Source organism: Pan paniscus, chromosome 1 (genome assembly GCF_029289425.2).
Source record: "Pan paniscus chromosome 1, NHGRI_mPanPan1-v2.0_pri, whole genome shotgun sequence".
NCBI classification, from domain to species: Eukaryota; Metazoa; Chordata; class Mammalia; order Primates; family Hominidae; genus Pan; species Pan paniscus.
The window spans coordinates 86,706,147-86,937,148 of record NC_073249.2 but is presented as its reverse complement, the minus strand read 5'-3'; the positions used below and the strand labels follow the sequence as shown (position 1 = coordinate 86,937,148).

At 39.3% G+C, this 231,002-nt stretch overlaps 4 protein-coding genes and 1 long non-coding RNA gene across 9 annotated transcripts in view; 1 reads left to right on the top strand and 4 right to left on the bottom strand.

Moving 5' to 3' along the window:
* Positions 1-6,625: 6,625 nt before the first annotated feature.
* On the bottom strand, positions 6,626-14,052 carry CCDC190 (coiled-coil domain containing 190). Of its 2 annotated transcripts, none has more exons than XM_055112207.2 (4): positions 13,810-14,052; positions 12,258-12,456; positions 8,435-8,561; positions 6,626-8,162 (listed from the first exon to the last, which is right to left on the bottom strand). In XM_055112207.2, exons 2-4 carry the CDS (start codon positions 12,442-12,444, stop codon positions 7,568-7,570), a joined length of 909 nt encoding a protein of 302 aa, XP_054968182.1. In that variant the 5' UTR covers positions 12,445-12,456; positions 13,810-14,052; the 3' UTR covers positions 6,626-7,567. The 2 variants fall into 2 exon arrangements, with proteins under 2 accessions (XP_054968182.1, XP_008976491.1); XM_008978243.4 differs by having other exon boundaries at positions 8,435-8,558; positions 13,810-14,050.
* A 54,303-nt stretch (positions 14,053-68,355) lies between these two features.
* LOC117976097 (uncharacterized) lies at positions 68,356-143,219 on the bottom strand. 4 transcript variants are annotated; one of them, XR_004666650.3, is made up of 8 exons: positions 143,179-143,219; positions 142,233-142,464; positions 139,341-139,499; positions 103,989-104,091; positions 87,362-87,473; positions 85,862-86,010; positions 72,815-72,988; positions 70,717-72,233 (listed from the first exon to the last, which is right to left on the bottom strand). It is a non-coding gene; the product is annotated as an uncharacterized LOC117976097 (long non-coding RNA). The 4 variants fall into 4 exon arrangements; XR_004666647.3 differs by having other exon boundaries at positions 68,356-72,988; XR_004666649.3 differs by lacking the exon at positions 87,362-87,473 and having other exon boundaries at positions 68,356-72,988.
* Positions 131,460-132,867, bottom strand: LOC117976096 (cytochrome c oxidase subunit 7B, mitochondrial-like). Its single transcript, XM_034939384.3, has one exon. The coding sequence runs from the start codon at positions 132,436-132,438 to the stop codon at positions 132,196-132,198; it is 243 nt and encodes an 80-aa protein (XP_034795275.1). The 5' UTR covers positions 132,439-132,867; the 3' UTR covers positions 131,460-132,195.
* A 24,100-nt stretch (positions 143,220-167,319) lies between the features above and the next one.
* Positions 167,320-169,174, bottom strand: LOC129397738 (zinc finger protein 664). Its single transcript, XM_063598706.1, is given in 3 exon segments — positions 167,320-167,880; positions 168,389-168,681; positions 168,684-169,174. Coding segments are annotated over 3 exon segments (783 nt in total). The 5' UTR covers positions 168,922-169,174; the 3' UTR covers positions 167,320-167,628.
* Positions 169,175-227,731: 58,557 nt separating this feature from the next.
* Positions 227,732-231,002, top strand: part of RGS4 (regulator of G protein signaling 4) — a 7,743-nt gene continuing 4,472 nt past the window's right edge. Inside the window, exons 1-2 of the mRNA XM_003824574.4 lie at positions 227,732-227,883; positions 228,143-228,419. Of these exons, the coding sequence (XP_003824622.1) occupies positions 227,826-227,883; positions 228,143-228,419 (335 nt within the window). The 5' untranslated portion in view covers positions 227,732-227,825. The remainder of the gene's footprint in view (positions 227,884-228,142; positions 228,420-231,002) is intronic.

The window sequence follows — 231,002 nt, the reverse complement described above, 5'->3', positions numbered from 1 at the left end:
ATGTAGTGGGGAGAACAGGGTCCTTGGAGCTAGACAGAAATAGGCTTGGTCCCCAGCTCAGTACTTGCTGCCTGTTTAGGATCTTGCTGGACTTCTGAAGTTCAAAATCTTTAAGCTTCAGATTTCTTACCTGTAAAATGAAGCAAAGACTACCCCCGAGAACACATGTAACACAGATGAACCAGCCAAAACAGCCACAGATATTTCTCCAGTTTCTTAACATTTCCATTTAATTCTAACAATATTTTTGAGTGAGGGTGCGGCAATGTTTGTGTGTGTATGTGTGCACTTGTGAACAGGTGTATGTCATGTATATGTGGGAATACCTGTAAGAAAAATGGAGAAAAATATCTTCTAAGGAAAATGTCATTCCTGCTATTGCCCTCTGGAATTTATGAGGTCTTTGATGACTATTTGACCTGTAAAAGATAAAAAGCCTCTCTTAACCTATTTTTCATTCCAGGAAAGTGTTTCTAACGTGTGCTTTGTGGATTGTAATAGTCCCTGGAGATGATTTATGGACAAAGTTTTCATGGTCATATTATTTGGGGGAATTCAGTGTGGTGTGATTTCCCCCTTGACAGTCACAGTGACATTAGCATATTAAAGGCTTAGAGAAGTCTCATAGAGAAATTTGTTTTCATTGTTTAACCCAGGTTTCTCCAAATTTATTTTAACCCAGAGTCCTTTTTTTCTGACAGCACCTAACAAGATCTTTTGCAATACTCTTTGGGAAATTATATTAGCCTAATTACTAATTTCCTGGCCCTCAAGATGACTTGCTTGAATTTGCCACCTTCGCCACTAGGGGGCAGCATTGGTTTACACAGGGTGAACAAACGTTCAATTCTAAACTAATATTCTTTGGTGGGAAAGTGTGTTCATTTTGGTTTGTTTTGAAGAAGTCACTTCATACCTTTGAACTGGGGTTAAGCTGGTTAACCCCCAAAATTCCACCAGTTCCAATATCCTATGGAAAAACCCCAAAACGACTAGTATAAATAAGATAGTTATTTCTGTTACTAAGTAAAGTTTTGTTAATTTTTTTAGTGATATTTAGGATTAAATGGCAAAGTATGGGTAAGCTGTAGAACTTTCCACCTAGGGATTTCGATTACCCTTAGCCAAAGTACATTCTCTTGAGTGTGAATTATTTTCCATCCCTGGAGAGTTAGCTATGAGGCAAAAGGAAAGTCTGTATAGGTTTTCAATAATGAAAGAAGGACTCTTGGGAATCAGTTGTTATGAGAAAAAGCTTCTCACCTTATTGCTGCTGGGACAATTAAGGAAAAGTCTTGATTTTAGAATTGGGGTCCCTGTCAAGGCTTGGTATTAAAACCTGTATTAGGGACTTTTTTTTTTTTTCTATTTGGTCATGACACCAGTTGTTAGTGCTTCTGCTGCAGAAACAAAGATATTCGGGGGCAGCAAAGCTCAGACCTGCCAGCTTTTCTGTTTAAGAGAAGTCCCACTTGGTTTGGTAAGGGATGGAGTTAGAACCACGTGATAACATGTTCTTAAGTTCCCTGTGATTCCTAGAATTGCCTTATCTTGCTGATCTCTTTCTGTCTAGATTTTTAATTCTCTTCCTATAGACTATGCCAAATGTCATTTTTAGTCCAAACTGAATTAATTTTATTTTTCTTTATTTTGGGACCCAACTGTATTAGTCAGGATTATCTAGAGGGACAGAACTAATAGGATATACATATATGTGTTTCTGTATATATGTATATATCCCCATAATATATGTATATAGGGGAGTTTATTAAGTATTAACTTACACGATCACAAAATCCCACAATAGGTTATCTGCAAGCTGAGGAGCAAGGAGAGCCGGTCCGAGTCCCAAACCTGAACAACTTGGAGTCGGATGTTTGAGGACTGGAAGCCTCCAGCACGGGGGAAAGATGTAGGCTGGGAGGCTGGGCCAGTCTATTCAGTTTGATTCTAACCAAAATGTGCTATGTCTTTTCACATTTTTCTGACTGCTTTATACTCTAGCTGTGCTGGCAGCTGAATAGATGGTGCCCACCCTGATTAAGGGTTGGTCTGCCTTCCCAGCCCACTGACTCAAATGTTAATCTCCTTTGGCAACACCCTCCCAGACACACCCAGGATTGATACTTCGAATCCTTTAATCCAGTCAAGTTGATGCTTAATATTAACCATCACACCAACTTATACTTCATTTTGCTTGTATTTTTCAGATGGACCTGGATAAAGACACTGCCAAATGTTTTTAACAAAATTTGCTGGGACTTAAAAAAGTGTGTTAGGGCTGCCATTCACCCTTAGTTCCCTGAAACATGATCACCTCCCACCAGCATACTGATAGCTAGCATACTGCGGGTATGAGCGCTTGTAGTGAACTACCATCCGAGTCCTTGTGGGGCACCTTCTTTTTATGGCCATTTTTAAAAAGAGTGTTGTGGGTCTGAGTGTCTGTGTGAGTGTGTACTCCCTAAGGAAAATGAGGGGAAAATCCTCTAAGAAAAAACATCATTCAAATATGAATTCTTCTACCTCTTCTGTAAAATTATATCTGCTCTTTCATTTAATAATATCAAAATAATTACTAGCATCACTATTATTCTGCTCATACTATCCTACTTGCTGGAGCTCCAGGGGAAGCCAGGAGGGAAGTAGGCTAAAGTCTCAGTGATGCAGGCAGACGCTTGCTCACTTTCTGTTTCTCTCTCCACAGCTGGATCGGTCACTTGGTTTGGCAGTCCTAGCTCTTGTCCTTTAGTTTTGAACACTTGGTCTATGCTGTTTGTCTCATTTCTTCCACCTCACTATGAACTAATAGTCCTCAGCAAGAGTGTTCAAAAATTTTTCCAGTAGTGAATTGCATAAACATCTTTATATACAGCATGTATACATTTTATCACTCCTTTTTAAACTAAGATTAATTTTTATTAATAATTTTGAGTTGAGAGGGTCCATGCGAGTATTCAGTTTGATTCTAACCAAAATGTGCTATGTGTATTTGGGGTCTTTGTATGTGTATTTATATGTATTTTCCTTTTACCGGGAAGGTTTCCTCATTGCCCAGTTTCATGCAACCAGTTCAATGGGATTAAACTTGAGTAGTTCAAAATAATTTAACTAATTACATTAAATTTCATTTACAATTTTTAATGATGCCTACTCTTAGGACATATAGCAGTAACATATTCAAAATAGTGGTGGGAAGGTGGAAAAGTTAGGGTATAGTTTGCGTTATGCCTAATTATGTAAAACATTTTTTTTCCTATAAATCTTAAGGGGGCCACACATGCCCCAAGCCACATTTGAGATGAGGACCATATAATAAAGATCTGTTTTTTTTTTTTTTTTTTTTTTTGAGATGGAGTCTTGCTCTGTTACCCAGGCTGGAGTGCAGTGGCGCAATCTCGGCTCACTGCAAGCTCCGCCTCTCGCGTTCACGCCATTCTCCTGCCTCAGCCTCCCGAGTAGCTGGGACTACAGGTGCCCGCCACCACGCCTGGCTAATTTTTTGTATTTTTAGTAGAGACAGGGTTTCACCGTGGTCTCGATTTCCTGACTTCGTGATCCGCCCGCCTCGGCCTCCCAAAGTGCTGGGATTACAGGCGTGAGCCACCGCGCCCGGCCAAAGACCTGTACTTCTTATAGTCAGTGTAATTCAGTGCAATGCATCTTTATATAGGTTAGGTTGAGAAATCTCAGTTTGGTGAGGTGTAAACATGGAATGGTTATCTTTTCTTACCCCTAGTAACTATAACCAACTTTGCTTAATATTATTTCAGTCTGATCTGATAACTTCCATGCACTTCTGTTTTAAAAGTTTTATTTCCGGTAGATATTCATTTAACTGCATTTAGGTTATTATTATTTATGGTTCTCGTCCAGTTTAAAGTCTTTCTTAAACCCGTGGAACTTCTGTTCTACTGCAGTGGCCTCAGGCAGAAAAGGAGGACCTGGCTGCCCGCTCTCCCTTATTCTGTCTTCAGTGCCTGAATGCCTGACCCAGTAGGTGTGGATGGAGGTGAGGGAATGAGTTGGTTCACGCAATGGTCCACACACCTCTGGCTCCTCTCCATTTTTTTTTTTTTTTTTTTTTTTTTTTCAGTGGTTGCTTGCTATTCTGGCTGTCATTGGTGAGGTAGAGCTGCTGACATCTGTTTGGACTGGTACCCTCTGCTTCCCTGGTACTCTTGGTGTGAGGGCAAAACACTTGCCCAAGCTTGATTCCCTCTGTCCTTCCTTCAAGGCTCATTTCACCCTGAGAGGAGGTGGTCCCTCCAGTGTTCCTGGTAAAAACTTACCCAACTTTCCCCCAACACTGAGGATTGTGACACCCTTCAGGGTGCTCTTCAGTAGCCTCCAGAACCTGGGGACCCTGGGTGAGAGACTGAGCCTCTACTTCTGGGAGTTTCCAGCTGTCTCTGCCTCTAGGTGAGAAATGGAATCTTTTCCCATTGGATGAGTTAAGGCAACAAGTCAAAAGCCCCTTCTTCCTCATGGGGGAGGAAATGGGGAAGGGATCATCTGTCCCCAGTACATCTCTGAATGAATGAATGAATGAATGAATGAATGTAATAAAAAATGTTTCCTCAAAATTGAAGTATAAATTTTCCCTTTTAACCATGTATTACTAATTTGAATGTTAAAGATTTGTATTTGTAGGGTTGAAAGCATTTCTTAACTGAAAACGAGGGCAGGAGCCATGGGACACACGCTATTCCCCATCTTCTTTGAGAGGAGAGTATGGGAAAAGAGTATCCTGGTCTTTGTTCCTCATCCACATTCTGGTATGGAGAAAGCTATTTTACTTATCATGAGCCTCAATTTCTTTATCTGTAAAATGGCAGCAAGTATCTCCCTGATTTTCTGTCTCAGAAGGTTCTGTGAATATTTAATGTAATGGCACAGGGTGGAGTTTCCAATCTTGGTGCTATTGATGTTTCAGGCTTGTTAATTCTTTGTTTTTGAGGGCTGCCCCATGTATTATAGAATTTATGGTCCCTACCTACTAGACTCCAGTGGCAGCCCCCTCACCTCAGTTATGACAACCAGAAATCTCTCTGGACAGTGCTAGATGTTTTCTGGGGGCAGGGGGCACATTTGCTCCTAGCTGAGAACCACTGGTATAAGTAAAGTGGCCATGGACTGGTCAAGAGGAAGCCATCCTAGAGCACCGTGTGCCACGTGACGATTAAGGATTTAAACTGTTCTTTAGAATTTAATGAGTTACACAAGAAAGGTTCCATGCAGCAGCGTTCTCTTTGATTGAGTTAAGTTGTACTAATGAGAGTATTACATCCATTGTATCGAAGAAGGCAAATGTATTAGACTAAATGATAAGAAGATAAAATCTAGGTGGTTAGAAGATTTTTAAATGTATAATTTTTTGGCGATGCATGGAATATTATTTAAAACAGGATGTACTAAAATATTGATTTTAGAAGTGCAGACAGATCTGGGTCTGTCAGATGTATATGAAGACACAAGCAAGATAGCAAGGAGGAACATGCAGAATGTTCACTTCTGCAGATGGCAGGATTGAGGTGGACCTGGAACAGAGACCTGGGCTGAAGTTGGCTCCCTCCTGCCTTGTGATGGCCCCTTCCCGCTGTGAGAGCTAGTACAGTGAAAAGACCCACTTAGCAGTGACAAACCATTCACTCAGGACTCAGCCTTGAGGGAGAATTGTGATGACGGTAGGCAAGCCTTGCGTAGAAGACAAGAAGAAAGAACTTTTAGGAAAGAGCTTGCACAGTTTACAAAGGGGTTCTCTAATTGTTGTATGCCTATTCCTGTTGGCCCAGGCATGGCTGGTGCAAATAAATTAAGTTTTCGTGAATCAATCAGTTCTGTCACTTATGGCCTGCCTTCCTCTGTTGCTTTGCTTCATGGAAGAAAATGTTGGAGGAAGCAGATTTCTTGTGTTCCTTTCACTATAAAGTATTGTCTCCCCATTGAAGGCCAGAGGCTGGGCTGATGAAACTGACTCTCAAATGTTTGATCTAAGTTTTTGTTTTCAGATAGGTGGTAGTATGGTGTAATGAAAGAGCATGAGCAAGGAAATTGAGTAGAAGAGAGATCAAATGCTAGTCTGCCATCTATTAGCAAGTTGCCACCACTCTTCCCTCAATTTCCTTATCTGTAAAATGGGGATAAAGAAAACTATTTTGCAAAGAAAACTATTTTGCAGCATTGTTTTGAGGATCAGTTGGCATGCTGTGTGGAATGTGTCAGGATAGGGGGAGGTACTGAAAAATAGGAGCCATTAGGAATTACTATTTTTAAACACAAGGAATTCTAAATCTGAATTAAATGAAATGTTTTCAAATTAAATATACTTCAAATTTATATTTAATGAACTATAAATTAAATATGAATTAATCTTCATTTCAGGCCCTTTGTAATATTAGTAGGTTGGGGTCCTTTATCATTTCTGAGCTAAATAATCTTGTTTCATCAAAATATCCCAGGCTGGGTTACATCAACTATTGATGCCAGATATGAAATAGGCCCTCAAGTTTATTCTTCTGGAATTAAAGTTTGTTATTGGGCTGAAGATTTGAATTTACCCACCATAGAGGCATGACTTCTTTGAGACCTACGGGGCAAGATGGTTTTCCTGATAGAGTCAGTATAGATAAAAAGTGGTGACGATTTTATTCTATACTTCATTAGGTAGACAGTAAGTTTAAAACGCATTAACAAAAAGCTATTATTTTCTAATGACTTATGATACTACTTATTTTTAGAGTGATATTTGGATCTGTTGGATGGGAAACAAAATCTAATCGATTCTTTTACAGTGTAGCCCAAGACATAGAGGCATACTTGAAACAATAGCTTGTTAACAATGTTAGTACCTCTCATTTTACAGTGAAATCATTTTGATAGAGTCTGCTATGCATTTGACAGCATGTTGGGAGATGATTAAAGGTTTTTTAAATCCTTTGATTCTAGAAGATACGAGAGGGAAAAGATTGTCCATTATTCTTTCAATAGGATTCAAAAAATTTGATATGAGCAGGTTGAAAGTGGGAAGGTGAAAACTAAAATGGAGCTATCTGTAAATAAAGGAAAGAAGGAAAGGGCTTCCAAAGAGAGCACGTGGGTGTGGTTAAAGAGCGGATTTTCTTTATAGACCATGTTACAGTACCTATTTACAATCACATTCCTATTCCTACCACTACTATATATCAAACTAAAACAGAGAGAATAGCTATGCCGTTTTGCCAGCAGGTGGCACCATGAGAATCTCCTAGAGGAAACAGGAAGTCCCTGAAAGCAAGACTGTTACTGTTTTCCCAAGTCCAGTCATCAATATATATTCATATTTTTGATGACATCATAAACATATCTTAAAATATTTTCAGAAGATTCATTCCTCCTCTCCTTTTTCATATATTAGCATTGATCATTCAAGAAATATTATATTCCCAGAAAATAATAGGGAGTTTAAAATAAAATTGTAATTCAATTATGTTTGTTTGTTTTTCTCTGTATTGCTTAATATAGTCATTTGAGGAACACATTTCCTTAGCAATAATGGCATATGTTATTGTCAGGCTATGTTAAACGGTTAGAGAGGAAGAAACTTAGAAGGCACCCTGTTTTCACACTCCTTTCCTGCCCTGGATGATGAGGATTCCCCATGCCCAAATATCTCTCCAATGCTAAGCAACCTCTCAGACTCAGGGGGGACCCTGTGCCGGAGATAATGGGCATTTCTGGCCTTTGAAAGCAACTCTAAGAAGGTTGGCTTTGTGAACTCGCCTTCGAAGCTTCCTGCACATTCCATGTGTTTTGGGGGAATTTGTTTTCCAGTGCTCCCATCTGGCTTTAGAGCAACATCTTTTGATCTGGTCTCATCAGCACGTGCCATTCCACTATCACTAGCTGGGCTGGAACTAGGACCTTGTTCTATGGTGTTGGTGGAAACCTCTTGATTTTGGCATGGAACAGAGATGCCCTTGCTGGAGTCTACGTCCTTAGATGGATTCACAGAATCTTTCTCTTGGGCTTGTGGTTGCTCTTTTACGAAGCAGACAGTTCTGTTATTTTGAGAGAGTGGCTGCTTTTTGCTCTTCATGGGGTCTTTGAGGCCAGCATCATGTGAAGGAGGCACCTGGGACTTGCTTTTGCATGTGTCTTGGGCCATACGGGTTGCCAATGCTCTGAGAAAGGAGATAAAAGAAAGATCTCTGAAAACCAATAAAAAGGCTCTTCTTTAGACCTTTCAACTTATTAGAATGTGGCCCCCTTCAGTATCAGCCAAGGTAATATAGGTGGGAATGGGGTGGAGGGTGAAACTGAGTAGTAACAATGCAGGGAAAATGTCTCACTTAAGAAGTGGAACGGAGCATTTCTTCAGGAAAACAGTTTAAAGAGGTCAGTTGGGAAGAGGGACTTAATGTCATACCCATGGGTTTAGTAATCCATTTCTTACCTCATTTTCTTAGCCTGTGGGGCTCTGTGCTTCTGCCTTCCCTGTGGTGAGAACATGAGAACATCTTCTGGTCTCTTCTGAAATCCATTCCCCAAATAAGAGGAGAACTTTTTCTTCATGGTTTCTGCTTTGAGTTAATTAAGAAGTGTTATGAGTTGGATTGTGTCCTTAAATTTTTTATGTTCAAGTCCTAACCCCCAGTACCTTAGGGTGGGACCTTATTTGGAGATAAGGTCTTTACAGAGAAAATCAAATTAAAATGAGGTCATTAGGGTGGGTACTAATCCTATATTACCAGTGTCCTTATAAGGAAAGGAACTTACAACACACAGACACACACAGGGAGAGCACTAAGAGACACAGGGAGAAGACAGCCATCTGTAAGCCAAGGAGAGAGGCCTGAAACAGAGCCTGCCCTCACAATTTTCAGAAGGAACCAGCATGTCTGACATATTGATTTTGAACTTCTAGACTCTAGAATTGTAAGGCAATAAATTTTTGTTGTTTAAGGCACCCGGTTTATAGTTCTTTTTTATGGCAGCCCTAGAAAACTAATATAAGAAGAAGAAAAATAATTCTGCAAACTGGGCTTTCAGAGAACCAATGTGTATAAACCTTGGTGTATATTACACATTAGGTTGATCTGGTGTGATAGATGGAAATGGAAAATTTAAAGCAGTTTTCCAGTGTTTGCATAGTATATGTTAAAGAGGATTTAGAAACACTAAGATCAGAGGTTTAAACCAGCTAAGCCCCTGGAGGTTTCCTTTGAACATTTTACTTGGCAAGCACAATGTTTTCAAAAACAAAATGACTGGGTGTGAGTGGATTGTCTCCTTCACCACAATTATGTGACCTCCTACCCACCTGTGAGTTTGCAACTGCCAGCTGTGACTAAGTGGACTTTTCACTTGTTGAGTTGATGTTTTAGCATCTTGCAGTCATAGCTGCTATGGAGAACTCAATCAGTTTTTAAGACATCTCATGAATTGGTTATTTAGAGTTGAAAGTCTTGGACTAGTTTTGCTCTAATGGGAGAGAACTCTTTAAATCTACAGTTCGGTTAGTAGGCACTAAGCAGAGGGAATGTGACCAGATAGGGAACCCAGAATTCACATTGACTCCCAATATTCTTTCATATGATCACTTCTTTGTGAAGTGATCAGAGCAAGGAAGAGTTCTTTGTGAGCCTTTCTTCCTTTGTTGTCTCCTTGGGGTCTTTTGTGGGGGTTTCTTCCATGTGAGAACTTCACCTATTCCATATAAATTGAGGGATTTTGAGCTACTTCTCCCAGCAAGATCTGTTTTCTGAAATTTAGACCTATGGGGCCAATAGGTTCAAAAATGAACATATCTTTTCTCTGAAACTTGATGTTTCTCCAATGTTCTCTCTGTGAAGGCATGGTACTTCTGCCCACCCAGTTACCAGATTTGACAAGCTCGTTTGAGCGCCTACTTTGTGCCGGGTAATATACTTTTGATTCTGGTTTTCTTTACCCTTGGATATATATTTAGTCTTAAAGCTCCGACAATTCTACTCTCTAAATATCTTGAGATGCTCATCTTCTCATTTTCTTCACCTGACCAATGCCCTAGTTTAGGCCTTGAAACCATGGCCTGAACTTTGTAATTCTATCAGGTCTACTCTGACTATAGTCTGAGGTCTATTTTACCTTAAACTTTGCATCCAGAATTATCTTTTTAACATTTGAGCATGTAATTTTCACCAGTCTCAAACCCTACAGGGTGAACTCTCAACTCTTTTGCAAGACCTGTGAAGCCATTCATGATTGGATTGGATTGGAGACATTGGCAATTTTGTGTTGTCTCTGAAAACTGCACCTACACCTCCTCTTCCCCACTTCCATGTCACATGCCTGCAGTACTGAGCTATTTGAGGCAAGCAGTGCTCATGTATGCGCCTTTATACATACTATTCCTTCTGCTGGGAGTGGCCCCATTCCATACGTCCTCCTGACAAACTTCCCGCCCTTTCCCCCATTTTCCTCCTCCTCTAAGATTCTGCTCACATACTGTGTCTTTTGGGAAATCTTAGCTAAATTCCTTTGATAGACACAGGAACCTTTTTATGTTCCTGCCCTACTTTGTGAAGAACTCAATTAGCAGTTTTGATCATCATTTTTTATAAGCGGAACTACTGTCCAATTTAAATATGAGCACCTTGAGGGCAGAGACCATGGTTTTTCATATTTGCATTCCAGACTCTACCTGAGTAGCTGTTTTGCAAAGTCTGGTCTGAAATACAGCTGTCCCAGAATAATCTACCTTAGTATCATCTCAGTTAAAAATGTGGATTTTTAAGCCTAATTTCTAACCTGCTGACTCAAAGGACTGGCAGCATGCATCTTAAATAATCCACTCACTGGCATATCATTGAATCTCAATAACAATTCCATTTAAATGAATCATGGAAAACTATTGCCTAGCACAGTGCCTAAGAAATATTGAGACTTAATACATATTGCTTCCTTCCTGTATCCCTGATTTTACTGTCAAGAAGTCTGAGGCTTAGAGAGAATATGACTTCCCAAAGGACATGGAGGCAGAAGCACCTGAATCAAAGTTTTCTGCCTCCTGATTCATACTCTTTCCAACCCAACACTCAGCCAGGACAGCCACTTACTAGGGCCTGGCCTTTTGTATACCCTCCTGAGAGTAGGCATCTGATCTTCAGTGTCCTTTTTGAATAAGAGTGGGAATCAACTAAATGGCTTCTAAGACCCTTTTCCAGTATGTGAGCTCTCATTCTAGGTTGGTTTAACCATTTATTGCAGACAGGGAAATTGAAAGCAGAGGACTTCAGTTAGTTACTCAGAGTATCTTTCAAACCCAAAGCTGGAGGTTAGAAAGAATTCCCAGCCTAGACATTTGGCTGTTACTCTTGGCCTTTATGTCATGTATAAGCTGTGTTGACCTGAAATATTTTATGTTCGTTTACAGCACCTGACCTTCCTCTTGAACATGCTCTGTCCATTTCAGACTCCTGAGTTCTGGCACTCGCCTTCAGTAAGAAAGGATGTAGTCTTCAAGAGCCGAGATATTTCTTTCCTGTGCTGAATTTTTAAGTAATATTAAAATATAATTATTTTAATGATGAACAAAGGAGAACTAGTTTCTACAGACTGTACAACTGTGACAATTTTCAACAAAGACAGTAGAAGGGTTTCACTTGTGTAACAATTTTTAATTGATAAGAGTGGGCACTTGTATAGCACTTACTTTATGTTTTGGTACTATTCCGAGTGCTCACTGAATCCTCAAATAACTTCATAAAATAGGAAATACTTTTATTTTACATTGGAGGAAGCTGAGGTACTAATTCCAGAGAAATTTTTTTTTTCTTTTCTTTTTCTTTTTTAACTTTCATAAAATGGGCTAGGACAGTGACTTGCACATGAGTAACTGCTGAATAAATTGTTGTTAGATCCAAAAGAGAAAGATCAGATATTTAAAAAGGGGTGAAACCAAATCAGCCCAGATAATGAAAGAAAAGCAAAATGAAAAATAAAATTTAAAAGTAGAAAACGAAGGATTTAAGCAAAAAAGAGCTAACTTGAAAGATGGCAGTGACTGGAAGCCTGAGAAATGTTAGCTCAAGAAGGCTTATGAGTAGGCTGCTGCGGGGAGCTATGTAATTGACAGGGGAGGGACAAGGAAGGTTAGGCAGCCTAAAGTCCTGGCTGTGATCAAAAGCTCTTGCTGTCTTGGCACTCAGGGCCCTGAAAGGGCCTCAGCGGAGTGATGGGCCTGCTGCCCTGCTATGCCTCTGGGGCATCCTCCTCCCCAGTCCTGAAAGTCTTACCTTGCTGCAACCTCTGCAGTTCTTTTTGGAGCTGCCTCTGCTCCCAGGTCAGCAATTTCACATGGTAGAGGCAAATATCCTTTAGTCTCTGCAGCCTTTGGTCCAGTCTGGCTTCAGCCTGCTTGGCATTCTTCCTCTCCAAATCAAAATGCTTATACAATTGTCCCCTGACCATGTGCCTCTCCATCTTCTTTATGGTCTAGAGACAATAAGGTATCACAAATAACCTGATAAATGGAAGATTGGGATACTGACCCCGGCTTTTAATCAGAGATCAGTGGTAGAACCTGTGTATTTCTGAAACCAGAGGTGCCTAGTCAGATGAAATCACACTATTGTTAAATGAGTTTCCAGAGTAACACAGAAGGATTGAGGGTAGTCATTCCTCTGAGCCTCAGCCTCCCTGTCATTAAAATAGTGATACAATACAATAGGCTCCCCCAATACAGCTCCCAGTCAGATTTCCATGAAGATCAAGTGAGAAGTGTAAGAACAACTCTTTGGAAAAAAAAAAAAAAAAGGCAGTCTACATATATAAGGCATTATTCACCCAATAAGAAAAGCCTCTTTTACTGTTTCTTAAAGGCTCCCAAAGAGACTGCTCAGAGGTCTGGAGAGGATTTAGGAACTTAGGACACGGCCATTCCTTCCCACACCCTGCCAGTTCGTTAATTCACATATGCGTAGGTTCATTCAGCCTGTAATCCTACTGTATGCCAGGTGCTATGCTAAAAGCTAAGAGTAATGGTGAATGAGACACGGTTCCTACTCTCAAGGGGCTTTCTCGAAAAGTGGAAGATTGGGGTATCCTGATTATAAAGTAGAACAGCATCCACGATGAGTAGTCTGGGCAACACCGGGGAAGCTGCTTAGATTGGGTGAAAGCTCCTCTTCTCGTCCTCACCCATCTTCTCAGACTTTAGATGCTCTCCTCCCTCCATGTACCCTGATGTCTAAGCCCACACCTACTTCTTTCTCCTCTAAGTAGCACTAAGTAGGGACACATTTTTCTCTCCTTTGAGTCTCTATAATACTTTTCTCAGAGCTAAGAGCACAACATGTGCTCAGAATATAAACAGATTGCTGTCAATAAAAGGTTTGGTGATATTTTTTTTTTTTGAGACAGAGTCTCACTCTGTTGCCCAGGCTGGAGTGCAGTGGCATGATCTCAGCTCACTGCAACCTCTACCTCCTGGGTTCAACCGATTCTCCTGCCTCAACCTCCCTTGTAGCTGGGACTACAGGCCTGCACCACCACGCCTGGCTAACTTTTTATATTTCTAGTTGAGGTGGGGTTTCACCATATTGGCCAGGCTGGTCTCAAACTCCTGACCTCGTGATCTGCCTGCCTCAGCCTCCCAAAGTGCTGGGATTACAGGCATGAGCCACCGCACTCGGCCGAGGTTTGGTGATTATAATACAGAAAAAAAGCTTAACATTAAAAAGGAAGATAAGATCAGGACATGGGAAAGAAATACATTTTAAGGCACTTGTTTTAGAGTCTAAAGTATAGACTAAACTTTTATTAAAGAACAGGGCCAGTAGAACTTACCTCCAAATCCAGAGTTTTCACCGTGAGACTATGTCTTGTTTCTTTTGCTATGTCAGGCTGAGTCTTGATTAATGAGCTTATTTTTCTTCAGTAAACTTAGGAGTCTGGTGTTTGGAGAAAGGATGGAGGGAGACCGTTAGAGAGGGCTGCGAGGAGAATGTTAAATACACTTGAAAGCTCTCTTCGTCCCTCCCTACCTCCCCTGGTCAGGAATGCTAGCTCCTTGGGCCATGGCACCAATCCCTGCTGGAGAGGCCAGAGCTCTAAATAGCTCTGTGGGTAAAAGAAGCCTGCCAGCTTCTAGCCTGTCCCTAGAGGGGCCCACAGTGCTCCTTCTCGGCTGTGTCCATGGGAGCCAGGAATGAAAGCAAGGAGTGTGTAACTGTGTTCTCAATCTCTCTCTCTCCTACCCTTTCCTCCTTTCTCTCCATTTTTTTTTCTCTCTTTGTCATACCTCCCTTCCCTAACCTTCATTCCTACTTCTTGAAAACCAGGTCAGCCTCAAAAGAAAGCACTGTTTTTTCTGTCATGACTGTTCACACTTCGTGCAGGAGAGAAGTTAATTTGTTTATTATGTGTTATTGTACACCGTACTGACCTTCCCCAGGCCTTTCCACATGCTCAGAGCACTTCGGTGCTTATCAAGATTTTCAAAGTGGTGAAAACAGCACTAAGCAAAGTAAAATTAAAATCAACTTTTGTGCCCATATTTTGAACAGCTACAGTAGAAGGTTGGGCAGAGCTATTGTTTATATAACAAGATACTGAGTGGGATTTTTACTGTTGCCTTGGAGCTTCGTCTGAAAATAAGACGCACTGATATGCCACAGTCTAAATAGAGCTGCCAACACTGGGGCCTGATAATCCCCCCAGAGTTTACTGAGAGGCAGGCAGCTAAACAGGCCCTACTAACCACAATCATTGCCCAGCAAATAAATAATTATAAAGAGATTATGAGGGGTGGCAGGGAGGAAGAGCATGCTATTTTCTCAGTGGGAGGTAGTTCCTTTCCCATCCTTTCTCATGAGGTAATTCCCTCACCTCCAGAATTTAAATGAATGAGGTGGGATTCCAAGAAAATTATCTGGGAGAATGAGATGCCACACAAGGAGAGACCGGGATCGGGATTGTACCCCCAGCTAGAGGCTTGTTGACTGCAGAACAATAGAGCAGCCCCCATTCCATCCCTTTGTTGCCACTACAGCTGATGATAGTGAAGGATTTCTTAGAAAAGCTTGGTTCCTGCATGGCATTTTGAGAGGGAACTGAAGAGGAAAAGCTTGCAGAAATAATCTATGGCTAAAGGGCAAGAAGGAGCCTTAGTGTGGAATGCCTAGGAAAAGAATGGTGGCCAAAGCTATCCTAGTTACTCTCAGCCCTCTGAGAATGCCAGAGAGGACCTGGCTCCATGGGAGGGAGCAGAGGGGTTATATGAGGTGGCGGAAACCATGGCATAGTCATCACATTGCTCTTCTTGGAAGACAGTGCTTCATCTGGAGGGGAAATAGAATCACAGGCAGGGCCAGAAGGAGGCAGAGACAGAAGGGATGTGAGTGCAGATGAACTCCCTCATAAAACCACACATCTCGAAAGCAGAGGACATGAGAACACAAAGAATAGACAGGAATATCTATCTATGGGAACATAGGAACACAAGAATAGATAGGAAAATACCAGTCATGCCTTAGCATCACAAATGTGGCAGTTATATAGGAAGATCTCTGCCTCCTCTATTCTCTCCTAGCCCATGACCTTAAAATGGTTAGTGTTGAAAAGACAAGGGAGAGGAGGTATATAAAAAGATCATGGCTTTTCCACTCCAAGGGTTGGAGAAGGAAGAATGATAGAGCAGATAATCCTCCTTTCCCATCTCCAAACCTCCTGGAGTCCAGTGAGGAGTTTAAATTATATGTGAAACTGGAGCTTCAAAGTGGAATGGACCTTTTTTTTTTAATAAACAAAATGGCAAGAAATGTGTAGAATTTGCCCAGGATATCATTAAGGAACAAGAAAGAAAATCAGCGAAGATAGTGATTGAAAGTATAAAGCTATCATTCTCAGATTATGTTCTTGCTTCCACCACCAGAGAAAGAAATAGTTCAAACTGTTCAGTAAAGTGGTTTTGATTAAAATACAATTTTACAGAATAGATTTTTAATGCACATCCGTGTAGTTTTCTATAATTCTCTCTGTTTTACATGGAGTCACACCCTTTTGTAGTCAAAACACATCTGGAATCAAAGAATCTGTCATTTATAGACTATGTGACTGTCCTATCCCTTGGTTTCCTTATTTGTAAAATAGGTTAAAAGTATCTTTATCATAGGTTTTCTGATAGAATTGAATGAAATGATGAATTTAAAGTAATTCGTGTATAGTAGATGTCCAATAAAAGTTAGCTCCTGATTTTCAGCAAAGATGGAGTAATAGGAACTAGATTTACTTTTCTACATGAAACAATTTAAAAAAGCAGAAAAAATTCATGAAATTAAAAAAAACTGGACATCAGTCAGATAGGATGGTGATCCCTGAGAGAGTGGAAACAAACCAGGGAATCCTTATTATTGCTACAGCTTACTGACTGGAAAGGGTTTCCAGACTACAGCACAAGAATTGAGCAACCAGGCAGGGGTTCCTGACTTGAGGAGACAAAGGTGTAAGTTCAGAAAGACCAAGGTATCCAGAATTAGCAGGGTACAGTAGCAGATCTAAGAAACTCAATGAGGCCGGGCGCAGTGGCTCATGCCTGTAATCCCAGCACTTTGGGAGGCCAAGACAGGCAGATCACAAGGTCAGGAGTTCGAGACCAGCCTGGCCAACATGGTGAAACCCCTTCTCTACTAAAAATACAAAAATTAGCTGGGTGTGGTGGTGGGCACCTGTAATCCCAGCTACTTGGGAGGCTGAGGCAGGAGAATCATTTGAACCCGGGAGGTGGAGGTTGCAGTGAGCTGAGATCACGCCATTGCACTCCTGGGTGACAGAATGAGACTCCATCTCAAAAAAAAAAATCAATGAATCTCAAGCGAAAGATATATGAATTGAACTTCTCCAAGGTATATAAAATAAAATTATTTTAAAAAGTAATAAAGAGATAATCTTAAAAACAGCCAAATTTAAAAAGATACATTACATACAGAGGAACACAATAAGAATTACACAGACTTCCTACCAAAAATGATGAAAACCAGAAGATAGTGGAGCAAAACTTTTTAAGTTCTGAAAGAAAAAAATCAACCTAGAATTCTATACTCAACAAAAATATCTTCAAGAGCTAAGGAAAATTGAATAATGTTTCAGTCACACAGAAACTTAAATAATCCTTCAACAACAGACCTACAGTTCAAGAAACGTTAAAGGTAATTCTTCAAGCAAAAGAAAAATTATACCAGATGGAAATCCAAAGCTACAAAAAGAAAGAAAGAGCACCAGAAATAGTAACTACATGAGCAAGTATAAAGACTATTTTTCTTGTTATATAAATCTCTTTAAAATGTAATTAACTGTTCAAAGCAAAACACAAAAATCTAGTGTGAGATTTACAGCATGTAAACATGTAAACAGCATGGGAACAGTAATACAAAATTCGAGTGAGAATAAATGGAAGTTTACTGTTATAAGGTTCTTATAATATATTTGCAGCATTATAATATGACTTGAAGGTAGCATGTAATGAGTTAAAGCTGTATACTCTACACTCTAAAGCAACCACTAAAATAATATAACAAAGAATTATAAGAAATCAACAAGTAAGATAAAATTGAATTATAAAAAATACTAAATTTGAAATAAAGCAGAAAAATAGGAAAGAGGAAATAAAAGAACAATTTGGATAAACAAGAAATAAATGGCAAGATGATAGATTTTAAACCCAAATATATTAAGAACCATAATAAATGTAAATGGTCTCAGTACCCCATTAAAAGGCAGTGATTTTCAGATCAAATAAAGTAACAAGGCCACACTATATCATGCTGACAAAGAAATAAACCGAAAACACTTTTGTAAAGTATGAACAAATGAATAGGTTAAGAGTAAATGAATAGAAAAAGATATACCATGCTAACACTAAATAAAAGAAATTAGAGAAAGCTATATTTATCCCAAATAAAATAGTATTCAGAGCCAATAATATTAATAGGAATAAAGAGGGTAATTTCTTAATAATAAAGGGATTAATTCATCCATAATAAAATCCACAATATTTTGCACCTAATATGGGAAGCAAAAACGAATAGAATTACATGGAGGAATGAACAAACCCACAGCTATTGTCAGTGGCTCCAACATCCTTTTCTCAATAAGTTATTGAAAAAGTGTAGAGAAAATTAGTAAGGCTAAAGGAAATTGAAACAACACTATCAACCAACTTGACCTAATTAACATTTATAGAATGTTAATTATACCCAACCACAAATACCCATTCTTTTCCAGTGCACAAGGAACATTTATCAAGATAGACCACAGGTGGGCCATGAAACAAGTTTTAATACATGTGAAAAATTAAAATAACAGTGTATTCTGTTTCGTGTTGCTATAATGAAATACCTAAGGTTAAGTAATTTATAAGAACAGAAATGTATTTTCTCGTAACACAGGGTTGATTTGATGTTTAAAAACCAACATGATTTAACCATATTAACAGAATATAGGCAAGAACCATAAAATCATTTGAATTAAAAATCATTTCACGAGATCCAATATCAATTTCATCAAACTAGGAATAGAAGGAAATATCTTCAACCTGATAATTAGCATCTATAATAAACCCATAGTAAACATTATACTTAATGGGAAAATACCCCCAAAGAGTTAGAACAAGGCATAGATATTTGCTCTTACCACTTTTACTACTGTACTAGAGGACTTAGCTACTTCAGTGAGGCAAGAAAAAGATATACAGACTGGAAAGGAAAGCACAACTGTCTTTATTCACAGATGACATAATTTTCTGTGGAGAAAATAGTAAGGCACTTACATCTTTTGTGATTTTAGCAAGATCACATGATAATATATCAATATACAAAATATGTTTAGATATATTAACATAAAAATATTGTAAATTAAAAATACCATAATGAATCACAAAACATTTAGAAATACATTTAATAAAATACAGAACTACAAAATGTTTTATAGGGAGATTAAAGAAGACCTAAATAGGCCAGGCATGGTGGCTCATGACTGTAATCCCACCACTTTGGGAAGCTGAGGCAGGTGGATCACCTGAGGTTAAGAGTTCGAGACCAGCCTGGCCAACATGGTGAAACCCAGTCTCTACTAAAAATACAAAAATTAGCTGGGTGTGGTGGATGAGGCAGAAGAATCGCTTGAACCTGGGAGGCAGAGGTTGCAGTGAGCCAAGACGGTGCCACTGCGCTCCAGCCTAGGCGACAAGAGTGAGACTCCATCTCAAAAAACAAAAAACAAAAAACCCTAAATAAATGAGGAGATATATCATGTTTATGGGCTAGAATCCTAAGTATTTTAGACTGCCAATTCTTCTAAAAATTATCTGTAGATTTAATCATGATCAAAACCCTAGCAGACTTTTTTTTTCTGGCAAATAAAGGTGACTCTAAAATTCAAGTGGTAATACAAATGACTTACAGTAGTCAAAATAATTTTGAAAAGAATGAACAAATTATATAGGACTTAATATTATCTGATTTCAAGACTTATTCTAATGCTATAGTCAATAAGATTGTGTAGTGCTGGTATAAAGGTGAACATGTAGGATCACTACCACAGAGAAGAGACTTTAGAAGTAAACTCACACATTTAGTCAGTTTATTTTAGAAAGAAACACCAATATAATTTAATGGGGGAGAAAGAATATTCTTTTTACAAGTAGTATTGGAACAATGGGTATCTATGTGGAAAAGAAATCAAATTTCAACTTTTATGTTATCCCCTACACAAAAATTATTTTAAAATTGATTATATACTTTAACATGCCGGCAAAAACTACAAAACTTCTAGAAGAAAAATAAGAAAAGAAAATTTTTGTAAACTTGAGTTTGGCAAAGATTTCTTATACAGCAGACAAAAAGACCAAACTATAAAAGAAAAAATTTGATAAAATTGACTTAATAAAAATTAAAACTTTCTGTTCTTAAAAAAACACTACGAGGGAAAACAAAAGGCAAGCAAGAACCTGTTGGAATATATTGACAACGCAAAAAAACCTAACCAAAAAACTCTATCTATATCTAAATAACACCAACAACTTAACATTAAGGACACAAATAACTCTATTTAAAAATGCAAAAAATACTTGAATAGACAATCCAAAAGAATATACAAATGGCCAATAAACAAATGAATATACGTTTAATTTAATTAGTCATTAGAAGATTAAAACAACGAGGTAACCCTTTTTACCGTTAGCACAATTTAAATTTAAAAAAAGTGGTAAAAGCAAGTATTGGTGAGAATATGGAGCAACTGGATTTTATTCATTGGTTTTGTGAACATAAAATGGTACGACCATTTTGGAAAACAGTTTGGGAATTTCTTACAAAATTCAACATATACTTACATATGACCCAGCACTTCCACTGCTGGATACTTAACCAAGAGAAATGAAAGCATGTGCTCATAAAAAGATTTGTATAGAAATATTGTATAGCAGCCTTATTCATAATAGTCGCAAACTGGAAACAACCCAAATGACCATCAACAAGTGAACTGATAAATTGTGGTTCATCCATACAATGGAATACCACTCAGCAATAAAAATAACAATACATTAATATGGGCAAAAGCATGAATGAATCTTACAGATAACATGCTGGTAAAGAGGCTGGATAGAAAAGAGAAGTGGATTCCATATATTTGAAATATTATAACATGCACAATTAATCTATGATGACAGAGATCAGATCAGTGGTTGCCTGGGTTGAGAGGTATAGATAAAGACTGATTACAAAAAGGAATGAAGGAACTTTCCTGGGAGACAGAGGTGATAATTACTTGCTGCATACATTTGTTGAAGCCAACAACCTAAGGACTTAAACTGTGAATTTTAGTGGATATAAATTTTATCTCAGTAAAGTTGATTTTTAAAAAAACTTAATATCATAGTAAAAGAAAGTAATTTTCAGACAAGTAAACAAAAAATAGAGTTTGTCTCCACTAAATAAAATTCTGCAGGATGTATTTGAAGCAGAAAGAAATGTTTCTAGATGTAGGACTAAGATACAAGAAGGAACGAAGGGCAAAGAAAGTGGTAAACATGTGGGTACATCTAAATGAAGATTGAATGTATAAAACTGGGACTTGGAAAATGATAATTCAAAGTAACACAGCACAGAGCTTTCAAAAAAGAACAGTTAATTGTTCTGAGGTTCTTTTTTTTTGCCCTGAGAAAGGTAAAGACATTAACATTATACTTTCATAGATTAAGATTCATGTTGTCAGTTGTGAATTTTAGCTCCAGATCAACTGCAAGAACAAATCAACAATCCCAAAAGGACCCACAGACCCTCTGGAGGAAGTGGACTGCCCCTGCAGGACCCGGGAGAACACCCCAAATGCTGTGTGTCCCAACTGTGGAAGTGGGAAAGGGAGACCCTTCTCTCCCAAACGCACACCCCCACTGGAGAAACTGAAGGCCTCTTTGTGGGAGAAGTTACCTGGAGTTGAGTCAATTTGGAGAGCCAAGTGAAATACAGGGGTGGAGGAGGCAGTGGAGAGGTCCTGGGGGCTCACTGCATCTCCTAGCAGGCCATTCCTGCCTGGCACGCCGTTCCTGCCTGGCACCATGGGGATCCATCAGGAGGGTGACCAGAGGAGAAGGGGGTAGAACTCCATGGGGAGAGGGAAATGTCCAGCTGAACTTTTTAACAATTTGGATGGGGCGAGACGCCTCCTGGTCAGAACTCACGGGAGGGCGCAAATCTGGTGTGCGGACTCCACAGGTGGGGGACGAACCAAGCCCTTTTCTTTAGCAGCCGGTAGCCTGGGGCAAGTTTTCAACCCTGTTACAGCCTCCACCTGGAAACAGACTTGGGGTTGTTGCGGGGGGGCATGGTGGGAGGGAGACCAGCCCTTCATTTTGTGTGGGAGCTGGGTGAGGCCTGTGACTGCTGGGTTTCCCCCACTTCCCTGACAACCTGCGTGACTCAGCAGAGGCAGCCATAATCCTGGTTACACAACTCTATTGACATGGGAACCTCACCCCCATCCCCCACAACAGCCAAGCGAGACCCACCCAAGCAGAGTCTGAGCTCAGACACGCCTAGCCCCGCCCCCACCTGATGGTCCTTCCCTACCCACCCTGGTAGCAGAAGAAAAAAGTCTTATAACCTTGGGAGTTCTAGGGCCCCACCCACTGCCAGTTCCCCCCAGTACTACCACAACTGATGCTTTCTGGAAAGCGCCACCTCAGGCAAGAGGCCAACCAGCACAGAAATAGAGCATTAAACAACCAAAGCTAAGAACCCTCACTGGGTCCAGTGCACCCCGCCACCTCCACTGGAACAGACACTGGTATTCATGGCTGAGAGATCCACAGACAGTTCACATCACAGGACACTCTGTAGACAACCCCCAGTGTTAGCCTGGAGCCAGGTAGACTCGCTGGGTGGCTAGACCCAGAAGAGAGACAACAATCACTGCAGTTTGGCTCACAGGAAGTCACATCCATAGGAAAAGGGGGAGAGTACTACATCAAGGGAACACCCCATGAGACAAAATAATCTGAACAACAGGCTTCAACCCTAGACCTTCCCTCTGACAGAGACTCCCCAAATGAGAAGGAACCAGAAAACCGACCCTGGTAATATGACAAAACAAGGCTCTTCAGCACTCCCCCCAAATCACACTAGTTCACCAGCAATGCATCCAAACCAAGAAGAAATCCCTGATTTACCTGAAAAAAAAATTCAGGAGGTTAGTTATTAAGCTAATCAGGGAAGGACCAGAGAAAGGCGAAGCCTAATGCAAGGAAATCCAAAAAATTATACAAGAAGTGAAGGAAGAAATATTCAAGGAAATAGCTAGCTTAAAGAAAAAACAATAAAAAATTCAGGGCACTTTGGACAAACTTTTAGAAATGTGAAATGCTCGGCAAAGTTTCAGCCATAGAATTGAACAAATAGAAGAAAGAAATTCAGAGCTTGAAGACAACGTCTTTGGATTAACCCAATCCAACAAAGACAAAGAAAAAAGAATAAGAAAATATAAACTAAGCCTCCAAGAAGTCTGGGATTATGTTAAATGACCAAACTTCAGAATAATCAGTGTTCTTGAGGAAGAAGAGAATCCTAAAAGCTTGGAAAACATATTTGGGAGAATAATTGAGGAAAACTCCCCTGGCCTTTCTAGAGACCTAGATGTCCAAATATTAGAAGTACAAAGAACACCTGGAAAATTCATCACAAAAAGATCTTTGCCCAGGCACACTGTCATCAGGTTATCCAAAGTTAAGATGAAGGAAAGAATCTTAAGAGCTGTGAGAGAGAAACACCATCATTCTTCACAGAATTAGAAAAAACAATTCTAAAATTCATGTAGAACAACAACAAAAAAACCTGCATAGCCAAAGCAAGACTAAGCAAAAAGAACAAATCTGGAGGCATCACACTACCTGATTTCAAACTATATTGTAAAGCCATAGTTACCAAAACAGTGTGGTACTGGTATAAAAATGGGCACATAGACCAATGGAACAGAATAGAGAACCCAGAAATAAACCCAAATTCTTACAGCCAACTGATCTTTGACAAAGCAAATAAAAACACAAATTGGGAAAAGGACACCCTTTTCAACAAATTATGCTAGGATAATTGGCTAACCACATGCAGGAGTATGAAACTGGATCCTCATCTCTCACCTTATACAAAAATCAACTCTAGATGGATTAAGGACTTAAACCTAAGTCCTGAAACTCTAAAAATTCTAGAAGATAACATTGGAAAAACCCTTCTATGCATTAGTTTAGGCAAGGATTTCATGACCAAGAACCCAAAAGCAAATGCAATAAAAACAAAGATAAATATCTGGGACCCAATTAAACTAAAGAGCTTTTGCATGGAAAAAAGGAACAGTCAGCAGACAGACAACCCACAGAATGGGAGAACATCTTTGCAATCTATACATTTGACAAAGGACTAATATCCAGAATCTACAACAAACTCAACAAACTCAGTAAGAAAAAACCAAACAAACCCATCAAAAATTGGGCTAAGGATATGAATAGACAATTCTCAAAAGAAGATATACAAATGGCCAACAAACATATGAAAAAATGCTCAACACCACTAATGATCAGGGAAATGCAAATCAAAACCACAATAAGATGCCACCTTACTCCTACAAGAATGGCCATAATCAAAAAATAAAAAAGGTAGATGTTGGCATGGATGTGGGAACATTTCTACACTGCTGGTGGGAATGTAAACAAGTACAGCCACTAACAGCCACTGTGGAAAACAGTGTGGAGATTCCTTAAAGAACGAAAAGTAGAACTACCATTTGATCCAGCAATCCCACTACTGGGTATCTACCCAGAGGAAAAGAAGTCATTATTCAAAAAAGATACTTGCACACTCATGTTTATAGAAGCACAATTTACAATAGCAAAATCGTGGAACCAACCCAAATGCCCATTAATCAATGAGTGAAAAAAGAAATTGTGGTATGTATATACAATGGAATACTACACAGCCATAAAAAGGAGTGAATTAACAGCATTTGCAGTGAGCTGGATGAGACTGGAGACTATTATTCTAAGTGAAGTAACTCAGGAATGGAAAACCAAACATCATATGTTCTCACTGATATGTGGGAGCTAAGCTATGAGGATGCAAAGGCATAAGAATGATACAATGGACTTTGGGGACTTGGGGGGAAGAGTGAGAAGGGGCTGAGGGATAAAAGACAACAAATATGGTGCCATGTATACTGCTGGTGTGATGAGTGCACTAAAATCTCACAAATCACCACAAAAGAACTTACTCATGTAACCAAATACCACTTGTACCCCAATAACTTATGGAAAAAAAAGACTCATGTTGTCATTTCTGGGGTAACAGCTAAAAGGATTAAATAAAGGGATATGACTTACAAACTGGCAGGAGACAAACATTGAAATGATTAAAAAAATCTGAAAACGGAGAAAGATAAAACAGAAGGTACAAAATAAGACAGAAATTTAAGTCCAAATGTATCAGTAATTATGTATATAAATGACTAAATATACCAATTAAAAGTCAAGAATTGTCAGACTGAAATTTAAAAAAAGAAGCTCTACTTTATACCAAAATGGTTATGAATATAAATGCAAATGAAAACAATGAAATCATAAGGCATTTCTCAGTTAAATCACAGTTACTGAGATGATCTAAAATATTTCAATATCACTCCCAAAACATGGACTTGAAATGTATAAAGTGAAAATTAAAATAACTGTAAGAAAAAAGTGACATCCAGAATCACATTGGAAAATGTTTCTTTACTTATTTACTTTTATGAATAATTGATAGATTCAATCAGAAATCAGTAAGTACATGGGATATTTAAACAATACATCCGATGGTATGTTTAAAATCACCTGTGTATATAAAAAAATCACCATGTATTTAAGGAAGGTTCCAGAAGCTGTTACAAGAAACTTGTTTAAAATTTATTGACTTGAACTTATTCACATGGCCACATCTAGCTGCAAAGGAGTCTGGGCAATGTTTTTGTTTGTTTGTTTGTTTCTTCCTGGGCAGCCATGTACCCATCTAAATATTTGGGGTTCCACTACTTTGAAAGAAGGAGAAATTTATATTAGGAGTCAACCAGGACTCTCTGGCACAGATACTACTACAAAGATAGAGAGCTAAGATTAATTTGATGCTCAGCACCCTTAATATGCAATAGGCTACAATTAAATAAAAATTAATTATTATAAATATAAGTGAAAATGCAAAGTTTAAAATCATGTGGCAGCACTACCTTAAAAGATGATTATACAAATAGTCAGAATATGCCAATGTTATTTTTTTAAAGATTATATTTGAAATGAATCAAATGCACTTGCCTTCATACATTCTTGTAGAGGAATTCAAAATGCCCCTCCCTGCCTTATCTATTTATAAACACCAGTCCGAAGAAAACTGGCTCAGAGAATGATACCCACAAAAGATTTTTCAGGATCTGGCCCCTACCTCATCTCTCACACTTTCCCACACCTCTTCCCTGCACTGTTTGCATTTCTCCAAAGACAATATGAATTCTCGAAGCTCTAGGTCTTGTATACTTTTCTTTTCCTGGCTCCTTCTCCCTACATTGGCCTTTTGTTCCCATTGGAGAAACAGGAATGTGCCAAGAGGGTAGGTAGGCAACCTTATTTTTCCAGAGGTAATTAGGCATACTTTTCTCTCTTTCCCCTAATTCACACATGTAAAACATATAGTATTGACATTACTAGTATCATCATCATTATTAAGTCTTTGAACTCTAACCAGTATTATGTTGCAATTTTTAAAAATCTCAGTACCCTTGCACTGTTTGTCTATTTCCCCTAATGGTGTGCAAACTGCTTGATTGGAGGGACTTATTTTATTACCATTCTTGGTATCTTCAGCATATAGCACAATGCCTGGCTCACAAGAAGTGTTCAATACATAAATGTCACATGAAGTATTAATTAGAAAAAAATAGCAAGTTAAATAAGCTTCCTTAGGAACTTAAGTAACTCAATGTTTTAATTTTCCTAAGTAAACACTAAAGTGCTCTTTAGTGCTTCTCTTATCAAACTAGAAAGATGAGAGTGTTTTAAAAATAATGCCAAATGCCTTACTAATTTTTTGAGTTGGGAAAACCATAGTTGACACGGTGTACCATGCTTGTTGCGGTCATCTCACATTCATTGTAGGTTGATTCATTTCCATACTTTCATACTCCCTCAACTGACTCATTTTTTATTTAAATCCAAGCTTTTTGCCCTTTGTCTTCCCATTTTGTATTGAAATAAACACTTTGTGAGCTTGTCAGTTTCCTAAAAACCAGCAGCCTTCACAAGACAAGGGCAATGAGGTGCTAAGGATGCTTCATTTCTAGCAGGGATGGTTTGTGCCAGGAAAGAAAGCTGGACGGACTTCTTTATTTCTGGTTATAAGGCTTCAGCCTTGTCACACAGTGATCAGATAACAGCAGTGGCCACCCTTATGGAGGAAAAAGTACACAGAGTTATTTTGTGTACTTACCGAGGAAAAAGTACACAGAGTTATTATGTGAACTAACACACTCCTAATCTCTCCATCTGTTTAATGGGTAACTTTATACAATAGTGGATCTCCATAGAGACATAGTCCTGCAATATTTACGCCACCTGGCAAACTAAACATCTACTTCTTTTCCCCTACACTGAAGGCTGAATAGGGACTGCATTAATTTGCTATGGCTTCCATAACAAAGTACCACAAACTAGGTGGCTTAAAACAATGTAAATTTATTCTCTTACAGTTCCGGAGGCCAGGAACCTGAAATCAAGATGTTAGCAGGGCTGTGCTCCCTCTGGAGGCTCTAGAGGCAGATCTCTCCTTGCATCTTCCAGCTTCTGGTAGCTCCACATATTCCTTGGCTGTGGCAGCATAATTCCAATTTCTGCCTCCATCTTCTTGTGGCCATCTTCCCTCTATGTCTGTTGCTGTGTTTCTTCTCCTTTTATAGGGACACCAATCACATTGGATTAGGGTCCACCCTAATTCAGTATGAATTCATCTTAACTTGATTACATCTGCAAAACCATATTTTTTTTTTTTTTTGCCTCAAAACATTCTTTAATACTATTCCCATTCACAAATAAATGAATTTATTTGCCAAAGAGAAACTGAATTTCAAGTGCACAAACCAAGTCAGCCTTTATACCACTCTGAGTTCCTGAGTTATTATACAAAGTAACAGAAGTTAGGTGCTATTTTTAACATAAACCTTCCATAAAAAAAACCATATTTCTTAATAAGGTCAAATTCACGGCACCAGAGATTAGGACTTTAACATATCTTTTTGGGGGCCACAGTTCAACCCATAACAGCAACTTCGAAAGAATTCCTGTGAAGCCCTTCACTTTTAGGTCAGTGTTATCCACTTTTTATTTCCAATATTCACAAATATATAATTTGTAGATTTTTACATTAAAAATTGCTGCTATCTTAATCTTTACTGTATTCACTACTAGGAATCATGCTATTTTAATTACCAACATGTCTTATTAATCTATTGTTATAACATTTCCAGTAATATGACATGCGTCTTAATGTACCATCTTCACCATTTGATTAACTTATTTCTGTTGCTGATACCCTCATTATTCCAGATCCTTGGGCTTGTCATCATCACTGATCCCTCTGTTTCCCTTGATACATGTATCCATTACTAAGCCCTCTTAACTGCCTCATTACAGTATCCTCTGCTTCCATTTCTTCCTTAATATCAATGCCATCCTCCTTTTGATTCCTTATGTCTAAACCATGATAATGGACTCCTAATTGATTTCTCTACTTTGGTCCCTTCTCACAGTACCAGATTAATCTTAATGTCATTCCATTGATTAAAACCTTCCAATAGCATGTCTTTGCTTGAGAAATAAAATTCTTTAGCCTTAGAATTAGATGTTTGATATGGAAATGCACCTCTAGTTATGGCAGCGGTGACAAAATGATTCAGATTCCAGATTCTTTATAAGTATTGTGTAATGAAAAATTATATTGACATCAGTGAACACCATGCCCTCCAATATCCCCATCATCAAAGAAAAGTTAAATTTTGTCACTATCTACTATCAAAGGTAGAAAATAGAAATCATTATAACTTAGAAATAAATTTAATAAATCCTGATATAAAAGATTTCTTATTCATAGTCATGTTTAATATTTGGTGAATATGAAATTGAGATTTGTTTATTGCAAGAAATCTGGAAAATAAAGTTTAGGAAAAATAGTTCAAAAAATCATTGTAATCTCATCAACCTATTATCATTTTGAAGTACTTCTGCCTGCTCTTGAAGGAGAAAAAACTTGCTAATGAAATGCTTCTGTTTTGGCCACTGGGTACCTCCCTTTTTTATTATCCCTAACCCATTTGTCTCAGCCTATTTTTTTTTTTAACTGAGCCAGCCCATGCTCATTCTATGCCCAATATTTTTTACAAATCCTCTTCTTATGCTTGGGAGCTGGGTTTTAGAGGCTTCCTCTTCCCAAACCCATCTTTAGAAGAATTGGGGTCTTAGAAAATTTCCAAAGCATCTCAAGTTTTACTGTAGCACTTGATAAAGAGAAAGAAAGTGGGGAGGATACCAACCAGCAGCACCTGTGAACCTTACAGAAGAGATCTTCTGGGAGTGGGGTGCAACAGCATCAGAGAGGAGGGTCATGCCCACTCCCCAGCAAAACCTACAGGTCTCCCCAGAAAGCCTGACCTTCTTTCTTGCTTCAAGGGAGCCAAGACCAACTTTGAACTCAACTACCCTGAGTAGAGAATCTGATGTCACCACCCTACGTTTTATGATCTTATCTGATGCAGTCCCTGAAATTGGCAAATTAAAGATTCCCTTAGCTTCAAACTTCATTGAGTCTTCCCTCCATTAAAGAAGAGAAGCCTGGGAATGGCTTGGAAATGCAAACAGCTGAACTTGAAGCTCTTAAAAGATAGAAGCAACCGGGGCAGAGCACCTGTGAGTGTTCCCCCACACCACATCCTGCAGATGAATTTACCGCTTTTGTGCTCTTCACTGCTGTGTCTCTCCCCTTACTTCCATCCGATTCTCATTCACTCCATCTTTTGCACGGGGAAAGCAGTTCAGGTGCTATGGACTAAATGTTGTGTCTTCCCAAAATTCGTACGTTGAAACCTAATCCCCAATGTGATGGTATTTAGAGGTGGAGCCTTTCGAAGGTGATTAGGTCATGAGGGTGGAGCTCTCTCTCATGAGTGAGATTAGTGTCTTAGAAGAGAGGCCCCAGAGAGCTCCCTCCTCCCTTCTGTCATGTGAGGACACACAGGAAAATGGCCATCTGTGAACCAGGAAACACTCATCAGACACCAAAAACTGTTAGCACCTTGGTCTTGGACTTTCCAGCCTACAGAACTGTGAGGAATAAATTTCTTTTGTTTCTAAACTGCCTAGTTTATGGTATCTTGTTATAGCAGCCTGGATAGACTAAGGCATGAAACTTCACCTACTGGGTTATTTCTCAGATGTTGCTGAGAAGAAACCTGAGCCCTTTAAGATTGTACACTTTTGCCTTCACATCTGTTAATTTCTAAAGAAGTTCTAGAGCCAGGGATTCCGCTCCAGCCCTTGGTCATCCATTCTGGAATTCTGGCACTGCCATGGTTGGGACCATTTGTAATTAAAGAAAAGAAGAAGCCAAATTTACTTTAAACACAATAAAGTCAGAATTGTTATTTTGCAAGTGGAATTAAAGGCAGGTTTTGTTTTTACAAGGAATATGCAAGTTAGTCGGTATGGTCAATGGGAGAAAATGTCTGATTGAGCAAAATGTGTTACCATTTTAAGTAAATTAGGAAGCAATATGATGGAGAGAGTGTGTTAAAGTGGAAACACCTACAGCCCATCCCACATCATTACACTCCCCTTTACAACACCTACACACCTTCAGCCATTGTCCACTTCCTCTCCTCATACCTAGGACCAATGCATATCATTTCCTGACTCTAAATTCAGAAAATGCTGGGCCAAGGAAAATTCTCTGGAAATTCAGCGGATGCTTGAGATGGCAGAATTGTTGAGACTCAACAAGTGTTTTGGGGCCAGGCTTTGTTATTCCCTGAAGCATGGGCCGTAAAGATGGGGAGGGTCCGAGAGAGGATGGAGAACTGCAGAGAGGGGGATAAAAGACAGGAAGACAGTGAGGGAATGAGAGGGCTTCCACTTTGAAACACCTGAATCTTTAGGCCACTTGCATAGTCAAAGGAGAACTTAGTGTCACATAACATCATGGTAATGATACCATCCAGTCTCATGATTCTATTCTGCCTAGCACAGTTTTTTAAATCATTCAATAGAGACTATTAGATCTATGTTGGAATTCAGTTGCATGGACTAGGGAAATAACCATAGGCTTGAAATTAGGCTATGGCCAGAATTTCAGTTGGATACGTCTAGTTAAAGTGATTCTTCAGGCCTTGTGAAAACTTGTTGTAGTTTCTGAGTCTGACATGGGGTGGCGCTCCTAAACCACTCTCTGTGCGCAAAACCTTTGAGCAGGAACTCAGGACATTGGAAGTGTCTGGGCCCTGGGCATGAACCTCAGTGGGGTAAGTCAGAAGAGAGCATGAGCTCCTGTTTGGCCCAACAAGTAAGACCTCTCTCCTTTCCTTCACCTTTCTTTTACATGTAACATTTGCTTCTCCTAATGCCCACAACATGCTGTTTCATTAAAGGGGGTTTTCATTTTTCTTAAGATGACTTAGCTGAAGTTATTTTTTGCATGATGGAAGTTAGGAAACATTAAAAAAAAACTTTTTAAAAGGGCAAAATCATGCCACGGGTTTGAATTCTCTCTTCTTGGTTGCTAAAATGAAATGAGGACTACTTTTCTGTGTCAGTCAAAAAATTGTTTCTAGAGGGTTCTGCCTAAAGTTTCATGTCAACTCTTCATTCTGAACTCTAGAAGCCATTTTGACGTTAAATTCATAAAATGTGATAACAGAGGGAAAGGACTTTTTTAAAGCCATAGAATGCCAAAGAAACGTGACTTGTGATGACCATCATTATAAAATTTACCTGGGCATGGGATTTGAGTTCTTTTAACTTGCTAAGGGTTTTCTCACTATCGTTTCACTCATTTTGGTCATCAATTCCCTCTTGAAAATGCTTGTTTTCCACTTCCTAATTTGCTGATGCTTATCCTTAATGGAGAGAATGAAGGTGAACAAGAGCTGAGTTGTTCTTCCTTCTCTCTGTTATCTGTCAAGATGACGTCCCTTCCTAAGCCGCGGAACTATCCTTTCTGTCTATCTGAATATTGGACAATAGCCTCTTCCCACTGAGAGAAAGAACCTCCGTGGCTCTCTTTAGTGTTTTCCTTCGGCCTCATCTGGCTCCAGACTTTGGCCTTACTAATACCTGTCCTCGCAGCCTAGGTCACATTGGATGTGACTGAGCTTCTTTCATTTTCTGCTACTTATAACTGGAGCTCACTTCGGAGCACCACATGCATCCACTTTGGTTTGTTTTGTGCTGATCTACTTTCTTCCTTATTTTTCTATTATTTTGAAGGACTTCCTTCTCTCTTTAGACATGTCTCTAAGTTATATATCGCTCTTTTCTGGACTTAAACCAGCCTTCCTAAAGACCCAACTGACCACACAGAATCACCTTCTTTTGTGTTAATAAACTTCTAGACAACAATTTTTTTCCTACATTTCTCTCTCTCTCAAGGATCAATATTTGTATTTAATTCTACTTCTCCAATTAGTTCTTTTTCTTTAAGTCCTCAACTGTTTATAGTAGCATTTTCCTTCATATTTCTGAGAGCCAAACTTGTAAGCCAGGAGAAAAATATATGATTTTAAATGTAAAGACTTACTAATTCAAGTAAAGCTCCTAGCACACAGTTATCATCCATGAAATGAAAAGTATTATTATTAGTTGAAGTTTTTCAATAAATTTAATTCAATACACTTTCAAATACACCTGCTTAATGCCAAACTCTGTACCGAAGGTGGCAAAAATTAATAAGCTATGATCCTGTTCCTTGAGAAGCTCAAAGATGAGGAAAGGAGACAGGTGTCTAAATTAACAACTAAAAAACAATGTGATCCTTCTAATTAGGAATTTTTTTTTATTATTATACTTTAAGTTTTAGGGTACATGTGCACAATGTGCAGGTTAGTTACATCTCTATACATGTGTCATGCTGGTGTGCTGCACCCATTAACTCGTCATTTAGCATTAGGTATATCTCCTAATACTATCCCTCCCCCCTCCCCCCACCCCACAACAGTCCCCAGAGTGTGATGTTCCCCTTCCTGTGTCCATGTGTTCTCATTGTTCAATTCCCACCTATGAGTGAGAATATGCGGTATTTGGTTTTTTGTTCTTGCGATAATTTACTGAGAATGATGATTTCCAATTTCATTCATGTCCCTACAAAGGACATGAACTCATCATTTTTTATGGCTGCATAGTATTCCGTGGTGTATATGTGCCACATTTTCTTAATCCAGTCTGTCATTGTTGGACATTTGAGTTGGTTCCAAGTCTTTGCTATTGTGAATAGTGCCGCAATAAACATACGTGTGCATGTGTCTTTATAGCAGCATGATTTATAGTCCTTTGGGTATATATGGCTGGGTCAAATGGTATTTCTAGTTCTAGATCCTTGAGGAATCGCCACACTGACTTCCACAATGGTTGAACTAGTTTACAGTTCCACCAACAGTGTAAAAGTGTTCCTATTTCTCCACATCCTCTCCAGCACCTGTTGTTTCCTGACTTTTTAATGATTGCCATTCTAACTGGTGTGAGATGATATCTCATTGTGGTTTTGATTTGCATTTCTCTGATGGCCTGTGATGGTGAGCATTTTTTCATGTGTTTTTTGGCTGCATAAATGTCTTCTTTTGAGAAGTGTCTGTTCATGTCCTTTGCCCACTTTTTGATGGGGTTGTTTGTTTTTTTTCTTGTAAATTTGTTTGAGTTCCTTGTAGATTCTGGATATTAGCCCTTTGTCAGATGAGTAGGTTGTGAAAATTTTCTCCCATTTTGTAGGTTGCCTGTTCACTCTGATGGTAGTTTCTTTTGCTCTGCAGAAGCTCTTTAGTTTAATCAGATCCCATTTGTCAATTAAACAGAGATATAGATCAATGGAACAGAACAGAGCCCTCAGAAATAATGCCGCATATCTACAACTATCTGATCTTTGACAAACCTGAGAAAAACAAGCAACGGGGAAAGGATTCCCTATTTAATAAATGGTGCTGGGAAAACTGGCTAGCCATATGTAGAAAGCTGAAACTGGATCCCTTCCTTACACCTTATACAAAAATTAATTCAAGATGGATTAAAGACTTAAACGTTAGACCTAAAACCATAAAAACCCTAGAAGAAAACCTAGGCATTACCATTCAGGACATAGGCATGGGCAAGGACTTCATGTCTAAAACACCAAAAGCAGTGGCAACAAAAGCCAAAATTGACAAATGGGATCTAATTAGGAATTTTTAGGAAGAATGGCTATAACAAGATGAGAGAAGACTCAAAAAGGTCTTTGTGGAATAATGACAGGTGTCCCTTCTCTTTTTAATATGGACTAGACACTGTTTTAAACCCTTTACATATATTGTCTCTTAAAACAACTTTATGAAGTAACTACTATATCATCCTCCTCCTCATGCTAAAGGAAAGGCACATAGGGAGGTTCGGATTTGAACCCAGGCAGTCCAGCATTCAGAAGTTGTGTTGTTGACCACTCTTCTGCTTCCAGCAGAGTTGATGAGGAGGGATAGAGCAGGAAGGGCATTCCAGGCAGGGGGACGGGGCTGTGCTAGTCATGGAAGCAAAAAACATGTGAAGGCTTCAACAAAGCCTGGTGAAGTGCAGCAGGGCACTCAGCCCGTCAGGACAGGAATGAGGGGACATTCTGGACTTCTCAGGGCTTTTGTTGCCTTAAACCTTTATTTTGAACATCAGAGCTTGCACACTGAGGGAAGACCCTGGCTCCTCATTGGAAAGGGACGTGCATGTGGACGCTGCGCCATCCAGAGCAGTGGATGGTGAGATTTGCTCCTATGCATTCCATCCTCTGAGTGCCCAGCAGCTGGTATGTGGCTGCATCTGGCCTTTCACAGGATCACAGAAGAACGGTGGAAGTGAGAATGGTGTTTTCTCACAGCACTTGCCCACTCCTGGCCCTAGCCCCGAGGGCCCCAGTGGCCTCCACATCAGCCTCCTATCCCTGTGATCTAAGGCCTGGGCTCTCTGTGGACCTGGCTACCACTAGTGCAGGCAGCTCTTTGCTTGACAGTCCTAGATGTTCTGAGGTCCCTTACCTGCTCTTGCTTTAAACAAAGCCCCATTTCTTACAGTATTCCTAAGAGAATCATTCCAGGGGTGTATCTGTGTGTACGTGCTCCTCACAGGTAAGCAAGGGAAGATAACAGAGCAGGGCGTGGGGTGAAAGGAAAGAGCTTCTTCACCTTGTCCAGAACCTCATTCTGCCCGCAGCCTGTGTACCTGTGTCCATGTCCCTGGAGATTTCTCCTCCCTTAGTTCCCATGGGAGAGGTGTTTCTGTACCAAGCAGATGCTTCCTAAGTGTGTGATTTCAAGCCTGAGACAGCCAGGCTGAGAGAAGCTGGCATTTATAACTAGATTCAGCTGCCTGTTATGGCTATAATGGGCTTTCAGAGACCAGATGGCGGCCCCATTGGCCAACCTGCATCTGGCTGAGAATGCAGGGAGGCACGTAGCTGGCTGGGGTGCAGGAGATGTCCCTTTGGGGAAAGTGACGACAACAGGAATTTAAAGGAGTGTTTATGCCACATTCTGCATGTGTCTGAGATACTCATCTCCACTCCTGGCACGCTGCCTTCCTCCTCCCATCTTCTCCCTGACCCCAGTGCACAAAGACCAAAGCTCAAACCAAATATCCGACTCCAGTGCCTCTGATTTCTGTTTCCCTGTCTGTGATGGCAGAATACAGGACTTTCCTTAGAGAAAACTTGCAAAACTTCCAATTAAACTTAGTCAACATATGTGCTCTAAGTCTGACAATCAGTGTACTCACAGGGTTGGCCTTTGGTCCAACAAACAACTTAAAACATCAGATCCACTTCCCATTGACCACGGAGATATTGAGAATATCTTGGAAGTCATCGAGCCACATGCAGTCAGAGACATGCAGGTATCCTATATAATCTGACATGTGGAAATCAGGTTTGGAATGTATTTTCAGGAATGTATCTATTGTGAGGAGCCACAGATTTTCAGAGTAGTGAGATACTTTAGCATTCCTGTCCTGTTGACCTCATTTTCTGGGAGACGAACTGAGATGCAGACATATAAAATGACCTGCCCACAGCGACTTGGTTGAAACCAGAGCTAGGATCAAAATCCAGATTTCCAGCTCATCACTTGGTATTTTTTTTTTTTTTTTTACCCAAAGCACACCTAAACTTGCACTTTCCCCTCCAGCTGCTATGATAGGCAGGCTATGGCAGACGGACTACAGTCACTGGGAGAGAATAATATGCTATTAAAACCAGGAATATTTTTGAACATACATTCATTCAACAAGCCAGTATTGAATACTTATTACATGCAATCCATGGCCACCCGGTCTGCCTGGGCTTTGTAACTTGGTTCTCCGTAGTCTCTTTTGTCCTGGAGAAAGCCAAGCCTAGTTTCAAACAGAATCAGTACCAGAGACATTGTACTGCAGACATCTACATCTTGTTGTCATACAGTGTTTGGATTTGGCCCCTGTCTATGTTTCTGATGCCTGTTATTATCTATTGATGCCTATCCTCCTATTTATTACATAGATTTTCTATAATTTAACACATACTCTAGAACCCTGGTTGGTATTCCTGATGGTTGCCTTCCCGTTTCCTGCATTCTTAGATACTGCTTGCTTGCTCTGCCATTTCCGTTCTGTCTTTCGTTTCCTGGATAGGCATCCTGCTTCCCATCCAACCCAACACTAATTAACTACCTGTTCCTCCCATGACTCTTTACTTCACAGATACATACCTGCCATATTTTTCTGGGCTCACCTAACTCTCAGGCCTGACATCTCAAGAGTTTTCCATTTTGTTGCCACCCAATGCAAAATAGTACATCCTTTTCTTGAGCTCAAGGAATATAAACCATGACCTGGATTGTCTCTGACTAAAACAGAACAGAGGGTTGTGCTTAGAAATAGGCAACCAAAAAATCATTTTGAGGCTGACCTACTTGGAAGCTGAAATTAAATGGCTGAGAAAAGTTTTGATTTCAAAACAATGATACAGGTTGATTGAAGAGGAGAATTAAATATTGGAGAGAAAGTTACTGTATCATACCAAATATTGCTCCAAATATCACTTTTAAAACTAATGGTTAAAAACTAGTAGTATTTGCTGATGTTTACTTGGTTCGATAAAGTTGTTTTTATTTTTTTAAAAAAGAGTAGCAAATTCATGGTAAAATATCTGCTGGGCTTGAGCACAGGGTCCTCCACGTATTCAGTACATGAGAATAGGTTATTTAACATGTGACTCTCACCTGTAGTAGTCTATCCATCTAAATTTTTGTGCCTACTTTTGACAGGTGAATAACTCCTTGAAATTTGCTCTTCAAAATGGAAGTGGCTGCAAATGCTAGATCCAATGAATGATGAGAGGCCTGTGAGGGAATCTATTCTGAACTCAGTCCAGTGGTTCCCAAACTTGGCTGCACAATAGAATCACCTAGAGATCTTATTAAAATCCTGATGCCAAAGTCACACTGCATGCTAACTAAAGCAGAATGTCCCTGGGGTGGGGGCCAGGCATCAGTATTTTGAAAAACACCTTAAGTATGTTAATACTTAATCATAATTACGTATAGGGGCTGTTTAGGCACAGGTCACGGGGTCTCATCTCCAGAGTTTCTAATTCAGTTGGTCTGGAGTGGGGCCCAGAAAATTGCATTTCTAACAAGCTCTCAGATGATACTGATGCTGGTCTGGGGCCTCTACTTTGAAGATCACTGGGCACCCTATATATCCAAAGCAATGACCCTTATTATGTATAACATTATAGTTATCAGAAAGTTAACAAATGAACTCTGCCCAGAATTTACATCTATCTTTATAATATTTTGATGCTGAATCTCTTTTTGTATAAAAAATGAGTGGTCATACATCTTACCTGTTTTGTCTCTGTGAGGCAGTAATCAATATACATGTTCCTTAAAGGAAAACTTAGAATTGAGCTTTCTCGTCTTGTGTGCATTTTCCCCTAGAGGCAAGAGATCTGTCATGCACTGGTATCAAAGACTGGTGTTTCTAACAACCAGTTTATTGCTCCTTAGGTAACAATGATGCATTTGTGCTGAGGAAAAATGCTTGTATTTTCTAAAACTAATATCTTATGTTTTCAAGCATCTTGATAGAGCTCATGTTTTGGAGAGGTTATGGCTGGGTTATCCCTTGCTGGGAATTGTTTTCCTCTCCCCAGAGTGGTGGGAGTTGGGGAGGGAGACATCCATCAGGTCCAGGGAAAGTTTATCCATAGCTATTGCAATCTGAGCCCTGGAGATGCAGGGAAGGATTCCAGCTTAACTGGACTTTGATCTTTTTCTTTTTCTATTTTCGTATTACTTGTAAACAGACTAGATCAGATTGATGGTATCCATCCTTCAATCACAGCCCATGGGTGATAAGAACAATACAGCCTGGAATTTATGGAGCAGGTCTGTGTTTTTTCTTTGACAGGCCAGAGCTACATCCTACTGGGCTGTTACCCATCAAGAGTTCAAACCAGGAGAGTTTCTGAAACCAAGCAGCAGCTTGGCCAAGCTGACCATTTTGATCAATGCAGCCTCTACTTATAGGGATTTGTAGAGATTAGGGGCTGGTGGGTCTCTTTCATGTTTTAAACGGTGCATCATTATTTTGTTTAACCTTCTCTAACCTTATTATTCAGGCCCCAGGGAAAAGAGAGTAGGAAAGTAAGTGGTTGAGGGAGAATGCTGAGTTCTCTGGTCCCTGCTCTGCCCCAGTTAATCCTGATAGGTTTGTCAGCGTGTTCTTGCTCTTATCCAGCTAGAAGGAAAGCAGGGGTCTATAAGAGTCACCAATACGGGGAACCATATGGGGGTTCTTGATAAAGTAGGAAAGGGGGCTCTAGTGTAGATTTTACTCAAAGATTCATGAGAGCTCTGTGATAAGATCTTATCCCGGCATTCAAAATCATGGACAAACAACGAAGTGCAATTATGCTAGAGGGGCTGATGGCCTGACCTGACTCAGTGCAGTCACAGGAAGTGGCACATTTTCATTTCACAAATAATTATTGACCACCTACTCTGTGTCTGGCACCATGCTCAGCACACTATTACAAACATAAACTCTGTGTGGTGCCTCACCTTGTGAGGCTCATAGCCTTCAATTATTTGCCGCGTTTAGCTCTGTGCTCAAAAACACTCTTAGAAAAATTATCTAAAACTAGTAGAGGAGATTTGTGTTTGGGAAAAAAAGCCCACATTATTTCACATTATTTACCACATTGTCATGGCTGGTCTATTCCTTCTTTCCTTCCATGAGCATTCATTCTGCATTGAATGCATTTCAACACTGTGCTAGGTCCTAGAGATGAACCGGATGCATTTCTGCTATTGAGGGGTGTACCGTTTGACCCATAGGTGAAGCTTACAACCACAAGCTCTTTAGGACTATTAGGACTTTACTGTTTTGTAGGTGGAATTTGCGACCTTTCTTTTTGGAGTAGGGCCACTGTCTAAAGGGAAGAGGAAGCATTTAGGTCTATTTTAACCAGGGTTAACTCTTCTGTTCCTACTAGCAGCATCCCCACTCGTTTAGCCAATACCTTGCTGCTTGAGCCACACAGCTGGTTCCTTAGAAAATAGAAAGGTGGCCAAAAGCTACAGAAAAATTAGGCAGTGAAGGCAGCCGCGGTACCTCATCCAAACCCCCCAATACAATTACGCAAAAGGAATAACATGTAGACAATGAAATTGTGACATTAAGGACCATTCGAAGCATCATGAGGAATTGTTTTTATCTCTGGATAATCAATAATAATGTTTAGTTCTTGGAGTGGGTGGGGATAAGTGAAATGGAATAGTTTAGTTTGAGTCACAGTTCTTTTAGAAAAGCATACAATTCCTTAGAAAGCTCTCTATGTGTCCCACCCTGTCAGGGATGACTGTTCAGTGACAGTTTTACATAGAGATGCTGTGTGTGAACAGATACAACAGGAACCTAAACACACTGGGGAATCAGCTGCAATGAGATACTGTCTTGAGTCATATTTATTTTCTGGAAAATGATGTGGTGCTTAGATGGCTACTCAGCCTGTCTCCTAGACATGATGGCCAAAGATGGTACCTAAAGGTTGGCTTTGATTGTACTTCTTTGTGTTTAGAAAACTATTTCCCTGCTCAAAAATTTGTAAACCTCTATGTAGCTTATTAAATTAATAGGAGTCTTAACCTGGTATTCTTTTATTCTTTTATTTTATTTTATTTTATTTTATTTTATTGAGATGGAGTTTTGCTCTTTCACCAGGTGCTGGAGTAAAGGAGTGAAGTGGCGTGATCTCAGCTCACTGCAACCTCCACCTCCTGTGTTCAAGCGATTATCCTGCCTTAGCCTCACCAATAGCTGGGATTATAGGCACCCGCCACCATGCCAAAATAATTTTTAGTAGAGACATGGTTTCTCCATGTTGGCCAGGCTGGTCTTGAACTCCTGACCTCAGATGATCCACCCCCCTCGGCCTCCCAAAGTGCTAGGATTCCAGGTGTGAGCCACCGTGCCCAGTTGGGCCTAGTATTCTTGACCCTGCCCTTTCATGAACATTTTCGTGAACAGTATTTTCTCTCATTGTTTCTGGTTGTGTAACAAAGTTAGACTTTCTATGATTCTCAGGTCTACTTACCGTTATTATCATGATCACAATGGAGCCTGAGAGCAATGGAATCCTGAGGGCATACTTTTAGGAATTTAATAATATATGAAATCCTGTGGTATAATCATGATTTCATATTTGCATGATGTCTGTAATGTAATAAGGTAATCACAGATAAGCTACAAACACCCAGACTAATTGGGGTCATGGAGTCTGACCATGCTCCTGTGGTAACAATGGAGCTTTCTCTAAAAATAATTGGTGTTACCAAAGGCCAGTCATCCTGAGAAAGTGTCAGGGCTTACTATGTAATTTGCAGACACAGTGCAAAATGGAAAGGTGGGCCCTGACCAGGAATGGGGGAATCAATCTCTCCTTGCTATGGCCCATGGCCCTAAACTCTGGTGGGCAGGCAGACACCATGGGATGTGGTGAGAGCTCCTCTTCCCGTCCCCAATCCCTTGTCACTCATCCCCAGTCACCTGCCAAGTGCTCTTTGGTGCTGCCAGTCCAGGTGTGGTTGGATGACTGCTGCCCTGCTCCAGCCAAGACATTCACTCAACTCTCTTCTTTCCCATGCTCAGGAGCCCTGGGGACAAAGGGCAATGACAGAATGAATGCTGACCCGCTGCCTAAGTAATGCAGTCATCCTAGGCAGAGGACAGTCAGGGGACTGCTATGAGGAGAGGGAGGCCTAGAACCTGTCCCAGGGAGGTGGGGAGGAGACAGGCAGCAGGACCTCAGAGCTTCAAACCCCTGGCACATGTTCCCCTGTCCTGTGGGACTTCACTTACAAAACACAGATTAAAAGATAAAATTATTAAGAATTTCAAGATGGTGACCACAGAGCACTAAGTCTGAAGTGTGGGATCTTTCTGAGCATAGGACCCCGTGAGACTTCACCAATCACATACCCATGACACCAGCCCTGAAAGGAGTTAATCTTGGGACAGAAATAGGTAGGCTGGACTTCCTCTTCTTTTTGGGCCAGAATTAGGTCAGATCTAGACTCTAGGGTATTGGGAAGCCTGTAATGACTTTCATTGTATGGTGGGAGGACAAGGAGGGAGGCAGGTTGACATCGTTAAGAGACCCTTAGACACATCTAAGCTTATGCTATAGTTAGGCAAACCTAGGCTGTGCTTGTGATGGCATGACCCAGAGGGAAGGAGTGTTCTCTCCCTGACAGAATAGGGTCTGGGTGGTGCTGGTTTAAGTAGGCCCCCAGCAAGGGGTAGTGTAAGGTCTCCACTTTTCGGCAGTTGTGCTTGCAGCATCAGCAGTGCAGAGATGCATCTGGGGCAGCTATTGTAGCCTCCTGCAGACCCCAGGGATTACATCTGCATCTTGGCTCCATGTTTGCACTGGGACAGTAGCTAGAAATGATCTTGTTACACATGCCAGTAAGCACACAGAGAGATTTGGAGACCTCAGGGAAGGGGAGCTCTGGGTAAAATCTGGACTTCTTGTTAGTCTTGGCAGATCAGTAATGATAGCTAACACTCGTGAGTGCTCATTATGTTCCAGAGTATTTTATGCATTCAAAGAGTATTTTATGCATTCACCCCATCCTATAGGATAGGACTATTGTTTTCCTCATTTTACAGATGGGCAAACTGAGCTATAGAAAGGTAACTTGCCCAGAGGTCACATAGTTCGTAAGTGATGGAGTCAGGATCTGGCTAAGACATCCTGGCTCCAAAGCCTGTACTCTTAACCACTCTTCTATACTGCCCTGTAACTGCCAGGCACTGGGCTAGTGCTTTACATATACAGCGGGAGTAGGAGTTGTATTGTGGTGTATAAATTTGAGATGCCATTGTTTCATGCCAAGAAGGTAAAATTGGATCTACTGGTTATATGCTTGATAGTTTATAAGGTATTTTCACATACCTCATCTCATTTTATTCTTCCTGTTCACTATGAGAGTGGTAAGGCAGGATTACTGTAAAGCTTTGGCTCTGCCGTTTACTGCCCTGTGGCATTGGGCAAGTGACTTGACATCTCTGATCATCTATTTTCTTAATTTTGCCTTTGCTTTACAGGTCACTATGCTATATGTTGAAATATAGGAAAAAATGAGTTTATAAACCTGCATTCTTATATGGGAAGACCCCTTATGTCTTGGGGTTCCAGAATGGGGAAAGTTTCCCTGTTCCAATATAGCCTCAATTCCATTATATTTCCAAAGGTTTTCCTTATTCCTACTTTCTTACCTCTCAGGGGACACCCTGGAGTTACTGCCCCCACTGTCAGTGGTGAAACCAGGGAGGGGAGGGCACCACAGAGGGCTTTCTGATGTGGTGTGAGCAATATATGATGGAGGACAGGAGGTAATTTAATATGCTCTCAAGTATGGGTTTATTGACCATATCAAATGTAGTTTTGCTTTCTCCAAGTCCAAAATTCAGGCTCTTTTTCTTCTTCTTGCTTAATTACAAGTGTTTTTAATTAGATGAATTCCATTAATGGCCAATTAAGTTTCAATTTAGAGGTCATATATGAACACTGGCAGACCCATCACAGCTTTGGCTCTCTGCAAAGTGACCTGGGTCTGGGCTTCCATCTGCTTAATGTTGCTTTGCCCATTAAGAGAAGTTAATGCTTCGCTAATTGTTTGCCTTGGGAGAGAAGCCAACTTCTCTCCTTCCCTCAGCAGCCTGCACTTACACAACTATGATAAGAGCTGTCAGCTGGGAAGGGAAGAGAATAGGCATAAGGAGAGGGGAGGTCCAGGGTGCTATCAAGAGAGGAAGGGAGCCCAGAGGAATGGACTATCAGAAGGATTTAGAGTGGCTGTGGCTTGAGAGCTGGCAGAGGCTCAGCTTATGACTATGTCTCCTGAAGACGGTGATAGTTTGAGTTTGTCGGGTCAGTACCTGGAGGATGCTTAGGTGGTTTTGTAGGTGATTTGCCTGGTATTAGCATATGCTGCAGGTCAACTGAGAGACCTGGGGGCTGTTGGCACCATTCAGATTACTGTCTTATAATTGCCAAAATATTGCAACCTGAGGAAGGCAATTGGGGATTTTCCTTAATTAGTACATATTTACTATGTGATAGATACTGTTATAAGCACTTTAGCTGAATTATATCTTATAATTGTTACAATATTCTATAGTAGGTAATATTTTTATTTCTTTGTTTTTTTTTTTTTTTTTTCTTTTTTTTTTGAGATGGAGTCTCGCTCTGTCACCAGGCTGGAATGCAGTGGCGCCATCTTGGCTCACTGCAACCTCTGCCTCCTGGGTTCAAGCGATTCTCCTGCCTCAGCCTCTCAGCCTCCTGAGTAGCTGGAATTACAGGCCTTTGCCACCACACCCAACTAATTTTTGCATTTTTAGTAGCGAGGGGGTTTCACCATGTTGGACAGGATGGTCTCGATCTCTTGACCTTGTGATCCGCCCACCTTGGCCTCCCAGAGTGCTGGGATTGCAGGCATGAGCCACCGTGCCGGCCTTTATTTCTATTTTACAGAAGTAACTGAGGCACAGAGGGGTTGAACACTTTTGGAAAGAGTGGGAATGGAATGCAACACCCGACTGCAGCTCCATGAGACTTGGGACCATGATGAGTTCACACTAGCACAATGCCTGAGTGATTGAAAGAGTCACAGAGTCTTTTTATCCAAAAGGGTGAGATGTTTATTTTTGCTTAGTAAGATTAAAAAAAAGCAAACATGGCTTTTTATGTCAAGCAGTGAAGCCACATGGCCACCAACAAATTTCCACACAAAGGTAATACTCTAACCTTAGACAGCTGGAGGAAAAGGGGATAAAAGGACACAAAAGGAACAGGACAGCGGCAGGTACAGAATCCTCTGTTACATACATATTCAACGTTAAATAATAGGGGGTGTTTATTGAAACAGAGAGTAAAAAACTCTACGGCATGTCTTCTCCTTGTCACCATCATTCCTTCTAGTTTTCCTGAAGCGGCATCATTTTTCTGGGGAAATATTTGAGGTTCATTGTCTTGTACTAAGAAGGTGGAAGACAGATACACCAGGAGTAGGCTTAAGAGTGGAAAGTTTAATAGGCTAAAGAAAGAAGAGAGAGCTTCCTTGTGCAGGTGAAGGGGGCCTAAGTGGGTTTCAGGGTTTGGGGCAAGATGCGGTTGGTTTTATAGAGGAGCTTGAGGAGGTGGTGTTTGATTTACACAGGGCATAGTGGATTGGTTGGACCAGGTGTGCTGTTTACATAGCCAGAGAAGGGGATGGCTATCCCACCCTAATCTTTTACTATGCAAATGAAGTCTTTACCTGGCTGGCACCAGGACACCTGTACATGTGGCTACAAAGAAAAGGGTAGAGGAAATCTCTATGTTAAACATACCTGGCTTCCAGGTATCCATTTTCTATTGGCATAGCTACAAGCTTTTAGCTTGCTTATCTATGCTTGCAGCTTGATTTTTTAGGCTGCTTTTTTTTTTTTTTTTGAGATGGAGCTTCACTCTTGTCACCCAGGCTGGAAGGCTGGAGTGCAATGGTGCGATCTCAGCTCACTGCAACCTCTGCCTCCTGGGTTCAAGCGATACTCCTGCCTCAGCCTCCTGAGTAGCTGGGATTACAGGCACCCACTACTAAGCCTGGTTAATTTTTTGTATTTTTGGTACAGACGGGGTTTCACCATGTTGGCCAGGCTGGTCTTGAACTCCTGACGTCAGGTAATCCACCCACCTCAGCATCCCAAAGTTCTGGGATTACAGGCATGAGCCACTGCGCCCAGCCTAGGCTGCTTTTTGTTAGAAAAGAAATGATTTGGGGGCTGCTTTTTTATAAAAAGAGAAACATTACCGAGGACTCCTGTACCCTCACTAACTGCCTCAATATTTTTTTTAACTCCTATATCATTCCCTTGTGTACGCTTTGCAGTTTGCATGCACAAGACCCTGCTAAATCCCCAGGAATCCTGTGAGGTGTGAGGCACCACCATCCCCTTCCCCTTCACACTCTGCTTTGTGCCAAGCAACTCAAGACGCAGAGTTCAGTCTCATTTTAATGCCCAGTGAAGAGAGGAGGCTACTTGCAAGGTAGCGGGTGGTGGGGGTGAAGGGAGCTGTGTGGGGAAAAGGAGGTGTCCCCAGGTTGAGGTGGAAATGACGTGTACTGATAGGTAGGAGTGTTGGTGAAAAAAACAACAATAATTTAATCTCAGCATGCAAGGATTTATTCCATGTACCAGAAAAGAGGAAGTATACTTTTGGAATTTGGCTTGAAAGTATTCTTCTTGTTGTATAAACCTGTTTATTTATACATTTCAAGCAAAATAATAATTAATCTACATCCTGTCATTCTAAAAGTGCTCACGTACTAGAATCATAGAAAATCGAAGTATGAAGGTCCTTAGAAGTTATGACTTCGACCTCCTAAATTTGCAGTTGAATAAATAAAAGCCCCCATAAGAAGGATAATTTGCCTAACGTTTGAAGCTAGAGAGTGGCAGAGTAAGAATCAAATCCCAGGTCTTAGAATGTAAAGCCAGTGTTTATCCCATTACATCACATTGTCTCCAACCCACATTCTTGCACAATGTCTGCAATCTTTCTAGTGGGAGAAAAGAAGAACAGAATTGCTCCTTACTTCCTAACCACCTTCTCTCCTGATCTCAGGTGTTGGGGGTTGATTTAACTGTAACATCATTGTCAAAATAAAAAACAAAGCCCATCTTCTTGTCCCTTTCCCTTTCTCTCACTCCTTCATCCCTTTCTCTCCTCTGCTTCTGTACCTAAGCTAAAAACAAATAATTTAAATACCCAGAGATCGCTGAGCTAAGGAACAAATAATTTAAATACCCGATAGCATGCTGTTTAAAATGTATCCTTAATTGTAAATACCTGATGCTAGATCTCTTGATAGTGGGTTTCAATGGGAGGAGGAAAAGAGACAGAGAACTGCAGTTGGTAAATGGAAGGGGCAAAAGGTCACAGAGATCAAAGGCTGGGCCCACTGTAGGTTTCCTTCCCCTTCCTGCATTTCACAACAGTTCTGACTCCAGTTGTCGTGTCAGACTTGCATTGTTTTAACTGAATAATCACTGATGGAAACACAAGCATATTTAAGTATTTAGTTAAATTTCAATTTATGAATTTCTACAATAAGATTTTAGTATGCACTATTTATAGACCATGCTGGTTTCCTGTGCTATAAATAGGTAATTATAGGACTAAATTAAATGTTGAGCCACAGACTCTCTCATGTTACAACTCTACAAATACAAAAGCATCACCATAATCACATTTACAAATAACCTCCTATATTTCAGGGAAATAAAGGATGTCCCTACCTTTGATAACTCTGAGTAATTACTTTTGTTTGTTTTATATTAAAAATAGGACAATCAAGTCTTCAGAAGTTAAATGCTTTGCTCAAGATAACATCAGAATTTTGTAGACTGCACATGAGCTTTGGAATTAGACAACTACATTGAAATCCTGGCTCTGCATTTACTTCCTAGTTGTGTAACCATGTTAATTTTCTGAACTTTTCTGTGAGCCTCAGTTTCTCACCTGTAAAATGAGAATAATAATATAGGGTTGCTGTGAAGATCAAATTAGATTATATGTTATATATATACATATATATATATATAGTGATTGATGTATAGAAAGCCTTTGATAAATGCTGTTTTTATTTTCTTCTGCCTTTCTTCTTCCATTTTGTTTACAAATGAAAACTCTGAGACTTGGTGATGGTAAATGATTTCTTTAACAGCTCAGAGGAAGAATCCACTCACCAGAAAGACCTGGAGACTGTCTTGGTTTAATGACCCTCACCCATCCCTTTTTGACACTGCTTAATCTCATGGCTACTCCATAGTTGTTATTAAGTGTGGAGAAAGCATACCTTCTTGATTAAACAACCACTCTCTAAATGAGACTTCCATGTTAAGTTTTGCCTGGAGCCTGACTTCCGTGTCAGCCATGGGGCTTCTTCAGATTCGTTGGGACAAATGATAAGAGATGAGACCCAACAAATATCTTCTTTTTCTTTTTCCTCCCTCTCCTTTATGCTTTCCTCTCCTCCGCCCTTTACCTTCTGATTAACTCTGCAATTCTTAAATTTGTTCAGATCTAAACTTAGGCTTTCTACTCAGGAGACAGGATCAGGGAATATACAACTTTTCTGAATCACAATAACCCACAGTGTGATAGACCATTTGTCCTGGATGGGGCTTTAGTCACTTAGAGAAGGAAGACAATTATTTTCTGCTTTGGTATAAATGGGAATCTGGGACGAATGTCTAATTTTCTCAGAATTGGAACAGTTGAGGACTTGAAGACTTTAAGTGATTTTCTTAAATCCTGAGACATCCCTCTTGTGCACTAGCATTCCAAGGCAATTCCATGGTATATAAAAGGCTCCTAACAATAAGCCAGTTGTCACCTTCCAGAATGGTAGAGATTAAAAGAAAATATTTAGTTTGAGGCAAGTGCTCTCAAACACAGTTGGCGGAAGTAGAAATTACTATTATCTATTAGAAGAGTTATTTGGAAATATCCTAAACATGCACATCTTAATTCATTAATTTTTCTTTTATTTGTTCATTCCTGAATTGTTGAAATGGTTATCATTCCAATATTTATATAATACTACATCTATTATGTAGCCCTTTAAGATTACGTTTTTGAAGACTATGTAATGATATAGAGCTAAAATTTCATGGCTTAATATTAAATTTAAAAAATCAGAAATCAAATTTCTATATAGTGTATGACCCTCATTTTATAAAAACTATACTTGTACCTAAATAAATACACCAAAAATAATAAGAATTATCTTTAACTGGTGGACTTACTGTTGATTTTTTTCTTCCATATACATTTCTGTATTTTTCAAATTTTTATTGTGAAAGATGCATTTGTAGCTTACTTAGAGAATGTTATGTAAAAAATGGAGAATTAGAAGGAAGATCTGGTACTTTTCTTTCTGATTTAATGAAATGCAAAATATTTTAGGAAGCTTTTTCAAAATTTTCCCTTATCCTTCCTGTGGAAAATAAAATTGGAATTACAGATGGTTTAGAGATTTAAACATAAAAAATGACTCATAAAATTTCCAAAAGAAAGCACTGGGTAATATGTTGCTAGTCTTGGAATGAACAAGGCCTTTAAACAAGAAAGTTACACAGAAAAAGTTTGATAAATTTGACTACGTAAAGAAATCTTAAAAAAAAAATTATGACTTTAATTATGTTAAAAGCCAAACTACAAACTTAGGAGAAAATATTTGTTGCCAATGTGACAGCCAACAAATATTCTTTTTTCTAAAAAAAAAAAAAAAACCCAACTATTTTATTTTTTATTTCAGTAGGTTTTTGGGGAACAGGTGGTGTTCGGTTACAAGAATAAGTTCTTTAGTGGTGATTTCTGAGATTTTGATGCACCCATCACATGAGCAGTGCCGATGAATATTCTTAATTTATAGAGAGAACATCTAAATCATTAAGAAAAAAAACGGAGATGACTTACCCATTAGAAAACATGGACAAGGCCAGGCGTGGTGGCTCACGCCTGTAATCCCAGCACTTTGGGAGGCCGAGGTGGATGGATCACGAGGTCAGGCATTAGAGACCAGCCTGATCACACGGTGAAACCCCATCTCTACTAAAAATACAAAAAAAATTAGCTGGGTGCGGTGGCACACGCCTGTAATCCCAGCTACTCAGGAGGTTGAGGCAGGAGAATCACTTGAACAAAGGAGGCAGAGGTTGCAGTGAGCCGAGATTGCACCACTGCACTCCAGCCTGGGCGATAGAGTGAGACTCTGTCTCAAAAAAAAAAAAAGGAAAAGAAAACACGGACAAATAGGATTTCTTCTTTTGGTAACAGCTGACTAGGTACTTCAGACCATCTATTGTGCTTTAGGTAGAAAATCTACCTAAAAGTAATGAGAAAACTTGCAAAGTATTGCATAATTAAGGGCAAGGTCTGGGATAATATGGAGTTGTGGAGGGAAGAGCCCAGAGCCCATATTTGGAGCCCCCTTTCCGTTAGGGGGACCTGCTGATCTGGAAAGGGCAGCTGAGAGGCTGAGTTTCTGATCAGAACATTTGACAGGGAATTCCCTGAAAGGAGCCTTATTTCAGGCATTTGACAAGACTTTATAGACTGTGGAATCAGAGGACTGCCATTGAACGTCTAATACATTGGAGAAAGAAGGCTGAGGATAACTGATCAGCAATTAAAGGTAAGTTGTGAGAGACAGAGAGTTTCCTTTGTAACAGAAAAGGCTGGAGATAAGGCCCAGGATTTAATTATAAAGGTGGCGGAAGTCCAGAAAAAATGGAATTCCCAACCCTGAGGTATCTGCTCTAAGAAGCTTAGATTCCTGGTCAGAAAGAGATGGGACTCTGAGCCTTAGGATGGCAACACCTGCTTATCTACACTCACTAATCTTGAATGTCCAGATGGTTCTAGACCCTCTAGACTTAGAGAAGTGGCCCATTCCTCCCTGTTGAAAGTTAGCACCTTCGCTTTCTTTGAAGACAGCTCAGAAGCCTCTGCCTTGAGAGACAACTGCATGCTCAGAACCTACTCCTATATCCCCTTCCAGGGACCAGCTCAATAGCTATAGTAAGTCCCCACATCAACTGTCCTGGAAAATTCTGCACCTGTTAGAGGAGAAAGGGAAATACACACTGAAGGAGCTACAGGACCTAGTCAGCATGTCCAGCAGGAGCTCTGAGAGGATAGATAGGACTGGGTTCTAGAATGCAGGATCCAGGGGCATAGAACATAAAGTTGGAAGAGAGAGAGGGTTTTTTTTTTTTTTTTTTAATAGAGAATACTCTTCTGTGTTATAGAATTCAACACCTTGGAAAGGACACTAGGAGACAGATCTACACTGTTATAATGCTTTTGGAAGCTTGGAAAAAGTGGTAGCCAACATCAAGTGAAGTAACTGAGCAAGAACTGTTCTGGAAGATGGTGGAGGAAGGAATAAAAGGCTCAGAGAAATAAGCATGCTGGAGTTGATATGCTACACAAAGCTGGATAACCCACAGGCTATATTCTGTAGGAGGGCCCAGGCCAGAGGACAATTTATTTGCCAAATTGACAAAAAATGCACAGATAAGAGAGGTACCAGCATCACTGAGAAGTTTAGTGATCGCTTCTCCTCTGTTAGGCCAAAGCAGGTTTAAGAGCTGTTGTTACAGAATATGGCTCCCTGATAGCAATGAGAATGATGTTATTCTGAAAGTACTAGAGTCCAGGATGGCAGTACCATAATGTCAGAAGCAATGTGAGCCCACTTATTGCCCTTCATGGCAAGGCCAGATTAATAGATTAATAGAATTCAATATTCTTAGGGCAAGATATTTAGCAAGCCTGTGAGAGGACTGCTTAGTTTATATAACTAAACAAACTAAAGATATGTGCTCAGAGGATTCCTTTCCAGTTTCAAAACCTGTTTTCAAACTTAGAACTCATTGACTAAAGGAGAGTCAATGAGTCAATGCTTATCCCTGAAGAAGCATCTTGCAAGGGTGGCAAAGGTATACAGTAATGATGTCCCCAGATATTCCCCCCAAGGGACCTCTGACAATTTACTTGCCTAGTCATATACTAAGGAAAGGGAAATACCAAGAAATCTAGAGGAGTTTGTGCACAGGGTCTGAATTGACATTGATACACAGGAAAATAAAGTGGCTTCAAGCCCCTATCCCCATTAGAGTGAAGACATGTGAGGACCATGTAGTAAATGGATGCCTGGCCCAAGTCTGTTAAATAGTGAGACGTTTGGGTCCATGGACTCCCCTAACAGTAGTTTCTGTCATCACTATATATATACAATTGGAATGGACATATTTGTAGCTCAGAGAACTCTCACATTTGTTCCTTAATCTATGGGATAAGAGCTAACATGGTAAGGGTGAAGAAAGGTTATGTGTAAATTTCTGAACTTTCCCCTGTGTCACCCACTCCTGGCCAAGACAGAATAATAAAACTATGTGGTGGCTGGGTGCAGTGGCTCACACCTGTAATCCCAGCACTTTGGGAGGCTGAGGCGGGTGGTTCACCTTAGTTCAGGAGTTTGAGACCAACCTGGTCAATGTGGTGAAACCCTGTCTCTACTAAAAATACAAAAATTAGGTAGGCATTGTGGCAGTTGCCTGTAATCTCAGCTACTTGGGAGTCTGAGGCATGAGAATCACTTGAACCCAGGAGGCAGAGATTGCAGGGAGTCGAAATCAAGCCACTGCACTCCAGCCTGGGCAATGGAGTGAGAGTCCATCTCACAAAAAAAAAAAAAAAGAAAAGAAAAGAAAAAAAAAAGAACCCCCCCACCACAGAAAAAAAAAACAAGAAAAATTATATCGTATTCCAGGAGGGCTGGCAGAGATAAGTGCCACTCTAAAGACATAAAGGATGCATGGGTAGTGGTTTCCATCAGATCACCATTTAATTCATCAGCCTGTTCCCTACAGAAGTCAGATGAATCTTAACAGATCACAACTCAGCCATATTATATCTGCTGTGCTGGAGCAGATTAACACAATATCAGGTACATACTATGTGACCATTGATCTGACAGATGCATTCCTTTTAAATCCCTATTAGAAATGTGAAGCAGAAGCAGTTCAAGTTTACATGGAACAGACAATAGTATACATTTAAGATCTTGTCTCGGGGTCACTTAACTCTACTGCTCTCAGTTATAGTCCAAAGGGATCTGAACCACCTGAACACTGTGCAGCACATCTCAGTACACATCTCTATTAAGGACATTTTGTTAATCAAGTCAGATTAGCAAGAAGTGGAAATTACGATGAGGGCCTTGGTAAAACGGTGTGCTCCAGGGTGTGGGATGTAAACCCTGCACAGATTCAGCTCTGCCCTAATAATAAAGCTTTTAGGGGTCCAGGAGTCTGGGTATGGTAAAATATCTTCTCCAAAAAAAAGGACAAATTGTTGCATCTTACATCTTCCACCAGTAAGAAGGAAGCACTATACCTGGCAGGCCTTTTCACGTTTAGAGAATCATATTTCATACTTGAGATAGTGCAGCGATCTACTTGCCAACAGACATGAAAGGTTACCAGCTTTCAGTGGAGCCCTGAGCAGAAAAAGGCTCTTCAGAAAATCCAGGCTGCATGAGCAAATGGTCCTAGATTTGGGCCATATGATCTGACAGACTCTGTGGTACTTGAGGTATCTGTGGTAGGAAAATATGTTGTGTGTGAAGTTTATATTAAGCTCCAATAGGAGAATCACAACATAGACCCCTAGGGTTTCAGCATACGGCCAAGCCATTTGCAGCAAAGAATTAGACACCACTTTAAAAATAACTCCTGGCAGGCTACTGGGTCCTGGTAGAGATGCGACATCTGACCATGAGACATCAAGTGACTATGCAGCCGGAACTGTTCATAATGAACTGAGGTTTTTTATCAGAACTGTTAAATCATAAGGTTGGATGAATTCAACAGCAAGTTATTTTAAAATGGGAGGGATACATCTGCAACTGGGCGTGAATAGGGCCAGAGGGCACAGGTTGGCTGCTTGAGAAAGTAGACTGACACATAACCCACTGACAGAGGAAGATAAAGCATGAACTCAGTTCATGAATGGTGTGTGTGTGTGTGTACATGTGTATATAAGTGTCTTGTATATATATATGTGTATATATGTGATATGTTAGATGACACATGACTTTGTCTCGCTCTGTGTGTGTGTGTGTATATGTATATATACGTATGTGTTTATATGTATATATACGTATATATGTGTATATGTGTATATACGTATATATACACACACATAGACAAAGTCATGTGTCATTTAACATATACACATACACATACACACATAGAGAGAGGGACAAAGTCATGTGTCATTTAACATTAACAAGGGGGATACATTCTGACAAATGCATTGTTAGGCAGTTTTGTCACATGAACATCACAGAGTGTACTTACACAAAACTACATGGTAAAGCCATGCAGCCAGCTACACACCTAGGCTATATGGTATAACTCACTGTTCCTAGGCTATAAACCTGTACAGCATGTTACTGTACAGAACACTTTATGCAATTGTAACACAATGGTATTTGTGTGTTTAAACATAGAAAAGATACAGTAAAAATATAGCATTATAGTTTAATGGAACCACCGTTGTATATGTGGTCCGTAATTAACTGAAACTTTGTTATGCAACACGTGACTGTATGCATGTGTGTGAGCGTGTATGTGTATGAATGTATGTAAGTCACCTGGAACATGTGAATGTGACTTAACTTGGAAAAAGTGTCTTTGTAGAGGGCTAAAATCAAGGGGCTGGCAGGGCTATAGTTCTTCTGGAGGCTTTAGAATCCTGAATCACTTTGCTTGTCTTTTCCAACTTCTAGAGGCTGCCTGCATTCATTGGCTCATCGCTGCCTTTCTCCATCTCCAAAGCCAGCAATGGCCAGTCCAGTCTTTCTCATATTGCATCACTCTAACACCTACACTTTTGCTCCCTTCTTCTGTATTTAAAGACCCTGTGATTACACTAGATCCACCTGGTTAAGCCAGGCTACTCTCTCTATTTTAAGGTCAGCTGATAGGCAACCTTAATTTCACCTGCAACTTCAATTTCTTTTGGCCACGTAACCTAATATATTCGTAGATTCCAGGACTATGCATTTAAACAACTTTGGGTGGAGGCAAACTTTATGCCTACCCAAAGACATAAAGTTTGAAGACCTTTATGTTGAATGATAGCACCGACTCGGGAGTATCCACAACAGAAGATGAACAACCAAATAAACAGTTGACTTGGTGAGTTGATGTCAGCTAGCTAATTAATTCTGGCAACATAGGCTCATGAACCGAGTAGTCACAGCACAGATGGAGGCTAGCCATGCCAGTAGCATCTGTGTACTACTGCTGTTTAATGTCCAAACTTTGAGCCAGAGATCAAAGCTGAGCCCTTGATACAACACCATTTCTTGAGGAAACCCATCAGTTATTTGGTGGCAAATCAATTACAATGGACTCCTTCTGCCCTCTCCCTGCCTCCATCTGAATGTTACACTTTATTGCCTGAACTGTTTCTTGTCCTTCTCTCCAATACCTGACCCAGTTTTTCCACATCTTGCAACCTTTCCCCAGCTTGAATGTTGACCATCTGCACTCAAGAAGGCGGTGAAGCGCAGCTGAAAACATTACAAGCTTCTTTGGCTCTACCACTAATTGGTTTGATTTTGGACAAGTTAGTTAATAGTAATGAAAATAATTTATCAAAATAATTTATCATTTAGTATGGGCCAAACACCGAACACACATTTATCTTTCTCACAATTATTCATTTGAAAGCTAGAAGAACCGAGATTTGGAGGGGTTTATAAAACATGCTTAAAGTGACACAGCTAGGAAGTGAGAGTTGGGACTTCAACCCAGATCTGCATCTATCTCAAACCTACCCCAGGTTGCCACAGTTAAAACCTGTGGGCCTCAGAACCTCCAGCTCTAAAATGTGAATAACAACAGTACTCTCCTGGAATTTGAAGAAAGATGAAATGAAATACATGAAAGTGCTTTGTAATTTACAATGCACTCTGTCAATAATCACTAACATTTATTGAGTGCATATTACAGCCAGGCACCGTTCTAAGAACAGTATGAGCTCATTTCATCCTATGAAGTAAGACTTCTATTAAACCCATTTTACAGTTGAGAGGACTGAAGTGCTGAAAGGTGAAGCAACGGTCTTGTGGCTTCCCAGCTTCAGGTGATGACACCAGGCTTTATACTTAAACAGTTTTGTTCATAAGCAGAGAGCCTGAGCTCCTGGCCAAGATACCTCTCTGCCAAGGTAAGACCTTATTCTTTATTTATTAATTTAAATTATGAGCTTGTATTAGTTTGTGAGGACTGCTATAATTAAGTAACACAAATGGGGATGGCTAAAACAACAGAAATTTGTCTCATAGTTCTGGAAGCTATGAGTCAAGATCTAGGCATCAGCAAGGTTGGTGCTCTCTCAGGACCACGAGGAAGAATCTGTTCGCTGCCTCTCTCCTAGCTCCTGGTGCTTGGCTGGCAATCTTTGTTCCTTGTTTTATAGAAGCATCACCCGAATTTTTGCTTATATCTTCACAGAGTGCTCTCCCTCTGTGGGTGTCTGTGTCCAAACTTCCCCTTTTAATAAGACACCAATCATATTGGATTAGGAGTGCATTCTACTGCAGTATAACTTCATCTTAACTAATTACATTTGCAGTGACCCTATTGCCAAATAAAGTCATATTCTAAGATACTAGGAGTTCAACCTCAACATGTGAATTTTAGGGGGTCGCAAATCGACCCATAACAGGGCTTAGGAGAAAAATTTCAGGGTAATCTTTTGTTGCTGCTTTTCTTCTGTTACTTTCAAAATGAGCAGATTTTCAGCAGATGGTGGTGGTGGTGACAGAAGTGCCTCTTTGTGCCTCCAGAAACTCAGGGTCTGCTCAGGCTTTTACCTTTTGACTTTTTCAACACCAAGAGGCCAGGCTAGTGGGTCTAGTGCCTGGAGTCACACAGCTGATTGAGAGGCTGTGTACACATCATATGCCATAAGGGATAAATGTGATTGACGTGTTTTTAATCATTTCGGCTTTATTGCTGTTTGTTCTGGTCAACACCATCATCTAAATTAAGTTCATGCTTTACATAATGTCTCATTACATAAAGTCAGAGAAAGCTTTTTAGTTAAGTCTCTCTACCTTTTAGCAGGGCCTAGTGAAAAGGGATCTGGCCTGAAAGTGTAGAGCCCATGGGCCTAGGCAAGACAAACATGCTTCAAGCTCCTCATTCTGCAGCCTTGCTGGGTGTATATGGGCCCCTCCCATCTCTCTAATCCCTCCTGCTCCCTGCTGTTGCCCACACATCGCAACTCCCTGCTGCTCCCTCTCTTTAATCCATTCAGACCAACTGAATTTTGGAAATTACATCCCTCTCCTTTTTTGGGACCTCACATGCAGAGGGTTGGGCATACCTTAATTTCAGGAAAACGCTCATCATTAATCTAGGCAAGGTTCCGCACTTGCTTTGTTTACTTATTTTCTTTTACACGAATTCCCCTTTTCCCTTGCCCTTCCCTGAAACAATCACTCTCTGATGTGTTTGCTGTATTGGTGGACTTTTATGTATTTACAAATATTTAATTTATAAAGAGTATTTTGCTTGATATTCTCTTAACCTCCCTCTTAGAAGTTATTCTTTGACTCATTAACCTAAAATGGCTTTTTATTGTCTACCAAATTCAGACATTCTAGGTTTCAATAACCCCACTTGATTTTTCAGAAGAAAGTGAAGGAACTGGGTCAGTGTCACAGCCCGTGAGGGCAGAACTAGAACTGGAACCCAGGTTTCTGAATCTCAACTCAGACAATGTCTGAGTCTCTCTACTGCCCCTTGAAAACCTTACATCTTTGGACTTTTCAGTTTAAAGAATTTCTTGTACTTTGGGGGTTTGCAAAATATAAGAAATCTGTGTAAAGTAAAATATGGACACTGAATTGGGGGAAAGGCAGGATAAGAAAAAGGAATTGGGCATCTCAGAATATTCCAAGCGAAGCTACATCAATTCTCAATTTAGTTTCACTCAGTTTAACAAATATGGGTCAGGCCTTAGGCCAGGAGCTATTAATACAGCAAGACATATTCCTATCCTCAAGAAGCTCACTGTCTTGGAGAGGCAAACTTACAAATAAAGAGCCAGTGTATCGGGGCTATAATGGAGAGAATTCATGGAACACCATGAGGGCCAAAAGGTCAGAGAATTTAGGCCTCCCTGGAGTCCAGGGTTGTTGCTACACAGGAGATGAGTAGGGGACAAGCAGGTGGTCAAATCCAAAGTTCGTTCTGTGCAAGTTCAACTGCACGGCAGACACAGCCTGGTATGTTTGGGAAACTCTAGGTATTTCTTTCTGGCTGCTAATAACAAGGAGTTTGTCACTCCTTTTTTCAGCTTGGATTCATCATCTCAGCAAGCAGGTACTGAAACCACATGTTCCAGCTCTGGTCTGAGGTTGTAACTTGTGGCGAGCTTCAGCCCAGAAGAAAGGGCTTACTCCAGGGGGATACTCAGGCTTATCACATTTGGGCCAGATTTTAACCTGCATTGCCAAGAAGCTTCATCCAGTTAATGGTGGCTGGATGGGTAATGAGCCCTGTGATCTCTGGCTTGGTGCCTAACAATGTCATTGTTAAACCAGCTTCCTCAGCTCATTTAACTTCCCACAGGCCTAGGGAAGGGCGCAGTCTTTGTATCTATCTTTAGTTGGTACAACAGCCTCACTCTCAACTCACATGGTTCTAGCCAAGCCATAGCCTAGTGCCTTGGTGATAAGCACTAGAGCTGTCAGGCTGCACCGTCTGGAGTTGAGCAATCTTTCATCCAGCCTGAGCTAGGTACCACTACTTTGTTGCCCTGTGCTTTTTGAGCAACTTAAGCTAGGCTCTGCTGCTCAGAGGTGAGAGTGTCTCTCTCTGCTCTAGATAGATCCCTAGGGGGTCATTGTTCTGCTCCCAATAAGGGATACTGCTTCCTTCCTCACTCTAGCAGGACACCCACATGCCCTCCATCTCACGTGATAGACATTAGTGCATCCGCTTCATTCCCTTTTCTCTTATTTCTGGGATACCTTTTCCCTGTCCTCTCACTCAGAGGATAATTCCACTTTCAGCTGCAGGTCCATTGCCTAGTGAGGCCATGGCATATTGTATTTTCATTCTGAGGCCTGACCCAACATTGCATCACTTTCTTTCACACAGCTCCAGCCCCACAGCGCATTAACAAGGAATGGTCTTTAACGATGGGCTTAGTGGGGATGCTGGGGATGCTGTAAAGAGCATTTGCATTGTGCACCACACGACAAGGTTTCTTAAACATTCCTCTCAGACATTAATTTTGGTTCCAAATTTATTTCTGGATGGCAGCTGTCTCATTCTAATTTTTTCTTCCTCTATGGCCTCTAATCTGTTCTGCTTATAAGCAAACATCTGCTTGCAGACACACAGAGCAAAGCAGAATCCAGCCCAGCTAGCCCATGGCACTGTTTAGGAATGCATCTTGGAGGTCTCATGCTCAACTCTATCAATTTTCCAAGATATTTATCCCCCCCAAACAGTTCTCTGTTTAGGGGTAAATGAATAATTTGCTACTAAGAAAATATGATGGAAAAAAAATCCCAGATTTAGCCTGGTATTTAACTTGCTGCTTTCTGTCCTCATGAGACTCTCCATGCTGTGAGCTTATAGCTTTTAAGGCCAATGACTCATTCAAGCAATATTTGTTGAAAGCCTGTGTGTCACTGTGTGTCAGGCTCTTGATTAGGTGTGGAACCTGTAGGGGTGTTAAGTAAAGTTTTTATCTTTATGAAACTGACCTTCTAGTGGGGGAGATAAACAAAAAACATGTAACAAGTAAATGAGTGAGGTAATTAGGGATGATGGTAAGCCCCACTTAGAAATCAATATTGGAATACTTAACTGAGTACCAGTTACTGCGTGCCAGGCCCCGTGCTAAGTGCTTTGCCCATTTCTATGATCTGAATGTTTGTGCTCCCCTCAAAGTTCATATGTTAAAGCCTAACTGCCGATGTGATAATATTATGAGATGGGGCCTTTGGGAGATGATTAGGTCGTGTGGGGGGAGTGGAGCCATCATCCACAGGATAAACGCCATTTTAGAAGAGGCCCCAGAGAGCTGCCTCATCTTTCCACCATAAAAGGACACAAGTAGAAGGTGCTATCTATGAGGAAATGACTTCCCAGCCTCCAAAACAGCGAGAAATAAGTTTCTGTTGTTTATAAGCCACCCAGTTTATGGTATTTTGTCATAGCAGCCCAAACTTAATAAGATACTCTTGTTAATTCACTTAATCTTTATGAGATTAAGGTACGTCTCTATCAACCCACTTTTGTAGCAACCTTCTGAGGCAGGTGAAACAGATATTTTAATCTGCATTTTAAAATCTCATCAGAGAACTACTCAGCCAAAGCCACAGAGCTAGTAAATAGTGGGATCAGGATCTGGGTCTTTGTGGTTCTAAATCACACACCCCTAGTCACAACAATACTGTTTCATGTGTTGATGGGTTGATTAAAGAGCACTTTGACGGGAGAATACTGACCTCTGAGGTTAGGGAGGGCTCTTGTAACATTACCTATCTATATGCTGTAATAGATTGCACATGCTCCCTGATACTACAATTGTTAGTATGTGTATCCATTTTTTTCCTCATGGCTGTAAGCTCATTGAGGAGCAAGAATTGTGGCTTGTGCATTTTGTGTGTGTCCCCTCTATTTGTAGCTTGGTGCCTAGACAATGAACATTGAATTGGACTAAAAAGCTGTAGTAGCACTATCCAACAGGAATATCAAGCAAGCCATACATCTAATTCTAAAATTTCTAGTAGCCACAAGACAAAAAAGAAGAAACAATGAAAATTAATTTTAATAATATACTGTAATTTCAACATTCATCAATATGAAAATTATTGAGATATTTTATATTACTCTTTTCATACTAAGTTTTTGAAATCTGGTATGTAATCTACACTTACTCCACATCTCAGGACTAGCCACATTTCAGTTGCTCATTAGCCACATATGTGGTTAGAGACTATAGCACTGAACAGCACAGAACAATATTCCTGAGATGAATGAGGTGTGGATGCACGCCAGGTAGACCAGCCTAGGTGTTAGATATTCAAATTCCAAAACCACTTTGGATCAAGCCCTTGAGACCTCTCATAGGAGCAAAGGGTCTTTTTCTATCACTGGCCTTAAAAGTGGGTACCCTTCTGAAGGTAGGAGTCAATGAGGCCTAATGGAAAAGGAATTAATTTTAGAAAGGTCTCTTATTAATTATGTGGCTTGGAACAAGTTACTGAATCCTTCTGAACCCATTTTCCTCCTCTGTAAAAGGTGGACCCAAAAAATCTCTTGTAAAGTTGAAATGTATTTACATGCCTGGCACCAAAAAAGGCACCCAATAAATAATAGCTTTCATTAAATATTTTATTTTGTACTATCAGATACATTCTTTATTTAATAGACTAAAAGGCCATTTGCTGACAAATGAGATCCCTAGATGATATGCCATCCAACAATTATTAATAGAGTACCTACCATGTCCCCAACACTGTTCCAGGCACTTAGGACATATCAGTGAACAAAATAAACCAGGAGGATGTGCTGTCCCAGACAATCAACACAAGGCTCTGATGTGAGTACCTCGTAACACAATCTTCAGGCAAAACTAGCATTTTCAATATGAATCTCACATCAGAAGAGAAACAGTGCTAGAGGTGCAGCAAGAACAGAGATCCTTTTGGCCTGTGTGTGGTACCTGTAAGGAAATACTGCACGAGCGCTGGCACTGCCCTACCCCATGAGTTCTACAAGGGGAGTGCAATGTTGTATGGGGTACTGTAGCCATATTTACAAGTGGCGATTCTCCTTGGAATATCATTGTTATTTTAAGGTAAGTAATTTAAAATACTATTTTAACATGAAGACCAACACAGAAATATTTTAAAGCTAAATGCAAAATTCACATAGAGTTTTATAACATAACATCGACTCCAAAGAAATTTCTAGGTTGTGGTGAGCATAACAGGTCACATGACAGGAATATTATGTATTGTGCTTTATTTTTATAAGGATACCTTAGTGAGAAATTCTGGGAAGAAGCACATTATTTATTTTTTGTTGTTTCTCTAATATATAGAAACTCTTTTGAACTCTGATATTGTAATTCAGGTTGTTTCTTAACCCCTCTGTCAGCAGAGCTTTGTGGACACCAGATTTAGAAAAAGGGTGTTTTATGGCTTGTTTACTTCAATCTGATGTCATGGGTCCGTGATTAGACTTCGTAGGTGCTCCAGTCTCTGCCTGCATTATAAATCAATAGGCTAGGACTTTTAAAAATTCAATTCTATGTCACCTATATTCCTTGCTTCTCTTTTGCACAAAGTGGAATTGCCTAAAAGCTTCTAGAAGAATTAGGAAGCATGACCATGTTCAATTAAAATGAGTTTATCAGAGAGAAAGAACGTGGATTTTTCAAATCCCCCAGTGCTTGGCAATGCCCACAACTGCAACTGCTGTGGAGAGACTCCCAGCTCCCAGGGAGCCAGTGACCAGAGGACCTAGGTTTTAGGGCAACTTGTTAGAAGCAAGAGGCTCTTCTTTATTCTCTAATCAATTTTGTGGAGAAATATTCTTCTGTGCTTGCACTGAGAGCTTGAAACCTTGGCCAGTAAATGCTGAATTCAAATCCACAGACTGTTTTTTAAAACATTTTTTCAGTTAGTGATTGAGTCAGCCTTGTAGATGGCCTGAGTCCCTCTCAACCTGACCAAATGAGAAATAATAATGACTCACATTTGTATAATGGTTTATGAATGGCAAAGGTCTTGCTCACATGTTATTCTATTTTGTTCCCACAGCAACCATATGTGGCAGAGATTGATACATAGCCCCCAGTATCTGTCCCCTTATTCTTCCACTATAACATGAGCTGCATTTTTTATATGACTTTTCAGAATAAAGACACCTCCAGGCCATACATGACCATGGTGTTGCCATGTGTCTAAATTCTTGCCAATGTAATGTAAGAAAAAATGATATGTGCAGTTTTTGTAATTCCCTTGTGATTTCTTCTTTAGCCTTTTGGTTAGGAGTGTGTTGTTTAATTTTCTCATTTCGTGGATTTCCAAAATTTCCTTCTGTTTATAATTTCATTCTATTGTGGCCTGAGAATATACTTTGTATGATTTCAGGGTTTTAAAAAAATGTATTGAGACTTATTTTATGGTCTAACATATGGTTTCTCCTGGATAATGCTCTGCTGCACTTGAGGAGATTGTATGTTCTGCTGTTGTTGGGTGGAGTGCTCAGTAGATGTCTATTAGGTCTTGTTGGTTTATGTAAGTGTTCAAGTATTCTATTTCCTTGTTGGTTTTCTTTCTGCTTGTTCTATCCGTTATTGAAAGTGGGGTATTCGGGCCCGGCGTGGTGGCTCACGCCTGTAATCCCTGCACTTTAGGAGGCTGAGGTGGGCGGATCACGAGGTCAGGAGATCAAGACCATCCTGGCTAACACGGTGAAACCCCGTCTCTACTAAAAATACAAAAAATTAGCCGGGCGTGGTAGTGGGCGCCTGTAGTCCCAGCTACTTGGGAGGCTGAGGCAGGAGAATGGTGTGAACCCGGGAGGTGGAGCTTGCAGTGAGCTGAGAACGTGCCACTGCACTCCAGCCTGGGCGCCAGAGTGACACTCCATCTCAAAAAAAAAAAAAAAAAAAAAAAGAAAGTGGGGTATTCAAATATCTATTGTCATTGAATTGTGCCTATTTTGCTCTTTAATTCTATAGTTTTTGCTACAGTAGTTAAGTTTATTGGTGTTTATGATTGTTATCTCCACTTGATGAGTTGATTTTTATTATTATAAAGGGTCCCTGTGGCATAATAAGAAAGATGTTTGGCCTTTGTCCCCAGTTTCTGGCACAGAGCTTCTAAGACTCTTGGAATTCTTTAAGTGATATGGATTTTGAACTGTCTTTTGTTCTAATGAGGTGACTCTTCTTGGAAGGCCACTAGATAGCTTCAGGAAGGGAGCTGGTCTCCAGAAAAGCCAAGTTTTAGAAGTTTCAGCCCCATACTCCAAACTCCAGGGAGAAAAGAAGGACTAGAGACTGAGTTAATCATCAATAGCAATTTAATCACAGACTATGATTTAATCAGTCGTGCCTATGTAATGAAACCTCCATAAGCTATTCTAAATGATGAGGTTCAGAGAGTTTCCAGATTAGTGAACACATCAAGAAGCTGAGAAATTTGCATGCCCAGTGTGGCATGGAAGCTCTGTGCCTCCCCTCTCCATACCCTGTCCTGTGTTTCTCTTTCATGCCTCAAAAAGTTGTATTCTTTGTTCCAATGTGTCTCCTTTGTAATAATTGGTGAATAGCAAGTAAAAACACTTTACTGAGTTCTGTGAGTTGTTCTGGCAAATTATCAAAACTGAGCTGAATGTGAGGCCATGGGGGAGGTCATGAGGAACCCCAGATTTGTAGCCATGTCAGAAAGAAGTCTGGGTAATCTGAGGATCTATGGCTAGTGTCTAAAGTGAGGGCAGTTTTGTGGGACTGAGCTCTCAAACCTGTGAAGTCTAATGCTAATTCTGTGCAGTTGGTGTCAGAACTAAATTGAATTATAGGACACTTAGTTGTTTGAGAGTTGAAGAAGTGTTATTGCAAAAGACTACATATCTGGTGTCAGGAGGAAGAAAGTCTTCAGTAACAATTTTTTCTTAAAGTCTATTTTGTTTGGATTAGCTCAGTCACTCTACTCTCTTTTGATTACTTGTTGTATGATACATCTTTTTCCAGTCTTTTACTTTCAACCTATTTGTGTCTCTGAATCTGAAGTGTTTTTCTCTAGACAACAAATAGTTGAATCATTTAAAAATTTGTTCTGCCAATCTCTTTCAATCTCTTTTAATTGAAGTGCTTAATGCATTTATATTTTATATAATTATTATACTTATTAATTATGATTAATGCATTATAATTTATATAGTTACTGGTAAAGGATTTATATCTGACATTCTTCATTTTCTACATGTCTTTTTTTGTTTGTTACTCCATTACTGTCTTCTTTTCTGTTAAATAGATACTTTCTAGTGTACCATTTTAATTCCCTTATCAATGTTTACTATTTTTTTGAGTTATTCTCTTAGTGGTTGTCCTGGGGATTATGATGAACATATTTTTTTTAATAATTTAGTTTGGATTAATACCAATTTAGTTGAGACAGTATATAATATATATAGCTCCAATCTCTCCTTGTTCCTTTGTGATGTTATTGCTCTACAATTTGTATTTTTATGTATTATTTGCCTGTCAGTATAGATTTATAATTATTTCTTTATGCAATTGACTTTTAAGTCAAATGGAAGAAAAAAGAGCTACAAACAGAAGATAGACTTATACTGTGTTTTATATTTGCTTATGTAGTTACCTTACTAGTATTTTATTTCTGCATGTGGATTAAAACTACTGTCAGCCAGGCACAGTGGCTCACGCCTGTAATCCCAGCACTTTCAAAGGCTGAGGTGGGCAGATCATGAGGTCAGGGGTTCGAGACCAGCCTGGCCAACATGGTGAAACCCCAACTCTACTAAAAATACAAAAATTAGCCCGGCGTGGTGGCAGGTCTCTGTAATTCCAGCTACTTAGGAGGCTGAGGCAGGAGAATTGCTTGAACCTGGGAGGCGAAGGTTGCAGTGAGCAGAGATCATGCCACTGCACTCCAGCCTGGGCAACAGAGCAAGACTCAGTCTTGGGGAAAAACAAACAAACAAACAAACAAGTTACTGTCTAGCATCCTCTCATTTCAGCCTAAAGGAAACACTTCAGTGTTTTTTGGTAGGGCAGGTGTGCTAATAATAAATTCTCTTGTTTTTATTTATTTACAAATGTTTTAATTTCTCCTGCATTTTTGAAAAACACCTTTACTGGTCTGCTGGATATAGAGTTCTTGTTTAATAGTTTTGCCTTTTTTTTTTTTTTTAATCTGTCAGCACTTTGAATATGTCATCTCATTGCCTTCTATCCTCCATTGTTTCTGATGAGAAATCAGTTGTTAATCTTATTGAGAATCTCTTGTGTATGTGAAAAGTCACTTCTCTCTTGCTGCTTTCAAAATTCTTTCAGTCATTTGACAGTTTGATTATGACATATGGATTTCTTGATGTTTATCTTATTTGGAGTATGTTGAGTTTCTTGGATGTGTAGATTAATGGTTTTCATCAAAATCTGGGAAGTTTTCAGCCATTATTTCTTCAGATATCCTTTCTTTCCTTTTTTTGTTCTGCTCTTCTTTTGTGTATGTCAGTGAACTTGATGCTATCCCACAGGTTTCTTAGACTGTTCATTTTCCTTATTCTTTTTTTCCTGTTCTTCAGACTGGATAATCTCAACTGACCCATCTTCAAGTTAATTGTTTTTTTTTTTTTTTCTTCTGGCTGCTCAGATTTGCTGTTGAGCCCATCTAGTAGATGTTTCTTTCTTCTTCTTTTTTTGAGACAGAGTCTCACTGTCACATAGGCTGGAGTACAGTGGCAGGTGTGATCTTGGCCCACTGCAATATCCACCTCCCATGTTCAAGCAATTCTTCTGCCTCAGCTTTTTGAGTAGCTGGGATTATAGGCTCCTGCCACCACACCTGGCTAATTTTTGTATTTTTAGTAGAGACAGGGTTTCACTGTGTTGGCCAGGCTGGTCTGGAACTCCTGATCTCAAGTGATCCACCTGCCTCAGTCTCCCAAAATGCTGGGATTACAGGCATGAATTCTCTGTGCCCCGCCAATTTTTCATTTCCGTTATTATACTTCTCAACCTCAGAAGTATTATTGGTTCTTTTTAATAATTTCTGTCTCTTTTGACATTGTCTACTTGATGAGACACCATTCTCTTGCTTTTCATTAGTTCTTTAGACATGGGTTCCTTCAGTTTCTTGAAAATATTTAAAATAACTGATTTAAAGTCTTTGTCTAGTAAGTGCAATGTCTAGATTTCCTCAGAGATAATTTCTATTGATTGCTTTTTTCTTATTTATTGGTCATGTTTTCATGTTTCCTTGTATGCCTTATACCTCTTATTGTTGAAAACTAGGCATCTTACATAATATGATGTGGCAAAACTGTGGAAATCAGATCCCTGCCTCCTGGCATACACAGGATTTTAAAAAATTGCTGCTGTTTGTTCTAGAAGTTGTTTTTTGTTTACTAACTTTTCATAACGAATTCTGTAAAGTCTGTATTTTTCACTGTGTGGCCACTGAATCTCTGCTTGGTTTAGTGGTCACCTGATGACTAGGCAGGAATTTTCTTAAACAGGCAAAACCAGTCTTCCAGTTTCTATGAAAGGGCTCTGTTTGCATGTTGGATCATGCTTTCAACACTCAGGTAGGTAGCTGGAAACTCAGCTTAGCCTTCATTTCCTGCTTGCTCAGAGCGAAAGTGAGAGCTTAAGGCCTTATCAAGTCTTTCATGAACATGCCCACAACCCTGGGTATGTGCGTGGTCCTACACACGCATGTGCCCTTCTATATTCCCAAGAACATGTCATCAGAGACTTTCAAAGCTTCCATGGACATCTTACTTCCCAACTTTTCCTTTGGAGATTCTCAGTTAGTCTATTGTTTGCTCCAATTATTATCCACTGCCTTAGGGAGCTGCAAGTTAAATAATTACCTATAATTGTTTCTAACCAAGGAGCCCAGGGAAAAGGCTTTTTATACAGGACAGCTCTGAGTGATGCCAAATACAGACAGCTTTACAAGTGGGGTCCTCCAGGGAACCACTGGATAAGTTAAATAATGACAATTCTCTGGGAATGAGGCGTTGGGGTCACTCCAGCTCTATGCTGCTTCCTCCAGTGGGTTCCAGGCTGCCAGTTTTCACTGTAAATGCAGGCTGCTAGTTTTCACGGCTACTGTGAAGCTGGAGATAGGGGAATGAGACTAGGGAAAGTTAAAAATGTCAAAAAGCTTATTGTTCTTACTGAGATTTTGTTGCTTTTCTTAAATAAATGCTTCCTGGATTGCTGCAAGCCTTTGGTTAGTTTCCAAAGTTCGGAAAAAGGTGATTCTGACAATTTTGCAAGTTTTTACATTGCTGTTTTGGAGAAGAGAATTTGTGAAGGTGCTTATGTTACCATTTTCTCTGATGGCCCTCTCCTGTTTTTAGCTTTCAAAATAGCGTCCTTATAGGCAGGGTCATCTATTTCCTCTGCTCTTTATTCCCACCTGTAACCAGAAGGCAGATATCATTGGGAGCAGGTGCAATCATCTTACATTATGAGATGAAAACTGCACAATGGGGATGGTAAGATAACAAGTTACAAGGAACTCAAGTCTGATGATCACTGAGCCATCACACCATCCTTGGACCACCTACCTGAACTTCTACATGAGAATTAGGAGTGTTTGCCATTTAAGCCACTGTTATGTTAGGTTTTCTGTCACACTGCACAACCCAAATCCTAATAATGCACTAGTGAAGTAGATAAGGCAGATTTGTTACTGTGCTTTATTTTTCTTAATGTGAAGAAATTAAAGCTGAAAAGTATTCACTGACATTCTCAAGGATAAACAGCTATTATGAAATGGTTGAGTCAAAGTCCATATCCAGGGGTTCTCATATCATAGCTCATCCTCTATCTCCTTTCATAATATCTCTCTGATGATGTGCATGTTACTAGTTTTCCAGCAGCTAAATACCTCATTAAGGGCCATTCTCCCATAGAAGATGTTGGAGGAGGATGGCCTATGTATTATGATCTGAGGGGCAGTGGATGAGCTTCTGAAGTCCAGAAATATCTAATCCACAGCTTTGTAATGGGAGAAGGGAAATAGCTAAGGAGAATTCAGAGAATAGAAGCAGCCCTTCTTTCTTCAAGGACATTTGAGATACATTCAGTTGAAGTCTTGTGCAGAAGACATGAGATTGTTCACTTGTTTACAACAAGAATAGTATTGGGGTACAGAAATAGAGAAAGGAATTAGAATTGGAGAAGCTGTCACAGAGGTGATCAAAATGAAATGCAAGGAAACTTTAAGGGGAATGAAGAGAAAGGAGAGAGGAGAAATTAACAGAGTTATGGCTGAGACCCAGCAGAATAAGAAATGAAGGTGGGGAAAATTTTAGACTTTGTTCTTTTTGGATGATAGCTTTTTTTGGTAATGTTTATTTTAGGTTCTGGGGTACATGGTACCTACATATGTACCCCGGAACCTAAAATAAAGGTTACCATGAAAAGCTAGCATCGAAACAAAGGTTACCTTTGTTATATAGGTAAATTGCATATCATGGAGGTTTGATGTATAAATTAATTCATTACCTAGGTAATAAGCATACTACCCAATAGGTATTTTTTCTGATTCTCTCCCTCCTCTCAGCATCCACCTTCAAGTAGGCCCCAGTGTCTGTTGATCCACTCTTTGTGTCCATGTGTTCTTCCTGTTTAGCTCCAATTTATAAGTGAGAACATGCAATATTTGGTTTTCTATTCCTATATTACTTTTCTTAGGATGATGGCCTCCATCTCCATCCATGTTACTGCAAAGGACATGATCTCATTCTTTTTTATGGCTGTGTAGTATTCCATGGTGTATATGTACCGCAGTTTCTTTATTCAGTCTGCTATTGGTGGGCATTTAGGTTGGTTCCATGTCTTTTCTATTGTGAATAGTGCTGCCATGAACATACACATGCATGTGTTTTATGTCATTGCATGTGAGATGGATCTCTTGTAGACAGTATAATCTTGAGTCTTGCTCCTTTATCCACCCTTCCACTCTGTGCCTTTTAATTGGGACATTTAGCCCATTTACATTCAAGGTTAGTGTTGATATGTGTGAATTTGATCTTGTCATCTTGTTGTTAGCTGGTTATTATGCAGACCTGTATGTGTGGTTGCTTTATAGTGTCACTGATCTATGTAAGTGTGCTTTTGTAGTGGCTGGTAACAGTTTTTCCTTTTCATATTTAGCACTCCTTTCAGAACCTCTTATAAAGCATGTCTGGTGGTAACAAATTCCCTTAGCAATTGCTTGTCCGAAAGGGATCTTATTTCTCCATCAGTTATGGAGTTTAGATTGTCTAGATATGAAATTCTTGGTTGGAAATTCTTTTCTTTAAGTATGTTGAATATAGGTTCTTGATCTCTTGTGGCTTAGGGTTTCTGCTGAAAGGTTTGCTGTTAGCTTGATGGACTTCCCTTTGTTGGTGTCCTGTCCCCCTTCTCTCGAGCTGCCTTTAATATTTTTTCTTTCATTTTGACCTGGGATAATCTTATAATTATGTGTCTTGGGGTTGGTTTCTTTGTGCAGTGTCTCACAGGGGTTCTCTGCATTTCCTGAGTTTGAATGTTGGGCTCTCTAGTAAGGGTTGGGAAGTTTTTATGAATGATATCCTGAAAAATGTTTTCCAAGTTACTTGCTTCTCCCTATCTCTTTCAGGGATGTCAGTGAGTCATATGTTTGGTCTCTTTACGTAATCCCACGTTCTCAGAGGTTTTGTTCATTCTTTTTTATTCTTTTTTCTTTATTTTTGTCTGACTGACAAAAATATTTCAGACAGCAAGTTTTTGAGCACTGAGATTCTTTCCTCAGCTTGGTCTATTCTGCTGTTAATGATTGTTATCGCATAATGAAATTTTTGTAGTGTGTTTTTCAGCTCTATCAGATCAGTTTGGTTCTTTTTATAATGGCCATTTCATCTATCAGCTCCTGTATCATTTTATTATAATCCTTAGATTCTTTGGATTGGGTTTTGACTTTCTCCTGAATCTTGATGCTCTTTATTTGTGTCTATGTTCTGGATTATATTTCTGTAATTTCAGCCATTTCAGCCCAGTTAAGAACTATTCCTGGGGAACTAGTGTGGTTGTTTGGAGGAAAGAAAACACTGGGTTTTGAGCTGGCAGAATTCTTGAGCAGGTTCTTTCTCATCTGTGTGGGCTGGTGTTCCCTTAACTGTGGTATAAATTGAGTACAGTCAGTAGACTTCTATTCTGGATGTTTTTAGAGGGCCATGGCTTTGTGCAGGGCCTTTATGTGTTGCTGAATTCTTGTTCTTGGTTTCACAGGGGGTGTTTGTTAGTGAAGTGTTTCTGGTGTTAAAGTTTGGGCTGTGATCCAGTAGGTAGGCTGTTGTTCAGCCATGTGGCTCCCCTGTATTTCCTCACGATTGCAGCCACGATCCCTCTCAGTGCTGTGAATGTGTGGGTTCCTCTCCCACTCGAGTGCTGGCTGAAGATCTTGGCTTGGCACTTCTGGGCTGCCCACTGAAGCTCTGGGGAGAGCTCAGGCTTTATGTTCCCTCCGCAGTTTGGAGGCAGCAGCTCCCTTGCTAAGGAAGGGGACTTGACAGTGACTGTGGCAGAGGACCTTTCACTTGTTTCTTGGGACTCCATCCCAGAGAGATGTGGATCTGCCATCAATCAGTGGAATTGGCCTGGGATGGGGAGCTGCCCTGTGGGCCCAAATGGCGAGGGATGGGGGCCCTGACAAGTGGGGTGGTGGGGGTGAGGTTGGTGGTAGAGGTATCACGTGGGAGACAGACTATCCTTTTCTCCTTAGGCAACTGCAGCTTGCTAAAAGTGTGGTTCAAGCACTCAGGGTCTTTGCTCCTTCCCTAGCCCAAGGGCAGCAAGGGTAGTACCACTGCAGTGGCAGTGGCAGAGGGGATTTCAGTTGCCTCTGGGAGCTCCACCTCAGAGAAAGGAAGAGTTGATGCTACTGGGAATGTTCAGCCAGGGAGTGGGATGGCTGTGCTGCTGGCCTGAGCCTGGGGCTCTGCTTGTTGAGGAGAAGGAGGTCGAGGGCTCACAGGGAGGAGAGACTGGGCTCCTGCTCGTATGGTGACTGTGGTATGCTGGAAGCACAGGTGAGGCTCTCAGGCCCTTTGTTTCTTCCCCAGGGGCAGAGTCACTGCTGTGGCAGTGGCAGAGGGCCTGTCAGTAACCCCTGGGAGCCCCTTCCCAGGGAAACTCAGAGCCCCTACCAATGGGTCTGCTCAGCCTTGGGTGGGGTTGTTCCCTGAACCAAGCCGGGTCCGGCTGTGTTTTCTCAAGGCCCAATAACAAGAAGCAGACAAACTAGGAAAGAAGGGAATTTATTACTGTAACCAGATACAGGGAGAAGGCCAGAGATAATTCCACCAGACCAACCCAAAGCGTTACAACTTTCTTAGTGCTTATATAGGTTGGGGTTTGTGCCTACGTGCAGTACAGCATTTGCCTAAGTCTATTGGTAACTAATTTTGTTTCAACTAGAAGTACAGAGGAAAAAAAAATGCTTGCTAAATCCAATTAAAAGGGCCCCAGTACCTCAAGGCCTGTCTACTCTGGTACCAGAGTGATTATTTCTATCTTATCTCCTTTACAGCTTGGTCTGGAGAGCTGCCTTAGGGTCTCCAATGAATCTATTCAGACAGCTGTCTCTGTTCCCTCGATTTGTCTCAGATTTTGTCAACCTGGGATGGGTCCTGGCACTAGGAATGTAAGGCTGTCTCTATAAGTTTGGCTTGCTCCACAAGGGAGAAGCCCATGCAAGGGTCCTATGTCGACCATATGTTTTATTTCTAGCTTTGATGTTTGGGCACCGAATTCTCTAGGTTTAAATATTTCCTCAATGTTAAGGCAGCACTGTGGAAATTTGTCTGTGTAGCTGGGGTGCTATGCAGGCCTGTCTGTGTGATTGTCAGGGAGAATTGGCCTGCCACAGCGTGGCTGATCTGTGATCCTGAGCTGGGGGCCCTGCCTGGTGAAGAGTGGCAGGGTGGAAGCTCACAGGGAAGAGAAACTGTGGTATGGTGGCTGTGGTGTGCTAGAGCTGCCAGCATAGAGACTAGGCCCTTTGTTGCTTCCCCAGTCCAGAGTGATTAGGGTGGTATCACTGCAGCTGCACCGGCAATGGGGGCCGTCGGTTGTCTCTGGGATTTCCTCCTCAGAGAACTGCAGAGCCACCTCTGACTGAAGTGTTCAGGCAGGAGAAGGGTAGTTGTGCTGCAGTTCCTGGTTGGGAGGCCCTGCCCAGTGAGGAGAAGTGGAAATGGAGACCTGCATGGAGAACAGTCAGGCCAGTTTTCCACGGGGCGGCTGCACTGTACTGGGAATTTGTGCCAGTCCGCAATCACCACACAAACTCCAGAGCCTGAGGGTAACAGCAGCGAGGGCTGCAGAGCAGCAAAGATGGTGGCCTGCCTCTGCCTCTGGGAGCCCCTCCAAGGAAGTGCAGAGCTGCTACCAGCCCACAGCCCAGGAAGGGGATGGCTGGAGTCCAAAGTCGGGAGGTCCTGTCCACTGAGGAGAAGCAAGATTGGAAACCCATGTATAAAACAGTCTAGCCACTTTTCCATGAGGCATCTACACTGCGCTGGAGATCTGTGCCAGTCCCTATTCAGCCATACCCTCCAGAGCCTGAGGGCAAGAGTGGTGAGATGAGGGCTGCAAGACAGCAAAAATGATGGCCTGCCTCTCCCTCTGGAAGCTCTCTCCCAGAGAAGTGCAGAGCTGCTACTGGCCCAAGAGCCCATTTGTGGGGTGGCTGGAGTCCCAGGCCAGTGGGCCTTATCATATCAGGTGCAGTGGAGGCAAGGCCTGCAGTCCATTACTGCTTAGCCCCCTGGATTCCCCTTTCCTGGGAGTGTGCAAGGCAGACTGACCTCCTGTTGCCAGAGCTGCAGCCACTAATGCCAGGATGCCTGGGGATCCAAGGCTCCCGGGACTCTGCATGTGCCTGAGTGGTGGATCTGCCCAGAATCTGCATAGCTCTCCATGTCAGTCTGAAGGCCCTGGTGGGGTGGGCTCATAAAAGGATCTCCTGATCCCAGGGTTGCAAAGGTCCAGGGCAGGAGTATGGGTCCCTGGGGGCTCTTACTCACTGTTTTCTCACAGTGCGGGAGACACCCCTGGCTCATGCCGCTCTTTGGTGGACAATAGTCCTGTCTTGCTCCTCTTGATCTCTGTAGGTTGAATTGATTCCTTGATGAATCCCAATGTGTCCACTGGATGTTCCAGTTGAAGATCTAGTATTTACTCTGCATTCCTTTTTCTCTCTGTGAGAGCAGCACACGTGATTTGCTTCTAGTCAGCCATCCTGGCCCCTCCCCTGCTATCATTTTTTCTTTTAGCCAAGAAAGAATTTAACTTTAAATTATGATTTCAAATTCAAAATTCTGTCTAGGAACTTAATAGGAAAAGACTCACATTATATTATTTGGGATGCTGTGTAACATCCTCTGTTGAAAAATTGTATAAACTCAAGAGCTCTGGAGCCAGAGTTACCATGTTCAAATTTTTGCTTAACCACTTCTAAGCAAGTCAGGGAAGAGACGACCTAGGGCCCCAGCCAAGGAGATGGTTATAGGAAGGTCGGCATCTTATGCCAGGGGAAAGGTTACAAGCTATAAAACAAGAGCAGAAAACATTCAATGCTATTTCTAGAGGAGTTGCGCAGGTAGGTATCTTCAAATATGCAGAGTGGTCAGTATGTAAACAGCGGCCACATAAGGTGTCGGAGGGCATGAGAGCAGCTTCTGTATGTCTCTCTTGGACCTTCAGCTTTGACCAGTAATCCTTTGCATTTGTGGCCTAGGTCCAACCCTAAAGGGATCTCTCATGCTGAATTAAAAGACCAATAGGTAATGTAGATTTTTTTGATCAATAATAAGGAAATGAAACAATTGATAACACACATTGTCTTACAGATATGATTTTTCAAGACAGTGTCCACTTTATAGAGAGAAAAGACTTTTAAGGGATTCTTGGTGATAACAGATTGGGAACCAAAGTATGAACTAATGATCTCTAAGATCTTTCCAATTTTAACATTCTATAAACTAAAAAAAAAAGTTTCTTACGACCTTCTTATTAAGGCATGAAGTAATCCACATGTTATTTCTTATTTGGAATTCTGAAAAGTAGTCAATAACAGTGTCCCATCATTATTAACATTATTATTATATTTAAAGGTCATATAGTAAAATAGTATTCTGAAATATCGTGTGTTTTTCTTCCTCCCAATATTTTCAGTTATTTTATATTCCCTCCCTTATTTAGGTGGCTAGATCATAGACATTAACACATACTACACTAGAAGCAGAGAAAAGCCTTGAATTTCAGAAGCCTAGGCTCTGAGAAGATACATAGCACAGAAAATGTGAGATGAATCAGATCTATTTTTCATGCCCCCAAACTATTTACAGCTTATCAGACTAAAGAAGACAGTGGGCTGCATGAAGGAGGTGACAGTCACAGAGGAAGCTCGAAAGGTCACTATGTTGGTGAATTGGAGCGCCTAACTGCAGACAGGACCCACAGCTCCATTCTTGAATGGAGGCCAGTGAAACAAGACTCTCGCATGGAAAGACGTGTAGAATGTCTAGTGTGAGAGGCCTGAGAGGCTCTGAAAACTGCTACTGCTCATCATGATGTGGGGGCAGAAAATTGAGCCAGAGAGAAACTTGAATTTGATGCAGGACTATGGTAGTCCCATGTGGTTTCTATAGCTCATGGGCCATGAGGCCAACAGCACATTCACTCCAGAGCGGGACACTGGGATTATCTGAGAGGGCCCTGGTCACCAAGGATCGTGGATGGAGAAGGAGGGGTGATGCAGCAGGGACCTGCACTAAACCAAAGACTGGTTAGGCACAAAACCAACAAACATGTACCTGTTCAGGTGGGTAACAGCCCTCTTCGCCTCCCCTAGGCCCCACTGACCTTGTCCCTGAACCCATTGTTTAGCTTTGCATAATCTGTCCTCAGAAATCAGGCAAACCCTGAGGAAGTTGGGGGATGGGGCTGATAACCAAATTGATTAAGTTTCTGCCTCTCAGCAGATTAAAGATGTACAAGTAGATTTTGAATTGAGTTATAGAAAAATAAGTGCATTTAAATACTTTTCAGTTTGCCGGTTAAAATTCTTATCTGCTATAGTTAATACCTTTAACTAAATTATTTAGAATCTTCCCAAAGATCCTGCTGGATTTCTTTCATCCCCACATCACAGATGAGAAATTGTGACCAAGAAATTATGTAACTTGCCCAAAGGCACATAACTGGCAAATGGAAGGAGGGGAATTTGTTGTTTTGCCGATAAAGTCTCTGCTCTTTCTAGAAACCACACAGCTTTGAAGGATATGGCTGCCATGGAAAGGAGGGGTAGGCAGAAAACGAAAGCAACCAATTAAAGGGAGCCAATCCAGAATTTGCCAGTTGCCAAAATGTCTTTGAAATAACTGTGATTCACTCACAAGGAGGAAGGAAGTGGCTTTAAAAGAATCAAAATGTGTCTTGTGACAAGAGGCAATTAAATTCTGTTCCCCTTGAGTTAAATCCCCTTTATGGCTCTTTGGTGGACACACAATGACTAAAATTTTGTCTAAAGAAAAGGCTGTTTACTCTTGGCTGTATATTGATGAGTTAAACACAGGGCACACTCTTAGCAAATTTGTAAATATGATCCTTAGAGTTGGCTCCGTATAGAAGGCTTCTTTGTATGTCTACGATTAGCAGAAACAACGCCCAGGAGGACCAAAAGCAAGGGTCCCTATTCCCGGTACAATTAAGGACAAACTTACTGCCAAAGCTGATAGAATTATTTGGGGTTTGTTTACTTGTGGTAGCTATTGAAGAGCTTATGGAAGGTGGAGAGGTGGCTGTTGGCTCTTAGTTCATTTCACAGACTCCAGGACAGGGGATGGATATAGCCCCCTTTACTTCAAAAAGCACTGTTAATGGGCATTTAAGTTGCCTTGAATAGGCCAAGCTATCTCAACAAGTGAATGGGAGGAATGAAGAAAAGAAACACGTATAATTTAGTAGCACCTGCTTCAAGGACTGTTTCACTAAATTGGATTGTTGCTGTATGTGCATTTACAAAGCAATTAAAAAAATAAAACTACATAAAAAACTTTGCCTTCGTTTATGGTTCAAAAATACATGAATGTTTTTCTTTAGACCTCACAAATAAGTAAGGCTTCAGGGTTTAATATATGGTTTTATTTGGTTCCAATCATTGCCTTTAGTAACCTCCTATTTAATGTTCTGACCCTCCCTGCAGGTCTAGGACACACAGGATGTCCCTCACGTCTGCAAGCAACACCTTTCATAGTGCTGCATTTTCTGGCTGACAGATGGAGCTTTTCTTTCACACTAAATTGATTTCTGTGAAAAGTCTTTGTCACTTGCAATATGATGATGCTTCTAAGTCTATGCACCATCTTAACAGAAGGTCCCCAGGTGGACCTTGGGCCATCTTTCTGTGACCCCTCTGTGACCTCTCTGTATTGTTGCCCTTTTTTGACATTTGTGATGATCTCCTCTGAGACTCCAGCTGCAACATCACCCTCTCAGAAGCACAGATTTCATCCTCTGGAAATAAATCCTGGATATATAGTTTTAAAATTTGCTCTCTTTGAAAACTGCCTCTACTCTCTGATTTCTTTCTGGTGTGTGTGTGTGTGTGTGTGTGTGTGTGTAGTTCTCATCTGCTAATATGCCTTTAAGACATTCTAGAACTATTTTTGATTGGATTCTGGTTAATAATAAGAATAGTAATAGTAATAAAACACTGAAGAGATTACAAAGCACTTTCCTAATACTAGAAATGAAGCTTAAGGGGTCTAAACAGCAAAACCAGGCTACTATATTAGTAAGGGGTAGTTAGGTTTAAAATTCCTGTCCAGGAGAGATTTATTCAGGTAGCACTCACTTCAAGGTTTTTCTTTCATCAATAGCCACAGTTGTCTTAATATTTCTCAAGTAAGAAAAACAGAAACCAACCAAGCAACCCATTGACAAACCAAAACATTGTGTTAGACAGTTTTTGATGTTGCACTTTGTGGGAAGTGTGGACTCTATAAATTCTTGATTTGCATATTTCTGAGCTTTAAGACTGGAAATACCAGCTAGTGCTGAGAACAAATAATTAATGATGACTTCACTTAGAAATTTTCAACAACTACATATGGGAAAACTAAGAGCTCTCTTTTATTATTATGAATAATTCTCTTTTCTCATTCAAAGAAACATCAATTCAGTATAGACAGGCATACTAATGAAGAGTAGAGAGTAATCAAATACAGAATGATGGCAGTTACTTGTCTTAGTCCACCCAATTGTCTGATTTCCTACTTACTCCCTGAGAGAAGGTTTTGGAGTGTCCTGGGTGTGTGCATGTGTGATATGTGTGTATGTATGCATGTGCATATATATACACACACCGTTTTGCATGTGTGTGTTTATATTCAAGTACTTTAGTTGTTAGCAAACGAAGATAATAAAACAGCTAACATTTATTGAACAATAACTATTTGGCAGGATCTCTGTTTGGCACTTTATATGCATTACCTAATTTAATTTTCCCAAAAACTCTTGTAAATAAAGCCTCTTAGCCTTCTTCCCCATGTTATCAGCTGAGAAAGGTAAGTTTTTGTTTTTGTTTTTAACAAAGTTTGAATTTTGTCCAAAAAAAAGTGAATGTCCAACCTAGGACCAGCATGGGCTCTGCATTAGAACTCATATTATGATGTTACATAAGTCATTCTCATTGAACTGCTTTGATGTTTTTATTTTTTTTGAAGGCCAAATCAAAATCTTCCCTAAGTTATTATTTTTAAAATGTATCTGCAGCAGGTAGACTGCAGTTGATAATAACCCTCAAGATTTGGGTTCCCAGAATGAATGGACCAGAGACATGTTTCCCTTATAAAACAAGACTAGAATGAACACTCCTTCTCTCTGTGGGTGACCCACATCACATTTGCATTTGCACTGTGTCATCTGAAGGTCTTCCCTGCTTTCAGGTCACTGTTCGACAGTAGCGTGGCCATCTGATTTACCTTTCTATCTTCGCCATTCCGACCTGACTATTCCTCAGAATTAAACATGGCAGTCTCAGATTTGTTCATTTATGGTCACTGATGCTGTGTTGCACTATCCTAGAGGTATCATTTGCATTGCACTCACCATTCACAAAGGAAATTAATATGAATGATATGAATGATGTTCTCTGGATTTGTGCAACCCAGCAGTTCTGCTTCTCATTCACCTTCCTATCTAATCGTTCACAGTCTCATAACAGTTTCCCAATTAAATCTGAGTTCCATGTGCTTTCTAGTATCAAATCCCCAACCTCTCACTTTTCTTATATGGATGAATCAGTTGTTTTCTGAAAAGAGGGCCAGTAATTTATTTATAATTCAGTGTTTTCTTCTTGCTTGATCTAAGGACTAACATCTACTGAATTACCTCCCTACTTAATTGACCCCATAGATTGTCTTTGTAAAGCAGCATTTCCAACTTAAATTTCCACAAGGCTGTATTTTCATGATCATTGTTTATAGCAAATTCAATATCTGAAGTTTTGATGAGCCTTCCATTTTAATCAACATTTTTCTGCATAAAGTGTGAAGATTTTCAATGTCAAATGTCACACTTTATGTACAAATCTGATAATTTTTCCATCCAGTTATAAAACAGATTAGTCACTTTATTCCTCTCTCCTTCCTCTGAAAGCTCTCCTTTGCATCTCTAATTTGAATATCTCATCCAGTACTTATGGATCTATATATCTTGCATTATTTTCATCTTTTTTCTGTTAGAGTACATGCCCCTTGAGAACAGGAGCCATTTCTTTTTTATTTTGTATTCTTGTATGTCTAGCAAAAGCACTTGCACAGCAAACATTTGTTAATGTATTTGTCCTTTTTGTTCATTGTTTTATCTCCAAAAACCTAGAAAAATGCCTGGCACAACTATTTTTTGGATGAATAAGTTGATAGTGTTTGTAATGGGAACTTTAGTAAAGAAGTTCCAATGAATAAGATATTTATATAAAAGGCCAGACAGGTAGTAGACACTCACTCTGTCTGAATTGGAATCCATGAGATACTTTGACTGTGATAAATTATTTATAAAATGCAACATTAATAATTCATATTTAGTCCAAAATGAAAACTTGGTGCCCTTTCTGAATATTTTCCACTATGGAAACCCATTTCTCTGAAGATTCACAAGTCATGTAAGAAAGACACTGTGAGAACTTTGTATAGTTAGCCCCATCCCCACCCCAACCCATATACATCAAGTTGTTTTCAGCATGGGAGAGCACAAGAAAGCTGGAAGTTATGTGTGGCATTTTCAGAATACATGAAAGCTTCAACTCCATGCAGAACCACCTGTATAATATGTGGAGTTCAGTGCAAAATAAAAATGCAGGGCCCCTTGTTAAAAAAAATTGCGAGAATTTTAATATGGCAGCAGCAGAGAATCAAACCAAGCTCAGCACCCTTCTGATGTGGGCACAGCTCACAAGTCCATGAAACAAGGCTGAGCTCCATGTGAGATCTGTCACTATAGATTCTATGAGGTTAGTTTAAGTTACTCCATGAAGGAAACAGTAACTGTTCAAGAAAGAGGATATTTTTGGTCTCTCTGTGGATTTTAACACTGGGAATACTCAAGGACCTAAATGGAGTATTTCATAGGGGAGCTGGTATCTGTTAAGGCAGATCACTGGCTTCTGGGAAGAGATAGAATTGTTGGCATTATTAAAGCATTGGTAGGGAGGACCCTGAGGCCCCATCAGAACTAGACAATGCCTAGAAAAGACATGGATCCATGTAAGTCTTGATCTACAGAGGACATAGACATGGACTCTCACCTGGGAGCTTGGGAGTGTCCTTGCTAATGCCAGGTTCTCTTAGAATTGGAGCCCCAAGTATCTGAAGTATCCTGAATCCAGTGCAATGTTTATTTTAACATGAGACCTTGGGTAATAGAAAAAAAGTGTGGCCTGAGAAATAGGAGGTACACATAACTAATCCCAGAAAAAAATGTGCATGATTGCATGATGGGACACCTGGTCTCATTCTATAAATAGAAGGTCCAGGCTGCAGCCTGGGCTTAGCTCTAGGCAGCTGTGACTTCTCTGAGTCTCACCTTCCTCAAATGAGGGAGTTGACCCAACTGATTCCCCAAGTTACCTTTCAGTATCAGGAGTCAAAAAATAAGTCTCGATTCTTTCTGTCGGTGTTGGTATAAAAAGCTCACAAAGCACTTCCACATATAACATTTCATTCTGCAATTGTTGAAAGTAGGCCTCCTGCTCCCAGTTTAGGCTCCTCCCACTTCACCACACTGTCTTCTGGCAAACATTTTCTTGTTATAGATTAGAAATGAGCTTCATATTATCTCCTGTTCATAATGTTTTCATACTCTGGGTTTACTCTACAGGAGACTTCCTGTCTCAAGTGTACAGGTGAGGTAGAGACATTGAAGAGCTGTCTCTGCTTCAGCAGACCTAGGTAGTATGCAGAGAAGGCCTCTGTGATGGAAGAGGTCTAAGTAAGTGTAAGGACAATGGCTGCATTGCAGTCAAGCATAGGCAGAGGTACATAGCCGGCACAGCATGACACAGTGGGATTGGAGCACAGGTGCACAGTCTTGTGCATTATGTAATCACAGCTTTGTAGCCATAACATGGGGGCACTCATTGCCTGCGTCTGAGCCACTATTGTCTGTGAGGTACATAAAAGCAGCACCGACAGTGTGAGGGAGCTGCTGAATAAAGCCATGTCCCACCTACCTGTGGTCTTGTGAGTGTTCTTTCAGCTACCCGCCACCCCACCAACTCCCCTCAGACCTTGGCTGGTGCTGGAACCTAACAGTAAGTGTAAGCCAATGTGCCAAGGGAAAATCTCTGAAAACATTTGGACTTAATTCTAACTTACATTAAATCCTCTACATGCCTCCCAGGAAAGCAAGGAAGTACTTTCTTGCTCCTGTCCCCGAAGGGGCAATAAAATAGACCACTTCCACATAACAACAAGTAAGTGACAGAAAAAGGATGGCTAACCTTTAGAATCTGACGTGACATATCCAGTGTAGGTTTGGAAATAGCTCAGTGCTCATGAGAAAACATCAGGGGACATCAATGCCAAGCCAGTGAGGGAGGCAGGAAGTTGGGCCTCACACAAAGCCCAGAAAGTAAGGAGCTGTGATTTACCACAAGACTTCTTCTAACAAAGTTACTGCCATGCCTAGGATCACTTGCTGGCTGCTGGGTCCATCTGGCCCTTTATCAGCCAAATGTGCATCAGTAGATAAAATTTGTCACTATTTTAATTTAACTAACATCATGGAGAGAGCATGGCATTTGGATCAGACACACTTAAGTCTGTTTGAACTTATGGGAACTAATGGTCATAACAATGTTACTTGATTCACAGGTTGATTTAATAATGTTATAATAAATGCATGTAAAAATTCCTGGACCTTGGGGGTTATAAAAAACTAAGATTACTGTCATTGAAATATTTTAAAACTGGCAAAGGCAAGAGTAATTTCTCTTTAAGTAAAAAAAGACCTGTTAGAGAGACTGCTTTGGCAGTATAAAGTCTTAGGATGCTAGAACTGGAATTTGGTATTAGATTAATAAAATAGAGCCCAGTTTCTTAAAATGATGGAAAACAAGAGCAATACAAAGCACTGGTAGTCGTAAGAAGGATGTCAGATCTGAGGATTGAGCAAGGTAATGGATTGCTTGCCCTGTCACTCAATAAACATTTATTGGGCCCTACTATGTGCAGAGCATCTGAAGGGGCCTTCAAGCTATAATCTAACAGGAGACACATGGCACATCCTAGACATTAGAAAGCAGTGTCAAGAGAGGACCCCTGCAGGAGTTCAAATGGCTAGGGCCTAAGGATATCAGTAGGTTTGCCAAGGAGGTGACATTTGAGACAGTCCTTAAAGCAGCGTTCTTCAGATTGTGGGTCATAAATTTATTATGGAAGAGATGACAGACTGCACATTGCAAGAATGAGTACTGTTTTTTTGGAATTTTTGATTAAGTGTGTGTCCTAGGTCAAAATGTGCAGTTCTTATTGTAATTCATGGTCAAAAAGTTTGAAAGTCATTGCCTCAAAAGATTGGTAAGATTTGGACACATTTCTCTGATTTCCTGTCTCTTGCACTGGATTATTTCATTTCTTGAGGTACCCTTCTGTTGCTACTCCCTCTTTCTTGCCTTTCCAACTCCAGTATGAACTGCAAAACTGAGTTTAGGCATGGCCTTTTTCCATAAGATTTTCTCAACTCCCTCCCACTCACCATCTTTATCCTAGTGTGGGTTGAATGCTCCATCACCATGTTCCCACAGCATCCGTGCTTACACATTTCACAACACTTATATAGTGATTGTTTTTGCTTGCCTGTCTACCCCCAACCCAAGCTTCCTTGGGTTGAGGAGCTCATAAAGTCTGTGTCTTATTCAGGGCTAGCCTTATGGGTATGCACTCTGTGTAGTCACACAGGGATCTGTAGTTAGAAGAGCCCTGTGCTTCTAAGGCACTGTTATCACTGTTTTGAAATTCTTATTTTAAAACAGAGTCTGAATTTTCATTTTGTACCATACCTACAAATTATGTAGTCATTCTGTTCTTATTGACCCTAAAGGTAACCAGAACCTTGCTTAGAACAGAGTAAGAGATCCACAAATGAATGAACAAAAGATGAATGATTGAGTGAATAGCACCCATCATCTATTGAGAGCCTATTATGTTGTCTCAGAAACTGGGTTAACAGTGGTCATGAACGTCGCGTCATCTAAATGTCTGCAGACTTAGGGACAGGTAGCACCAGGGGAAGGAGTATTATGTGAACAAAGATGGGAGGTGAGAAAATATAGGATATGTGAGGAAAGTGGGGCACATGGTTTAGTTCAATTTAACAGCAAGAGAAGGCATTAGTGAATGATGTATCTGGAAAGTAGGTTGAGACCAGATTGCAGAGGGAGAGGTGAAAAGTTGAACTTTATGCTGATGATAATGGAGGCCAAGGAACATTTTTGAGTAATAAGGTCTGGGCATGAGGAAAGTTTTGGAGCCGCTTAATGTCTATTCAGCTCTGGAAGAGTATATGGGAAACCTGTTTATCATTTGGGAAAGGAAATTTCCTAAGGTTCTATGAAGTCACTGTTATATTGCATTTCATGTGTTTCTCCAGAATTGTGTGAAAATCAAATGTCATGAACCTATTTTAACAATTGATATTTTGAAAGCACTAAAAGAGACAAGTATTTCAAGATATCCTTTTTTTGAACCAATAATCAATTTGGTTTACAACTTTGGGAAGGCATTTTAATTGTGGCTCATCCCTGATTAGGAAGTAGTTGAACACAGAATAAATTATATTAAGTCTGTGAAATATGAATGTTCAGTTTCATTAAAAAAACCTAAAGATTGCCATAAAAACATATTCATATGTTTGGAATTCATATGGATTTCCATAAAAACATATTCATATTCATATTGGAAATAGTGTCAGCACATTTCCAGGTAAGGAGAACCTGTGTTTCTGATAGGAAGAGATCAGACTGGCCATTCAACATGTGATTCCATCAAATTGCTCAATGAAAAAGCAAACTGTGTAGATATGTTGAGGTGAATCCAGGGAGAAATAAATGGAATTGGATTTTTTTCAAAGTCTTATCTGTCCCTAATTCCTTCTTTTACAAGGGACAAAACTGAGACATGTGCAGCATGCACCTGGCCAAGACAAACAGCCAGTTTGTAGTCAGGTCAGAACCAGGGCAGGACCAAGGCTGGTTGCATTGAACTCTGAAGATTGCTGCTAACTCCAGTTTTCTTGGTGTCAGACACATTTCTTTCAGTGATTAATGCTGATCATAAATCCAAACACTGCTTTGGAAATAATAAAAATCTAAATCTTTAAGTCCATCTATATATGTGGTGTGTGTGTTTTCCCTTCTTTTCTCTGCCATAATGGAATCCAAAATAGAATAAACATGTTTTAGATATTCAGACTGTGCCTAGCCAGCAATTTATAGCTATCCCTATCTAAACATTGTCTATCAAATATCTAAATAGAGATCCGAGTCATTTTTCTTTTCTTTCTGCCAGTAGATAAGTAAATAGAAGGAAAAAAATAGCAAGAGAAAAAATAGAAGGAGAAAAATACCATTTGCTTAAAGTCAACTAGCTTTTACTATGGCTCTGTAAGATAAGGAAAAAGCATTTTCAGACAGTTGCTCTGGTGATAAATCATGCACAGGAGATTAGAGCTTAAATAGAGATCCAATTGGTACAAGGTGCAGGGATTCTTTTCATAAGGAATAGATCTTATTTTTAACCTTGGTAGGTTGCACGTAGCTCCTTCAGCAAATGTTATTTGACAAATTCAGACTAACAAACATTCTTGGGCACTTTAAGTGTGCCAAACCTTGTGCCAGGATTGGGGATATAGGAAGAAAAGAGGTACATTTTCTATGTTTAGGAGTTCACAGTCTAGTGAGGAAACACAGAGGTAAACAGGCTTTCATGATATAGAATAAGTGTTATGATAAACTTGACCTCTGAGCATTAGAATGCAGAGGAAGAGTGTGTTTCCAGCATTGGAAATCTGGGAAGGCTTCTGGAAATGATGACTTGGTGATATGGAGATGAAGGGAGGACAGAAAAAGATCTGAGGGAGGAAGGTGTTCCAGGCAGAGACACAGCATGTGCAAAGTCAGTGAGCAGGGAGGCCCCTGCTCATTCTGCCTGTATAGCTAGGAAAACCTGAAGTGTTTCCCATCTGTTTTTCCCTGTGATAAAACAAAGTGATTCCCTACCCCTTTCCCAATTCAGTAAATTGAAAAAAATAGTAAATTTATTAGAAGGCTGCACTATTAAACACACAGAGTCACAGGAAAATATAAGACCAGAAGTAAAGAGAGGCATTTCATAGGCCTGACTTCAGCCCTTATTATTTTTGTGACCTTCGGCAAGTCATTAATCTTTTAAGGCTTAGTTTTCTTATCTGTTAAGTGGAGATAATTATGCCTGCCTACATCACAAACTCCTTTTTTTAATCGCTGTCAACAAACTACCAAATGCTATATAACTTAATAGATTTTTGACACCCACACACGTGTGTGTGCACATGATTATGTAGTTCATTAGACTGTAAATAGACTATAATAACTTTTATGACCCAAATGTGTTTCTCATGATTTGAGAGTAGATGTCTTCCACACTGCAACCCAAGTGTTTCACCAAAAATATAAACCTGATTTGTCATTTTCCCACTTAAATCCTTTCAATGGCGTCTCTTTACCTACCAATATCCAAACCTCAATATGTGACCATAAGTCTCTGTTGACAGGTCTCCTTCTTAGTTCTTAGTTTAATCTACCACAACTTTTAAAATGTGGTTTGTGTTTTCGTAATCCAAGAGACTGAGATGGCCTCTTTCTTCTCCCTTTCTGCCTCCTGTCCTTCTTCCCTTTTTGGTCCCCAGTTAAACTTCTGCCTAGGACACATTTCATCTTCTGTTTGCATTAGGGATTGTTTTGAAGTACACAGATGATCTGTAACCACATTTGAAATTCCTATTGATTACCAAGAAATTTCTATTTCATGTATTCCCCTTATCTGTGGAAGCCGGGATAACGCACTGTGGCCAGTTAGTAAAAATGGGTCCTAGTGCAAAATCTCATATTCCCCTCCCTTGTCCCCCAGTGTCAAAATATCCTTTTCCATCTCACTGGTGGTGAAAGTTTTAGGTGTTTTTGTTACTGAGGATGATCTTGGAATTATCAAATGTAAAGTTAATTTTTGCATTTTAAAACTTCGTTTGTTTAAATATTTGATGCCAAATATTTGTGTTTGAATAAAATACTTAAAAAGTCCATTCAAAAACCAAGCCATTTGTGATAAACAGTGTTTTCCAGACTTTCTCCATACTGTGCAGTCACATTTCTAGTAAAACTCATATGTCTAAAGGCCGCTGTAGGTTATTCTCCTATGCAAAGGAAGTATGCTGTCAAAAGGTGAGTTTAACTCTCCACTTTAAGGAAGCGGAACTGTCTACAGCTTTTCTACAGATGCTGTTTTCTTTCCACTGCCAAACTTCACTCATACCTTTCTTCCTCTCTCTTTCCCAACTTGCCTCTTTTCCTCTGTCTGGCACTAGGAGCTCAGTGGCGCGGCTCTTGTTCTACTGTAGCATACGGACAGACCATCTGCAAAGGCTCCCGTGAACATGGCAGCCTATATGCGGATTTTTCTCTCTGTGGGGAGAGGGACATAAGAGATTGAAGATTGATTAACTCAGCTCCATGTCTTTCAGAAAAAAATCCAAGGCAAGACCTCAGGCATACACAGAAGCCTCTGGTTCTAATTGTATTGTATTGAATCATTTGTGGGACTTGTTATGAATTCATTTTCATGGTCATGAATGGTAGGCACTATTGGTTAGAAGCAGTTGAAATTCAGTATGTCCCAATAATCTTGATATTTAATGAAAAAAAATTAAAAATAAATAAAAAAAGAATAAAGAGTAGACCAAATTCTCCCTAAATTTCCACATTTACGTGTTAAATAAACATGTATTAGCAAGCAGGCAAACAGTTTACAAAACTTATCCTGTAAGCTGACTCAAGATCCAGCCTCTGTTCTTTTAGATGATTTGGCCATGTCAAATCAAGGGAGGACCCATTTTTACTAGCTGGCCACAGTGTATTATCCAGGCTTCCACAGATAAGAGGAATACATGATATAGAAATTTCTTGATAATCAATATCAACTTCAAATGTGGTTACAGATCATCTATGTACTGTTCTAGAGGCAAAATTATTGTGGGCATTAGGCAACCACAATTTTCTACAAAATGGCTCAACATAGTAGCTTTTATGGAGCAGGCATCAGCCGTTATTTCTAAGTGCACAGGCTATAGACCTCTCTAAATTTTTATATCTAATTTTATACAAATAAAGTATCTCTAGAATATTATAGACAATCCAGATGTTTTGAGAACCAGCTTTCATCAGTGGCAACCCAGATCTAGTATATGTTAAGCTAACTAAAATGCCAGTACTTTCACCAATAAAAAATTCATTTCTAGCATTCATCATGCTAAAAACCTCTGGAGTTAATGGACAATATTGGTAGCTAAAACTGTTGGTAGTAATTTCCTATGAAGTTTGGCTTTTTAAAGTAAATATTAGCTGGCCCCTATCTTGTAAATTAGAACTGACTACAGCAACTGATTGTCTCTACAGTATAGTTTAATCTACATCTAAAATCTTATGATAAAGTAGATTACAGACAATATAGTACTCTGGGTTCAGAAAATACAGCAAACAAACAAACAAAAACTTAGCAGAGCTAATTTCGGGACCAGACTTCTAAATAGGGTTAAGGGTTAAGTTGCCTAGCTGAAGGTCTTCTTTCCCCAAATAACTTTGTATACATTGCTAGAAAAGCAGTTATATTTTCTGAGATCTCATTAACTCTGAAGATCACATTATCTTTAAAAATATAAACATATCTGGAAAAGTTAAAGGGCCATCAGTACTTATTCATTCAATCGAGTTTAGTGAAAGTGGTTTGGTGGAAATTAATGTTAATTAAGTGTTTTACCTCTTCCTCCCCACGCTGGGCTGCGCAAGTGGGCCAAGGGGTAAGCCAGAACAGGGGCCGGGGCCCTGGGGACAATGTGGAGTATGGTATCCTGAAGTCTGAAGTACCCTGTCTGAAGAGATCAGAGTGAAAAAAGCAGAATGGAAAATGTGAGCTATGTTTTTGAGGAGCCGTAGAAAGAACCTAGAAAGCTGCCTTGGTAAGGATTCAACGGGACAGTTTGCTTTGTGGAGACTGGGACCTTCCAATTGAATGCTGTTTCACAGCAACATTTTTGTTCATCAGGTTATTCTCAAATGCAGACTTATTCAAGTTGGTTATGATAGAGCAGTTAGAACTTAGAAGATGATTCTGTGTTTGGAATGCAATGGTGTGCTTGACTCTAAGTTACATATTTTCAAAGGATTGGTAGATTTCTTGCACTTGAATAGCCTAGGAAACTGAAGGCTGGTCACTCTCAGTGAGAGTCAGGACAACACTGAACTGGATTTATGAAATGGAGAGTGCAAATGATCATCTCTCTGGGCTGAACGGAAACAACAGGAAATGGTGAGATGACTTGGGGAAGGCTACATTAATAGCAAAGGGCTGTAGCCTATGCCTGGTACCTCTACTCCAAAGCCCGTGCTTTTCCATACTAGGGAACGGAGGGAGGATAAACGTGAGAGGAAAAATGGGGTCAGGGAAATGAGTTTAGAGGCTTTTTCAATGGTCCAGATGAGAGATAACAGTATCTATGTTGGGAGCAGTGAAGTTGCAGAGAGGTAGACAGATTAAGAACAGATATTGAAGGTAGAACAAATAAAATTTTATTGTGGTTTGGATATGAAGGGTGGGTAATAAAGAAAAAAGAGCAATTAACTCTGAATTTTAGATTTTTGACTTGAGCAACCAAAGTGGATGATGTAGCATTTTGTGAAAAGGGGAATGGTTTTAGAGAAAAAAGAGGTTTGGGCAGGGCAGATAGGAATTTAAGGAGGAAATTTAGAGAATTTTGTTTTGGCCTTATGTTTTTAGAGGCATATTAGACACACATGTGAGATGGCAAGTCGGCAGAAAGGTAATCATGCATCAATGTAATATTCTTATGAGACTACCAAGTCAAGTTTGTTTCAAAATGTAATCCTCAATAATGAAAGATTGATTATGCAGTATAGAACTTTTGGGGTAAGGCATTACATTTTGGAGAATGTCTTGAAAACATTACGATTTGAGTCTTAGAGAAGTTTGTGGTAAACCATTCTTTCTGCTAGTAGTTTTGTAACAGGGTATATTGTCTATTGAGCCTTTATTCTAGCACATTAGACAAGACAAGAGGTTTTCAAACATCTTGTTTAAGGCTTTTTCTGGATCTGTCACCTCACTTAGGAAAGTTTATTTCAACTTCTAGGCACCTGAACAAAGACTGTTTGTATTGAAGTTCATTTTACCTACTTGTGAAATGACCTCCATGGTCTAACCTGGAAACTGATTTATTCCTTATAACAGTTTTTATTTTTTAAAGGAAAAAGTACATTATAAATTCCAAACAATCCATTTAAATAAGCTTTGGGAACATAGCCTGCTAGTAAAAGAGAGACTGCCTGTACTTCCTTTTTTGCTACTTTTCAATCCAATTTTCAGTTAGGAAGAACTTGAAGGGAGGAGAATATGTGGAAAGGACTCAGCTGTGTATCTAGCCAGCATTTTAATTGGAGTGTGAATCATATTTAGATAGAGTAGAACCTGATAAAAGTCAGGTTCTCAGAAACCGGAACACCTGTGTTGGAGATTTTAGAAGTGAGAGGCTCAGGACTCCTGCATTGCACATCCCCAAAACCACCACACACAGTGAGAATTACATTTCTTTCTTTCTTTTCTTTTCTTTTTCTTTCTTTTTTTTTTTTTTGAGACAGAGTCTCTCTCTGTCGCCCAGGCTGGAGTACAACGGCATGATCTCCGCTCACTGCAAGCTCCGCCTCCTGAGTTCACACCATTCTCCTGCCTCAGCTTCCTGAGTAGCCGAGACTAAAAGTTGTGCAACAGAGAGGCCCTGGAGACTCCCAAAATGCCATTATAAAACAAGACATAGATGAAGTACTGTGGAAAGGACTTGAAATTTAACATCATGTAAGTCTAGATCTCAGACACACTTTACTGCTTACTAGTCATATGGCCTTAACCTATGCAAGAAAATCACCTAACCTATATATGTTTAAGTTTTCTTACCAATAAAATGAAGATAATAAATACTGTCACATTAGATTAGTTTGTTTGTTGATTTACTCATTCATTCATTCAACAAATGTTTTTTGAGCATCTACTATGAACCAGCTATGTGTTAGGTGCTAGAGATACAACAGTGAGTAAGGTGGACATGCTTTTTCCTTCCATGGATCCGGATGGCAGGTCATCATATAAGCAGTTGCCATAAAGTGGAATCATTTCCCAATTAGAAGAAAGAGATATTCAAGCACACGACAGGAAGACCTTACATAGCCTTGGAGGATGGGGCTCTGGAAAGATCACCTAGAGATATACTAGATTGAGTTGGCCAGATAAGGAACAGATGCAGGCAGTCTCCCTGTCTTTTATTCCTTGTTATTTAATCACCCATGCCCTGTTGCTTCTCTCTTCCTAACACTTCCTTCATCATTCTTTCTTCTCCAGAGAGAAAAATCTTTGGCCATTAGGCCAATCTCATAAAATAGTTTCTAAGTAATATACAATTTGTCTTTTTGAGCTGCTTCTCCTCCTACCTCAAATGGTAGGAATTCGCCAATGTCAAGTCTGTTACCTTTCCTCTTCCCTCCTTCAGTGAGCCAATCTGAGTCCCATCTTTAACAATGATTTTCATATTGGGGGACCCAAAAACTTGTGTCCCCCAATAACACATAAATTGGAGGATTAGGGCAATAAGTCCCACCAGGAACAGCCTAGGGCAATTTTGCCCCACCGGGAACATTTGGAAACATCTAGAAACTTGATTGTCAAGACTTGGGAGGAGATAGAAGGCTATTGACAGCTAGTGGGTAGAGGCCAGGGATGCTGCTAAATACCCTACAATGCATAGAATAGTCCCCACAACAAAGAATTATTCAGTCCCAAATGTCCATAGTTTTAAAATGGAAAAACCTACTCAATTTCTGTAAATACCTATGGGCTTACACTCTCATGTTTCTGTCTGCTTTCTGTCTCTTTTTTTCTGCAGCTGCTGTCTGCTTTGTTAATCTAGACAGAAAACTCGGTCTCTGAACAGGTTTACCCAATAAAATGCACTTACATCAGACATTTTTGGGTTTATTGTATTTCACTGAAAATGTCTGAAGAATCATACAGAATAAAATTGCACAATGCAGCTTTTCTCTTTATCTTTCTCATCTCTGTTCTCATCTGGTTCCTCTTAGTTTACCTGAAAAAAAAAAACTCTAGATTGTTCTCTATCTAGTGGAAAAGCAACTTCCTTATCTGAAACTTTGGCATCCACTGATCCCTGAAGACCTAGTCGGGGGGTGGTAGTGTTGACTACTACTAACACTAACACTTATCAACACAGTTTTCAAAATAAGACAGTGGAATTCCTAACATAGTTTCTGATGTGTGAAATCTCTTTGTTTTTAAAATGTGCAATTTTAAATTAATTTAAACCTTATTGTTTTCAAAATGCTTTCTACTTGTGAGATTAAAAAGTGTATTAATCAGGTTATAGATTCAGTTGCCCAAAACAGAGATGTATAATTACAGGGACTTAAATGAGACAGTTTAGTTCTTACACTCTTAAACACCTAAACTAGTATGGCAGCTCCATTCTGGGAAAAGCAGGGGCCCCAGGGTAGCCCTTTTCAGCATAGTTCACAATGGTCCTCTACCACATCCTCATTCCACTGGAGGAAGGGGGAAAGAAAGTGAAAGGCATGGCCCTTGCTTTCAGTTTATTTGTTTATTTAAAAAATTTTTGTTCTTGGCCCTTGCTTTTAAAGGCAGGACCTGGAAGTTCTCCATTACTTCCACTCCCATCCCATTGGCCAGAACTTAGTCATATGGCCACACCTAGGGGTAATGGGTGGTGGAGAATATAATCTATATTCAGACTCATTATATGTGTAGCTAAAACTCAAAATCCATCTTCATTGGATGAAGAGGAGGATGGCTGCAGTGGAACAATTAGGAATATCTGCCTCAGAGGGGACTTTGCTTCAGGAGTACCTGAAAACAATGGGGATGCCTGTGTAAACTTTATCTGTGTTTTCTCTATTCTTTATAACATTTCACCTCCATGCTCCTGCCGCAACTCAAATTCCTTCCTTATGCCAGCACTATATTATTACAGTCAATTCCTATCAGTCTCCCTAGTATAATTCTCCTTGCTTCATTCCCTTGCCCAAACCCTTGTCTTAAAACAGACCCCTATCCTACCATTGAGGGCCCTCCAGCTTTTGACCTCCACTTCCCAGACTTAATTCTCGTTAACACGTTACTTCCCTCTTTTCCCAGTCTTTCCAGACTGTAGAGACGTATCTCTTCTCTGAACTCTAATAACCAGTAGAGGGTGCGCTATGCAGTTTCACAGGTGATAGCTTATGTGCATGTGCATATGTGTGCATGAAGTGCTTATGTGTTGGGGGTTTGGGAAGGCTGTTTTGCGGGGATGTTGGGAGTGAGTGGAAGTGAATGTGGAGAAGTAGGAAGGACCAGGATTGAGGATCTTGTTAAGAAACACGTTAACCTATAGACACAGAGGCATTATCAAACACTCCTGGGATGACGGCATCAAAAATTTATACTGGAAGAAATGCTAATTAGAAAAGAGTAATCAGACAAACTGCTCTTTGATCCCAGTGAATACTCGCTCAGTGCTAAGGTAAATCCTAGTGAGATTAGAAACTCAGGACAAATATGTAGAGATCTTGAATTACATGTGCTAGCAACAGTGATGAAATATTAATTGATTTGCTTGTTTTCCTATGTAGAAATACTTAAGAAAGTAGATTATGATATTCTAGAATTCCAGAAGGGAATATTTATTAATAGGCAGGCTAGGATCCCCTAGAGAGAGACAAAAATGGAGAAGTACAATAGGATGTCTAAAGAGAGAGAAGAAAAAGACTGGCTTCTTTTTGTTCTTTCCTTCCTTTCTACTCCTCCTTCTGTCTCACTTCACAGAGGTGGGCTGTGACCTCTAGCCTTTCCAAAGCACAAAACAGTGCTCCCTCCTGTCAGGGTTTTAGGAAACTGTGCTTCTTCCAACCAGATTCAATTTTTGCTCCCCATCCTCAGATCATCCAGCCTTTATCTCATATAATCATATCAGAGGTCTCAGTTTGAATTTAAACTTTAATCACCCTAAGATTTAGATATGTTGTGGTGATGAAATGGGTCTGAGAAGAAGAGGCCCAATATATGAGGGGCTCAGAAGCCTCCATAAACTGTAGGTAAGAAAAAAATGAATGCTAGAAAAAATAGTGTTATCCACTCCTTGTTCAAGGCCAGAAGGCCAAGGTTGAAGAAGAGAAGTGATTTTGAGAGGTACAGGCTGCAAACCAGCCCAACCCACAAAGAGCTACACCTGAGTCTTAGAATGAATTAGATATAGTAAAAGTACAGGTAAAGAAGCTCTCTCCCTAAAATTCTCTGTGGTACATTGCGAGCCCAAGGTATAGCAACATTATTCTCTAGACCTGTAGCAGCAACAAAAGATGTTGCTAGTGACTTTAGCAGAAGCCATTTCAGTGCTTATGAACTCAGTCACTAGTAGCCTTAGGTGGTTGGCATATTAGTGGGTCTTGGCATATATAGCAGTCACATTTGGCCTCAGCATTGGTAAATATAGAGATATCACCTCTGAGCCCCCAGCAGAAGAGGAAAATCATGGGAGACTAAAGTAACCAGGGTAATCAATTCACAAGCAAATGTGAGACATGTCTTTGGGCCATGGTTTCCACAAATAGGGTTAGAGTGGGTCTGAAGTTAGCCTCAGGCTCTCTGGGTTAGAGACTATGGCTAGATAGCTGGACTTCTGAGGCACTTAAAGCCATCCAGCCTAATCCTTTCCTTTGATAGAGGAGGAATCAGAGACCTTTGAAAAGTTAAAGATATGATCCAAGTCAGAGGGAGAAATTAGACCCCAAACTTAGGTCTTCTGATTCTTAGTCTGGGGCTCGATACTAAACACTAAATAGTTATCTTATTAAACGTAAGTCTTTCATGACGAGAGCTTCATTTTCAGATGTGTTATTCAGATTATTTGTGCACAAAGGTGTACTGAAGAAATGTTAGTTAGAAAAGGAAAAAAAAAACCCTCCATACTTGGTGTAGGATGGACAAGTCTCACAGTCCCACATAGTCATCCCTCTTATCTAACCCAGGTCTTGAGTTGTGTTCTTGGATTTTGACTTAGGCTAGCTCTTTCCCAGGGAGCTCTGTAGCCCAGCTCCTGCCACCAAGCCTCTCAAGAGAAGCAGGCATGCCTAGGTCTCTGGTGAGCACAATTAGGCTAAAACAGAAACACGTATTTAGGTTGGTGCAAAAGTAATTGCGGTTTTGCCATTACTGTGAATCCTGCTGTGGAAGGATGCAAGTCCTGGGCTTTGAAGAAGGATGGCATTGGAGTAGGAAGTCTGGACCTGCAGCAGCAACACCTCAGTGGGGTACTGACAGGAGGGACTTGGGAGCAGTGTCTCCTGGAAGAGAACAGAGAGTCTTAGCCCATGTCTTCTACAGAGAAGGATGGGCTGTGGTAGCTTTCTCCTTCCTTATCCTGCTTTTTCATCTATTCACTGTCTAAGCTGTTCTATTATCTTTCCCTTCTATCACCCTTTGATCTCTTACTTAGTTCTAAATCTGAAACAAGCCATTCTAATGGGATAAATCCTTTTCATTCATTTAAAATTACCATAAAGTATAGAATCCTCACTGGCAAGAAGCTTAAAGTTCTACAAAAAATTCATGCCCTTAAAAAGGTCAAGCTACAGGGACAAAATATGTACTTGCAATCAAAAGAATCCTGGGTACAAACTAATACAATATTTGGTAGGCACTACTTTTGGAATACATTTCTAAAATGCAATGCTGTGTTTATATGCACTCTCTCATTTTGTTTTTATACTCTTTGTATGTGATTTGTAAATTTTTAATAGATATGGAAATAGAGGTTAAGAGAAATTGAGAAACTTATCCAAGTTCACACACAGCAAATAAGTTCTGGGGCTAAAATTCAAACTTCAGTATTCACGGAGATCTTCCACCACCCTCAGGTTGAGTACATTATAGCTGAGGACCACAGATATTATTTGCAATAATGAGTATGTGTGTCCCGGAAGAAAAGAAGTGTGCACTAAGCTCTGATGGTTGTGAAACTTTCTCCTAGCACCCATTATGTGTCTACTGGCTACTTTACATATAGAATCTTATTTAGTTCTAACAATCTCATGTAATCAAATATTTCAATTTTCACCTTATTGATTAAGAAACTGAAGACTGAAGAAGAAAATTAAGCATGGATGGTCCTGCAGCTACTAAAGATCAGTGTGGATTCCAACCCAGTCTGCCCTCAAGTGTGTGACTTTCACAGAGGTGACAGACAGGGAATTTCAGCTGAGAAAACCATCAGGAGCATTAGTACCAGGGTAGAGAAATAAGTCAAATATACAAAGACAGAAAGAAAAATTTGATAAAGGTGAAACGCTGTGATCAAAAAGGGAGAAGTAAGGAAAGAGAGTGAAGCATTGGGAGGGAAAGTCACGGATAGGTCTTAAAGCCAAAGTAGAGGAATTGGGGTGTGATATTCCTGGCTGAGGGAATCTATTGCATGGTCTCAGGAAGGTTGGGACATGGTTAAGGTAGTGGGCTGAAAGATGGTTTTACTGTCTGTGTACCAGATGGAAAATAGGAGAGTGACTAGAAACTGCATGACTTCCTGGGAGGTTTTCCCCAGTGTCCCCAGATTAATGATAATGGTGATGACTGTCTTTCTGGGAAAGTATCTATGCACTCAGCTTTGATCTATGCACTTTACATGTATTTACCTCCTTAATATTCTCAATTAGTTTATGAAGTACTATTATCATCATCCCTATGTTATAGATAAAGAAAGTGAGGTTCCAAGAGCTAAGGAACACATAACAATTAAGCGGTAGGGCTAGAATGTAAGGAGGTCTGTGTGACTGCTCAGAGCTTAAGCTTTCCTTTATACCATGCTGCTTCTCACTGCTCTCCCTGTCACTCAGTAGCAAGAGTATCCTCATCAGTACAGCTTCCTACATAAAACCATTTAAGTGCAGCTGAAAAGAAGAAGCAGCAGCAGTGAACTGCTAACACTTCTCTTGTCCCAGATGTTTGACTGTCCTGTACATGTGAGCACTAGATCAGATGTTAATGTCTCTGCCTGGGCTGAGAAGTTCTTGGCATGAGATGTTTCAGGCTGAGCTTGAGATTTAGACAGGCTGTTCTGGGTACAATGGGTGGAGACTTTCTTTGACACAACTGTAGCTTAGTAAAAGCTTCAGTAAAGGTGCTAATTGTGTACAACTTACCTGCAGAGGTTTCCCTTTCATAAATATTCTCTTTTCCCTCAAGGAAACTGACTAGCTTCTGAGAGCCAAATTTCATTGCGTAACGGCAGAGACTTTAAAATACATCAAAGAGTGTGTCAAACTTTTCCACTCTCCTAACTGCAGGGGAACTAAATGCAAACCCTGTGGGAGCCGGGGGTGGGGTGAGGGGTTGGAAAAGAGTAGGTTAAGAACAAGACATTTCTTTGAAGTTTCATGTTTCATCTTAAGAATTTGTGTGAAGTTTCCATTCCCACAAAAGACATCTGTGTTTTAAAATTAAAATGTTTTCCTAAAACATTGGGTTTGTGAAATAAAATTAAAATGTTTTTAGAATTAGAGTCACCATGATAATCCAGGAGTTTCACGTCCTCCCCAACATAGCATCTCTTAATCCCAAAGTCAATGAAATCCATATGAGACACCCAAACATAACAATTTGCAACTAGATCTCTGTGGCCATGGGAATAGATTCTTCCAATCCTGTGTCTTCTCTGTTGGCAAGCATAGTCAGAAGGTCATAACTCACATAAATGTCATGCACAGGACAGCTGCACCATGCAGAGATTAAGTTTGTAACCAAATATACCATCAGGGCTCCTGAAATACCTGTACTATACTAACCAGTATAGTACAGTGGTTAAGAACAAGGCTTTACACTTCAAGAAACAGTGTTCAAATCCCAACTTGGTTGGTAACAGCTGTAGCACCTTAGTTAGTTAGCCACTCAGAAAGGTTGAGTCCATGAATATGCATTATAGTGTTTAGAAAAATGCATGGCATATTTTAAATGCTCAATAAATGATAGCTTTAATTATAGTTAATAATTGTAAGATCATGAGATTTATTTTTTGAATGTAAAACTTAAAATATATAAACGTATTACAAATTATTATTGCTTCTTAAAAGAAAAATAACCTTTACACAGAAAATATTTGATTATCTATTAGGTCTGGAAACCTGAAACAAAATTCTAGGTTAAATTTTTAAAAATGTACACCTACATGATCCCTGCCCTCTAGGATATGGAAAGAAAAATTGTGATGCAGAAAATCGTACAGAAAAGTTATGAAAAAGCAATATATGAACTAAAGCGATTTTCTGTCTCTTAGAAAAGTATCAAATTATTCTTATACACTAGTCTGGATGCCCAAGACTTGAGAAACAGCATAAAATTTACGGAAAAGATGAATATATGAATACTTAATGAGACTAGAAAATAGTAGAGGCAAAATCTGAAAACTGAATAATCAAGGAACACCAATTGAAGGAATATTTATTATAATAATTGAACAATATAAAACATAATGAAGTCCTTTAGACCCAGTATTCTGTTCTTGGGCTGGTGAGGAGTGTGGCATCTTTAATTTTTCAATCTACAAAAATTTATGGATTTATTGATCTAGATGTTATGTAACACTCTGGACTAGAATGTGTCAGTGTGCATTCTCAAGGAACCTGCAATGAAAGACTGTGGCAGTGTTTTTCCTTTCTCTATGATGGAAACACAGTAGTCTGATCCTTCAAGTTTCTTCCTATTCCTTACTTATTAGATCTATGATTTCTTTTGTTATGTCTCCAGTCCTTGCTAATTGGACAACTATGGTGCTGCGAAGACATCACTTCAGAACACCCTTCCCCCTCTGAGAAATTTATTTCATAGATATTCTGAAATAGAGATATCCAGAGGCAGTTCAGAATAAAAAAATAATGTGTTGATTAGAGACTCCTGCAGCTACAGACACATATTTGTTGATTGGATTAATATAAGTTGGTGAGAAAAAGAGAAATTAGCACTTACTAGATTCTCTCTCCCCATGATGTGGCCAGAAAAACTGCAAGAGTTGTTTGGTGACCCAATTTTTAGAGGCATTATTATCAACTAAAACAGATATCTGCCCTTAAGGGAGATGAATCAGACCCAGAGGGCTCCACTAGGCTTCCTGCCACAGACCCACTTCTAGCAGCTCTCCCTGCAGAATGCAAATTTGATCTAACGGGTAGCAACTCAAAGAAAGTAATTAATTTCTATGATTCTTTCATAGTCACACACCGCACACATATTTAGGGAATTGTCATAAATATTAATATTTAGGGAATGTCCATGTATATTCAGTGAATGGCAAAAAGATCTCCAGATAGTGCTCACAGAGTTCTGTGCAAGCTCCCTCTCAGTAAGGGACAGATGAGGGGAAGGGGTGGAGGTAGATAAAGAAAGATAAAACAAGCTTTCTGTGTAGCCCTCTGAGTTGATGCGCCACCTTAGCTGAATTTGCAGGAGTATAATCTAAGCCAGATGGCTGGCTGTCCTCTCTGACACATCTAATTAGATGTGGATTTATGCTTGCTTCATTCATGATACTTGATCTCTAGTGTTTAGAGTTTATAGAGCAGGAAGCCCTTGAAGCCCTTCAGATTTTCCTGTGTAGCCCTTGAAGTCAGGGTGAAGGGAAAAACATAACATTATGAATTGTTTTGATGCTGAGATCAAGTGTAGTTTTATATATCCTTGAAGGCCTACAATGATTTCATCCAGGAGATGCATGCTGGCATTTGAATCATCATTCTAATTAGTATGAAAAGTTGATTAAGATATTAGCAATTTCTAATTATACTTTTGCTTTTAAATGTGAATATTAACATTTATACATTTATGACATTAAGAAAAAAAATTATACTGTAATCCCACTACTCAAATTCCCAAAATGTATCTTCCTCTCTGACAATCATTCAGTGTATACTTAGATGTATAGATGCTTTTTGTATAGATATCATTATAGCACATACACAACTTTGGGGTTTTATTTTGCTTAATATTGTTTGATATAAGCTGTTCTCTGATTCTATTTAGGTTGGTGCAAAAGTAATTGACGTTTCTGCCATTACTTTCAATAGCAAAAACTGCAATTACTTCTGCACCAACCCAATACCTAGTGCTCATACTTTTTGTTGTAATTGCCATATAATCCTAATTAATGAGTAATTAAAACAATAGTATGGCTAAGAATTTATGATGGCATTTTATTTTGCCCAAACTTTGGTCAAGTTACTGATATTCTCTGAGTTTTAGTTTCTTCATCTGTAGAATATAGGTAATAAGATCTATCTCATAGAGAGTGTGTATAGACTAAATGAGATAAACATGTGAAAGACTGTACAGGGTCTGGCTGACAGTAGGTGTTCAAGTCATGGATGTTACTATAATTATGTTAAAGGTAGATTTCACCACCACAATCCACAAAAGGCAGTAATAACACAAGGCTCCTATGTATGCAACAGCTATTTTTGAAGTCTTTATTTTCCTTAGTCTCTATTCTTTGCCTATTGTAAATGTTACGGGCTGAATTTTACCCCTCACGCTGATTGTTGAAGTTGAAGTCCTAACACCCATGAACCCAGAATGTGACCTTATTTAGAAGTAGGTCATTACATATGTAATTAGTGAAGTTAAGATGAGGTCATTAGGGTGGCCATAATCCAATTTGACCAGTGTCTTTATAAAACAAATATCATGTGCAGAGACAAGCATATAGGGAAAATGATGTGAAGACACAGGAACAAGGCATTTACCTACAAGCCAAAGAGAGGGCCTGGCACAGATTCTTCCCTCACAGCCCTCAGAAGAAAACCACCCTGCCAAGACCATGATTTTTCACTTTTAGCCTCCACAACTGCGAGCCAATGAATTACTATGGTTTAAGCCATCCAGTTTGTGGGAATTTGTTACCACAGCCCTAGCAAGCTACTATAGTAAGGCTGTCTTAGTGGCAATTTGAAGAAATGGCTCAACATTATTTCATTGTTTTATAACGAGAGCACCTATTCACTTACTTAAAACAGAATTGAATTCCAGATCACAGAGTGAGACTAGACCAATAAACACAGTATTTAGAGGAGTTGAACTAAACCTCAGCTATTAAAACATTCACAAACGCATGCTGCCTGACAATATTTATCATGTGAGCCAGCATTATTACCCCCTTGCCTCTCTCCTGGGATATATTTTCTGTATGGTTGCCAGAGTGATATTTTGGAAATGAAAATATGATTATCCTTCATTTCTGTTCAATAGCCTCCAGTGGCTTCATGTCACACTGGAAACAGAATTCTAAGTTTAAGAGAGTTTACATCGCCCTACAGGATTTGACCTTTGATGAATCCTCCCACTTCATTCTTCCTCTCTCATCCTAGCTCGCTGCACTCCAGGCATGCAGGGCTATTTGTTGTTTCCTCAAACTTCGAAATGCCTCCTACTTCAGAACCTTTGCACTTTCTGGTCTCTCTGACAGGACCACTCTTTACCCAGATTATCTATCTGTCTATCTATCTATCATCTATCTATCTATCTATCTATCTATCTATCTATCTATCTATCTATCTATCTAAATATCTATCTATCATCAATATCTCTGTGCTTTAATCTCTCACTCTATTCAGTCCTCCATTCAGCAGGTGCTTCCTTACAGAGGCCTTCCCTTGTCATCCTATATAAAATTCCCCCACACTTAAAACAGTACCTGGAATGTAGCAGGTATTCAAACACTGTTTGGTAAATGAATGCATGAATGAATGAGCGAATGACTTAGACTAGACCAATCTCATTTGCCCCGGGAGTAACTCTGAGGCATAATTTGTAAAATCATAGAACTAGAAGAGAATTGAGAGATCAACATCTACCTCCCTGCCTTTATATGGATGAAATTGTCTGAAATTATAAATGTCACTCATTCATTGCTCATGAACCCGTTGCTTATTATTTCAGAACATCAAAAATATTGAGAAGGAGAATAAAAAACAAATGGAAGCTTTTACTAATATTGATGATCTTATAATCTGAATACATGCATACTTAAGAGAACTTTAAAGAATGGCCGGGTGCAGTGGCTCATGCTTGTAATCCCAGCACTTTGGGAGGCCGAGGCAGGTGGATCATTTGAGGTCAGGAGTTTGAGACCAGCCTGGCCAACATGGTGAAACCCTGACTCTACTAAAAACACAAAAATTAGCCGGGTGTGGTGGCAGGTGCCTGTAATCCCAGCTATTTGGGAAGCTGGGGCAGGAGAATTGCTTGAGCCTGGTTGCTGGAGGTTGCAGTGAGCCGAAATTGTGCCACTACACTCCAGTCTGGGTGACAGAGTGAGACCCTATTTAAAAAAAAAAAAAAGTACAAATTAGCAAGTTTATTTAGAGCAGGAAGGAGATAAGAGGATACAACTCCTTGTAATGTTAGGCACTGGTAAAACACAAATTGCCAGGGTTCAAATTCATGGTTTGACACTAGTTAGCTATACTTAGAAAACTTACTCAACCTCTCTAAGCCTCAGTCTTTTCATCTGTAAAATGGGGGTAATAATAAGGTTGCTATGAAGGCTAAATGCATTATTATTTATAAAGTAGTTAGAATAGGGTTTGCTAAATTGTAAGCTTAATTTAAATTTGTTAAAGAATAATGTACATCTATATTTCAGTACTGCAAATGTTATTTTCTGCTTGAAAACACTTTTATTGTCAATTTGTATTAAGTAAGATACACAATAGAGGAGTGAACAAATTATCAAATTATAGCTCAATATATTTTCACAAAGTAAATTCCTGTGTAAATACCTCTCAGATCAGGAAATAGATCATTACTAGCATCCCAGAGGCAATCCTCCTATTTATTCCATGTTGCTATGTCCATCCCAAAATTAATATGATGTCTATCACTCTTGATTAGTTTTGCTTGTTTTTGAACTTCATGTCAATGGAATAATATAATATGTGCTCCTTCATGACTGACTTCTTTAATCAACATCATGCTTATTATATTCACTCATGTGATTGCATGTAGTAGTGATTTGTTTATTTTTATTGCTCTGTAGCATTCTATTGTGGGAATGTATCATGGAATATACTGTTTTACTGTTGATGGGTATTTGAGTACTTTCTAGTTTTTGGGCATTATGAATTGGTCAGCTTTGAACATTTCTATATATAGCTCTTGAGGGATATATGTATTCATTTTATTGAGTATTTATCTAGAAGTAGAATGCTTCTCTGGGTCGGAGTAAAATGCATATATACAATTCTATCAGTTTTTTAAAGATTAGTAATATTGTTTAACAGTATGTAATAGAGTGGACTATATCTATAACCTATAGGAGTTCTTGTTGGCCTAGCACCTTTGTTAACACTTGCTATGGTCAACCTTTTCGATATTGGCTATTCCGGTGAGTATGTAGTGATTTTTCATTGTAGTTTTAGTTTACATTTTCTTAATGGGTAATGCTATGGGCCACCTTTTCATGGGCATATTGGCTGTTTGCTATCTCTCCTTCAGTAGCTTAAGTATTATTCTTCCTATGAAACAAGGATTCGGCATGGGGTGGCTGTGAAATAACAGCCAATTGACTCCTGCAGACTTGTTCCACTTACAAACTAGGGGTCTCTCTCATGAGGACCAGTAGAGGCCCATAAAGAAGAGCCTGTGAGTGAGTGTAAACTCTCAGTGTCTGAGGACCTCAGACTGACACGCTATTCACACTCGACCTTCAACAATTCAGCCACCTGGTCCTTTCATGCTCTGCCACAGGTGACTCAGACCATACATCCCATTATGTTTGGAGGAGTCTATTTTTCCTTGCAATTCAGGCAACTTGGTTGCTCTGTTACCTTAGCTCCCTAGTGGGCTTGGAAAAGTTACGATTTCATAGTTTCTTCAGCTTTTTCTCACTGTTAGGGTGAAACCAACACTCTGTTAAATTTTTGCATCCAAGGTGGAAGTAGAAATCCTGAATTTCAATTTTTTCATGTGTAGTCAAGTCTAGTTCACTCCCACTCCTCGCATAGAGCATTCCAGGGACTCCAAGTGTGAACCCATGCTATTTGCTAGTCAGCAGTATCTCCAGTCAGGAGTAGGCTCTGAACTCCGATTTTCATTTCCAGAGTATCATGAGGCTCCCCTAAACTCTGCCATGATTTTTAGTCACTTTCTGTTTGACTTCTTGACCTTCTGTTCTATGTAGCTTAAGAACCACCAAATTCCCCAGGAAAGAACTGGTGATCAGTGTTGGAACTTCTCTGCATCTCCTTTCTCTTGGAGATTTGGGGCCCTCAAGTCTGGATGGCTTGCCAGCCAAGAGCTCACATTTTTATCTTCTCAACCTCATACAACTGCTGAAAGCTCTGCTGCTTCTCTGCCTCTTAACCAGCTGTCTTTTGGCTAGCTCCTCAGCTTTCAACCTTGAGTCAAAATGTGGCAAATATTTCAAAGGGAAAAGTGGCAGGCAGAAAGTTGAGCTTATCTCAATGAGCTTTCCTTCTCTCTAGGATATTGTCCTCAATGATTGTAGCTGATGTGACAGTTCTCTGATGCTTTTAAAAAGGTGATTTTTTTTTTTTGAATTTTTAAAATATTATGTCTGGCTTTTCTTGTTGTTCTCATTGGGAGCATTAGATTTTTGTTATGCTCCATCAGAGCCAGGAGAGGAAGTTTTGAATGCATTCTTGTACTCAAGGATGTGAAACACAGAAGGAATACTGCCTCACTAAAAAATGTTCTTAAAACTTTCTGGAGGTAACTAGGTTTCAGAATCTGCCAGATGACTGTTTTAATCATTATTAACAAAAAGGTTTACACAACAAATAAATGCCAAATGATTTAGTTTCTTTTTTTTAAACATGAATTGGCTTTAATAGGGAAATGAATAAGGAAGAAATAGATCAGACCCTTGCTCTTCAAAAAGATGCAATGATCTTTGGCAGAGCCTCTTGGAGTGAGCTGAGGAAGAAAAGAAAGAAGGCCTATTTGGTCAGGCCTCACAACCTCCGAGCATATTATCAAATGCAGCTCTGCATACGGATATTACATGTTTTATGTTAAAAAATTTGAAATGTTGAATATAAGTGTACTGCAATGTTTAAAACCCTATTTTGTTATGTTTAATTTTTAATATACTGTGAGTCTCAAAAACTGAAGATGGTTTGGATGAGCCCCTCTCAATCTCTGAGAAACCCTGGTTCTCAAAGTTGAGAGGTTTATCTTAGACCCAATCAAATCTGTCCTATGTGCAATATATGTTCCTTTCTTTTAAAAGAAAGCAGTCCTAGGATATACATACTGTGATGCAGACAATAATTTTCTCAGCGTTTCCACATTTCTGCCTTTAGCTCACAGGAGAGCTGTAGTTTATTTCAAAGTTGATGCTGATCTGGGTCCTGCACCTGTAGAAGAGAGTAAACCAAGTGACAGGAAATAGCAGATTATGTGTGCATAGCTTATTGTTTTTATTAGATGGTGATATTGAGGCAAAAGAAAGTGAGATTATGTTTCTTGGCTCAAATAACGAATTTGCATCTCAGGAATACAAATCAACTGCCATTCAGAATGATTACTTAGTTACATATATTTTAAAGGAAAATACCATTGCACAAATAAACAGTATAACTGTGTCCTTTTTAACTCAAGTATCTCTGGATTGGCAAAACACCAGGGTCTCCCATAGGCCAAACTGCCTGGGGCGCTCAACACTCAACAGATGCTGCTGCTGGTTTAGCAGCACACAAGTGTCTGACTCTGGTGGATGACTGAGCTCAAATAGGCAGGTTTCACAACTTTACTATCTGTTGTCAACTAGATGAAAGAAATGATGGCAGAAATGGTATCCTGCAACCCCAACTGCTCTACCTTAATCTATTAAGTTCTTGCTATATTATTAACTTTTTATTTTTGAAAATCTCATTGTGAGGGATGGAGAAAAACATGCAAATAACTAACTGTAGGTCAATACATGCAATAGAAATGTCCCAGTGGCTGAAGTGGCCATGTGGAAGAACCAGAGTGGTAAAGGAAATGAAACATATAGAAATGACTCAGACTTCACTATCTGGGTGGATGGTATTGCCCAAATGGAGACAGAAAATGCAAGAAGTAAGAGAAGAAGCAGGACTTATTCAGCACTGAGAATGGTGTGGTTAACAAAGCTGTAGGGCATATCAATGGAAATGTTTAGTAGGCAGGTAGGTGGATCTGTTGCTCAGATGTAGATCTGGACTAAAACTGGAGATTCGTGAGCAATGGACATATAGGAGATAGTTGAAGCTATGGAAAGAGGTGAGATTTTCAGAGAGGGTAGATAAAGTCAGAGTAGTAAATGGCTGAGAATGAATGTTTGGAAGAAACAGAGGAATAGGGGCAGGGAACTAAAGAAAAGTCTGATTTCTTGGCCAGGTGCTGTGGCTCACGCCTGTAATCCCAACACTTTGGGTGGCCGAGGCCGGTGGATCACCAGAGGTCAGGGGTTTGAGACCAGCCTGCCCCACAGGGTGATACCCTGTCTCTATTAAAAATACAGAAATTAGCCAGGTGTGGTGATGCATGCCTGTAATCCCAGCTACTCAGGAGGCTGAGGCATGAGAATTGCTTGAACCCAGGAGGCTGAAGTTGCAGTGAGCTGAGATCCTGCCACTGCACTCCAGCCTCCAGCGAAGGAGCGAAACTGTTTCAAAACAAAACAGAAAAGTCCGCGCTCTCAACCCAGGAAAGAAGCTGGGGTCCTGTCCAAGGAATCCTAGGAGATAGCTATCCAAACACATACTGACTTCTCCCCATCCTCCCCTTCCACCCTCCCACCCTCAACCCCCTACCTCATCTTCCCACTCCCATACCTCCTTCTCTAACTCCCCCTCCATCCCCCTCCACGTTACATGCAGCTCTTGCTACCCTTTCCGGATGCTGTTTGCCTTTACCTGCTTGCACTTGCCTCATTCACTCAGGATATCCACTGGCTGAAGTGCTTGCCCCAGAGATTTTTCCACCAGCCTTGCTCTCTGGGCTTACCTTGTTCTAATCCTGCTTTCTCTGCATCTGGCCTGTGAAACTCACTATAGAACTTGGAGCTGCCTAATCTACAGCTCTACTGATTGCCATTTTAGTTTGAGTGGCATAGTGTGCATGTGCGCACATGTATGTGTGTGTGCATATGTACATTTTATTTAAAATAGCAGAGACTGAATATGACTATAGTGGATTTTTTTTTTTTTGAAACAGAGTTTTGCTCTTGTTGCCCAGGCTGGAGTGCAGTGGCGTGATCTCCGCTCACTGCAACCTCCATCTCCTGAGTTCAAGTGATTCTCCTGCCTCAGTCTCTCTAGTAGCTGGAATTACAGGTGCCCACCGCCACACCCAACTAATTTTTGTATTTTTAGTAGAGACGGGGTTTCACCATGTTGGCCAGGCTGATTTCAAACTCCTGACCTCAGGTGATCCGCTCGCCTTGGCCTCCCAAAGTGCAGCTATTTACAGGTGTGAGCCACCACGCCCAGCCAACTATAGTGGATTTTCATTTTCTCTCTATATTGTATTTTTTGTGTCATTTTTCCACCTCTAAGTACAGGCTATTGTCTGTGTGAAAAACCTATCACAGAGAAAACTGGTTTTTTTTTTTTTTCCTTCTTGTGGTAAAATACGTCATTTTCTCCTTAGTCTCTTATTTTCAATCATGTTATTTCCGATTTCCTCCTCGCATGTTTACCAACAACATCAGTGATATAAATAAACATGACACTGTGTTATTGTGTGGTTTATGTATCTGCTTTTGCATCTGCCTATGAACTCTTAACTTCAGATTTCACGCTTTGCTTTAGAGGCTAACTTGGTCAGAGTGAATGCCTTATTTCTTATGATGAATTGATGTATCATTTTACTTTTAAAAGCTTTTTTTTCCCCATCAACAGTCATTCCATTGACTATTCATTCCTCCAACAAGTATGTCTTGAGTATCTACTGTTTTTGTATGTATATGTGCATTTGTGGTGTATTCTTACACGGACTTATTTGAACTTCAGAATAATGAAAAAGAAGGGGCCAATAACTAACCCATTGAGTTACTGAGCTGTGGGGACATAAAGTGACTACCTAAGTTTCACAGAGATAGCTATTGGAGATAATGTCAAAACTCACTTCCCAAGCCTCCTTTCCTAGCATCTTTTCAGGAGATGAACTCTGCAACCTAAAATGTGAGTCAGAAAGGTAACACTATGGACTTCCTCCAGGGTCTCAGACTAACAGCAACAATAGTAATTGATACAGTTTGGCTGTGTCCCCACCCAAATCTCATCTTGAGTTGTAGTTCTCATAATCCACATGTGTGGTGGGAGGGACCCAGAGGGAGGTAATTTAATCATGGGAGTAGACACTTCATGCTGTTCTGGTAATAATGAATGAGTTCTCATGAGATCTGATGGTTTTGTAAGGGGCTTTTACCCCTTTGCTCAGCACTTCTCCTTCTTGCTGCCATGTGAAGAACGTGTTTATTTCCCCTTCCGCTGTGATTGTAACTTTCCTGAGACCTCCTCAGCCCTATGAAACTGCGAGTCAATTAAACCTTTTTCCTTTATAAATTACCCAGACTCAGGCAGTTCTTTATAGCAGTGTAAAAATGGACAAATACAATAATAATAAAAAATAAAAAATCAGCTAACATTCATTGAATACTCATTATGTTCTAGGCATTATTTTATTATTTTTTCATTATTATTGTATTAGTTCATTTTTACACTGCTATAAATAATGATTACATTATTCCACCATTACATTATTCCATTTATATTTCATTTGACATATAAAGAAACAAGACTTTGAAAGTGTAAACAATTCTGCAAAAGTTCATGGCAGAATGGAGGGTAAAAATATGAAATGAATGTCTTAGAAAGAGTTATTGAGCAATAATGATAGAGTCATTATCTTCAGTAATGACTCAAGAGAAGGCCATGGAATTTTAAAGTTAGAAGGATTGTAGCCACTATGGTGTGAATGTGTATGTTCTCCCTGCCTTCCTAAAACATGTTGAAATCCTAACCACCCCTGCCCCACACAAAATGATTGTTTGAGGAGGTGGGGCCTTTAGGGGTGATTACATCGTGAAAGTGAACCGCTCATGAATGGGATTAGTCCACTTATAAAAGATGTCCCAGAGAGACACCTCACCTCTTCCACCATGGGAGGACACAATGAGAAGACTGCTGTCTAAGGTAGTGGGCCCTCACTAAGACACCAAATATGCCAGCACTTTAATCTTGGACTTAGCCTCCAGAACTGTGAGAAATAAATTTCTGTTGTCTATAAGCTACTGAGTCTATGGTTTTTTGTTATAGCAGCCCTAAAGGCTAAGACAATAGGTAACAACAAGTATTTGTGTGATACTGTATTAGGGTAAATCTGTATCAGTTGGGCTTTTACCAGGGAAAGAGAAGCAGTGGGGTATCCATCTGTATCTGTATCTATGTCTATATCTATGTCTATCTATATTATCTATATCTATGTCAAAAGAGATTCATTTCAAGGAATTGACTTATGTGATCATGGAGCTAGAAAGTTTTAAATCTGTGGGGCAGGCCCACTGGCTGTAGATCAACACTGCAGGTCACAGGGAGAATTTCTTCTACTTTTGGGAAACTTCAGTTTTCCTCTTAAGACCTTTCAACTGATTAGATGAAGCTCATCCTAACTCAAAGTCAACTTACTTCTACAAAATAGCTTCACAGCGGTGCCTAGATTAGTGTTTAATGAAATAACTTGTATTTCATATGTCAAATTTACACATGAAACTCACCATCACAGGTGCTTTATAGTTAATGAAGTGTGTTCACATATCTTATCACTTTGGGCTACCAGTAATAAATAATACATGGTCCTCCCCTCAAGGTACTACAGAAACATGTAGTACCTTGTATTGGAAGACAGAAACATGTAATTATAGAACAGTTATAGAAATGTTATAATAGAGATATTGCAAAGTGCTATGGGAATATGGAAAAAGAATAACTTGGAGGCCTTTAAGGAGGAAGATGGGATTAGAAAAAACAAACATTTTAGCATTGTGCTGGGATTTTACATCCATTCGTTTATTAAATTCTTTACAACTCTGTGAGTTTAGGTGGTATGATTCCCATTTTACAAATGTGGAAAGTAAGAATGACCCAGTAACTTTCCAAACATCTCACAGCCTGTAAGTTGCTGAGTTAGGACTTGAAATGATTCTGGTGCCAAAGTCTATACCTTTTCTACTGTGTTATCACAGAGACTGTTAAACTCATCATTAAACTTCTGATACCATTGAACAGCGTGCCCTCCATGTGGCTGGCACTCCTTTGATGTTAATTAAATTACAACATTGAGTTGAATTGGACTGAACTGAACTGAGTAATCACTGAACGGTGGTAGATAGGTCTAGAGAACTGTTACCCTTGCTTACCTGGAGACTTTGATATCCCCTCCCTCTATGTCTCATCTGTGCAGTGAGAGTTTGAAGATGATGTTGAAATTTATTTCAGTTATTAAAGGTTATTTTTCTATGAATTGGCTTCCCTGAGGTCACACAGCTAGAGGGTGACATTACAGTGAAGTATTTTCCCTTGATTTTTATTATAAAAATGTTCCACATATAACCAGAGATGAAAAGGCAGTAAAATAAGTGCAATGAAACAAAATACCATGAAGGAAAGAATGAGTAAATAAATGTTTTTCAGCTATTACTGACCGTTTCCTGGCTAAAGCAGAGGCAAAGTAAAATTATAATAGGAACGCAATGAGCCGCGCTTTATTTTTCAAGTGATATTGATTTCAAATGTTCCTGTCCCCAGTTCTTTGGGCAATTGCTGTTTTTGAGTGTCCCAGGTGAGCTCTTTTGTTACCTGGGCTCCCAAATCTTGAATGAATTGACCCCAGTGAATGCTTCCATCAAGCACAAAGCTGCCCTGATGGTGACAACAAGGCATATTTAGCTCTTGTTTTAACCTTTTCATCTGATTGAAGTAGGTGCTCAGAAGCCTGGGAGGACAAAACTAATTGCTTTAGATTTTTCAGCACAGGCTGTTACCAACATAGGGGAACATTGACCGTGTTTATGGGATGCAGAATGATCTCATGCCCCTGGAATTGCTTAATTGACTGTTATTCTCTGAAATCAGCTACTGAGAATCTTTGCCATCCTTTCTTCTTGAATACTCCTTAAAGAGGTCGTGCTCACCAAGAAATCCCCTGAATTCACATTTTCTCAGGTGAATGTTCCTAGGGCACTATTCCCTCTCATCACATGTTTAATATTCTAGGTTCTGACTTCTTGTTTTTCTGGGAAAGGGCTTGTACTGTCTAATTCTGAGGCATCTTTACATTACTAGCTGATTATTTGGTCTCTGGTGCCATTTGGTGCTCACTGTATAACCTTGTGGTGAGCTGAAGTGGACAATCTACCTCGGTGTAATTTAAGGTAGGAAAGTGAATATGTTGTTTATTTGTGACTAGTGTGGCCCGGAACTTATTTTGATGTTCCTTTCTAGCTCTTTCCAGAAGCTTCTGAGGGCTACCTTTTCCTTGTTTGTCTCATTGGTTCTAGGAGCACCATCAAGGGTACTTCCCATTTGTCCAGATCCCCTTTCTAACCTGGTTTGCTCCCTGAAGGCAGATCTTCGTGGGCAGCATTGACCAGCTCCCTCCCTTGCCCACTGGCTTTCAATCCCACCAGTGGGAAGCATAGGCCCATGAGGGAGAAAGAGAGGGACATTTTTCTCCTGGCTACCCTCTCCAGGGCCTCTGCTTGACAGGGGCTTTTTCTTTTACTTAAGGAGGTGCTCATTTCCTTGGTCTTCTCTCATAGTTACAAGCGTCCCTGAATTCTAGTAACCAAACTTCCCTTTGCTCTTTCAGGCCTAAGGATGGCAGTGGTTTTCCACTTTCTCTTAACTCTGCCACACTTCTGTACAAAGTCTCTTCATTAATAGTTTTTAAACAACCCCTTTTTGAGGATTTTGCTTGTTGTTGCTGAAACCCTGACAAATACAAATACATGGAAGCAGAAGTAGGTGTTGGGTGCAGAGTTGTGGGCAGAGACTTCCATGATGGTCTCCATTTCTTTCCTCCAGCCATATCCCTGTTGATCAGTCTTGTCTGTAAAGTGCAGTGTTTTAAAAGAAAATACAGGTTTTCTTCATCGGTATGCAACCTGTGTAGTTTCAAAGGGCCTAGCACAGAATAGGACTCTGGGCTTGGTTAAATGCTCTGCTGCTGCTACCTTGGAATTCTTAATAGTTTTTGAGCAAGAAGTCCTGCCTTTTCAATTTGCACAGGGCTCTGCAAATAAGGTAGCCAGACCTATGAGCAAACATAGAATTGAAGGAGAGGACAAGTTCTTAGCTACTCTCTTTTCCTAAGGGAAAGTTCTTCCACATTTCTCTCATTCTTCTCCCCAAAAGAAGAAATACTAATCTTATTTTAAGGTGGTTCCTGGGTCGCATTTACCCCCAGGAATAGATACCTGGGTTTCTTTGCTTCTTGTTGCTCCAGCTGCTCTTCGCCTGCGGGCTTTCTCTCTCTGTTTTCCCCTTCCAAGTGGCTTTTGAAGTAATAGAGTCCAGACTACAGGAGAAGGAAGAAGAGCCTGACATTGAGAGGTCTCCCTCTTTTATTCTTTCAATATTCCCAGACACTTATCTCTTTGACCTCCTATCCCTTGTGACTAACTGGAAATCTGGGGTTTGGGCTTAAGAAGATAAAGGAGCCTCACAAATTCATTTTTAGGCCTTGGTCTTAAGTCGATTAGATCCGTATCATTTATCAGAGCTATTATAACTATCATAGTTCTGATTAGGAGTTCCAACTATAATCCCTGCTAATAATTTCCTTTGCCACTCTTTCCTGTAAGTTCATGTTCATCCAGAACCTCATAGGTAGAAGAATTACTTGTTAGCAAATGAAACGAAATGGGAAAACTCTCCTTCATCTCCCCTCTATTCCTCATCACTAGTAGAACATTCTGGCATACATTCTTCTGGACTGCCTCTACATTAATATTCAAATACATACATTTACATACACATTTGAAAATACAATTGAAAAATAATATGACCATACATGTATGTTTGTATAATATCCATATATGTGATTTTTATATTTAATAATACATCTTGAAGATCTTTCCATGTCACTACATGATGATCTACCCCAGTTATTTTTTCTATCTGAATAAGATTCTGTAGAATGGAGTTGAATCTTCCCTGTTAGACATTTATGTTGTTTACAACTCTTTGCTATTATATGCAATCATCATTGTACTTGTGTGTCTATAGATAAAAAAATTCTTTAGACCAAATTACTAGAAGTAACTTGATGGATCAGAAGATTTTCATCTTAATCTTTGATAAATAGTACTAAGTTGTAGCTTGAATAAAACAATATTGCATAAGCAGTTTCTAGCCATGCCATTTTCTCAAAATCTCAACTCTTGACTTTTGATGTCATTTGATTTTATTTTTTAAATATTTGTAAATATGATGGCAAAATTATATCTTAATTAGCCTTTTTCTCGTCACTTTTGAAAGTCAGCATATTCTCATATATTTGTCATTTATATTACTTATTCAGTAAATTGCTCATTTCCTTTTCTCTTTTTTAATCAATTTATTTATTTTTTTCTCATGTATTTTAGTTTGCTCTTTATTCTAAATGCAGATCCATTGTCACATACTTTGCAAATGTTCCCACTAGTATATGGCTTGTTTTTTTAAGTTTTCTTTCTTCCTTTTGTTTTTTTGTAGGCCTGGGTCAGCCTAGAGTCTTTTAAGTTTTCTTTTTTTTTTTTTTTTTTTGAGATGGAGTCTTGCTCTGTTGCCCAGGCTGGAGTACAGTGGCGCGATCTCTGCTCACTGCAAGCTCCACCTCCCGGGTTCACGCCATTCTCCTGCCTCAGCCTCCCAAGTAGCTGGGACTACAGGCTCCCGCCACCACGCCCAGCTAATTTCTTTTTGTATTTTTAGTAGAGACGGGGTTTCACCGTGTTGGCCAGGATGGCTACGATCTCCTGACCTCGTGATCCACCAGTGTCGGCCTCCCAAAGTGCTGGGATTACAGGCATGAGCCACCGCACCCGGCCGAGTCTTTTAAGTTTTCTTATTCAGCCTTTCGTTATTTAAAGGAAGAAGCTAATCAAAGTAATAAGATACACGATCAGAATTACAGTATCATTTCCTGTTCTCTCTTTTCTCTGTTAGCACCTTCTGAAATAAGGTGGAATTTTTAGGTCTATACTGAACATTTCCTGATTCTACCATACTTTCTAGTCTTTGAGTGTTATGCAGTTTTGGGGGGAGAGTTTCATTATATTATCTTCTAGCTTATGTCCATTGTGTTTTTTTAATTCAACTGTAAAGTCCAACTTTGTACTTCAATTCTCAAATGGTTAATTTCCATCATTTTTATACTTAATTCCTTTAAAATCTACTTTATAAATATATACCTTTTAAATATGCAGTTTAAGGAATTTCAAAAACTTTAAACAACTTTGTAATTATCACCAGTCATGATATAGAACATTTCCATCGTTCCAAAATGTTCCCTCATGCCTCTTTGGAGTCAATCCTCTCCTCTCATCCCTAATCCTTGACAACCACAGGTATACTTTCTGTCACTAGAGTTTTGCCTTTTCTAAAATTCTACATAAAGGCAATTATATACTATGTAACATTTTGAAACTAGCTTTTTTTCACTTAGCATAATGCTTTGAGATTCATGACTTTTGTTATGTATTTAAGTGGTTTCTTTATTTTTATTGTTGAGGAGTATTCCACTGCATGGATGTACCACAGTTATTTATCCATTCACTCATCAATGATTGGGTTGTTTGCAGTTTTTGGTGTGGATATTCGTGCCTGGTCAATGGCTGCTTTTGCATTACAGTGGCAAAGTTGGACAGTTCTGATAGACACCACATAACTTTCAAATCTAATAATATCTGTCCTTTATTCAATAATGTGAACTTTGCAGAAAGTTTGCCACCCCTTCATAGAGTATATTTAAAATAGCTGTTTCAATGTCTTTGATTGTTAATTCCATCAATTCTGTCATTTATGTTTCTTGTAATTGATTATTTTTTCTTTGCTTATGGGTCACATTTTTCTTTTATATGTCTGGCAACTTTTTACTGGATGCTGGACATTGTGAATTTTATGTCACTATGTGCTGAATTTTGTTGTATTCTTTTAAATAGAGTTGGAATGTGTAATGGCATTTGTTTACGTTACCTGGAGTCAGTTAAATTTTTTCAAAGTTACTTCTAACCTTTGTTAGAGCATTTCCAGAGTTGCCTTTGGTCTTGCAAAGAAAAATGCAAACTCTCAGGCTCCTCAAACTCTTTATGCCAACGGAAAGATTAAGTCTGGAGGCTTGAGTCATGCAACACCCTCTTCCAAATCAATAGCTGTTACTAGCATTATGCATCAGCCAGATCCCCATGGAAATACAGAAGGCCTCAGGCATCTACAAATGACTGCCCCCACAGATCATTCATAAGTAAATTCTTTGCTTGCCCCCCATAAAAAAGGACATGCCAAGGACATAGTAACTTTAGGTCTATAAACTAAGCCTAGCTTCAAAAGCAAAAGTCTGTTCCATTACACACTGGTGATGTTGATTTTAAGCTTATCTTCCCAGGGGTAGAACAAAGACAAACCAAGATTAATAATTTCTCAACCCACCTGGAGATGTCTACGTAATTGATTCTTCCTTTACTCCTTTTTTTTAAATCTTAAAACATTTACCTTACCTTATGTAAAATGTAGATTTACTGGGCACCAGCTAAAGTCCCACAAGAATGTAACTATTCACCTTATTGCCTACTTGCCCATCTTCCTACTTGCCTCTCCTCACCCTTTAAGGGAATGTATAAATATTAAACCTCCTGACAAATCTCTTCAGAAAAAAAAGCCACAGATGCATCTCATATTTTTCCCAGACATGCCCTTAAGCTGGCTCAATAAACCTCAATTGATTGAGATCTTTCCCTCAGTCCCTCACTTCTGTTATCATTCTAGGGAAAATCTAACACTATTAATAAAGCCACTATCTTCTAAAGACTACTGGATGCCACTTGTCTTATGAGGTCATTTCACTCTAGCTTTTGGGAACATAAACCAATCCTGGCCCTGTGTGACGTATGGAAATTATCTAGTGGACTGTTTTTTCCATTGATGTTTCCCTAACCTTGGGAAGTTTCCTCTCACTCATGTAGAGATAAGTACTCAACCAAAGTGCCAAGGAGACTTTTCTACAGATCTGTGAAGCTTTCTTTCTGTGCATCTCCCTTATTTATGATATTCTTTTTCATTAAATCTAGCTGACTTGGTCTCCTTGAACTCCCATCTCTGTCTCCTTAACTTAGTAGGAGTGCTGGGCTTTGAGTTTTTCCTTTCTGTATGGCAACCTCAAAAATGCTTCTAGTTGTTTTCCTCTCTTTTAGAGATAAGAGACCTTTCCTGCTTATGTTTCAGCATTTAAAAATAATTATTTCATATAGTCTGCTTCATTTTCTATTGTTGTATGTGGAGGATAAACCCAGTCTCTGCTACTGCATTATTGTAAGAAATGGAATTGTAGCATTGAAACTACCTTTGCAAAAATGATAACTGTGAGAAAATTATGACAGTGAAAAAAATCTGATCTAACCAACACCCATCTCTTGCTTTTAGGCTCCAAACTGCTCCTCATCATTCCTGGGCTTTGGCCAAGCTAACTTGGGGAGACATTTAGTTTATAGTTTAAATGATGAAAGCCTGTCCTCAAAATTAACCAACTTTGAAAAGCTAATGAAAGACCACCAGGTTGGGAGGATGAGAAGAGCCTGAATTCTGCTAAGATGTAGATATAAATGACTACCAGATTTTATTCTGGAGGTCACAAGATTTGCAACTTCCCCAATTACTCCTACAGATAATATCACTATTGGCCTTTTGAGATGTCCTTTTCAGGTTTTTGCATTTCTGATGACCAATGCCTTTACCTGGACCCATCAGCTAGTCCCACGGCCCCACCCAGAAGTGGACTCAGGCACCCATAAGGACCATTTTCCACACCCCTATGATTGCACCCCCAACCAATCAGCAGTACCCATTCCCTGGCCTGCCAAACTATTTGTGAAAAACCTAGCCTCTGGATTTTCAGAGGGACTGATTTGAGTCATGAAACTCTGGCCACCCATTCACCTGGCTCTGCATGAATTAAACTCTTTCTCTATTGCGTTTCTGCTGTCTGGATAAATTGGCTCTATCCAGGCAGCTTGCAAAATGAACCTGTTGGATGGTTATAGTGTTGTCTCTTTTTATTGCTCAGTCCTCCTTTTACTTGCTTTACTTCATCTTCTACGTGGTGGGCCAAACAACAGTGGGCAGCTATTTCATCCTCCTGAATATCCAAAACCCAAAGAATTTCTCTCCTTACATGGTCCACTAGAAAAGTCTCAGTAAGAATTCTAATTTGCTTGGTTTGGTTCATGTTCGCACTTTTTGTCTTTTTTTTCCATCTCTTTATTGTGCTGTGTTTTAAGAGATTATCCTTACTTGATGTTCTAGTCCTCTAATTCACTGTTTATGTGTCTATTGAGATTTTTCTTTCACTTTTCTTTTTTTTTTTTTTGAGACAGAGTCTCGCTCTGTCGCCCAGGCTGGAGTGCAGTGGCGTGATCTCAGCTCACTGCAAGCTCTGCCTCCCGTGTTCATGCCATTCTCCTGCTTCAGACTCCTGAGTAGCTGGGACTACAGGCGCCTGCCACCATGCCCAGCTAATTTTTTTGTATTTTTAGTAAAGACAGGGTTTCACTGTGTTAGCCAGGATGGTCTCGATCTCCTGACCTCGTGATCCACCCACCTCTGCCTCCCAAAATGCTGGGATTACAGGCGTGAGCCACCACACCTGGCCCACTTTTAACTATTAATCTGTAGTCTCTCTGAAGTCGATTTGTTATGCATATAACATTATGTTATATATTTCTGAAGAGATTTATATTCAAGTGACTGCATTACTTTATTCTACCTCCTGAAGTATTTAGTTCTTCAGTTTGGGGAACTTTTTTTTGCCTCTTTTTAATTGTTTTAGTTCCTACAAGTGTCTTATGATAGATGGTTGCTCAGTTATCTTTTGATAATCCTTGTTTGATTTGAGGGAGGTGTCTGAATAGCATGAAATGGATTTTTTCTTTTATAACAAGGGAAGTTCTTTACCTGTCTAAGGGGTGGGGGATAGGTGCTAGATGGACAATAACAATAAATATCCAACATGCTATCTGATATTGTCTCTAATGATTCTACTACTTATCCTCAAACTCATTTGATTTTTCACTTTTTTTTTTTTCAATGTACCCTGTGCTTCTTTCTACCTTCACAGCATTGATCATGATGATTGTCCTGCCTAACAGGCCATTTTTCCTTCTCTCTACTTGCCAAAATCCTGTGTAATCTTCAGGCTCAATACAAGACTCAACTCATTAAAAAAAATTCCCAAGTACTTTAGCTCTTTTAATTAATGTGTCTCTTTTGCTTAATGCTGATTAGAAATGTGACTTCAGGTTCATTTCAATTGCAGTAATTGCTATGATTCTGGGGGCTCCTAATACATGCTAAGCCCTGTAGTGGATATGTCATATATACTATGTCATTTAATTCTTATTTAATGGGATGAATGTTATTCTTCTTTGTTATAGAAGAAGGAACTAAATTTTGGAGCAGGAGATCATCCAGCTCAGAGACCCCTGTCCTCAAATCTGGATGGTCTCTCAAAGCTGGCTGCTCTCCCATACTCCTGCACTTCCCTCCACTCAACCCATGTCCTTGAGCCACATACTTGCAGAATCTGCCAAGACTCCAAATCCAAAGAGGCATGGTAACCTCAGGATTTGCAAAGAAGATCAAAGGTATCTAAATCAAGCAGGCAAAGTTATTTAAAGTTTTCAGAACATGTTGGAAAAAGACTAGTATGATAATCTTTATTCTGGTATACTGCTCCAGAGCTATTTGGCACTGCTCCTTCTTATCAGGATAACTTTCTTCTTTGTCTGGCAAGAATATAACTGAGCAAAATACTGTTAAGTAAACATGATTTTAAACGAACCTTTCACTTCGTTCAGAGATTTCCTTAGACTGCACCTCTGACTTTGGAGATAAGTTAAAGGCACAAGTCAAAATGGTTTGCTTAGGTTTATTCCTAGTGATTTAAAAGTGATATAAAGGATAAAAATAATTATGTTATAGACGTCAGAGGTAAAATAGTGGAAAGTACAAGCCAATGGTGTACTGTCTAGTTCGCTTCAATCAGCAGACACCTGATGGCTTTCCTCTACGCAAAGGGGCTTTAAAAGCTGCTGCCTGCAACTTCAAGTCTGTAAGCCGAAACATAGGTCTAATGCCAAACCAGATTCTGTTTCTTTTACATCATGTTCTCCTGGCTAACTAAATTTCCAGGTTAATCAGAAAGTGTTGACAACGAGTAGAACCATAAAGAAAAGATAAGTCTCAACAAACACAAAATGTTACTAATCACAGTATTAGAGTGCTTTCTGGTTTGCCAAAGCACTTTTATACATATTATCTAATTTGTTCTTCACAACTGTGTGTTGTAGAAATTATTGTGTGCATTCTACGATTATGAAATTGAGGTAGTTGATGTAACTCATATTCAGTTGTCCAGCTAGAAATGGCCAGAATTGAGAATTAAACCCAATTCCAAATTACATCTTCTCCTCCACACCAGTGCTCATGGATGCTCACATGCGCACTCATACATATCACTGTTTTTGTCGATGTTTAATGTAGCACTCTCTCTAAGCAAAATGATAAGGCAAGAAATTTATTTAACACTTCAGCCAATATTTATGAAGCTCCCACTATGTGCTATATACTGTCCTAGATGCTTAAGATAAAGCAATGAACAAATAAAAACAAACAAAAACCCCTGCCTCCTGAAACTTATGTTCTAGTGGGTAGAGACAGGCAAAAATATATATGTAATAGATGAGAAAATAATAAGGTATTCTAATAAATAATAAGTAATATGGAATAAAAGAAGAGATGGGGTGGGCACAGTGGCTCACACCTGTATTCCCAGCATTTTAGGAGGCCGAGGTGGGTGGATCATTTGAGCCCAGGAGTTTAAGACCAGCCTGGGCAATATGGTGAGACCCTTTCACTACAAAAAAATTTTTAAAAAAATTAGCAGGGCATGGCGCCATGCACCTGTAGTCCCAGCCACTTGGGAGGCTGACATGGAAGGATCACTTGAGCCTTGGAGGTTGAAGCTTCAGTGAACCGAGATTGCACCACTGAACTCCAGCCTGGATGACAGGGAGACTCTGTCTCAAAAAAATTAAAAATAAATAAATAAATAAAAGACAGAGAGAAAGATCAAGGTTGAGAAATTTAGCATTAGGATTTGGAGAAGAGCAGGGCAATTTACAGCATTAAGTAGGATGGTCAGAGTAAGGCACTTCAAGAAGGAGAAATTTAGGCAAATCTTGAAGGATGTGAATACCTGAAGAAATATTTTTCCAGGCAAAGACTGCTAAAATGTGAAAAGATGTGATAGGTATAAAGAACATCAAAGAGGCTAGATCAGAGGACATGAGGGAGAGGAGAAAAAGATGATTAGAGGCCATGGGAGAGAGAACATGTAGGGCCACATAGACCATTATATTATGAGGACTTTGGTGTTCTTCTGAATGAGGTGGAGAGCCATGGGAGAGTTCTGAGTAGTGACATTTGAGAATGTTGAGTTGTTTTGAAGTGACAGGGCATGATTTACAGCGAAAGGATTATTTGGGCTGCTCTGTTGTAAACAAATTTAAGGGCCGGGGGAAAGAGTAGAAGCAAGGAGGAGTGAGGAGGCTATTACAGTGTATTAGTTTCCTGGAGCTGCTGTAATAAAATAACACAAACTTGGTGACTTAAAACAATAGAAATTTATTATCTCAGGGTTCTGGAGGTGAAATGTCTGAAATGAAGGTGTCAGCCAGGCTGTGCTCTCTCTGTGGCGTTTAGGTGAGACCCTTCCTTGCATCTTTTAGCCCCTGGTAGCTCCAGGTAATCCTTGGCTTGTGGCAGCATAACTCCAATTGCTGCCTCTGTCTTCTCATGGCTGTCCTCTTCCTAGGTGTATCCACATCATTTCCCCTCTGTGTGTGTCTCTCTGTATCAAAATTTTCCCCTCCTTTGAGGACACCAGTCATGTTGAAAAAAGGTCACATCCATGTGACCTCATCTTAACTTGATTCCATCTGCAATGACACTATTTCCAAATAAGATCACATTCTGATGTCCTGAAGTTTAGGATTTTAACACATTTGGAGAAAGCAGAGAGGGAAGGGGGAGAAACACAATGTAACCCATAACAGGCAGTAATCTAGATGAGAAATAGTAGAGGCTTAGAATAGGTTGGTAGCAGGGGGATTATGATGAGTGACTAGATTCTGGATGCATTTTGAAGCTAGAACCAGCAGAAATTGCTGCTAGATTGGATGTAAAGAGTGAGAAAGAAGCCAGAGATGACTCCAAGATATTTTACCTAACAACTGGAAGGACAGAGATACCAGAAGGTAAAACAAGTTTTTGGAGAGATAAGAGGATTAGAAGTTTAGTTTTTTTTTATATTGAGTTTGAAATATTTATTTAGAAAAACAGGAATGTTGAATGGGAAGTTAGATATACAAGTCTAGAATTTGGGAGAGAGGTCTGGGCTGAAGGTGCAAGGGTTTAAATTTGTAAGTCTTTAGCATATAGAGGAAACTCAAAGCCAAGTAACTGAGGTTACCAAGGAAGGGGGTACAAATAGAAAAGATGACCAAGATCTGAACCCTGGGCCACTCCAGCATGAAGAGGTGATAGGAGAGGAGGAACCCATAAAGGAGAAACCAGTGAGGTAAGAGAGAAACCCAGAGAGTGAGGGGTTCTGGAAGCCAAGGGAAGAGTGCAGTAAAAAAGGGGGAAGTGATCAACTGTGTTAAAGGCTGCAGATAGCATAGGTGACATGGAGACTGATAATTAATTATTAGGTTAGAAACAGAGGCATTTTTATGATTTTGACAAGACTTGCTATGGGGTGGTGGTGAAGAAAGCCTTTTTAGTATGGGTTCAAGAGTGAATGGGAAGAGAGGATTTGGGAACAGCAAGTAAAGAGAATGTTTTTGAGGAATGGAATGGTAGCATGTAAGAAGAGTGGAGTCAAGCAAGGTTTTCTTCTGTTTTCTCAAGTGTCGGAAAGGAGATTGCCACCCTACCCCCTTTTCTGGTTGTCCTTCTGTTCTCCCGATGCTCCTGGTCCCCTGGCCCTCAGGCACCCTTGCTCCTGCCTGTGTCTCTGAGGCTGGCTATCCTGGCTCTTCCATGCTCTGGGCTACCCTCTCCACACCCTGGCCTCCACCCCTCACCTTCATTTGTTTTTTGTTTCAGTTCCTAAAAGTTCCAATTTATAAAACTGCATCGTTTCCATTTCTAATGATGCTAAAACGGCATCATTAGATAATTTCTCTGCTTACCTCACTGAGTCTAGGGAATGATGGGCATCAGATCATGAAGATGAAAGTGCTCTGCTGACTCTAGAACCATACACATTGAGTTCACTGTAAAAATGGGATTTGAAAAATCTATCAACAGCATTCAGTGTCTTTATGAGCAGAAGATTTTTCCTCTCATCCCCATGGTCTTAGTCTTGGTCAGGTCTCCATCTCTTCTCCCCTTGTCTATTTAAGTAATTTACTATATCGTCACTCCTGGCTCAGATGCTTGCTTTTTCTCTTCCACATTTCAGAATCCCCTTTCTAACATGCAAAGCTGACCCTATGCCTTCTGCTTAAATTCTTTCGTTGGCTGAGGCTATGACAAAATGGTCATTATCCTCCATACATGTACTTGGCATCTCTTTATCTTCTTTCATACTTTTTCTTTGTTTCCTGCCCATTCCTTGTGTTATTCTGTGCCTAAAATGTGGTTATATTTACCCTTCATTGCTAAGTTCAAGTGACCTCTTATTCATGAAGACTTTTCTAAATCCTCCACCCAGCCCCACGCAGAACAGATTGCTCATGTCTCTATCCTCCTAAATGATTTTACAAATAAATATCTATAATAGTTTTTAAAGTGCATATCTATTTTTTTTTCTGTTACACTATGCCATCTGTGAAGGTGGAGACTCTGACTGATTCCTTTCAGCTTTCACACTACCTGGTATTATTCCTGGCACACAATAGGGGTGGTATGGTTTGGCTGTGTCCCCACCCAAATCTCACCTTGAATTGTAGAAATCCCCATGTGTCAAGGACAGGGCCAGGTGAAGATAATTGAATCATGAGGGCAGTTTCCCCCATACTATTCTCATGGTAGTGAATAAGTCTCATGAGATCTGAAGGTTTTATAAATGGGAGTTCCCCCGCACAAGCTCTCTTGCCTGCCACTACCTAAGACGTGACTTTGCTCCTCCTTTGCCTTCTGCCATGATTGTGAGGCCTCCCCAGTCATGTGGAACTGTAAGTCTATTAAACCTTTTTCCTTTATAAACTACCCAGTCTCGGGTATGTCTTTATTATCAGTGTAAGAACAGACTAATACAAAGAGTTTCACGAAATTTGTTAAATGGATCCTGCTCATTAGCTGACTGCGCTCCCCAGGGTAGGAGTAGTAGGCTGGTGGTGGGCGTTGTTGTGGGGACTTCCCTTCCTCTTCACCGTATGCTCCTTTTCTGGAGATTCTATTTATCTGGAGGGAAGGATTAGTATATATAGGGTCCTTCTCTTCTAATAAAGATGTCCTCGCCACCACTATTGTCCTGGCTTCTCATGTTGTAGCAATGCAGTGAAAACACATGAAGGTCACTGCTGTCCTTGGGTCAGTGGAGAAATATTTCTGAAAGTTCATGAAGACCAGAGACAGAATGCCAGTGACTAATGTGAAGGCAAAGAGTGTATTTTTGGCATGAATAGCTTGCCTGCTCCTTTGCAGGTGAGCAGAGACTCATTTACCCTTTCTGCATTTAAGAAACAGGTTCTCTTTGTCCCTGGCAGGGTCAGCAAATGAAATTTCTGTGTTAGAACTCAGCCAGCAAAACACAGAGCTTTTGTCTGTTAGTAAAAATGCAGTTTCCAAATACAATTCATAGCTCGAGTTATTTTCACTGCCCCAGTCCTTCTTCCATTTCACATGATGGGGCTGACTGCTCTGTGTGACCTTTAAGCCATCCCTCCTAATTAACACGGAGCCACAAACATGGCAACCAAACCAGAAGCACTGCAGACTCCCAGAATGTCTACTATCCTGGAACAGTCTAAAATTAGGCCTCATGTTTGTGTATTTGAATTATTATAGATCCCTGGTAGCCTCAGTCATTTAGCCACTGTTTATGTGATTTCTGTGACCAAGGGAAATAAGGCAAAGGGAGACGTACACTTGATAGGACAAAAGGGTTTAAGAGGCTGCAGCATAATATGATATTTTCATTAAGGCCACATTAGGATGGGGTCCAGCCATGGCTTTTTAAGAAGTATTTTTAGCTGGGGAATGTGAAAGTTATTGGCATCTATTTATCTTTAGAAATAGAAATTTCTTATGCTGATTTTTCTCTTTATCTGGAGCCTGCATCATTGAATTGTTTCATGCAAGAAGAGGTAGCCATGTAGCATGACTGAGAGAGTACTGGGCTTGAGTCAGGGGATTTGGGTTTGAGTACTAATTTTGTCTCTTTCTTATTGAATGATTATGAACAAATTATTTATTTGCTATGAACCTCCATCACCTCTTTTTAAAATAGTGATAGGGATGGCTGCCTACTGCAAAGGTTTGTGATGAGGAGGTTTGTGATGCTACTCTGTTTGTGAGCTGTAAAGTGTTGTTCTCATCTAAGCCATCGTGGGTAAGAAGCTGTGGGCCTTTTTTTCTGGTGGGATATCCTCTGTCTCTATGAGGCAGCAAGGGCTTGGCCATTACTGTGCCCATTTAATAATGAAGCTTGAGTCATAGATCAAAGAGGTCACCTGAGCGGTTAATGCATACTTCTAAACACTATATTACTATGCCTCCCAATTCACTCTAAGCGTACATGAAGGTAGACTGATTCAGCCAACACCATTTTCTATGAATCTATTCTCTGTCATTTGGAGGAATCAATATTATTTTGCTTTTGAAAAGATTCTTGTCCTTGAGAATCTTTAAGTGTTGAGATACAAACAGTTGAAGCACACAAAATAGTGAGTCCATCAATTTGCACCACAAACTGAAAGCATGAGCCAAGGAGTTAAGTATTAATTGGAAAGCCTTCTCGTAAGAGACAGAATTTAGGTCAGGTTTGACAAAAGATCATTGCAACTCATAAGCTATGTGACCTTGGGCAAGTTACCTAATCTCTCTGAACATCAAGTTCTTCATATAAAAATTCAAATATGAATATATTCTGATTAGGTTTATTATGAGGTTTAAATAAGATAATGTTCATAAAATACTTCATAAAGAGAATATAATAAAAGCATATAAATGAACGACCAATACAACCAAATTAAATAAAAATCCAAAATCCAAAATAAAACTTTAGAAAATAACAAAAGTTAAATACATAAACAATTGATGGGAGCCATTATTATGAGCATTGAACAACTTTATTTAAGTGCACAAGGTGGGTGGGAGTCTGCAGGCTGGGCAGTGTTTTGGAGATCAGTCCACAGACAGTAGGGCCCATACATTGGCTAAAGTTCAGAAGAGAGAAGAATGACAGGGAGGACAATCTGGTCAGGAAGATAACTCAGCCAGGACCTAAGAGCAAGGACCAAGGCAAAATATCAGTTCTAGGGACAGGACTGATATAGCAGGTGAGACGACAAGAAGATTGGGCAGGCCCAACACCCAAGGTCTGAAAGTCAGCTGCTGTGATTTAGTGGCAGATGGAGAGGGGTCAGGGCTGTTGCCATGCTGTTGGCCTCACACTGAATGGGCCAGGAGCTGAAGAAGAACAGCACCTCCTTGCTGGTGTGGAGATAAGGGGGCCCAGCTGAACCGAGATGATGGGGCCAGGAAGTGGGCCTGATAGGAAGACATTGCTGGCAGGAATGGCAAGAGCAGAGAGGTGTGCATCAATGAGTTAGTAGCAAGGAAGAACAAATCCATAGGCATGGTTGGAAAGGAGAATGTGTCTTAAGGTGGAGGAGTTTGGATTTTATCAAATTGGTCAAAGGAACAGTGTAGGAGTTGAACAAAGAAGAAGAGAGAGACAATGAAAAACGTGGCTTGATGAAAACTAGGTTATTGGCTGGGAGATAGATGGATTACAAGTATAGAGACAATGAACAAAAAAAACAAAGGACTGCAACTGGGGAGATCAGGGAGGTTGTGATCAGTTCTAGATACTACTGTGAAAAGTAAAGCATTTAGAACCCAGGCCAGAGTTGGAGCAGGACAGGTCTCTGAGAGTTAGTTCAAGACCCTTTCTTTGCTTGCTCAGGTACTTATTCCATTCAATTAATCTTGTGCAGAACAGAGGCTTCCAGAGAGTTCTCCTTTGGATCTACCAACAAAACAGAACTTTTGGTTTGCAGAACTAGGAAGAAAACATCATCACGAATGGAGGCTCCAGTGGCCTCTTTGTCCCTTTTAGAGTCTCTTACCTCCCAAAGAGCCCACATTCCTGCAGCTAAGGAGCAGAGACGCCTGAATGGAGTGTGAGCCCTTCAACCTCTTTCGAACAGCCAGGACTCTCTTAACTGGCATCTCCCTTTGGCAAGATGTTTGAAAATGCGGTGGGAGAGGAGAGAAAGTTTGGAAGGATGTTAATGAGAGAAAATGAGCTACCCAGAAGGGACCCTTTTCAGCAGAAGTTAGAGGGTGGAAAAGAATAATTGCAGAATATAAATATGCCTTGGAGTGTTAAGTAACAGGATTTTAGCCTCTCTCAAATCATAGGCATCTTCAGGCATCTCTGAGATGCTGTCAACACCCACTCATCACTATTTGTTTTTCCCGTGTTGTAGGGCAGTTGGAAAGTGATTTAATAATTATCTCTACTTCCTTACTAGATAGAAAAGTTTTATTGAAGCACAACATGAAATGTTAAATTCTCCATAAGGGTAACCTAATATAGTAGACAAGACAGAAAATTATGACTTGAGTTCTAATCTCACGTGGATCCTTTGTAAGTACTAGGACTATAGTTGCACATATCCCTCTGGACTTTTGTTAAATCTATAAAATCATGTTGAAAGATTCCTCATAATTTCAACATTCTATAATTTTGAAATCTACAAAACTATAGAAGCAAAAACACAATGGGTCAATACTTTCAACTTAAAAATGGGTCCATTTGCCTTGTTTTTATGAAAAAAAGTTTGGGACTCACTATAATTCAATTTTACCCATGGAATGAAAGGAATTGTGCTTATGTCTTTGTTTCTAACCTCTGGGTTATTATTTTCTTATGACTCATCAGACTAGTAAATGCACCAGAAAGATAAGATGATTTGATTTTTTTCCTATTTTGGATTTCTTGTCCTATATTCTTTTTAAAGATAGATGTATCTTGATTTGAGGTGATTACAGACTACCACCAGGAATGTTGATTGAGTCTTAAAGGCAATGAATTTCAGTCTCAAAAAGGATGGATTCTAATTATTTCCAAACTGAGTCCCCTTTATTGTAGCTACTATGACTGGAGTTCAAGTTATTGGCCTTGTTGTTACCATGGTAATGATAGCTCACATTACTCAACCCAGAAGTAGGCAATTTCACCACATACTAAGTATGTTTTGGAGGTTAAAATACTCAAAAGAAAATGTGGCCTTTGAGACTGAGCTCTGGAAGATATATCTATTTTTCCTATATAATTTTCTACTTTAAATTAAAATATATTCAATCAATTGCCATGACTTCTTTCTCTAAGCAATATAAAATAATTTATAGAAACTCAGTTTTGATTCTTACCTTTATTATAGAGAAGCTGTCTCTGTGAATTTCTTACATTCAAAAGGAAATATACTCTATTGGTTCAAGTGCTCACTACATGCAAAAACTCACATATAGTGCCTTAAGTGGATTATCTTATTTAATTCTGCAATAGACCCAGAAGATAGGTAATTTAAAAAATCATTTCCATATTACAAATAAAGGAGTTGAAGTACAGAGATTTTAGTCAACTTGTCCAAGGTCACATAACTAGTAACTGGGGGTGTTGGGATTTGAACCCAGGAACTTTGTCACCACTGACCAGAGCCCATATACTTAACCACCTATAGCAATGCCTCTGGTTAAGGTCCAGCACCTGGCTGTCAATAGCTGGGATTCACCAAGAGCTCATACATTTTGGCATCCTTTGGCCATGTGATACAGCATGGTAGTGACTTGGCAACAGAGTATATTTATTTATGGATTAATACATCTTCTGAAAAAGACAAAGAGCCTAGTAATTTGTGTTTTGTGTATGAACTATGGCTTTCCCTAATTAGAAAACTCTTATCATAAAAATTTTTCAAGACAGAAAATAGCTGGCTAGTGATCTTTATGCTATGTGTGTATGTTGCTTGAGGAGTTGGAGAACATGAAAAGAGAGAAGAGATGCTGAAGCTCTCCCCAGAGCCCAAATGCCCACCACATTTTGAGTAACCTAAATTGTTCGTCTCTTCCCCATGTATTGAGCAGAAAGACAGGAGTTGGGAATGCTCCTGCAGGCACAGTGCTGGGCTTCAGGAGGCCTAAGTCCAATATCCAGCTCTGCAATAGTTGCATACATAACCGAGGATAAGTCACTGTACCTCTTTGAGCCTCAGCAAAATGGAGGATGGAATTGGCTGGTGTATAAGTACCTTTTTATCACTAACAATCTCATTTGTGCTTTTAAATGCCCTCTTCCTTATAGTAAAGATGATGATGATGATGAATCTTGAGTGAGAATAGGATTGAAACTCTGGGCCTCTTCACCAGCTTCATTCCTGGCCTCTCTCAAAATACCTGTCTGTCTGTCTGGTCAGGCACACATATTTGCCTGTTGATGATAGTGTGGGCCTAATTGTTTCTCAGAACTTCTATGAGACTGGAGAAAACAGTTCTAGTAAGAACAGCAGTGAATTGGAAGCAAAAATTTTGTCCCAACTTGTAACTTTGGGTAAGCCTCTTCCTTCAACAAGGCTGATTCCTCCTGACTGTACAATAAGGAGTTTGATCATATGCTATCATGAGCTCTTTAGAAGGTTATCTTATGATAAACATATCTGTATTAAAAGTCCATGGAGGTACAAGAGATGTGTCTTTGTGAAATTTCTCTCTAGAAGTGTTGAAAAGGCTGGCTCTGACATCTCAGTTAACTGTCCCACTATTTGGATGTGGGGTATCAATAATCAATTACCTAAGAGACATATTTCAGAATAAGATGCATAGTTAGTCATTCCAGCCCCCTCATCTCTTATGTGTCCAATTTCTTCAGACTACTCACTTTTCTTACTTCTAACTCTTTCTGACTTGTGTTTGCCTTCTACATTGCCACCAATCCTCTTGCCTTAAATATAAATCTGATCACGTTGCTTCCATAATTAAAATTGCTCAGTGATTCACTGAGTGATTCATTGTCTATAGGGTGGGTTCAAACCTTTTAACAAGGCAGAATGGGCCCTTCACCATCCACGTTTACTTAGCTGTATCTCTTGCCATTGCTACTCTCTGTTTCACACTGAAATCGTCATCATTCTTGGAAACCATTGCTATTTATCACTTCTCTATATGTGTTACCTACACTAATTTTCCCATCTGTAAAATGAGAATGCAAATATCCACATTCTTTATGATTATAAACTTAGTAGAGATATAATAGGTTATTACTTTAACAGGTATGCTTAGAATTCCTTTTAGAGAGTGAGAGCTCTCATCGTTTAAGAAGCAGCTTATAATGGATGTGGTTAGTGTGAAGGTGAGGTTTTTGGAAACACCTTGGACGGGCTAGAGTGAAACTAGGTAGCTAAACTGCCTTACTTAAAAGGCAATCTCAAAATTAAGGGAGAATTAAGAGACATTAAAATTAAATGCAACATGTGGACTTTTGTAATTGTGAAAATTTGGAGAGCAATTGGATATTTCATGATGTTAAGAAATCACTTTATTTTTAGACGTGGTAATATTTTTTGATGTCCTTATCTTTTAGAGATACATACTATATTGGTCAGGGTTCCTGAGAAAGACAGAACCAGTAGATATATGTATGTAGATAAATAGATATGTGAAAGGGGACTTATTAGGAGAATTGGCTCATGCAATTATGGAGGCTGAGAAGTCCTGTGATAGGTCATCTGCAAGTTGGAAGCCCAGGGAAGCTGTTGGTGTTTCTCAGTCCAAGTATAAAGGCTTTTAAACCAGGAAAGTTAATGGTGTGACTCTCAATCTGAGGCTGAAGTCCTGAGAAGCTGGTAGCTGGTGCAAGTCCCAGAGTCCAAAGGCCAGAGAACCTGGAGTTCTGATGTCCAAGGGCAAGAGATAAAAGTACCCCAGCTTCAGGAGAGAGAGAGTGAATTCACCTTTCCTCTGCCTTTTTGTTGTATCTGGGCCCCTAGATACAACAAAACAACATTGGATGGTGCCCACCTACATTGAGGGCAGCTCTTGCCCACAGAGTTCACTGACTCACATGCCAATCTCCTCCAGAAACACCCTCACAGACACATCCAGAAATAATGCTTTACCAGCTGTCTAGGTATCTGTGTTAGCTAACCAGTGCTGTGTAACAAATTACCACACACTTAGAGGCTTAAAACAACACACATTGATTATCTCACAGTTTCTGTGGATCAGGTCTGAACATGCCTCAGCTGGGTTCTCTGCAAGGCTGTAATTAAAGTGTCCAACAGGGCTTGGGTCTTGTCCAAGGCTTAACTAAGGAAAGATCCACTTCCAAGCTCACGCAGTTGTTGGCAGAATTCAGTGCCTTGCAAGCTACCAGACTGAGGATCTTGGTTTCTTGCTGGCTGTCAGCTGAAGGCTGCCCTCGGTTCCTTGCCATATAGCCCTTTTAAATGGGATACTCACAACATGGCAGCTGGCTTTTTCCAATCAACAAGGGAGAGAATCTCCTAGAAGGATGGATATTACAGTCTTATGTACACACAATTGGTTAGGGGGAAGTCACACGTTCTGCCCACACTCATAAGGAGAGAACTACATAAAAGTACAAACACCAGAAAATAGGAATGGTGAGAATCACCTTACACTCTGTTCACCATACACACTGAATTTTTAATGAATGAAGTATTATTATTCCTGGGAATAATAATGTGTCTAGGATTTTCTTTAAAATGATCCAGTTATGGTAGGAAGTGAGAGACATTGATTTAAAATTTTAATCACACATTGGCCCTTGTTGAAGCTAAGTACCTGATTGATTGCACTCTTTTCTTTTGCATCTGTTTGCTAATTTTCATAATAAAATGCAAGGCAATATCAAATACATTATTTGGGAGAAGGAACTCAGAAACAGGAGGAGTTACAAGGAATATGAGCACCCTAAGAACCCTTGGAGATATTGAGAAGGACCCCAAGTTTCCTAATGTACATAAGAGGGACATTCAAGCCCATTTTTACTTAAATGTTAAAAGACAAGATGACTTCAAAAAGCTGGAGAACTTAGGGACAGTCAGGGGCTGATATTTAGGTTATACAAGGCTTAGAAGAACCACCTGGTATATGATAGGTGTTAATAGTGGGTCACTCTTGTTACTTCCTACAGGGTGCTATTGGAGGTATAGAAATAAGCCCACATGGGTCTTGTTCTTCTTGAAGACTCTGTCCTTGCTCTTTCTTTCTCTCTCTGCCAGCCTCCATATCATATATTATTTTCATGCCATCTGTAGGATCCACATGGCACTAAATCTATTGTAAAGACTTGGTATAATTGAGTCCATGTAAATATACCAATATAACAGAGGAAGTGCTTCCACTGCCCCATAAGTGACATTCAATTGTGCCCTCTTGATCTCTGACCTTCTCACTAAGATGTCAAGTACCAGAGATGAAGGTTAGTTGATCAACTAGTGATCAACTCTGGCCCTCCATGCTGCCCTCTCAGTCTCTGGAAGAACAACAGATGGGATCCAGATGCCCATGTTAGTCCACAGTGCTTTAATTAGTGGTACAGTCCTACCAGCAGAGGAGGAAATTTTATAGATATTCCTTAGAAGGCCAGTGTTAGGGGAGGGAGGAAAAGGAATGAAGCTTTGCCTCATCACAGAAATCCCTCTCAAATTAGCAAGAACACAAACATGGGTAATTAGAGGAAATGCATACTGGAGTGCTTGTTGTTATTCCCGTGGCCGCCTGTTAACTTGCGGCACTTATCTCATTAGCAGACGGTGAGAGAATACTCTGTCCCAGGGTCTTGCACATCCTGGAATTGATGTGCTTTCAGAAATGAACTGGGTGCCGAGAAACTGATCCAAACAGGAAGGAATCAGATGCATTCCGAATCAGAATCTCTGATGTGTTCCCATGTGGCTTCATTACTTAAGGTAACCAGAGAGTGAGCGGGTGGGAAACAAGGAGGCGGGTCCTCATTTTAAGAAAAAATATCATCAAGAACTCAAGGACTCTGGAAGTGAGTCAAATCCCATTGAAATCCCTAATTTGCATATTCAGATTAATCACATGTGAAAAAAATGGAACAGCAAATAGTCCACAATGACCTAGAAAGAATTATTTAATGATTTACTGTCTGCAAACTAAATGTTTAACTTGTGGATGGGAGGGAATTTGATAGAGATTTCACAGTATCCCCGATGGTATTCTTTTTTTTTTTTGAGACGGAGTCTGGCTCTGTCGCCCAGGCTGGAGTGCAGTGGCGCAATCTCGGCTCACTGCAAGCTCCGCCTCCCGGGTTCACGCCATTCTCCTGCCTCAGCCTCCAGAGTAGCTGGGACTACAGGCGCTCTCCACAACGCCCTGTTAAGTTTTTGTATTTTTTTTTAGTAGAGACGGGGTTTCACCGTGTTAGCCAGGATGGTCTCGATCTCCTGACCTTGTGATGCCGCCCCCCTCCGCCTCCAGAAGTGCTGGGATTACAGGCGTGAGCCACCGCTCCCAGCCTTTCCTATTGTCTTCTTATCCCTCATCACACACACACACACACACACACACACACACACACACACACTCTTTACTTTTTTCCCAGCTTCTCAGTGACTTCTTTGAATTGAGAAATTATGTATTTCTCTATTACTAAACAATCTATTAATTTCTAACTACTCATTTATTTCCACAAAGATGGATAGAGAGCTTGATACTGTGCAAGTTACTCTGACAGGGGTTGGAAAACAAAGATGAATGAGACATTGACTCTGATTTTTAACAAGCTCATGGTCTAGGCAGAACTTAGAATTTACCATTTTTGTTTGTTTGTTTTTGAAGGTTTCAAATTTATTTCTTCAATAATGCCATATCTTAAGGGTATACAGTGCTTTCACTTGGCATTGATTATGAGGTATTTTTTTAAACAATTCAATACTATACCAGCTGGGATGATTACTGATCTCTCCATTTCTTTAGGGTGACTCTGCCAACAGGGGACAGGTTCCCTTTTATTCTGATTTGTGTTGCTACGTATGTCCATACAGTAATACAGACAGTGTCTCCACTAGCTAATACAGCATTACCGTCTTTGTCATGAAAATCAGATGTACGTTTCTGGTGGCTCTGCCTTGCCATTGTTTGCCAAATGCTTGGAACATGGAGACGACTTAATGAATTTTTGACCAAGGGAAACATCGTGAAGGTGAAGATAGAACTGAGGAAATGCAGCTGCTGCTTTGGTGCAAATTCACTTCAGGTACCTTTGAAGAGTGCTGAAACACAAAAGCCACTCACACTACTTTTTTTTTTTTTTCCCTGGTACTGAGTCTTCCTCTGTTGCCCAGGCTGGAGTGCAGTGGCATGATCTCAGCTCACTGCCATCTCCACCCCCCAGGTTCAAGCGATTCTCCTGCCTCAGCCTCCCAAGTAGCTGGGATTACAGGCACCCACCACCATGCCCACCTAATTTTTTGTATTTTTAGTAGAGACAGTGTTTCACCATGTTGGCCAGGGTGGTTTAGAACTCCTGACCTCAAGTGATCCGTCTGCCTTGGCCTCTCAAACTGCTGGGATTACAGGTGTGAGCCACTGCACCCTGCCTTCAAACTTTACTTTTAAGGATAAAATAACATGCACCACCAAAATAATATTTGTTACTTATTGTGTGCCTACAGTAGATAAGGAACTCACATTTGTCTCACTTAACCCCAGATAGTCCTACAAAGTATTGATAAAATGATAAATGATTCCCATTTTACACATGAGGAAACAGTTATTGGTAGATTTGGGCAACAGTTCTAAGAACAATCGCTCTAATATAGTAAGTGCTTACATCTTAGTTGAAGGACATGCATGGGTAAGTCACCCAGCAAGTGAGCGAAGACTCTGAACTTGAATCCGGTTCTACCTTCCCGTGCTTGTTTTATTACCTGCCATTTTTTCTTACTCCATCATCTGAATGCTCAGGATAGATGAGGACTTAAACAAAAAGAGGAAAATGTCCCTAAAATTTTGGGCCATCCTATAGAAACATGTGAGCACTCATGACCAGCAGAGTCACCATACAGCCAATTGAGGTGACACTCTGAGCAGTGACTTAGTGGGATTCTTTTGCTGTAGGTTAACTAGAGTCTGAGGGGCATACAGCTGTGGAAAATATGATTTAGTTAATTTGTAGTAAAATAGAACAGAATAGAAATATGCTGTCAGTCTATAAACACCTTCTCCGACTCCCTTAGCAAAGGGATTCCCTTCTTCCATACCCACCCCTCATATTACCCTTTAGTGATAAGTGTTTTCTTTTTGATTGCCTGATAATTGAAAGCAGTTTACATGTTTGGATAAATGTAAATATGTGGGAGCAGAGAGACAGCTACAGTATGCCCTGTTCAGGGACTCTCACATTCTATAAAGTTCCTGGGCCTGAACCAGAGAGACTCATAATTCAGCCTCCACAGAAACCCTGCTCTGTGGTCAAGCAGCTCAGAACAATAAGCAGATGAAGCCAATGGAAGTCAAGATTATTTGTTGAGGGAGTCTAGGCTTTTCAGAGGCTTAGGTTTTAGCACCAAGCAGAACGTAAAGAGAAGAAAACTACAGAACGTGAGAGGTCTGTTTTGGCCCTACCTATTTGTTTTCTTTTCCATTTTGGCTGTTGTTGGGCCCCTTAAGAGGTACCATTTTGGTTCCTTTTGGGTCTTGCTCTTTGCTGATGATTAGCAATGATATAAGGTGAAAGTTGGTAAGACTTAGGTCTCCCAGAGGTTTGGCATAGAAAAACTGAGAACAAAAGGCTTTGAGACCCAAAGAGTAAAACTCCAATAATGAACTAATAAGCATTAGGATAGATTTTTGGAACAAAGGATTTACCCAGCACTTCTTTAAGTCACACCACGAAATTGTCTGTTTGATTACAAAATCACCTTTCTCATAACTAATATTTTAAGCCCAGAGAAAGAGAGGCATGGATTAAGCAATGAACTCAGAGTCAAGACACCTACGTCTTTTCCAGACTCTGCTTCTAACTAGCCGTGTGTCTTAGGTGCTGTGAAACCTTAATTTTCTACTTTGTTAAGTGAGTATATTTGACTACATGCTCTAAAATGATCACATTCTCAAATGTTTGTTGTCAGAAGCAACTAATGGAAATGGAGGGTGTCTGGCTCTATCTTAAATTGTAACTGTGACAATTTGAAACCATCTCTTTTTAACATGCCTCAGTTTTCTCATCTGGAAAGTATGTCTTTTTAAAAATTCCTTCTTTCTATCCCAGGACTCTTAGTGGTGGACCTGTGTAGGGGAAGGCCCATAAGTCATCCTGACTTGGCTGACAGTTCTGTTAACAAGCAATCATACAGGTCTGGCAGTCCTTGCCACTCCTAGGTGCTCTACGTAAAAGGGTAAAGAGTTCTTGCCTGCAGTTCTGGAAGAACTGCCATTTCCCTAACCACACAGGAACATTTAATAGGAATCTAAGTGTTCTATTTGATAAAGATCAATTCAATTCCAGATGATTTTGACTACATAAGACTCCTCCCTATTGCATTAACAACAGCGTGTTCTGCCCTAGAAATCCTTTAATATCTACCTGAGACCATCAATTTTCAAATACGAGCTTGGATCAGAGCTCTGGCAGGGCAAATAGGAGAGACATGGTTTTGCATAAACAGGAGCTTATATTTGGGAAGAATACATTAACCTTTCCCAATGCAAATGATAAATGCTTTCCACAATCTTGTGACAGCCTGAGCCCTTAAAGGGGCAAGGGACAGTAATTGCCCCCCAAAGTATGCTATGTGCTCTGCAAGATGACCTTAAGGCTAAAAAGGAAGGTTTCCATAATGCCATGTCACTGGGCCAATTTCATTTCTCCTTTTCATTAATGAAGAGTTTATCAGTTCACCAGCCTCAATAAGTCTTTCAGGAATTTTTTTTGAATTCAAAGACGGGGATTGTGCAAGACCTGCTTCTGGAGGGATTGTAAGAGAGCACCTAAATATGCTTATTAAGAAATAAAGAGGACACACTTCTTCTACAAAACTGCTAATAAAATAATTTCATGTAAATATGTATTTTTAAAAAATTAGCTCTTGATATATTCTGTTATATTATTATTAAGATCCAAATAACCTGATGAACATAATTCTCAAATTCTGATGCAGTTAACTATTCCCTGTCAGCAGTAAGTGGATGATGCATACACTCACTTCCCCATTCTAAAAGGTTCATGTTATTAACTTTTCCTTTATAGACCTTTCCTCTTGACTCAGGGCAATGAAAAGTGAAGGACTTTTGTGGCATCTGACTACCAGGGTGATCTCCTTCATTTCAGAGCAGAGGGTGGTATGTAAGGGTGCTGGTATGTGTTCATTTTGGATGAGGGAGAGTTTCTAATTACTCACTTTTGAGTGTAAAAAATACAGATCAGAAATGGGTGACAACCATATTCAGACCATCAATGAATTCATATTAATGGAAGCACTAGGCTCAGGGAAGTTTCTCTTATCATATGTGACTACAGATTAGACCAGTGGCTCTCAAAGTGTGGTCGCCAGACCAGACCAGCAGCATCAGCATTACCTAGGAACTTATTAAAAATGCAAACTCTCTGTCCCCACCTAGTGAGTCAGAAACTCTGTTGGTGGGGCCAACAATCTGTAGCTTAACAGGCCCTCCAAGTAATCCTGATGCATGCTAAAGCTTGAATTCTTACTCTTTTTGCTCTTCTGGTTTTTTACATCTATCTCGCTGTGCTCACTCCTTCTCATCACAGTGGCTCATGCTACACAGCCAGGGTCAGTGGAAATCAGGAGTATTGGACTTCAGCCCTAGTTCCTTCTCTAACTAGCTCTAAATCTTTGAGAGAGATTATGCAAACTTCAGTTTCCTTAGCACAAAAAATAATATCATGATAACATCTGTTCTACTGACCTTATAGACTCATATAAGATAAGTATCAAATAAGACACATGAAAGCATTTTAAACTGAAAGGGGTGAGACAATATATGGTAAGAATGATGTTAGTCATGGTTATTATGTCTACATTCTTCTTACACAAAGACTCAGATAAACCCTTCATAGGAAATCAGTCTACATGTATTATGCAGCGTATATTAATATTATTTAAAAGACAGTGCTAAAAACTAGGGAGTCTTGAGATAAAGAAGAGATATGACTCTTGCCTTAGCAGAATTTCAAAACTAGTTGGTGGGAGGCATTATAAGCACATACCATGTATCTTCAAAAGACCCACAACAACACATAATTATTGGGCAGATGGCATGTAGAATCAGGTGTGATTCATTCATTCCAACATTGCAGCCTTCTTTGGGTCATAGACCCACCCTTTGAGAATCTGATTTTTAGAATTGTTTAGCACAATAATTCTAGGGATCCTTTACCTAGAAAAGTGCACCTATGCATTACGACTCAAAATATGTGTAAAAATACAATTTTTAGATATTGATAGACTCTCTTGAAATGTACTTACAGACTTCTAGATTAAGAACCCCCCTGGTTTTGAAGCAGATAAGAGACAATGATTAGCAAAAAGAAGGAAATTTGGTTTTCCCTGCAAGCTCTTTGAGAATCCTGTGGTTGGTAGTCTCTGGGCTTCTCTTGTGACTCACTTTAACCAACAATAATGGTGGAGTTAATATGGTGCCTGTTCAGGACCGAAGCCATAATAAGGTGCGGAAACTGTGCTTTTGTGGTTTTGGGAGCCCTAAGCTGCCATATAAGAAGCCTACCTTGCTAGAGAGAACATCTAGAGAGGCCAAGTTAAGAGAGAAAGAGAGAGACTCAGTCCTACCAACATCCCAGATGAACCCAGCCCTGCCAAGGCATGTGAATGAGCCATCTTAAGTGTTCCCACCAGTGACATCCCCAGATAACTATAGCCCCGGCAGACTCCATGTGGAGAAGAAATGTCCAGCTGGACACCCAGTCAATTCATAAAATCATGAGAGATAGTAAAAACTATTCTTGTGTTAAGTAAGCCACTAAGTTTTGGGTGTGATTTGTTATGCAGCAGTAGATGTCAGAAACAAATGGCTAGAACAAAAATAAGAAATTGGGAATTAAATGAATTATGTTCCGAAAATAATGTGAAGATTAATGGGCCTAGAAGAGTCAACACAGAAATTTATGTGAGAAGTAGGATAGTAGAAATGAGGCATGCCAAGTTCATCCTAGGCTTTAAGAGTTACAGGAAATTACTGTGTTCTCAGGCATCTCTTGTATCTGGAAGCAGGATGTACGTCACTTTCTAATAGGCTTATCTTTTGGGTGAGGTGGAGTAAAGGGTATTAAGGGAGATGCAAAAACAATCACAGTCTACACTGATTCATATGTGAAACATGGAACATGGACCCAGGCTTGCTCTAGCCTAGGGAGAGCTTTGCTTTATGAGCACTGGGGAGGCAGGAAGCATCTGATACTTCTTTGGGTTCCCTATTGGTTCTCACTTGTTTATTCCTATAATTATCAGAAAAAGACCTTGCTTCTAGCTTTTAGAAAATTGGAGAAACATTCCTCTTTGGAGTAATTCACAAAGACATATTGATTGCCCCTGTTGGAGGCCTTGAAAGAGGAGACAGGAAAGGCAAAGACTAGAGATCTATTCTTTCATTTGGAATGCAACTATCATCAGCTACTTTCACAGGACAATGGAGCACTCCCAAAACTGGCACTCAAATTGGCCAATCTGAGCACATTACCAGGGCCAGCAATACGTGAAAATTTGAAATTGGAAAAGGGACAGTGCTTGGGATGGCATAAAACTAGGGACAAAGTCAGAAATTCTTGGATGCCACTTCTAACATCCTGCCCCAACCACAGCTACTGAGAGCCTACGTGGAGTAATGGCAGAAGTCTTACTCTCAGAGACACTGGAGTTTTGTTCTGGTGCTATTATTAATCTTCAACAAGACATTAGCAAGTCACTTCTCTTCTCCAGGCTTCAGTCATCTTATTTGTAAAAGCATTAGACCACACTAATGCTTCTCAAACTTCAATGTGCAAACAAATCACCTAGGCATCTTGTTAAAGTGTAGATTCTGATATATCAGGTCTAGGGCAGGGTCTGAAATTCTGCATCACTGGCAAGCTTCTAGATTATGCCAGTGCTGCTGATGAGTGGATCATACTTTGAGTAGCAAGGGACCAACCAGCAGATTCCCTTAGGCCATCTTTCAGGTTCGTGATTCTGATTCCATTCTTTGACTCTCGAAATCATGAACACTCCATTTCCCTACTACCTCCTCTAAAACACAAACAATTCACCAAGTAAAGATGCTTATGAAGTTTCCAATGTTTGTCAGATGTTTGTCAAGCTTAAAAAACCAAGCTCTATACACTGACCACATGCAAATGTGTAGCTCTTACCCTGACCTACATGGGCCCTGAGATGTGTGTCTTGTGAGAGAGGTAACATTTGGATTCTTTCCCAGGCAGCCAAACCATACCATGCAAAAAGAATTTGAATCCGGAAAAACAATGAAAAACTTTTCCTTTAGCAAATCAGCTCAGTAGAGCAGCACCCAACACTGCAAGTTATCCTCCTAGCAGTTAGCATGCAAATGACTTTTGACACCCATTTGCTAATGTCAGCTTAATGCAGACATATGGGAGGATATTGAAGTAGAAAGCTACTGCCCTTTTAGATGACAGCAATTATTATTACATTTCCAGGAACTCCTTTCTGTGTTCCCATAGCAACTCAGATCAATTTAGCTTTACTGATACACTGAACAGGTTTAGTTTTGGAGAGGGAGTAGTAAGGCCATCCTCAAGTAGAAATAAGTAGTTGGCCGCACAATCTGTCATTTCACCCCCACTTTCACCCTACTCACCTTCTATGAAATTCCCTCTTTATGGGAGTTGCAATGCTGCTTTTTAGTTCAGGCCAGACATATTTTAGTCTTATAAAAATATACATTTTTTATTCCAGAACCTTGCCGCCATTTCACCATCACTTTGGAAAGCTGCTAAGTTGTGTTAGTATAGACAGAATACAGCTGTTTCTTCATTATCCTGTCACTTATTGAGCATGCATATTTTCTATTTCATTTATTTGGAGCTTGAAGGATTTTCTTACCTGTGAGAGTTCCCGTTCCCAGTGTATATGCTCCTGTGAAGAGATTTATCGCATTACAGGTAGCTCTAGGCTGGAAGTCAGGATATTGTGGTCTCACTTGGGTTTTGTAACTGAGGAATGGTGATACCTTTCTGGAATCACTTCCTTCTTCTCGGCCTCCTGCAAAATGGAAAGATAAGAATAGGTCTTGCTAGAGTATCTCCTTTCTGCTAGTAATATCTCTTGACTGTAAAACAGCAAATATTAGCATTTGGGATGGTGAGGTCAAGGTATGCATTCTCACGGATGAAGAAATATAGAAAAAGATTCTGTACCATCCCCTCTGTCTTTCTCCATCTTTACCTTGCCCCTCTTTCTCTAACAAGAATTTCCTTGTACATTCCCAATTACACAGCAAAATTTCCATGTCTACTGACAGAAGCAGCTTAGCTTGGAAGGGAATGTATGGGGAAGAGGGGGTTACTGAAAGCATATAGACCCCATACTGAACTGCCCTGTAGCATTTAGATGTTTGGAAAATCAGTTACTCAAATGTAGATTGGAGATATTGAATGGTGTGAGTATGGGTATAGACCCCATCATGTGGGCTTCTTTGATCACTCATAGAACACCAGTTTTCCTGTCTGTTTTATTCCTGGCTCAGCCTAAACATAGGAGTAGCTATTTAACCTTTTTTTCCCCCAAATCTTAAATGGGTTTGTGCATCCTCTGGAAACCCAATTTTACTATTACCCTGTACTTGGCATCCATAATTTAAAACTGACATATAAGTTAGGCATCTCTTAATAAGGAACTCAGGCAGATTGAAAATCAAAATGATCTATTCCATTACAAATTTAGGCAGTATAATAACAGGATTCATCATTATCTCCTATATGCACATTTTTTTTCTGTTTTTATGTGTATCACTAGGCATAGCACAGTGAATAACCACCCCCCGACTTCCCTGCAGCACCCCTCATTAGTGTGAGGGAGTCCTGGGGGGTCTATGGCAACATATTTTATTTTCTCATTTGATCCTCACTTCAGCCTTTCAAAGCTGTGTTCTTTTCTTCAGCCTCAAGGGAATTCAGGGTACTCAAAAAACTAGGTCACAAATTGCATCCATCTCTTAGAAGAAAGGAGTGAAATGGCATTGTTGTTCTCTCTGCTCCTCTTATCCAGAGATAACAGTGAATATGTGCTGCTTCAGAGGAATAATTATGAATGTGTGAAAATCTACTGTGATTCAATAACAGTGCACATTAGTCAAAAACCCTTTAGAGGAGCTGAAGCTTATAGTCTACCTAAAGCCAAAAACCTCTAGACCTGGAGACTGAATGGATAATGAAATTTAATCACAGTCATCCTGTGAGTCAGAGGTGAATAAGCTTGCAGCCCTGGGAGTGATCCAGGTGCTTATGGCCTTGTCTCAGGCAAAGAGATCTCTTCAGTAGCTTTGCGGTGAGAAGGGCTTCTCCAGCTCCTCTCCCTCTCATGAATTTTTACCTACACCAGCACCATTCTCATCCCATGAAAATGAGATTCCAAGGAGCTCCTCCTCATATTGCAAATTAAGCACCTGGTAACCCTTGATATTTTGGATATATCTCAGTTCCCTGGCCCATATGTGGAGTCCCGGTTTAAGAAAAGTTTGCTATTTTGGAGAACTTCTTTGACTAATGAGGGTGAAGAAGGAAAAGGAGGGCAAAAATGTCTTACCTGCCTGGCCTTTCTCCCTGGCCCTTTCTGGCCTTGAACAACAGATCTGCTACACAGGCTTCTGAGCACAGAACCCACTCATCGTCCCCCGCCACAGCTCTCAGTTACAGCCATACAGCCATCTTCATGACTAGCTCTGGACAACTATGTTCCTGTTTCTGAATGCCTTAAAGGGACCCTAGGAGAAGTTCAAGCAAGGTGGGGCACCCATGCATGGTGGCAAGATGTGTGGGTACTCTGAACTATGCTATCTGAAAAGCCAGGTTGCTGTTTGCTAGTAGGCAGCACAGGGTAGTGGACTCAGCAGAGCACACAGCTCTGACAGTAGGCTTTGGAGAGTCAGGTAGAGAAGTGCATCATGACAAAATAGCCACCAGTTATACCTGTGTGTGTATGTGACTTATCCAAGATCACTAAGTAGTGGCTGTGTTTATTCTAGTTAGAAAACCTCCTGAACTCACTACCCTATGAGATTTCCATTAGAACTTTAATTGCAATTGGCTTAGAGCATTCTAAAGCTGTTTTCAAAGCAAGACTTTGAAATCCCTTTGTCAGACCCAGTTCCTCCACCCCTAGACTGGATTCCCCAGGTGACACTAATGAGGAGTGAGGTAAAGGAAGGTGTCATTACAAGTTTCCCACCTCCAGGGGATGCTCTATCTTGGGAAAAGACCTGCAGAACCCTCTGAGGCACCTGGTGGATTTTAGATCAGGGACACTGCTGCCCCCCACATGCATCCCATGAAAGTAGATAAAACGATTGATCTCAGTATCCTTTCCCATCCCCGGGGCATTGGGTCAAGGTTGTTTAAAGATCATGTAGTTTCCAAGTAGTTTAGAATTCCTGCTTATCTCTCCCCATTTCATCACTCAGCTTTAGAATGCTCTTCATTCAGCTTTAGAATGCTCTAAGCCAATTGCAATTAAAGTTCTAATGGAAATCTCATAAGGTAGTGAGTTCAGGAGGTTTTCTAACTAGAATAAACACAGCCACTACTTAGTGATCTTGGATAAGTCACGTACTTTTTTTGCAGCGATCTATATACAATGTAAAGCCTGCAGGATTAAAACAGAAATAAAATCCTTAACACTTCTAATATCCTACGAGTGTAAATGATCATTCCCATGCAACCCCCTACAAACCCTCATCACCACCCCAAATTCAGCTCATCAGAAAGAATTAGCACATACTTAGTATTTATTCCTCCTGTTTTTTTCTCTTGAAGAATTGTGAAGTTATAGAACTTGAGAGTTGAAATGGGTCCCAGGAAGAAAATGGCAGTAGCTGTGCAGTGGATGTCTCCCTCGCTGTGTGAAGAAAATGTGTATCTCTAGATCAAAGAGGCAAGAGCCGGTCATCATTGCCAGTTTTCAGATCAGGAACTGGAGGACTTTAGAAGAAAGCACAGGTGGCTTCGTACCCCTAGGACAGGTTATGGCATTTTCCTCTGTCAACCACAGTCTCTTGTTGAGCTATTCCCCTAAACAGTGATTCCTTCTCCCCAACCTATATTCTCTTCTTTGCCCTGCTCCATCTAAAATCTGCTCTCAGGCCCTTCCCTGCACAAATTCTTCATTCCAACTAAAGTATATGCATTAAAATTTTACTCTATACCGAAGGCTTTGGAATTTAACCTCATTTCATGCCTAGGGAACACATTATAGGGGCAGATCCATATTTGAGCATAGGCTTCTCCACGGAAATCCTCCCCGCTCCAGCCACATCCTCCCCACTCCAGTCTTGCTGTGGATAGCACAGACAAACCATGTGTCCAATGTGGGATCCAAGTGAAAAGACAAAAGGACTCGATGCCACCTTTTTGGACCCATTCTCTTAAGCTGAGGGGACATTTCTGGACTTCTGTTAAGTGTTATTTCTTTGGCACCTTCCACACTGAGAGTAAAGATGCTGACTTCAAGGTTCTACATTTTACAAAAAGCTAGAGGTGTTCTTTTTAATCTCACTAAATGTGTATTTGAAAAGCCTCAAGAATTCACGTTTCTAAAGAGACACATTGCCCTCGTCCTGTCTCCTGTCCTGTGAGGTTTTACGTCAGCCCACCTTTATTGTCTTTGTGTGTCATCTCTCAGTGGGCTCTCTGGAGCCAAGATGAGGACACTCTTTTCAAGCACTTACCAAGCCTCCCTTCAAGCAATGGCATCCGTGGAAATTCTGTGAGAAAAAGAAGAAGGGTGACTTCTGGAGAGAACTAAGTGCAGTTCATGGCATTCGATGCTCATTATGAAAAGCCATCACAAGGTGCAGCACCCTGATTTTTTCAGTGTACCCCAAAGTATTAGGCTTTTCTTTCACTGTTCTCACAGTGTTTGTCATAGTTTATTGTCATAAACTTTACAGCCATGAGCACTGGCATTATTCAGGGAGTTTTTCAACATTTTCCCTAATCTCATGACCATGGCTTCCAGTATTCTTATCCATTAATCACTGTGACTCCTTCACCATACCCGCTTATCTTATTTCAAGAGGGCAACGTAAAACACATATCCAACCTCAGATGTTCATTTATGTTAATACTTAATGGCCATTCCCCTTAAAAAATCCAGAAGATATCATTCCAGCCCCCAAGGAACTCATACTCAGTAGGGGGAGGCTGACTAACATTTAAAAAATCCAGGCTGTGCGCAGTGGCTAACACCTGTAATCCTAGCACTTTGGGAGGCCAAGGCGGGAGGATTGCCTGAGCTCAGAAGTTTGAGATCAGTCTGGGAAACATGGTGAAACCCCATCTCTACTACAAAAAAAAAAAAAAAATTAGCCAGGTGTGGCGGCATGTGCCTGTAGTCCCAGCTACTCGGGAGGCTGAGGCAGGAGAATTCCTTGAACCCGGGAGGCGGAGGTTGCAGTGAACCAAGATTGAGTCGTCACTACACTCCAGCCTGGGTGATGGAGCGAGACTCCATCTCTTAAAAACAAAAACAAAACAAAACAAAAAAAACTGAAGTAATGTGGTGAGTGGAAATGGAGGCAGATACTCTGTTATGCGAAGGCTAGAGGACAAATTAGTTAACTTCATGTGTGCAAATGTGGAGAGGTTCAAGAAGGAGAGTGGGGGGAGGCAAAGCAGGCAGAAATGGGAGTTAGAGAAAGCAGACAGGAGAGGTGGCAGTGGGAATTGAATTTTGAAGGTTAAACAAAAACTTGTTGAAGAATACTCCAGCTAGATCTCTGTAGCTGGAGAGATACTGGTACTGCAAACAAGAGGTACGGGTACTGCAAACAAGTTGAAACAGCATTGCAGACCTTCAGGAAACCACAAAAGGCCCAGCAGAGCTGGAGGGGGCTGTTTGGTGTGAGATAGAGTAGGGCGACAGGCGATCACCTGCCCCATGTGCGTGCTGTGGCGAGAAGACTGGAATCTCTATGAGGTATTAGGGGTCTCATTAAGCAGGTGAGCGAGAGATTTAGAAAGAAGAGTGGTGCTGACACACTTTAATGCTGTAACAAGGTTCCCCCAAATCAAGGGTTCTCAAAGGGTAGGCACTGGACCAGAGGCATTAGCATCATCTAGGACTTCTAGATATACCACCTCACAGCAGACTTGCTGAATCAGAAACGCCTGTGCTGGCACCCTTCAGGTGACTTCAGTGCATGTTCAGATTTGAGAGGCATTGGTCTAAATCAGTCAGCTCTTTGAAAAAGTTTAGTTGGGAAAGGCAAATAAGCAAGGCATTGGAGAGGTTAAATAGAACAAAGACCTCATTCTATTTGCTCAATTTCGGACCGAGTTACAGAATTCTGCCAGTAAGTGCTTTAAGAATAAAGCAAGAAGGCTTTATGAAGAAATGTTATTTGAATGATGGGTGCAATTTAGAAAGACAAAGTAGACAGGGAATATTTAGTAGATAAGCCACAGGCCAATAGATAAGTAGATATTCAACAAATAAATAAATCAACACGTTTAACAAAAGTTGATGGAACCCCTATCTCGAGCAACCCTCTATCTCAGGTGCAAGAGAAGCATAGAATAAGACATGCCTTCAAGGAAATAAACCCATGAACAATTACTGAGACTCCTATAATTCTCTCTTGTGATTATTTATCCAGATGCAATGGAAATTTTATGGCTATTGCCTTCATTATTCCTGGGGATAAAATAGAATTAATTTAGACCATGGAATCTTCGACTGCCTGTTCTTTCACCCAGGAGTTGTGGGGGGAGATGCGGGGTGGCAATGGAGGAGGCCCAAGCCATTCTCCATGTGAGAGTCCTTGCACGTGTGTGTTGCTGTTTAGCAGCAGCTGCTGCAAAGAAAATAATTATTTTCTTGAACTGGAAACCTATTTCCTCCAGGGATTAATCATGACAAAAGTAATCTAAATCTCATTAAGACTACTTAATGATCAATCTTTCCCTCTGTTTTCCCTGACTATAGGGAAGTGAATTGCCCCAATCCTTCTCTATCACCCCCTGCAGCCGTGCCAATGCCTTACCTCTGTTATATTCAGCCATAGGGGAAGCTTATTCTCATAGAATCAGGGGTTGGCATGCAGTCACTAGCTATTCTTGGTGAGACTAGTGAAGATGAGTGAAGGAAAATGTTGCATAGGTGAAATCTCATAGGCACAAATAGGTGTTTGTGAGAGTAACAATAAAAGAAAGTCATTCCCATACTCTAGTAGATGACTCATTTTCTCCTCATTTTTTTTTTCAAGGCGTTCTCTACAACGGTTAACCTAGTACCAAAAATCCTTCTCTTTTTTCTTGGACAAATCCTGTTCAAGTTAGCATGGCATTTACTATGTCCAAGACATTGTCCAGATGCTGTGGAAAATACAAACTCTAAGTAAACAAAACAGAACCTTGTTCCTAAGAAGCTTACCATACATTAAATGTAGGGGCTTATAAACAGACTAACCATAAACTGAGGCCAAATGAAATAATTAGTAAACATAAGTATAAAGGAATATGATTAGAGAAAAAGAAAGAAATGCCTTCTAATGCTGGGAAAATCTGAAGAAGACTTCCTGGAGGAGGTAGCATTTGAGTTGGCTTTGAAGAGATAGAGAAAATTTAAATGGGGTATAAGAAAGGAGAAAGGCATTCCAATTGGAGAGAATATGGAAAAGTCACAAAATCATGCAAATCTATGTATGTATAGTTAAAGTGTAGTAGTGTGACAAGATAACATAGTAGGAGGAAGTATAAAGAGAGAGATGAGGCATGGGATAGCAGTTGGGTTTTGATTGAGGAAGATCTGAAATACAATGGGTTTGTACTAAACTGGGAACAAGAGAGAGTCTTTTTCTTACTATTTGCTCCTGAGAATGTAAATTATGTTTTATGTTTTTGAATTGAAATGAAGAATTTGGGCTTTAGTACAGTACTCTTTGGTCCTATAAAATTCCATTTAGTCTATGGACCTCCTTCCAGCCCAAACATCCCAGTTTCTCTCCGTAATAAAAGGTATCTGATCTCCCCCTCAAAGAGCTTAGGGGAAAAACAGCTTAGGAATGGGGGCTTCTGTATCATTTTCCTATGCCTCTTACTACAGGAAAAATACTTCTTTTTGCTTCCTAATTCACTTCAGAGAAACAAACTGGTCTCCAGCTGTTGCAAAACAAGAATGTGATTCTTAGAAATGCAACCATTATAACAAAATTTTATTATGTGGCATTTGAGCAGTATCTGACCTTCCTTCTCATTTCTGTGAGCTGAGTCTCCAACCTTAGGGATTCATAGTCTCCATGTGACACTCCTTCCATGTGTACGAGGTCTGGTTGCTAAGCCACAGAGACAGCACAACCTAATGCTGTTTTCGAAAGATCAATTATTGTTTATCCACTCTTGTATCTGTGTCCTTCTAAAATATAATACAAACAGATCCTTCTCTACCGGGATCTGTATGAGGGACAATCTGTCCCTGCTGACACACCCAGAGTAACATTAAAGTTGAGAGCAACTTTACATGGCAGAGTCAAGAGTCTTTTGAACTTACTAGAGAATGTACATTGCGTGTGGACCCCAATCTATATAAATTTGAGGGAAGCCCATGAGACAGTGTGGTTGTAATCAAATATGAATGGAGGTAGAAATCCTTAAAGGTGTTAAGATCAGAAAATACATGATGTCCTATTTTTTAAAAATATATATCATTACTTGGTGGTGGTGGTGGTGGTGGAGGTGTGTGTGCGCCAATGAATGGTGGTATAGTAAACAGACATAGAAAATTCTATTTTAGGAATGAGATCATGTCCTTTGCAGGGACATGGATGGAGCTGGAGGCCATTATCCTTAGCAAATTAACACAGGAAAAGAAAACCAAATACCACATGTTCTCACTTATAAATGGGAGCTAAATAATGAGAACACATGGACACATAGAGGGGAATAACACACACTAGGGTCTTTCAGAGGGTAGAAGGTGGGAGGAGGGAAAGGATCAGGAAACATAACTAATGGGAACTCGGCTTAATACATGGGTGATGAAATTAATCTGTACAACAAACCCCCATGACATAAGTTTACCTATGTATCAAGCCTGCACTTATACCTCTGAACTTAAAAGTTAAAAAAAAAGTGAAAAAAATCTATTTTAGGAGGTTTTTCAAACAGTGGGTCTCAAACTTGTCTGAACATTAAAATCATCTGAGGAACTTTAATAAAGCCCTATGCCCAACCATATACTGAGAATGCCAAGTGAACACTGGTGCAGCCACTTCTGAAAAAAAGTTTGGCAATATCTACTAAAGCTGTCCTTGTGTGTCTCTGATAACTCAGCAATATCATTCCTAGGCATACACTCAAAAGAAATGCAAACATCTGTTTGCCAAAAGACACATACTGGAATGTTCATAGCAGCACTGTTATATAGGTCAAAACTAAGCCTAATCAAATGCCCATTGCTGTAATATTAAACAGTAATGAGAATGAACTAAAACTGTATACATGAATATGGATGACTCTTAAAAACATAATGTTGAGTGAAAGAAGCCAGACACAAAAAAATGCATATTCTCTGATATTTAAGTAAAAAATTTAAAAGGTATAACTAACCAATGCTATTGGATGTCAGGATTGTGATTATCCTTGGAAGATGTAGAAACTGAAGGGAGAAAGGGAGCTTCTGAGGTGCTGGTAATGCTGTTTTCTGATTTGGGAGCTGGTTTCACAGATGTGTTCACTTTGTGACAATTCATTGAGTTGGACACTTGTGCCTTATTCACTTTTGATATGTATTATATTAACATAAAAAGTTGAAAATAATTCCAAAAAGCATTATATTGGCAACAGAATAAACACATAGACCAGTGGAACAGACTGGAGAATCCAGAAATAGGCCCACCAAATATAGTCAACTGATCTTCCACAAGTGAGCAAAGGCAATTCAGCGGAAAAAGGATAATCTATCTTTTCAACAAATGGTGCTGGAACAACTGAAAATCCATATTCTCCCAAAAAAGCATGTAGACTCAAACCTTACACCATTCAAAAAAATTAACTCAAAATGGATCATAGACCTAAATGTAAAATGCAAAACTATAACATTTCTAGAAGACAGCACAGGAGAAAATCTGGTGACCTTAGGCTTGGTGATAAATTTTTATGTACAACAGCAAATACATGATCCATGAAAGAAAAAAATTGATAAGCTGGACTTCATTAAAATTAAAATATTTTTGAGACACTGTTAAGAGAATGAAAAGACAAGAAACAGACTGAGGTAAAATACTTGCAAAACACATATCTGATAGAGGACTTGAATCCCAAATATACAGACTTTTAAAGCTCAACAATAGAAAAGCAAACCACCCTATTAAAAAATGGGCAAAAGATCTGAACAGATATTTCACCAAAAAGAATATACAGATGGAAAATTCACATGAAAAATCTTAATCATTAGACATCATTAGGGAATTGCAAAATAAAACAACAAGGAGAGACAACTATACACCTATTAGAATGTTTAAAATTCCCCAAACCTGGCAATATTAAATATTGGGAAGGAGCAGAGGAACAGGAACCCTTATTTGTTACAGAAAAGAATGCAAAATAAGTCAGCCATTAAGAAGACAGTTTGGCAGTTTTTTACAAAGTTAAGCATAGTCTTATGCAATCAAGTGATTGTGCTCCTAAATACTGACCCAGTTGAGTTTAAAACTTAGATCCATGCAAATTCCTGGACATAAATGTTTATGGAAGCTTTGTGTATATTCATCCCAAACTGGAAGTAATGAATATGCCTTTTAATATGTGAACAGATAAACAAACTGTGGCAAATTCATACAATGGAATATTGTTCGGCAATAAAAAGAAGTGAGCTATCAAGACATGAAAATATATGGAAGAAACTTGAAGGCACATAGCTGAGTGAAAAAAGCCAGTCTTAAAAGGCTATATACTCTATTATTCCAATTATATTACATTCTGGAAAATGGTGAATCTATAGAGATAGAAAAAAGATCAGTGGTTGCCAGGGATTTGGGAGGTGGGTGGCAGGTGATGGCAATGAATAGGTGAAGCACAGGGGATTTTTAGGGCAATAAAACTATTCTGTATGATACTGTAATATGGATACACGACATTATGCATTTGTCAAAATACATAATACTATACAACATAAAGAGTGAACTTTAAAGTAACAAAAATTTTAAAAAATATTTAAGCGGTCTAGGATCACCTAGTAGACTGTGACAAGAGAATCTAACTGTATTATAAATATATGAAGCAACCTCACCAAAGAGGCTGTGGAAAAGGTGCTAACCTAAGTGACTTTAGGAATAAATGGAGTTTGTAAGACTAAAGGCAAAACTACAGATAAGCACTTTATTCTTGTTGATAAAATTGTTTCCTGTTAAAGGTACAGGTTAAAAATTTTGATGCCACTGTACATGTATACTTTGAATTAAACAATTAAGTAAATGGCCTATGGTGGGAGCCAGGTTTCTGACTGTTGGAATTGGAGGTTAAAGACAAGCAAAGTGGGGAGGCTAGAGTGATCCATATGTGAAAGAGCTCCCAATGTCCAAATATGGAATAATTTGAGCAAATTTTTTGAAAAAAAAACTAGTGAATAGAGGAAAAGAGACAAATCTGTGCAGAATTCCAAATAAATTATGTGCTGAATTCCAAAGAAATTACTCCACCAGTGAGGAGAGGAAGCATAACTCCCCATTCCTTAAGTGTGGGATGATCATGTTAACATCCTTCCAAAGACAGTATGGACAGAGGGAACACATTTTACAATGGAGGAACCTGACAATCACTACTTTAGACAGGTCATCAATATCAACATCGACAGACATTTATCATGTTGACATTATACACCCTTAACAGATGAAAATGGCACTTTACCTCTGTAATCTTCCTCTTCAAAACCCATAACTCCAATCTCACCATAAGGAAAACATTGGACCAATTCTAGTAGGGCATCCTATAATATACAAGACCAATACTTCTCAAAACTGTAAACATCATCAAAGATAAAGAAGGTCTGAGAAACTGTCTGAGCCAAGAATAGCCTAAGAATGCATGATGACTAAATACAATGTGGTAACCTGGATGAGATCCTGGAACAAAAAAGAAAATTAAGTAAAAACTAAGAAAATCTGAATTAAGTATAAACTTTCATTGTTAAAAACTGTGTCACCATTGATTTGTTAATTGCAACAAATGTATCTTATATAATATATTCATAATAGGGTAAACTGTCTGAAGGGAGTGACGGTATATCCGTACCATCTGTACCATGTATAACTCTGTACTAGTAGCTTAATATTTTTAATATGTTTGGTAAATCTAAATAACTCTAAAAATACAGTTTATTAAACATAATTTTTTAAAATAAAGTGTATTAGTTTAAAACATCTCAAAACTCAGGCTGTACCCTAGACAAATAAAATCTGAATTTCTGGTGTTGAGATCCAGGCACCAGTATTTTTTAAGCTCTGCAGGTGATTCCCGTGTGCAGCCATGGTTGAGAACAACTGAACTAAAATCAGTTTTGCTGCAGCAGAAGATCCCAAGACCCAGGTGATTCTTAAGTGTTTTTTGTTTGTTTGTTTTGTTTTGTTGTTGTTAGATAACAGGCAACTTTGAAAATCCAATGAAATCTTTATATTCTCTTTACAGGGAGAAAAAAAACGTATGTATGTATATCACCATATTTTGTATACATGAAGGGATCTAGAGGGCCTTGGAAGTACATCCATAGACTCCCATATTCCTCAAGTAAAAAAAAAAATCTGCTTTGGACTATGAACACTTTGAAGTCAAGAATTATAACTTATTCATCTTTGTATCTCTAGCACATTCCCTGGCACAGTAGATGGTCAATAGCCATTTGGTGAAGACAAGGTTTTCAGAATGGAGGGTGGAAGAGGAGAAGGGCAGCTAGGGGGAGGTAGATGAGAAGGGAAGAAGGCTTTGTCCAATAAATAGACTCATTCAGTTATAACCTGTCAGGGTAGGGCAATAACCGAGGGCTGGCCAGAATGGGCCAAGATGCAGTGTTTGGTTATCTGGAGGGGTCTCAGAGAGAAATAAAAGGAAACAGAAGGAAGAGGCAGACCTCATAGATCTGGGCAAGTGGAAGTACAGATGTTTGAATTTCAGAATAGCAACTCGAAGGAGATTCCAATGCAAGTGCAACCAAAGGCAGAAGCCACTTGTTCACCGCCCTGTATTGTGCTTCATTCTGAATGTGGTGGCTGTAAGACATCAAGCATTAATTTTAGCTAGAAGGAGGTAAGATTACTACAAATGAATACTTCTGTTGGCAGAGGAGTCATAGGTCCCAGTATGTTGTTTGGCAAGTAGTAGGAATGATAAATATTTTTGAATAGAAGAATAAGTAAGTTTAAAACATCCCTTTCTCTGTCCTTTGCCTACTAGTTTAACTGTCTAGTTTTATTGTATTTTTCTACCATAGGAGAACAAAAATATTTTTAAAAAGAGAAAGAAAGGCAGGCAGCAAGGAGAAAAAACATTTTTTAAAAAAAGAAAATTAAAATCCATGTAATGTCCGATATCTGCTCTGCTGTATGTGTAGATCTTTCTATATACCAACTCATTAGCCTTATTTTACAGGTGAGGAAAATGAGACCGAGGGTCCTTGTTACTTGACCAAGTTCACACAGCAAGATTACACATGGTAGAACCCATATTAGAACCTAGGTGTATACTTGCTCATTCAATATGTACAATAATTGCAAAAGTTTCCATAGGTCTTATTATATATCAGGCACTATAAATGCTATGCATGTGTCAACTAATTTAAACCTAAGCAATATTATAAGGAAGGTACTATTATAGAAATCTCAACCTTACAGGTAAGGGAACAGGAATAAAGAGATGTGAGGTAATGGCCCAAGGCCACACAGCCAATAATGGCTCACGATTTTGAATCCAGCCCAGTCCATCTTCAGAGGCCATACTCTTAATTACCATGCTCGGCCTAGGGTGACCATACATCACGGCTTCTACAGGGAAGTCCCAGTTTATGTTTGTTGTCCTAGAACAATTGTTAATAGCACGCTCTTCTACCTGCAAATGTGCTTGGTTTGGGCAATAATGATAGTCATCCTAGCTATAACTGGCTCTTTCAATTTGGCCCATTTTTACTGTAAAATGCCATCCCTTAATCCTAATGACCAAAGTGAGCTAACTTTTGGCTCTTTGGATAAAACAAAATTTGAACTAACCAGGAATACCATTTCTTGTAGCTACTAGCTCTCTGTGTTCTGCAAGTTGGGTGCATGTTTACGTCAGTAGACCAGTTGCGTTGATCAAGAAATATTATTACACCCTTCATTGTGCAGTGTGGCTGAGTTCTCAGACATGTAACCAAAATCTCAATGTCAGGTGTCCCTAAAAGAAATAATTCTAAAATAAAAGTTCTTTTATTCTAAACCCATGTTACATTTTTACCTAAGACTATAGTCAACTAAACTTGACACCTTTTTGTTTTGTGTGTAGCTATTGAGCTATTTTTCCTTTAGCATTCTGAAATTGTACAACTAGATTTTCAACCAAACCAGAGGGGGAGGTTACCTGTATGTATAGTATATTTTCTCTTGTTATATTTGGACTATGATTAACAATTTTCTATGTTGGATATTACTCCAGCTTAAAGTATTAGAAAACTGTCAGATAATGTATTCACCTCTTTTCTTGCTTTGTAATATTATTTTTATAAGCATGTCATCAACTTAATGTAATAATAAGATAATATTAATTATTCACATTAAACTAGAGAATAAAATTGTTAAATAAGATAATGGCTATACTGAATGCGTTCTGTTTGCCCCCATACTCTCCTCCTTCCCCTTGCTCTGTGCCCTGGGAGGCTGGCTCATTTGGGCTGCATCAACAGACTCCCTTGTGCTCTGACTTCCAGAGGGTTCTGCTCATTGCCTCCCATCGGAGGCACTTGCAAGAGACCTGAGGTCAGAGTGTTTATCCCTCTGGCTCCATCCCTGCCTTATTTCCAAGGCCAACGACTATAGCTCCTGTCAGCAGTCCTGCTTTAGGTGTGGGTAACCATCCCCTCCCCTTACCCTTTCAGGCCTCGGGTGGTGACAGAACCAGCTCTTTTTAGCCCCTGGGGCAGTGCTCTATTCTCTATTGGTTTACAAAAAAACTTGTGACATATTTGTAAATATCCCTTTATTAAACTCTCCTCAAATTACCCAGTTGTTTATGCCATTTGTTTCTTTCTGGGAATCATTCTGATACAATGGCTAAGGCCAGAACCCTGAACAGACCACCAGATACATCCTCCTATATCCTAACCACACTCTAGGTTTGGGACCTCCAGTTCAGCCACCTATACAATCACCCAGCCCAGGTGAAGCTGATTTTCCTCTTGGCCCTGCTTTCTTTTCATTTTATTCCTTCTCCTTGTTGTGATGTCATTGCCTCAGCCATAACCATGCACTGAAGACCCTTTCTTCCTCGCTTTCCTTCAAGCCTCCTTATCAGTTCTTCACATGAAAGGTGATGTTTTCAAAACCATCAAGTCACTTCAGTATTTAAACTCTTCCACAGGCTCCTGTGGTGCTTAACATCCAAACACCTTATTAGGTAATAAGGTCCTACAGGCCCTGGCTCCTGACTCCCTCTCCAGCCTCAGGACACAGTCCCATTGCTAACCTCTTGCAGCCACACTGCCCTTCTGTTCAGTTCTTCAAACAAGCTGACACTTTCCTGTCTTGGGTCTTTGCCCTTGCTAGTCCCTCTGTCTGGGATGTTTGTCTTACCTCCACTCTGTGCTGGGTGGCATCTTCTCATTCTTCATGTCCCAGGTTTAGTATCTTCTGAGTGTGGTCATTCGAGACCATGTTGTAAATAGTAACTATGCTGTATTACCTTCGAATGTTTGAAGTTTTATTTTAATCAGAGCATTAAAAGGAAGTTATGCTAGCACTAACAACATAATTTCTTCCTCTAGAATTTGTCTTTGTTTAAAAGGAAAGACAGACTTGAGTGTACGTATTGGTTCCTCCACTTAAAAGCCATAATATCTTGGCCAATATTTTTCACTTTTATGAACCTTAGATGGAAAGCATTCAATACGAAGCATTTCAGTATCAGCCAAGTGTTATCAATATTTATCATACAGCAGGCATTAGGCTCTGAGAGTAGAACAGGACAGACACAGTTCCTGTTCTCCATCCTCCAGAATTTAGAGCATAATGGAGAGACAGACATGAATTCAGTAATCACTCGCATGAATAAATGTATGACTGGGCAAGTGTGCTAGATGCTGTGATGGAAAGACACAAGGAGTTACAAGAGTATATAGCTGGGGGCCTATTTTGAATTCTAAAACTGGTTGTATCAATTAACTATGGTTATGGAACACTTCATTCCTAAACTCGGTGTCATTTTCTTCACTTAATATTTTTTTAAATTGCCAGATAACATTGTATGTATTTATCATGTACGACATGACATTTTGAAGTATATAAACATCGTGGGATGGTTAAATCTAATTAACATATATATTATCTAGCATAGTTGTCACTTTGTGGTGACATCACTCTCTTTGCATTGTTCAAGGATACAATATATTTATCTTTAACTATAGTCACCTTGCTGGGAAATAGATCTCTTGAATGTATTCCTCTTATCTATCAGAAATTTTGTATCCGTTGACCATGTCTCCCCATCTCCCCATACTCACCCCCACCCCCAACCGTCCCAGCCTCTAGTGAGCATCATTCTACTCTTTTACTTTTTTACATTTCACATATGAATAAAATCATTCAGCATTTGTCTTTCTGTGCCTGGGTTATTTCACCTAACATAATGTCCTCCAGGTTTATCCACATAGTCACAAGTGACAGAATTTACTTCTTTCTGATGGATGAATAGTATTCCCTTGTACATATATACCACATTTTCTTTATTCATTTATCCACTGATGGACACTTAAGTTGATTCCATATCTTGCCTATACTGCAATAAACATGCGAGTGCAGATATTTCTTTGATATACTGATTTCATTTCCCTTGGATATACACCCAGTAGTGGAATTGCTGGATCATATGGTAGTACTATTTTTAGTTTATTGAGGAACCTCACACTGTTTTCCACAATGGCTGTACTAATTTACATTCCCACCAATACACTAGGGTTCCCTTTCTCCACATCCTTGCCAACACTTGTTACTTTTTGTCTTTTCGACAGTAGCCATTCTAGCTAGAGTGAGGTGATATCTCATTGTGGTTTTGATTTACATTTCCCTGATGATTAGTGATGTTGAGCACTTTTCCATTTCCTGTTGGCCACTTGTATGCCTTCTTCTGAGAAATGTTTATTCGGGTCCTTTACCCATTTTTTAATTGTGTTATTTGTTTTCTTGCTATTGAGTTGTTCGAATTTCTTATATATTTTGGATATTAACCCCTCATCAGATGTATAGTTTGCAAATGTTTTCTCTCATTCTGTAGGTTGTTTCTTCACTTTGTTGATTTTTTTCCTTGGCTGTGCAGAAGCTTTTTAGTTTGATATAATCCTGTTTTTCTATTTTTGCTTTTGTTGCCTGTGTTTTGAGGAGATATAAAAAATATCATTGCCCAGGCTAATGTCATGGGGATTTCCCCCTATGTTTTCTTCTGGGAGTTTCATAGTTTCAGGCTTTACATTTTAGTCTTTAATCCATTTTGAATTGTTTTAGTATATCATGAGACATAAGCGTCTAATTTCATTCTTCTGCATGTGAATGTCCAGTTTTCCTGACACATTTTATTGAAGAGACTTCCCTTTCTGCATTGTGCTAACCTCCCATGTCTTGTAAGAAGAACCATTTATTACCTCTTACATGCTGCAGGTCAATTGGAGTCCACTGATCTTGGCTGAGCTCTGCTGGTTGCCATGACTAATTTTAGCAGAACTTTCTCTGGTGTCTGCTGGTCAACTAAGGGTTGGGTGGCCCAAGCTGGGCTCCACTGCTGTGGCTGTGCTCCACATGTTCTTCATGCTCCGTGGACCAGTGGGCAAGCCAAGGCATCTTCTTCTCATAGAGTTGGTACAGGTATCAGAGTCAAGCACAAACTCATTGTGATGGTTAATTTTAGGTGTCAACTTGGCTAGCCATGGTATCCAGTTGTTTGATCAAAAAGTAGTACAACTGTTGCTGTAAAGATATTTTGTAGATTAACATTTACAATCTATTGACTTTAAGTACAGCTGATTACCCTGTGTGGGTGGGGTCTAAGAGCAAAGATTGATGTTTCCTGGAAAAGAAGGAATTTTGCCTCAAGACTATAATATAGAAATCCTGCTGGAGTCTCCAACTTGCTGTCTTGCCCTACAGATTTCAGACTAAGACTGCACCATCAACTCTTACCTGAATTTTCAGCCTGCTGGCCTGCTCAAAACATTTCAAGAATCAACAGCTTCCACAATTAACTTCTTACAATCTCTGTCTCTTTCTATATATATGTATACGTGTGTGTGCACGTACACACACACACACACACAGTATTGGTTCTGTTTCTCTGGAAAACCCTGACTGACATATCCATTGAAATCTCTTAAGACCTGGGCTTGACCTAAAAAATTGTCACTATTAGACAAAGTAAGTCACATAGCTAAGCCCAAAGTCAAAGGCAGGGAACATTCTCTGCCCATGATGAGGACATAGACAGGGCACAGATGCAGGAGGGAGAAAATAATTTAGGTCAATAATGCACTCTATCATGCTAGGGAAGATTTTCTTTCTAAAGAAGCAACACTGAAGTTGAGGCCTAAAAGATAAGTAGCAGTCAGTGCAGAGAAGAAAAGGAGAAGGAAAATCCAGGGAGAACACATGGGATAGAATGCAGGAAAGGCTCGAGGAGGGAAAGAGAGTGTATGTCAAGAGACTAGTGATTCTGAAGAAAGGTGGGAAATGATGCTGGAGAGAGAGAAAGGTACCAGACACCACAGAGCATGGTATCAGATGAAGAATTTCGCATTTTATTCTAACTGTAAATAGAAGCCATAAAAATGTTTTAAGTACAATAGTGATATGATAAATTTGCTTTTTGAAAATTATTACTCTAGCTGCTATGTGGAAATTGTATAGCAGGAGATCATTATATTAAAATTATTTTTAAAGTTATTGCAATAGTTCAGGCAAGAGACAAATTTTTTGTGACTGGTTTAGTAGTAGTGAAGGATAAAATGAAAATATGAGATACATGTTGCAGGAAAAATTAGTAGAAATTGGTAACTTCTGGAAGGAGATGTCATTTTCCGAGATAGAAAACATTACAGGAGAAACATGTTTGGGAGAGATTGATAAATGAAACGTTCATATAATTAGTAATAATTACTTAAGGGATAGGTTTCATTTTAATCAAGAATATCATTTATTTATAAGTGTTAAAAAAGAGGGGATACTAGCACACTACTAGGTTGAATAAAATCTCAAGCCTCTTTTCTCATTACTTAATGAAACTGGGTCTGGAAAATTACTTTTCATGTGCAATTTGATATCAGTTAATATAAGTGAGCCTAAGCTAATTTAATAATTTGTTGGTATGCATAATGAACTAGAATCTTATGTTATATAACTGTTTCAACAAAGTGATCCTATTTAAAGGCTATTAATAAAAGATGGTAGCACAATTGAAAAATACCTTTGCAAGGCTCCAAGGCAATGGACTTCAGTATGATCATTAACTCCAGATCTTTACAATGAGTTGTTCACAGCTGTTTCCATAACAGCCATTAAAATATTTACAACAAAAATGCTTTAAGGTAGGCAGGTGTCATTGAGTACATCCATTATTAACAAGGCTGGTAGCAAAACAAAAATGTAAAAAGTGCTAAAAGAAGAAATAGAACATCACTGTGTTTTCTGACAATCTCTGATTGCACACACTATCCATATGCTTTGCCCGATAAATAAATTTTCCCCAAGCTGCATGATTTCTTTTCTCTTTGTTTAGGAACTTTAACAGATGTTAGCTAGTGAATAGAAATAGCATCATTATTTTTAGTTTAAATCTTGCTATTAATACATGTTTTGCACTAACATATTTTCATAAATATTCAACTTTGAAAATTTAGAAAAAATTCATGCATTTCCATTTATAGGAAGCGAACACCCAAGAGAAATTCCTACGCATAAAAATTAAAGAAGGAATAGATAAATAGGTAGATTTCAGTTTCGTGTGGGTAGGGAAACTGACTGGCAGTGGAGTGGCAGGCAGCTAGCTCTTAATGTTCTATTTCAAAGGCTTTGGAAGTCATAATTAAAAACAACAGATATGATCAAAATTTTCACATTTGACTACGGTACGTATTTATATATGCAACTTTCAGATTTTATTATTTTGAGATTTTGGAAATCCACGGTATTTCCAACAACGTAATGGAAGTACGATGTGAATACTTGCCTTTGGATAAAGAGGAAGTTGCCTAGCTCTTCTCACTTCTCCGAGTCTCTGTGGCAGCCATGATGGAGCTCCTCTCAGATCTTACTTCTAGAGAGAATGTGCCAAACGGAGGGCAGTCAGTTTACAGCCTGCAGCACCTTCAGGATCCATTGTAGTATTCAAGCCTAAGCCACAGTCTGCCTAAGCAGTGCTAACCAGTGCCTGCGCATAGTGGGTGTATTAGTGATTGCTCATTTCTGTGCCATGTGGAAATTCTCTAAAGGATAATTTGCTCTGGAACCTCATTTTGGGCTGGCTGAGACCTCAAAGCTGTTTGAGCATCTTTCTACCCAAACTTCCTTCCTACCCTCTCTATTTTCATAGTATTGAAACTGCATTCTAGTCTGGAAAGTTCCTTGCTTCCTCCTTCTTATCTTTCACAAGGATTGTCCCCAATAATCTACTGGACTTTTATCTTCTTCTTGGCATCTGCTTCCTAGAGGACCTAAGCCGCACAATCCCTGATTTCTTTGGTGTCTGAATTCCCTCCTGTGTAATTCACTGTCACTAATGAAGCCCTGCCTTAAAGCCTGTATTGAGTTAACCTTATTTTCAAGACATATAAGTGACAAACATAAATAAGGCACTGTGCTGGGCATGATAGAAATACTAAGATGGTATGAAACGATATTACTTTTAAGAAGTCTATATAATTGTGGACAGCAAACACATGAGAAAAGAAAAAAAGAATAAAGGTATCCAAAAGGGCCTTTGAAAATGTAGAAAACACTTAGAATACCCTAGAAGAAAAGATGTCGAAGCTGAATCCCAAAGATAAGCAAGTGTTACGCAGGTAAAGAAAAGTGAGAAGGACATTCCAGGCACAACATGAGCAAAATTGCAACGTCCAGGAGCAGCATAGAGTATGAGGAGCATGAAGCATAGAGTGTTCAGGGCTAAGTATGTTCAGTGCTAAGCATGCCCAATACTAAGTATGTTCAGTGCTAAGCATGTTCAGTGCTGAGCAGCATGGAGTGCTCAGTGCCAAGTGTGAGAGTGGTAGGAGATGGATAGTGAACTAGATGCCACAGGAAAGGGATGGGAGCACCATGTACCTGACCAAGAATACAGTACTTTGTCTCTAGGTCACAGGGAGTCACTGAGGGTTATTGACCAAGTAGATGCATGCACTTCCATTTTCAGGAAGACAGTACCCTAAAACTATATGACCAGATTGGAACTTTAGATAAATTACTCTGGCCATAGTGTGGAAAAAGGATTGACAGAGGGGCCTGATCAGAACCAGTGAAAACAGGTTAGCTTGGCCAGGTGTGGTGGCTCACGCCTGTAATCCCAACACTTTGGAAGGCTGAGGTGGGGGGGATCACTTGAGGTCAGGGGTTCAAAACCAGCCTGACCAACATGGTAAAACCCCATCTCTACTAAAAAAGAAAACAAAAATTAGCCAGACATGGTGGCATGCACCTGTAGTCCCAGCTACTCTGGATGCTGAGGCAGAAGAATCGCTTGAAACTGGGAGGCAGAAATTGCAGTGAGTTGAGATTGCACCACTGCACTCCAGCCTGGGAAACAAAGCAAGACTCAGTCTAAACCAAACCAAACCAAACCAAACCAAAACAAAACAAAACAAAACAAAAAAACAAAGAAAACAGGTTAGCTCAAACATTCTTCCATACCCTGAGAAAACTTTAATTTTCTCCCAGGATTTCTGCAAATTCCTGAGCTTATGGTGGAAGGCTTGTATTTTCATGGCCACCTCAGATTCTAAACTTCTGCTTTGATTAGATTAGTTAAGTTCATCAGCTGTCCTGATGTCCACACCCTGCTTTCTTCATTCTACATTGTATCCATCCAGACAGGCACTTAGTTTCCAGTTCACTTCCTGCCACCTCCATTCCCAAAGACTACTCCATATTCTTACCTTTCAACATATCCATGCCAACATGGCTTTTGGACATATAGAAAATTTTGCTTAAATATTTTTTTAGAAAGGGGGAGGGGAAGGATTTGAAGTGGAGCTACTTTCTTTCTTTCTTTCTTTTTTTATTATATACTTTAAGTTCTGGGGTACATGTGCAGAACGTGCAGTTTTGTTACGTAAGTATACACATGCCATGGTGGTTTGCTGCATCCATCAACCCGTCACGTATATTAGGTATTTCTCCTAATGCTATCCCTCCCCTAGCCCCCCATCCCCCGACAGGCGTGTGATGTTCCCCTCCCTGTGTCCATGTGTTCTCATTGTTCAACTCGAAGTGGAGCTACTTTCTTTGAGCAAAAGAAAAAAAAAAACTTCTTTTAAAAAATCCTCTGATTGACAGTTTCTTATGAAGGTAAAATACTCTTACCATTTGATCTAGCAATCACATGCCTGTTTACCCAATTGAGTGAGAAACTTCTGTCTGCACAAAAACGTGCACATGAATGTTTATAGCAGCTTTATTTAATAATCACACAAAACTGGAAGCAATCAAGATATCTTTCAGTAGGTGAATGGATAAACAAACTTCGTACATCATACAATGGGATATTATTCAATGCTAAAAAGAAATGAATTGTCAAGCCATGAAAAGGCATGGAGGTGGCGGGGCATGGTGGCTCAAGCCTGTAATCCCAGCACATTAGGAAGCTGAGGCAGGCGGATCACCTGAGGTCAAGAGTTCGAGACCAGTCTGGCCAACATGGCAAAACCCCATCTCTACTAAAAATACAAAAATTAATTGGGTATGGTGGTGCACACCTGTAATCCCAGCTACTCAGGAAGCTGAGGCAGGAGAATCTCTTGAACCTGGAAGGCGGAGGTTGCAGTGAGCCAAGATCACGCCACTGCACTCCAGCCTGGGTGACAGAGCGAGACTCTGTCTCACACACACACACACACACACACACACACACACACACAGACATGGCAGAAACTTGCTCACATATTGGTAAGTCAAAGAAGCCAGTCTGAAAAGGATATATACTGTATGATTCCAACTATATGACATTTTGGAAAAGATAAAACAATAGAGACAGTGAAAAGATCAGGTATGGGGGGATGTGAGAGGGAGGGGAGAAATGAATAGGTAGAGCACAAGTGATTTTAGGACAGGGAAACTATTTCATGTGAAACTGTAATGGTGGATATATATCACTATGCATTTCTCAAAACCCATACAATGTACAACACAGAATAGAACTTTAATGTAAACTATGGAGTATAGTTAATAATCTTCAATATTGATTTATTAATTATAACAAATGTTACAAATGTCAGTCATTATTCTAGGTCAAAGTATTGAAAACAGGGAAAACTGCAGAGGTGGGAGATGGAGGGGATGGATATATGGAAGTATACATTCTATGTCCTCAGTTATCCTGTAAATCTGAAACTCTACTAAAATCTCTCTTAATATTTTATAATAATCTACCTCCCGTTTCTACCAACTTAGTTGCAGACTTTTCACCTGAAAATTTTTCATTTTGTTTGTCCTTGTATTTTCTGTTCTCCTTCTTGTTCATTTATCCTTAAAAGCAGCTTATTTACTTTAATCCTATCTCTTACCAAGCCACGCCCAAAGTTTTAGCTTCCTTCCCCACATATTTATCGGAGTATTTTCTTAAACTAAGATTGTTACTTCCTAACAAAAATATTGGTGCCAGCTGAAAAGATAATTTTTTTTCACCCTCCTACATATGTATGCTAACACTCTACCCTGACAAACTGACAAAGTGTGACTTTGATGGCTTAAGAACAAATAATACTGGTTATGTCATCAAACGAGCAAAATTGGGAGATTGGATGATCAGACATAGTTTACCTATTTGAAGGTTTATTAAATGTTAAAAATTTTCTGGCTCTTATTTCTTTTTTCCTTTCTGGTCGCCATTTTTTTCTCAGCAATAGCCTTTTCATTCAGTTTGCTTTGAATAACAGTTAAGCTGTTCTGCCCATAGAGTAGCCATTCTTTATTCCGTTACTTTCTTAATAAACTTGCTTTCACATTAAAAAAAAAAAAAAGAGGTCAGGCATGGTGGCTCACGCCTATAATCCCAGCACTTTCGGAGGCCAAGGCAGGTACAGCACTGGAGCCCAGGAGTTTGAGACCAGCCTGGGCAACATAGCAAGACTCTGTCTCTATTTAAAAAGAAAACAAAAAGCTAAGATAATAGTCACTATAAGGTTCCTTCAGTAGATGCTTGACCATCTCCTCCATACCTCAATTAGTGTGGCTGTTCGATTAGTTTCTCTTGAGTTCAAAAAAATTTGTATATATATTTACTGACAAATAAAACTGTATATTTTTATCATGTGAAGCATGATGTTTGGAACTATGTATGGTAGACTCAATCAAGCAAATTAATGTATGCATTAATGCATATATTTGCCACTTTTTAATGGTGAGAACACTTAAAATCTACTCTCAGTAATTTTCAAAATACATTGTTATTTACTACAGTCATGATGTTGTACAATAAATCTCTTGAATCTATTTTTCTTATCTAACTGAAATTTTGTATCCTTTAACCAACATCTCCCAGTCTTGCACTCTTCCACCTGCAGTCCTTGATATTCACCATTCTACTTCTATGAGATCAACTTTTTTAGATTCCACATATAAGTGGGGTCCTGTAATATTTGTCTTTCTGTGCCTGGCTTATTTCTTTTTTTTTTTCTATTTTAAATTTCAATAGGTTTTTGGGGAGCTGGTGGTGTTTGGTTACATGAATAAGTTCTTTAGTGATGATCTCTAAGATTTTGGTGCGCCCATCACCTAAGCAGTGTACACTGTATCCAACGTGTAATCTTTTATCTCTCACCCCCACCCTTTCCTCTGAGTCCTCAAAGTTCATCATATCATTCTTATGCCTTTACATCCTCACAGCTAAGCTCCCACTTATGAGTGAGAGCATACGATTTTGGTTTGCCATTCCTGAGTTACTTCACTTAGAATAATGATCTCTGATTCCATCCAGGTTGCTGCAAATGCCATTATTTCATTCCTTTTTGTGACTGAGTAGTATTCAATGGTGTGCGTGTATGTGTGTGTGTCTGTGAGTTACTTCACTTAGAATAATGATCTCTGATTCCATCCAGGTTGCTGCAAATGCCATTATTTCATTCCTTTTTGTGACTGAGTAGTATTCAATGGTGTGCGTGTATGTGTGTGTGTCTGTGTGTGTGTATATATATACACACATATATATACGTATATATGTGTGTATATATATACACATATACGTATATATGTATATACGTATATATGTGTATATATACACATATATACGTATATATGTGTGTATATATATACGTATATATATGTGTATATATATACATATATACGTATATATGTATATACGTATATATGTGTATATATACACATATATACGTATATATGTGTGTGTGTGTGTGTATATATATATATATCACAATTTCTTTATCCACTCATCGATTGATAGGCGTTTAGACTGGTTCCATATTTTTGCAATTGTAAATTGTGCTGCCATAGACATGCATTTGCAAGTATCTTTTTCATATAATGACTTCTTTTCCTCTGGGTAGATAGATACCCAGTAGGGAGATTGCTGGGTTAAATGGTAGTTCTATTTTTAGTTCTTTAAGGAATCTCCACACTGTTTTCCATAGTGGTTGTACTAGTTTACATACCCACCAGCAGTGTGAAAGCGTTCCCTTTTCACCATATCCATGCCAGTATCTATTATTTTTTGATTATGGCCATTCTTGCAGGGGTAAGGTGGTATTGCATTGTGGTTTTGATTTACATTTCACTGATCATTAGATGTCGAGTATTTTTTCATGTTTCTTGGCCAATTGTATATCTTCCTTTGAGAATTTTCTATTCATGTCCTTAGCCCGCTTTTTGATGGGATTGTTTGTTTGTTTGTTTTCTTCCTGATTTGTTGGCGTTCCTTGTAGATTCTGGATATTAGTCCTTTTGTCAGATGTATAGATTGTGAAGATTTTTTCCCACTCTGTCAGTTGTCTATTTATTCTGCTGATTGTTTCTTTTGCTTTGCAGAAGCTTTTTAGTTTAATTAAGTCCCATCTATTTATTTTTGTTTTTGTTGCGTTTGCTTTTGGGTTCTTGGTATGAAGCCTTTGCTTAAACCAATATCTAGAAGGGTTTTTTTCTGAAGTCATCTTCTTGAATTTTTATGGTTTCAGGTTTTAGATTTAGGTCCTTGATTCATCTTGAGTTGATTTTTTTTTCCTGTTATAAAGCGATTTTATTAAATTGATTTGGACATACTGTAGGTCAAATAATATTTTCTGAAGATAACAATTATGGACTTTAAAGCTCGACATAAAATTAGTAGCTTCAAAAGGGTTAGTCATATTCCCCAGCAACAGCATGATAAAATAATTCAACTATGTAGAAATATAGAACTCTAGGACTAGCTGGAAACTCGGAAATCATTTAGCCTAATGTTCTCATTTTGAGAGAAAACTAGACTCAAAGATTAAGCGATTTGCCCAAGCTCACATACCTAATAGTAATAAAGCTAGAAATCAAACCAATTTTTCCTAAAACTAAAATTCTATCAATGATATTTCAACTGGCTCTCTATCAACTAAAAGTCTAGGCTTTTCTCTAATGCTCCACGCTATTGTGACATGAAAGAGTGATAAGACACTACAGTAAATCGTACTTGTGGAATTCAGGCCTGGAAGGGGCTTTGGCAAATAACTAAGCCAGCCCTCTCTTTGTAAAAAGGAGGAAAAGTATCTGAAGTGACTTACCAAAGGCTTGTTAGCAGAGATGTCTGGATTAAAATCCAGATATTGACAAATTCACCCCCAAATCCCATCTCTAGTTTCATGGCCCACCCACTAAATCATGTGCTCCTTTTAAATCTCCTTTATGTGCTGAGGTTTTAGTTATACAAAAACCCCTTCCAGTCAAACAGAAAAAATTAATTCAAATATGGAGAGAAAAATCAAACTTTCAGTATTTTCGTGACTATTTTGAGTAGTTCATTTTCCAACCTCTTAGACAGCTGACAGACACCACTAACCTGATCACCTATTTCAGAGCTTCAAAGATCCTTAATTTCCCCAAAGACTTCCTGAGCAAAAGGACTACATGTGGGAAATCAATGAAAACAGGAATGAGAAGAGAAAGTTAAAAATTGGTTGCTTTTGTTCCTGTCATTGGGGACTTTTGGTCTTCTAAACATTCCTTGAGTTCCTCCACATGAGTTTTTAATATCAATCTAGCAAAAATTAAAACAAACAAAAAAAGGCCTATGAAAGTCAGGATACTGACCACCTCGGCATCTCTCCCCTTCCCCACTGCTTGCGAATGCCAGTGCTGGCCTGTTCCTTAAATGCACCGGCTCATCCCCCAGAGCAGCCTGTGTGCTCTGCCAGCGAGTGCTGCTTCTCCTCCGGCCTCAGCTCAACATCCCACCGTGGAAAGGCCTCCCTGACCACTAGCTAATGTCACCCCACCCCCACCCCCACCCCACCCCACCACTAAAATCATCACCCTAGTTTATTTTCTTCATAGCACTTAATCACTATCTCAAACTACATTATTTATTTGTTTACTTATCATCTGTCTCCTCCACCAGAAGTAAACTCCACAAGAGTAGGGACCTTGTCTGTCTCATCAGTGGTATTCCCAGCACCTAGCACAGTGCCTGGCATATAGGAGGTGTTCAATACATATTTGTTGAATGAAGAAAAGAATGATGGATTAATAAAGACGTTCATGCCTAACAAAGAACTGATACACAGTAATCAATGAAGGGGTATCAAGAACTCCTATGCATTATTGCCCAAGATTACAGAAACAGAGATTGAAACATTAGTGACTCCTCCTACCATCCACTTCTCATAAGGTCTCCCTAGCTAGGAAGGAGCTCCATCTGTTACCAAAGGAGCCCAGAGGGCAATTCTGGATGAAGAAAAACTCTCACTTTGCTTGCTTCTTCCTCCCTGCTATTTACATTCAGCTATTTCCAAAAAAATTCAAGTGAAAAATATGTGATGCAGCCACTAGAAAATAAGTCTAACAGAGACAGTGATGAGCAGAATCCACACAAATAAAAAAGGTTCAAGGACATATATGTCTGCCAATGACTTTTCTGATAGGCTAAGTGAATGGGAATTATGAGTCACCTAAAATCTAAAATGAAAGTTAATGCCATCTAGGAAGGGATGGATATTTATGGGGATTTTGAGGACATATAGGTAGGGTGGGTTCAGGAATAATAGGATATATGGAAAGATATGTAGGGGCTAAATCAAGTGTTAACCTCAGAAATACCAGAACGTGATCTTAGTGGGAGCTGTCTGTTTTCCAATGCATTGCCAGTACGCTCGAATAAAGAGGAAGGAAGGGCATGAGCTCCTCAAGGGGGAGTATCTGGGATAGCTTTTAAGGAAAGCATAGATAGAAGGTGACTCAGGAGGCCGGGCAATGATCGTGGCTTTTTGTGTAGTCTTTCAACTATGGAGGCATCGTGCTGGAATCCCAGGAAGCGACATCTGTGACTGGGACCTGAGAGCCATCCTGGGCGGATGCTCAGAGGTCCACATTCAAAGTCAACCTGTGGAACACACTTGGCATGAACCAACAAATCAATCTCACATATGCCTCCTCAGAAACAATGTTCTGCTAGGGATTGCATAAATATTTCTTGGGTCAATGTAGGTATGTATATACAGGGTTTCCTTCCTAGTGGCACTTATGGGTTTTAAGATTTTAAACGCTTAGCAAAACGTTTTATATAACTGATATTTTGAGATGGTTTCTCTCCTTTGTGTGGACTCTCTGGTGGATGCAGAGGCTCGTACTCTGACTGAAGGCCTTTCCGCACTCATCACATTTGAAAGGTTTCTCTCCTGTGTGGACTCTCTGGTGGATGCACAGGCTCGAACTCTGACTGAAGGCCTTCCCACATCCACAACATCTATAGGGTTTCTCTCCAGTGTGGACTCTCTGGTGGATGCAGAGGCTCGAACTCTGACTGAACGCCTTCCCACACTCATAACATTTATAGGGTTTCTCTCCTTTGTGTGGACTCTCTGGTGGATGCAGAGGCTCGTACTCTGACTGAAGGCCTTTCCGCACTCATCACATTTGAAAGGTTTCTCTCCTGTGTGGACTCTCTGGTGGATGCACAGGCTCGAACTCTGACTGAAGGCCTTCCCACATCCACAACATCTATAGGGTTTCTCTCCAGTGTGGACTCTCTGGTGGATGCAGAGGCTCGAACTCTGACTGAACGCCTTCCCACACTCATAACATTTATAGGGTTTCTCTCCTTTGTGTGGACTCTCTGGTGGATGCAGAGGCTCGTACTCTGACTGAAGGCCTTTCCGCACTCATCACATTTGAAAGGTTTCTCTCCTGTGTGGACTCTCTGGTGGATGCACAGGCTCGAACTCTGACTGAAGGCCTTCCCACATCCACAACATCTATAGGGTTTCTCTCCAGTGTGGACTCTCTGGTGGATGCAGAGGCTCGAACTCTGACTGAACGCCTTCCCACACTCATAACATTTATAGGGTTTCTCTCCTGTGTGGACTCTTTGATGCATGCAGAGGCTGGAGGTGTGCCTGAAGGCCTTCCCACACTCTTCACATTTAAAGGGCTTCTCTCCAGTGTGGACTCTCTGATGCATGCAAAGGTTTGAACTATTACTAAAGCCCCTTCCACACTCACTACAGACATACGGTTTCTCACCTGTATGAACTCTCATATGAATTTGAAGATGGGAGCTCCAATTGAAGGCTTTGCCACACTCGTAACATTTATAGGGCTTCTCCACTGTTGGATTTTCTTATGTCTATTAAGTTTTGTTGTAGTGCTAAAATCCTTACCACAATCATCACATTTATAGACCTTCTCTCCTGTATGGTCTCTCCAATGAATATGAAGTTCTGATATATGAAAGAAACCCTTATCACACTTGTCACATTTATGGGGCTTCTCAGCTGTGTGAATTTTCTGATGCATAAAAAGATCTGCTCTCTCAGAGAAAAATTCCCTACACATGGGGCACTTGTAGATCATTTTTCCTATTTGGTATCGTGATTTCGAGGAGAAAATTTCCTTACGATTACTACAGTTACAAGACTGTTATTTCATAGAGTCTCTTATTTGGCCATTTTGGCAGTCTATCTCAGGCTTGCTCTATTAGGTAAGTTTAAGGTCAGCCTAAGCTTTTCCCTGCCTGTCTTTCTACGGAAGCTTTCTTCCTGCATAGTGTTCCTCACTCAGTATTATTATCGATTATAAAGTGACATTGACTTCCACGTGAATTCTGTAACTCATTAACACAGAACTTTGTTTTAGATCCTGAGTTTTCAACATTCCAAGGGGCTCTCAAAGTGCAAACCTTTGCGTTTTTGAGCCCCTGGAATCTTCCTCTTGTAGAGCAATCTTGTACGTCTCACTTCTAGAAAAAGGACTGTACAGTATATCCCCTGTTATCGAAGGATGAGATACTGCTGGCTGGTCTCGAGCCCCTGCAGTTGCCCCTTGAAGAGTCAGTTTGGCATTCTGCCTCCTGCACATCAGACAGGAAAGCCTTTCCAGCAAGCAGGCTCCTCGGGGTCCAGGTATGGCAAGCCCTGCTTTGGGGAATTCCCTACATGGGTATCATGCCGTCTCCTTTTTTGGTCTTGAAGAAGCTCTCTTATCTTCCAAAGATGTGTCTCTTGGATTTGCAGGTCACAGTGACAGGATCAAAACCCCCAAGACATTCCAGAAGAACAGGCAGAGGCAGGGCCCACAGTGGCTGAAGGACTACAAAGGCCTTAGGATCCTGGGTGAGAATCCGGCCCTTGTTGTGGTCAAACAATGGAGGCGTCCGGCGGCAGCAGCCTTCTGCGCTGGGTGCGCGAGGGGTTCCTCATCACCTGAGCGGGATGCTCGCCTCCTCTGCCGGACGCAGGGCGCCCGGCCGCCATCTGCGCCCCCCGGCCCCGCTCCCCCGCACTGCGGGCCCGCGGCCGACCGCCCGAGGCCCGAGGGGCGGCTTCTCAGCCCGGGACCCGCCAGGCTGCGCGGAGCCGCTCTGACCTTCCCCGCCATCCCCCGAGTTGATTTTTGTATAAGGTGAGAGATGAGTGTCCAGATTCATTCTTTTTTTTTTTTTTTTTGAGGGAGAGTCTCACTCTGTCTCCCAGGCTGGAGTGCAGTGGCGCGATCGCGCTCACTGCAAGCTACGCCTCCCTGGTTCACACCATTCTCCTGCCTCAGCCTCCGGAGTAGCTGGGACTACAGGCACCTGCCACCACACCCGGCTAATTTTTTGTATTTTTAGTAGAGACGGGGTTTCACCATGTTAGCCGGGGTGGTCTCGATCTCCTGACCTCGTGATCCACCCACCTCGGCCTCCCAAAGTGCTAGGATTACAGGCGCGAGCCACCGCGCCCAGCCCAGATTCATTCTTCTACATGCGGCTTGCCAACTATCCCAGCACCATTTGTTGAATAGGGTGTCTTTTCCCCCATTTATGCTTTTGTTTGCTTTGCCAAAGATCAGTTGGCTGTAAGTATTTGGGTTTATTTCTGGGTTCTCTATTCTGTTCCATTGGTCTGTGTGCCTATTTTTATACCAGTACCATGCTGTTTTGGTGACTATGGCCTTATCACATAGTTTGAAGTCAGGTAATGTGATGCCTCCAAATTTGTTCTTTTTCTTAGTCTTGCTTTGGCCCTGAGTGCTCTTTTATGGTTCCATATGGATTTTAGAATTGTTTTTTTCTATTTCTGTGAAGAATGATGGTGGTATTCTGATGGGAATTGCATTGAATTTTTAGATTGCTTTTGGCAGTATGGTCATTCTACCCATCCGTGAGCATGGGATGTGTTTTGATTTGTTTGCATTGTCTATGATTTATTTCAGCAGTGTTTGTAGTTTTCCTTGTAGAGGTCTTTCACCTCCTTGGTTAGGTATATTCCTAAATATTTTATTTTTGCAGCTATTGTAAAAGGGGCTGAGTTCCTGATTTGATTCTCAATTTGGTCACTGTTGGTGTATAGCACCGCTATTGATTTGTGTGTATTAATTTTGTATCCTGAAACTTTGTTGACTTCATGTATCAGTTCTAGGAGCTTTTTGGAGGTGGGGTGTCAAAAACCTTTATTTTGTCATATTACCAGAATTCTTATTCTGGTTCCTTCTCATTTGGGTAGACTATGTCAGAGAGAAGATCTGCGGCCCAAGGGCTGCTCTTCAGATTCTTTTGTCCCACAGGGTTCTCCCTTGATGTAGTGTTCTCCCCCTTCCCCTAGCGATGTGGCTTCCTGAGAGCCAAATTGTAGTGATTGTTATTTCTCTTCTAGATCTAGCCACCCAGCAGAGCTATTGGTTTCCGGGCTGGTACTGGGGGCTCTCTGCACAGTTCTGTGATGTGAACCATCTTCATTCAGGTCTCTCAGCCATGGATAGCAGCAGCTGCTCCAGTAGAGGTGGCAGGGGAGTGAAATGGAGTCTGTGAGGGCCCTTAGTTGTGGTTTTATTTATTGAACTAGTTTCTTGTGGGTTGGCCTCCTGCCAGGAGGTAGCACTTTCAGGACAGCATCAGCTATGGTAGTATAGGGAGGATCAGGCCATGGGTGGGGGCCTAGAGCTCCCAAGAGATTATGTCCTTTGTCCTCGGGTGGCAGGTAGGTAGAGAAAGACCATCAGGTTGGGGGGACAGGGTTAGGCGTGTCTGAGCTCAGACTCTTTATGGGTGGGGCTTGCTGCAGCCGCTGAGGGGGATGAGGGTGTGGTTAGGAGGCCAATGAAGTTATGTTCCCAGTGGGATTATGGCTGCCTTTGCTGTGTCATGCAGGTGGCCAGGGAAGTAGGGGGAAGTCAGCTGTTTACAAGCTTCACCCAGCTCCCACACAGCCCAAAAGGCTGGTTTCACTTCCCCCATGCCCCAAACCCCAACAACACTGGGATTATTTCCAGGTAGTGGATGAGCAGGGCTGAAAACTTGCCCGAGGCCACCAGCCTCTTGGCTGAGAAATCAAGTAGGGGGCTTTCAGATTTCGCACCTTCCTGCCTGCTGTGGCTTCTGTGCTGTGTCTGCACTCCTGATTCAACCCCTCCACCGAGTTCTGTCCAGGAAACTCCATGTCTGGTCAAAATTATTACAAAGTTCAGTTGGAAGTTTCCTTTTCCCCGTGATCTTTCCCAGTGTTTCTGGCAAACCTCCCCAAGGACCTCTGCAAGACAAAGTCAGAAATGGCTTCCCTAAGGACAGAGAGAGCCCACAGGGCTCTTCCTGCTGCTTCCTCTACCCTTGAATTTGCTTGGCTCTCAAAATTTGTCTCAGCTCCAGGTAAGGTCAAATCCTTTTCCCATGATCTGGACCTTCAGGTTCCCTATTGAGGGTGTGTTTTGGAGGGCAGACGATTCTCCTTTCACAATTTCACACTTTGGGCACTCACAGTTTTTTGGCTGTCTCCCAGGGCCCGCATGAGCAATTCACTTCTTTAAAAGGGTTTATGAATTCTCTTGGCTTTCCTGGTATGTTCCTGTGTTAGTTCTTGGAGCGAAAGTTCACGATGTGAGTCCCCACACGCTGCTCTGTCTGTCCGAGTGGTAACTGCACTCCTATCCACCATTTTCCCCAATTTCTCCCCATTGGCTTATTTCATTTAAACATAATGTCTTTTAGGTTCATCCATGTTGCAACTACGAAGTTGTCCTTCTTTTTAAGCCTAGGTAGTATTCTATTTTGTGTGTGTGTGTGTACACACATTTCATATACACACACATATATATATATGGCACACTTTCTTTATCCATTCATCTCTTGATGGACAGTTAGATTGATTCTGTGTATTGCCTATTGTGAATAATGCTGCAGTGAATATGGGGATGCAGATATCTCTTCAACATGCTGATGTCTTTTGGATATATGCCTAGTAGTAGGATTTCTGGATCATATGGTAATCTATTTTTAGTTTTCTGAGGAACCTCCATACTGTCTTATATAATGCCTGTACTAATTTACATTCACACTAACAATATTCAAGAAGTCCTCTTCTTTTCACATCCTTGTCAATACTTCCTATCTTTCATCTTTTTTATAGTAGCCATTCTAACAGGTGTGAGGTGATGTCTCATGGTTTTAATTTGCATTTCCCTGATAATTAATGATGTTGAGCATTTTTTCATATAGCTGTTGGTCATTTGCTAGTCTTTTTAGAGAAATGTCTATTTGGGTCCTTTGCTTAATTTGTTATCAGATTTTTTGTGTGTTGTTTAGTTGTTTGAGTTTCTTATATATTTTGAATATTAACTTTTCATCATCAGCAGTATGATTTGCAAACACTTTCTCCCATTCTGTAGGTTGTTTCTTCACTCAGTTGTTTGTTTCCTTTACTGTGTAGAAACTTTTTAGTTTGACGTAATCCCGTTTGTCTATTTTTGCTTTTGTTGTCTGTGCTTTTGAGGTCATAACCAAAGAAATTATTCTCCAGACTGATATCATAAAACTTTTCTTCTATGTTTCTTCTAGTAGTTTTACAGCTTCAGGTCTTATATTTCAGTCTGTAATCCATTTTAACTTAATTTTTATATATAGGATGAGATAAGGATCTAATTTTACTCTTCTTCATGAAGATATTCTGTTTTACCAAAACCAATTATTAAAAACACTGTTCTGTCTCCATTGTATGTTCTTGGCACCTTTCTTGCAAATTTATTGACTAAATTGATGTGTGTATTTATTTCTCAGTTTTACATTTTGCTCCATTGATCAATGTGTCTGTGTTTATGCCAGTGCTATGCTGTTTTCATTACAATAGCTTTATAATATATTTTGAAATCAGGGGGTGTGATGCCTCCAGCTTTCTTCTTTTTGCTCAAAATTGTTTTGACTATTTGGGGGTCCTTTGTGATTCCCTACAGAGTTTACAATTGTTTTCCTATTTCTGGGAAAAATGACATTGGAATTTTGATAGGGATTGCATTGAATCTGTAGATTGCTTTGGTCAGTATGAACATTTTAACAACAGTGATATATCTTTCCATTTATTTATGTCTTCCTCAATATTTTTCATCAGTGTCTTACAGTTTTCTTTCTTTCACCTCTTTGGTTAAATTTATTCCTAATTGCATTGAAAATATGGACTCTGAAAAAAAATTCCTATTTTATTTTCATAGCTATTGTGAATAGGATTGTGTCTTGATTTCATTGTCAAATAGATTGCTGTTAGTGTATAGAAATACCACTAATTTTTATATATGGATTTTGTAATCTGTAACTTTATGGAATTTATTTATTAGTTATAACAGCTTTTTGGTGATATCTTTAGGTTTTTCTGCATGTAAGATCATGTCATCTGCAAACAGCAACAATTTAACTTCTTTCCTTCCAATTTCAATGGGTTTTATTTCTTTCTGTTTTCTAATTGCTCTAAGACTTCTAGTGCTATGTTGAGTAGAAGTGGTGAGAGTGAACATCCTTGTCATATTTCTGATCTTAAATAAAAAGCTTTCAACTTTTCACCATTGAGTATAATGTTAACTGCAGTCATGTCATACAAGGCCTTTATTGGATTAATAAATATTTCTTCTTATATCTAATTTGTTAAGAGTTGATATTGAATTTTGTCAAATTTTTTTTCTGAGGTGATAATATGGTTTTAGGCTTTGATTCTCTTAATATGGTTTACTGCATTTATAGAATTTTGTGTGCTGAACCATCTTTGCATCCCTCGAAAAATCCTACTTGATCATGCTGTATGATTCTTTGAAAGTGCTGTTGAATTTGGTTTGCTAGTATTTTGTTGAGGATTTTTGTATCTATATTCATGAGGGATGTTGGCCTATAATTTTCTTTTCTTGTAGTGTCTTTGTTTAGCTTTGGTATCAGGGTATTGCTGGCCTCATAAAATGGGTTTGGAAGTATTCCCTCCACTTCATTTTTTTGGAGGAGATTTTAAATGATTGTTGTTAGTTATTCTTTAAATGTTTAGTAGAACTCAACAGTGAAGCCATCAGTTCCTGGGATTTTCTTTGATGAGAAACTTTTTATTACTGATTTAATCTCCTTACATGTTGTAAGTCTGTCCAGATTTTTTTATTCCTCATGATTCAGTCTTTTATTTCTTCAGTATGTGTCTAGAAATTTATCCACATCTTCTAGGTTATTCAATTTGTTATCATATAGTTGTGTATAGTAGTCTCTTAGGATCCATTGTATTTTTGTGGTACCAGTTATAATGTTTCTCTTTGATTTCTGATTTTATTTATCTGAGTTTTCTCTCTTTTTTCTTAGTAAAATGTTTTTACTAAAGGTTTGCCAAATTTGTTTACCTTTTCAAAAAACCAACTCTTAGTTTCATTGACCTTTTCTATTGTTTTTCTAGGCTTACTTTAATTCTGCTTGATCCTTATCGTTTATTTACTTCTACTAACTTTGGACTTAGTTTGTTCTTTTTCTAGTCCCTTGAGGTCTAACATTGGATTGTTTATTTGAGATATTTATTCTTTTTGGCGTAGGCATTTATTGCTATAAACTTTCTTCTTCAACCTGCTTTCTTACATCCCATAAGTTTCAATATGTTGTGTTTCCATTTTTAATGTCTCAAGATATGTCTAATTTTCCTTTCAACTTCTTTGATTCATTTGTTGTTCAGGAGCATGCTGTTTAATTTCCATGTACTGGTGAATTTTCCAAAATTCCTCCTGTTATTATTTTTACTTTTATATTATTGTGGTCATAAAAGATTCTTGATATGATTTCAGTCTTTTTTAAATAAATATTAAATACACATTGCATTTTATTATTCAGAGTATCTATCTCATAGATTTGGTATAAAGATTGGATAAAATAAATTTGTGTAAAGTTCTTCACATAATAAATGCTCAATTGATGTATTTCTGTATTTTCAGGACACTTGCTTCCCCTCCCAAGGAAGCGGTTGTAAAAACATTCCACTTTTAGTGCACGATCTTTTTTTTTTTTAAATTAAAGACAAAATCTTGTTATGTTGCCTCCAAGCTGGCCTCAAAATCTTGGGCTCAAGTGATCCTCCCACCTCAGCCTCCTGAGCAGCTGAATAATGTTTTTAAAATAGCCTTTCCTTTATGAAAACCCAAAATAAACCCCATCTGTATACTATTTATCAATTTAACTGAGGTCTTTTCCACAAGAAACTTCCAGGTTAATGGTTGTTGGCCTGTTTTCTTTTTTCCCTAATGTAATATCCCACAGATATAATTTTTCTCCTAAGAAGCCATGATTTGTTTCTTTAATGAAGGGGTTGTATGTGTTTAGTTGTAAAAATTTACACTAGCCAACAGAGACCTGCACTTAATGAGTTATTTAAAAAGAGATTGTTAGTGTTCTTTCATTATTACTAGCATACTATTACTATTACTATTTTTGAATCCTGGAAACCAGCTTAAATTAATAAAGGCCAAGTAATTGTCATTTTCTGAGTTGACTCTTTGTTATACTGGTTATTAAGCACATTGCCTGAGAATACTTACTTGCTATCAGATTTTCTCCTAGAATGGAGGACTCTATTATGCTGTGAACACTCATTATTTTAGACATTATGCTGAGAGAGAGCGGAGAAGGCATTTGGGGAGATTGCTTTCCCACATGCCATTGGATCATCTGATTATTGTTTTTTGCTTTATTGATCCATATAGACTCTCTTTGCAGGTGTGAACAGTTACTAAATTCAATAAAAATAAAATTAAAGGCCCCCTAAGAGCTAGAAAGATAAAAATAGAATATCTCATTTTGCTGGTCCTGGGAAGTGTCCCACTAACTTGTCTGCTATTTCATTCCCCACACCCTTCTCAAGTATGCTGCATATTCACAATAGTAAAGGCGTGGAATCAACCTAAATGCCCATCAATGCTAGACTGGATAAAGAAAATATGCCACATTATACACCATGGAATACTTTGCAGCCATAAAAAAGGAGATCATGTCCTCTGCAGCAACATGGACGGAGCTGGAGGCCATTATCCTTAGCAAATAAAGGCAGGAACAGAAAACCAAATACCACATGTTCTCACTTATAAGTGGGAGCTAAATGATGAGAACACATGGACAAATGAGGGGGAGCAACAGACACTGGGGCCTACTGGAAACTGGAGGGTGGAAGATGGGATGAAGGAGAGGATTAGGAAAAATATTAATGGGTACCAGGCTTAATACCTGGGTGATAAAATAATCTGTACAATAAACTCTCATGACACAAGTTTACCTATGTAGTAAACCTGCACATGTACCCCTGAACTTACAAGTTAAAAATAAAAATATTTTTGTATCATAAAAAATTATAGTATAGAGGAATTTTAAATTGAGAAAGATTCTTAGCAATTATCCAAACATGAATTCCAGAGAGATATTGTAATTTGCCTAGGGTAGCACACCTGGTAAGTGGAAAGGCTTGTGTGTTCTCATTAGCTCAATACTTTTTTCACCAACCACTCAACAGGTCATGTACCTATTTGTTAATAAAACTGAGTTTTCACTCCTTGAAAGAGAAAAATGATTAAAGTCTCCATTAATATACTAACCTTTGGAAGATTCAAGAATCTCCAAATTCATTGCCATATATATGAAGAAGCTTGACTTCCTTTCTTAGCATATTCAGCAACACACACACATGCACACACACATATGTACACATGTACACTATCAACTGGTTGAAGTGGTGATTTCAATATAGATGTTAATAAAAGTGATGGTGATGAAAGAAAGAAACTCGCAAACTCCCTTCAGTTATGCAATTCTGTGAATTCCAGTCTATTCACATGATGATATACTCAAAACACTGTTACCCTCATCCACAGTATGACTTTCTTAACTTTTGTTTTACTTAAAAATTAGGATCATTTTGTTCATGGTTCATTTCAGTGTATGGTGATATGAATATTCTAGAAGGATTGTCAGCACTGACCACTCTGATGTGAGAATTGGAAAAATGAATGTCTTAAATATCATGCATTGGTAGTAAATGTTATTCTGGCATGATGAATTGTTTCCAGAAATTGAAATATGAGAGACTTGGTTTTGCTGGGAAGAAAGAACCCTCAATCTTAAATTTGTTAAGCCTTGTTTTTTGCCTAACTTATGATGATCTATTTTCAAGAATACACTTGAGAATAATATGTATTCTGCAGCTGTTGGAGGGAATGTTCTATATATGTATTTTAGAGCTATTTGGTTTAAAGTGTAGTTTGTGTTTAATGTTTCTTATGATGTGTCCATTGTTGAACATGAGATTTTGAAGTTCTCTATTATTATTGTATTATCGTCTACTTCTCCGCTCATAGCTATTTATATTTGCTTTATATATTTATTGCTGATGTTTGTGTGTATGTATATATAGATAGATAGATTAGATATAATTGTTATATCCTCTTAATGAATTGACTTCTTTATTACTACATAATTATCTTCTTTGCCTCATTTGACAGTTTTTGACCAAAAGTCTATTTTATCTAATATAAGTATGGCTACCCTGCTCTTTTCTGGTCTCCATTTGAATGGACTATCATTTTCCATCTCTTCACTTTTAGTCTATGTGTGTCCTTAAAGGAGAAATTAGCCTCTTACAGGCAGCATAAGTTAGGTCTTTCGTTTTGTAAATGTATTCAGCCACTCTAGGTCTTTTGATTGGAAAAGTTAATTCATTTACATTCAAGGTAATTATTGTTAGATAAAAACTTAATACTGGCATTCTGTTAATTGTTTTCTGGTTGTTTTACAGATCTTTGTTCCTTTCTTCCCCTCTTGCTGTCTTCCTTTGTAACTGGGTGATTTTCTCTAGTGTTATGTTTTGATTCCTTTCTTTCGTCTTTTCTGTATCTACGATAGATTTTTGTTTTGTGGTTACCATGAGGCTTCTATAAAATATCTTACAGTTAAAATATGCTATTTTTGTTCTCGTTTATTTGCAGGAGCTAAAAATTAAAATAACTGAACTGAGGAAGATAGAGAGTCAAAGGAGCCTGGGAAGGATAGTAGCTGGTGGGAATGGGAAGTGGAGATGGTTAGTGGGTTCAACAATAGTTAGAAAGACTGAATAAAACCTAGTATTTGATAATGCAACTGGGTTACTATAGTCAAAAATAATTTAATTGTATATTTTAAAATAACTACAAGGGTATAATTGGATTGTTTGTAACACAAAGGATAAATGCTTGAGGTGATGGAAACCCCATTTACCCTGATGTGATTACTACACATTTCATGCTTATATCAACACATCTCATGTAACCCATAAATATATACACCTATTATGTACCCACAAACATTTGAAAAATTAAAAAATAAATAAAAATAAAATATGCTCTTTTAAGCTGATAACACCTTAACTTTGATCACGTTTTAAAAACTTTACACTTTTACTGTCCTCTACATTTTATTTTTTCAATGTCACAATTTAGATATTTTTATATGTATCCCTGAACAGTTACTATATATATTATTTTTAATAGTTTTGTCTTTTAACCTTTATACTAAAGTGATTTACCCACAACCATTACAGTGTTAGAGTATTCTGAGTTTGACTTTGAAATTAATTTTCCCAGTGTTTTTTATGTTCATTTTTTCATTCATTCATTTATTACCTATTAGTGTCCTTTTCTTTCAGCTTGAAGAATTCCATTTAGCATTTCTTGTGAGATAGGTTTGGTGGTGATAAACTCTCTCAGCTTTTGTTTGTCAGGAAATGTCTTTAACTCTCCTTTCTGAAGGATAATTTTGCTAGGTACAGTATTCTGGGTTGGCAGGTTTTTTGGCTTTTGTTTTGTTTTGCTTTGCTTTTCCCTTCAACCCATTGAGTATATCATCCCATTCTCTCCTGGCCTGTAAAGCATCTGCTGATAAATTGGCTGCTAGCCTTATTGGAGCTCTGGTACATGTGATTTGCTCCTTTTCTCTTGTTGCTTTCAGGATCCTCTCCTTTTGTTTTCTGTTAGTTTGATTATAATATGTCTTACTGTAATCTTGTTTGGATTGAATCTGATTAGAGACCTTTGACCTTCCTATACCTGGATATTTATATCTTCCAATTTGGAAAGTTTTCTGCTATAATTTCTTTAAATAATCTTTTTACCTCTTTCACTCTTCCTCACCCTCTTGAATTCCTATGACTGAAATATTTGCTCTTTTGATATTGTCCCTTAAATCCAGCAGTATTTCTTTATTTTTTATTCTTTTTTCTCCTCTGACTGTATGTTTTCAAACAAACTGTCTTTGAGTTCACAGATTTTTCTGCTTGATCATTTCTGCTGTTGATGCTTTCTATTACATTTTTCATTTCATTTATTATATTTTTCAGCTCCAGAATTTTTTTGATTTTTTTTTTTTTTTTTTTTTTAAAGCTATTATTTTAATGTCTCTGACAAATTTTTTATTTTGGTTGTTCATTGTTTTCCTGATTTCATTGAAATGCTCTGTATTTTCTTGAAGTTTACTGAACTTCTTTAAAATATTTATTTTGAATTCTTTGTCAGGCTGTTCATTTATCCCAATTTTAAAGGTCAGCTGCTGAAAGATTATTGTATTCTTTTAGGGTTTTTTATATCTCTTTGATTTTTCATGTTTCTTGTCTTATGTTGACTTCTACACATTTGAAGAAGTAGAGACTGATTTCAGTCTTTGCAGACTGGAGTTGTCTGGGAAATCTCTTTACCAGTCATGTTGTTCAGAGATTCTGAGAAGGCTGTCTGGCATGGTTCATGGGCAAACTTGCTACTGGAGTCTTCAGGCAGGCTGGCCTGGTACCTGGGTCAGTGGGTGGATGAGACTAGCACCTGGATACACTAGGATAGATCTGTTAATTTGGTCCACTTGGATGGGCCTGAAGCCTATATCTGTAGGGGCCAGCCTGATGCCTAGGTTTATGAGGGCTAATCTGGCACTGGGGTGGCCCCTGAACCTTAGTTGGTGGGGTGCAGCCAGATGGTGACATGGTATGGTGGGCTTGGCACCTGGGTTCACTGGGATGAGCTGGAGCCTGAATTCATGGGGGCTAGCCTGATGCTGGGATGAGCCTGGGTACTGAGTTCACAAAGGTAGGCCTGACTCCAAGGTTTGCAAGAGTGGCCCTGGGGCCTCAGTCTGTAGGGGCTGACCTGACACTAGGGTCTGCTGGGAGGGACTTGGACCTTGGGTTTGCTACAGAATACCTGTACTCTAAGTCTACTAGAGCATTGAATGGCAGGGGCTGGCCTGGAAAGTAGAGCTACAGGGACTACCCTGACACTGGAAAGCTTGGACCCTCTGTCTGTGCATTCTGGCCTAGTGCCTGAGGCCAGGGATCCCAACCTGGCACTAGGGTAGGCCCAAAGCCTGGGTCTATGTGTGCCAACATGGCCCTGGGCTGGTCTGAAACCTGGAGCAGGCTTAAAGCCAGGGGCCATAGGGGCTGGCTTGATAGTGGGTGGACCTGGATCCTATATCCACAGGGATTGTCCTGGAGTCTGGGTCCATGAGTGCTGGCCTGATGATTAGGGCTTTGGGAGATAGCCTGGTGCTGGGGTGGGCTTGAAGCTTGGGCTAGGGCTGGTCTGAAGCCTGAGATTGTTGGCTCTGCTTAGCAGAGCCCCACTCAACAGTGGGGAAGGCCAGAGACCAAGTCTACTAGGCAGAGCCTGGAGCCTGAGGCCTTTGCAACAGTTTAATTTTATTTGCAATTGTCTTAAAAATCTGTTTTCTCTGGGGCTTGTCTTTAAACCCTCCTGTCAGGTATTTATATTCTTATTTGCTTTTAATATTTCCATTATCTTGAATTCTTAAATCTTTGCAGCATCTTGAATTCTTTAATTTCTTTGGATTCTGGAGCCTGAGGCTGCAAAATCCTGTCTGGCACCAGGAAAGGCCTGGAAGCTTAATCCTCTGGTACTGGCCTACAGTCTGGGACCAGTGGTGGCCTGCATGGCACTGGGTTTACTAGGATGGGTCTGGTACTAGGCTCTGAGGCAACGTCTGATGCTCACTTCATTCTCATTTCCCCACACAGAGGGTGTCTCTTTCTATGTGTGTTATCTGGAATTGAGGAAAGAGTCATTCAAACAATATAAAACTGTCCTTTCTACCATCTTCAATGTATATCTTTATTTCTGTGCTACATCTAGGTACAGTAGTCTCTCACCTATTTCCTTTAGCTCTTATGAATGCATTTTGTGTGTGTGTGTGGATAGTTTTTCAAATTTATGTTTCTGTAGGGGACTGAGCATTGGAAAGTCTTATTCTGCCATCTTGCTGACATCTTTCTCTAGTCACTTTTGTGTCTCCTTTTTTACAGAAAAGAGCATTCACACAGACACACATCCACACAGCACAAAACATACACATTTCCACAATAATTCTTAAAACTTAACACATATTAATAATTCTCAAATTAACCATAGTCAGTGAGGCTAGAGGAGAGCAAGTCTGGGCCATCTTTTAGTAAAAGTTGAGTTTTGCAATAGTTTCATTTTATTTGCATTTGTCTTCAAACTCTGTTTTCTCTGAGGTTTGTCTTTAAACCCTCTTATTGGGTATTTAGATTCTTTTTTGCTTTTAATATTTCCACTGTCTTGAATTCTTAAATCTTTACAGCATCTTGAATTCTTCAATTCCTTTGGATTAGTGATATGGTTTGGCTCTGTCCCCACCCAAATCTCATCTTGAATTGTAATCTCCATAATCCCCATGTGTCTAGGAAGAGACCTGGTGGGAGATGATTAGACCATCGGGGCAGTTTCCTCCATGCTGTTCTCATGATAGTGAGTGAGTTCTCATGAGATCTGATGGTTTTATAAGGGGCTCTTTCCCCTTCATTCCTTGCTTCTTCTCTCTCCTGCCGCCCTGTGAAGAGGTGTCTCTTGCCATGATTGTAAGTTTCTTGTGGCCTCCCTAACCATGCAGAACTGTGAATCAATTAAACCTCTTTTCTTTATAAATTACCTAGCCTCGGGCAGTTCTTTATAGCAGTGTGAAAATGAACTAATATAATTAGTATTCTGGTCATGTAGAAAACATGTTTTTACTTTGAACATAAGTTCAATGTGTTACATTCTCTGGTCACATTTAGACAGTAATAAGCTTAGCCAAAAACATGGGCTGCTGAGGATACTGTATGCCTCGTTTGCTCATTCATAACATCAGAATGTTACCTAAAATTTCCAAGCAGGGTTCAACTAGTTCCCAGTATAGAATAATGATTATGCATGGAGTGCTTGTAGACTTATGATTTTGCAATGGCAATGAAAAGATGAAAGAATGGAGAAGGACAAACCCAAACCATGAAATGACAACAAAAGATATTTTACTAATGTATATCTAACAATCTTTAAATAATAAACAATGCGGTTCTGCTTTAAAATTCTTAATGAAAACCCTTAGCCAGTTGTGGATGAGGAAAATTCTGTGCTTTCTTCCTATATTGTTGTTTTTCATTGCTTACAGGCCCTGAATTGCCTATTTCCTTTAATAAATCTATATATTGTCCATTGCAGATAACTATTTCTGCACTTCAAGGTAGCTCAAGTTCTAAGATTTTAAATAAAATGGCCCCATCAACTTGATTTCTGAGGAAGTTTTGCTGCTTACATTTTATAAAATGTAGGTCTCCAATTAATTATTGTTTTGGGATGGTTTCTTTCTTCATTTACATAAACCTGAAACCCAAACTTGCTATTTTCCTCTAAATATGACAGGACTGCTACCTCTCTATTTTGCCAGGTACCACGTGTTCTTTCTTTCTCATTAATTTCTTTTGCTTTGAGAGGAATGATCTACAGATCAATAAGGGTGAAAAGGCTTCCTTGGGTTTTGTTTCTTCATATGTAAAACAACTTTGTAGCTCTCTAATCTGTTGGCCTTGCTTTAATGATCCTTAGTTTTAGATCATCTAGTCATTCTCTCTGGTCCTGGTTCAATACAGTTTGGTTCTTATTTCTTTTATCTTTTCAAGGAGAAAGCCCCTGGTGAGCCAGGTGGAATGTGATGGTGTAGATATGATTTTCCACTATCATCGATTAGATCAAGGATCTTGAGCAAGTTATTTAAATTCTCTGAGCTCAGTTTCTTCAATTTCAAAATGCTACAAATAATAGCTACTTGTCAAGGCCGTGAGAATTAAACGTGACAATAGTAAAGTATAATTAACAGATGCTAATTAAGCTTGAGGAGGTAATATTAGAAGTGCACCACAAAGGCTTGATAAGTAAAGCTGGATATAGATTGATGGGGAGGGGGTCAGAGAGTGCCTTGTGACTGGTCAGATTTGAGTCATTATTAGTTATTTCAGTTTGGTCTAAGTTAGCATTTTCCTAAGTATCGACCACCCACACAAGATTAACCCCAATCATGTGTCTCTGTGTGTGTGTGTGTATATATGCATGTGTGCTTGCATGTATACACTTATATATTCCACATATATTCACATAATATATATCTATAAATACATACTCTGTATTCACTTTTATGGCATCCATTGAAATGATGTATTTATGTGTCACTTTCCCTCTGAGTTCCTTAACCTTACATCATTCATCTTATGTTCAATCCCTTGGAAATTGTAGTGGTTCAGTGAATGTTTGGGGAAAAAAAGTAAGGGAGAGAGACAGAAAGCCAGTAGAAGGAGAGAGAGGGAAAGAAAGAAGGATAAGTGGAATAGAATGGAATGAAAAGAACAAAATTGAATAAAATTAAATGATATAATCTGATGGTCAAGAATTTCTACTCTAAAGCCAGAGTATCTGATTTTAAATCGTAGTGTGGCTGCCATGTAATAGCTATGTGGTTGGGGGAAAGTTATTTATTCTCCTCTTTCATCTCTGAAATGAGAAAAATAATAGTATGTACCTCATAGGGTAGTTATGAGGATTAAAGGAATTGAACATGTAAAGCACTTAAAATAGTGCCTAGACTATAATACACACTCAATAACTTTTGACTATTATAATCTGTTCTTAAAGATTTAGTCCAGGAAGCAGCAGAGTATGTAGGATGAACATGGAATTTTTAATCAAATAAACTTAGTGTTGAATCTCCTGTTTGACAGTTACTATTTTAGGAGCAATTTTTGAACTCCTTAATTTTTTCCTAATAATTGTAAAAGTGTGGGGGATAGTAATTAATAAACTACCACTAAGGTTTGATATGAATATTAAATAAGATAAAGTATGTAAAAATGCATAATAGACTTGGCACATTATAATGCTTCATTTTCTTAAGACATGTCATTGTTCTTTCACTTATCCACCATTCCATTCTGATATTTAGGAACACTGACATCTAAAATTGCAGTAATTCATTTCCTTGTCTTGTCTACTTATAGCAGTGTATTAGTTTTCATGCATGCATTGATAGATATATTATTTTCCCACCTCAATAGGGAGGAGTAAGTGTGACATTATAATTTTTACCTATATTCACGGAGGCCCTTCTGTAATTAACAAGGACAGGGGAATTCACAATGGAGCCATAAGAAAAAATAATTTAAGTCTATTCATTATGTTCTTATTTTTGCCTACATTGTCTAGGAAATCAGTCTCCAAATTGTTCAAAAAGCAGATGCTTAGATACTTCCCCAATGCTTACAACTCTAGCTTTCCATCAGTGTGGAGAAGGCTCTAGAAATTTCCAGAGAAGCTGTCACTCTTGAAATGGAAGCAGATACTGTCCTAGTTTTGGTGGGATTTGGACATGAGGGTGGTGGAAGGAAAAATAGTAAGAGAAAGGTGAAATCAAGTTAAAATAGAAATGAACAGTAAGGGTAACTCTGAAAAGCACAGGAGGTCATAGAGGCGTAGCTCGGGAAAGGGGATCTGACTGTGGAGGAAGGGGAACATTGTGAGAGGGACTATGTAGACTGTACATTGAGAGGAGTCCTAGCATTTTTCATATCATCTTAAGGACCCACATCTCTACTCCCAGCCTATGACAGCTGCTGGTCACTGGGTATGGAAAGTGCTCCTCCTAATAGCCTGCTTGTCTGGGCACTGAGAAGCTTCAGGCAGAACGATGAATGGTTTAAACAGAAGAGGGATATAATTGGGAAATAAAGAAAATCCACACCCTGGTTTTGCAAAAAACTAACATTAGACTTTGGGCAAGTTATTTAATCTCTTTGGATCCAATTTCCTCATCTCTGGGATGAAGAGATTGGAGTCCATGACCTCTAACGTTTCCTCCAGATTTGTGAGTCTTTGTTTCTAATGTATTTCTCTTATCCACCTACTCACATTACCTTCTAGATTTAGGATTTGTGGCATTTCCAACTTAATGGAGGGTATTTCTCATCTAGAGCCCTATACCCCAAAACTGGTTCCCGACTCCTTCTCTGGGAATGAAAGAGTTCTATCTATACCAAGTGGCCATTTCATAAGCTTATTTGGTCAGTCTTCAGTGATCTTAAAAAAAAAAAAACAAGCAAATAATTTTTTTAAACCCCAAGAATTAAATTTTTGTTTATTTTAAGCTATTGTTTGGAATGAAGACCACGAAATCTTACTCCTTATGTTGTACCCAGTTTAAGGCAGTGGTTCTTACATATTAAAATATGCCTTTCAGATATTCAATATTTAAACAAATAAAAAACTATTCTCTCTTCTTTTTTTCTCCCAATTAAAATGTGTTTTTTATTCTTGTTGACATCAAGCGAGTGGAATTTTTTCAAAAATATTTTCAAAAATCTGCCTCAGATCTGAGATTTCCCTTCAAAAACTGGGACCAGGATAAATAAGTATGAGCAGCCAAAATAGAAAATGTTTTGCAAACTTAATTGCAGCATCTGCTAAATTACGCTGCAGGTTATAGAGATTCCTTTGCCCAGTATAGTCATAGCTGTTACCCTCCCACTGCCTCTGCTCTGATTAGACTCTCATCCTCCCACTTTGCTTACCAGAACAGCCTTGCTGGTTGCCCTGCCTCTAGTCTCCCTTGCTCCCAGCCACACTCTCTTTTGCTCCCACATCACCTACCTAAATCTGTAGACTCCTATCACTGAGTGTAAAGGCCTTAGAAAATGATCACGCAAAAATCACATACATCTTTTTCCCAAAACCTGGCAGTGAATCTACAAAAACAGCTGAGTCCTTACCACAATGTTTAGGATTCTACAAGATTCAACATGGAGCCGAAGCTAGCTTTCCAGGTGCCTTTCAAATTTTTCTCTAAAAGCCTTCACTCCCTGCTACATAGAGAATTCTTAAACCCCAAATCTATCATACACTATCTCATATATTAATCTTTTCCATTCTCACAGCCCAGAATATTTTTTTTCACCTGCATATAGTTTGCCTCTTCTGCAAAGCTTAGCTCAAATGCTTTATTTTCCAGAAAGCTTTCTTGACGACCACAGATAAAACAATTGTTTATTGTTATTTATTTCCAAACCACATTGCTGTTTAGCACATATTTCATTCCAACTTGTCTTAGAATTGCTTTTATTCATTTTTTTCCTTACTTGAAAGTCAGTAAACTCCACACAATAAGGGTACGAGTATGCCACAATCATTTCCACATCCCATGGGACTTAGCGCAATGTCTGAAACATAGTGGAAGCTAAAAAAATATTGATTGAAATTTAAGGCTGCTCCTTAATTCCAACCCGCTTCCTCATCTCATTGCACTCATATTAAGAAAGCAGGAGAATGAGAAACAATAACAAACGGAGATTAGCAGGGACTCTCTTGGGTGGATTTAGGAAACAAACAGGGAAGATTTCTGGAGAGGAGCACTAAAGAGAAGACATTAGGGAAAATCATATCAGAACAACGGTGGTCCTGACAGGAGGTCTCAAAGCCAGAGAGATTAAAAGGCAAGTGTTGACCAAGCACCATGGCATTCCAAGGTTGAGAGAGAGATTTTAAGTAGTGTTGGTAATGTGTGGGTGTCCTAACAGGAATACTAGCCATACAGTGAACCTTGGCAGTCAAGTGGTGACAGAGAATATATGCTGAGTATGGTGTCAGGGAAGAGGTTGGGGAAAAAGTAAAGCCTCAACTAAGTAAATCGCAGTGGACGAAAGTCCTAGAAAACAAGCTGCGTTTGGGCAGGAAAAGCAAGTCAGAGGTCAACCTTACAAACAAGACTCGGCCCACACCATTTGAAAGTGGGAGACATAGAGGGCCAACCGTGTGGTCATACTCAAGACCTATCTTTATCACACTGGATAGTGTCTCTGGCCAGTGAGTTGAGGTTGCCATTGTATTATTTTCCTGGCCAAGATTTGCTTGAATTACTTAGTGGGACAGAGCATAATGTAATAGGCTTCAGTGATTGGAGCTAGCGAATCTGAGGAAGGTAGGGACTGGTGGCGGTGATCAGCTCTGACTTCTTCCAAGGTGAATTATAAACTTAAATATCAATCTAGCAGGTTTTAAATTGTCTTCTAAAACCTCCCTGCAACAGCTATGGTGATAGTAGAAAATTTTCCATTAAAAAAGTAGGAAGTACTAAGGATTGTGTTAAAAATTTAGACAGAATTTTCCACTTCTTAATCCACACTGCTCTACAGAATAGATATCTCAGCTCTATTGGCACCATTGCCCAGAGAAAGGAACAAATAAGGGATTTACTTTTCTGTGAATTTGTTGCCTGTATCACATCTGCTTATTTTGAGGCTTTTTGCCTTTCTCTTCTTGGAAATGACCTGAAGTTGCCCTGATATAGTTACTTAGCTTAGCTGAAAGGACAAGGGTAGCATTGTGTCTTGGCTTCATTGATTATCTGTGAACCTGCATAAATGTCTTAATCATGGCAAGATTAAGTTTCCTTATCTGAAGCATGTAGACAATACTTAACTCATAACATTGCTGCAAGGACAAAAATAAAATAAAATAAGATGATCTAGTTGCCATAATTGTGACTATTAATGATAAAGGCTCCATGAAATTCTGCTTTTAAGTAACCTATACAAGTAAGTATTTGACTACAGGATTCTTTTAAAATAACACCTTTTTATACTTTGCATAACTAAAGTTTAGTGCTCCATTTTTATATAATACAATTATTACCTTGCTAGCTTCCTAAGCCCCGGTTTTTGTAACAGTGAAATGAAATTAGAAAGCCTAGCAGGCTTCTAGAATGTTAAAACTTGGCCTTGTAATTATTTCTTAATTCCATATTTTAGTAATTTCTCTTGTTCAGCCAATGACTAAAAATTTTTTTGAATACAGACAGGAATACAAGTTCCTTATATGCAATGTAGAAAATGTAGAAAAATAAAAAGAATGAAATTTAAATATCGTATATCCACTGTTAACATTTTGATGTACTTTTTATTATTTTTTATATTCCTACATATAAATATATTTTTACAAACATTCATTTGTATACCCTGCTTTCCCCATTCCTTAACAATTTTTCTACAATGTAACAGTCAATAAATGCAAATATTATATCATAAGAATATGATTTAATCAATCATTTAATTGATTGTTCTCCTACTCTGCATACTTTGGAGCAACTTTCCATTTTTACAAATAAATTCCAGATGTTACCTGGGATAATTTAGGTAAGATTTTCTTGACTTCCTCTCCCCATTTTCACATCCTGTGGAAGTTACAAGCTGTTTCTCTATAGTGTTGGACAAATTTCTATGGAGATCACATTCTCATGGCCAGCTCTGGCTCTCTGCTGTTACAGATACCAAGCTAGCTTAATTTCTGGATAACTTTATTCTCTCCCCTCTTTTCACGCCTCCCCCTCTTCATGCCTTTAACACTGGCAAGGAGCTTAGGCCTCTTCTGGGATGCACACACAGACATGGTACACCCCTTCCGTTCCAATGTGTGATAGCAGATCTAGCTGAAGCTATGCTAGAGCTTCTTTAGTGTTCTTCCAGAGGTGTAGTTAAAACTGGCACTAATTTCAAATACATTTGTTTGCTAGATTATATGTCTTTGAATGCGACACCATGGTGAAATGAAGAGGGCCCATGAGGACTGGGTCTCTCTTTAAATTACATTTGAGATAGCCTTTTATAAATACAATTGTTTGGCAAAAGGCTATGATTTTTTTTTTTTTTTGAAATGGTGTTTCACTCTTGTTGCCCAGGCTGGAGTGCAATGGTGTGATCTTGACTCACTGCAACCTCTGCCTCCCGGGTTCAAGTGATTCTCCTGCCTCAGCCTCCCGACTGGCTGGGATTACAGGTGCCTGCCACCATGCCCAGCTAATTATTTTTGTATGTATTTTTTTTTTTTTTTTTAGTAGAGATGGGATTTCACCATGTCGGCCAGGCTGGTCTTGAACTCCTGACCTCAGATGATCCACCCACCTTGGCCTCCCAAAGTGCTGGGATTTCAAGCATGAGCCACCGAGCCCGGCCAGCTATGAATATTTTTATGTCTATGGAAACATATTGCCAAGTTCCTTTCCATAAGTGTTATATTAATTTAGACTCCCACTAGCAGTGTATGAGACTGTCCATCTCACAGGCACTGACTCTTAAAATAAGCTGAAACTCCCACTACTTGTTTCCACACTTAGCCCTGTGAAAGTATTCACAATTCTCACAAGCAGGACTCATATATTTTTCCTTTGTGCACCCACTTCTCTGTGTACATAACTTGTGATAGAACTAATCATGGGGTATCAAAATTATTTGTACATCTAGCTGCTTCTTTAAACCAAATCTCTCAAGGTCAAGGTCAAGTCTTTCTCTCCTCTGTGACCTTAGCACAGAACATAAATGCTGACTGGAACTGGTCAGTTGTTCAGTGCACATTGTTGCTAGACATAGAAACTGATCTGATGAGTGTGAATCCACTACTTCTGAACTCTGAGAAGTACCCAGTCTACTTAAGGCCATTTCGCAGCACAGTTGTACTTTTCCTGTAAGTCCAAACCAGCATTCTCCCAGCCTTCCTGCAATACTTGGACTCACTTGCTTGGCTTTCTACCATTCTCTCTCACACCTACACACAAATCACATGCTGTTTCCTTTGCTTGGAATGTCCTTCCTCCCATTTTCCACATGACAATTTCCCCTTTATCCCTTAAGACTCAATTCAGAATGCACCCCAACATCCCCCAGGAAGAGTTAGTCTTTTTCTTTGCAGTTCAAGGCCTCATTGTTCATACAGCTCTTAGAGTATTTCCATATTATATTGAACTTATTAGTTTAATTGCCTTTCTTTTTCCATAGATGTGTGTTCTTAAAATTATAGGTCACAACTCATCAGTACCTTGAATTAATTTTAGTTATGGCATTCCACATTAAAAGGAAGAACAGAATAGAATACATAGAAAATATCAGAGTACATTCCATAGAGTAAGAATAAATGTTTCATAAAATTTTGAGTGTGTTGTGTGAGTAGGAAGTGTATGGGGCTGCAATACAAAATGTATTTTTTGAGTTTTATTTTTAATTGACAAATAATAATTGTATATATTTATGGGGTACAAGGTGATATTACAATACATGTGTACATTGTGGAATAATCAAATCAGGGTAATTAGCATATGCATCATCTCAAATATTTATCATTTTTTGTGGTGAGAACATTTAAAATTCTCCCTTTCAGCTGTTTCAAAATATTCAACACATTATTATTAACTATATTCACCTTCTTCCTTTGGGTTGTGATTGAATTACTTAAAGGCAACTGCTCTATCTATGGGCTTTAAGGATAGAGATGCTGCCTTATAATCTTTGTATTCCTAGGTTCTTAGATAGGATCAATTCAAAAATTCTTTATGGTACAATGAAAGAATGAATGCAAGACTGAATGAATATACATAACTTGCCTTCAAGCCAGAGAAAGTTTCTTCCTTAAGATCAAAATACCAAGACTGGAGACTATATTTGACTATGCTTTAGTCATAGTTATAGAATGAAGTGCCAGCCAGAGATCCAATCACTTTAGCAAAACCAGTATCTTCAAACACACGACTGATTGGCATCAGCAATTCCATCAAATAACTGACCATTTTATGCTTTAGAATTTCAACTTTCCTATTGGTATTTGGAAAATCTATTAAAACTATATGTGAGAATCCCCAGCCATAGCACTGGACGGCAGCTCACTTAAGAAAGTTGGCTCTCCTGACACCCTGCCTTGGTGCAAATCCTAGCTTTGCTGCTTATTAACTTACCCTCTTTAAGCCTCTGTTATATCATCTCTAAAAGGAAGAAGAGAGTACCTACATCATGAGCCCCAAATGCTTATGTTAATAGTAACCACTCAATAAACGTTAGCTATTAGCGTGTCATAATAGCTAGTTGTGGCAGAGACTACTGATTGCTTGCTTAATATCAGTTCTCTCCTTCATCCTTACTAACAGAATATCATCTATATTTGGGGAAGCATTGTACCTAATTAAAATATTTCTCAGTCTTTGTTTAAAGTTTTTTATTTTTAATTATTATAGATATATACTAGTTGTGCATATTTGTGGGGTACATGTGATGTTTTGATGTGAGCATATAATGGGTAATGATCAAATCAGGGTAATTGGGTGTTGCCCTTTCCTTCTACCTTTCTTTATTCTGCCTGGAATTTGCATATGATGGCTGTAGCTGAAGCTACCATCATGGACCATTAGGCACTCTTGAGCATGAAAGCAATGTGCTAAAAATGGCGGATCAGAAATACAGAAGAATTTTGAGTCTCTTCTTTTGAAACCAGCTCTGGACTATAATCCTTGAAATTTCTCTTACATGAGAGAAAGATTAAAATCCATCCTGTTTAAGCCACTGTTATTTTATTAAGTACACTGCTGGAACTAATTCTAAGTAATGTAGAACTCATAAATATTGGTGTTTTTTTCAGATTTTAAAACAATTTTAAAGTGAAAAATTTAACACTTAAATTAATACCCATTATGTGAAAGGTACTGAGATATATTTTTTTCTATTTAGCTCTCATAAGATTCTAGAGAGATGAAATTACTATTTTCCTTTATAGATGTTAGGAAAGTTGCAGTTCAGGGATTAAATAACATGAGCAAAAATATGTGACAAGCAGATCAAAGCCAGGTATGCCTAATTCAAAACCTCCTTTCTACCCAATAATAATTGAATATGCCTTAGGGAATACACACAGCTTATTTTCCTACTCAACAGATATCATTGAAAATACAGGGAACACAAATTATTTTTCTACTATAACCAACACAGATGAGTCATAGAATAGGATTTTAAAATCATGTTGATTTAAAGAAAACATGAGACACCAAGTTCAATTTGTAGGGAGGCACATCTAATGTTAGGAATTCTTAGGAAGTAAAGTTTGAGACACACATTTTTCTACCACCTCCTGGGAACATAGGTGGTTGTCTTGACCCTCAAAGTTCCTTGAAAAATAATCAGCCTCCGGAGGTGGGTGGGACATTTCCATGGGTGATTTGCTGCTGAATCATCAGCCCATAATTCACTTACCTCCACTTCCGGCACTATCCTCATCTCTGGAGAATTTGCCTCCTCCTATCCATTTACTCTTCCTTGGCAATAGAAGTATCTTGACCTCAGTGTGGGAAATGCAGCTTCTGAAAAGCCTCAGTTTTGTCAGACAATGAGAGCTGATATTATCATCATTAGTAAGAGAAAGCAATGTGCAGCCTCATGGTTGGTGATGCTTCATCCTCAGATACTTTCTCAGCCTCCTGCCCTTCCTTCCGTGGCTCTCTGCCACCTCTCACAGAGGTTTCCCTTTGTTTGATGGAAAGCAGGGGGGCCATTAAAGCCTGCCTTGGGAACATCAATGTGCTGCAGAAAAGCCTTGTTTCTGCTCAGAGGCAGCATGGTATAGAAGACAGAACCTGACTCACCTGTTACTGTGTCTCCTAAAAAGCAAATTACTTTTTAAAGCCAATGTTACAAAGTTACTATTAATTATTTTTATTATAAAAGTAATACATGCTATTATACAAAAATAAAAGTAAAAAGCAAAAAATAAAAAGTAAAAGTTTACCTTGCCCTCAAGGCCATTTCTATCTACTAGAAACATCCACACCCACATGTTATTATTGTCCATAAATTCACAAGTGTATATAAGTATGTGCATAAGTGTTTTAGTGGGGAGTCTAATATATATATATAATCCTGCCATTTTCTAGTTCACTTAACAGTATATTTTGAGCATCTTTCCAAATCAATCCATTGCCTTTTTCAATAACTTCTGTAACAGTTGTGAACTAGAATATCACAGACTGGGTAACTTATAAAGAACATATATTTATTTCTTACAGTGCTTGAAACTGGAAAGTCAAAGGTTAAGGAGCCCACATCCAGAAAGAGTTTTCTTGCTTTGTCATCCTGTGGTGGGTGGCAGAGGAGTAAGGGAGTGCACACAAGAAAGAGGGGAAAGAGGCTGAACTCATTCTTTTATCAGAAATCCACTCCTGTGATAACTCACCCACTTCCACCACAGTGACATTAACCTACCTATGAGGGCAGAGCCCTCATCCCTAGTCACGTCTTAAAAATCCCACCTCTCAAGGCTGTTGTCTTGGAGATTAAGTTTCCAACACATGACCTTTGGGGAACACATTCAACCATAGCAGTATCTCATTGTATGGATACACCATAAATTATAAATTCATTTTCCATTGATAGAAACCTAGATTGTTTTCAGTTTGTTTTAAATTCACAAAAATATTTGCCAAATACTTGATAGAGTCAAGTTGTCTTCGACAAATAGCCAAAGAAAAAGAACCCCAAAGGAAAGCATATAACATATTAGTTAAAAAGAAAAGACTCTAAGTGTCCAGCATATGTATTAAAAAGTTACTAAACCTCATGATTCATGAAATATAAACTAAAGAACCCTTGATGGGATGTCATTTTTACCCATCAAATTGGAAAAAAAATAAAGTATATAATAAACAATATTACCAGGGTGTGGGGAAAAGTCACAATCGATTTTGTGCAATCCTTTTTGAAGGGCAATTTGGTGGAATCTTGTCACAATTTTACATGAACATAGGCAGGAATATATAAATATGTGTATGTGTGTACACATATATGTGTATATATATGTATGTGTGTACACATATATGTGTATATGTGTGTGTGTATATATGTATGTGTATACATATATGTGTACACACACACACATATTGACATTTATTGAAGTTTATAATTGGAATAGTTACCTAACAACTCTGAATTGTCATTGTCACATATGTAAGAAGAGAATAACAATACTTACATTGCCAGGTTGTTATTGTTAGAGATCATATACTTAAAGTTCTTGGAATGGTGCCTGAGCATAGTCAGGGTTTAGTAAGAGGCAGCTATCATGATTCTCAGGAATTCCAATTTCTTCTCATCTCAGCTGGAGACATAGATTTGGTGACTCCTTTACAATATCAGACTAGGGGGAAGCAGCATGAAACACAGGCACAGCCCCATAGAGTCAGAAGTCTGGTCTCCTAACCCCGCCTTTGCTGCTTGCCACTGTGGAGCCCTGGAGAAGTCACTTAACCCTATCAGATCTTTTTCCTTTCTGTAAAATAAAGAAAGTAATACTTTACTACCATTTTGCAAGGTCCTTGCAAACAGAAATAAGTCTAGGTTTATATAAATTACTTAGTGAGATGATTTAAAAATACCACCCAGAAGGAACCTAGACAAATCACCTGTCAACTTCCACGAAATCACATTTGATCCTATCATTACTATTGGGTTTTGATGTATGAATGGGAGGTGCCATAGAACCATTAGCAATAGATGTTTATTTTTTTCCTGTCCATTTCCCAAAGTATTTTCCACAGTACTGACATTCCCTAGTATGTTAAAAGATACAAAGTAAGGAAGAAAAACATTAAAAACAACAACAACAACAAAAACATTTAAAAAAAACCTTTAGGCCAAAAGGGTATAAAAGACTTGACCAAATAAATTTAAACAGTCCTCCTTACTTTTCTTTAAGCAGACTTTTCACAATACTATTCTATGTGGTAAAACTCTTAGGGAGATATAATATGAGTCTTCAACTCATACTTGACTATAGATGCCTTTTGCATGAAACACCTCAAAGAGCTGAGTTCTGTTGAACTCAGTCAGCAAAAAGGCTGTTATGAAGCATCTTTCTAGAAAGATTTAGCTTTAAATTCTAACTCAAATATTTCTTCCAAAAGCCTGGTGTTGAGGGGGTACTATTTCAGAGGATCCAATGCTACCTGAGCATAAAATGTATAAAGGGCAATGTGGTTGATTGTACTGGGGCAAGATGAGATCCTTGAGCCGAGTCTTAAAGGATGAATAGATATTTGCCAAGTAGGCAAAATGGAACCATCTCCAAGAGTAATTATTTGACATAATTTAATGTGCAACAACATCCTCATCACTTTCTTCCAGATATTTCACAGTTGCAATCAGTGGAAATTATGTGACTAATTCAAGCCAATAAACATCATTGCATTCCAACTCATTGGGAAGAATAGGAATCATGAAAACACAGTCATCATCCTAAAGAAATTAATAATGTAATGATGAGAAAGGCATATAAAAATAACTCTAACAAGCAGAAAAAATCAATGTATGCTATTAATAGAGGTATAAGGTGTTATGGAAGCACAGAGGAAATAGTTTAACTTTGATTTATGAGAATGAGTTAGGGGAAGAATTCAGAGGAGGAGGTGGAGATAGATGCAACTGATCATTTCCCTAAATTGCTTTTATATGCAACTGAATTATTTTTCTCACTCCAGGCCAGGAGCTGAAGCCATAACAGACTGTTAAAGTAGAATGTATAAAGGCTGAATGAGGTTAGTCATATTTTATTACCCTTCAGATGACACATTTTTACCCTATACTTGCTTTTACTAAGACTCCATTGACAGGCAGGACTCACAGAGAAAACGTTATGGGAAGGACGAACTCTTTCTCATTAATATCTGGAATTTAAGATTAGTAAAAAGGAAGAGTTAGAGTGGCTTTAGAGTTCCCCATTTTAGTTTACTGTTGAGAAGGAAAGGGTTCCCTTCTATCAAGCTCACTTAATGTATCCAATTTTTAGAGGGTTTTATGCTTTACAAATTAGTTTTGATTACTCAGCAAGAACTTAATGCTACCTTCCTTGGGTTAGGAACAAGACAGAGTCTTGAAGGATTGGTATGAGATTGAATTTATTCTGACCATCTGAGTTTATAGAGAGAAAACTGTGGTTCAGAGTTGATAAAGGATTTGACAGAGTACTGCCTTTAGACCCAAGAAACAGAGGGAAGACATCTTTTGTTGATTCAAACGGCTCCACTATGGCCCTTTTCTGACTATGTTCCTATGGGAATGGAGAATCTACAAGGTAGAGAAGGGCCTAGCTGGAACCTTCAATTTTGACCAAGCCATGAGTACCTGGAACCCTGGATTTCTTGCCCAAATGGTCCAAATCCTGCCTCCAGGGCCTACATAGGTTTCTTCAAAGTGTCTGTCCTTCTGAGAGTGGATGTCGCTGTAGATATGCATACCCCTAGGCCCAAAAGGTGGCCAATAGGTAGATGTTTGCAGCAGGTGGGTATCTGCTTGGACTTGTGATCTGGGTGTTCCCCTGCATGCCCTCAAGACCCCTTGTAGTCCATGGAGAAGAAAAGGGGGACAGGCTTCAGGGTGTGGGGTAATGGCTGGCTCACCCCACACCCTCATAGTCCAAGGTAGTTTTCTGAGGAGTAGAAGAATTTTAAATTTAATTCTGAATTGTCAAGATAGGATAATAGAACATATTCTATCTAATAGTTTGTTGGCTGAATGTTTTGAAAGTTTTGGGTTTAAGACCCCTTTATACTCTTAAACATTATTGAAGACCCTCAAAGAGCTTGTATATATGTGGGTAATATTTGTTTATATTTATCACATTAAAAAGCAGAATTAAAAATGTTAAATATTTATAATTTATTTATTTAAAAAGCAATTAAGAACTTATAGTTGATATAAATAACATATTCTTATGAAAGATACTATATTTTTCAATACAAAAAGTTAGAAAGAAGAGTGGTATTGTTTTACATTTTTGCAACTTCATCACCTGATTTAAAGAAAGACAGTGGGTTTTTCTGTCCACTTCAGCATTCAATCTGTTGTGATAAGTAGTCTTAATTGACATATTTGAAGAAAATCTGGCTTCACACAGATACATAGTTGGAAAAAGAAGAAATATTTTTATAGCCTTTTTACATAATTGTGTATATTCTTTTTTTTGCTTCCACACCAATACTGACAAATAGTAATTTCTTAAAGATGTTTCCCAATGTAAATTCTGAAACCATGTGAAATAAATTTTAATACTTGTTACATTATGCATTAATTAGTCTTTTGGTAAATATTGGTTCACTGAGTTACACAGATCTCCCAAATATTGATATATTTCCTTATACAATATTTCTTAAACAGCTTTATTGAGGTATGATTGACATGTAAAAAGTGGTACATATTTAAAGTTTACAACTTGATAAGTATGCTCCCATGGAACTATCACCACAATCTATGACATAAACCTATCCATTACCTGTAAAATTTCTCCCACCTTTTTATTTATTATTAGTATTTGCATGTGTGTGATAAGAACACAACATAAGATCCACCGTCAGCATCTTTTAAGTATAAAATATAATATTAACTATAGGCAGTATATGGTACAGTAGATCTCTAGGACTTACTCAATTTGTACATCAGGAACTTCGTACCTTTTGACTAATACCTCCCTATTTTCCCTTTCCTCTGTCTCCTGACAACCACCATTTTACTTTCTGCTTCTGTGAGTTTGGCTATTTTAGATTCTTCGTGTAAGTGGCATCATGTAATATTTGTTCTTCTGTATCTGGCTTATTTTACTTAACATAATATCCTTCAGGTTCATCCAAGTTGCCACAAGTGGCAGGATTTTCTTCTTCTTTTTAAGGCTAAATATTGTATGTGTATACTATATTTTCTTTATCCATTATTCTGTCAATGAACAATTGGTTGATTCCATATCTTGGCTGTTGTGAATAATGCTGCAATGAACATGGCAATGAAGATATATCTTTAAGCTTCTGATTTCAATTCCTTTTGATATACACCCAGAAGTGGGATTGCTGGATCATATAGTAGTTCTATGTTTAATTTTTTAAAGAAACCTCCATATTGCTTTCCATAATGGCTGTGCTAATTTACATTCCCACCAGCAGTGTACAAGGATTCCTTTTCTCCACATCCTCATAAACATTTATTATCTTTTGTTTTTGATAATAGCCATTCTACAAAGTGTGAGGGGATACCTCATTGTGGTTTCCAATTGCATTTCCCTGATGACTAGTGATGTTTAACACCTTTTCATGTACCTGTTAACCATTTGTATGTCCTCTGTGGGGAATGTCTATTCAGTTTGTTTTGTCCATTTTTTAAATTGGGTTATTATTAATATTATTTTCCTATTGAGTTGCATGAGTTTCTTATATATTTTGGTATTAACCCTTTATCAGATATGTGGTTTGCAAATATTTTCTCTCACTCTATAAGTTGCCTTTTTATATTGTTGATTTTTTTCCTTTGCTACATAGAAGCTTTTTAGTTTAATGTAACTTGTCTATTTTTGCTTTTGTTGCTTGTGCTTTTGGTGTCATGTCCAATAAATCATTGCCAAGACCAATGTCAGGAAGGTTTTCCCTATGTTTTCTCTTAGGAGTTTTATAGTTTCAGGTTTTATGTTTAAGTCTTTAATCCATTTTGAATTGATTTTTGTTTATGTTGTAAGGTTGTAAAATAAGGGTTTAATTTAATTTTATTTTTTCATGCAGATACAATTTTCCCAACACCATTTATTGAAGAGACTACTCTTTTTCCAGTATGTGTTCTTGGCACTCTTGTCAGAATTCGTGTCTGTATATGTGTAGGTTAGTTTATTTCTGGGCTTTTTATTCTGTTCCACTGGTATATTTGCCTGTTTTTATGTCTGTATCATACTGTTTTGATTACTGTTGCTTTGTAATCTATATTGAAATAAGGAAGTATGATGCCTTGAGCTTTGTTCTTCTTGCTCAAAATAGCTTTGGCTATATAGGATCTTTAGTAGTTCCTTTGATAGTTCCTAAAATCCTATAAATTTTAGGATTGTTGTTTCTATTTCTGTAAAAACTAGCATTGGGATTTTGATAGGGATTGCATTAAATCTGTAGATCACTTTAGGTAGTATGGATATTTTAATAATATCAATTTATCCAATCCATGAACACAGGATATCTTTGCATGTATTTGTGTCTGCTTTAATGTCTTTCATCAGTGTTTTTTAGTTTTTAGTGTATAAGCCTTTCATGTCTGTATTAATTTTATTTCTACGTATTTATTCTTTTTGATGCTATTATAAATGAAGTTGTTTTCTTAATTTCCTTTTTGAATAATTCATTGTTAGGCTGTACAATATTTTAAAAATCCATTAATTGTTAAGTACCAACACTGAAAGAAAAGAAAACACTAATATAACCACTCATCTCATCAGAAAAGTCATTCAGTATAGGGAAGCTGACAAGATCATGGTAACAGATACAAGTTTTCTAAAATTTTATTTTTACTAACAGGTCCAATTTTATCTCAGGCAACAAATACTATCAGTTGTTTTCTTTGAAGTGATAGGTTCATTTTGTTCATATTTGAGAAAATTTCCAACAAATACTCAAGTCTGAATTGCTATAGTTTGTCTGTCAGTCCTTTTTTCAGGTAAAAATGTTTCTTAAAAATGGGGGATGAGGAGTAGGTCACCCACCACTCAAGCAATTGCACAAGTGCTTTTCCTCCAGATAACATTGTATTTTAGGCTGCAGCAAAGTGCTTTATGAGAAGTTTCCATTTCATCTTACAGTATATTTAAAAGATCTTACAGAATATTTTAAATACAAGAACTCAAAGATTAAGATTTAATAAAATTAATTTTACTATTTACTGTTTTTACCAAGGAAAATTTTTAGAGAAACCTGCTTTTTATTTCTTTTCTGTGAGTAAAGGATATGACTACAAGAACAATTTAGTGCCTCAATTCATGCAAAAATATCAGCACTTTTATACTATATTTCTTTGCAAGCAGCAGTAGCAGTTTAAATGTCAACAGAGTTAAAAAGGACTCAGGGACCCCTAGGAGTCTGTGGACCAGAGGCTGATTTAGACACATAATATGTGTGCTGCCATTTGTATTTTTGCCTTAAGCCATGAAAATAAATGTTAGGGTTTGAGCCTGTTGCCAAAGGTGTCTTACAGAAAGTCAAAATCAACATATACAATATAATTAAATATACATATTTTTACTAATGTGTGTATTGTATGCATTAATAAATTATATATGTAAACATATATTGTATGAACATATACAATATAATTAAATAGTAAGGATGTACTTTGCCATAGTATTGGTTATAAGCACAACTGAATTTAAAGAATAGTAATATCAGTATGGACTGGAGTATTTGAGAGAAAGTTCAAGAATAAATGAAACTTTATCTGGATCTTTGTAAAGATGAACAGGATTTAGAAAAGTGAAAGAGCAAAGGGAATGAGAGGAAGAAGATAACTTTTATATTACATATATTAAGATTTCCCATCCTGTTTTCTCTCCCAAATTCCAACACCCCATGAGTATTTCCACTCAATGATGTTCAGACAACTCAATCTCAATTTGTCCAGAAGTAAAATCAGCATCCAGGACAGTTCCTAGAATGCTTCCCCTGTGTGCCTACCTAAGATCACTCAAAGCTTTGTGACTGGCTCTTACTTCCCGTTCACTCTATTTTCTCTCCTTACCCTCCTCACTAATAAGATGCTATTTCCAAATAAGGATCAGATGTATGTCATTTTCTTACTTGTTTTCTGGCTTCGACTCTTATTCTCTTACTGCGGTTCTACCAGAGATATCATTCTTTTTTTTTTTTTTTTTTTTTTTTTATACTTTAAGTTTTAGGGTACATGTGCACATTGTGCAGGTTAGTTACATATGTATACATGTGCCATGCTGGTGCGCTGCACCCACTAACTCGTCATCTAGCATTAGGTATATCTCCCAATGCTATCCCTCTCCCCTCCCCCCTCCCCACCACAGTCCCCAGAGTATGATATTCCCCTTCCTGTGTCCATGTGATCTCATTGTTCAATTCCCACCTATGAGTGAGAATATGCGGTGTTTGGTTTTTTGTTCTTGCGATAGTTTACTGAGAATGATGGTTTCCAATTTCATCCATGTCCCTACAAAGGATATGAACTCATCATTTTTTATGGCTGCATAGTATTCCATGGTGTATATGTGCCACATTTTCTTAATCCAGTCTATCATTGTTGGACATTTGGGTTGGTTCCAAGTCTTTGCTATTGTGAATAATGCCGCAATAAACATACGTGTGCATGTGTCTTTATAGCAGCATGATTTATAGTCCTTTGGGTATATACCCAGTAATGGGATGGCTGGGTCAAATGGTATTTCTAGTTCTAGATCCCTGAGGAATCGCCACACTGACTTCCACAATGGTTGAACTAGTTTACAGTCCCACCAACAGTGTAAAAGTGTTCCTATTTCTCCACATCCTCTCCAGCACCTGTTGTTTCCTGACTTTTGAATGATTGCCATTCTAACTGGTGTGAGATGATATCTCATAGTGGTTTTGATTTGCATTTCTCTGATGGCCAGTGATGATGAGCATTTTTTCATGTGTTTTTTGGCTGCATAAATGTCTTCTTTTGAGAAGTGCCTGTTCATGTCCTTCGCCCACTTTTTGATGGGGTTGTTTGTTTTTTTCTTGTAAATTTGTTTGAGTTCACTGTAGATTCTGGATATTAGCCCTTTGTCAGATGAGTAGGTTGCGAAAATTTTCTCCCATGTTGTAGGTTGCCTATTCACTCTGATGGTAGTTTCTTTTGCTGTGCAGAAGCTCTTTAGTTTAATTAGATCCCATTTGTCAATTTTGGCTTGTGTTGCCATTGCTTTTGGTGTTTTGGACATGAAGTCCTTGCCCACGCCTATGTCCTGAATGGTAATGCCTAGGTTTTCTTCTAGGGTTTTTATGGTTTTAGGTCTAACGTTTAACAGAGCCAAAGACAAAAACCACATGATTATCTCAATAGATGCAGAAAAAGCCTTTGACAAAATTCAACAACCCTTCATGCTAAAAACTCTCAATAAATTAGGTATTGATGGGACATATTTCAAAATAATAAGAGCTATCTATGACAAACCCACAGCCAATATCATACTGAATGGGCAAAAAGTGGAAGCATTCCCTTTGAAAACTGGCACAAGACAGGGATGCCCTCTCTCACCACTCCTATTCAACATAGTGTTGGAAGTTCTGGCCAGGGCAATCAGGCAGGAGAAGGAAATAAAGGGTATTCAATTAGGAAAAGAGGAAGTCAAATTGTCCCTGTTTGCAGACGACATGATTGTTTATCTAGAAAACCCCATTGTCTCAGCCCAAAATCTCCTTAAGCTGATAAGCAACTTCAGCAAAGTCTCAGGATACAAAATCAATGTACAAAAATCACAAGCATTCTTATACACCAACAACAGACAAACAGAGAGCCAAATCATGAGTGAACTCCCATTCACAATTGCTTCAAAGAGATATCATTCTAAAGCATAAAACCTGAAGGTGAACAAGGAACAAGTCTCTCTTTCTTCCCTCCCTCCCTCCCTCCCTCCCTCCCTCCCTCCCTCCCTCCCTCCCTCCCTCCCTCCCTCCCTCCCTTCCTTCCTTCCTTCCTTCCTTTCTTCCTTCCTTTTATTTTCTTTTGATGGAGACTCACTCTGTTGCCCAGGCTGGAGTGCAATGGCATGATCTTGGCTCACTGCAACCTCCGCAGCCAAAGTTGAAGCAATTCTCCTGCCTCAGCCTCCCAGGTAGCTGGGATTACAGGTGCACACCACCACGCCCAGCTAATTTTTGTATTTTTAGTAGAGACAGGGTTTTGCCATGTTGGCTAGGCTGGTCTCAAACTCCTGACCTCAGGTGATCAGCCCACATCAGTCTCCAAAAGTGTTGGGATTACAGGCATGAGCCACCATGCCCAGCCCATGTTTCTTAGCCTGCTGTGTCTGATAGACAAACCCTGTAGACTAACCTGCTGCTCTACTCTTGCCTCATGATCTAAATGGTTCACCACTCTCTGAATACACATGCAGTTCAATGCCTTTTGCCTTCCCGTGGAATGCTTTCTGTCTGAAACATTTTTCTATTTAGGTTACACATTTGGAAACATCTGACTGTGTTTTAGAACTCAATGCAAGAGTCACATACTTGGAGGCAAATCACCGACCATTATCTGAGCCCTCAACTGTCCCACTCCTGTGGAACCTTATTAATTTTCTTGACTCCTTGCTCCAACTAGACTGTGTGGTCTTCTTGATTTGAATATGATATCTGATTGGTCTTTGTAATCCCAGTACTACAGTAAGTTCTCAGCAACATTTTTAAAAGTCAATAAATAGTATCAAGTTCTTTTCTGATTTTCATGGGGCTAAAGGCTAAAGGGGCATCAGAATATCTAAAGGACATGGAGGAGAGGATGGAAAACAAAGTTGGGAGACTTTTTAATGTTGCCAAATTTCCCATGGGTGTGCCCTTTATTTTAAGTGGGAAGATAGAGGTTTCAGTCCCGGAGCCATGTAAAAATTGAGAAGCACTGCCTTGAGCCTTTTGATACATAACAGTAAACTGAATGGATTAAGAATTTATTATAACTTCATTTTTTAAAATATAGTTCACTTTGCTCAGAGAACACTTGGTATTGAGGCATTCTTATATGGATGGGGTGAAATTTGAGGACTGGGGAGTGATAGCAGATATTGAGATATATGGGGGGATATGCTTCATGGTCCAGGTTGATTTTTTAAAGTAAGATGTCAACTTCCCCTTAAGAAAGTTAATAAATTGTACAAAGAAGAATTAGTGATTAATTACACAGAATAAATGGGGTGAGAGTATATTCAGGGCAATAATGAAAGACAAATACCATGTTGCTAACTACCATCAAGTTCCGGGTTAGAGCCTAAGTTGAAGAATCAGTTTTGCATGATGCTGTTAAGTGTTAGTCCTAATTTTTAGATAGAGAAACAGGCTTAGAAGAGGAAGGGGACTTGTTAAAGGTCATGTGGTAAATTCATGGCAGCTCCAACACAGTCCAAATTCTTAGACTGGAGTCCATTCCAATGTGCTTTACTGTTCCCTTAGTCACTGCACTGTGCTTTCTGACAAGCTAGAGCCCCACGAGTCATGAAACAAACTACAGGATGTTCCTGAGGGCAATGTTTTTGTTTAGATGACAGCTTTGGAAACCAAAACAGAAAACCAACACAACAAAACAACAATGACATTCTAAAGGCACTACCTAGTGACAATGTGGCTACATTGTTTCAGATAATGATGATAATAAATTCTGCTTTTAATCTCCCCTGTGGGACCACTTCTTTAGGAATAAAAACACTTTGTAACACATTTTACATGGCTAAAAAAGCCAGGCTGACAGTCCCGCAAATATAGGACCACAGTTTATTCCATCAGACTCAGCTTTGTAAAGTATCACTTTAGTTGGACTGTCTCTAACACGATTTCCTTTAATTTCTCCAAACCTTGCACAGGTTCTGTTTGTCTCATTTCACAGACTGTAATACAAGTATAAAATTGGAGGTAGAGTGTCCTTTGATCAGTGGTCCCAGCAAAAAGCTGTTAGTCCCAGGTCAGAGAGGCTTGACCTCTATAAGTAGGAAGCTATGACCTAGTCAGTTGTTGTGGGTTGAATTCTGCCCTCAAAAAAGATATGTTTAAGTCCTAAATCCCAGCATCTTGAATGTAACCTTATTTGGAATTAGGATCTTTGCAGGTATAATCAAGTTAGATGAGATCACACCAGGTTAGGGTGGTCCCTTAGTTAATATGACTGGTGTCCTTATAAGAAGACAAAGAAGTGGACACAGACACAGAAGGAGAATGCCATGTGACAGTGGAGGCAGAGATTGGAGCAATGCATCTACAAGCCAAGGAATGTCAAGGACTGCTGGCAACCATCAGAATCTAGAAAAGATAAGGAAGGATCTTCCTTTACAGGCTTTGGAGACAGCTTGGTCCAGTTGACACCTTGATTTGAGATTTCTAGCATTTCTAACTTTGAGAGAGTCAATTTCTGTTATTATAAGCCACCCCATATTTTGTTATGGCAGTCTTAGGGAATGAATACATCAGTATATTCTTATGAGCAGTTATTGGATAGGGATATATAGTTGATCCTTAGGCTGGGATAATCCTGCCTTTACTAAAAGGAAACTGAGAGCCAATAGGGCAAGCTCCCTGACACCTAGAAGACAACATTGAAGCTCCACACAAGGCCCTCTAAGGTGAAACTCCTATCTACCTGCTCTGCTTCTTGTCTTACCGATCCCTCGTGCTCTAGGCCCTTGGAGCATACTTCTTCCCATATAAGCCATGCCCTTTCACACCCCCAAGACATAGCACTCACTCTGCACTCTTCTCAGAAAACCTGACCCTTCACTTGTGCACCTGAGGAGTGCCTGCCTACGTTTCATGTCTGAGGTTAAGCATCACAACTTTCATGAAGGCAACTTCCTCTGATTCCCTAGACAAACACCGTGTCTCCTATGTGCCCTCTGGAAAGATATTATATCATTTTATGATGTTTCTTATTTTTCTGTCCACTATAGTAGTGTTTCTTGTGTGTTGACACCCACAAAGGGCTCTAATGAAAGAAAAATGTTCAGATCCCTCCCAGGCATAGGCTTGTGTTCTACCTAACTGAAGACCAGGTAGATTTCAGTGAACTGAATTCCATAAGTAGAGGGTACATGCAATATTATCCAGTGTCTGAGAATCCACAGGGTTTGTCTAAATCCATAGGTTTGTTCTCAACCTAAGCCATGTTGATATTTTGGACAGGAGAATTCTTTGTTGTGGGGGCTGTGGTGTGCATTGCAAGATGATTAGCAGCATCCCTGGCCTTGACCCGCTAGATGCCAGTAGCACTCCCCTGTTGTGACAAGCAAAAATGGCTCCAGACATGCCAAATGCCTCCAGGAAAGCAGCAGTGAGACTCACCGGTTGAAATGAATAGATACAATTGTTAAACAGCCATAGAGCATGCCAAAGCAAGGCAGGGGGAATGAGCTATTGGCCCTTTCATATCTTAAATATATAAGCCCTCCTTAAGTAAGGCGGTGTGGTATAATAGAAAGAATGGGCTTAGCCAGCCCGGAGTTTATACTCCAGCTCTGCTATTTAATAGCCATGTGATTCTAAGACTTTAACTTCTGTGAGTCTCAGTTTCTCATGTTTGTTATCATGAGGATGGACTAACTGATAAAATACCTGAAGTGCCTGACTAAAGGCCTGGCACATAGCAAGTGCTCGATAAATATCAGTGTTTTAAAAATTGTGTTGGGAGGGGATGCAGGATAAAGCCCAGGGAATTAGATAGTCTCTCTGGCAGCATTCTCCTGGGATGAATAAGCAATTCAAGGAGAGAGTTCTAGATTTCTGGGGCCCAGAGGACGGGGAGGGTAGCAGTGGCGCCTGATTGGGTGGGTCAGAATGCCAGGCATTAGAAATAGAAGCAAAAAAACCTTTCAGAAGCCTTGGGAAATGACAATCTGAGTCAGAGGGAATTGGAACAAGCAATATCGAGATGCATTTAAATTTAATTTAAAAAGAAAAAAACAAGGCACAAGCAAATATTGTTCCCATACATGTACTCATAACCCCCGACAAGCGTAGTTTGAGTTTGTGCGTGTATCTTGCAGTCCCACATCTTCCTTTGTCATATTTGCACTTGAGTGGGAGTTTGCCATATGGTGCCACTTGCTAAAGGGCACGGGGGGCAGGAACTAATTAAAAATACTACCCCCACAATACCCACATATCACATACACATGCATACACACAGAGACACAGACACAAACACGCACAAACTCATTGCTCTAGGGAGATTTGCTATATTAGGCAGAACCTGGGAGCACAAGGCACAACAATAAAATGGTAATCATTGGAAAATGACTGCATGAAACAACGCAGACTCACTGCTCTACTTACCTAATTACTCTGCCCTTGAGATATTTTTGTTTAAAGCTACTAACATAAGAGTGGCATTGTCATAGCAACCTTCTGTTGGATGTTGTTGGGTAGTCTCCGAGCAGATTAAATCACTCACAATTCTCATCAACAATGCTCTAGTGGCATAATTTCTAACACCCCAGTGCATTTTCCCACTTGATCTTTCTATAATGTAGAGCGGAAACTGGATGGTCATTGTTAAAAGGTCCCTGTCATTTCTATGTTTGTCTCTAACAGGGTTTCCAAGAGGCCACATTTCGGGTAGCAGCTGTGATTTACTGGGAGGAGCACTGGAACTGGAGTCAGAAGATCTGGACCCCAATTTTACTAGCTCAGCGATTTTCAATAATCCCCAACTTAACTTCCCTGAATCTCAGATTCCTCAGCTGAAAAACAGGCTCAAGATTGTTTTCCATCCTCTTACCGCACTCCCAGCCCACAGCTTGCTGTGAAAGCTTCATGAGAACATGTGTGCGGAAGCACATGAACACTGTGCTAGGGCCTGGGTCGGGGCAGAGGAGGTAGCTTTCCTGACATTTATGCCAGTTTTCTGAGCTTATAAGACATGGCCCATGAATATTTTTTCTTTTCTTGGGATCTCTAAAGATCTCTCACTCCATTTTGTTTATAAGTTTCTGTGGAAGCCATTCATTCCTTCCCTGATTATGAAAAGCAGATGAAAGACTTCATATAGATTAAGAAAAATCCCCGGTTTGCTTTTTTGGATGAATAATCAAAGACTAATGTACTTCTTCTTCAAAGATCTCCAACAGCAAACTCATCTCCACTTCCTCCAAAGGAGGAAAAATAGACATATTTCCTTAATCAAAGTGTGGAATCATCTTGGAAATGGAATAAACATTGAAAATGGCAAGGGGCTATTGCTACTGGTCTCATGACATAAGCAGTCTCTCTCTTCGTAAGTTGGAAGGGCTTGGAATATAGCAGATGCTCAATAAATGCCTATTCTTTGGAGAAATAGCAGTGATTAGGGTCAGAGAAAGAAAGATAGGTGTCTAGATTAGCCGAGGGGAATGGAGTGCTTGAATAAAAGTAGAGTTTGAAAAAAAAAAGAGAGAGGCAACAAATTTCTCCCATTGTTAACACTTTCTCCTTTCATCGCACCTTTTACCCAGAATGACACAACAGAAAGACAAGGAATAAATAAGATAATACTGGAATTAATAACTTCTCTACCTCTGGGTTTGAGTAAGATACTAACTTTGCTTCTGGAATCATGACAGGATTTAAAATTGGAACTCATGATAGCATCGATGTCCAGATGAAACATTTGAGGTTTCTGTATCACATTCTGCTCACATTCTCAATGCTCCTTCTTTCCCTCCCTTTCTTTTCATGTCACTATTTATATAAATGTCTATTTTTGAGATTAGGAGCCCTATCTTCTTTGCCTTCAAAACAGCCATGAAACTTAGCACTGAACTTCTTAAATAGAATTAGGCCAGGAAATATAGTTAATAATAATCATGGTCACATTTTTCAATTACCTGACATTTAAAGTGAAAAACATCCTAGCTTCAAGACTTATTACCAAATATCTTTCTAAAATGCATTAGTCCATTTCTGCCTTAAGATGGAAAATGTGGAAAGCATAATTGAATCTCTGGTGACTCAGTAGCTTGAAGGAACATTAGCATGAATGTGAATTCTCATTTGTCAGTGCAATAGGGTCCTCAGAGGTAGGGTGAAGGGCTCAGAGATAGAGCTTGGGCCAACTATATGCTGATTTTAGATCCCTCTCTGGGTTTTAAAAAATAGGTCTCTGATGGAAATATTTTTCCCCATGACCTGCCTTTTTCTCCCAAAAGTTGAATACTGCTTCAACAGTACAACAACAACAAAAAAATAAGGTATATAGAGTTCAGCAAATACAGGTTTTACCTGCTCCCTTTCTTCTTCCAGCACATGAAGTGCAGTCATTTCTGTTTCTCTCTTGTATCCAAATAGTGAAGTCCCTATGCCACATACTGTAACACCTACTGAGACCTGGTAGGACAAACCTACACAGAGTATCCTGAGATGTACTGTCAGTCTTTATTCATTCTACTCAGCTTCTGATTAAGCTTCCTAAAACAGACCTCAGTGATTCCCCCTCTATTTTCTTGGGACAGAAAAGATATTTCTTAACAGGTGAGTCCTCTTATCTGCCCCTACCCCAAACTTAATCCTTTGAAAAGAGTTCTGCCCTAGCCATTGTAGTTCTCAGGCTTTTGCGAAGCAAAACCAGATGACAAGTGCCTCAACTGGTCAAAGAAGAAGAAGGAGCATGGGAAAGAAAATATCAAGGTTTTTGAGACAGCTAGGTTTCTGGAGAGGAAATAAGTGGAATAGAGGAAGAGTTCAAAGTTGCTGAAGATGTAAGATAAGTGGATAGGAGAGAAAGGAGGTCGCTAATAAACGCAGCTGTTGGTTATAAACTGGATAATGTTCAAGATTTGAATTTTCAATAATTTTTTCCTTGATTTTCTGAGGATATTTAAAAGTGGCACCAAGAGGGGCCCTAGGATTAAAGTTTTATGTATATATAGTTATCATTATATACATATAGTTATATAGGTAGATATCTATCTATATGTGTGAATATATATATGGTTAGAGATCCATCTTTGTGTGTGTGTATATATGTATATGTGTATATGTGTATGTGTGTGTGTGTATATATATATATATATATATATATATGCTCTATTTCTTGAAATCCTAGTCATACTTCAAGGACTACTTAAAATGACACATCTATAAAATCCTTCCTGTTGTTTTCTAAATGGATATTATCTCAATCTCTCTCTTTCTCTTGCTCCATTGAACTCCCTCAGCATTTTGTACCTATCTTATGACACTCACCTGATACTATTCTGTATTGTGTTATTTTATTTATTGTTGTTTATTTATTTATTTGAGACGGAGTCTCATTCTGTTACCCAGGCTGGAGTGCGATTGTGTGATCTCGGTTCACTGCAACCTTCACCACCTGGGTTCAAGCAATTCTCCTGCCTCAGTCTCCCGAGTAGCTGGGATTACGGGTATGCACCATTATGCCTGGCTAATTTTTGTGTTGTTTTAGCAGAGATTGGGTTTCATCATGTTGGCCAGGATGGTCTTGAACTCCTGACCTCAGGTGATCCACCCGCCTCGGCCTCCAAAAGTGCTGGTATTACAAGCATGAGCCACCGTGCCCAGCCTGTATTGTGTTATGTTTAACTTTACTTGCTACTTCTTCCTGTCATAAGACTGTAAAGTGCTTTGGAGGACAGATTGCAACTGCTCATCTGTGTAGTCTGCACTATAAAACTATTGAATTGAATTTAGTTAAAATGGGCAAAGGTAAATTCTGATACAGTGTGGGTGTTTTGCAGGCTCTCTCAAACTAGCTTCTCATCTCGTATTCCCTCAGTAAATAGTACCTCCATCCATTCAACTGCTCAAGTTTGAAATGTAGGATAATGTTTTGATGCCTCCTTTTCTCTCAGTTCCCAAACACAATAGATCAAAAATACAGATTGATTTTACCTCCAAAATATTTCTTTGATCCAACTAGTTTCCCCATTCCCATTGTCATTGTTCTAGTCCATGATCCACACGTATTTTCCTGCAAAGGACCAGACAGGGAATATTTTAGGGGTTCAGGACCACATATGCGCTCTGTTACATATTCTTCATTTTTGTTGTTATTGTTTTAACAAGTGTCTTAGTCAATTTAGGCTGCTACAACAAAGTACCAGAGAATGGGTGGCTTACAAACAACCACAATTTATTTTGTACAGTTCTGGAGGCCGATAGTTCAAGATCAGAGTGCCAGCATGGGCAGTTCTGATGAGGACCTTCTTCTGGGTTGCAGCTTCCCAGTTTCTCCTTGTATCCTTATATGGTGGAAAGAGGGTGAGAATCCCTTCTGGGGTCTCTTCTGTAAGGGCACTAATCCCATTAATAAAGGTCCCATCATCATGTCCCATTACCTCCAAAAGGCCCCTCCTCCTAATAGCATCACACTGGGGGCTAGGGCTTCAACATATGAATTTAGAAGAGGCAGGTCACAAGCATTCAGTACATTGCAACAGCCCTTTAAAAATGAAAAATTTTTCTCTGTCTTTGGGCCATACAGAAACAGGCTGTAGGCTGTGGTTTGCCGACCCCGGCTTTAGTCTGAGCCACCCTAGTCCCGCACCAGACCAATGCATCACTTTCTATCTGCTCTCCCCTCTTCTATGCTATCCTGCAATTAATGTTCCAGAATAATGTTTTAAACATGCCAATCTGATCCTTTTGTCTCTCTGTTTAAAGTCTTACGGTGGCTCTTTACTCTTAAGGAAAGATGAAAATCCTTAGCACAGTCAACCGGGCTCTTCATAGGTGGCTTCTTTCTTCATCTGTCACTACATTAATTATTAATTGCTCCTTTCTTTGACTCTGACATTTTCACTCTTGCCTCCTAACTTTTGAATATGATATTTCTCCTACCTGGAAAATCCTGCCTCTTCCATCCTTTTGCCTATTAATGTTTACTATTCTTTCAAACTTCAACACAACTGTAATGGTAATTGATTAGATTCATTTATTATGTATTCCCATTGAGCCCTTGTCGTTACATTGGATTCCAGAGAAGCAGACCTTGAGAGGAGGATTCACGTGCAAGTGCCCGCAGGAGAAACCATAAAGAAGTGCGTGTGAAGAGTAAGCGTAGGGAAGCCCAGTGTGTTCTTCTGGATCCTCTGAGGAGCAGATGCCAAGATGGAATTAAGCATCTGAGGATTTTATCAGGGAAATGCCTATAAAAGTAAATTGGCAGGGGGTAATCAGGATGGGCTGGAAAAGCCATAAGGCTGTGATACAGGTCTGAGCCCATGTGAAGGAAGAAGGCAATGAAGGGTCGTGGGAGCATCCTAGACTCCTCTTCAGTCTAAGAAAAATTGGCTGAGGCTGTCAAATAGTTCTTGAGCCAAAGTTACCTGTCATGGGAATCCTAGGCCTCCTGGGAATGGGCCTGTCTTAGTGTCCCTGCCACGCTCAGTTGTTGGCTGGGAACAGCCTGGGGGAAGTGCGGCCCTGGGACAAACTCAATGACGGAGTTCAGAAGCAGCAGCTGGAGCCATCAGTCAATTATGCTCTTTATAGCTGGAGGTCGGTGAGGTGCATTCTTAATGGCCACAACATCCAGCAAGGGTTCAGTCATCAAAGGCTCATGCTCAGCCTAATCAAGAGAACTCTGTAGTGTAAATGCTGCCCCTAACTTTGTTTTTCCAGAAGGCAAGGAGGCTGGGATTTTAGACTCTCCTACCAATCATTGGATAGGGGCACTTAAACTCCTAAGCAACTCCCACTTTCTATGCTTGCAGGCAATCCACTCCAGTGTTCTGAAGTAGCCGTCCAGAAAACGATCAAGTGCAGTCAATTAGAAGCAAAGGCCCTCAGAAGCTGGGAGAGAAGTTCACAGAAACAATTCAAAGGTTTCAAAAGAATCTTGTCACAGCACCAATAGTGTCCAGTACAACTCTGTTCCTCCTCTTTTGTTTTCAACACCCTTGAAATGATGTGTTACTTAATGTCTGTATTTTGTGCTACATTAGAATCTCCATGAGATTAGGGATTATATCTATCTTGTTCCCTGGGACTAACATAATACCTGAAACAGCAGAAACTCAATAGCTGTTGAATTCTTCATAGAACTAACCAGAAACCTGCTTTGATTATACAGACTAAATTGAAGTAATTTTGCCATCGATTGGAAAATTAATAAACTAAAAAAGACATATGAGCAAAGGCACCCTCAGCCTTACTATGTCTGTCTAATCCTTGTGCTATCAGGCTTCCCCAGGCCTCTTCACTCTTGAATGCTGGTAATAATATTTGGAGTTCAGGTAATGCAGCTGGAGCTTTATTCCATTTATTGCATTCTCACTGCTTCTAGCATCCTCTTAAGGCAATCAACAGTCAAATAAGCTGTCACTTCCTGTATTTCCATCTATGGCCACAACAGTTGACTCTCCAATACTGATATACTGAAAGAACCGACCTTAAGAAATCACTTATCTCATTTGTTCTCCACCTCTTCAGATGTTCTTGGCTGCTGGGTCAGTTAAGGGCATTAGAGAACGCTTGCTTCATAGTCACTCCATTATTCCCTCTGATAGTCAGTCTGCTTTATGATGAAATGAAGAGAAACTGGATTTATAAGTCAAATAATCTCCTTTCAAGTTTTTATCCTGTCACTTGCTAGTTGTGTGATTTGGGACAAATCATTTAACTCCTTGTAAAGGGAGAGAAGGAAGGCTGTAAAAAAATTAAGCAATAAAAAGATAAACTCCTTGTAAAGGGAGAGAAGGAAGGCTGTAAAAAAATTAAGTAATAAAAAGATAAACTCCTTGTGGTATATTTTGTTATTGTTCAAAAATATCTGTTGCCCCTCTTAGGATGTCTTAGGTCATTCTTGCATTGCTATAAAGAAATACCCAAGTCTGGGTAATTTATAAAGAATAGAGGTTAAATTGGCTCACAGTTCTGCAGGCTGCACAGGAAGCATCCCACTGGTGTCTACTCACTTCTGGTGAGGACTCAGAAAGCTTTTGCTTATGACAGCAGGCTAAGTGAGAGCAGGTGTCTCACATGGCAGAGGGGGAGCAAGAGAGAGAGCGAGTAGGAGGTTCCACACATTTTTAAACAATCAGATCTCATGGGAACTCACTCATCAAGAAGGGGATGGTGCTAAGTCATTCATGAGAGATCCACCCCCTTGATCCAAACATCTCCCACCAGGCCCCACCTCCAATGCTGGGGATTACATTTCAACACGGGATTCGGTGGGGACACAAATCCAAACCATATCGTAGGGGAAAGATTGTATTTACATGCCTTTTTGACATCAAGTTTGCCCAATGAAATATATAATGAAATATAAGCAGAACTAATGTTTGTTCCTTCTAAACAGAAGCTTTCAGAGACAATGCATATTGCACTATGCTTTCTCTTTGTCTCTGCTATGAGTATCAGCCATGTTTCAGACAGAGGCTGTTCCAATAACCTGGACTCTGCAGCAAAGACAACAATGAACAACACAGTCATATTGGATATAAAAGGACATGCAACGAACAAGAAATGAGCCTTTGTTCTTTCAAGTGTACTGTGATTTGGGGGTTGTCTGTTACTGCAATTTAAGCTAGTTTGTCCTGATTGATACACATTTCTTAGTTTTCTCCTCTGTAAAACATATGTTAAAATAATTCTTAATCTTCAAATTTGTTCATTCAGCAACTCTTTAGCTTGATCTTACTAAATTCAAGACACATGCTAGAAACCAGTAGGTTCCACAAGATTGAAATGGTGTCAGCCTCTTGTTATCGATAAGTTTATAAAATAATAAAAAGAACAGTAGTATATACATAATTAAATATATGTCAGAAATTGCTCAATACTACCAGATAGGAAGTGATAAAAATACTTTGGAAAATTAAAAGAAAGAGGTCCCTTTTTAACTGATAGCTTCAGAAACTCTTCCTTTAGGAGTATTGAGTTTGAAGGTTGGACAGCACCAAACTTGGGAAGCTAAAGTGGAGGAGGTTTTTCCTCCTAGTAGAAATGACTTGGGTATCAGGAAGCACAGATCATTTAAAGAGAAAAATATTTTAGTGATTTTAGTGTTTGTGAAGGGAGTAGAAATTAATATAGAATAGTACTTGGATGTCATGTGTTGAATAGTCTTAGCTAAGAAATTTGAACTTTATTTTGTAGAAACTTAGTATTACTAACTTTTTGAGGCACAGCATGACAGTAGTTTGTTAAATTAATTAGAAAGAGAGAAGTTAACATGGAAGCCCATTTAGAATATTATTGCTGTTTTGTAGACTAGCAGTCAGCATTTTTTTTTTGTAAAAGGTCAGAAAGTAAATATTTTAGCCTTTGTGAGTCATATAGCCTGTGTTGCAACTTCTCTACTCTGCCATCATAACATGAAAGCAGACATAGACAAAAATTAAATAAATTAGCATAATTGTGTTCCATTCCTGAAGGAATGGAAAACTCCCCTTCCCTTCCTTCCCTCCAGAGGCTTCATGTCACTCTGTACTATGCACTAATATTCTGCATGAAGACTTCCTTTAAAACAGGGTCATTTCTGCTTAAAAGAGAAATGATGACATCTGTTCCAGGGGAGAAAGTCTAAAAAGTAAAGAGAATCTAAACTAGGGCAGTGAAGGATGGAGAGGAGGAACAGAGTGAGAAATATTGATAGAGGGTGGATTTACGGGAATAAAGAACACTAAAGGCAGAGTAGCTTTGAGAGGGGAAAATTATTTCAATTCTGAACATATTGAGTTTGATGTGAAAGGCAAATGAGATAATGTAGTAAAAGGTGCTTCACAAACTGAGAAGTGAAATGGAAGGGTTGTTTTAAAAGGAAATGGCTGAAACAATTTTATGACTCAACACAAACCCAATCAACACTCCTGCAAAAACAATCAAAGCGCATGAGCTATATAGATTGTGGGACAGTCCTATTCAATTTCTAGGTCAACATCATGGCATTATGATACTATTTTTATCTCTACTATTTCCTTTGAAATGAAGGGCAGCTGTTCCAATAGACTGATGTAGGCGAATACATTTACCTGTTTACTCATGAGCCTAGATAGAACTGCTAAAAGAGTTGCAAAGCTATTTGTCTGCAAATCTTTAGTGGGTGAGATATTTAGTTCAGGAGTGAGGGATAAAATTTGATAAGCCCTCCTCAGCTTGGTTCTCCTTATTAGTTTTTTTTTTTTTTTAGTGTTTCTTTAAAACCTGACCTTTATAGAAACAGATAAGATTACTTCTTCGTACCTTAATTATCAAGTCAAATGATAAGTTAAAAAAATGCAGCTTTTAAAGGTTTGTACTCGCGATAGTTTGCTGAGAATGATGGTTTCCAGCTTCATCCATGTCCCTACAAAGGACATGAACTCATCATTTTTTATGGCTGCATACTCTCACAAGGACAAAAAACCAAACACCACATGTTCTCACTCATAGGTGGGAATTGAACAATGAGAACACATGGACACAGGAAGGGGAACATCACACACTGGGGCCTGTTGTGGTGTGGGGGGAGTGGGGAGGGATAGCATTTGGAGACATACCTAATGTTAAATGACGAGTTACTGGGTGCAGCACACCAACATGGTATATGTATACATGTGTAACTAACCTGCACATTGTGCACATGTACCCTAAAACTTGAAGTATAATAAAAAAATAAAATTTAAAAAATAATAATAAAAAATAAATAAAATAAAAGTTTGTACTCATAGGAATTCATTTACTGGGAGGAACTACTGTATGCATTTGTCAAACTTAAAGAATTGTCCTTTCCTTATTATCTTGCCTTACTTTAACTTTTTAGTTATATTAATGCCAGTTGAAGACTGAAGATTAAAGTCATTAGATAATTCACTGACACCAGAGACATTGACTCCATCATCTTGCTTCCCTGAAAGGAAGGAAGCAATGTACACATGCTAACCATTGTTAGAACGAGCAAGCTCATGAGATAGGAAACTTCTAATAACTTATTATGGCAAGGAAAAGAAGCAAAACCAGCAACAAGTAGCATTACATGGTGGTTAAGAGCCTGGCCTCTGGAGCCAAGCAGGCTGAGCTTGCCCTGTTATTTCTCAGCTATGTAACTGTTAAGCAAATCACTTAACTTCTTTGTGCCTCAGGTTCATCATTTGTTAAGTAAGAAAATAATACCTGGCCAGGTGCGGTAGCTCACGCCTGTAATCCCAGCACTTTGGGAGGCCGAGGCAGGTGAACCACTTGCGGTCAGGAGTTCAAGACCAGCCTGAGCAACATGGTGAAACTCCATCTCTACTAAAAATACAAAATTAGACAGGCATGGTGATACACGCCTGTAATCCCAGCTACTTCGGAGGCCGAGGCAGGAGAATCACTTGAACCTGGGGGGGCGGAGGTTGCACGGAGCAAGATCATGCCATTGCACTCCAGCCCAGGCAACAAGAGCAAAATGTCATCTCAGAAAAAAAAAAGGCATTTTATATATATATATATATATATATATATATATATACACACATACACATATATATACACATATATACACATATATATACACATATATATACACACATATATACACATATATACACACACATATATACATATATACACACATATATACATATATACACACATATATACACATATATACACATATATACATATACACACATATATACACATATATACACACACATATATACATATATACACACATATATACACATATATACATATGTACATATATACACACACATATATATACATATATACACACATATATACACATATATACATATATACATATATGTATATATGTATATGTGTGTATATATGTATATATGTGTATATATGTATATATGTGTATATATGTGTATATATATGTGTATATATATGTGTGTATATATGTATATATATATGTGTGTATATATATGTATATATATATGTGTGTATATATATGTATATATATATGCTCCAGAGTTCGTAAGAGGTAGCAGTTGATTACCACTGGAGATAGAGGAAAAGAGAGTTTGACAGCAGTGTATTGTGAGAAGGACATTTCAGGTTGATGGCAAATAGTAGGGGAAATACATAAATGTGTAATAATACCTATCTGTAAGGTAGTTAAGAAGGTAACACTATATATATATATATGTATATATATATAAACTAGCTAGTTTATATATATAAACTAGCTAGTTTATATATATATAATAGCTAGTTTATATATATAATAGCTAGTTTATATATATAATAGCTAGTGTATATATATATATATATATATATGCCCTATAAGAACTAGCTATTATTATGAGTTGCTGAGAGCAAGAAAGCAGTGCAAACCTAAAGGATGGGCCAAGGATTTAAATGTTATAGAAGAATGGCTAAGATGCCAAAGCTCACTGTATGTGGCAGAGGCATGGTGCAAGGCGTGTCCAGGTTCATATATTGCATTAAGTGTGAGAAACCCTGGAGTATGAACCAAGAAAATGCAAAAGCCAGAAGTGATGGAGGAAATGAGGCACAATAATGAAGATATTGAGAGGAGGGGGTGGGCCTAGAGTGAAGCTTTTCATGCCAGTACTTCTTTTGAAGGCCCAGTTCTCATCTCTCTCAGGGGTTCCTTCATCTCTCATAGAGTCCACAGCTTTTAAGGGCCAACATTTGAAGTCAGCCTGGTTCTCTCATTTGAGCTGGATAGAACATTTTAGAGCACCATCTATTCTTCAAGAGGAAGTTTAAAAATAAAAGAACCTTGAAGAGGAAAAAATGTAGACATTCAATCTAACCTTTTCATTTTACTAGCCAAAGCTAAATAGAATGCAGGTTACCTGTTTTTCAGCCAGGCACCATCATTTCCTAATTGTTATAAAATTTATTATTATTGTTGTTATTATTATTATTTGCCATAAGAAGTTTCCCATATCCTTTTAGTATAACAAAAACACAATTCACAAGCATTATAAAACCCATGGTGTCTAACTATTAAAAAAATTAAGTGGAACACACTTGTCCCAGCTACTGGGGAGGCTGAGGAGGGAGGATCACGTGATCCCAGGGGGTCAAGGTTGTGGAGAGCTATGATTGTGCCACTGTACTCCAGCCTGGGTGACAGGGAAAGACCCTGTCTCTAAATTTTTTTTTAAAAAAACTAAACTGGTTTTATTACAGAGATTCTGGAGACAGCTACACATAAAAGGGTGGTATGCCTCATATTAGCTACCCAGGGAGGTGGAATGCCAACTTAGGTGGTGTCACCACTATTAAAAATGCCCCAAAGCAATCAAAACTGAGAACCTCCTGGGAGCTTAGCATTGTGCAAAAGCAGCACAAAACACTTAAACAATTCACAGTTGTGTTGGAATGGGAAGGCCTGGAAATATAAACCAAAGAGTATATTGTCTAAATTGATAGAGATTACAATTGCCTGAAAGAAAAAGTTGACTTTTAACTAGAATGTTCAGAGTAGGTTTACAGAAGAAGCTCTTAAACTGGGCTCCAGTGGATTTGTCAATGCTTTGGAAGCTGGTGGGGTGGGAGGTTTGGAGGGGGCATAAAAAGTCATGTTGGTATGCTCTGCTCAAGTCTCCATTCTGTTTCCTTTTCCTCTTTTCAATGTCATGTCCCATTATTTCATTATGGGCTTCCCTTTATCCAGGATCAATATGCCACCTCCTGGTTGTCTTTTACCTACTTCTCCACCTCACTATGGAATCGTCCTTGGGTAGCTCCTGTGCTTGGGAACCTGCACGGGCACTTTTCTGATGTCTTGATTCCAGCTTTACTCCTAAAACTTAAATGCTGAGGGGCCAACAAAATGGCAGTGGTAGGGATGGGAATGGGGGTCTTGTAACACACTACATAAACTACACGAAATAAACTACATGAAACTCAACATGTTTGCAAGACTCAGTTCACATCCATGAGGAGCTCATGCTTCTCCCTCCTGCTCCCCTAGCACACATGATTATCCCTATTTGGAAATGTTTGGCATTTTGGGTGAAGTGAATGGTTCAATAACTTTCTCCACCATCAGAACAAAAGCTCTTTAAGGTTAGGGATGGGATCATACACACCTCCCTTGTCCAAGTCCCCATCACCCTTTATCTAGACAATTGCTACAGTTTCCTACACACTCTTCTAACCTCTTGCAGTCTATTTTCATAAAACAGCTAGAGAACTTTGAGATGTAAGTCAAAAAATAGAACATGTCGCTCTTTCCCATTGTTTTTGAAATAAAGTTCAACCCCCTTACCAGGGTCAACAAGGCCCTGCAATGATCTGGTCCTGTTAAAAATTCTTTAGCCTTAACTCATGCTGTTCTTCCTTACACTCACTGCATTCTAGCCATTGAGGTTTCTATGCATCAAATTTTTGGTCCCAGCACTGTGCACATCCTTCTGGGTAGAATGCCCCTTGATTTGTATAATTAGCACTTTCTTCATCATTTAGGTCTTAGTATAGCTACTACCTTCTTAGAGAAGCTCTGCTTCTTCATCCTATAAAAAAGTAAAATTCCTTACCCTGTTATTTTTTAAGTCATCCGTGTTTCATTCTGTTAAAGTTCTTATCACAATTTATCATTATTTTATTTACAGTCATGTGCCACATAACAATGCTTCAGTCAGGGATTGAACACAAATGTATCTGGCCCCATAATATTATAAGCTGAGAAATTTCTATTAACTAGTGATATCACAGCCATCATAACTGTAATGCAGGACATTACCTTTTCTATGTTTAGATATGTTAGATACACAAATATATTTCATCGTGTTATAATTTCCTACAGTATTCAGTACAGTAACATGCTGCACAGGTTTGTAACCTAGGAGTAATGGGCTATACCATATAGCTTAGGTGTGTAGTAGGCTATAACCATCTAGGTTTGTGTAAGTACATTCTATGATATTCCCACAATGATGAAATCACCTAACTACACATTTCTCAGAATGTTTCACTGTTGTGAAGTGACCCATGACTATATTTTCCTATATACTTGATATTTTTGTGCATCTGCCCATGAGAATGTAGTGTAAGATCAAAGGATGCAAGAATGGGTTCTATCCAGTGTAGTACCCACTACACTGGTGGATGTCAATATGTATTTGTTAGATTAATATCTCAAGAATGAACACCTTTCTCAGACACATAAAAGACGCTCAATATAAATGTTTGTTGAAATGAACGTTATTGGCAAATGTAACATGATCGGATTTAAAGAGGAGTGAAACAGAGGTCTGGCTCAAACACCATACTTCTAGAGTGCATAAGAGGTAGCAGTTGATTACCACTGGGGACAGGAGAAAAAAGAGCTTGACAGCAGGGTATTGTGAGGACATTTCAGGCTGATGGCACAGAATAGGGGAAATACATAAATGTGTGGGAATATTCAGTGGTCTGGGATGACTACATAGTAGAATATAATGAAGAAAAGAGTGGAAGGGAAAGATGAAAAGTTGGAATGGGGATGAATTATGAAAGTACCAGAATGTTATGCTAAGGAATCTAGATTTTAAAATGTGAGGGCAAATTGAAGTCCAGGGCACGTTAGAAAACTAGAGGTCATAAAGTTTACCCTAATTTACCAAGATTTCCTAGAGGATCTAAAATTGGAATCCAGATCTGCCTCTCTGTAAAGTTCAAGCACTTTCCATGACACCATACTGTTTCTTTCCACCTGCACAATGCAAATGAACTCTTATGAAACTGCTGTTTCTATCCTGGGCTAAATGTTGCAGAAAAAAGATTTAATCTTTGGGATAAGGCTATTTTGGGTTTTCTCCTACTTCTTGGGAAACAAGGTTTTCTTCCCCTGGCTAATTAAGTGTGGTATTGTTCTTCCAGGGAAATCAGTGATGCATCACCTGCTGCCATCAAATGTCAGGGTTGGAGTTCCTGATTTATTGCATGTGCCAACAAAGCTTGGTGCAAAGAATCGGACACATTTCCCAAAAGTAAGACATACTGGGAAGTCCCTGTTTACCTTCCTGGTATACAGCATCCTCCAGCCCCATATGTTTGCTTTTTAGTCCTAAAAATCAATAACTGAACTCTCATTGATGTCTAGGCCATTGTAGTAAACAATAAAGAAGGAGGGAGGCTTCTGACAGCTGAGAGGAAATTGTCATCTGAAGTGGTGCAAGCACAGCCTGGGGCTGAGCCTTGGCCTACATCCTGCCCAATTGGAGGATCAGTGCCCCATTTAACATCTGGTAGAACTAAAGGACACAACGCCTACCACAATGACTTATTTCCCTGCATTTGATACCGTCAATCCTTGAGAAATGTTTTCTTTTGTTCTCCCTGAGCAAAGGCTGGAAAAATTTGAAATTTACCTAGAGACCACACATAGTTCACATCCTGCTGTGTGGCTGAATGTCTGCCCCCCAGTAGGAAACAGTTCTTCTAAAGCCTGTTGTCAACAATACCTTCCAGATGTTAGCATTTTACAGTTTAAGGAACTTAAAATAGTCTTCAAACTTTTTGCCAGTTTCTCTGATATCCAATCTATTCTTTTACTCTGCCTCCCAAGCTTTCTTTCTAGAATACCAACCTGATCGGCTTAAGTACTTGAACTACCTCTTCTCCCCCATTAACTACAGAGTAAATTCTGGTCTTCAGAGTAACAAGAAACACCCTTTAGTTCTCAGCGTATTCATGCACCTTCATTTATCTCTCCTTCTCTCTCAAAGCTGCAGTAGGGGTGAAAACGTGTGATACATTTTCTCTTCCATCATAAGGGTTGCAACCAAAACTCCTATAATAAAAGACAGGTTAATAAGAGCAAAACCTAACAAATTTATTAAATCAAAGTTTTACATGACATGGGAGTCTTCAGAAATGAAGACCCAAAGACCCAGGGGAAACTGTCTGTTTTTTTTGCTGAGGTTCGATGAAGAATGGATAGCATGTAGCCATGTAGATTAGACAAAAGGATATGATCTAGTGGTAAAGGACTCAGGGGGAAACACAGCAAGCCCTGTCTATTCAGATTCTTCTTGATCTCTCTCTCTCTCTATGTATAGCATTCTTTCCTCCTGAGTATGGGGCAGGACTCTTCTTCAATGAGGGTATTCAAGGGAGAAGGGAGAAAGTGGCCTTTTTAGGTTTTATGGCTTGCTTCGGGGAAGAGGAGTTCTAGTTTCTATGACCCATCTTGGGGAAGAGGAATTCTGGTTTCTGTGACTTGCTTTCATGAAGAAAGAGGAGTAAGAGGCAGGAGGGCAGGAGATGGTCAGAAAGAGACTTGGCTGCTTCTGAGGGCTTCCACTCTCCTTTAGTTCCAAGTACTTCTTAGCATGCCAAAGCACTATACTTTGGCATATGGTTTTCTGAGCTCTAACACTGCAATCATGCTAAACTCCTCTATGGCCTTCAAACATTCTACTTGCTTTTATTCTTTATGGTTGTGATGGCATAGAGGTCAATAGCAAAGACCCTGGAGTCCCACTGTCTGAGCTGGCATAACGTTACTACCACTTAATCAATGTGTAAGCTCAGGTAAGTACTTAAGTCCTCTATGCTTCATCTGTAAAATGAGAATCATTGAAGAACATTCTCTCAGGATGGATCATGAGGAATAAGTGAATTAACTGGCATATAGTGCTTAAACCAGTGCCTTGCTCAGTTAGTGACCGATAAAATCATCTGTTATTACTGTGCCCACTATTGTGATGCTCTTCTCTTCTTTGTACAATGACTACATCTCTATTTATCATTTTAGGGTCTCCTTGTGAAAAACCACTCCAGATTCAAAAGATTGAGTTTAATCTCTATCCTCTGTGCTTTCCTGGAGTTTTGTAAAGTAAATCTTCACTCGACATCATGGATAGGTTCTTGGAAACCACAACTTCAAGTGAAAGGACATAACTAAACCAATTTTTTTCTCATCAACGTTATAATGAAATGGCATTGATGAAATGATGGCATTCAAGGACCTGCTGTACCTTGTTTCACTTAAAGTCACTGTTTCCAATAATCTATTGATGACATTGAGGACTTACTATATAATAATAAATATATATATAATCGACGAAACAGGAATCAAACTGCCAACTCTGCTAACTGGTCTCCCTGCTTCCACACTCTGCCCACTCATCTCAGTCTTTCTTTCACAAGAGTCAGAATGATCAGATGAGGCCCCTCCTCTGCTTCTGTTTCTTCCGTGGATTTCCACTGCACTCTGATAAAGTCCAGCCTCTTGACCACAGCCTACAAATCCTTGCACGATCTATCGTTTACCTTTCCATCTCCTTTTATGCTACTTTCATCTTGTTCTCAATTCTCTAGCTATGCTGGCCCCTTCTTGTTCTTTCCCATTTTATTTTTATTTTTAAAATTTATATATATTTATGGGTTATAAGTGAAATCTTTTTAGATGCATAGGTTGTATAGTGGTAAAATCAGGGCTTTTAGGGTATTCATCACCTGAATGATGTACATTGTACCCCTTAAGTAATTTCTCACCATCCGCTGACTCCTTGCCCCCTGGGTATTCATCACCTGAATGATGTATATTGTACCCCTTAAGTAATTTCTCACCATCCACTGACTTCTTGCCCCCTGGGTATTCATCACCTGAATGATGTACATTGTACCCCTTAAGTAATTTCTCACCATCCACTGACTTCTTGCCCCCTCATCCTTCTGAGGCTCCATTGTCCATCATTCCACACTCTACATCTATGTGCACACATTATTTAGCTCCTACTTATAAGTGATAACATGCAATATTTGTCTTTCTGTGTCTGTCTTGTTTTACTTATGATAATGGCCCCCAGTTCTATCTAGGCTGCTGCAAAAGGCATGATTTCATTCTTTTTTATGGCTATGTTCTTTCCCAATTTAGATAAAGAACACTCGCATTTGCTCTTACTTCTATTTGGAATACTAATTCCTAGGCTTCTTGCATTGCTTTCTCCTTCTCACCCATCAAATCTCATTTTAGATACCACCTCTTCAAAGAGGGCTTTCCTGACCACCTTGGCTGAATTAGCCCTTCACCATCTGATTACTCTCTAGCACATCACCTGCCCATTTTATTCATGGTACAGGTCAAAATCTGGAATCACCTGATTTGTTTATTTTCTGACTCCTTCTACTGAGATGAAAACTCTACTAGAGTGGAGATTTTGTCTGCTTGTGTCAGGTACTGCTTCGAACAGCACCTGATACAGAGTAGGTGGTCAAAAGATATTTCTTAAACAAATGAATAAATAAAAAGTAGATCTTTTGAGAGTAAAGCTCTTCCACACTACCAGAGTCATTCAGGAATGACAAATCATAGAATAACAGAATTTGATGCTTTGTGCATATCAGAGAAAGAAGGTGGAAGGTTGTCAAGGTATCATGATGTACCAGTCCTCGCCTCCTCAAACACAATCTGCAAGTCCCACAGTGAAAAAGTAAGTTAACTCATGTGAAGCGTTTTACAAACACTTTTTTAAAAGTCTTAAAACTCCTAAGAAAGCAAGATTTAATAGTCAAAGAAGTGAGTAAACATGAAATGCCTGAACAGAGTAATGAGCTAAGCACAAAGTTAGAGACATGTTAGTTAATATGTCTTGAAAGCAGCAGCTCCTGCTTTCCAGGAGCAAGAACAAATTGGGCAAGTGAACACTCCTTGAATAAAATGTGTAAAATTAATTTTGGGTTATGTTCTATACTGTGTATAATAGAATGATAAAAATTATTTGACTAGCACTTTGTAGTTTAGAAATATCTCTATTTACACAGTTTACCTTATTTGATAAGACTGTTGAGTGATAGGATAGCATGGTGGACAATCCACATAACTGAGTATCGAGACACCTGTATCTGGACCCAGCTCTGTTAGTAAGAAGCTGTAACCTCAGCAAGTCACTTTCTCTTTCTGGGTCTCTATTTCCTTTTTGGTGAAATAAGAGTGTTAGGCTAGATTGCCTTTGAAGTCCCATTTTGTCTTTAAAGTCCCATCTATTGCAGTGATTTATTTTAACTCATGACAAATCAGGCTTCTCTTATTCTAAGTGCAAGACATAAAGCTTTTATTGTGGAATTTCAGGCATCAGTAAATCTTTTTGGGTACTCACTTATGTTCCTAAAATCAATCTATTTGAGTGATCACTCTTTTAGGTGCCCAGGTAAACAAAGAAGGCCATGGTCTTTCTTTGAGTGACCTTCTTTCCCTTTTAATTAGTCTGACCTCTTTAATGTCAGTTCTGACTGATTCATTTCCCTGGTCCATCTTCCTTGGTCTGAGGGCCTCCCTAGTTTCACATTGCACTGCAGTTCCTTCCACACCACCATCAAGGATGACTGTCAACATTCATTTGTTCTATGTTATAATTCAAGGAAAAGTTGCCCAGTAGCTAATCTAATAAATGCCCTCTTATGGGCGGCTAGAGATTTTTCCTATAATTTAAATGCATCTTCTGTAGATTATGGTCCCTCCACCATTTTACATTTGTCTGCTGTCTCCTTGCTCTGCTAGTCATGGAACGTGTTGGTAGTGGGGGCAGTGTGGGATGTTCAAGGGCATGTATTGGGTAGGGCCACATATGGGCATTGCTTTGTGCCATTCTTTCTATATTTTTGGTATTTTGCATCTCACTGGAACCCAACTATTTTTCATCTCTTCCACCTAAACTATTTGATGCCTCTGTTTCTTATATATAAAGTTTAGCTCACTGTAGCCTATGATCAGGAACCCATCTGCTTTCTAAATGAAAGCTGTTTTGGTCAGATCTAGCAATTAATTCCCTTCTTCCACTTATAGATTTCCTCTGTAACTCTGGTGTAGGTATTTGGTATATGGCTATAAGATGTGAAACACCTGAATGATTCTGTCCATGCAGGCATTTCAGTTCATGATATTGTGTGTAAAAGATACTGATTGTCCAGGTGTTCAGAAACACCTATAGGGCTTAATATTCTTACAATCAGTTTGAAGGCTGGTGATACGCAAAGCAAACTACATATTTTTCTGCCTGCTCTCTCTCTTTCTACATCTCTCTTTCTTTATCTTTTGAAATATCAGTTTGGAGACTTAGAATTACATAAGACATAAACCCATTTGATATAAGAATTGCTGTGTATATTTGCTCATCTACTCCCTCCTTTGGTCCTCGAGCTGCCGGTTTAGACTTTTTACAGGACGCAGGCATGTGAAGGAGAAACCGTCAGTGCTAGGCTGAATTCTGTTGTTACCAAGATTTCTAGAAAAGTATTCCTCAGTCAGGTTGATTACAGATATAGCAAATCTATTTTTCCTAGGGTAGTTTCTGTATGCTGCCGGGCTTATAACTGTCTGTCATCCAGCTATTTCTCTCCACCTTCTTGTTTGCATAACAACCAAGGCAACTTCCGCAAATCACTGCGTGGAGACGATGATCCTGCCAGCTCCCTTTTGGAAATCGTGAGGATCAGATCTTGGACCATGTATAATATGATGCTTCTAATCCAAAAGAGGAAGGGCATTGGGAGTCAGCTCCTAAGTAAGCTCCAGAATTCCTGCTGGTACTTTTCCTTCCAGGAAGCAACTTCCTTGATATTTTTTTTTTACAGACATATGAATAAAAACTATATTTTGCAGCATTGTACACTTTTTTTCCTTTTCTAGAAATTCTAAACCTCTGACATTGGTAGAGACATTGAGTGCATTTTTTCCCATATCCCTACTTTTCAGAAGGATTTTCTCTGCTCGTTCACTTAACATTGCTGATGCGTCAGTCTTTTCTTCCTCATCTCTTTCAGGGGCTGGAGAGGCAGAGGGAGACAGAGGAGCTGGTACTGCAGAGCGGTCGTCTGATTGGCTGGACGGTCGTAGCTGGGCTATAAAAGAGACCCCTACAGGCTTAGCAGGAAGACGCTCAGAGGATTCTGACAATATCTTTACCGGAGAAGAGGCAAAGTACGCTCAAAGCCGAAGCCACAGCTCCTCCTGCCGCATTTCTTTCCTGCTTGCGAATTCCAAGCTGTTAAATAAGATGTGCAAAGGGCTTGCAGGTCTGCCGGCTTCTTGCTTGAGGAGGTAAGATTGCTTTCAGCCATTAACCATATTAAACTTTTGGCTAGACTTTCTCAGTTATTTACATGTTGTACTTACTAACCTAGTTCTGTGCAATTAGAAACAGTGTGGTCAGGAGAGCACGACTTTCTAACTTTCCTCCAAGACTAGCTAGATACTGTGACTTAAGACATGTGCTCCCGAAATTTCAGCCCTTATGTGTTGTTTTATGTGACCTCAGTTTTGAGAACTGTTCTGTTCTTTAAGCCAGGTCTAAGAAAGCTAGTTTTAATTAAGAAGCGAGATGAGGTTTGAGGCTATGTACAGTGATCTGTAATATCTCCATCTGTGATTACTACTGCTATTTGAGCATCCCTGGAGTACATAGAAGCCTGGCTCTGGGCTTTCTGATTGTATGCTACAACTTGTTTCAGGAAAGGTACCCCAGAATGAGGTTAGGCTCCATCATCAGAAAGGCACTATGCTTTCCGTGTGGTGGTGCAGTAACTTTCACTCTCTATGTTCTTATAAGCAAATGTTACAATGAGATATGAGTTTCAAAGCCAGATCTTCCTTATCTCTCTGCCCCATCTCTAGTTCTTGAAGTGTCTCATATGAGTTTGGTTGAGAAATATTGATCATTACAAATCAGTTAATAGTTTTGTAGAAGATCTCATCTTAAAGACATTGTTTTGTTAATATACTCTCTTGATTTTTTTAAAAGACCTTACAGACATACAGCTATTCATTTGTTTTTGGTTTGTTCAAAAAAGGTATAAAGAAATGCATTCAGAAAAAGATCATATATTAGCCAGTTGAAAATTAAACACAAAAATGAGTGCATATTACATTACTTAATCTTGCAGTCAAAGGTAAAAAGTCAACCTAAAGGTATACTACCTGCTTTCTTATAGCGCTGCAAATAGAAATTACCACAAATTTTATTTTGGAAACAATCTCAGAAAACATAATTTTTTATGTACTATTAAAACATTTACTTTTCAAATATTCTGTCATTCGGGAGTATGGAAGTATCGATGGCTTCTTTAAAATGAAGCAGGAGGGTCTGGCAGAGAGTATCTACGAAATGAGTTCCTCTGACCTTCACGCTTAATTTTCTGAATGGAGTGGAGCAAATTACTTCAAGCTTCACTTAACTTACATATGAAATGAACCATACAAAAATACAAGAGTGTCAGGAGAAAGTTATGCTCTGGTAAATATTTTGCAAAACAGATAAAAGATAATACTAGAGCTCTGTTCTCAAAGAGTTAAGCAGCTAATCTAAGGAGGTAAACTCTATGTCAGCAGGATGAACTGCTCTTCCCTTTCCTCCTCAGTAAATTGCAAATCATCTAGTCCAACATCTTTACCACTAGTGCCCGAGGCTCCAGAGGAGCCATTGCCTGCTCAAGGTCACATAGGTGGTGGGTGAGTTAGGACCAAATCTAGAATTCCTGACTCCAGTAACTTCTGAAGTCATTTTGTTTTATATTTTTGTGGTTTTATTATAAGAATGCTTGCTAAGCACACTTACCCCCTGCATTGATTAATAACTCTAGGACCTCAGGTGGATCCAGCACATAGAAATATGAATTCATTTCTATTTGGACTTCATGATATACTTACATTATCACCTTGGAATCACCCTAACATTCAGGATTATATCTTGTTATAATCAAAAAGGATGTTGCATCCCCTGAACAGTCATCAGTCAGGGAAGCAGAGGAGGGAAAGTAATCTTGCGGGGAAGAGAAAATACTATTTAAGGGACAGTCAGAGAACATAATGGAATTCAAACTTTCTGGGAAAACCTACATACATAAATGTATTAGTGGCCATCCAAATGTCTTTATATCTTTGAGGCTTTATTTTCCCTACTCCAAATAGACACATTTAGTTATTCATTTCTTTTAAAATGGTATTTCTCTTTTTGAAGTATTTCTTGACTTTTTTAATAAAAAGAGATGCAAGCAAGAGGATATTTAATAAAAAGTAAGAGAGTTGAGCTTAAGGCTTATTAAAAGACCCCCTTTTTCTAGTTAGTCAGGAGCTCTAATGTGCCCTGGCTACCTATTAAATGGTGGCAATAAACTGGAAGCTCAGTGATGACTCTAGCCTGCTTCTCCTAATAGCTGTTAAGCCTCAAATGCCCTTTAGAGTGTGTATGTCCTTTAAAGTAGCTATTAAGAAGGAAAGCAGCAGCAGCAGATATTGTCTAGAAAGAAGCCCCAAGGAGCTGAGGTTTCAGCTTGGGCATTTGTTTTCGCCATCCCATGTTCCATCTCCCTCTGCTGGAACTGTGCACCTCAGTGTATTCTCCCTCTATACCTCACAGCAGGAACTGCTTGGCCCCCCCCCGCCCCCTCCCCCCATACATGACTGGAACTGAATAGACTTTTACTTTCCCGAGGTGCTTCTACAGTTCCCTCTGCCAGCAGGGGAACAGATGGAAATAGCAATCACCTGCCAGAAGGTGGCGTGCAGCAAGGATGTGCATCTTTTGCCGCTACTGCTTTCTGATTCCTAAAAATTACTCAGAGATCACTCATGTGTTCAGTGATTCAGGTTCTGTTGAAGATACCAAAGGTATTCGGTTGGTCAAAA

Excerpts from the sequence above, each read along its gene's own strand:
- LOC117976096 (XM_034939384.3), bottom strand. The coding sequence starts at position 132,438 with ATGTTTCCCTTGGTCAAAAATTCATTAAGTCGTCTCCATGTTCCAAGC.
- CCDC190 (XM_055112207.2), bottom strand. The coding sequence starts at position 12,444 with ATGGAGAGGCACATGGTCAGGGGACAATTGTATAAGCATTTTGATTTG. Across the intron at positions 8,562-12,257 it reads ACTGCAGAGGTTGCAGCAAG|CAGAAACCATGAAGAAAAAG; the intron begins GTAAGACTTTCA and ends ATTAACTCAAAG. Across the intron at positions 8,163-8,434 it reads CCACAGGCTAAGAAAATGAG|AGCATTGGCAACCCGTATGG; the intron begins GTAAGAAATGGA and ends CTCCTTTCTCAG.